This window comes from Cibotium barometz, chromosome 2 (genome assembly GCF_041138505.1).
Source record: "Cibotium barometz isolate CiBa-2024 chromosome 2, ASM4113850v1, whole genome shotgun sequence".
NCBI classification, from domain to species: domain Eukaryota; kingdom Viridiplantae; phylum Streptophyta; class Polypodiopsida; order Cyatheales; family Cibotiaceae; genus Cibotium; species Cibotium barometz.
The window spans coordinates 1161821-1450178 of NC_141047.1; the positions used below are offsets into that span (position 1 = coordinate 1161821).

The following is a 288358-nucleotide window of genomic DNA, read 5'->3' on the forward strand; positions in this document are numbered from 1 at the left end:
ATAGTGTACTAAAAACAAAAAGATGTGCAAGAGAAGCTCAATGCATTATATCAATAGCCAAACCTATGCAATTGATGACAGATACAATGATATGCCTATGAAAAGATCTAAGATATGGTTGCCCCCTTTACCATCCACCAAAGGGTGAGTGTCGATCCTTAATGTAGTTGGATGCTATTCAAAGTTTAAGTAAATTAAGTAAAGAGATGCATGATGTGTTTCAAAGATAATTGCATCCACATGATGAAATTCACACAAGTCTAGCATGTCCGTGACATGTCCCTTAAATCCTATATCCTCTCTCTCTTGTGGAAAATCCAATCCTCCATTCTTTCACCATTTGGAACATTCGTAAGAGGACTGAAAGGTTGCAATTGTTCCTATATCATACTCCATAAAGGTCAGTAGTGCATACCCAAGTGCGAATGGCTTTGAGTTTGAGGAAAGGATAAAACATTTCCTTCAGTATCAACATCTTGGCAAACTCGAATGCCTTTTGTAGAAAGAAAGTAGGCTTGCCGAGGGGAACCGAGATCCAAAGGAGTAGGGAATGCACGACTCCAAAAGATATTTTCTTGTCTCAAAGTATTGCCAATCTCATGTCTACCCAATCACTGAATATATTGTAGAACAAGCTTCCAATTTGCCAAGGAGATGAGAGATATAAGGGCATCGACCAATTCTGGCCTTCACATAGCTAAATAAAAGTTCCTAGTGAGTTAGTTGCCATTTGCCAAATCCATTTGTATTTGCATCAAAGCAAAGAGCTGCAATCATAAGAGTATAGGGTTATTGCTGTGCTATAAAAGTTGAAAGCAGAGTGGCTTTGCATGTCAAAACATGATAATGGATATTCACAATATTAAGCCCTTAATGCATTTTTGGCAAGCATACGAACTCATGCTTCAAGAGTTGTAAGGCCTTCTTATATTGAGAATTTTCCAAAAGATTTCAATGCTTTGTGCCATAAAACTAGAGATTTGGTTTTTAGACCATGCCATAAGAGGAAGAAAAAACTTAATGTATGCCATCAAAATGGATTGAACTATTCTCAATTTGACATGAAGTGGCCAAGTAGAGGGTTTCCAATATTCCAATTTAATCAGAAGTTTTTGCAACACTCAATTTGTAGCATCACAAAGTGAAAGATTCCATCCCACAGGATATCCCAAATGTCTCACATGTGTAGGTGATATGATTTGCCCATGCCATAGAATGTTGTGCCATTGAACTTCATTGAGAGGTAACAATTTTGATTTTTTGAAATTGATAAAAAGACCTTTCAATCCAAACACCTGCAAAGTGTTCATGAGACATTGCAGATCTAATTGCATATTTTGAGGAGGAAAAAAGAGTCATTAGTGTATTCCTCAGCAACCAAATGCCGACCATCAGGGAGACAAAGTCCATGTAATCTGCTAGTCTCAATAGGCTTATCTGTATATGTCAAGAAGGGATCAGTAGAAATAGCATAGAGCAAGGCATTGAGAGGGCAGCCTTATCGAATAGATCTACCCAAAACCCATGGAGAGGATAAGCCTTTTACCAAAATGCATAGTGCTATCTTGATACAGCCAATAAATTATATTATGCATTTTTGGACCAAAGCCCATTTTTGCCATAGCTTCTATAATGTAATTCCATTGGATTGTATCAAAAGCGTTAGCAACATCAATCTGTAATAAGAGCACATCCTACTTGGTATATTTTGCATATTCTATGCCAACATAGACATTAGTAATGTTATCTGTTATTTGTCTATGAGGCACAAAACCATATTGCTGCATTGGATGGATACTCCTATTCAAAATGTTTTCGAGTTGATTAGTGATAATATTAGTGAGAAATTTATAGATCACTAGCATCAAGGTAATAGGGTGCCAATCAGAAAGTTTTTGACACAAATCCTTTTTTGGCACCAATCTTATCAAACCCTCCTACCAAGTAGAAGGCATGATGCTCGAATTCCAAGCCTCGTATCATAAGAAAAAGTGATTATTTAAGCATAGGCTAGAACTTCAAAAAGAATTCCACAGTTAATACATCCTATTTGGAGTCTTGTGCCAATCAGAAAGTTTTTGACACAAATCCTTTTTTGGCACCAATCTTATCAATCCCTCCTACCAAGTAGAGGGCATGATGCTCGAATTCCAAGCCTCGTATCATAAGAAAAAGTGATTATTTAAGCATAGGCTAGAACTTCAAAAAGAACTCCACAGTTAATACATCCCATTTGGAGTCTTCCATTTACCAAGCACCTTTAGTGCTGTGTTTAGTTCCACAATTGAAAACATGGACTCCAAATCAATCACTTCACCCATATCCACAATGTTAGAAATACGAGACAGAAGCTCCTCCCTAGCCCTACGAACAGGGATTTCATTCACGTGATCACGTTAACCGCGAAGTGGTAATAACACTAGTTAATAACACTCTCACACACTTGTTAATATCATAGATATTCACACAACCGGGAGAAACCTGCTATCCCGGTTTTCCCGGCGGGCTACTAGCTTGGCCCGGCGGGCCACTATTTAGCCCGGCGGGCTGCTTATCTCGCCCGGCGGGCCTTTTTTTGCGCCAAAAATTTCGCCGTTTTGGAGAGACCTATATAAAGGGTTTCCCCTCACTTCCAAATGTACTTTACCAACGTACTTGGGTGGCTCACCTCAGGCTAAAAGACACAAGAGGTGAGTATAAATATTCTGGATTTTTGTTTGAAGCTTGTTAATAATATTTTGTATTTTATAAGATTTTGACTGTAAATGGTTTATCGTATTTGTTACGTGGACTAGCAATGTCTCCTCTTGGGTGGTCTACTCGAGTGCCAATTGGTCTGGGTAGGAGCTTCCCTAGAGGAGGGTATAGGTGGTGAGATGTTCGGGACATCATCTCTATCTAGGGATGGATTGCCTCAAATGCATCTCACCAAACGTTTGGTTTCTTTAGGTCGACTAGCAATACCTCCTCTTGGGTGGTCTACTCGAGTGCCATTTGGTCTGGGTAGAAGCTTCTCTAGAGGAGGATATAGGTGGTGAGATGTTCGGGACATCATCTCTATTTAGGGATGGATTGCCTCAAATGCATCTCACCAAACGTTTGATTTCTTTAGGTCGACTAGCAATTACCTCCTCTTGGGTGGTCTACTCGAGTGCCATTTGGTCTGGGTAGGAGCTTCTCTAGAGGAGGATATAGGTGGTGAGATGTTCGGGACATCATCTCTATTTAGGGATGGATTGCCTCAAATGCATCTCACCAAACGTTCGGTTGCATTGGCAAGAAGTGGGTTTTAGACTTTATAATTGCATATTTTGGTTTTACTCAGGCTGTTTTGGATCTCAAATCTTGCATGATTGTTGTTTAGGTGTTACAATGGTTGCTTCTAATTGCGGCACATCAACCCAACGAAGCAACAGACCATTAGAAACTAGTGGAGTTTCCTTGCAACGAGATATGACAGCACAAACTTTGAATGTTGCGTCTCAAAGTGGCAAGAGGAGGAGCGGAGGAAAATCACCGGGACCTGAATGGCAATTTGCTTCCAATCTTTCTAGATTTGTCGAATGGAAGTGTAATTTTTGTGGCTTGGTAAAATCTGGGGGTGCTCCCAGAATAAGGGAGCATTTGCTTGGCACTAACACAAAAAATCCCGGAGGTAAATGCAAGGGTGCAGGAGCTGATGATGCTGCAAAGCGCCTTAGAGCTTTGATAAGTAAACAAGTATCACAAAACAAGAGGCCCAATCTCTGTGCAAGAAATCACCAATCGCCGAATTTGGCAGCATCAAGTGGAGGGATCTCCAACCAAGGAGTGACTCCAACACATACTACTTGCCAAAATGACACCCAAGGTCCAGATGTCTCAATACCGATGGATGCATCTCCTGAGTTTCAGGTGGGTATGTTTCGTACCAGACAAACTAATCTAGTTGACAGCTTTCGTGCCACTGCTTTAGAGGATGCTCAACTTGCATTAGCGAAAGCGATCTTCTTTACTGGTTCTTCATTGTCTATGGTCACGAAAGATTCATGGAAGATGGCTTGGAAGAAGATTGGAGAATATGGACCTGGGTTTTGTCCACCAACTTATCACCACATGCGAAATCAATTACTTGACAAGTGCTATGACAACACACGGGAAAGCGTTCAAAGACTCATAATTGACACCACAAATCAGTCTGGATGCACAATTGTCAGTGATGGTTGGTCGAATGCCCAAAGACGTCCATTGATAAATGTAATGTTGGTATGTCCTCGTGGGGAATGCTTTATCAAAGCTGTTGATACCTCCGGGGAAGTTAAATCTGGTCAATTTATCGCCGATATCATTGGTGATGCTATCGACCAAGTTGGGTCTGAAAATGTACTTCAAGTGATTATGGATAATGCAGCTAATTGTCGAGCAGCAGGTCATATGTTGGAATCTCGATTTTCCAATATCTATACATTTGGTTGTAACACTCATAGCCTTAACTTGGTGTTACAAGATTGGTACAAAAATGCTGATACAGAGTGGTTCAAGGAGATTATCGATAGTGCAAGTAAGATTGTCAAATTTGTGCTCAAACGGCAACGTGTTTTAGATATGTATCGTCAACGCATGGAAACTATGCTAAAGTTGCCTTGTGAAACCAGATTTTGCACTAATTTTTATATGCTTCAATCTCTCCTAAGAAATAGGAATGCAGTGATGGAAACCTTTGTGTGTGCTGGCTTCTCTGAGTGGGAGGTTGACCAGTCCGAAAAGGTTAAAGAAAAGGTGAGGTACATGCGATCTTTGATATCGGATCGTAGTTTATGGGAGGAAGCAGCAGATTGTTATCATGTTATGATGCCAGTTATGCTTGCTTTGCGCCAGTTGGATTCTAGATTGCCAAATATCGGGAAGGTTTGGATGGCGTGGTGGTCCATTCAAGAAAGCCTCGCAAACCCAGAGGAGCCCACTAAAACTGTTGTCAAGCATTGGAGTCCTCCATTCACCAGAGCAAGGAGAAATATCTTGGCCAAGTATGTAAGCGCTCGGTGGGTAGGAGCACATAGTCCATTGCATAGTGTTGCATATTGTCTTGACCCAGAATACTGGCATATGGACGTGAATGCCCTAGATGAGGAGGTAATCGATGATTTCTATGATGTTGTGGAGCGATTTTATGAAGGTTCAGATGAGCAAGCAACAGCGGTAATTGAGCTAACCAAGTATAAATTGAAAGAAGGTAGATTTGCCTTGGAGTTTGTGCAAAAGCTTGCTAAGGAACAGCCTGCTTGGAAATGGTGGATGTTGAATGGGGGAAGTGTTCCAACTTTGCGACGCTTAGCTGTGAGAGTGCTTGCGCAATGTGCTTCAAATTCTAGTTCTGAACGTAATTGGAGCAGTTACAAGTATGTGCATTCTATTAGCAGAAATCGTTTATTGAGTGATAGAGCTGAGAAGTTGGTGTATATGTATTGTAATGATAAATTGGTGAAGTCAATTGAGTCAGATGATTACAACGAAGAGATGCCTAAGTGGACATATGACATTACTCAGTATGAGTATGATGCAGAAGAGAATGGAGATGTAGAGCCTAATGTCCCACATACGAGCGATAACTTGTGCTTTATTGAAGAGATAGAAGAAAACTTGCAACCCGATTTTGGTGTTAGTAAAGCCACCCGCAGACGCTCGTCACGTTTGATGTAATCATGTTAGTTGACACACTCCAATGTAATCCGTCTTGCAACAACTGGATATCAAACATGTTGGTGAACATTTTAGAGAGAATGGTTTTTAGTCTTGTCATGTTAAACTTAGAATACGAAATCATGTTAGTTTTGACACACTCCAATGTAATCCGTCTTGCAACAACTGGATATCAAACATGTTGGTGATCAATTTAGAGAGAATGGTTTTTAGTCTTGTCATGTTAAACTTAGAATACGAAATCATGTTAGTTTTGACACACTCCAATGTAATCTGTCTTGCAACAACTGGATATCAAACATGTTGGTGAACATTTTAGAGAGAATGGTTTTTAGTCTTGTCATGTTAAACTTAGAATACGAAATCATGTTAGTTTTGACACACTCCAATGTAATCCGTCTTGCAACAACTGGATATCAAACATGTTGGTGATCAATTTAGAGAGTATGGTTTTTAGTCATGTCAAATTAAACTTAGAATACGAAATCATGTTAGTTTTGACACACTCCAATGTAAACCGTCTTGCAACAACTGGATATCAAACATGTTGGTGAACATTTTAGAGAGAATGGTTTTTAGTCATGTCATGTTAAACTTAGAATACGAAATCATGTTAGTTTTGACACACTCCAATGTAATCCGTCTTGCAACAACTGGATATCAAACATGTTAGTGTCAATTTAGAGAGTATGGTTTTTAGTCATGTCATGTTAAACTTAGAATACGAAATCATGTTAGTTTTGACACACTCCAAAGTAATCTGTGTGCATGTGTTTGTGTGTGTGCGAGAGAGAGAGAGAGAGAGAGAGAGAGAGAGAGAGAGAGCATTGGAAATCTTTTGAACAAAGTTGCCGAATCTTGTTAAATTCCAGGGTTGCATTTAAGAGAGAGATAAGTTTAAATGCGGCTCTAGCTCGTCCATGTGTCGTGCATTGGTCAACCGATCATGGTCGACACCCAATTTAAAACATATATACAAATTTTTGTGAAATTCTTTGCCGCACAAAGCACACGTAGTACTGTTGACCATGTGTTGCAAAAGACAGGTCAAGTGGTACATGTGCCCACATGGGACAGTGTAGTGGCCAGACCATGAGTGAAAGAAACTATAACAAATAGGGCATGGTCCGCCACTTTCGTGCCCATGTAGAGGTGGTTGCTCCAAACTATTCGGGTGTTCAAATGCCGTCATAGGAGAGTTTGCATGGCCTTGCTCCTCCATTTGCGTTATGCGTCTCTTCAAGAGCTTGTTCTCTCTTAGTATATCTCTAGCGCTTGAACTTTCAGGTGCTTGCCCGCGCTCTGGTGCTGCTTCCGTCTGTTGAGGGCCTTGGGTGCCTCTAATTTGGTTGATTTGAGTTTGAAGCTCATCAACCGTGTGATGAACTTCCATTGAGGCTCCAAGAATGGCCAGTTGCAACTCATCTCGAGGCATAGTGATTGACTCACTCCGAATGTCTTCCACATGTAGATGAGGAGGTCGAGAGCTAAAGTCTACAACTGAATTCTGCACAAATTGTGCATATAGCATTTTAGCAAACCAGAAGGGACAGTCACCGTGATGCATGGGTTGGGCCATGACATCCACAAAAATGCGCTCCGCATGCTCGATAATTAAAGGAACACTACATTGTGTCAGCTTCAAGCGCCCTTTTTTTATGGCATCATTGGAGACGTCAGGCCAGATGCTCTTGACCATCTCTTTGGACACATTCTTGTTTACTTGGGCATACTGTAATCCATGGGCCGGTGCCCATTTGGAGGTGCGTCCGGCAATACGTGCCGCATCATTCACAGTGCCACTGCTCGAGATTTGCTTTAAGCGTTCAAATGCCTTCTTTGCGGCTTCATTATTATCAGCCATCTGAGAAAAAGTATGTACACTTTAAGTTTATAGAATCAATGTTAATTTAGGAATAGCTTTAAAGTTATTTTCAGATGTTAGGTATAAGTTTATAAAATCAATGTTTATTTACTGCAAACTTGTTATTTTCAAATACTCATAGAGAGAGAGAGAGAGAGAGAGAGAGAGAGAGAGAGAATTGGGATCAAAACAATATTTAACAATTGGGACCAAAATAGTGTCAGTCGATTAAAGGCAGGTCATGGAATAGATAGCCAACCAAAACATATCATTTACAAGAGGCTTTATAATAAGTGTGGTGTCATCTCAGATAGTGGACGTAAGCATACAGCAGGTGACACTTCCAAATTCTTCAATTGCTCCTCAAAATCTGCCATGGTCTTCCTATCTTCCTTTGATGGCGTCATATAGGCAGCCGTCCATTCCTTAATCAAATTTGTGTGGATGGCAGTTTTACCCACCCACGGCACTTTGGTCATTTCTGCAAACTCAGCACAAAATAATGTAAACTTTTCAATCACCCAAGCCAAGCAGAAGACATCTGATGCCTTGCTCCATGGACAAGGGGACCTTACATCTGCGAGCTCAGGGGCTCTCCAGGGGCGTTGATCGTGCTCTGCTTTGTTGGCGATATTTGTGGGTTTGAACTCAATCCCATCCCTCAATGCAAGACCCCAGTCAATGATGCCTACCCGTGGCACCCCTTCTTTGGTGAAATCTATCATTATATTCCAGGGGTGGCAATCATTGTGGATGATCCCTTCAGCATGTGCAAAGGCCATGGTATTCACAAGGGCACAGATAAGCTCGGGAGCATGAAAAATCAAAGACTTGTATCGCTCCATTTCATGAGGAGCCACTTGTTTTTTCTTGTATCTGTTGCCTTTGTCTGCAGCAAGCATGGAACTGAGGGTCCCCTTAGGAGGCGGAACACACTCCATTATATCTCCAAGACTTCCCCCATTAAAGAGGGGGAAGAGCAGTATCCATGGCTCCTTCCTTGTGTGCCCAATGGCGCGCACTATGCCCCTGTGGGTTAGGTCGATTGAAGCCTCCTGAGCAAAAGACTTCAATTGAGCCCTTCGGCTACCAAGGAATTGCTTTGCACAATAAGAAATGCCTTCTGGAAACCAGGAGACACCTTGAATATGGCATTTATGTACAACGCCGTACGATCCAGAGCCCATCTTCTTTTCTGTGATGATGGCCTCTGCAGGCAACCCAATTGTCATGCTGCAGTTAGTATTATGCATTGTGCGCTGCAAGTGGGTGCCTTTAGAGACCTCACGTGCACCAGATGATAAATCTTCTTGTTCATCAGCAGGCCGGTCCAGCTCTTTGCGAGCTCTCTTGCTCAGGATAGCTTGGGTGTCTATGGCCTTTGCACGCTTGGACCTCTCTTTCTCTACCTTCCATTTTGTGTGGAAGTGCTCCAGCTTGGATTCATTTGTTTCCGCTGGTCTGTCGTCACCTAGGTCAACAGCGCATCTAGGCATGTTGCCCACAATGCTAGTAACAAAATGCTTGATGGCTGCTCCATCAGCACCCTCATGGATATTTTTCACTGCGCGGACAACCTCACCTAATATTTGCTCAAATCGATTCCTATCAGACACAATACCCTCGATGTGATTAGGTGACAAGCAACTAATGAGGGTAACGAGTTTGATACGAATTGATTTCTTGATTTCAGGAGTAAGCGTCGCCATCAATCTGCACAATATAATTGACAAATAGTTGCAACATTTATAACCACAAAAAATGCTATTTGTAAGCTAACTAAGAGATTTCTACATCCAACACACTTATGACTCATGTCATGCAAACTAAATAATCACAATCATCGTCAAAAACAAACACAAAACACAAGTTTACGACTTAACTTGACGTCAGCAGACCTAGTCAGTATACCGACCATCTGCAGATATCGCATTAAGATGAAAACTATGGCACAAGTTAAATGCTTTGACACATCGTCAGCAGACCTAGTCAGTATACCGACCATCTGCAGATGACTATCAAACCAAATAACAAAAACAAACTTCACCACATAGCTTGGTGTCAGCAGACCTAGTCAGTAAACCGACCATCTGCAGATACCGTACTAAGTAGCAAAGCATCACACATGTCAAATGCTACGAGCGCACATCAGCAGACCTAGCCAGTAAACCGGCCATCTGCAGCGGGCTCTCAAAGCATTTAACAAAAACAAAGCCGCATTGTAACTTGGTAACTGCAAACCTAGTCAGTAAACCGACCATTTGCAGATACCGTGCCACAACGAAAACTTCTACATAAGTTAAATATTAAGAGTGCACATCAGCAGACCTAGCCAATCGCTCGGCCATCTGCAGCGGGCCTCTTAACATTTAACGACACATGCACATGCATCACAAACAACCTTAAACTTAAGCATATGCAAAAAATTAAATGACACCAACACTTTCAACTTAAAAATTACCTCAAATAGATCACACTAGCACCACTGACACCAAGTACAAGGAAGATTCTGTGAACAGTGACCCCCTGGACCACTCTTTTATACCACAATATGGCCCGCCGGGCCGGGAGTCGGGCCCGGCGGGCTTCTGCGCGCCCGGCGGGCCCGGCGGTCCAGACTTGTAGCCCGGCGGGCCAATTGTGGGTTACCAGGTCATCCCACCCTCTAGGATTTGAGAACTGTGAATTTTGTGAACATTGAGATTTGTGAACAATAGCTGTGATCACAAGAAAAAAGGCTGTGATCACGTGAATATGAAATCCCTGCCTACGAATATCAGGAATGATATTGTTCAATGTCTATGTTCTCATACATTTCATCTTGTAAGGTGTCAACAACATCAATAGTCATATCTTGGAATAGTGCATGTTGGGCGATAAGAATTGTTCACCAATAGAAGTCGTTTAGTAGGTAAGATCTCATCAAGAGGCATATCAAAGTATAAACCCAACCAAACTGGTGTATGATCAGAAAGGTTCAAAGAGTAATCAATTGACATATGACATGGAAAAGTGTCAAGATGATCTGCATGCAAAAGGTACCAGCGATCCAGTCTTGCACGATAATCCGAGTGCGCATTATGGTAAAAAATAATACCTCTCTTATCAAGAGAAGTGACTGTCCATAAATCTCACCATCTAAGATCAACCACAACATTTCTCTAGGTCACTTTCTCAGAAACATATGTGAATGACCTCGACTGTTGTCTTGAGAAGGGGAGTTGCTAAAATCCCCACAGATACGCGCATTGGACAACCAAGGATATCAACTCATAAATTTCCACAAATGAGTTTGACGGGCTAAAACTCTAGGGGCATATATGGAGCCAGACTCGTAGAGCTCCCCATTGAGCATACATTGAACAAAAATGATTATGCCATTTGGATCATTATAAGCCATTGCAAGCTGTAAATTTTTCTTGACCAACACGCAAACACCATAAAAAGAACCCAAGCCAGTATAATATATACAGTAACCACCAAAGAAACTTGTCTTGCTAGCAAATTCATGGTGGTTATGTTCTTGAAAAAACATGATATCAGGAAGGATTTTATATACATATTCCCAAACAAGTCTCCATTTGTAGAGGAACACAAACCCTGTACATTGTATGATACATATTTTATAGGTGCATTCATCATCACAAAGAAGAGAAAGGAGACGGTTAAGTAACCATCATATCTATATCACCTTGGAAAGCCCTAATGTCACCTTTCATACCATTAGACCAAAGCATACCAACATCTATCTCGCCCACAGGTAGATGTAGAACCAGAAGATGAAGCACAAGTCTATGTAGAGGAAGAATTAGACCAATGATGGAGTTGTAACTAACGTGGCCATATAATATTTTTAACATTAGAGGTTTGCCAGCTATCCTTATCCTCCAAAGCAGATCCACACATGTCTATAGTAGCTTTTACCTTATTTTAGAAGACGTGTTTTTTTGCATTGCTACTTCTTGTGCTTGTTGGGGTGCTAATTGTGCTACACAATGCCTTTTCCTCTAGTGTGTATACCAATCATGGGTCTTGTTTGACCTATCTTAGATGGAGGGGCATGATTATTAACCAAAGCTGCCACCACCGGCAAGGAATCAGCATGCAGGTGTAATCTGAGGGTGGGGCAGTCATTTGCAAAGTGTCCAAATTTATGACAAAACAAAAACAAGCTTATGCGTATGTACCCCGTTTGAGCTCAAAAAATTTCCACCCATATGCACATTATCAACTTCCATATTTATAGATTTAGGGGTCGACTTATCCGTGTCCCACAAAACGTAGAACTTATTACAATTACCTATGCCAGGACTTTGTGCCGCCATATATGCAAGAGCATCATAGAAAATCACATGGAAGCTAACAACTTCCGCCCAAATTGGACAACGATGCCGCACAAGTGCCTGATAGTCAATAGTAGTAGGGGTCCAAGGTATCACATGGACCATCTGCTGAACAAAGGATACTTTTGAAATAACTACTGCTTGAAGTCATGTTGCTTGAGAACCACTTCATAAAAACCACGAGCTTCATAGTAAACACCTTATACATAACCTGCAAGCACTGTGTTTAACCACTGTCAAACCAGACAACGATGCCACACACAAGCGCTTGATAGTCAATAGTAGGGGTCCAAGGTAGCCATTAGGAAAAATAAGGACTCATTTTTGGGCCCTCTAAGAAATGCCAAGTCATCATTCTATTACAAAAAGGGGGATCATGGGATAACTCTATCCATAGTACCTCAAAACTATATCATGTAGCATATCATTGGAAAGATCTTGATGAGAGGATTCTAACATACCAACCTCCAACAAATTTGGAGTTTATGCTCAAGTTATGGCCTCCCCACAAAAAAGTAACCTCAAAAGTTTCGTAACGCAAGCCTCACCCTCATTGGTCCTTATGGAATATTCACTAGAATCTCAAAGAGCTTAAAAGGCCCAAAAGTGAGTCCAAATTTTTCCTAATGACATGGACGATTTGATGACCATAGAACAAAGGAGACTTTTGAAATAATTGCTGCTTAAAAGTTAGGGTGCTTGAGCACCACTTTATAAAAACCATGGGTTGCATATAGTAAACACCTTCTACATAACCTGCAAGCAATGTGTTCACACCCGGCCTAAAAAGAAGAAGATTATAGCCTATTTAGAGAACTTTTTTTACTTTTTGGAGAGAATTACATTATTCGGGATAGTACACTTTAGTGTAGATTTGGGCTTCTCCCACTTTGCACCCTAAAAATCCTAATGCAGCACATCATAAAGAAATTGTGCAATAGGATGCTCATGTCTTGTCTTCTTTTCATAATTAACTGAAGGAGAGCACTTGGAGAAGATGCTCACAAGAGAAAGAGGTGAAGATGAAGATGTGTAAACTAATAGGTCCAAGAAAATAGAAATAGCACAATATACTCTCACATTGATATCACACACACAAGCTAGCCAAGAAGTTGAAGAGGAAGCAACGATGGAAGCTATGAAGCAAGATGCAGTAAGTATCAACAAGAAAGGAGCAAAGCAATAAGCGAACAAGGCACATACATTAAAGGAAGAAGAAGAGAAAGCAAGGCTCACACAGAGAGGAGATATACAAAAATAAGAGATATTTAGGCGAGGCAAAAAAGAGTCAAAAGGGGTCAAATAGGCAAACGGATCAATACACATGCCCACACACAAGGGGATGAGTAGGTCAAAACAAATGAAAAGGTCGAGTATGCAAAACGAGTGAAATTGGTCGAGTAGGACATTGGCGACCAGATCTGCAAACAACGAGTAGGTGTAGAAGCGAGTAGGACATTGGCAACCAGATCTGCAAGTGAGTAGGTGTAGAAGCAAGCAGTCCTACAGGCGAGAAAGTCCAGTGGTCGAGCAAGCACACACACAAATACACACACATGTTTTTGCAAAAAGCTATATTTTATTGCTTTATTGTATAAAGAAAGAAGTCCTCACAAAGGAGGCAAACTTCTTAAAGAGCAGTCACAGAAATTAAAAGCACCAAAAAAAAAAGCAAATTGGCCATCATTGATTTGATTAGGTGGATGGTGTCAAACAAAGACTGACCCAAGGATTGATGAAAGTAGAGATAGGGTGCAATCCTTACAGAATGAAAACCCACTAATTTCCTGCATGCCATAGTGTCTAGAAATCCCAATATCTAGTCTAGATTAGAAAGGGTTATGCATGATCCAATGTAGAAGGCCACCTACCAAAGAGCCAAAAAAATCTAGAGAAGAAATATATTGGATATCTAAGTTGAAGAAAATGTGAAATTTGGCAAAGGAAACTTTTGATTTGCGGTCAAGACCAAGGAAGATGTATCAATGTTTTCTTTATGCAACAACAAGAAGGCCATTTCATTGTAGCTATGTGTCATTTTTCAAGAAGTTTGCCAATTGGTAGCGCTCCCAACAAGCATCGTCATAAAAACAATCTAGATTTGAGTGGCAATTTACTATGCCAAATTTTCTTTAGATTTTGTTTCCACCAAATGGTTTGTCTTAGTGAGGAGCGAAATCTCATTAACTCAATTGAAAAACCGAGGCACATGAATAATCAACTTGTAGATCAAAGCAGCCGAAACCTGAGGGAAAGAGAATCTAGGATAAGGTCCAAGATCTGCCCTATGTAAAATGTTGTAGTTTCTTGTAACGTGTGCCATAAAGGCCTATAGTGCATACCTAACTGCCAACAACTTTGAGCTCAAGGAAAGGACAAAACATTCCCTTCAGCATCAACAACATCTTGGCAAACCTATATGCCTTTTGTAGAAAGAAAGCTCGCTCATCGAGTGGAACCGAGAGCCAAAGGAGTAGGGAATGCACGGCTCCAAAAGATACTTTCTTGTCTCAAAGTATTGTCAATCTTAGGAGGTCTATTGGACCACTGAATATATTGCAGAATAAGCTTCCATTCTCTGCAAGGAGACGAGAGACATAAGGGCATTAAGCAATCTCCCCCTCCACATGGCCAAATAAAAGCTCCCATGGCCAAATAAAAGTTAGTTGCCGTTTGCAAATGCATATGTATTCACATTAAAGCAAAGGGCTGCAATCATAAACATCCACGATTGTTGCTTTGTGAGAAAAGTTGGAAGTAGAGTGGCTTGAAGTGCCAAAACATGATAATGGATATTCAAAATGTTAATCCCTCCATGCATTTTCAGCGAGATATGAACTCACACTTAAGAAGATGCAAGGCCTTCTTATAATGGAAAAAGATCTCTCAATGCTTTTTGTCATAAAACAAGAGATTTGGATTTTAGACCATCTAGAAGAGGGAGAAAAAGCTGAACGTATGCCATCAAAATCGATTGAAATATTCTCAATCTAACATGAAGTGGTCAAGTAGAGAGTTTCTAATATTCCAATTCAATCATAAGTTTTTTTGGCACCCAATCTGTAGCATCACAAAGTGAAAGATTCCATCGCACAGGATATCCCAGATGTCTGACATGTTGTGTAGGCGATATGATTTTCCCATGCCATAGAATGCTGTGCCATTGAACTTCATTAAGAGGCAACAATTTTGATTTTTTAAAATTGATGAGAAGACCTATTGCTGCCAATCCAAACATAGGCAAAGCATTCATGAAACATTACAGATCTGATTGTATATTCTGAGGAAAGAAGAAAGAGTCATCAACATGTGCCTGAGCAACCAAATGCCAACCATCAGGGAGACGAAGCCCATGTAAACTATCAGCCTCAGTGAGCTTATCCATATATGTCAAGAAGGGATAAGTAGTAATAGCATAGAACAAGGCATTGAGAGGGCAGGCTTGTCGAGAACAACTCTACCCAAACCCCATTGAAAGGATAAGCCTTTTCCCAAAATGCATCTGCCACCCAGTGCTATCTTGATACAACCAGTAAATTATGTTTTGCATTTTTCGATTGAAGCCCGGACTAAAGCCCAACTTTACCATAACTTATGCAATGTAATTCCATTGGATTGTATCAACAACCTTAGCAATATCAACCTGCAATAAGATCACATCCTGCTTGGTATATTTTGCATATTCTATGCTAACATAGACATTAGCAATGTTATATGTTATTTGTCTTTGAGGCACAAAACCATATTGTGATGGATGGATACCCCTATTCAAAATCTTTTTGAGCCAATTAGTGGTCATCTTACTAATCAATTTATTAATCACTAGGTAATGGGACGCTAATTAGAATTTTTTTGACAAATCCTTTTTGGCACCAATCTTATCAGTCCTCCCTCTTGCCAAGAAAAAGTCATGACGCCTGAATTCCAAGCCTCATTGATAATAAGAAAAAGTGATTCTTCAAGCATAGGCCAAAACTGTAAAAAAACCTCCACAATCAGTCCATCCCATCGTGGAGTCTTCCATTTACCAAGCACCTTTAGTGCCATGTTTAGCTCCATAGCTGAAAACATGGACTCCAAATCAACCGCTCCATCCGTATCCATAATGTTAGAAACATGAGACAAAAGCTCTTGCCTAGCCCTACGAATATCAGGAGTCATCTGGGGCGATGTTGCAAAAACATGTTGAAAATGCATAACACATTCATCCTCTAGCTGGTGGTGTATGTATTGTGTCCAATTTCCATCCTCTTTCATCACTCTAGATATACATTGTTTTTGTCTTGAAACATGCAAGCTTTTGAAGAAAACTTTGGATGAACAACCGTGATCTAACTTGCCATTTTTGTAATTTTCGAGCCAACATATGCTTTGTATAGACAATATGATCCTCCTCTTGCTGAGATAGCATGCGAGTATGGCTGGCCTTCTCTAAAAATTGGGCATGTTCTTCAGCTCATATATATGTTGTCCTTCATCCCCCAAATACCATTTTCCATATTCATTGATAACCGCTTGCATACAAGCAACAAAATGATACCATGCAATCTATGTTTTCAAACATTTTAGCCTATAAGGCATCAAGAAACACTACATGTGAGAGCTAGGAATTGTTCACCAATAAAAGCCGTTTAGTGCATAAGGAAACCTCATCAAGAGGCATATCAAAGTACAAACCCAACGAGGCTGGTGCATGATCAGAAAGGTTCAAAGAGTAATCAATCCATATACGACATGGAAAAGTGGCAACATGATATGCATGCAAGAGGTACCAACGATCCAATCTTGCACACAATAATTCTCTAAGTGCGCATTATGGTGAAAACTAAAACATCTCTTATCGGGGGAAGTGGCAGTCCATAAATCTCTCAATCCAAGACAAACCAGACATTTCTCCAAGCCACTTTCTCAGAAGCAAGCATATGTGAATGATCCCGAGTGTTGTCTTGAGGAGAAGGGGAGTTATTAAGATCCCCACAAATAAGCGCATCGGACAACCAAGAATACCAATTCAGAAAATGCCATGAATGAGCTCGACGGGTTGAAATTGTAGGAGCATATACATAGCCAAACTCATAGAGCTCCCAACACTGAGCATCAGAGGAACACAAACCCTGTACATTGTATGATACACATTTTTTAGGTGCATTCATCTTATGAACATGAGAAAACAGGCTATTAAGTAACCATCATATCTATATCACCTGGCAAAGCCCGAATGCCACTTTTCACAACATTAGACTAGAGCATACCAGCATCTATCTCTAAAGAGGTAGATGCAATACCAAAAAATAAAGCACGAGTTTGCGCAGAGGAAGGATCAATCCACCAGTGATGGAGCTGTAGTTGACATGGCCGTATAATCTTTCTAGCATGAGGGGTTTGCCAGCCATCCTTATCAAAAGCTAGTTTGCACACATCTATAGTAGCAACTTTGTCCTTAGAAGGTATGCTTTTTACATTGCTACTTGTTCTTGTTGGGGCGCCAATTGAGGCTGCATAAGCCCTTTATCTCTAGTATTTATACCAATCATACGTCCTATTTGACCCATCTTAGATGGAGGGGCACTATCATTAACCAAAACTACCGACGACAAGGAATTAATAAGCGGGTGTAGGGTAGTCATTTGCAAAGTGTCCAAATTTGTGACAGCGAAAACAAGTTCTTGCAAATGCGTCCCATTTAAGTTCAAAACATTTTTCACCCATAAGCACATCATCCACTTCCATACTATTCGTGTCGCACAAAACACATAACTTATTAACGATTACCCATGACAATGGGGGCAGATAACCGTGCTAAGACTTTGGGCCTAGTACAAAAGAGAATCATAGAAAAACATAGGGAAGCCAACAACTTCCACCCAAACCGGACAACAATGCTGCACAAGCACCTGCTAGTCAATAGTAGGGGTCCAAGGTAGCACAAGGACCATCTGTTGACCACAAAACAAAGGACTCTTTTGAAATAATTGTTTCTTGAGCACCACTTCATAAAAGCCACGAGATGCATAGTAGACACCTTCTACATGTAAACTTGCAGGGCACTGTGTTTAACCACAGTTCAACATCCTCTGTAGAGGGCACCTAGCCCAGAAAGTGTTTAACATTGTCCATCATCCTCTGCAAAGGGTACCTAGCTGGAAAAGAAGAGAGTCACAGCCTATTCAAAGAACTTTACTTTGGGGAGAATTACATTCTTCGGGTTAGTGCACTTTAGAGTGCATTTGGGCTTTTCCCACTTTGCACCTTGGAAATTCTGATGCAAGAAATCATATAGAAAATACATGATCCTCATGTCTTCATGTCTTGGCTTCTTAGAATCTGTGACATCAACTGGTTTTCATGTCTTCCTTCATAGTGGATTACTAAAGAGAGAAACCAGCCGCATCCATGGCTGATGAAGAGCGCTTGGAGAAGTTACCCGCAGCAAAAAGAGTTGAAGCTAAAGTTTTGTGAACTAACAGCTCACAGAAAACAGAAGCACAACTATATACTCTTGCCCCGATAACACACACAGACACACACACACACACACAAGGCAGTGAAGAGGCTAAAGAGAAAACGAAGACAAAAGCTGCAACAAGGGGCAGCCGAGAAGCAGATGGAGCATAGCAGTAGGCGAGCAAGGCACACACATGAATAGTCAAGCAGGAGATTAGGCGAGCCTCACATGGACAGTCAAACAGTTGCACAGTTGAGTGGAACCATGCAAGCGACAAGAACTAGAAGGGGGCGAGCAAGCAACAAGCAGGCAAGAGACTCACCACATGCGCGCACACACAGCAAGCAAACAAGTGGATCCAGGCAAGCAGCTCGAACCAGGCGAGAATAGGTGGAACCACGTCGAACAAGTCGAGCAGATTATACCTGGCGAGCTGGGTCTAACCAGCTGAATAGCTCAAACAGCTCGAACCACGAACAGCACAGGCAGTGCTTGAAAAAAAACCTGGGTTTAGTGTAATCTCACCTTTAAATTTTAAAAAATACCTTTAAATTTATAGCTTGAAGGTGCCAATACTTGCAAATTTTGAAAAAATATAGTACAAATACCTTAAAAATGAAAAACTCTTTATTGATAATTTTTTAATTTTATATATGAAGGTTTTTTAATTTATGAGGAAATAGTTTTTTTACGTGACCTGCGAGTCACAGGTCGCGCACACCTACATGTATGCACACGCACATGGCATACCAAAGATAGAGGACGCTTGTTATCGGTTTAATTAGTTTGAAGGCCATTCAATTCAAGTCTTCTTTTAGCTCCTTGGTTTAATTAGTTCAAAGGCCATTCAATTCAGATCTTCCTTTAGCTCCTTTATTGATCATGTCTCCTTGCAACTCTCCTTAATTGCTTTCTTGGTCTCTTAGCTCCTTTGTAGATCATATGCATGATCTACTATTAGATAGAGTTGTGAGGAGACATGAATGGGTCGACATTTTCTCTATTATGGGGCTTGTCAAAACAGAATCTAAATCTACAAAGTTGTCCAATCGACATGGTCTAATTCGTAGCAAGAGGATCACTCAACAAGCACAATTTTAGCATGTATAAAAATAGTGCTAGAGGACTTGAGTGAGTTTATTATTTATATGTTCTATGGGGAGTGATCTTAATGAAATGAGCGAGATATTTAGGCCTCTTGTACCAAATCCTCCTAGGAGCCACTATCCAAGAGAATGGTGGTGAGATGGCCGTGCAAGTATAGCTAAACCAAATATTAATGTCCTTGTAACCCAAAGTCCTTGAGCCACAAGTGTCCTGTGCATCACATATTTGAGTGCAACATGGACATTAATCTCAACTTGCTAAGTGCATGGATAACTCAAAGGTCATAACTCCTTTACTAAAGTTTATGACCCTTAAAAGAGTGTTTATTAATACTTGTGCATGTACGTAAGGCAATGAGTATGAAATCTTTTGTCATATAGGGTTGGGCTATGAAACTTATAATGGCACCTGTCGTCTTTCGCGTCCTAGCTTTGAGGATGCAAGCTCGCTGCTGTGGCTAAGGACACGTAATGAGAGCTCTATGAAGGATAAAGTTTTAAAGATTATGTTGTTTTTTTTTTGCATGGTATATGAGTATTGGGAAGACCTTGGTTGCCTTTAACCAAGTTAGTATGCTACAAAATTATAAATGATGAGTAGGATAAAGGACACCTTGTGATTATCAAAAATATGGGGATGCCCTTATATGACAAGATAGATAAACACCTTGTGTTTATCAAGAATATGGGGATGCCCCTCCATGGCTAGATAGATGCACTTAGCGGTAAGGAAAAGAGGTAGAAGTCAAGGAATTACCTTTAAAATGGTAGACCTATATTGTCCAAACCTTATCAACCTTTGTGTGACATATTATCATGTTGATAATGTTATTACACTTATGCTACACATAAGGCTAGAGGCAAATGGATTGATTCAAGTTTAATTCTTTTGAATAGTCAAGGCTGGGCGGATTGATTGATTAAGAAATTAGCTAGACAATGAATTTTCACATGCTTCTTAGTTCATATTTATGAGTGCAAGCTTTCTATTATATAAAGGACCAATGTTGCCTTATCATGTAAGGTGACATGCTTTTTAGTTCAGATTTTATAAAAGACTAATGTCACATTATCATCATGTAAGGTAATAGAGACCACCCATCACAGATCGTGCCTTGTGGGGTCAGATTGTGCCTCGTGGGGTTTATATTTAAGTGTATCACATGAGTTCACTAGAAGAAGTTTTTCAAATCAGATTTTTGAAATAAATTTACAAAAATGTCCTTACATTAGAGGTTTTTTAAATGGATTTTGAAAAAAAATATTATTTTGTATAGAAAAAGGGGCTCTATTAAAATCATCAAAATTTGTTTGATAAGGGATTTTAAAGATACCCTTTGAGTGCATGTACTATATATAGCTTATCTATAAAATGAACCCCTCCAGAATAGTATTCATTCTAGAGGGGTTCATTATATAGATTCTCTCATTGTGGAGGGGCTCATTATATATAGCTTATCTTATCTATAAAATGAACCCCTCCAGAATAATGCTCATTCTGGAGGGGTTCACTATGTAGATTCTCTATATAATGAACCACTTTAGAATAGTGCTCATTCTAGAGGGGTTCATTATATAGATTCTCTCATTTTGGAGGCGCTCATTATATAGATTCTCTATAGAATGAACCTCTACTAGAGGGGTTCATTATATAGATTCTCTCATTGTGGAGGAACTCATCTATAGATTCCCTATAGAATGAACCTCTATTAATGATGTTCCATTCCAATAATAAATTTTCCATGTTTGGAAGACGTTGCAACAACATATATAGATTGAATCTTTGTATGCATTGTAGGTGTATATTCACTTGATTTTATTGTAGGTGCATTAATTAAATGCCACTTACGTGGCATTTAATTAATGCCTACCATACCCCCCTCGCCCTCCACAAGCTTCGAACGCTCGCTCCCTACCCTCGAGCGCACGCAAGCTTTCGCGTCGACGAACCCTCGCTCCCTACTCAGCCCTTGCCTACCATACCCCCCTCGCCCTCCACAAGCTTCGAACACTCGCTCCCTACCCCCGAGCACACGCAGGCTTTCGCGTCGAACCCTCGCTCCCTACTCAGCGCCTCCCCTCACCGCCTGCTCGCCTTGTCCGCTCTCTGCTTGCCTCCCTCGCCTTGAATCTCCTCCCCTCAATAGTTTGTGTCCCTTGACCCACCTCACGTCCTCACCCACTTGCTCACCTCCCCCACCTTGCCCTCGCTTGATCGCCTGGCCTGACCTGCCTGATCGACTTCACTGGCCCCTCCACCCCTCCCTCCCTTGCACCTGTGCATGCTGGGAGGGAGTACGCAGGAGGTGTAGGAGCGAAGAGGTGAAGGATGATGATGCAAGAGGTATAGCAGTACAGAAGGCGTTTTCTAGAAGCATGCAGAAACAAAAACGCCATATGTCACAATGAAACAAGATCACATGAGATTCTTGCTAAAAATTTGAAAAAAATCGTATTATTTAAGTTTAGAAAAACGAACAAATTTTTTTTGGGTGCCTATAATGAGGAGAAAAATTAATTAAAAGCGGCCCGAAAAACGTTTTTGGGTGCTTATTGTCTACAGCTCCACCAACGACGCTCAAATAAATGACAACAAAAAAACTTATTGCAATAGACACTGGCTCATATTGTTTCATATGACACTAGCTCACTAGCTGACGCTGTTTATAACACTACTCACAGGCGAGCAGCTTCACCGCCCTTGCGAAGCAGGGTTATTGTGATTATTACAGAACACCTTCTCTAATTCTGGAATAGAAGATTACAGTGTATTGCACCCCTAAAGCAAAATATTGCAAGCCTGAAACATGAATGCTGATTGGAAGATTTATGCCATAGCAAAAAGCTTTGATCAATGCTTAGTTGAGTCGAATGATTTTGGTTTTCCACTCCTGCTTCTGTTTAGGAAAGATGCTAAAAAAATCAGACCCTTTTTCTGACTAGTTTCCTCCTGATGCTCCGCCTCATCAGACAACATCAATGATACTAATGATTTTGAAGTACCCGTGGAAGAAGCCTGCACAGTGCATAGTAAAAGAAAAAGGGTTGTAAGCTTCTAGTTGATGAGGTTATAGGAACATTTAAAACACCCATTAGTCAAAAAATGACACAAAAGAGAATGATTCAAACCCATGAAGTGCACCAATTTATTATTAATCTTATTTTGCATGAAGAATTGGCACCTATACATTTAGCTATCTCATAATTTTTTCCCCATTTTACTAACAGATTTGGAACTTTAAAAATGTCACAGCTCCCTAGCTGAAGTGGTCTTGAGTGTGACACACTTTTCTTAAAAGAAAAATTAATAAACTACTTTAAACAAATAGCTTTACAAAGATGAACAATGCTTAATTTGTCAAATCATAACAAAAACATTTAGTTATTTATCAGGCAAATCACTCACAATAAGCATTATATCCTCTGGAACAAAACTTCCCCAATAAGCTCAGGTTGTGAACTACCAAAGTGGAGACATTATCCTGTTTGTCTATGGCACACAATGCTAGCATTATTTTTTTAACAGCCTGAAACTATCTATGCAGGTGGGCTTTAAATTAGTGGATCAAATTCTTGGAGTAAAAAATAAGATTGAGATCCTCCTCATGCAGGAATGAACACTTTGAGAGAAAAGATCCAGCTACTAAGGAGAAGCAATAATAACTAGTGGTCTCCAACCTGAATGCATACGAAAAGAGAAGGGAATTATTAGCCAGGTCGGGACATGGCTTCTCTCGTGTGACATTATAGAGTTCGCGCGGTGCCCTCACCTCCTAGCCCCCAACCGCGCACACAAAAAAGAAGAAGGAAGTAGTGGTTGGAAACAGGATAAAATTTATGAAATATAAACTCTTTACCAAGCTTGCGAGACGACCATGCCAAGTGTTGAGAGTCAATTACAATAATGTGTATGAATTTTTAAACATTGACAATACCAAAAGGGAGTAAAAAAGGATTATAACGTGTTTCACCTGAACACATGCCTTGACTGATGCGTCACGATCATACATGGAAATTTGTCCACTAGACAAAGAACGAGAAAAACTTCCTGGGACATAAAAAAACTGGTCATTTATTTTTTTTTTTAAAAAAAAAACAGGACTACATATTTGATTCCACGTATGCCAACACATGCACATGCGCATGCACAGGCAGAAAAGTGAGCACATGCACGCGCACACATACAATAAAATAAAATTCGAGCAAACAACATCTCACATGTACACCACCAATTCTCACATGGTAAACACTTTGACCTACTCAACCTCCACAATCTCCTAGATAAAATGAACTCTTGATGGATCCATGGTGGCTAACCTTGAATAGGAACATCACCACTCTTATACTTTGAAGATGTTGATCTAAAGACAAAATAATTAAAAAACATCAGTAAAATCATTATACTCAACATGATGCTTTTTGTGGTGCAGAAGCATGCATGAAGCAAGATGTAGATTGATGAGAAAAAACACCTATTTTGATTTGGCACACTGCTTACAGTCGTTGTTGGGGACGATTCGAATGTCAAGTACCATGACAAACTTTTTAATGTATTTGAATCTGCAAAAATGTAATAGACTTGAGATTTTGCATCTCATTAACTTGGCTTGATTTAATAAGAAATTGGCCTAATTAGAAAATAACAATTTACTTGGGTTTTAGATACATGATTCTAAAACAACTGACGAACATACAAACAAGATATTGGCGAGTAAAATTTATTGAGAACAATCTTGACTCGCATCAACCATTTGACTTAGGTTGACTAGTTTTGAAACATGGTTGTATTAGAAAGTGTGAGATTCTTCTCTCCAAGAACCACATTCTAGATTTGCCTTGATTGTCTCTGCCTGTGCGGTGCTCTCTATGTACCGTTTGCATCCATTTAAATTCTGACCGGAAAAGATAAGCATCGTGGTTTTAAGAAGAGTGATTGGGTGTTGTTGAAATTAGAGGAAGCTAGACTTCAAGGAAAGAACCGAGGTATCTGAAGCTTTCTAACAGGTATTATGAGTTGTTTAAGGTTACGCAGAAGATCAATGAAGTGGACTTGAGAAGATTCTTACGTCGTAAGGAGGGAGGACTTGCCAGTGGCAAAGTCCCTAGTGCAATGTTATGTACCTGATGCTAACCGTAGGGTTTATGGCCGACCTAATCTGGAGGTCACAACCAATTCCAAATCAACGTTGAAGAGAAATGTAGGCCAACAGCCTGTGGAATCAAAAGTGGACATCATATAAGCTATCCAACAGAGCCTACTTCAAGGCGCCAACACTAAGCCCATAATACCAGCCATCTGTAGGTCTATTGGTCAGGATATACAAGGTTTAACAGCCTCCAAGGTCAGTCATACAACAATGTAAGAAAATACACCTATACACCTTCTGAGTGTTATTGGGACCCAATACTTTCTCTCTCTCTCTCTCTCTCCACTCCATATCTCTCTCTTGCTTGAAGATCTCTGCATTGTCAAGTAAAAGGCTCCTTGGAGCTTCTACATGTAACAACATTATAAAGACTCATTGATGAGGAGAAGCCATTGTATTGCAGAGTAGCACGGATGCCCAAGAAAGCCCAGTTTCGACAGCGGGGTGAGGCCATATGTGCTTGAATGGTTATGTACGTTTGGCAGCATGCCAAGTGTTTACATGGACTGCAAAAGCGTGGTCTTAATTAACGCCAAGAAAGAGAGATGAATGCTAATCCCATTGTTTAGCGAACACAAAAGACAAAAGATGTAATTGTTGGGGAAATTCAAAGTAAAAGGAGAATTTGTATAATTGTGTGAACTAGGCCTTAAATAAAGTAGTTCTAGTGTGTGAACAATGGCTACATGTGTGTGGGTTCTTTGTAAATGGGAACATCCCCTTAATCTTTAATGTCTTATGTAAGCAGTGATGTGTATAAGTTAACCAAATCGTTACGTGTATAAGTTAACCAAATCGTTAATATGTCAAAAGGTATCAAAGAGGGTATAATATCCTAAGGTTGGTGCCTTTTATTAGAGCCTCGTCTCACCCAGGGGCTTAAGGTTTGTAGGACTCTGAAGTGGTGTAAAAATAGTAAAAATTCATTTTTTCCATAAAACTAGGAAAGACCCGACTAATATTTCAATATTTGTAAGTTTTAACAGGGGTTGTTGAGCTTCACCAATCAGAATATTTTTAGAAAATTTTAAAAATTTCTCCTTAATTCTCATTGATGCAGACCCTCAGTACCTTCCTGAGTGGGACATCTACCCTCCCCCTCCATGCCCTCCCCCCACAAGCACTGTGTGTGGGGACAGTGCTCACTAAAAACTGTCCTTTAGTGTATTTTATCAAGCAAACTTTGGAACTAAAGAAAAAAAAAATTTGTCTCGTCCTTTTTCAAAAAGGAGAAAATTTGATCCTAAAACTTGATATCAATTCACGGTAGGACAAAAGTCTTCCCTTTTTTTCAAGGGTTATGTATAAGTATGTCCTTGCTTTAAAGGACATGGAATATATATACTTTTTAAAAAATATATAATATTAATAATACTATAGTTACATAGTATGTGTTATATATTTTTGAACCGTTTCTACCCAGTTCGTGTGAAATGGCCGAGAGTCGACCTGTCCCTTTCTAAATTAGCTGCGGCCCAAGTTCCAACATTATCACTTTCTAAATTCTCAGCGAGTCGTGTGTATTGTTCAGGCTTTCGTGCACATTGCACAGGTCACTGAGTCGCTTGCATTTCAGGCCTTCTTCGAAGTCTACTCTTCTCTCTGCACAGTGCGAGGAGTCCAGACTTGCGTCGATTGAAGATTCTCAACTTTGCAAGCTTAGAAGTTAGAGCCTTGAGCAATGCGCTCCCTTTTCAATTTTCAAAGGTATGTCCTATGTTATGCTAAGTGCTTTCCTTTTTCCTTTTTGGCGTTCGCTATCTTGATTCTTAAGTTAAGATATGATATAGTTTATTTTGAATTTTCATAGTTATGTACTATGTACTATCATCTATGCTAAGTGCTTTTCTTTTTCCTTTTCGCTAGAGAAATATATATTGACTCTTAAGGTAAGATACGACATAGTTTATTTTGAGGTATGGTGGAAATAAAGGCCAACCTTTGCAACTACTTAGTACTCTCTATTTTGTTTCAAGTTATTGGGATGTTGTTAGTAGTTATTTAGAGAGAATGAGAGACTCTCTTGAAGTGACTTTATGTAGAGGACATGAGTGGACATTTGAGGTACAAAATATGTAGCGAATTTGTGTTGTTCTCTCCATTAGAATACATTTGAGAGAGAGAGAGAGAGAGAGTGTGTGTGTGTGTGTGTGTTTGTAATGTGGTTCCTCAAAGGAGGGAGTGGACTTGAAAGGGGGGGGAGGGGGGCATGGGCATCTTGCTCTTTTGCATGTGTGTGTGTGTGTGAGAGAGAGAGAGAGAGAGAGAGAGAGAGTGTGTGTGTGTGTTTGTAATGTGGTTCCTCAAAGGAGGGAGTGGACTTGAAAGGGGGGGGGAGGGGGGCATGGGCATCTTGCTCTTTTGCATGTGTGTGTGTGTGTGTGTGTGTGTGATAGAGAGAGAGAGAGAGAGAGAGAGAGAGAGAGAGAGTTTGTAATGTGGTTCCTCAAAGGAGGGAGGGGATTTCAAAGGGGGGGGAGAGGCATGGGCATCTTGCTCTTTTGCATGTGTGTGTGTGTGTGAGAGAGAGAGAGAGAGAGAGAGAGAGAGAGAGAGAGAGAGAGAGATTGTAATGTGGCTCGTCAAAGGGGGGAGGGGACTTGAAGGGGGGGGCATGGGCATCTTGCTCTTTTGCATGTGTGTGTGTGTGTGTGTGTGAGAGAGAGAGAGAGAGAGAGAGAGAGAGTTTGTAGTGTGGTTCATCAAAGGAGGGAGGGGACTTGAAAGGGGGGGGGAGGGGGCATGGGCACCTTGCTCTTTTGCATGTGTGTGTGTGTGTGTGGGGGGGGGAGAGAGAAAGAGAGAGAGAGAGAGCATAGTGCCACGCTTTGCCTTAAGTTTTGCAATATAAGAAAGGGCTTTTTCTTCACACACACACACAGGCATGCGCGCGCGCGTGCGCACACACACACACATGAAAAATCGTGCTACAATTGGGCTTTTTTTGGGTAAGCAAGCGAGCATGCGCGTGCGCGCGCGCGCGCGCACACACACACAGGTATGCTTCAAAGCTCGAGATTATCACACACATACACACATGCACGCATGCATACACACACATACACACATGAAGAGGGGTGCATCTAAGAAATTTTCTTGCATACTCTTGAGTCTCTCTTTCTTTTATACACGCACATGCATGCACGCTCACTCATACAAATGCTCATTGGAAATTGATAGTGCTTTTTAAAACTAGGTTGCACTATGGAAACTTTGTCCAATCAAGCATACTTAACATGCATGGCTTTACAAAAAAGGACGCACCTTCCATATCCAAGAAGCGAAGACTTGGTAGTTCTGGGGAGCTCTCAAGTGGTCCTTCTTATACGGGCACCCAAGCTGGAAGTTGTGAGGTCAAGCTTTCATCCAAAGAGATTGAGGCGAATCGTCGGGAGAAAGCTAGGAAGGATTGGAATCCAACATTTTGATTGTTTATTCTTTCTTTGTAGGTCTTCGATTGGGTGAACAAATCTTGGAGGCTTTTTCTCCCTTGTTTGGCAATAGCTTTGCACATTTATTTTTGCATGTATGTGTGTGTGTGTTTGCATGCACATGAATGTGTTTGTGTTTGTGTTTGTGTTTGTGTATTTATGTGAATGTGTGTATGTGGGTGTGAGCAAGCATTAATGTGTATATGTGTGAGTGATGATTTTAATGATTCTTTTTTTTCTGTGATGAGCATTGGTTTTGAATGTGTGTGTGTGTGTCTTGGCTTTTGACACGTGTGTGTAGTCCATTTAATTAGTTATTTCACTTAATTATGGCCAATGATGATAATGTCCTTTAACTCTTGTCTAATGAGAGTAAGGATTGGGCAGGTTCTTGTAATATACCAAAGCCTCTATGATTTTCTCTCTCTCTCTCTCTCTCTCTCTCTCTCTCTCTCTCTCTCTCTCTCTCTCGTAATATATTAAGCTCCATTCTTTTGACTCCCCTCTCTCTCCGTCTCACAAACACACACACACACACACATCTTTTTGTCATTTTTCTAATCTCTCTTTGATTTTTCAGTCCATTTGCATATTTTTCCTTTTCTAGATATGGTGGGTGTGGTGTTAACGCTCTTTTTTTTTCTTACTTTTGAGCTTGTAAATAAGAACCCCCTACCATGTCTGAGGCCAAAATAAACTAATAATCTTCATTTTTTGCAAGGTTCATTGATGTTTTCTATAGTCTAGACTTCAATTTGGTTGCCTATTTTTTGTAGTATTATGTGTCAACATGCATTGGACTCTTGGAGGTATTCTCAATGTCTACAAAATGGGAAAGCGGGAGGAAATTTGAGTTGGTTCTCTACTTTGAGTAGTTATTTTATGCAAATAGGGTTGTGAGCAAGTTGAGCACTGGGTGGGGACACTTGTAACTGTAACTGAGTTGGCAGGTGTGATCGCAGCACTTGCCCAGTTTTGTAAAGGGTGCGTCCCCTATCCAAAGGACCCAGCCTTAATGTAATTAATGTACCTGCAAAAATGTGGTATCGTGCACGTGCGCGCTTTGCAGCACCTTGTGTGCCCAGACCGTACGCTTTCAGAAATATCGTTGTATATATTCTAGATTAGTCATTCAAAATTTTCAAATAATGCATATAGAGCAGGTTAGGTTGAGACGCAAGTCTCTACCTCTTCTCTTTACAAGTGTGTTTTCAGTTTGTATATTATTCATTAGCGTTTTAATCAGCGTTGACTGGAGCATGCTTCCTTCCCCTTGGTATGTAACAAGATGTTCCATGTGGACCACCAGATAGATATTTGGTTCTTGAAAGAAAACTATGCTGATATGTGGAAACTTTGAGAAGTCACGCGTGGCACATTGAGGGCATCTCCAGCGCAATGAAAATTTACATGCCGCACATGCGTGGGCTCTGTGAGGGGGACATAGACATGGGTAGCCAGGCATTAGAAGGATAGGACAGGCATGCCGGGCAAAGAAGTGGCCATTCAGCCAGCAGCTCTTTAGCCACATTTAAAGGCCACCAGGCAAACGAGGTGGATCATACCACAAGCAAGCCTGGCAAAGAAGAGCATTCAAACCATCTAGCAGCCCTTTGGCTGCCCACCAGTCTTTGGTCACGCGGCTGAGATGTGCAATTTACAGTAGCAGACACGCAGATATAGCTTCAAAGACTTGCAGAAAATACCTGATGCAACACTGCCTTGCAAAGTTTCTGCGAGCTTTTCTGGTGAGGAGCGCATCAAGGACAGGCGTTGCTTTTCTGCAGTCATCTCTGAGACAGTGTCCATGACATTCAGCATCAACACGCCAAAATATTTGTCTAGCAAATCCCAAGAAAACTTACTGGCTACATTTAGCAGGAAGTTTTTACCTGCAGAGTTATAGTGCTTATGATAACGTCGCCTGCTCCTGATCTGCTGGCATTGGCTCAGACCTTCACAGTTGGTCCTTTCATGGCATGTACAGAGTCTCTACAAATTGTATGCATCATATACTGTTAGCGAAGACAGTAAATGTAGCAAAAGGGATTCACGACTGGATGACCCACCTGTGTAAGGCATGCTGTGCGAACTTCGATGGTAGATATCTCAGCTGCGTGTTGAGACAAAGATTTATTCAGTTGAAATGCTACTGTACCAACATGGTCGACTGCATTCACAAGAGCCTTGGCAGAGTAGTCCTTCAGACTTTCGATAACCCTGCTTTGGCAAAGGTACCAAAGAGCAATGAACCGTTGAAGGAAAAGATGAGGAGTCTCTATTTTGCACAAGAGGAAGGTAAAGAGACGCATACGCCTGCTTTTGATCACTGTGAAGGTAGGCCGATTCATAGTACTGTGCGGCAGAATAGAGATGGGGGCGTATATTCCTTAGTTCCTGTACGTAAAGAGGATGGGCTTTATTGACACTACAAACAAGCAATAAAGCTGTTTTTTTTTGGTGGCTCTATAGAGCTCACAAAATTGAGGCAAGGCCATCAAAACCACAACACACTACTTTGTTTGAGGGGGAAAACGGTGGCCACTTTGGCATGCTGCAGCTACATCCATGCATGTAGAGAGGACACATGGGCTCGTCAAATCTTATGAAATCTCTGCCTTTCTGTGTGTGTGTGTGTGTGTGTGTGTGTGTATAAGAGAGAGAGTGTGTGCACCTGACTACGAAGGGTTTAACAAAAATGCTTATGATCGGGGAGAGAAGATTACCTCCAAAGCCATGGAGAACTTCAGGCTGTCGTTGTGTAGGTGATCGTGCCATGGCAGAGCTGCGGGTTCGGTTGCCATCAAATCTTTGTTGCTGCTTCAGTGCAACAAAGATCCTCTCGTCAGTTTGGCGTTGCTGCAGTTGGTGGTGTTTGCTCAGCTGCTGCATCATCATGAATACAATATATTGTAATTGGCCACCGATATCTCTTGTTATCATTGCAAGATTCCATGTATCATTTATCCTTGCGCTCCAAGCCTGAGTGGGCTGGCTTGCTTTGATTTCCAGTAAGCTTTTTAGGCAGTGGTGGGAGGAGCCCATTGTCAGTTGTTGAATGGACTTCATGATGCGGCTAATAAGCACCGTTCTCTACCAATCATTCTAACATGCAACATCGCCTGCCTTTGCTTTGTGACAAATTGTGGGAAGGAGAGGGGGGTGAAGATTCTCTTTGAATCTTTTTCTCATTTGAAACAAGTTGCAATACTACTTGCAATAAGTGTCCTGCATTTTTTTTCCCCAAAAAAAAAAACTTGCATATCTGCACTAAGTTAAGACACTAAAACCTAGATATATTAGCTAATCACATCTAAAGGAAACATAAAAACTTGGCCTTTTTTCAATTGGTATGCCTAGAATGAGTGCATGAAGTGCCAGATAAATCTTCATTTAAAAATAAAACTCGAATGCAAATGCTTCCTAGTGTTAATAATTATTTATTATTACCATCACAAAATAATTATAAAAAATAAAAAATATATTCTAGGGAGGCTTTATCGCACAAAACTTGTAAGGGTAATACTAATTCAATCGTTTTATTTGCCAAGGTTATGTGGGTGATTCACTATAAGTATAACACCCACCCACAACCTTTTACACTGTGCACCACCTCGTCGTGAGCCCTCCCCCTCCTCTCCCCCCCCCCCCCCCCCCCCAAAACCAATCACCATGGCTCTCTTGCAACCCCAAACATCTATGAGCATTTTTTGGTGAGCGCTTTTTGGTTTTAAGGTGAGTAGTTTCTCTCTCTACTCTTTATTTCTCTCTCTACTCTTTCTCTCTTTACTCTTTCGCTCTCTCTCTCTCTCTCTCTCTCTCTTAACACTGTTTGCAGACAAAATAGGTAATATTTCCTAAAAACGAGAAACATTTGGCATCTTTCAAAGATTCTAGCAAAAAAGTTTAGTTTTTTTTTACCTCTTTTTAAAAAGTGGTCTACGTATGCATACAACACTACCAAAAAACGATAATATTTTGGACACTTTACATGTTTCTTACAAAAATTGACATGAAAAAAAAGACTTCATTTTGCTTACTTTTTGAGATTATAATTAAAAATCTAACAATAAGTTTTCAAAAAACATGTCAAAATAGAGACAATGTTTATTATTTCCATCTTCAATCCATTTAAAAAATGATACAATTGTAAAAGAAACCGTTTTCTAAACAAATAGCTTATGGCATAGGTATGGTTCCTCATAATCATTGCTACATCATCACTAGTCGATGTTCCTTTCCCTGAGAAGGTAGACGAGGCATCCTCTTCTTCACTATCCATAAATACAATTTTCTTCTTCTATGTGTACACTTGAAGCTTAGACTCCTTGGGTCATCTGCCATGTTAGCATGATTGAGGATGTGCTACAGAGTGCAACTATAAAAAACTATTTGTATAATTATATTACAAAAGCGTTATCTTGATACAATTATTATCTTAATTATAAAACCCTATTTTGTCTCTCGATGAGAGTAGTATTAAAATCCATTTTGAAGCTCTTGAGTATCATAATTTCTTAATTGATAATATATACTTTTTTAAAAAGAGTTCGTTACGTACATATGAATTTTAAAATATCATGAATAAGCTATTTAAAAGTTGTCTAATTTTGAAAAATAATTCCACACTCATTTTTAAAGAAGATGTGTCCTTGATGTGACAAAAAAGGTTAAATGGTAGTTTTAGTTATTAAATGAGTTTATAAAGTATGAAAAATATCTTTTGAAGAAAAAAAAGTTTATACTTTTCAAAATACTTTTTTGTAAAATATCAAGCATGGACTTAGGTTCGAACCCTACTAGTTACTACACATAGTAAGGATGCTTTAGCTATAACATTTGCGGCCAACTTAATGCTACTGAGTAAGAACTTCTCAAGTAAGAGTTGATATTTTCCATCAACTTGATACAAAACATCAACTTTTATGAAAATTTGATATTTTGCATCAAGTTGATGTAAAACATTAACTTTATTTTCAAAACATTAACTTTCTATGCAAAAGATCAACTTTTTAACAACACTTGATGTTTTGTATCAACATTATATAAAACATCATCTTCCCAGAAAACTTGATGTCATCACTTTGATGTGCAAAACATCAAGTTTTATGGAAAAGTTAATGTTTTGCATAAAATCGATGTAAAACATCAAATTTTTCATAAAACTTGATGTTTTGCATCAACTCGATACAAAACATCGAGTTGTCTGGAAAAGTTGATATTTTGCATCAACTCGATGCAAAACATCGAATTGTCTGGAAAAGTTGATGTTTTGCATCGATGCAAAACATCAACTTTTCCCCACAACTTGATGTTTTGCATCAAAGTTGATGCAAAACATCAACTTTTCCACAGAACTCGATGTTTTGCATCAAAGTTGATGCAACACGACTATGTTTCGATGCGATTTGCAGACGTTACAAAGCGACTTGCTGCAGCAAGTCGCTTTGTAACGTCTGCAAATCGCATCGAAACATAGTCGTGTTCATACTCAAAATTTGTGGAATAGGTCATCTGAGAATGCTAACGTGAACGGAATCGCTAAAACATTCCGGTTGTGAAAATCGATATCCGATCCTCCAACTTTCTTCTCCGGAGCATCTGAAACTTGATGCAAAACATCAAGTTTTATGGTAGAGTTGATGTTTTGCATCAACTTTGATGCAAAACATCGAGTTGCGTGAAAAATTTGATGTTTTGCATCAACTCGATGCACATCGAGTTGTGTGGAAAAGTTGATATTTTGTATCAACTCGATGCAAAACATCAACTTTTCAACTCGATGCAAAATGTCAACTTTTCCACACATCTCGATGTTTTGCATCGAGTTGATGCAAAGCATTAAGTTTTATGAAAAAGTTGATGTTTTACATCGATTTTATGCAAAACATCAACTTTTCCATAAAACTTGATGTTTTGCATAGAATTAAAGAAAAAATATACCTAGGATAAGGTGATATAGGTAGAACATAGGTTTACGGCTAAGGACGTGAAAAACACATATAGTCGCAACCTTCGACTACAAATTTGAGAGGAGTTTTTAAAAAAAATGCTTGTCTATGTAACCATGTAGTCTTTGTATCATAAATAATATCGCTACATAGTAGATGCCAAAAAATCATGATAACAGAAGAGCTAGATGAGATAATCCATGATGACCTGTAATCCATTGGTTTTAATCCAAATGTGCAAGGCTCCATTGATTTGGAATACCACAAGTTGATTGATTCGCGAATCCTGATTTTTGTTCTACAATTCAATTTTAAAACTGAAGAACTATAAGCAAATACACATGGTGCGATCATCTATGTCGAGGAGGGGGGTGCATGTGAGCCTGGACTCTGCCATGCCTATGTGCAGTAGTATACTCTCCAGCATAGGGGACCTTGAATCTACCGTCATCGTGAAAGCTCTAAGCTCTTCTCTACCACCATTCCAAAAGCCCTAAGCTCCTGTCTTTTCTCTTTGTACACAAAGACAATGTCGCGAGCGAAGATTGCATCTCTCAGCATCCTTTGCATGTCCTCTAAATAATTATAACCAGAGTTCATTCTACACTACCCTTAGGCATACCATCTTTCAACATCCTTCACATGCACTATAAATAATTATAACTAGAGCTCATTCCTACACTACTCTTAGATATACCATCACCTATGTTCATGATAATGGCTATCTAGATCAAACATCAACATATGCATACTATAAATTTTTACCACCACCACATATGTACATGATATAGGCTATAATATCTTCCTGCCACCCTTATCCATATTGCATAACAAAAATTTTCTTCATGAAAACAAATGCCTATGTGGGTCGAAATTTACACCCATAGGCTATATGATGTCTGCCTCTAAGATTGTCTTGCTCTGCTGAAAAAATATCTCTTTTAACATGCTTAGGTTTACTCAGAGCCTCCATAGTTACCATCTTTTCTACATATATATATGAATACAAGTCTACTTTTGCACACCTATAAGTTGACCTCTTTAAACTCTTAGCATTGGTTGTATATCATGCCCACTATCTGCTTATAAATAATAGAGCAAATAATTATATCATGTAAACTGTCAAGGTAAGTATATACTAAAGGCTTGACTATTTGGGTCTAGAAATAGACTCAAGGATGTTTGTAGATTTTTTCATAAATTATGGAGCTTATATTGTTATGTATTCTAATATTTTTTGAGTGCTTATCAAATAATGTGCATATTTATGCATAGTGGTAGAATTTGTCCCAAAAAGTCCATTAAAAAAAGTGTCTTATATTCATGAAATTTATAAAATAATTTTTTATTTAAAAAAGATTGATATTTCTTTAAGTTATGTAGACTCCTATGTAATTTTGTAAGTCAAGTTTATTTTTATGTCATAAACAACAGCAGTTTATAAATCTATGAAGGTCACACGTATTTTCAATCTTGAAAAAAATAGCAAAATTCATGTATTTTTTAAATTTATACATGGAATTCTAGATGTGTTTTCAAAAAACTATGTTTTTAAGCCATTTTTGAGATTTTACACATTTTGGGAGGGAATATTTTTAGTTACCTATTTTGCTCGCAATAGTGTTTCTCTCTTCCTCTCTTAAAAAGACAACATACAAAGATGTGAAAAGATGTAGGGGAGAAGAGAGCTTGAGCTCTTGCAAGCACACACACACTCACAAAATCCTAAAAGAGAAAAAACAAGGTGAGAGGCTGAAAATCTTCTTCTTCTTCACACAACACTCATCACACCATATACAAAGATAAGAGTACACACAATATGAAAAGGTACTCAACCAAATACATACTAGGTAGGGTTCTCTATAGTGTAAATCCAACTAAATGAGCTGGCACTATAACTATGCCAGTCTCTAGAATGGATGTCACACAACCTGTCATCCCACTGGCCGCATATCACCCATGATCTCACCAACCATGCCAGTGGTGTAAGTGTGGGGCCTATCTCCCAGGCGGGACATCAGTGTCCACCGCCTCACTAGATGAGCTCGATATCTCAACACCCCCGCTCGAGCTCAACTCCATCTCATGTACACCAAGCGAAGCCCTGAATCTATGGAGCTTCTCTGTACCCAATGCTTTGGTGAAGATGTCAGCGACGTGATCCTGTGTGTGCTGACATAAACAAGGTCAACGTCTCCTGCCAAAACCTTCTCTCTGACAAAATGGTAGTGGACCTCTATATGCTTTGTGCGAGCATGAAAAACTGGGTTCTTGGCCAACTGTATACTGCTAATGTCATCACAAAAAATGACAACTTGTCTATCCACTGATAGACCCAAATCTGCAAGTAGCTTTCTCAACCAAGCTACCTCACATGCTGCCATAGCAGCACCTCTATACTCGGCCTCTGTACTGGATACCGTAGGCTACTTCTTGCTGCTCCAAGTCACAGTAGCACTCCCCAAAGAAAACATAAAGCCACTAGTAGATCTTCTATCTGAGATACTACCAGCCCAATCAGCATCTGTGTACCCATGTACACATATCTCTGTTCCAATTTCATAAAATAGTCCACAATGCAAAGTAGATCTCACATACCTCAGTATGCATCTCAATGCATCCAAATGCAGCTTCCGAGGAACCTGCATAAACTGACTCACCAACCCAACAGCATAGCTCAAATCTGGCCTGGTGATCGTCATGTAGATCAAGCTTCCTACTATGCGCCTATACATAGTAGGATCCTCCAAAATCTCTCTTGAATCTGCACTCAACTTGCCATTATGATCCAATGGCACTGAGATAGGCTTACAGCCTGTCGTCATACCATACTTGGAGAACACGTCCAAACCATACTGTCTCTGCAGTAATCCAATACCATGTGGTGACCTAATCACCTCAATGCCCAAGAAATATTTGAGCTCCCCCAGATCCTTCATCTCAAACTTCTGTCCAAGAAAGATCTTTACAACATCAAAGATCTCTACATCATGGTCCCCCGTAATGATCAGGTCATCTACATAGATGACAATAAGCACAACCCCTCTATCATTGTGTCTCACATAGAGCGAGAAATCTGCATTGGCTACATGAAAGCCAATAGTGACAAGATATTTAGAAATCTTGTCAAACCATGCTCTTGGTGCTTGTTTTAAGCCATACAAGGCTTTCTCCAACCTGCAAACATGCTCGGGGTGACTCATATCCTCATAACCAGGTGGCTGCAACATATACACCTCTTCTTGCAAATCCCTATGCAAGAATGCATTCTTTACATCCATCTGATATAAAGACCATTGCTTTGACGCGTAGCCACTGCTATCACAACTCTCACTGTTGCCATCTTGGTAACTGGGCTGAAAGTTTCCTCATAATCAATGCCATATGTCTGCGCATATCCTTTGGCTACCAATCTAGCCTTGTACCTGCTTATGCTTCCATCATCACTGTTATGTTTTACTTTGTACACCCACTTGCATCCAATGGCTTTCTTGCCTTCAGGCAATTGCACTAAATCCCAAGTCTCATTTCCATATAGTGCATCCATCTCCTCATCCATAGCTTTTCCCCAACACACATTTTCAACAGCCTCATCAATGCATGTGGGCTCTACAACCTGTACAACTTTTACCATGTATGCATAGTGATGTGCCACATAACCATCATAGGTAAACCTCTGCACAAGATTCTTCACTCTCCCAGATCTTCGCAGCTTTGCATTCATGGCTTCCATAGCCTTCTTTACACCAGGTGTTCTCATAGCTGGTATCCCAAGATCCTCATCAAGGCTCATCTCTGAGCCACTAGACTCTCCATCAACATGAGAAAGCCCTGCAGAAATGTCAGGCATACTAAGGGACTCAACCACTTTCTCTTTGCCTTTATGTGATGTACTAATCACATAAAGGACTGGTATTATGACGTAGCCTGCCACTCCATGGTCTATCAACAACGGAACCACTAGATGAGGACTCGCCTGGTCCACTCAAAGACTGTGATTGTTGACTTGTATTCTGTGCAACCACATTTCCACTCACATCCGCCCCAACAACTTCTTTTTCAATAGCATACCAGCTACTCATCTCATCAAAAACAACATCCCTGCTTACCCTCAAGTCACGTGTAGTAGGGTTATAACACCTGTATCCCTTTTGCTCAAGGAAATACCCAATAAACACACATTTTTCAGCTTTTAGATCCAGCTTAGTTCTCAGCTCATCTGGCACATGCATATATGCAATGCATCCAAAGACTTTTAGATGAGACAAATCAGGTTTTCTACCAGTAAACCTCTCCTCTGGAGTTACATCATGTATGGCTACAGTTGGAGTCCTGCTCATGATGTAAACTGCTGTAGAAACAGCCTCAGCCCAATTGCTATGCGACATATTCTTCTCTCCCATCAATGCTCGCGCAATCTCAACACACAGTATGAAGTTCATTCTTCAACTGTATCTTTCGTGCCTTGGTATTCGTTTCATAGAGTACTGATAGAGAGCCAATACATAACTTTTGTGGCTCCTTGGTTCCAATCCTTGAAGTCTTTCACATCTGCAGCAGTCGGATTGATCTCCGGTATCTCCGGTGCCTCTTCATGCTCACCTTCTATGTAGTCCCATTAACCTTTTTCTATCAGGAAATTTGTCAACCTGAACATCCAAGCATGGAAGTGGTTCTTATCAAGCTTCTCAGTAACAATCTGGTTTATGCCATCATTGCCCTCTTGGCCCTCCTCTTGCGTCCTCCTCTCGGCCTTCCTCTCGCGCCCTCCACTCCACGTCTTCTCGCCCTCCTTAAGTGGCTCCTCTACCCCTAAACCTCTATCAAGCGCTCCCTCTTTGAGTGCCCCTTCCTCAAGCGCCTCTTCAGCTCCTCCCAAACAAGTACCCACTACTGTGTTTATTTATGCATCCTGACAATGCCGCCATCATTAGAGGAGCTTACCATGGAGTGTACCATCTTACAGGGATACATGGCGCTTGATGAGATGTACAAGAATGACTCAATGAATCCCGACTTGTACCAAGCTAGAGAGATTTCGAGGAGTTTATTATTATTGGAATTGAATCAAATAATCCAAGGAAAGGAGAATGCCTTGGCAACAATAGATATGTTTGAGCTCAAAATATCAAGTGCAGTTGCTTATTGGAGGACATAAAGAGTCATCATTAACGATGAGAACGATCAATTAATTATTAGGAATACGGCCTAATCAATGGTTGCCCATTGTAGAAACTTATGAGTGTCTTTCCTACTAAGTTTTGAGGTTTGTAATAATGTTGGCATTACTTCATAATGCAATTTCTTTGATGTAGAAACTTCATAATGCAATTTCTTTGATGTAGAAACTTCATAATGCAACTTCATAGTGCCAGCTTCTTTAATGTATTTGTCAAGTTTGTTCAGATGGTTATGTTTTTTGATGTTCATCTTGTAACCATGATGAAGGAGAGTACGTAGAGAAATATGAGAGATATAAGGGAGAGAGATGATTGGACGCTAATTTTTAAAAAAATAAAAAAATAATATATATTTATTTTTTAGATTTCTTTAAAATTTATTTTTTAAAATAATAAAAAAATTAATTAAATTATAACAATCTGATTAAAAATTACCAACTTGCTTAAGGATCTTAATCACCATTCAGTGCTTGTGTACTCCCTACCTATTGTACTTAATCACCATTCAGTGCTTGTGTACTCCCTACCTATTGTACCATTCTTTTTTGTTCTTGTGTACTTTATTTTTGCTCCTCTTTACAATGAGTTGTAAAATCACATTCCCATCTTCTAAGAAAGAAATGAGTTTCATCAATGGACGGGTTGTGGTGGTGAGTGCAAAGTTTTTACATGAGCAAGTAGCTCCCCGCTCATTTTGTGGATTGCAAGCCTTAGTAAGTATTGGGACCCAAGAGTTATACATCCCTCTCGAGGATACCTCTAACCATGAGGGAGAGGAGTTCTACATACTTGAGGAGTCTCTATCACCCAACTACTCGGCAATAGTTGATTCTTCATTGAAGTCAAACCGAGAACCAATAGCCATCTTAGACAGCCCACCACCCAGAGGTTTTCCAACTTTTGTGATAGATTTATGCAATCCCTTTCAAGGTAACAAGGATACCGATGCATCAGGCTCATCCATTGTTGCAAGAAGACGAGGTAAGAGCATTTTAGAATACCTTTTCAGCATGAAGAAGGGAAACACATTAACAAAGATTTTGCTAAATGTCAAAGACATTATCAAGGCCGTGGAGATTCCTAGACAATACAATGGCGATATTGCATTTGAGTTCCCTTCGACCATGGGAACACGCCCAGGAATGAACTCCATGGAGCATAAGTATGATCCCCACCACTGGTGGTCAAAGCTGTAAACCTCTAACATTGCCTTCCCTGGAGTATGTCGACGAAGCCATTGTCTAGGTAGTTTGAAGTGTGTTAATGAACTTCGCCCGCTTTTAAAGAACCACAGGGTATCAAATATATCACATTTTATTGGAAGCATGCTAAAGGTTTCAACAACTGGAGAGGAGTGCAACAATGCGTCTGAGAAGCTCCTTTGCCATTATTGCTTAGTTCCAGCGATGTGCATTGCTACATCTATTATGTGATGCCCTCCGATGATGAGCAAATTAAAGATACACATAGGCACCCACCAACATAATGTACATGCAGGAACATCAAAGGCACTAACTGATAGGACCAAGAAAATGCTGTCGAGGGTGCTAGGGGTGGATCACAATGCTGGGGCAAGAAAGGTTCAAATATGTGGCAAAAGAAATCGTCATGGTAGCACTAGTGCAAGAAGGTGGTTCCTCTCATTTCATTGGGAAACAAGAGTTCATCAATATTGCAGAGGAGATGGGACCACTAGTGGAAGACAACTAGTAGGCTAATATGGTTGGTAAATTTGGTAGGCATTAAATAGTTATTAAAATCTTGATAAGATGTATTGTAATATTTAAACAATTTAATTTTTGTTTCGGAGGTTAGTCGTCGTTGTAGCCCGGCAAGGCCCTTCGAAGGAGAGTTTTGGCTTGGATGATGCACTTCTAAAACTGAAGCAAGAGTGCACTTTTACGACTTCTTCCATGGAAGCAGGTGCCTAGGTTCCTATTCATCAACTCCCTTGTCCTCTTGTCCACAATCCTTTCCGATGGCTCATATATGATCTTTCCATGGGTGGTAGCTCTTCAATCTTTTGTGGAAGAGATCCCCACAAACCTCTTAAGGAGGTTGGTAATAGATGCATAGTGCTCCATAAATCTTCTATAGAAAGAAGACAATCCCAAAAATCCTTTCAATTGAGTTGTAGTGATAGGGGTTGGCCATTCTTTGGCACATGATACTTTCTCTTTGGATCATCCCTAATGCCGTTCTCTCCCACCAACTGTCCAAGATACTCCACTTCATTAACCCCATGAATGCACATTTTATCTCCTTGCACATAAAGCTTGTGCTTCCTCATCACCTCAAACACTTGTTTCACATGAGATAAGTACTCTTCCTTTCTCTTGCTATAAATTAAGATATCATCAAAGAAACTAGCACAAACTTAAATAGGAGGGGAGCCAATATCCTATTCATCAATGCTTGGAAAGTGGCTGGGGCATTTCTAAGGCCAAAGGGCATAACCATAAAGTGAAACAATCCCCTTCCGGTCCTTAATGCCATCTTCTCCTCATTGCTCTCCTTCATTCGTATTTGATGGTAACCGGATCTTAAATCAATCCTAGTGAATAATTTTGCACCTTTGAAATCATTGAGAATATCATCAATGCGGGGTATAGGGTACCTATTCTTAATAGTGACTTTGTTCAAGTCACGATAACCAATGCACACACGAAAGGACACACCCTTCTTCTTCACCAATAGAATGGGTGATGCAAATGGATATTGTGAGGGTTGGATAAGACCCAAAGTAAGAAATTCTTATACTTAGTTTGCCACTTCCTCTCTTTCCACCTTAGACAAACGGTATAGAGGCTTGTTCACAACCTTTGCGTTTGGTTCAAATATAATAGCATGGTCAATCTCCCTCTTGGGTGGCAAACTCTTTGGCACTTGAAAAATGTCCTCATACTCTTTGAGAAGAGTCACCATAGCTTTGTCTATGTGATGCCCAATACCATCCATCCCCTCTTGAACAATATTCAACACATAGATAGTGCCTCTTGGGTCGAAAACTCTTTTGCACTTGAAAATTTTCCTGATGCTCTTTGAGAAGAGTCACCATATCTTTGTCTATGTGATGTACACCCTCTTGAATGCAGCACATAGATAGTGCCAATAGATAGTGCCAAGAGGCTTCAATTACTTCTTGAGCCACTTTGGAGTGATCACAAAGAGCTCTTTTGATGCATTTCCAGCCAATACCACTTGTTTTCTATCATGTGAAAAAAGCTCATAAAACCTTGTTGAAGGTTCATGTGAAAATCACCAAGAGAAGCTAACCAATCACACCCCATAATTACATCAATGGGACCCATGTCCAAGACCACCAAATCACCTTTCCAAGTATATGAAGAAGACAATGTCACTTGTGTAGAAGGGAAAACAAATGTAGCTTTCTCATTTTTCCCATATGCCACACTTGCACTTGGAAGATTATGGGTAGCTCCGTTCGAGATAGCTTGAGAGAGTTGATGGATTTAGATTTAATGAAGCTATGTGTAATCCCAGAATCCACCAAAATGTGTGCAACTCTCTCATTAATGGTTCCCACTAATCTCAAAGTACTTGGGCTCTTGCATCCCGCCAAAAGTTCTTGAGAAATAGAGCATATACAAGAAGCTACGTTTACTGCACTTTTGGAGATATCACCTCCCAAAATACTTGCATGACTCCCCCCATCGGGGTCAAATCGAAACTCATCCTCTTCTTGGAAGAAAAAGTGATACTCAAAGATCTCATCATGTGTCTCTTCAACGCAATCTTCATATTCCTCCACCTCATGAGATTTCTTTGAATCATCCTCTTTATCCATAAGAATCATGGTAGTTGTCACCTTCTTTGACTTGCAAACATGCCCGAGTGACCACTTCTCTTTGCATTTGAAGCATAAACCCTTGCTCCTCAACTCTTAAATCTTTGGATCATCCATCCTTTGTGTCTTCTTGAAGGGTTGAAAAGTCTTCTTGACAAAACCATTGCCTTTCTTTGCAATATTTTGAACTCCACTCTTGGCATGTCCACCTCCCAAATGATGAAAACCTAGAGGTAAAAGTGGGTGTTGTGGAAGGAAAGCTTTTACCAACATTTGAAGAAGTATTGGATGGTTTTTGAGAGGGTATGATGGATTGAGATTTCCTATACTTAGGCACATAGAGCTCCGCTAACCTCATAGCCTCCTTGATGGTGCTAGTCTTTGTGATGATACATCCACCTTGGTGTAGGAATCTAGACCATACATGAACTTCTTCATCTTCATGTCATCATTGAGTCCATCCACAAACATAGAGAGTTTCATGACCTTTTTGATGTACTCTCTAACCAATGCGCTCTTTTGTGAGAGTTCATAATGGTATTGGTCAAGAACCAAAGGCAAAACAAATGCCATATTCATCTCTCTTCAATTCCTCCCAAGTATGTGGTGTAGTACCTTCTTTGACCAATGTCTCCACCATTGATGGGCATAATCTTCCAAGTGTAAGGATGCAAATTGCACTTTCTCCCTCTCATTCTTTGGATATAGCTGAAAATATGTCTCCATTTTGTTCATCCATTCCTCCAATTCATGTAGGGTTGATCCTTCACCCTTGAATTTGAGGATTAAGACCTTATCCGTAACATCCTTGGAAGTGGTAGATGATGCAATCTCATGATTAGAGGGTTTGTACCTTTGCATTTGCATATATGATCCCAAGAATTGTGCAAAAGCCTTGTACTCCCTCTTGATAAAGTTAGGCATTTTCATCCATGTATCATGAGCTTCTCTTTGCCTTTCGGTGAATGACATATTCTCCCAATCATGCTCAACCACATCGTCATCAACATACAACTCTTCTTCAAACATAGAAGATTGATTTTCCTTGGAGTGTGAAGATACTCTTTTAAGTTCTCCATGGTTTAGTTCCAAGTGTTTAGACCAAGATGTATGTTTCTTTCCATGTAGATGAGAGGGATCGGCTTGGAAAGATGAAGGCCTCATTTTCCTCACATGAGAGGTCTTCTAACTTATGCCATGAATCCACTAATGGCATTCTTTGTAGGATTTTCATGGGTAACCCTTGTAAAAGCCTCTTGCATATGTTGATTGCCTTCTCTTCGGTCTTCAAAAGAGATCTCATGAAAATATTGTTTGTCTCCTTGTTGATGACCACCATAACCATCATCATGCTTATGGTAACCCCTTTGCCATGAATCCACATGTGGAATTCTTTGTAGGATTTTCGTAGGTAACCCTTGTAAAAGCCTCTTTCATATGTTGCTTTCCTTGTCTTCAGTCTTGAAAAGATATCCCATCATGAAAAGGTTGTTTGACTCCTTGATAAACACCATAACCATCATCATGCTTAAGTTGACCCATTTTTCTTCCACCAATCCAATTCTTGTAGCCATAGTGTCAAATTTTGCATTCATTTCCATCAGCATTTGGATAAGAGTGGACCTTAGCTTATGTTTCATTACAATCCAATATTGCCTGGTGTTGATTAAGAGCTCACTTCAAAAAAAAATACAGTTTTCGAGCATTAGATGTGTTTGTTTATTATGTCTAATATTGATTTAGAGTTTATTTTGTATTAAGACATTCTATTTCATTTATTGGTAGGATAAAACCTTGGTTTTTTTGGTAATTTTTATGAAATGTTTAGAGCCTAAGAGGCTTAGATTTCATTGCTTTAATCTAAGAATTATCTTAGCAATTGTGATTAGGATTGGAATTCACTACAAAAACATGAGAATTGAGTTCCATTATGTTGAATTAGAGTGAAATTATCAATTTTTATTTATGTATTTCATATTTTTTCATAAGTTATTCATGCATTATTGAATTCGTAGAGTAGAACCATGTAAAACTATCTAAAAATAATCAAAAACACTTAATTAGTTACATATAACCACCATTAAATAGGATGAAGATCCTTAATCTCACCCCATTAAGTCTAAAAAATCATAAAAATCACCAAAAACTAGGCCAAACCAACTCTTGGGCAGGGGGCGTGAGCCCATAGTCACGACCAAAAAGATGTGGATCTAGACACATGAGCCTACAGATGTGAGTCGTGAGCCTAAACACATGAGCCATAAGTCTAGACACATGAGCCATGAGCCTGAAACCACCAAAAACTAGGTCAAACCAACTCTTGGGTAGGGGGCGTGAGCCCACAGTCGTGACCAAAAAGATGTGGATCTGGATACATGAGCCTACAGACGTGAGTCCTGAGCCTAAACACGTGAGCCATAAGTCTAGACACATGAGCTTGAAACCACCAAAAACTAGGTCAAACCAACTCTTGGGTAGGGGGCGTGAGCCCACAGCAGTCGCGACCAAAAAGATGTGGATCTAGACACATGAGCCTACAGACATGAGTCGTGAGCCTAAACAACACGTGAGCCATAAGTCTAGACACATGAGCCATGAGCCTGGACACATGAACCTCTAAACGTGAGCATACAAAGACGTGAGCCTAGAGATAGGTATACATAACATAGTACGAAGCAATTATTATAACCATAAAGACCCGTACCCATGTCCTTGGAAGTTTTTTTCGTCATACAATCTATATTATCGAGATAAACTCTTTAAAAAATTCTTATTCTCTATAGTTATTAAGAAATTAAGCATACTTATTATCCACCAAATAATTGCACACCAACCCCAATTCCTAGATTTCCATGCCCCAAGTAGACTCATTTTATACAAGGAAAGTATGCGGACTGAGTTCATACATAAAATGTGTGAGCCTAGAGATGTGATCAAGAGGCATGAACCTAGACACGTGAGCCTACAGACGTGATTCTAGACACTTTATATAAACCTATAAACGTAAGCTTACTGACATGAGCTTAGAGAAATGAACGTGGAGATGTGAACTTGTGCACGTGAGTCTAGAACAACAAAAATAAACAAGATTTTTAAAAAATCAAATCTTTAAAAAAAGCTTGTCTAAAATGATTCTCATATCTAATTCAGAAACATGAGAGATCTTTGATGCAAACTAATCTAGATGGAAACAACAATATAGTCAATTGTAGTGCATCAAACCAGACCTCCTTAAACCCATCAAGTCTTTGATCCTCCTAGTAAATAAATGATTAACACTCAATAGAGTGCTCGCAAGTTAACAAGGCTAGACTCCTTGGGTGGATCCACCTCAAGTGAGGAGCTTTGGGAGGAAATGAGCCAACACAACACACACGTGAGTGGAGGAATACTGAAACACTTGAGAACACAAGCCACCCACCCCACAGGCCTCCAAACTCTGGAATCACCAACTAGCTCTCTTAACAATGCCTTAAATTTTATGAAGAAGGCATCCAATCACCCTATCTTTGGGTGCATCTCCCTAGTGAGGGAGTGAAGGAGCGAGAGCACGACCTAGAACTTTGTGGTCTTTTGCTTCCACAAGAAGTGGTCAAACCATGTCAAACGCTATAATGTTTCAAACATTTGGTGTCGATCCTAGGCTAGGTTTATCCCAAGCTAACTCAATGATCGAAAAGCAACCCAACAATCACAATTACGGTAACTGGGACATGTCTCTTTTACCATAACACCATACCACTAAGGACAAGTGTTCCACAATATACACAACAATAAGTGTACATAGTGCGAAGCAAGAGTCCTGCTCTCCACAAGAGCCCATTATAGAAGTTCCTTTACCCACAATTCTAGTTCTCCTCCATTTAGATGAGGAAAAAGGAACACGCGGAAGGGTAAAGAGCCAATGCCTAGAACTACCTCATCACAAAGGGATCCACAGGAGCATTCATAAAACATGTCCTCACTCACATTGAGCCTCTAGAATCAAGGCCAAGCTGGCAAAGGCAAGTGCTATTAGAAACCACGTAGCCTAATCCAATAGGGCCAGAGATCCCATACCCAAAAATAGAGGGTCTTGTGCGACCACCTCCTTACGTTTCATTGACAAGCAGAAGACATGCTAAGGATGGTGTTTGAAATGGGAAGGGGGATTACAACCAACATAACACCTAGAGGCACAGAGCTAGGAAAAACCAAGCGAATCCACATCTCAGAGATGATAACCAAATTTGATAGAAATGGAGAACCCATTCAGTGCCCACACAAGTTTGATCAAATTTGTTAGGCCATGGGATAGATGGATGATCCCACCAAGATCTCTCATTCAAACTTTACCTTGAAGGTAAAGCAGGCCAGTGGTTTAGGTCTCTAAACCCATTGGACAAGGATCTACGAGATCTTGAGGCACATTTTCATAGTTAGATTCTCACCCAATAGGTTCAGATGGAGCCCCATCTTGCAGATCTATAACCTCAAGTCGGAGGAGGGAGAAACCATGTGGGACTACGTTGCTATCTCCACATGAGATCCGGAACCCGTGAAAGACTCATTGATTGATTTATTATCAGTCTTAAGAGCAAGAGGTTTCATGACCATCTCTATAGGTCTAGGTACTATATTTGTTATGAGAGTTGCTGCTGCCCGTGTGACAATTGAACTGGTAGAGATGTTGAAAAAGGACAATTCCCATCTCAAAAATGGAAGAATTGAACAATATTCCCAAGGATTTGAGGCAAAAAATCAAAGGAATGGTCATGTAGTTGTGTTGATATAAATGAAAATCAATAGAGAGGAGGAAGAAGCCTCATTATCATCTCTACTGAATCCACCAATAGTATCTCCTCACATCTTTCTACTAATGCTAAATGAGTTACCTTTAGAACTCATATTGGGATATGTAGGAGATATGGAGATAGCATTAGAAATTGACCTATTTAGAGTCATGGTCCTTGCACAAGATGAATAATTATAATTCAAGATTTTTTAATACCTATCTTTTATAAAATTTATTTATATGCTTTCATTATGTGCCCATAGCCTTTCACTTATATTGTTATGAAAGTGCAACAGCTCAATAAAATAATCAAGGAGAGAGATATATATATATTTAAAAATTACAAGCATTATATATGCATTGGTATGTGCATTGAATATCGATGCTTATATCGACATCTATAGTGTGCGTTAAATATCGATACTTATATCGACATCTATAGTGTGCATTGAATACCGATGCTTATATCGATAATTATAGTGTGCTTATATTGACATTTATATTGTGCTTTTTTTAAGTGAGCTGTATACCAAGGCCAATAAGTTTTGCTCAAAGATAAAACTATCTCCCCTCAAGAAGCATTGGTGTAAAGCATCAATATTACATAAAGCTTTTGTAGTGTTTTATGACATACTATTTGTCAAATTTTGTTGTGTAAATAAATCCCATGTACTAATGGAGCCATGCAATATAAAAATAATTATCCATACCAAATACTACAAATCTTGATGCAAACTTCTCATTAGGAAACCCAAGATGGAAAATATATTAGAATCAAGGAGACTTTTGAAAATTGAAGATGGAGGTTAAAGATGAGATTAATTCAAGCCATCATGCATCTTAGTATTTGTTCTTTCTTTGTGTTTTTGTGTGTATTTTCTTATGAGCACACCATACACACATATACTCATGGTATGTGGTGTGTGGGTATGCGGTGTATACCATTTTTCTTGCCTTTGGCTAACTTCTCTCTAGAGTTATAAAGTTTGGTTCCCCATGATTCCCAAAAGCTTAGCTTGATGTTCTCACATTAAGGATCAATTCTCTTAACTTATTTCACTTGTTTGTATGAGTGTTTCTACATCTATTTTATGATTAACTTGCATTACATTATACATTAATGCCACTTACACCATATTGAAGTTGAGTAATAATGACATTTTTCATAGTCCACGATAGTTCATGGAAGCTTGTCAATACACTTGAATGATAGCAAAATACACAAGGTATATTATGGGCAATCAATTAGGGTTTAGATAAACTTAATGCTATTCTAATTTACACATAAAACTTAGCTTGAGATTCTCTACAACTAGCGTCTACCTCTTTCTTTCTTGATTTTCTCCAATCTTACCTACCAAATGAGTGATGTGTCCACACTCACTCTATCCACTCAAAGTTTCCACACAGGCCATGTTTTACCTATTATTGCTAACTTACACACGCTTACTTATCATCCTAATATGAAGGCTCATGGTCACTCAATGCTATTACCTAGACCCATCTGCTCTGCATAATGCCAAGTGTCATCATGAGTATTCGTCATGCTTGAGATTGATAACTCAACACTCCCCCTCAAAATCAAGTCTAGCTCATACACACCAAGCATGTATCTAAACATATCTAACTTCTCTACACCTAATGGCTTAGTGAATATGTTAGCCACCTACATGTTTGTATTGACATAAGCCAAGTTAATCTCTCATGTTAGGACCTCCCGTATTAGTGATAATGGCCTTCAATGTGTTTCATCCCTAGCATGAAACACTTGAGTATTGGCAAGCTATATATTGTTGCTCATATTGTCACAATAAATGATAACTACGTTATCCATGGGGATTGATCCATGTTTTGAAGTAGCTTATCCAACCATGCTACTTCACATGTGCTACCATAGTAGAACCCATGTACTCTGCCTCATTGCTTGATAAAGTAACTGTGGGTTACATCTTTGAACTCCAACATATTGCAACACTCCTAAGCCTCAACATGTAATCGCTCGTAAATCTCCTATTAAAGGAACTACCAACCCAATCTACATCTGTGTAACCATAAACTTCGACTTGCTTACCCACTATTATAAAAGAGACCATAATGCACTGTACCTTTTATGTATCACAATGTTTTCCTCATGTAGAATCTAGAGTGTCGGATCATTTGATAGATGTAGAACTGTTTATAGTGTGATGGTATAGTAGTATACATGAAACTAGTATGACATTTTAGGGTTTTTATAGTTTTCATAGCAAAAGACAAAACCCTAATTCAGTAGAAGAGGTTTTGTATTAAGGAAAAAGTGGATATAGGGTTGGATTTCCCATCCCTTGAGCTCTAGTTCTTACCCTTAACCTCTCCATTCAGACGCCTAGGTAATTGGCTAGGTCGCATTTTGTACAAGCCAATACTGCAATAGCATATCTAATCCTATTGCCTTTGTGCAAAATATCTCAGTTCACCTCATCTCAAATTTTATCTTCAAATGCTCTTTTACCTCACTACATCATTCAAACCATCATCCATCATAATCAAATAATCAACATAGATCACAGTCATTGTGATGCCAATGTGACATTTTCTCCAATAGAGGGACATAGAGGGAATGATCTACATCTATTATGAAAACACAATGGAGATGAGATAGCTACTCATCTTCTCAAACCAAGCTCTAGGACCTTGCTTCAAACCATATACTGCCTTCTTCAGCCTACACACATAATCTAGATGATTGGAATGCTCATACTTACTGAGATGGCTGCATCATACACACTTGTTCTTGCAAATCACCATGTAAGAAGGCATGTAAATCTTTCAATGTTGTCAATGCAACCAAAAAGCTCACTGCCTTGGCAATTAGGCTAAACGTTTCATCGTAACCTATTTCGTAAGTTTGTGCATAACCACAGCAACTAGCTCATTAAACCACTTTCATCCAATGACATTCTTGCCCTCTAGGGCAAGGCAACAAGATCCTATGTTTTGTTCTCATCTAGGGCTTAAATCTCCTCATCCATGGCCATTTTTCAATGCTCATGAGCTAAAGCCAACTCCACACATGTGTAGGCTCCACATGTTTTCTATGCCCCTAGTCATATATACATGATGCCTAGCACCTTCTCCTCTATATGTAAACCTATGTAGTGTCTACTTGACCCTTGTAGATCTCCTTCTCTTGTGATACTCTAATCTTCTTCAGTGTAAATCGAAGGAATGCCACACTCCTCATCTAAATATTAATCGGATTTAGTATTCCCATAATGAACATTAATACTACTTCCGAACACATCATGCAATGTCTGGCCTCATCAACCTTCTCTTTATCCTTCATATACATTTCCATTTGTTGATTTGTCACTCATGAATGCTTTTCCCACTAGATGCAACCCTGTCTTCACTTGGCTTCCTCATAACAATCTACCTTTGCAACAGACCTAGCTGCCCTCTAGCACACTAGGTTCTGTGATACTAGACTATGCCATGGGTTCACTTTGTGCCAATATGCCTGCAAGAGTTTCTACTTGGTTAGGGAGATGTGCGGCTACACTGCCCCGCTCAAATACTCACACACTGATCAAGACAATGTGCTTGATGTGCACCCAAGAGATAGTGATTGGCAAGATGACACACTTAAAAGGGAAGAGACAAGCAGAGACAATGAAGAATAAGAACACTTGCATTCATTCACTAATTGATTGCTCCTTGGGAGCCCCAAGATTGCTCATTTATACAAGTGGTCCAACGGTGTTGAGTAGGTCCACCGCCTTTGGCCATAAAGTCCCCATCATTGAACGTGGAACGTGATTCCGATGGAACCTACTGTGATTGCCAATATTAGGGACGCACCAGCCACTTGCTCATGGTGTGCAAGTGGCAGTCCTCCAAGGTAAGAGATAGACCTAGTAAATGCCATAGAGCACACATAGCCATGAAGAAGTTGCTGGTAGGTAGGCACATTCACCCCGCGAGCTTGGGGTGCCACTTGGATGATGTCAATTGGATAGGTAGCACTTGTCAATTGGCACTTGTCAACAAGTGGATGGCTAGGCACTTGTCAATTGGTACTTGTCAGCTAGATTGCTTGGACACCAGGCAATCTAACAAGCTACAAGTTGCCCACCACTAATTGATGCACCGTCCCCATGAATGAAATCGAGCAAGTGTTGTTGAGGGCTACCCTTGCCGAAGCATAGAAATAAAGTGTGGTTGCAGAATGTAAAAAACTGAGCATAAAAGTAAAGAAGTAGCATGATATGCACTTCGTATGAACAATGTACATCACATGTATGAAGGCATGTTGGAAACAAAATAGCAACAAAAGTCCCTATTTGAACTAGGCGTTGAAAACCAGAACATAAAAGCTTTGAGTGTCGTAGCACACGCCGCGTTTTGTTGTAGTGGCTTGTGCAATCACCCCGACATGCAGTCCACAGAAAGGGCTCACATTAGGCATTAAACATCAAGGCTTCCACACAGTTGCATTTCGCACCCGATCTTAATTGGGTGCTCAATAGAGAATCTCCACAACAAGACCACCCTTCGAGTTTCAATGAACTTGGAAACTCCCTTAATTTTGCAAGCAAATGACAGGAATGATATTAACACAACCAAAACAAACATAGTATAGTGTACATGTCAATGAGTTTTTTGACCAGAAGAAAAAAAAAAGCAAAGCAAGTGGGCCTTTGTGGATCAAAGAAAGAACATTGGTATGGTCTTCTAGAACAGAAAGAACCTCACAAAAAGCTGTCAAACAGCTATCAATCATTAACCGCAAAAGATTTTCCATGTGAGCTCTAGGACATTCAATGATGTGATGCAGCCTAGAGAGAATCACTCAAATCAAGCCGTAGTGGCTGTTGATCACATACATGGCATGCCTCAAAGGAGGCTACTGTGTACACTCATCTCCATTGAATGTTAACTGTTTGACATGGTTGGTGTAAAGGTGGATGCACCAGAAAGTCCAGAGGTTTCAAATAGCTAAACCATTCCCATTTGATTTTGTTGCAATGCCTGCACATGCACTTCAATGTCCTCGGGATAGCCGTGCAAGAGAAAATCACTGCAATTCTTGCGGAACCCGTTATCATAGGGGTTGTGAAATTGACCATCTGCACCTTTCAAGTAGCTATAGCGTGTGGCATTTGAGCGTTCATTGGTTGTGATATTGCGTGCTATCTGCAGCAGAGACAGGGAAAAGAGATCATTCATATTGGGGTGGGACTATTGACAAAAGTATTCCCCTTGAGAAATTGCAATACCTGTGTTGCCTGCATCCCTGTCAATGTTGCAGCACCAAAAAATATGAAAGCATCAAGAATAAGAAAAATCAGAGCACCAGTATGATGTGTGCCAATATAATTGACCCACGCCCCCCCCGATGCAGGAGCATTAGTGTCTGTCCAAAGTCCTAGAAACAAGCAGTTTGCACCTTAGCAAAAAAAAGCAAGAATACTATTCCCTTTCTTTGAATAAGTTGCACTGCAAATGACATTACTTTGGATGGTTACAATCCCACTGAGAAGCGTGGCGGAACTCTCTAAGATGAGGAAGACAAAAAAGTCCCACTTGTTTCTCTGCACCCACCACAAGGACATTTACAATCTACAATGCTTGTTAATAACCCCGTACAAAGATTGAACAATGGAACATAATCTGAGATTCAAAGTTTCCGACTTGAATTTCTAAAATATATTCTAAAGACTCTCTTCAAGAATGAGAGGTAAAGGTAAAGATGTTTACCTTTAAAGCAGTATATTGCAAACTCTAAGGTGGTGGTTTTGAAACTAGGAGTCAATATATTGTAAGAAGTTCTCACATCTACCGCCAACTCTAGGATGTGGAACCTATTGTCCCCCTATCCACCCTCACATCACAGCTCGCCACCATATTCCGCACATCCGCCACCACTTCTTTCGTCCGGTCTTAAGCATGAGGTACGGATTGGGCAAATCACAAAGCGCCAAGCACAATGGATTTCTCAACGGCTCACCCAATGCAAGAAACAAGAGTTCTACGCTCGTAAAGAGGATGAGTTATACCGACTTTTCTTAGGGCCGAACTACAAAGAGGCCTGGAGGAAACTCCGAGAACACCACCTCCCACATCTATCACCTGCCCGGACACATGGCACTCCTATGCACGCTCCCTCTATCATATCCCCTATCAGCCACCCCTACCACCACCATCAGATCCCCGTCCCACCACCTCCACCTTCTTCACAAAGGGCATGGTCCTCAAGGCCATTCGCAAACTACGTGATGGGCGAGCCCAGGTTCATCTCACTGCAGAGTACGGGACTGATGGTTTCTTGCGGATCATATGGGAGAACATCATGACCTGGGGCCTCTCAACTCTCTGGCAGCCTACATGTTCAATAGAGCCCTTTGTGAAGGATTTCCACCCTCTTGGTCCACCAACACCATCACCCCCATCCTCAAAGCCGGAGATCCACTTGATCCTAATAAGTACAAGACGATCATGATTGGCCACACATCGGCCAAACTCTATGGATCAATGCCAGAGGCGGAGCTCAGTTCATTTGCAGAGAGCCAGGGATGCAGAGCCTCAGGACAGGCTAGCTTTTGGAGGAGCTACTCTACCCTTGACCACATCTTCACCCTCTGTGCCATCATCGAGGAGGGTAGAGCATGATATCAGGGGATTTATTGCTGTTTTGTGGATTTCCGCAAAGCTTTTGATACTATACCCCGAGCCCGCCTCCTACACCGTCTACAGGAGATAGGAGTCCCATCTAAAATGATTTGAAGCATCATCGCCTTATATGAGTCCGTCACCGCATGAGTGAGAGCCCCAGGAGGTACATCACAGGAGATTTCCAGCACTATTGGGGTGAAACAGGGCTGCCCTCTATCACCCACTCTTTTCGGCCTCTACATTGATGAGATGTCAAGCTTATTGACGGATTAGGCTGGGCTGACCCCACACTGGCAAGCATATTAATCCCCATACTACTTTATGCAAATGACATCGTCCTCCTCTCAGACTCAGCCGAGGGGCTTCAGAGACAGTTGGATGCCTTACAGGACTTCTACACTCAACGGGACCTCTCTGTTAACCTTGGTAAAACCAAGGTAATGGTCTTCAATAGGGGACCCTATGGAGATTGTCTCATCCTATGTCTACCTTGGTGTCACTTTCAGTGGCCCACGCTTCACCATGCTTCCCGCAGCACATGCCAGAGTGACACGGGGATATGCAACCTTGAGCTTGCTTGAGCGGCAGTGCTTCAAGGCACATTTCCAGAAGCCCAGGGCGAAGGGTTGGCTTTTTGACACCCTCGTCACACCAGCCTTGATGTATGGAGCAGCATTCTCGGGGCCAAATTTATCCGATGAGGATTGGCAGCAAGTTGAGAGGCCCCAGGTCATGATGTTCTCCCGTATGATCCACAGCAAACCATCCGTCCCATACCACGGTATGCGATGGAGCCCGCATGGACAGCCTACCCCCCCTTCAGTACAATTTGGACGCCCCTTTTCTCCGGCTCTCTCACGAGCATACCAACCGGGTTATCCGGTTAGATCTTCTCAGCCTCTACACCCATTGCACATGGATCAAACCTTCGAAGCTCCACACAAAGAGGCACTTCTACAGAGGTCACTTCCTCACACTCACTGAGGATGGATTCATCCAGCAGCCGGGCTACTTGAGTGTTCACATGTCCCATGCCATGCAGATTGCGATTGACCAAATACGGGTTTCATCCCACCGCCTTAGAGTGGAGACAAGTAGAGCTGAGCGCATCTTCAAAGCCGGGAAGCTCATACGGAGACCCAGAGAGGAGAGGATCTGCCGATTATGCCACACAGAGGTTGAGACGGAGGAGCATTACATATGCCGCTGCCCAGTACACTATGAGATCCGTGGGAGGTTTCGTTGTCTATTTCATGAGGGAATTGGTCCACTCTCCATGATCATTGACTTCCAGGACCAGTGTTGCCTAGGCCTCTTCTTGCTTGAGCTCCCCAAATACAGGGACACCTTCTTGAGAGAGCTTCGGCCCCAACCACCCCGCCCCCTCCCTCACCAGCCAACCATCACCACTTTCTTCCGGACCCAGGAGGTGAAGGACACCAATATAGTGGATCTTGTGGACCCTCGACGAGCTGCTCCGGACCTACCTCGCTCGAGAGGAGTTACCTCGGACCGAGCCTCTGCACTCCAATGTGCCCCCCACGCTCCCCCGCCACCCCCCCCCCCCCCCCCGGCCGGTCGGCCAGGATCACCTCATCAGCTCGAGATCTAGGACATGCTCCATCGCCATTGAGCTACCTTTCCACGTGACATAGCTGAGGGAGACCTCTTGGCCATACTCATTAGCCCCATGCTTGATATTTTGGAGAGTGGTATACCATCTACTCAGAGCTGATGCTGCTCTCATGTTTCCATGTTCTTAGTATTTCCATGATGAGTTTACATGGACAATTTTGTATCACCCAAGTGAGATAGCTATGTTTATGTTTTCTTTCTGTTTTATTTTCCATTCCATAATGAGATATGCCATGGACATTATTGTATCACTTTGGTCTCATAGGCCCATTGGGTCTTTAGTAGATGCTTAATATATCTTTCTTTCTCACCCTGTGAACGAAGAGCATCAACTACATATGGACAGACCTCGTTCACTTGATCCATGGGTGTTGGGAGCGTTTGGTAGGGGACTCATACTGGATGCAGCAGCTCCGAGCTGCTTTCCTACACACTTTGAGCCAGGGGCCCCTTCCTCACCGAGGGGAATTTGGTGTGGTTTGGCATTACAGCCCTCAATGTGGCTACTATTCCCCCGACCCTCTCCGATGTAGCCTCCCTCCAAGAGCGGCCAGCAATTGAAGAGCTCCTCCACCTCTTTAATTTTTTTGTATCATCACCCTCTGTGAGGGTTGTTATTATGTAGTTTGCTTTTGAGCGGTGCCTTTTTTCTACTAAAAGGAGCTTTTCTTAGGGGGAGAAAAACCTTCACGGCCTTGTCTTTGTTAAAGACCTGTAGTGCATGCACGTATCTATGTAATCCTTGTAGTTACTGTGACGAGAGTACATCATTGACCCCTCCCCGGCCTTTGACCCCCTACATCCAAGCCTTTAACATCCTTGCTAACCCCACCCTGTCGACCACAGTCCAATTAGCCCCCAAGCTTAGCTAAGCCCTAATCCTTGTTTAGCTTTTAATCCTAACCCTTCCCTTAGCAGGCTAGCTCACCTCCCAACCATGACCAGCATCCACCAATCTCCCCTGAGCAAAGGCTAGGGCTCTTGCACAATCCATAGCCCCATGTCTAACTCCTATGTACTCGCCATGTGCACAGCATGAGTATGTTCGCTTTCCTAGTCCAAGCTAGACCTTCAATGGTGCATCCGCACAACTATCTCATAATGACCCAAGCCCTCACTTATTTAGTGATAACTACACCATAAATAGCTAATTGTTATAAACAACCATTAAGCCTGCTTTATCAATCCAGGAACCCTAGCCAAATATCTTCTTGCTAATCCCTCCACATTGTCCCTCCACACCTATCACCTGTCTAGACACATGGCACTCCATGCACGCTCCCTCTATCATATCCCCCATCAGCCACCTCTGCCCCCACCACCTCCACCTTCTCTTCACAAAGGGCATGTTCCTCAAGGCCATCCATAGACTACGTAATGGGCGGGCCCAGGATCACAAGGGACTCACTGTCGAGTACATCTCACATGTCGATGGTACACTAGTGCCCCTACTAGCCTACATGTTCAATAGAGCCCTTTGTGAAGGATTTCCACCCTCTTGGTCCACTAACACCATCACCCCCATCCTCAAAGCTGGAAATCCACTTGATCATAATAATTTCAGGATGATCATGATTGGCCACACATTCACCAAACTCTATGGATCAGTGCTAGAGGTGGAGCTCATTTCATTCGCAGAGAGACAAGGATGCAGAGCCTCAGGACAAGTAGGCTTTCAAAGGAGCTACTCTACCCTTGACCACATCTTCACCCTCCCTCCCATCATCGAGAAGGGGTGAGCACAACATCAGAGGATTTAGTATTGCTTTGTGGATTTCCGCAAAGCTTTGATAACGTACCCCGAGCCCGCCTCCTGCAGTGTCTACAAGAGATAGGAGTCCCATCTCACATGGTTTGGAGCATCATCGCCCTCTATGAGTCTATGAGAGCCCCAGGAGGTACATCGCAAGAGACTTCCAGCACTATTGGGGTGAAACAGGGTTGCTTCCCTCTATCACCCACTCTTGTTGGCCTCTACATTGATGAGATCTCAAGCTTTATTCACAGATTAGGTAGGACTAATCCCACACTGGCAAGCATATTGATCCCCCTACTACTTTATGTAGATGATATTGTCCTCCTTTCAGATTCAGCCAAGGGGCTTTAGAGCCCTTTGAATGCCTTACAGGATTTCTGCACTCAATGGGACCTCACTATTAACCTTGGTAATGGTCTTTAATACCTCCCTGCCCCTCCACATCTTGATTGAGCTTCACGTACAGAGGGGATCCTGTGGAGATTGTCTCATCCTAGCCCAGTATACTATGAGATCCACGGGAGGTTTCACTATCTATTCCATGAGGGATTTGGCCCACTTTCCAAGATCATTGACTTCCTGGACCAGCATTACCTAGGGCTCTTCCTGCTTGAGCTAAGCAAACACAAGGATACTTTTTGAGAGAGCTTCGGCCCCAACCACCGTGACCCTTCCCTTGCCAGCCAACCATCACCAACTTCTTCGCGACCCAAGAGGAGGAGGACACCCATATAGTGGATCCTGCAGACCCACCTCGTTTGAGAGGAGTAACCTCGGACTGGGCCTCCGCATTCCAGCGTGCCCAACGCCCCCCGAATGTCGGCCACAATCCCCTCATCAGCTCCAAATCCGAGACATGCTCCATCACCATTGAGCTACCTTTCCACGTGGCATGGCTAACGGAGACCTCTCGGCCGTACTCATTAGCCCCATGCTTGATAATTTGGAGAGTGGTATACCATCTATTGGGGACTGATGCTCCTCTCATATTTCATGTTCCTTGTATTCCATGATGAGATTTCCAAGGACAGTTTTGTATCACTCCAGTGACAGAGTTTTGATTTGTTCTATTTTATTTTCCATTCCATGATGAGATATGCCATGGACATTATCGTATCACTTTGGTCTCATAGGCGCATTGGGTCTTTAGTAGACGCTTAATATATCTTTCTTTCTTTCTTTCTCCCCCCACACACACACATGCGAACATACTTTATATAAAATTTGATTTAAGCAAACAAAAGTATAACAATCCTGAAAAATAACAAGTTCAATTACTTGGATAGGACCATACATGATACATGGAATCTAAAACAGGTTATCTGACGATAATGCTACTTTTACAGCTTGCAACTCTCTTTTCTAAGAAGCACCTCTAGCCATTGCAACTGAAGAAGCACCTCTAGCCATTGCAACTGACTTAAGCTTGATCCCTGAAACAGACTCGTTCTTAATACTTAAGAAAACATTTACTTTCTTTACTTGAAAATAGTAATATTCTGAGCAACTCTATCTTTTGAGTCTAACAGCTCAAGAAAATATACAATTGTAACTTAACATGATGTTTGATTTGTTGCCTCTACCACTCAAGCAAGCACTTATGTTACTAAACTTACATACGATTTATGATATTTGTGACTTATTTAATCTTACCTTACCAACACAATTAGAAATCCATGGGCAATGATGATCAAACTGTTCCACACATCTGTTACAAGAGGAGCAGTGCTTGGACCGTACCGGCCTTACAATCTGTAGGGCGAAAAAAAGTCAAAGAGAAAAAGAAGTCAAAGGTGAAGTAATTGTGAAACTTGAACATATTTATCAATTAGAATATTTGAAGGTAAGCACCTTGCAAGTTGGACACAACTGAGACCAGAGTCCTGCCCAAAGAGCCGGATTATTTAGTTCACCTTTCAATAAGGGTTGCTGTACCAGAGAAAATCAGAACAAGATAATTCAAAAACCTAATAGACCTGAAAAAACAAAAAAATAGTGCATTCCAGTTATAAATAAATAAATGCCTAGAAGACAGTCCCTGGACATCAATAATTAACTCTTTCAGTTGGGACTGATTAGCTGTTTTTGGGGCAGCAACTGTCAAAGAGACTACATCCCAATTCTGATTAGCTAGTCTGACTTTTCCCTATCAAGCATAAGCTGCCTGCCTTCGTCCTGCTCTACTGCAGCCTACATGTGTCCCAACACACTATTGTGTGAACACTCTGCGAGGTGATTGCATATGAAACCTAGACTTATCTGAGTCATTGTTACCAAAAACATTTCCTGAATGAACTGCAGAAAAGGTTCCTTAAAGTTTGAATCCTTAATTTCAAAGCTTCTGCAACAAACAACGGTTACGTTTCAAATTCATGCATGAGTGTGTATACATACATAAACATGAATACACATGCATTCACAAACACATCATTTGTTTTTTAACATTAGAAACGTGTTATAAGGTAGTCAAGGATCGAAAAGAGTGACAAGCGAGGTCCAAAGTGTTAATAAGAGTGAAAGAGAAAGAAAGAATGATTATATATGTTCTGTAAGCCCAACGGGGCGTGCCATGACACGTGACAGACTCAACCACATGTCCAAGAGATAGAGATATAGAGGGAGTGGGGAGAGATAGACGGGAATAGGGATCTTGCACAATACACCACATTGAGTGGAGAACAGGCCCCGCCCCCTTTCAGGAATTTATTCAAGAAGAACCCAAGGACACGTTGGCCAGGATCAATACAATCAATGAATACAAAACAAACAGATATGCCGACATAGGATATCCAAGTCGATGTCAATGTCTAGGCACAAGATCTTTGATGTCAAGCACACCACGGGAATAACCCACAAGTATCTCTCATCGAACTAGTACTGAATCCAATATCCAAATCCAAATCGAATGAATCCAAGTCCAAGTTCCAAGTCCAAATCAAATCCAAAACCAAGTCCAGATCCATGTCTAAGTTCCATGTTCATGTCCAAGTTCCATGCCCAAGCTCTATGTCCAAGTTCTCCACGTCTATGCTCCATGTCCAAGCTCTATGTTCCATGTCCAAGTTCATATCCAAGTTTAAGTAGTCCAAGTTCCCATTAGTAAATCTCCACAACTCCTACAATCTTGTCAATGAAGAAAACCATGGAAAAGCTCTTTCTGGCAAGAAAACTGATATAAAACCTGTTATGGTTTTTGGGCAATAAAAACATCCAAAAAGCTGTTTTTTACGGTTTTTGGAGCAGTTTTAGGGTTTCTGAAATTTATGTCCGTACATGTCCGTACAGCTCCGTACACGTGTCCATATCGCCCATGCATATGTCCATACAAGTCTAGGGCTAACCATACATCTGAAAAGCAAGTTGGAGAAGGTGTTGATGGCGAAGAAGAAGCTCTCCATGATCATAATGATGCCCACACACACTCCACGATCTCCTTCATGATGCTACAAGAGAGGTTCAAGCCTTTTTATACTTGAAAAGGGCTCTGCTTTTTGCCAAAAGCTTGTCCATGCTTTTGCTTTGCCTTTTTATGCTTTGCTTTTTCCTTTTTGCCTTCGATTTTGCTCTTTTTACTTTTATTAATGGAATATTATTGTGCTTTGCTTTTCTGGCTTTAACGCCTTGCTTTTTGGCTTTAGAGCTACTTTTTGAGAAAGTGCCTTTTAGCTTTTTGGTCCGGCTCAGTCTCCTCTTTCCAATGGTGCCCTTGGCTCGCGGTCAACCCTGATAAATTTTTTGCTTTTTAACCGAGAATGGTGCTTTTTCTTAATCGAACCTTATGGACCCTGTCCCCATGTCTTCTTCCACCTCTCTGGTGTCCGGACATGGGTTTCATCGTATGAAAAGAGCTAGGAGGACAAAATAATTGCATTCCCTCCCTGTTATATTGCAATGGTCCTCAACTGCGAACTGCAAGTGTTCCAAGCACATCCATATGTCCTTGGTATATCCATATGTTTCAAGGTACATCAAGTATATTCATATGTTTCAAGGTACTACCCTCATCTAGTGAGCTTGTGCATCTAGTCTTTCCCCATATCCGTGGTGTCATCTGCTCATCTCGCAACAACACAATGCCTTTTCTTTGACCGATGTCCTTATTCTTGATGGTACATCTTCATGGCCTGTCATATGTGTTAGATATAATAAATGCCTACTTACCTCTTGCAAAAACTAGACACAAGCTAGTCAACAAACAAGTATGCATCATTCACGTCTACTGGGTATTCAAGGTACTGGCCAAGTAGTCTGGAGCCCAGTGGACTATCACATGCCATAAATCCAAGCATTGTCCATACATCAAAAATAGCACACAAAGACAAAGAAATTTAAACATACATCACTATGCAATGCACAAGTAATGATCCTCGTGTTCATGGATTGTCCTGTTTGGTTTCATCGAAACCATGCTGAGCCATCTGGCCACTAGGACCGCTCAGACTATACTCAAGGCTATCTGGTCACTAGGACCGCCCAAGAGCTCATCAATAGTCATCTGGGCCATCTAGTCGCATTGACCACCCGACTATGAAATCCAATACAGTCATCTGGGCCATCTGGTCGCAATGACCGCCCGACTGCGAAATCTAATAGTCATCGGAGCCATTTGGTCGCAATGACTGCCTGACTATGAAATCCAATACAGTCATCTGGGCCATCTGGTCGCAATGACCGCCCAACTGCGAAATCCAATACAGTCATTCGGGCCATCTGGTCGCAATGACGGCCCGACTACAAAGTCCAATATATCTGGTATCGTTGCCGTCCAATGGATCATCTCGCATCGTTGCCTCTTATATACAAATCTCATTTTGGGATCGTTGCTGTCCAATGGGTCATCTCGCATCGTTGCCTTCCATATACAAATCTTGCTCCTTAGGCTATTCGGTATCGTTGCTATCAGAATTGACACACACGGAAGCATCAAGCCTTGTGCTCTAATAGCATGTCAATTGCGCACCTGGCAACTCCAACACATGGGTCACATGCACCATTAACAAGGCACCAGCACCTACAGAGGTTGCACACATCCGCATGAACACGAGGCCCTAGTTGCTACTAAGGTGAGTCCCCACCCCACCTCACTAGGCCTCCCACCTTTCCACAAAAGGCAAGCTTGGGGGAGATGTAGGTAGAATGCTCACCAATGGGCTATATATACCCTTCTATCTTCCACACCAACTTTTGCATGTGGGATAATCTGGTGACCTTTCACATTCCACCTACTCCCCTTCATCCATGCGAGATTGGCACCTCCAACACCCCCTCTCCAATCGAGAGTGGATAGCCGGGACCATGAACCCAAGCTCTGATACCACGTCAGAACTGACACACACAGAAGCATTGAGCCTTGTGCTCTAATACCATGTCAATTGTGCACCTGGCAACTCCAACACATGGGTCACATGCACCATTAACAAGGCACCAGCACCTACAGAGGTTGCACACATCCGCATGAACACGAGGCCCTAGTTGCTACTAAGGTGAGTCCCCACCCCACCTCACTAGGCCTCCCACCTTTCCACAAAAGGCAAGCTTGGGGGAGATGTGGGTAGAATGCTCACCAATGGGCTATATATACCCTTTTATCTTCCACACCAACTTTTGCATGTGGGATAATCTGGTGACCTTTCACATTCCACCTACTCCCCTTCATCCACGCGAGATTGGCACCTCCAATAGTTGCCACCCACTAGAGCATGTCCAACTAACCATTATAAGCAGAATAATGGTCAATTCCAATCCAATATATATATATATACAATGAGGAGAGCTAGAGGCACAATCCCTCCCTCTTGAATTTGTCTTGATCGCAAGACGTCCATATCTGTACTTCAAATACATCTACACCAACCATTTCTTCATAAGCTGAAGTATATGTGGATAGTCCTAGAAGTACTCCTCTGGCATCCATTTCACATCCAACAGCGAATAACTCTTGAATTCCAAGAGGAACTTTCTAACCACTGTCTTTCCTCTTTTTCTCATAGAATGAAACACAATCTGTTTTGGCTCTTGCACCCCTGGTGGATCCTTCAAAACAAGTTTCTCGGGGATAACCTTTACATGGTTTCAATAAACTGTCACAGAAAACATTATATATCTTCCAATGATATGAAAGGTCCAACAAATGACATACATGGTTGATCTTCTTGGTATCCTGAAAGGTCTATATACCATCATTCCCTGACTTTGGCAATCCAAAGATAAAATCCATAGCAATATTCTCCCATAGATCATTCAATGGGTGCAATAATCCTGCTGGTGTTTGTCGATCAAACTTGACCTTCTGACAAAACAAACATTCTTGAATCATAAAGTTCAATGTCTTTCCTCATAGTAGGCCAATAGAAATAGCTCTCCAAAGCTTGAAGTGTAGTCAAGGTGTCTCTATGCCCCATGTATGGAGGAGCATGGCACTCTTTACATGACATGGGTTTGTATCATAAGAAAACCCTTCTTGATGACATAAAAAGTCACCAAATCTGTATTCAACAATCTGTTCCAAAAAATCTTTGAAATCCTCTTTGGTAGCATAAGGATCCTTCATCGAAGTGAAATCCACATGGTAAGCCGTAGAAACCTCATGGTTCAAGGCTCTCCGAGATAATGTATCTGCTACCTTGTTGTCTTTGACGTTCATAGGCCACAGCATGGCCTTTTTGGTTCAAGACTGCTCCAATGCAAGCTCATCATGTTCAACCACAAAAAAGGTCGAATATCCAACACTACTCCTTTGCTAGCATAAAGTCTCAATGCTGCAAAAGGATTCTGTTTCAGCTTTGGTCCACAAAGATTCCATGGCTTTGTTTGTCGAAACATGCAATGGACTAAGCACCACTACAAACCATTTGTTGAACTTCCTGGCATGATGTCAATCTGATGATCTTTTGATCTCTTTGGCTTCTTTGCCTGCCTTTCCTTTATCTGTCCTGAGGAAACTACATCTGAAAGAGTAGGCCTAGGAGTCTCCTCCATGATAAATAGAGCGGGTAGCTCTACATCCTTCTGCAATGGTGACTCCTTTGGCCCGAAGATAGGCTTTAGTAGCTTCAACTCCTTCGGCTTTGGTGGCTCGATCCTCGATGAAATCTTCAAACATTTAAGCCCTTCTTTGGTCCCATTCCCTCTTGGTTCTCCACACAAGGAATTCTTCATCTTTGAGAAATTGTCTGAACTGCTGAAAGTCATGGTACTCTTCTGATAACATGGCTGCAGTCTCATGAGTAATGGATCAACGACCCTAGTTCGTATCTTGAAGTCTTGGATCGGCTTGATAGTTGTTCCCTTCATCACACCCTTGGTTTTCCTCTTCTCTCGACATGGCTCTGTCACCTCTAGAAAGTTTCTTAAAGAGAAATGCTGCTCTGATACCACTGTAAGCCTAGCGGGGCGTGCCATGACAGACTCAAGCACACGTCCAAGAGATAGAGATATAGAGAGAGAGGCGAGAGAGAGAAGGGAATAGGGATCTTGCACAATACACCACATTGAGCGGGAAACTGGCCCCGCCTCCTTTAATGAATTTATATTATGAGGAGAAGCCATTGGTGCACATATCTTTAGTGGGACTCTCAACTTAGATGCTAGAAGGGGTCTTAGTTGTGACCGTTGATGGTAAGGAGATGATGAGGGGTACAAGCGTTAGTTGGGGTCCGGGGAATATTTCCTTGGATACTAATTTTATTATTAGTGGACAATGGTTGGTTGGGATGTATTATGAATACGCGGGCGGTGAGCCGCATCAATGCAGTGTAGCCGCACACATCTTGGACACATCCATTGCACTACTTGCAGCACTATAAATGGACATAGTTGGCACTATAAATGGACATAGTTGGCACAAGCTAAGGCATCCAATGCTTGTGAGCATATATTCCCTATACTCTCAGTACGCCCTCCATCCAGAGTCTGTCTAGATCGCCATCTAAGCTTTATACTAGAGCGCACAGGTGGACAGCACCATCATATTGTACCTATCTCTTGTTTGGTATAATCAGAATTTTAAAATTCTCTCCATTTTCTCTATTGCATTGTCTAGTGTACTCTCTTGCTGTATTTTTTTTCGTTGTACCATATTCTTACAAAGAACCCATGCAAAAAAAGAGAGAATTATTTGTTGGACACTAAAGGTTGTTGCAAACCAAAGACTCCTTGTGACACGTGAGGTTGCAACCAACACAAAGGTTGGACACTGCATGAGAGATCATTGCTAGCATTACCCTAGCACATTTGCAAGGCTGGATGCACTCACGCCATAGAAGACACTTTGACGGTGTGGGATCTGGTGTGATATTATCCAAACGCTCATGGCCACTTTATCCACATGCTCGTGGCCACTTGGGCCAGGATTCGAGATCTTCGAGGGCTAGAGAGAGAAAATGTGGCCAATTCAGGAGCGAGTGGGATCATGGCATCTTTTTCACTCTCTCTCATATGGGACCTTTGTTACGTACCTACTGCTAATCCTCAAGATTAGTGGCCTAAACCGGCAAGTTGGGGAAGCCTAGGATTAGATAAAGATGGCCAAAGCTCATGGTGGCCAAGTATACTGGCTATTTGTGACCAGACAGTTATTTATAGTAGTAGTGAGACTTCGGTTATTCATGTTCACAGTAGAGAGTAATTCACTCTATGATATGTGATGAACTACGATTACCATCAGGAACATGATTGGATTCGACGGATCACGGACAGTCATGCCGAAGGCCTCAACATGTCCGCATTGGTGGTATACCAGTGCTAACTAGCATGGTTTGTGGGATTGGAGTGTTGCACTCTAGCTTGGGGGTGATTCTGGATGGAATCTACTGTTGGGTGGTAAGCTAGCCTGCACCCGTTCTATTTGATACTAATCTGGTTGTTTGTGTTTACGAAAATCCTAGTGGATCTTACAGTTGGTATCAATCCCTCAATCCCCAAGCTCCTTAGGAAGTTGAAAAAGCTGAAATCACCAAGACAACACTCTACATTAAAAAGTTTTTTTTAATACCTTTGGCCATGTAGGCCTGCCCACGAAGAGCCCATATCAGCCGGCCAGCCCCGCATGCAAAAGGGCCAGCACAAGCAAAAAAAAAAAATGAAGGGTGCCAACCCAACCACCCGGGTCCCTCTCCGTGGGCAAACCAAAACAAAAAAAAAACGGATCAACCACCTCGCCTGCGACCAGTGAATAGAAAGAGAAAAGTAAAAAGGTGCTTCTCAGCGACACATGAATCAGCCACCTCCTTTTGCAGTATGACAACCACTAGTTTCACACTTTTTTGGCAGAATTATCAGGTGTGTTCATTTTAGCATTTTGTGTCTATAAAATCCCCGCATAACAACATAACACAAGACCACACACAACAATGTGGCATTGCTTTATCTCAGAAACCCGCCACTTCGTAGTTTTTCGGGCACCGCACATTTCGGGTGCCCATTAAATAGGTTCGGCCTTCATTTTCCACCCAGATGTAGTTAGCCGACCAGCTCAGGGAAAAAGTACCCAAGACTCCATAAAGTGGGGATAAAATATGGGAAAAATATGTGAGGGGTGACCAGCCCCTCTAGCTAACATGGTCAGCCCTAAGGGCTAAAATAGGACACCAAACAGGAAGCCAGCAACAACAAGATGATGTCTAACACCCCCTCTCAACACCGGATGCTGAGTGAACTCCAAGAAGCCAGAGATGTCATCCTCAATTATAAACGAAAGACTGCAAAAACAAGTACCAAGTAAACTCCACAAGCAATCTCCTCAGCAACTCAGCTACAAAAGCAACAGAACAAGCTGCCAGGCATATGGCTCCTCTGGAAGAAAACAACCATGTACGCTACGACCTGCTGCTCTAAATAATGGTTCCAAACCCAAGTGTAAGAACACTCCCCGAAGTTGAATGTTGTGTATCCAGCCTAGAGAAGGTATGAAAAACCTTATAACCAACCGATCAGATCCTGTAGATAATCAATCCTGGGAAAAGCAAACTGCTCCTCAATGGAACTCTCAAAAGAAATAGGGTCAATCTCCTCCAACTCTGTACCAAGAGTAGCCAAATGCTGTACAAAAGCATCCTCTGAAAAGGTCGGCATCGCACGATGTAAAGACTCTGTAGAAAAGATGGGGTTGTCACATGCACTCTGCACTCAGTGCATGGTGACAAGATGGCCTAGAGAAGGTATGAAAAACCTTATAACCAACCGATCAAATCCTGTAGATAATCAATCCTGGGAAAAGCAAACTGCTCCTTAATGGAACTCTCAAAAGAAATAGGGTCAATGCTCCAACTCTGTACCAAGAGTAGCCAAATGCTGTACAAAAGCATCCTCTGAAAAGGTCGGCATCGCACGATGTAAAGACTCTGTAGAAAAGATGGGGTTGTCACATGCACTCTGCACTCAGTGCATGGTGACAAGATGGCTCATCATCAGCAGTGCAACAGTTGTACATTATTAGAACCCAGTAGGATGATAATTGTCGTACGCCGTGACCCCATTGTACATCCTCAGTCCAGGATAAGTCAAGCACGAGCTACGTAGGTCATTCCTCAGCCTTAGCAGGTCAGTCAGTCAGTCAAGTCCCTTAACCCACTTGGAGAGAATCATTCATGCATGTAGAGTCAGTAGAAGCCTTACGGTTTGCATTAGAAAGCACTCTGCATACTGCATAATATGCATTCATATGCCTGTGCATCATTTAGAACATCCCATATGCCTTAGGGAATTTACTAGGATTTATCTGGTATTTTTCCCATATTTTTCCCATTTATTGTCATTACCAGCCAACTTGACCAACCTCTAGTTAGTATAAATAGGCTTGCATAGGGCTTAGTTTCTCATTCAGTCTTCAATGTGCTAAGAGCTTTCCTCCTCAGCCCTAGGAGTTCCCTTGCCTTCCACACTAGACTAGTCTCATCCAGCCCTTGGAGTGCTTGAGTTTGCTTCAGCCAACCTTGGTTCTCCAACGCATGCAGTTCAGCAGTTCCTACAGCCATACGCGCAGCCATACAGTACCTTTACAGCCCCAAATCAGCATATACACTTGCGTTTTCTGCATGTGAACCAGCCGCTGCAGTTCACTCCCCTACAGGCTGCGTTTACAGATCTTCAGCGCCTTCAAGTCTGCGTTTCTGTCCAGCAGCAGCCCCTGCAGCTTGCGGTTCAGTCCAGCATAAGTCCTACACCAGAAAAAAGCTTTACAGCCCTGTGTTTGCAGATTTCCAGCAGTTCTTCCATGCGTTTTCAGTCCTACAGCAGTTTACATCAGTAACCAGCCTTCAGTACATCATCCAGGCATACACCAACCATCTGGTAAAGGTAACCAAGCATTCATAAGCATTTACAGCATTCTAACATAGCTTAGAACAATCCACCGCCTTCTTTTCTCAGCCTCAGGTGTGCAGCCCTTCCTCATGCCCTTGGGAAGAGTGCGTAGGCTCGAGATTAGTTCATCGAGGTGTTTCTATAGCCGTGTACAGTTCAGCCAGGCTTCCGATCCTCCGAGATCTTGCGTTTGGCTTATCTACAGTCCACAGTCATTCTCTCTAAAGAAATAAAGCAAATACTATCTCGTTATCGGGATAGGGGGCCCTTCAGTGGGTAATTCGGGACCCCATCTGGTGTACAGTTCTCATATCTCTCTCTCATATCTCTTTAAAGTTTGAAGTATTAAAGTCGATTGCTAATCTCACGAAACTCAGGATACAGAAAACAGTGTGAGCATTTGTGTGACAGGATCTTCCAATACAAAGACTTCCGTTGCATATCACATTGGTATCAGATTCAGATTGTCCACACACACCGTATCCTAGCGTGGGGGCATCCTTGGATGGTTAGATTGCGTTCCGGCACGACCACCGACTTCAGCATCATGTCTACAGAAGAGAGTACTCATCAACCGGAAGACGTCTCCCCCGAAGGAGACCATGTTCTTCCGCCTACAGCAGACACCATAGCTCTTCTTAGAGCTCAGAACCAGCTGCTCATGGAGCGTCTCCAACTCTCAAAGGAAGCAGCAGCACGTCCTTCTACACCTCCAGCAGCACGTCCTTCGCTCTCTTCTTTCAGATGGAACAACAAAGGAGAGAGGATGAGGCCCGAAGGAAAAGAGAAAAAGCAAAAAGACGGGACTATGAGGAAGCCCAACACAGGATCGACGAAGACCGGCGTCAGGCTGAACTCGCCGCTCAGGAACACCAATGTGAGCCTGATCGAGAACGTATGTTACTCGAGCACCAACGAGAAAAGGAGGCCATACACTTGAGGTATCAGCAGCTCTCCTCAGTCTCCCCAATCATAGGTGTCACCAGCCCCAGCAGTCCGCAACAGCATCAACCACCATCATTCGCAGCAGTCAACCAAACTTCAGTAAGTATGATGGTAAGTGTGATCATTCATCAGTTAATCAATTTATTCATCAGTTTAATGCTCATTTTCCATTACCTAGGATCACAAACCCTCAAGACAAAGTCCACTTAGCGGCTCCCCATCTCACTGGTGAGGCAGTCACTTGGTGGCAACATTGGTCTAGTATTCATACAGACCAGGCCACAGGTGTCACAGCCTTTGACTGGGACATCTTTGTCCATGACCTGAAGACCAGATTTCTCCCGACCCAGTACATGACCTATCAGAAAGACGAGTTTTATGGACTCAGACAGAACGGATCCCTAGTGCTCCAACTTTCCGGTAAGGTTATTACTTTAGCACAGCAGAGTTAGGGTTATCTGAGCAGGCTAAGATGGGGCAATTCATTTGTGGATTGGACTCTAACATTCGATTCACAGTTCGTAACTTTGAACCAAGTACATATGACCGGGCTCTGACTCTCGCTCAGAATGAAGAAATGAAGCTTAACGGGGGCAAGCCCAAGCTGTCCTCTCAGTCTAGTACCAAACCATAGCAGCAGCAACAATCAACTGCACAAACAGGGAAAGGTAACGCGTCTTCTAAAGATGCTAAGAAGGACAGCAGTAATAGCTCCAGTTCAGGGGGTAAGAAAGATAAAGAACCTAAGAAAACCCCTGATGAAAAGGCTAAAGCAGGCATTACTGGAGGTTATCTTTCTCCAGAGGAGCAAAGGAAGTACCAGTCAGAAAACAGATGTTTTTTCTGTCATATTATAGGGCATGGTAAGAAGGATTGCCACAAATGGCAAGCGGCACAAGCCGCCAGAGCTCCTTCTATCACAGTTGCCACAGCCTCCCCAGCTCCTCCAGCCCCGCCTACTACCTCGAATGCAGTTCAACTTTTACCTTCCATGCATCCTATGCCATCCGTGGTATTTGATGCGAAGCAAGAGGGTGAGAGTGATGTTGCTCAGAAGAGCCTCATCCGAGCTTATGGCTCTGCCCAAGGCTGACAGTTTGTAGTCCCTTTCGATATGGGTAGTTCTGAAGACGCCATCTCTCCCCATTTGGCTAATAAATTGAACTACACATTAGTCCCATATCATCTAGATGTGCACGGGTTTACACCTGGTCTTTGCACCCACATTCCCCAGAAGGCACAACAATTTGCCTTTGAAGTTCAGAAGGCCTCATTTCAACGAGATTTCATCGTCTCACCTGTGTTGGGGTGTGACATGATCTTAGGAATTCAGTGGCTCCGTTAGTATGAGCCTATTCCCGATTGGGGACAGGACACTTTTACTATTTGTAAAGGTTTTCCTGAGCCTGTCATGATTCGTGGGGATAGAAGCATTCTTGGCATCCCATTGATTTCACATCTCCAGGCCAGATGAGCTATCTGCAAGGGAGCAGAAGGAGCACTCCTTTATGTTCGTGCTCAAACGGCCCCTCCCTCATTAGTAGCATCTGTTTTTTTTTCCCCCGAGAAAAGATCCTTTCATTAGTTATATAAAAACGCCCGTAGGGCTACAAAAGATCTCTCCTGCTCATAAGAGAAACAGAGCAGAGAATACAGCAAGGCAGTCCGGGAGACTCTCCGTAGGAGCTGCAAAATACAAGCATCAGTACTAAGGACTGAGGGGCTAAATCATACAATAGGGGGCTAAATCATACAATGGGGGGGGGGGGGGATAGCCAAACAGGTGGCCTGTAATGCCAACGGGGGGATCCCGTGTGTAAGGTGTAGAAAGGGCCGTTGCGCCAGGTGGTGTGAAAGGCCTGGCGCCGCAAGATCGCCTCGTCCGAGTCGCCCCGGATGCGATCATACTGTCCTCGCAGGGTGTGGATCAACTCCTGCCAGATCCCCCGAACAGTCTCTACTGGTGGCTCCAGTCTCCCCTCAAAGGCCGTGAAACACCAGGCCCTCCAGGTGAACCAGATGGTCAGGCTGCTGAGGAGCTCCCATCGTAAATCCCTCTCCTGTGTCCAGCTGGCGGACGAGAAATCCGGTGCCGGAACCAGGCGAGGCTGGCCCCTAATGAATCTGATGGCCTAACTGTCCTGCTCCATCTCATAGCCCATAGCAAGCCCTGTCGAAGTCGACCAAGCAACGGCACCCCACGTAAACATTCCCTCTGGAGAGAGGTGGGCCAGAATACGCAGCATCCGCAGCCAAATATGCTGCGCCTGAGGGCAATCCCAAAGGCAATGTCTCTGTGTCTCCATAGGGTGGCCGCATCGGACGCAGGCCGCCGGAAGACCGCTGTAAACAAGCCAGGTGCCAACTGCTGAGCCCCTGTGGGCGACCAACCACTGGAAAGTCGAGATCCTGCGGGCCTGTCGACTAGCCCAGAAATCCTCCAGGAACTCCTGTGAGAGTCCCTGTAGCCGCCAATGCCCCACTGCAGCTGGAGAGACCATCCTCCTCGCCGTCAAAATATGCCTCCCCAGCCGAACAGTATACTGGAAAAAGGTGATCTCTGTGGCCTCAAGGGATGCATAAGGATCATGCCACTCGTACTCCCCTGGGTCCCACTATAACCGGGCCAAGGGGTGCGCTGCATATGCCCATATACGCCAATCCGGGAGCACATCAGCAGGGTCGGGGTCAATATGCCACTTCCGAGAAGCGGCGGCCACTACCCGTATCCTCTGAAAGGTGCACTCTGCAACCAAAGGCGACTCCACCTCCACTCTCTGAAGTCTGCCCTCATCCTGTATCTCATAGTAGAGGCATCTGCCATCCTCAGTGCAAGCTCAGACAGCAATCAGGATCTCCAACTGAGTAAAGGCTCCCATCCACCGTGGGGCCACTGGCTCGAAAGGCGTTAACCACTCCTCTGTGAGTGCCTCCTGAATATCATCCCTCATAATCATCCCCCCTCTGAAGTGACTCAGCCTCTCCACCTGGATCTCCTCTGGGAGACTGCAGAAGGTCTGCCAGTCTCCAAAACTGCGTGCTGGGCCTGCCACTAAAGGTCCCCAGGCTAGACGAGGCCGAGAACCCAGCATATGACCCTGCTCTGTGCGAACCGCTGGGCTCCAGATGAGCGGCTCTCTGGCCCGCTCCTCAACACAAGGTCGTCGCTGAGAGAGCCCCAGTCTCAGCAGCTCCCAAGCTCTCAGGATACTCAAAGCAAATCTGTCCTCCCATCCTCTACTGAGGCCTGTCCTCCTCATCTCTATGAAGATCCAGCGAATCTCTGGTGCCCAAGTGCCCCCTGCTGGGGGAGCCCGAGCCTGCAGCCGCTGCAAGAGAAGCTCTTTCCAAGACTCGGCGCCTGGAAGCAGCCCCCGAACAATAAGCTTCCCCAATAAGGCTCTACTCTGATCGACTGGATCTATAATGCCCAAGCCTCCCTGAGCCAGCGGAAGTGTAATAACTGCCCATGCAACCTTTGCCCGGGCTGGCTGACCGTCCCGCCCAGACCAAAGAAAGTTCCTGATCAGCCTCTGTACCTGGCTGATGCAAGAGCTCGAGAAGATCAACAAGACGTAATGCACCACATGGTCGCTAGCAGCACCTGATTTGCCACCACCACCCTCCCAGCCAAGGATAGTCGAGCTGTACTCCAATACAAAAGCTTCTTCCGAATGCTCAGAAGAAGCGGGGTAATCTGCTGCTCAGGTGACAAATCCAGTCCAATCTGGCATCCCAAATACCGCACTGCTGTGCCAGGAGGAATCCATCTAAAACCGGGGTCCGGGCTCCATGCCGGAGTGGGAGCACTACTGATCCAAAAGGCCACTGTCTTGCGTCAATTGATCAATGCTCCCGAAGCTGCACTAAAAACCTGTAGCGACTGCTCTGCCCGAAGAAGATTGGCCTCTTGGCCATGCAAAAATAAGCCCGTGTCGTCTGCAAACTCAGCATCAAGCAGGTCCTCCCCCCGGACTGGGAGCTGGAGTCTTCTCAAACCAACCTCCTCTGCCGTCAAATACATGCTCATAGCCTCCGCAAAGAAGAGAAAAAGAAAAGGGGCGAGGGGACACCCCTGTCGGACTGATCTGGTAAGCTTAAAACTCGGCCCCCGTCCTCCTGCAATCAACACCTGGCTACGAGCTGTGGAGTACAGAGCCGCCACCCCTCTGATCCATCCTGGCTCAAAGCCCAGGCGAAGCATAGTGCCCTCTAAGAAACCCCAATCAACTCTATCGTATGCCTTCTCAAAATCGAGAAGCATCACGACCAAGTCCTCGCCAAGAAATCTAGCTCGGGCCGTCGCCTCCCAGAAAGTAAAGATGTTGTCAAGGATACTGCGCTCCTTGACGAATCCTGTCTGGGTAGCATGAATCAACTCCCCCAAAAAGGGCTGGATCCTCAAACTCAAGGCCTTTGCCAAGACCTTGTAGACAGTGTTGAGAATCGTAATAGGCCTCCAATGCCGAATATCATCTGATACTCCCTCCCCCTTGGGGATAAGAAAGATCAAGCCCTCTGAAAAGCTCTGCGGCATCACCCCAGTGTCCAAAACATACTGAAAGCCCCTGCGGAGGCTTGGCCCCAAAAGGTCCCAATAGCACATAAAAAAGGCCGGCGTCAGTCCGTCCTCCCCTGGACAACTATGTCGCGACAGGACCCTCAAGGCCTCGGCAAGCTCAATCTCTGAAAGAGGCGCACCAAGAACTGTACGCATACGATCTGTGACCCTCCTCTGCACATGGGCCCACACAGTCTGTCTGCAAGTATCTCTGTCCTCAGTGGCTGGCTCCGCTGAAAGCAGGTCTCTATAAAATGCAGTGGCAATGGCTCTGATCTCCCTGGGCTCAGTAGCTACCGAACCATCCGGTCTACCAAGCTAACGGACTCCTGTCGAGCATGGTGGAGTCCAGTGATCTCAAAAAACTCCCCAGTCACTCTATCACCAAGCTGCGTCCACTGAGAGGCCTGACGACGATAGTAAAACTCATGTCTCTGCTCCTCTGCCTCTCTAACCTCCTGGCGTGCCTGGCTCAGCTGTGACGCCAACCACTCACATGCAGGCTGCTGCTCCTGAAGGCGCTGTAGCGAAGCAAGGCTGCATCTCAGCCGATGCTCCCGCTCGCGAATCTCTCCCAGCCGTGTCAAAGCTGCAGCGTGCAGAAAAGAGCTAAGCTCGATGAGTCCCTGGGCACACTGGCCTGCTGCATCCTGGTCAGAGCACTGACTATCATGCCAGATCCTCCCAATGTCCTCCGCGAGACTGGGATCTGTAAGTACCCTCTCTGGGATTCTCAACTGCAAGCTGGGTTCCCGTGTCCTCTCCTCCAATGTCAGGATAACTGGTGCATGATATGAAAATGAGGTGCCAGCGAGAATGCCGACGGAGCCCCCTCGCTCCCCTAACCAGTCGCCCACATAAAAGCGATCAATCCGTGATAGATTAGTCCCTCCCTGTCGGCGATCCGACCGAGAGAAACTAAGACTGTCCTGAGAGCGGGAGAAGGCCCCATGCTGCCATGCATCAGTGATCCTCAGTGACATGCAAAACCGGTCCCAAGCTGCAAGCTCCGTGCCGTGCACTGTAACATGACTGCCTCCCTCCCTATCGGCCGGGTCCTCAAGCATGTTGAAATCTCCCCCGACACACCAATGTGCGGCCTCTGGCAATGCATCCGTAACCTGGGTCCAGAACTCTGCTCTGGCACTAGCATGATTAGGCGCATAGACGTTGAGCACGCCCAATAGCTCATCATGCATCCTCAGAATGACATACTGTGCTCTACCAAGCACAATGATCCCTCGATCCACAATGGCCTGCCACCATACATCTGCAATGACCATGCATACTCCTCCCTGTCCACCCAAAGGACCAAACCCTGCAGACCAAAAGGTATCCCATCTACCAGGCATCACCGAACCATATCTCCGGATCCTGCTCTCACCCAAATGGTGCTCCTGCATCATCAAAATATCAATGCTACCACCAACCAGGCATCTCTGAAGCTCCTGCCTCAAGCAACCTCGATAGCGTATAAAATGTGCTCCGCCCAGGCCCTGTACATTCCATGAGATGATCCTCATGGATGACCTGCTGAGATGGATGCTGTCTCAGCCGTGCGGCGGGCCTTCGCAAGCGGCTTGGATGGAGAGTAGTCCCCATCCGAGCAGCTGCGAATCTGCCCACCCGGTGTACTGCAAGAATCACGGATCAGGCGCCAGTGGCTGTGGCCCATGGCGACTGCCTCCCGCTCTGACAGAGCAACCTCGTGTATACATACATATCCAGGGTCGCGTGCTAAGTCTGCCACTATGCGCACGACCAAATGACGAATCCCTGAGGCATCCACACTCTCGGGATCCAAGAAAAAATGAGCCAACTCCCAGAGCCGGCCTATCACATCTGTCACCTCCAGATCGCTCACATGATGAGAAAACTCATTTGCCTGAGTCTTCAAAGTGCTAAGAGCGAGCTCTAGAGTACACTCCCGGTCGCAAGGGCCACATAGAGGGAACGAGAAGGCCACCGCTGAATCAAGTGCCTCCTCCCCGCGGGCCGGAGGTATCACTACATGAACTCGGATGGGTGCTGGCTCATGGGGGCCCTCTGCTCCAAAAAGCCGAGTGAAGGCGTAATCAAAAGCCTCCGATCGCTGTCTAACACCGAGGCGACTCAGCCGACTGCAGATAGATGATATCCGTGAAGCCCGAATCGGCATGGTAGGTCTCCTCTGTGGTGCTCGAGCGAGGTCGGTGCTCAACGCCCTCCGGACTGCGGGCGAGCGCCAGGGGACTGCCAGGGTCTCCCGGGAAGGCGAGGTAGGTGGGGGGGGAGGAGGGGGGGGGCGAGGGGGATGGAGAGGGAGCCGCTGCCGAAACCGGAGCGGGGACGGGAGGAGGCGAAGGTGGAAGCGAGGCGGTGGGAGGGGATGGGGGTGGGGGGGGGTGAAGGAGGGGGTGCTGGCATCTCCTGGTCCTCAGTCGTCCTGCAGGTGTCTCCTCCTGGAGGGGAGCAAAGCTGTTCCTCACGGGAACCCAATGAGGCTGAGACTGTGGCTGCTCCTGCAGCGGTCTCTGTGCGTGCTGCTGTGGTTGTCTCCCTCGACGGTGCCCCTGTCCAGGCTGCCACTCCGAGGTCTCTGTGGCCTGAGCAGGTGTCCCGGAGGCAGCTTGCCGTGCCGCATCTGTGGGCGGGCCATCAGGGGCCTGCTGCTGTGGTGAGGGTCGAGGTCTCCTGCGAGGGCAGGCCTTGGCCAGATGACCGACCTGCCTGCATATGAAGCACTGGTTCGGGAGCCCCGAGAACTCCACTCTCTGATCAATCCATCCCCCCCCCCCTATCCTAGGTAGCTGAATGACCTTAGGAAGGGAGGAGATGTCAGACACCAAAACTCTGACGGAGGGTAGCCCAGCTGCTCTGGCCACCACTGAAGCTGTTGTGGGGCCAGTCTCGAGTACCGAGCCCACCAATGCTCCTAGCCAAGAGAGGAGCGGAAGATACTCCCAGCGGAGTCCAGGGAAGCAAACTGTAACATGAAAAAGACGCTCTCCCTACTCAGCCGCTGCTGGGTCAAAGCCATGCTGCCAAGGTCTGAAGAAAGCCCGAGCACCCCTGATGTCAAGGGGACTCATGGACCATGGCCACACTCTGGGCGGTCTCGAACTCGATCTGATAATGTCCATGGCCCAGTAGCTGTACGTCCAGGATCTTGCCCACATCTGCAAGAAGGCGGGCCTGGAGAAGATCCCGGATCTCCCCTCTGCTGGGGCGAGTGCCGACTATACGACAGATGGTGGAATGAGCCTGAAGGCATTCCACCTCTGCGGTGAGGCTCGCGTCCTCTTCCGGCGAAAGAGAAAGCCTGATGGGGGTGTCCTCAGGGGCGGGCGAGGGGGCTGCGGATGAGTCCCTCTGAGGCGAGGCGGGAGGAGTCTCCATCAGAGTCTGAAGCTCAGGCATAGGCCGGGCGAAAGCGGAAATCCTGCAAGAAACGGGCTGCACACAGAGAGGCGGAAAACCGGAGAAAAAGGAAAAAACAGAACCCCCTGGGGGCGGCAAAGAGGGGGGGGCGAGGAGGGGGCACATCAGCGAGGGAGGGGGGCGCAGCAACTAAGCAGGCAGAGGGGGGCAAAAAAGACGGGCGGCGAGCAGAGCAACGTGGGAGGGGGGCGCAGAAACTACAGCAGGTGGGGGGGGCAAGAGCAAGCGCGAGGGAACAAGGCGGGGGGCGCAGGTGTGCACGACGCGCAAGCCGGGACGGGGCGGAGCTTCAGCTAGCCGAGACGAGAAAAAAACTCATATTAGTAGCATCTGTTACATCTTCAGTCCCTTAGTTAGCAGACCTCCTATCCAGACATCAGGACATTATGCTTAGGGACGATCTCCCGCCCAGTCTCCCACCCTCTCGCCTTGAGGACCATCACATTGATTTGGTCCCTGGATCAGATCCTCCTAGCAGGTTTCCTTATCGTCTTTCCAAGACTTTAGAGGGCAAGATAGAAAAGCAATTATCTCAGCTTCTCCGAGCCGGATTCATTCGGCCTTCTTCCTCCCCATTTGCTGCACCTATCTTATTTGTCCAACAGAAGGACAAGTCTTCACCCCTTTGTGTAGACTACATGGCATTAAACAAACTCACTATCAAGAATAAGTTTTCTATGCCAAGGCTAGAGTACATTTTGGACCGTTTAGACAGTGCTAAGTTTTTCACTAAGATCGACCTCAAGAGTGGTTACCATCAGGTCCGCATTTTTTAAGCTGACGTTCCAAAAACAGCTTTTCGGCCAGAGCGTGGTCACTAGGAGTTCGTAGTCATGCCTTTTGGGCTTACAAATGCACCCACAACGTTCAATAAGATGATGTCTAGGATTTTCGCAGTCCACATTGGGAAGTGTGTTTTCATATTCCTTGATGACATACTAGTCTTCTCAGCCACTGCAGCATGAGAAAGATGTGGAGAAAGTCTTGCAACTTTTGCGAGATAATCAGCTCTACATAAACGCCAAAATGTCTGTCTTTGGTGGTAAGGAAGTTCAGTATTTGGGCTACATCATCGGTTCCGATAGGATTAGATTGGATCCTTCAAAGGTTCAGGGGATCTTAGATTGGGACATTCCTAAGACCGCCCAAGAAATCCGTTCATTCGTAGGTCTTTGTCAGACCTATAGTACCCATGTCCATCAGTTTTCCAACCTTGCAGCACCTCTTACCGACTTGCTCAAGGGGGCGAAGACTCGCAAGCAGAAAGTCTCAGTTATAGGCGAGGCGCTTGATTCCGTGCACTCCAAAAAGCTGCCTCAGAAGCAACATCATGGGATGAACCTTTCGAGGTCATCACCGATGCCAGTAATGTAGCCATAGGTGCAATCCTCTAGCAGGACAATCGACCCGTGGCATATTACAGTAGAAAGTTGGATGTCGCCGAAAAGAATTATTCGGTATATGACAAAGAGCTTTTGGGTGTGATCACAGCGCTCAAACATTGGAAGCCTTTTCCTTATGGACAAGCTTTCACACTGAAAACAGACCACCAAGCACTTAAGTGGCTTCAGACTATGCCAAGTGTCCAATGGAGTGATTGCCAGGCCAGGTGGAGTCAAATCTTCCAGTAGTTTGAAGGTATGATTGAAAACATCCCTGGTAAGCATAACCCAGTAGCAGACGCTGTTAGTCGAAAGTCCAGCATCCAGGCAGTCCACGAATCTACCATTCTCGAAATCACGCGGAAGGACTTAGATAGATGAAAGACCAATATGTAGACTCCCCTGAGTTTGGTACTCAATTCAGTTTGGCTCTCAATTCTGAGCCTGGCCACTATTCAATACAGAACGGTTGGTTGTTCTACAAGAACCATCTCTGTGTTACTCGGAAAAAGCGTTCTGCTCTTCTCCACGATGCCCATGACTCCTTAGTTGGAGGACATAGGGGTATCAACAGTACCCTCGAGAAATTAGAAGGGTCCTTTTATTGGCCAAAGATGAGACGTGATGTCTATGCACATGTACAAGCCTGTAAGATTTGTCAAAAAGTCAAGAAGTTTACTTCAACCTTTGCCCATCCCCGACGGACCTTTCATCGACATATCTATGGACTTTGTAGGACCTCTACCAGCATCAGTGTTTTACCGTTGTGGATCGCTTTAGTAAATTCTGCATGCTCATCCCATGCAAGCATACGGCCACAGCCGAGGACGTAGCCCGTCTATTTCTCAAGCATTGGTATCCAATTTGTGGTTTGCCTAGCACCATAACATCAGATAGAGATTCCAAGTTTACCTCGCATTTCTGGAGGGCATTATTTGAAAACTTCGGAACTAAGTTGCAGTTGTCTAGTGCATTCCATCCCCAGACAGATGGCCAAATAGAAATTTATAACCAATTGGCCTTTGATGTTCTCAAGTCATACTGTCATGACCAGCAGTCCAAATGGGAACATTATCTGCCATTGGTCCAAGCTATCTTGAACGACACTCATTCATCCAATATCGGACGGACTGCATATGAAGGAACCTTTGGCCGCCGTTTTTTTTTCTCTTTTGATGAGAATGGTCTCTCCATCTTTAGAGGCTAATAAAACCACGGAAGCATTTTTCGAGATTATTAAGTCAGTCAGGGACCGCTTGACCAAAGCTCAGGAAGCATATAGCAGACAGGCAAATAAGTCTACACGAGATGTCCACTTCAAGGAAGGGGATTGGGTCTATTTGCATATCATGAAACACAGATTGAAACAAGTGGGCAAACGTTGTCCCAAGCTTTCATTCTGTAATTTTGGCCCTCTTGGCTAAAACCATATGTTGGTCTAGAAGTGTTTGATGTTTCAGGTGAACAGCAGCCAGACGTGGTAGACGAAGCAGAAGCTATTAAGCCTGAGCAGATCCTTCTTTATCGATGGAAGCATGGTTCCGGTAGACGGATACATCAGTTCTATAAGAAATTCCGAGATTAGGCACCCACGAAGCCGTATGGCTAGACGAGGAGTTCTTCCAGGAGTACTCCCAGTTATTGACAGACTACTTGGAAGCCATGAATCTGCCGCCAAGCTAAGCAGGAGAGAATGTCACATGCACTCTGCACTCAGTGCATGGTGACAAGATGGCTCATCATCAGCAGTGCAACAGCTGTACATTATTAGAACCCAAAAGAATGATAATTGTCGTGCGTCGTGACCCCATTGTACATCCTCAGTCAACGATAAGTCAGGCACGACCTACTGTTGGTTCAGAACCTTGTCCCCAGCACCTTCTTTTGTTCTCCCAGTAATATCTTGGTTTTGTCCTCCACTGTCTTGATGTATGCCTCCAGCTCCTATAGGTTCATTGTGCTATTTCCCCCTAGTTGCTGCCTTGGGGGCCTGAGCAAGGGCAGGTCGAAAAAGGGCGAGTCGGAAAAGGGTGGGCAGGTCGGAAAAGGGCGGGTACGAACAGGCGTAGGCGCAGCTCGACGAGCGCAGAGCAGCGCGTAGAGCAAGGGCGGTGGGCACGCGCAGCGCGGCAAAAGGGAGGCGCCTGTGCATAGCAGGGAAGCAGGGGCGCAGCGTGGCAAAAGGGAGGTGCCTGTGCACAGCAAGGCAGCAAAGGCGTAGCGTGGCAAAAAGCAGAAACAAGGGCCACCGGCGCGCAGTATGAATAGAGGAGTGGGTGCGTGCGTAGCTTCACGCCGAGAGAGAGAGAGAGAGAGAGAGAGAGAGAGAGAGAGAGAAAGAGAGAGAGAGTTGTATTAACGTCTTCAAAAGAGAGAGAAAGTTGTATGAACGTCTTCAAAAGGCCAAAATTACCTATGAGACCAAAAGGTTACATCATATCCATGAGGTACATCATCCTGGGTACAAAATATTAATAAAGAAAGATAACAAAAATCTAGAACTATAAAATCTGATCTAGGTACATGAGCGAGGGCTCTCATATCACCCTAATACATCCCTCATGGGCCGCTGTGACATGGTGCTCAAGGTGGTAAAACTGAGCTGGCGCGAGAAGGTCCTACGATGATGGGAGATGATGGCCCGGATCCTCTTGTGGTGGGGCGTCGAGCTCTGCATAACTCAGTGGCTCTACGAGAGTCACACCTCTCGGCCAAGCTCTTGCACTAGCCTCTGGTCTGGGTATGATGGGTGGATCGGCCCTCAAAGTGCTGGTATGAAAGAAGTCGGTGAGAGCTTTTTGTGCTAGTCCTCGAGCAAGTACAGCTGATCTGGATCTCACTAAGGACTCCCTGTGTCTGTGGAGCCCTAGAAGAAAAAGTCCCACGCATCTCTGATCTGGGAAGTCCATGATCCTAGAAAGTGGTCTGAACTCACCTCGGAAGAGGCAGTGGAACCTCCCGTGAATCTCAAAGTATATAGGGCATCGGCATATGTAATGATCCTCTGTCTCGGGCTCTGTGTGACAGAGCTGGCATATCATGTCCTCTGGTGTGGCCGCCCTAGGCCCATATTTGGCAGTCTCCACTCTCAGCTGGTGGGACGCGGTGTGGATCTGGCTGATTGCACATCTCACCCCAAAGGATAGGTGTGTGTCCATGTAGCATGGACGGATGATGAACCCATCCTCTGTCAGGCATAGGAGGTGATCTCTGTAGAAGGCCATCTTCGTCCCCAGTGGATGACTAGGTGAACTCCATGTTCTCTGAGTATCCAGTCTGACAATGTCATTCCTGATAACCCTGTTCCGCTCTGTGCCGCTGAGAGTAAATGACGGGGCCTCTATGTTGTACTGGAATGGGGGGAGTGCCTCCATCTGCATACCGTGCATGCCAAACCAAGTGCCTGCCTATGCATACCATCACTCTGTATCTCCCTCAAGTGTCAACTGTCTCAAGGACTCCAGGGCTAGCCGGGGGTATCTATAGAGTGGAAGCTCCCATAGCCTGTGCCAGTATGTCATTTTCTGGAATAGAGCCTCTGTCACTATCGGTGCAGCCCCCATCTCTGCCCACACAATCTCATGTGGCATTGATGGTTTACTCCTAATCATGCGTGAGATTTTGCCACTCGGGGCCTCTCCATCGGCTTCCACCCATCATATACCTCCTGTGTATCTCTCTCGGCCTGCTCTGTCTCCTCCTGTGATATAAGCTAGGACCCCAAATGAGGGCACCATACAGTAGTGCAGGTGTAACTAGAGTATCAAATAGCCAAAGCTTCGTCCTCGACTCCTAAAACTGTATTTGTGAGCATTGCCTCTCTAGCAAGCCAAGGGCTGCATATCCCCTCATCAATCTAGCTTCGGCCGCCTTCCACATCGAGAACTAAGGTCCAGCAAAAGTGATCCCAAGGTATACATATGAGGTAACATACTCCACAGGCTCTCCACTGTATGTAAAATGTCCTGCAGATCTACTTATCCACTGTGAGGAGGTGTTAAAGATTATGACCTTGGTCTTTCTAAGGTTCACAGTGAGGTCCCGGTCCTTGCAAAAGGCCTGTAATGCATCCAAATGCCTCTGCAGCCCCTCTAGTAAATCAGAAATAAGAACAATATCATCTGCATACAAGAGGATCGGTATCAGAACTCCTGCCAAATGTGCTCTTGGTCCTCCTTGTCTGTCTATGTAATCCAAGATCTCGTCAATGTATAGACCAAATAGAGTAGGAAACAAGGGGCAGCCCTGCTTCACCCCAAAAGTGTTGTGTATGATCTTTGAGTCACCTCCTGGAGCCCATACTCTGCCTATGACTTGTGACTGACTCATAGAGTGTAATGATCCCCCAAAGCATCTCTGTTGGCACTCCTATATCCAGCAGTCTCCTCATCAGCGTGGCCCGTGGGATGGTATCAAAAGCTTTGCGGAAATCCACAAAGCAACAGTATATCCAATGCCCGTGAGCTCTCCCCTCCTCAATGATCCCCCGTAGTGTAAAGATATGATCTAGTGTGGAGTGCCCTCTCCTGAAGCCTGTTTGCTCCGGTGCTCTGAGTCTCTGCTCCTTGGACCATCTAGTAAGCTCATGCTTCAAAATCGAACCATAAATCTTGGTCGAGGTGTGACCAATCATGATAGTCCTGTAGTTGTTGGGGTCCATGGGGTCACCTACTTTCAAGATAGGTACAATAGTATTCGATCAAGATAGGTACAATAGTATTGGATGACCAGCTGACGGGGAAGCCCTCACATAAAGCCCTAGTAAACATGTGAACCAGCAAAGGGGCTAGTGTGTCCCTAGCATGGGAGAAATGCTCGGAGCGGAGTCCATCATGATCCTCTGCTATCCCAGTCTGCATCCTGTCAATAGCATCTCTCACCATGCTGAGGTGAAAGAAGGAAGAGTGTGGGGGACAAGATTCGGGTGGATGGGGGGGAGGTGGCTGCTCGGGGGCATGGTAGAGAGAGGTGGCATAGGTGTGCCAGGTGCTAGGTGAAGTAATCCGAGTTAGAAGGCGATGATCCTGGAAGATTCTCCAAGCCTCCTTACAGTTCCTTCCAAGAAATAGCTGGTATAGCTCCTGCTCAAGCCTGGCTAGGTAGGCTCTCTTCTTTCTCCGTGTGAGACATCGAAAAATCACTCGCGCCGCCTGCTGGTGAGTGGTCGGTCCTAGCGCCATCTCCCGATGTAGACGGGCTCGGGTATCATGACATTCCTCGTCGTACCAGCTATTCTGTGGGACAGTCCCTCCTGGTGATGTAGGGGTGGCTCTGGAGTGCGGGAAGGCTGCTGCAGAGCGGACATATGGAGGGTGGCTGAGAGGTGCGTGGTAAGCTCATCAAGTGGGATGTGGGGGTCGAGATTGGAGTGTAACTTGGCTGAACACAATGCTAATCAATACACTTAAATACACTAAGATTTGATGGACACTTGTTCAAATACAAGAAGTAAATTGCTGAATTGACAAGAGACACACAATGAGCCGGAACGGCCGACCCCTCCCTCAAATAAAGTATATTGATCTTGGGAGAATCAAGTACATAGTGTCATGGGCATTTCTGACCAGATTTCCATACCAATGTATATGAATACAGTATTGCAAACAAGAGGTTGTTGATGTAGACTTGCAACCCACACTACCCTCTCAAGTGCCCATGTTCCCTACCATCTTCTCTCTATTGTTCCACCAACATATGGTAGCAACAATCCCCAAGAGAGCACGCAGGACAAGAGAACACTACACAGGGTATGTGATCTTGTAATCCGGTTCTTCCCTCCTGCTACTTGCTCCCATATTTAAGCATAAAAGCTTACCAATAGCAAGTAGAGTCGATGACAGCGGAAGTCTTCGCGATGGAAGTCCTTGGAGTTTTGAGATCTTTGATTTATCGCCTTTCTTCGCGACGACAAGAGTCTTCAAGAGGACGAAGGGAACCTTGGGAAAGCTTCCCCTATAGTTCAACTTGAGAAAGGAAGCCTGAAATTAGGGTTTTCAACAAAAAGACCAGAAATTACAACAAAAATGAGAGTTGTTTTGCTGAATTTCAGTCATTGGGAGTGAGTAGGAGAGTACTTAGCACTTGGAAACACTCTTGGAAGCTTGGAAAACACCCTAGCAAGTTGGGTATGGCTATGGAGAGCTTGGAAATGGAGAGAAATGGTGGAAAAATAGAGTTTTCAACCTCCAAAAATCTTCATAAGGAGAAAACACCAATTTTCTCTTAATAAGTAAGTGAATTGGGGTCCAATCAGGTGAAGGGACATGGGGAGATGCCCATTTATGAGTAAAAGGGGAGGATCAGGTCCTGGACATTGAGTCTTGTCCGCCTCGGGACTTTAGTGAGTGTGAACTTGGAAACGGTCATAATTTATAAGTGACTTTTGGGCGCCCAAACTTTAATGAAGTGGAAACGCACTCACTTATAAATATTGGCGAAGTCCTAAGGCTATTTGAGCCTAGATTGGGTAATACTTACCACCTGTTCACATGCCACACAACCATGTCAGCAGACAGTTTCACACGCACGGTTCACGGGCGGGCGTCCCCTTACCTGGAACTACACATTGGTCAAGCAAGCATGAAAACAGCATGCAATTTCATTTGCAAGCAAGCACATAAAGATGCTATGCAATGCAGCATTGGTATGGACAATCCCCGTTCATGAGACTATACCAAAATAGATGTGCTCCAGGCAAGTACACGAGGTACCAAACCCAATGGAACACCAATCCACCAAGCATTTCCGGGCATGTACACGGAGGCACAAGTCCCAACGGAAAGCCAAGTCCACAGTATCACATGAGTGGCATCAATCCCCGGCATATACAACTGCCATGGACACCAGTCCAATGTACATACATGATAAGAAAGCACGGGTGGACCAATTGGATGGCCAAACGGTGACACGGAAAGGATGCGGTAGACGTGATCAGAATAGATGGAAGAGGTCTCTTTGGTGAAGTGGTATCTCGAACGGTGATGGGGCAAAGCAGGTGGTTGGATGGTGTATCGGCATGTGAGGGAGAAGGGTAGGTATGCATGGTTGGCTGCAACACCGATGGGGCGAGGTGAGATGGTAAACTTCGGAATGAGTGGGATCAGAGAGAGGGATCCCATTAGATAGTCCACTGTACTGGCTCCATGTCCAAAGGGGTTGGATCTAGGCCATCTAGCCAGGCCATTGAAAATGGCTAGCCTATGAGCCCCGCCGAGGGCTAAGAGGTACTGTCCATAGTCTGTGCGGGCTGCTGTATCCTGTGGTGTTTGCTCCTCGAACAGACCTGCATCTGTCCTCAAGGCGCCATTGCAATTCCAATCCGCAATCTCTAGCTTGGTCTCATAGGTCTCGCACCGTCATTGGGCACATCGGTTGGTGATGATCACCCTTCCATCTTTGTACACCGCCCATTTTCCTGCCTTCTGTGCATCCAAGATGCGTGGCATGCAGTCCCTCCTATGTGTCACCTGTGCTAGTGTGAAATCGTCTTCAAGGTAAGTCTTTTCTCCCTTTAGTGCCTGCCTTTTGGTAAGGAATCGTCGCCTCGCCTCCAACCCCGCAAACTTAAGGATGAGTGCACGTTCCTCGTGGTGTCTTTGCCCACCCTCCGTGTGCCACTGCCCAGTATACTATGAGATCTGCGGGAGGTTTCACTGTTTATCTCGTGAGGGATTCGGTCCACTCTCTAGGATCATTGACTTCCAGAACCAGCGTCGCCTGGGCCTCTTCCTGGTTGAGCACCGCAGACACAGGGACACCTTGAGACACAATCCCCAGCCACCCCACCTCCTACCTCGGCAGCCAACCATCACCAATTTCTTCCGGACCCAAGAGGTGGAGGAAACCGACATAGTGGATCTTGTGGACCCTCCACAAGCTGCTCTGGACCTACCTCCCCCGATAGGAGTTACCTCGGACCGAGCCTCTGCACTCCAATGTGCCCGATGCCCTTGTCCCCCCCCCCCCCCCCCCCCCCGGCGACCACGATCACCTCATCAGCTCCAGATCCAGGACATGCTCCACCGCCATCGAGCTACCTTTCCACGTGACATAGCTGAGGGAGACCTCTCGGCCATACTCGTCAACCCCATGCTTGACATTTTGGAGAGTGGTATACCATCTACTCGGAGTTGATGTTGCTCCCATGTTTTTATGTTCTTAGTATTCCATGACGAGTTTCCATGGAAAGTTTTGTATCACCCCAGTGAGATAGATATATTTATGTTTTCATTCTGTTTTATTTTCCATTCCATGATGAGATATGCCATGGCCATCATTGTACCACTTTGGTCTCATAGGCCCATTGGGTCTTTAGTAGACGCTTAATATATCTTTCTTTCTTGCTTGCTTGCTCTCTCTCTCTCTCTCTCTCTCTCTCTCTCTCTCTCTCTCTCTAGTTGCTGCTTCCGGATGCCCCCCCTACTGATGTATTGTGGGGCTAGATTGTGATATGCAGCAGAAGTCTTTGTATTGGTTGATCCTGTCACACAATATGCTCACACCGTCTTCTGTATCCTGAGTTTCGTGAGTTTAGCAATCCATTTCATTTACTTCAAACTTTAAAGAGATGAGAGAGAGAGAAATGAGAACTGTACACCAGATTGGGTCCCGAATTACCCACTGAAGGGCCCCCTATCCCGATAACGAGATAGTATTTGCTTTATTACTTTAGAGAGAATGACTTTGGACTGTAGATAAGCCAAACGCAAGATCTCGGAGGATCGGAGAGCGGCTGATCTGTACACTGCTGTAGAAACACCTCAATGACTTGATCTCGAGCCTATGCACTCCTCCCAAGGGCATGAGGAAGGGCTGCACACCTGAGGCTGAGAGAAGAAGAAGGTGGACTGTTCTACACACTGTTAGAATGCTGAAAACACATATGAATGCTGTGTTACCTTCACCAGATGACTGCTGAATGTGTGGATGATGCACAGAATGCTGGACACTGATGCAAACAACTGTTTCAGGGCTGGAAACTGCTATAGCCTGTTGCTTCAGGGCTGGAATCTGCTGTGGACAGAAACGCTGAGGTGTGGAGAGGGCTGCGGACTGAAACGCATGAGCAACAGGGACTACAGGAGCTGCTGCTGTACGGCTGGAACAGAAACGCAGCACTGCTGCTGCTGGATCAGAAAACGCAGGTGTATACAGGCTGCAAACTGGCGTTGAACTGAAAGTGAAGGGTATGCTGAATCTGGGCCTGAACTAAGTGCTGAATTCAGGGCTGAATGCAAGCACCTAGGGCTGAATGAAGCTAGGGTTTCTCAAGGGCTGGAGAAGCAAGCTTATGGGCTCTAGGGTTGGATTAGTCTTGGGCTGAAAGCAAGAGAGAGAGGAGAGCTCTTAGCACAATGAAGACTGAATGAGCAAAAGAGGCTCTAGGCAAGCCTATTTATACTAACTGGAGGTTGGTCATTTAATAAAGTTAATATTTATAAATGCCCAATAATGCAAATAATGATAAATAAATACTAATAAATATGGAAAAAATACCAGATAAATCCCAGTAAATTCCCTAAGGCTTTGGGGATGTTCTAAATGATGCACAGGCATATGTATGCATATTATGCAAGATGCAGAGTGCTTTCTGATGCAAACCCTAAGGCTTCTACTGACTCTACATGCATGAATGATTCTCTCCAAGTGGGTTAAGGGACTTGACTGACTGACTCACCCACTAAGGCTGAGGAATGACCTACGTAGCTCGTGCCTGACTTATCCTGGACTGAGGATGTACAATGGGGTCACGACGTACGACAAATATCATCCTATTGGGTTCTACAACTGTACAATTGCTGCACTTCTGATGATGAGCCTTCTTGTCACCATGCACTGAGTGCAGAGTGCATGTGACATAGATACTTAGTTCTTTCTTTTCTTTTCCCACTCTCCCTAGTTGCTGCTTCCGGATGCCCCCCCTACTGATGTATTGTGGGGCTAGATACTTAGTTCTTTCTTTTCTTTTCCAGACGGTGTATCAGATGTCACATGGTTGTAACTTTGGTCTCATAGGTCACTTTGGCCTTTTGAAGACGTTAATATAACATTTCATTTCATTTCATTTCTCTCTCTCTCTCTCTCTCTCTCTCTCTCTCTCTCTCTCTCTCTTCGCGCCCCTTTCCCCACCCGCCCCCTTCCAAAAAGCTGGAAATCGCTGATATCCTCTTTGTCGAGGTATGTAATGCTCCTCCGTCTCAACCTCTGTGTGGCATAGTCGGCAGATCCTCTCCTCTTGTCACCAATTGGCCGACCATTTGGTCCATCTCCAGTTTTTCCGTCTCGTTCAATTGAGGCTAGGCCGGTGTCTCGTGTGAAGAGGCCAGTATTTTGCTGACATGGACGGGAGCCAGACTGGTGCCACCAGTGTGTTAGCAGGATGGTGTCGTATGGACGGGAGCCAGACCAGTGCCACCCGTGTATGACCTGGACTGTGTTCGACCCATGGGATTGTCACGCCATGGAAGGGCCAGTATTCGTGCCGTGTTTTGCTTATGGGACTGTCACACCATAGGGAGACTCGTGCCTGGAACTATGTCTTACCTATGGGACTGTCACTCCATAGGAAGACCAGGTTTTTATGTTTTTATGTCGTGCCAGTTTTGTGCCGACAGATATTTTGTACTTGTTCCATGAACGGGAGATATGTCCATGTTACTATTTGCACATGCACACATATTTTGCATGTTTGAAACTGTTTTCGCATGACATGTATTTGTGTGTTTGCCTGCTTGACGTGTTACTTACTGAGTGGGGACGCCTCCCAGTGAGTCGTGAAGTCTGCTCTGTATTCTGACGAGTTTTGGTGCATGTGAACAGGTGGTAACATGTTGTTTTTATTATTTTATTTCTAACCTTTAGTTTTATAAGGTTAAGTGTTCACATTCACTTAAATGTGGGCACCCCCTTTGGGCACCCACTTAGCGGCCAAGGTGAGGAGCCCCACTTAAGTGAGTGTGGGGGTGGGCATGGTCACCTACCCATACTCCCCACCCACATGCAAGCGTAGAGTAAACTACACCTTAATTTTTATAAAAAAGACCCTTCCCTTTCAAGCATGGGCATGAACCACTTTCAGCCTCTTTCGTAAAAACAAAGACGGCGACCATCTCTTGCGTGAGCTCTCCTGCAGGCGGCTGTCACCTCCACAAGGCTGCACTGCTGCGCTGCCTCCTCTCCTACAGGCGACTGCTTCACCTCCCATACACGCGCGTGTGTGTGCTCTTTCTCTTCATAGCAGGCTGCGCTTGCTTTTCCCAGGCGACTGGCTGCTCTTCGACTGCACATGCTACAGGCTGCCCACCATCTATTGGCAGCCTCACCTGTATGCTGTCCAGGCTGCACTTCTGGACCATCTGTGGCGGCTGTACCCTCTACCGGTTCCCCTTCTCAGCAGGCTGCGTGAGCTCTCCTGCAGGCGGCTGCTTCACCTCCTATACAAGCCACTGCACCTATTCGCCTGCAGCTTCTACTCCCCACAGGCGGCTGCAGCAAGTATCCCTCTTCTCCATATAAGGTGGCTGCACTTGCTCTCCAGCAGGCTGCCCTTTTTCTCTTGCAGGCAACTGTGGGAGTGCACTCTCTTCATAACACGCTGCTCCTCCACACAGCAGCTAGGTCTCTCTTCCCTTGCAAAGGTGGCACATCTTCTCCACTGGCGTTCTACAAGGAGACTTCGCATCTCCTAGGTGGCTTCATCATACCACGGGTGTTAGTTCTCTATCAGCTATCCACGAGTAAGTGAATTTCAGATTTAAGTAAAGTATTTTGTGTTTAAATCTGGTAAGGGATTCCCGACTCCCTATACGGCCAACACCCGTTCGGTGCCGGGTTGTCCAAGCTCTATTGGAGAACCACGGTCCAAAGGTGCTGAGATCAGGAGAGCCAGGCGTTAGTACGAGAGCACCTGTTTGTGCGTGGTCTCGGAACACCAGTGAGGCGCTCTCCGCGGAGTGTAGTGAAAGCACAGGACCGTAGAGATTGGACCACACTAGTGGTCGTTCTGCTTCGAGCATCTACATCGAATTTCGACTTTGAGCCTATTTGTTTGATATTGTTTTCATATGTACATGGACATCATCTGGTTCTTGGAACCCATGGAGCATTGTATTCATTAAATACTCCCAATAAATATATCATATATTGAGGGGGGGTCGGCCCGTTCCGGCCCCAGTGCTGGTGTCCATCTTTCCATTTCATTTCATTTAAATTTCAAGTTGTATTAAGTTGTCCATTTCAAATTTGTGGTTTTAAAGTTGTGCTATTAAGCGTGTGGGTGTCCAACGGAGTCTTTCCCACTTGACGGGATCGGTTTCATTGGTATCAAAGCACGGTTGTTTCCCTCTTCCTAGTGGGGAAACGAACCTGTGTACTGGACATCCCGCTTTTAGCAAACTTAAAACACAATGGACATGTCGCCAAGGCAACCCTTTGGAAGTGCTGAATTCGAGGGGTCCATCTAGTGCCTCTCGTGGGTCTGATGCCCTGCGTGGTAGGCACAAGCCCCTTGAAAGGGTTATTGATAGTGAATCAAAGGGTCAACTGTCCCCAGGAAAGACAGTTATGCTTGAACAAGAGCCTGATGCTATGAGGGCTGAAATGGAACATATGAGAAAACTTTTGCAGGCTCAAGAGCAAGAGTTAAAGTTTTTACATGAAGATCCCCATCTACAAAGTGCTATTGAAGCCAGGAAGGCTGATGCAATGGTAGATGTAACTTTCGAATCAATGGCTCGCGAAGTGGGCAAGAAACCAAGGGAGTTGGCACTTGCCTATCTCCTCCGCAAAAGTGATATCAAAGAGGGGGATGACGGAGAGCTGAAATTCAGAAATCCACCTCGTTTAAAGCATGGAGATCCCGCATCCCAAAGGCTGAAATCTTTTATGCAAAAGGAAGAGGTGACAGTCACCTCTCGACATGCATCTTCTCCACAAGGCACAAAGCCTGATAGATATATGTATGCCAGTGCTCATGGAGGGCATGAAAGTCACATGCATGCAAGACATATATCTCATGGTGACAGGTCTGCTTCCAGAAAAATTTTGCCTTCTGAGTTGTGTCATGGAGAGACATTGCCATATGCAGGTAAGTCACATGCATCTGAGTTTCGAGTTCGTGGAGCACATGCCACCGTGCCCCATGAAGCTTCTATCATGGCCCATGGAGCCCACGCAGATAGGGCTGCCGCGTTGGATAAGGGGAAAAGAAAAAGAGAAGACCATGAGCCTCATGCCAGGAAGCTCAAGGAATTCAAAGCAAGTGACAAATCTGTCAAATTTGATGCTTTTCATGGTGAACATGATGCTTCTAAGGTGTTAGCATTTGTGGCACAGTTCGACATTGCTTTTAGCGATGAGAATTTCATAGAAAAGTCAAAGGTGCGCCATGCTAGCATGTTTTTGAAAGGGACTACTGCTCATTGGTGGATCACTGAAAAGATCACCAAGGATCCCATTTCCACTTGGAGGAATTCAAGGATAGATTTTATGTTCAGTTCTTGCCACCCAATGCAGAGCAAACTCTCACTCAAAAGTGGGACACGCTGGAACAAAGAGATAATGAAAGTGTGCAACAGTATGTTAACAAATTCTGGAAAGTGTTGCTGGAAGTGACTCCCTTTATGCAAATTACTGAGGATGAAAGAAAGAGGAAGTTTCGTTCTGGACTGCAATCAGCATATAGATCGGATATTGCATTGCACCCGAAACATACGTTGCAACAACTCACAGCTTCTGCTCTTGCTACGGAGCAATTGGTGCTCAAGATTAAACAGGATCAAGGAGGTTCCAAGGGGAAGGACAAGGCTGTCCCAAATCAGCAAAAGGGTGGACAGCCACCTAAAAAGAACTTCCGGGAGCCTTACAAGGGTGGCAAAGCTGAAAATAACACATCTAAAGAGCAGGGCCCAAGGAAGAACAAATTCGGCTTAACCCCAGAGCAAAGAGAGCAATATGCCAAGGATGGAAAATGCTTTTCTTGTGGTAGCAAAGACCACATGTTTCGACAATGCCCAGATCGCAAACCAAAGCACGAAGACAAGCACACCAAAGCTAATGTACATGCAGTTCCTGATGTGCAAGGAAATACAGGTCATGATGCAAAAGAGCGTATGGTTTGCAAGGCTTGGGGGCAAATCAAGGATCAGCCCGCACTCTTCATGTTTGATGACTGTGCAACTGACAATTTCATCTCTATGCAAATGGCAGCTGCATTGGGTATTGAGGTTGAAAACATGGGACCTCAGATTGAAGCTGAAGCTGCATTTATTGGCAAAGAGGTGCAGGTTACCCCTTTGATAGGGAAGTTGCGTATCCATATCCAGGGCTACCTTGATAATGAGCATTTCCTAGTTGCTCCACTGAATGGATGTGATGTATTGTTGGGCAAGCCGTGCCACCATAGGCTTGAGCCCCGCAAAGATTACAAGTCCAATATGATTTCTTTTATGCATAAAGGCCGCATGCATTTTATTGATGCTGGCAAAGAAGGGGATTCCATCCCACTTGTATCACACATCCAAATTAATAAAGCAATGAAAAAGAGTCTTTCAGCGTACTTGGTTTTTGTGCGTGATAGTCTTGTGCCAAATCATCAAAATGTGGATGCTATGTCTAATGATAGGCTGAATTTTCTTAATGCATTCAACGACTGTTTTGCTGACTCGTTGCCAGGTGAACTACCTCCCCAAAGGCCCGAGGATCACCGCATAGATCTTGTGCCAGGTAGTTCTCCACCTAACAAACCCGCATACCGAGTGAGTGCTGCACAACAAGAAGAAATCATGAAGCAGGTAAATGAGCTTTTAGAGAAAGGTTTGGTTCAGCCCAGTTCCTCACCTTACTGCTCTCCTGTGCTTCTTGTTCAAAAGAAGGACGGATCATTCCGTATGTGTGTGGACTATAGAGCTTTGAACAAGCTTACCATCAAGAACAGATTCCCAATTCCACGTATTGATGATATCTTGGATAAGCTTGATGGCTCAGCTTACTTTAGCAGACTTGATTTGAAGAGTGGCTATCACCAGATACGCGTGGTGCCACAAGATGTCCATAAGACTGCATTCAAGACAGCCTTCGGATTATATGAATTCTTGGTAATGCCTTTTGGTCTCACCAATGCTCCTGCTACTTTTAATCATATGATGGATAGGGTATTCCGACCCCATCGCAAGTTTACAGGAGTCTTCTTTGATGATATCTTGGTTTTCTCCAAGAATGAGTAGGAACACAGAACTCATTTGGTCACAGTGTTCGAAGAATTGCGGAAGCATAAACTTTTCGTCTATGCCAAGAAAGTGAGTTTTTCAGAGATTCATTATCTGGGACATATTGTATCCAAGGATGGAGTTACAATGGATCTTGCAAAGATAGAGACTACTCGGAATTGGCCCGAATTGCAAAACGTACATCAAGTACGTAGTTTTCTGGGATTATGTTCGTACTACAGGCGTTTCATAAGGCATTTTGCTATGATTGCCACTCCTCTACATGATCTCACGAAGAAGAAAACTCCTTTCAAATGGACTTCAAAGGAACAGGATGCTTTCTTGCAGCTCAAGCATGCGATCATATGTGGTCCAGTATTGATTGTTCCTGACTTGCACAAGTCATTCGTGGTTGAATGTGATGCTTGTGGTGATTGCATAGGAGCTGTCCTAAATCAAGAAGGGCATGCAGTTGCATACGAGAGCCGTCGTTTGCATGATGCTGAGCTTCATATGGATATCTATGAGAAAGAGCTCTTGGCTGTAATTCACGCCTTAAAGATTTGGAAACATTACCTTCTTGGGACTGAATTTGTAGTCAAGACAGATCATCAAAGCTTGAGATACTTTCTATCTCAAACCAAGCTTTCAAAGAAGCAGATGAGAATGGCAAACTTTCTTTCCATGTTTCATTTTCAGATTGTGCATACTCCAGGAAAGAAAAATGTCGTGGCCGATGCACTATCTAGGAGGCCTTATGTTGCTGCAGTCTCAGTGGCCTCTCATGGAGACCTATCTGCTATGAGAGATTTGTATCATTTGGATGCTGATTTTTGCCATATATGGACTGATTTGATGGCTGGTCATTCACATGCCTCCTATGTTATCAACGAGGGTTATCTAATGAAGGATAATTGCCTATGTGTGGTAAAGGATTTGCGTCCTAAGGTTATGGACGAATGTCACGTTCCACCTTATGCTGGTCATAGAGGTATTATGCCTACTACACGCATGATTCAGAGGTATTTCTTTTGGCCGAGCATGCGTAAAGACATTGAGGCTTATGTACGTGCATGTATTACTTGCCAAAAGGTGAAATTTGATAGGCAAAAGCCTCCAGGTTTGCTTCAGTCATTGCCTATTCCCTCGCAACCTTGGGAAAGTATCACGATGGAATTTATTATGGATTTGCCTAGATCCCAGCATGGAAATGATGCTATTTGGACTATTGTGGACAGGTTTAGCAAGCAAGCTCATTTCTTGCCCGTCAAGAAAACCATCAAAGCTGATCATATGGTAAAGCTTTTTCTTGCTAATATTTTCAAGCATCATGGTATGCCTAAATCCATTGTTGGGGATAGAGATCCCAGGACTACAAGCCTATTTTGGAGGGCTTTGTTTGATAATATGGGTACTAAACTTGAGTTTTCATCAGCTTATCATCCCCAAACGGATGGCCAAAGTGAAGCTGCAAATTCAGCTGTGTTGGATTTATTGAAATATTATGTGGCAGATCAAAAGACTGCATGGGAGAAGTATCTTCCACTTGTTGAGTTTGCCTACAACAATACGATCCATGCTTCCACAGGAAAGGCTCCGTTTGAGATTATTTATGGCAGAGTGGTCTTGCCACCCATCCTTCGTACAAAGGATGAGATTTTTGCAGCTGATGAATATGTTCGTGACTTGGATGTTGCCTTTGGTCAGGTGCGAACAGCCATCGCAAGATCTCAGGATAAGCATGAAATGGCTGCTGACAAGCATAGAAGGGACATGGAAGTCAAAGAAGGTGATTGGGTATTGCTGAAATTTCAGAAGGCTAGGCTTCGGAAGAGACCAGGACGAGAGGGATCATATCCTAAGCTTTCTCCTCGCTATTATGGACCCTTCAAGGTGATTCACAAAATCAATGAAGTGTCATACAGGCTTGCTCTACCTAGTCATTGGAAGATTCACAATGCTTTTCATGTGAGTCTATTTCGGAAATATGTGGGGCCAGATCTGATGAGCCTGTCACAGAAGATCCGCCAGAGATTGAAGAGCTTGAGGAGATCCTCCAACCAAAACAGATTGTTTTTCACACGGAGAGAAAGCTACCTGCAGGAAAGCTTTCCAGGAGATACCTTGTGAAGTTTAATAATTATTTGCCTATTGATGCCAAGTGGGTAAATGAGGATTATTTTGCAGATTATCCGCAATTGTTGCAGGCATATCTTGAGGCTTTTCAGCTGAGGTCAACTCTTTAGAAGCCTGGGGGGATGTCACCAATTGGCCGACCATTTGGTCCATCTCCAGTTTTTGCGTCTCGTTCACTTGAGGCTAGGCCGGTGTCTCGTGTGAAGAGGCCAGTATTTTGCTGACATGGACGGGAGCCAGACTGGTGCCACCAGTGTGTTAGCAGGATGGTGTCGTATGGACGGGAGCCAGACCAGTGCCACCCGTGTATGACCTGGACTGTGTTCGACCCATGGGATTGTCACGCCATGGAAGGGCCAGTATTCGTGCCGTGTTTTGCTTATGGGACTGTCACACCATAGGGAGACTCGTGCCTGGAACTATGTCTTACCTATGGGACTGTCACTCCATAGGAAGACCAGGCTTTTATGTTTTTATGTCGTGCCAGTTTTGTGCCGACAGATATTTTGTACTTGTTCCATGAACGGGAGATATGTCCATGTTACTATTTGCACATGCACACATATTTTGCATGTTTGAAACTGTTTTCGCATGACATGTATTTGTGTGTTTGCCTGCTTGACGTGTTACTTACTGAGTGGGGACGCCTCCCAGTGAGTCGTGAAGTCTGCTCTGTATTCTGACGAGTTTTGGTGCATGTGAACAGGTGGTAACATGTTGTTTTTATTATTTTATTTCTAACCTTTAGTTTTATAAGGTTAAGTGTTCACATTCACTTAAATGTGGGCACCCCCTTTGGGCACCCACTTAGCGGCCAAGGTGAGGAGCCCCACTTAAGTGAGTGTGGGGGTGGGCATGGTCACCTACCCATACTCCCCACCCACATGCAAGCGTAGAGTAAACTACACCTTAATTTTTATAAAAAAGACCCTTCCCTTTCAAGCGTGGGCATGAACCACTTTCAGCCTCTTTCGTAAAAACAAAGACGGCGACCATCTCTTGCGTGAGCTCTCCTGCAGGCGGCTGTCACCTCCACAAGGCTGCACTGCTGCGCTGCCTCCTCTCCTGCAGGCGACTGCTTCACCTCCCATACACGCGTGTGTGTGTGCTCTTTCTCTTCATAGCAGGCTGCGCTTGCTTTTCCCAGGCGACTGGCTGCTCTTCGACTGCACATGCTACAGGCTGCCCACCATCTATTGGCAGCCTCACCTGTATGCTGTCCAGGCTGCGCTTCTGGACCATCTGTGGCGGCTGTACCCTCTACCGGTTCCCCTTCTCAGCAGGCTGCATGAGCTCTCCTGCAGGCGGCTGCTTCACCTCCTATACAGGCGACTGCACCTATTCGCCTGCAGCTTCTACTCCCCACACGCGGCTGCAGCAAGTATCCCTCTTCTCCATATAAGGTGGCTGCACTTGCTCTCCAGCAGGCTGCCCTTTTTCTCTTGCAGGCAACTGTGGGAGTACACTCTCTTCATAACACGCTGCTCCTCCACACAGCAGCCAGGTCTCTCTTCCCTTGCAAAGGTGGCACATCTTCTCCACTGGCGTTCTACAAGGGGACTTCGCATCTCCTAGGTGGCTTCATCATACCATGGGTATTTGTTCTCTATCAGCTATCCACAAGTAAGTGAATTTCAGATTTAAGTACAGTATTTTGTGTTTAAATCTGGTAAGGGATTCCCGACTCCCTATACGGCCAACACCCGTTCGGTGCCGGGTTGTCCAAGCTCTATTGGAGAACCACGGTCCAAAAGTGCTGAGATCGGGAGAGCCAGGCGTTAGTACGAGAGCGCCTGTTTGTGCGTGGTCTCGGAACACCAGTGAGGCGCTCTCCGCGGAGTCCAGTGAAAGCACAGGACCGTAGAGATTGGACCACACTAGTGGTCGTTCTGCTTCGAGCATCTACATCCAATTTCGACTTCGAGCCTATTTGTTTGGTATTGTTTTCATATGTACATGGACATCATCTGGTTCTTGGAACCCATGGAGCATTGTATTCATTAAATACTCCCAATAAATATATCATATATTGAGGGGGGGGTCGGCCCGTTCCGGCCCCAGTGCTGGTGTCCATCTTTCCATTTCATTTCATTTAAATTTCAAGTTGTATTAAGTTGTCCATTTCAAATTTGTGGTTTTAAAGTTGTGCTATTAAGCGTGTGGGTGTCCAACGGAGTCTTTCCCACTTGACGGGATCGGTTTCACCTCTCTGGGTGTCCGTACGAGCTTCCCGGCTCTGAAGATGCGCTCAGCTCTACCTGTCTCCACTCTAAGGCGGTGGGAAGAAACCCGTATCTGGCCAATTGCAATCCGCATGGCATGGGACGTGTGAACACTCAAGTAGCCCGGCAATTGGATGAATCCATCCTCAGTGAGTGTGATGAAGTGGTCTCTGTAAAAGTGCATCTTCGTGGGGAGCTCCGGGGGTGTGATCCATGTGCAATGTGTGTAGAGGCTAAGAAGATCTGATCGGATAACCCAGTTGGTATCCTCGTGAGACAGTCGGAGAAAAGGGGAGTCCAAACTGTACTGAAGGGGGGGTAGGCGGACCATAGAGAGCCCGTATACTGAGCAGCAAGTGGAAACCAGTGCATACCATACTCGAGAGCGCCCCTCAAGTGCTAGCTGTCTGGAGGACTCCAGGGCAAGCCTCGGGTACCTGTGGGGATCCATGTGACTGATGCGATGAAGGTACGTGACTGTCTGGAAAAGTGCCTCCACTACCATCGGGGCTGCAGCAAACTCTGACTAGATAATCTGGTGTGGGACTGATGGTTTGCTACGGATCATACGGGAGAACATCATGACCTGGGGCCTCTCAACTCGCTGCCAGTCCTCATCGGATAAATCTGGCCCCTAGAAAGCTGCTCCATACATCAAGGCTGGTGTGACGAGGGTGTCAAAAAGCCAGCCCTTCGTCCTGGGCTCCTGGAAATGTGCCTGGAAGCACTGCCGCTCAAGTAAGCTCAAGGCTGCATATCCCCGCGTCACTCTGGCATGTGCTGCAGGAAGCATGGTAAAGCGTGGGCCACTAAAAGTGACACCAAGGTAGACATAGGATGAGACAATCTCCACAGGATCCCCTCTATATGTGAAGCTCAATCTGGATGTGACGGGGCGGGAGGTATTGAAGACCATTACTGCGAGAGAGAGAGAGAGAGAGAGAGAGAGAGAGAGAGAGAGAGAGAGAGAGATTAACGTCCTCAAAAGGCCAAAATAACCTATGAGACCAAAAAGGTTACAACAATTGGTGGATCTGATACAATGTCTATGTAAGAAAAGCTAAAACAACTAAACAACTAACTGAAACTGAAACAATAACTATGAGGAAAAGTAAGGAGCTCCTAATGGATAACATCTGGGAAGGAAAACTCCAGCAACAAAGGTAAGCATCATATACATCACTTTCCAAAGATGTCTCTCATCGGTCGATGGCGGATATCCTCAATGTCTGTGTAAGAAAAGCTAAAACAACTAAACAACTAACTGAAACTGAAACAATAACTATGAGGAAAAGTAAGGAGCTCCTAATGAATAACATCTGGGAAGGAAAACTCCAGCAACAAAGGTAAGCATCATATACATCACTTTCCAAAGATGTCTCTCATCGGTCGATGGCGGATATCCTCAATGTCCTCCATGGTGAGTACTCTGACTGGACGTCTCCCATGCCGTGCTAGTATGGTCGTGATTCTCTGTTGTAGTCTCCACCGGTGTCAAGATGGGCCTCTCATCTTGGGGCACCTGGACCGCCCCAGCTCTATAGCCCGATCAATCAGTGTACCTCTGGTGCGGCTATACTCTGGGGCTAGCTGCAATGCCTGCTGGCCTGACTGCTCAATCTCTGGTCGAAAGAAGTCTGTAATCTGCCTATGTAGGTGTCTCTCCCTCTCTCCCTCTTTGATCCCCTCCCTCTCAAGAGACCCTCTCTATGTCTACCCAGCTCCAGCAAGTATAATAATCCGAGGCATCTTTGATCGTGGTATCTCATGACTCTGGAAACTGTCAATGTCTTCTGGATGTCCATTAAAAAAATTTACAAAATGAACATGAAATAAACTATGAAAGTACTGAGCTAGTGGGGGGGTGTGATGGATGGAGCACTATTGCTAGAGGCTCAGTATGCAACCTATATGCGTAGGGTATACAAGAATGCAATGCAGATCTGTCTAGCTCCAACTAGTACCATAATGGGGGTGTAATATGTGATACATAGGCGATGGCGAGGCAAAAATACCTCAGAGCATGATCTCCGGGTGTGAGTGTAAGTGAGCTAGCCGCTCCTAGATATGGTGCTGATGTCGAGCCCGTATCTTTGTGATCTCCCTCTGATGTATAGTCTGGGAGTCTGGTAGCCTGGTGCTCTCGGTCTCCGTCCGGCTCGGAGGTCCGCAGTGCGCTGAAGTGTAATCCGGTATGGGCGACTGCTGAGGGATATGGTAGAGGCTCTTTGCATGTGTGCCATGTGTGTGGATCCTCAATGGGGGTACGAGGGCGAGGCTCGCTCATCCTACGCCATGCAGTGGCTGCATCTCTACTCATGAGTAGGTGGTATATATCCCAGTACTGTGCCTCCTCATATGCACACCTCTTACGCCGTGTGAGGGTCCTCATCTGTCGGCTCGCCTGTCTCTGTGTAATGGTCCCCAGTGCTCTCTGGGCACGGAGGTGTCTATATAGCTCTCTGCACTCATCATCATACCACCGATTCTGGGGCATGCTCCCAGATCTGTGTGTGTGCAATGTGTGTATGATGGGGGAAGCTGCGGGTGGCGACCATATATAGTAGAGATGACAGCTGGGTGGTGAGTGTGTCTAGAGGTGATAGGGGACCCATCTCGAGTTGCCCGCCATATACATGATGCTCATATATGTCTGCCAAGTCATGGGTGAAGTAGAATTTCTTGTAAATTCTTCAAGAGAGTTTACAGATTTATTTATTTTTTTTGTTTATTTGAATTGCAAAATTGTTGGGCTTCACAAGCAATTTCTATGGACGAATCTGTCCGAGTTTATAGAGAAGAAATCTTTGGATATCTCATGGATATGATGCTTTTATGGATAAAGTCCACCTCTACTCCAAGGTGTGTGGTTAGCACGGAGTATGTGGTAAGAGTTATGGTATACAAGGATTATGGTATACATGTCTATGGATTCATGGACTTCTTTTCTAGGGATTTGGATCCATCCTCAGGTTTATGGATTATGTTTATGGCTCCCTTTTACTGGGATGGATTATTCCTTTTGGCTCCCTTTAATTGGGATGCATTGGACTTATGAAACTCATGATTCACATACCCTGTGTAGTGTTCTCTTGTCCTACGTGCTCTCTTGAAGATTGTTTCTACCATGTGAGAATGGAACAATAGAGAGCAGATGGAAGGGAACATGGGCACTTCAAAGGGTAGTGACAAGCACAACATACCCTGTGTAGTGTTCTCTTGTCCTACGTGCTCTCTTGAAGATTGTTTCTACCATGTGAAGGTGGAACAATAGAGAGCAGATGGAAGGGAACATGGGCACTTCAAAGGGTAGTGACAAGCACAACATACCCTGTGTAGTGTTCTCTTGTCCTACGTGCTCTCTTAAAGATTGTTTCTACCATGTGTAGGTGGAACAATAGAGAGCAGATGGAAGTGAACATGGGCACTTGAGAGGGTAGTGTGAGTTGGTGGCCGAAATGCCTACAAACTATTGGTGGCCGAAATGCCTATAAACTATGTGTAGCAGAAAATGCTTATGGAACACCAGGTTATCTATGCCTGCGAGTGATTGTTTTATCTTGTTACTTGAGCCCACCTCTCATCCAAGGTGTGTGGTCAGAGTACCAACACGGAGTGCAAGTGGTAAAGTGGACATGACGGGACTTATGACTATGCCAAGGGTCATGTGGACCGATGTCTTGTTGGCAGGAGACTTATTTTGTCTCGCCCATTTATCTTGGGACATGGATTATGATATCTGGACTTATGAGACCCATTTGTCTCGCCCATTTACTTGGGACATGATTATGATATCTGGACTTATGGGACTGTTTTTGTCTCGCCCATTTATCTTGGGACATGATTTTGATATTGGTATTATGAAGACTTATTTAGTCTCGCCCATTTCTTTGGGACATGGATTCTTCAGTTATATTGGATTTTTGAGACTGTCTCGTCTCGCCCAATCGATGGGACATGATTATATCTTGAATATATGGCCTGAAGCTTAAAGTAGAAGTTGGGGAGGATGTCACCAGCCTGGACATTTCCCAGTCTGAAAGGGATCTGGTGGACTCCAAGATGTTTAAATATTTGGAAAGTACAAGCTTTGGGAATGGGGGATTATCCTAGAATACAAAGGACCACACTCCTAAAATTTTAGGAGAGTTGCTATTTTTGGCCCGACTCCGATGGAAATTCTATCGCGTCATTACATCTGGAATTGAGCAGATACCAAGAGTTGGCAAAGTGCCTACGACAGAATGTCTACCAGTTGGGATATTTTTAGAGAGAAAGTTTATGGAAGGACCCATCTCTTAGATTGGGACATGTGACAAGGAGGTGGACCAAAGTGAGACAAGTGGCCTGACATTTGTTAGAAAATGGATCAAAGTGAGACAAGTGGCCTCACACTTGTCACTTCAGCTATTGTGTGGCTCTCCACTTGTCATTGTAGCCTTCTCTTGCCATTTTAGCTCATGGGAGGCCCAAATCTATAAATTGGAGCCCTCTCTCTTCATTAATGGAGGCTTTCTTGCTGCACACTAGCCTCTACCACCGTTACAGGCTGCCCTAATGATGGCTACTCTCTTTCTCTCTCTCTTGAAGGCTGCACAAGGTTGTATGTAAAGCTGAGAGACAGCTTAAGGATCAGCCCGTTTTGTTCATGCTTGATGATTGTGCAACTGAGAACTTCGTATCTACACAGATGGCCGTTGCTTTAAGTATTGAATTAGAGGACATGGGTCCTCAAATTGAAGCAGAGGCTGCCTTTGTTGGTAGAAAAGTGCAAGTCATGCCTATTATTGGCAAGTTGCGCAAACACATTCAAGGCTATGTGGATCATGAGGATTTTCTTGTTGCGCCTTTGAATGGCTGTGATATATTGCTTGAAAAGCCTTAGCATACACGTATTGATCCGTGCAAGGCTTACAAGACCAACAGGATCACCTTCATGCATAAAGGCCGAGAGCATGTAATTGATACTGGTGAAGAGGGTGACACCATTCCCCTTGTATCTCATGTACAATTAAGAAAGTAATGACAAAGAATATTTTTGCGTACTTGATTTTTGTATGGGATCATGTTGAGGAAAATAATATACATGCAACCACTCTTAGTAACGACAGACTGAAGCCTGAAATTCTTCCAAGAGTATAATGATTGTTTTGATGATAAATTGCCAAATCAGTTGCCACCCGTACGACCGGAAGATCATCGCATTGATCTTGTGCACGGTAGCTCACCACCTAATAGGCCAGCCTATCAAGAGGAGATCATGAAGCAGGTAAATAAGCTTCTTGAGAAGGGTTTGGTTCAGCCAAGCTCTTCTCCATATTGTTCGCCCGTCCTCTTGGTTCAAAAGAAGAATGGATCCTCTCGTATGTGTGTGGATTATAGAGCTTTGAATAAGCTCACAACCAACCATGTGTCCTTTCTAGCTTGCTCCACAAAGCACCTGCCTGCCACCTAGAGTGGAGAACTCACCACCTCACTCTTCCCTCTCTCTCTAGCAGAAGGCGCCTCTTCCATGAGGGCTTTTGGACTGTTTTTTCTGCACTCTCCTTCCCAACTCCATATCCAAGCTTGCTAAGGTGTTTCCCAAGCTTCCAAGATTGTTTCCAGGTACTAATTAGTCTCCTACACACTCCCAATGACTGAAATTCAGCCAAACAGTTCTCTTTCTTGCTTTAATTTCTAATCTTTTGCTGAAAACCCTAATTTCAACCCTCCTTTCTCAAGTTGAACTATAGGGGAAGCTTTCCTAGGGTTCCCTTCATCCTCTTGAAGACTTTTGTCGCCAAGAATTGCGACAAATCGAAGATTTCAACACCCCAAGCACTTTCATCGCAAAGGCTTCCGCTGTCATCAACTCTGCTTGCAATTGGTAAGCTTTTATGCTTAAATATGGAAGCAAGTAGCAGAAGGGAGGAACTGGATTACAAGATCACATACCCTGTGTAGTGTTCTCTTATCCTACGTGCTCTCTTGCAGATTGTTGCTACCATGTGTTGATGGAACAATAGAGAGCAGATGGTAGGGAACATTGGCACTTGAGAGGGTAGTGTGAGTTGCAGGTCTACACCAACAACCACTTGTTTGCAATATTGTATTCATATGCATTGGTATGGAAATCTGGTCAGAAATGCCCATGACACTATGTACTTGATTCTCCCAAGATCAATATACTTTATTTGAGGGAGGGACAGGCCGTTCTGGCTCATTGTGTGTCTCTTGTCAATTCAACAAATTACTTCTTGTATTGAGCATGTGTCCATCAAATCTTAGTGTATTTAAGTGTATTGATTAGCATTGTGTTCAACCAAGTTATTACAACACCTCATATGCTGTAACCAGCCGCACAGTGGCCCACGAGCCTTGTACGACCTGCACAGTCTGGTGTGTACATCTGTACGACCAGATCTATACGAACAGGTCTGAACAGCCTATGCACACCCCGTGCCCACACATGTGCTGCCTGCTAATGCCCTGTACATCCCCCAGCATGTGTCCGCAACCCTGCAGCCACTATCTCTATGCACCAACAGTCCACACGCAGGAATGCACCATCAGCCCCTTGTACACATAAAGAACTGTACCGCCTCTACATGCCTTCCCTGCTGCCATACTGACGTACTATCAGGGTCATGCACACAAAAAGCATCGCTTCTCTCTCTCTACTCCTCCTCCTCCCTTCCCTACCGTGATGGATTCATGCAACAGATACCTCCCAAGATCTCCTCCTTTCTCTAACTGGTACATACAGCTTTCAGCATACACATAAACATACACACATGCATCGCCAAACTTCATCTCCCAATGTGAACACACTCTCTCCTCTAGGCGACTTGCATAAAAGCAAAAAGCGGGTACAAACATACCTTCAAACTGAATATGCTTAAAACCCTAGCAATCCAGATAGAAAAGAATACATGTTACGCACGAAACCCTAGAAAAGTGGATAAGAAAGCTTATAGAATTCACACTCCACGCATCACACATGTTTCCTTCGTTGGTTTATTATCAAAGATTCACACGACAGAATCTTAGATTCTCACAACAAAATCCTCCCAAGATCTCCTAAACACAAGACAAATCAAGGTTAGTTCCCAATTAGGGTTAAGCAAGTTAGCTTACCACCCAAAAGATAGATCCGAGAATGTCGGATCACCCCCGAGCATCGCGGCTAAGGCTCCGTCCATACAATCCACACCAAACCAGCCCTAGCGTCCGATACCAACAAGACCTACCATCAATGGACCGTCTACATCACGATAGACTAACCGGAGTGGGTTAGCACTCATGGTCTAGATACAGACCCTAAGTGCACAGAAACACAATACCACAATAACCCACACTTATATAGCTTAACCCACACTTATATAGCTTTTCCCAATAGCCAATAAAAGCTATACTTATGGAACTTATAAGCTTTGATGAGCCTTACACCTTATAATCAACCTCCTTACTAATCTTTTGGGTCCCCTAACCCACACATTAGCCAACCTAACCCTAGGGTTAGCCTTATGTACATAACACTATCCCTTGGACTAGGGGTCACAACATACTCAAGGCCCATCGGAAAAGGGACCCTCTAACCTAGATGAAGGAGAATGACCACGTGGCACCCTAGGATAGATGGTGCATGTGACAATGCGGTATCTCGCATCGCAGGCTGCTGCCTCAATAGTCTGTCTTTGTGGTGCCTTAACGCCAATAGGTATAATCCCAAGCATCTTTGATCTTTGTAATGCATCACCATTGAGACAAGGGCCCGAACCCCTCCCTTAAGAGACAGTGGTAGCATCCACGTATCTCAAAGTAAACTGGACCTCTAAGTATGTAATGCTCCTCACAGTCAATGTCCCAAGTACTACTAGCAGTCATACCCATCTCTCTCGTGTGATGCCCTCTGCTCTCCTGTCTCAATCCCAAGGGGGTGTGACAACACCCCGCTGACCAATGGCAATTCTCATGGCATGGGACATGTGTCTGCGGGAGATAACTGGGCCTCTCAATAAAACAATCGCCAGTGACCCTCATGAATGGCTCTCTCTGTGTAGGACTAAAGCTCGGCCAGCAATATCCATGTCTGGTCTGTATGAAGTCTAGTCAGATCTAGACAGATGATGCAGTTGATCTTCTGCCATGAGAGATCAAGGAAAGGGGAGTCCAAGCTGTACTCAAAGGGGGGGAGGGGGTCCATCCCAAAGTTATGCGACAAACCAATTTGTGATGCAAGCATTCCAACAACTGCTATGACCCTCCTGTACTCAAAGGGGGGGAGGTGGTCCATCCCAAAGCCATGTGACAAACCAATTGGTGATGCAAGCATTCCAACAACTGCTATGACCCTCCTGTGCCAGTTGTCTAGAGGACTCCAAGGCCAATCGTGGGAGGCGATCTCTTTGTAGTGTGTGTAGCTATCATGTGTGAGAGCATCTTAACCTGCAATCTCTCCATTCTCCACCAGTCCTCTTCTAGGTTTGGGCCCAAAAAAGATGCCCCATACATCATTGCCGGGCGGACCAAAGTATCAAATAATGGCATTTGGTGCTAGCTCCCTGGAAGTAGGCCTGAAAACATTCTCTCTCCAGACGAGCAAGGGCAGATTATCCCTGTGCCAAACGTGCCTTAGCAGCTGAGAGAAAAGAAAGAAAGAAAGTAATATTAACGTCTACAAAAGACCCCAAGGCTCTATAAGATCATAAGTGATACAAGGGGGAGAGAGGGGGAGAGAGAGAGAGAGAGATCCCCTGGAGGCCAAAAACACTCTGTGGTGAGACAAAAGAGATACAGTATGTATTGAAAGCTGTAGTAGGAGATCCTAAAGGACACTTAATTAAACAAAGAGGAAAGGTTGTTTCTGCACATAAAGTTCTTTACAGAAACCCATAACTGTACTTTTCTGAATAACAATATTCAAATACCGACATGTGTTCTATGTTCATACCATCAACGGACAGAGCATCAAACTAGTACTTACCTTATCCTTTTGCTCTTGCACTCGGGCATTGCTAACTTGGATGTATCCAGGATCGTTGCTAGCATGATTAAAAAAGGTGAAAGTATTTTTTAGGAACTGCCAAAAGCCTTTAAACACAATAATTCAGAAGTAAAACACAATGATTTAGGATTATAACACAGGCCAACATAATCACTGCACCTAGAAGACAATGGCATCAATGGTCAATCCAACATGCCCACCAGCCAGCTGGGCCCATAAGCTGCCTATGGTTATGGGCATATAGATACATACACATTATATATTATACTATATATAAAGCATCTGAGCATGCATGATAAGCCTTACAATTAAATAAAGTTTACGAAGTCCAGTTCTATCAAGTAATTTCTTTCTTCAAAAAAAAAAAGGTGGGACAAGGCCTTGGCCTAGTGGTACGGGTCGATGCCTCCAAATCAGAGACTGAGGGTTCAGATTTGCGGTAATACCTGCTGCATCTGTACAAGAGAAAAAGCCCAATTGTTGCAAGAAAGACTGCCAACCATGCCCAGACTCCAACAACAGCTGGTATCCTGAAAAAACTTGATGCTGCAAAGATTGATATGAAGAAAACAATTGTGAGCCTGGTAATACAACAGCTTGAGTACAGTAATGCTGGAGCTTAAGGCCAGTGCTTCAGAACTCACATGTGACAACAGAGCAGACATATGTAACAGTCTGTGCGATGATTACAATCAACAGGATTGGAACTAGTCCCAACTTTGTTAGCGACCTTAGGCAACTTTTGTCATCCCCACGATTCTTGAAAATCCTTCTTGCATTTGACTGCACAAAAAACATAGCAGTAAGCAAATGAAATAAAGCTCAATTTCAAGACAAAAGCATCCTGGTGTGCCCCTCATGAGACCAAGCCCATTGATACTTACAAGAAAAAGAGCCACACGCCTGTGACCTTTGTCAGAGGCAAGCTGTGCAGGAGTACACCCTGTATTGTCAGTGATCATCAGATCCTGCCTAGTACCCACTTGAACTAGCACTGTGCATGCTTCCAAATTCCCTCCTATAGCTGCCCAATGCAAGGGAGTGCGGCCTGCAATTTTCCAAGCAATACAACACTTAGTACAACCATCTTCTGATCCAGAGAGAAGCAAACAGTTCTTGATAACCAACTTTGTGCCACTTGCAACTTCGCTTACAAGAAGCTAGCCTTGGATTCAAAGTCATCCAGAACATACCTTCTTTATCTTGCCGATTTCGATATGCATCCATAAACAGAAGTAATCGTACACAATCAGCAAAGCCTTTGTATGCAGCCCTGAACAAATTTTGAAATAATATCAAGAGAATAATCACATATACATAGTCAAATGGATCAAATAATTTGATTCTTCACCAAAGATAGTTACAGGAAAACAACTCCTCTGAAGCTGACAACATTATCTTCCTGTAGTCATTGAAGAGGGTACTACCAATGCAGGGGGCTTCTGCCATCATTATCAGAAGCATCAATATCTGCACCCCAATTCGTAGCAATATGGTACAACAAAGCTGTCTGTCCATATTGGGCTGCCACATGAATTGCCTAGAAGAAACACACATGTGAATCTTGAGAAGCATGTTTGGAACTCCCATGTTGTGAAGCTTTCTACTTCTACTATTTCGAATAAGCATGATTAAATTTACAAAACAGAAAGAGAAGTGAATATTGCTGACATGTGAGCATGTTCCATGGTTGCATTCATGATGAAAATAAAGAGGTATGTGGCTTGGAAGAAGGTGTTTCTTCCACAAAAGAGGTACATCTGCTTTTTTTGGGTAAAGATATTCGATTTACAATGTATCATAAATTTCTTTTTTCAAGTATCACCTCACAGTATCCGTTTATGAGGCATTGAACTCGTGTTCTGTCATAAACACCCTTTTTCTATACTGCTACACTCATAATTTTCATAGCTTGTATGAAACACCTTTTCGGAAGTATCCTCTTCCTTAATCCGAATCTGTCGGTAATCCTGTCCTAAGATTAATCTTAGTGAAACACTTTACACCATGTAGACAATCTATGAGGTTATCCATCCTTAACAAAAGATACTTGTTTTCAACTGTGACTTGTTCATTCCCTTCTAATCCATGCATAACCGCATGGATTTATCCTTTTTGCCAACTAGAATCATTGCCGCCTCCAAATTCAAACATATTAATGAAGGTGCTCTGCAACTTCCTTGAAACTCAACTACAATGTTGAAAAACTGGTTGTGCTCCATGAACAAGCTCAATTGTGTAATCGACACTACTCTATGAAGGGCACTATAAAATAGCTTTATTGAAAAAACATCCGAAAACTCAAAAAGTAACTCTCGCAAAATCATCCCCTCCTCTCAGTCATTAGACGATAAGACTCGAGGTGTTACAATAAGCATATCCATGGTTAACTTGCTGAAATTTCAGCACGCATCACTTGAAGATTATGAGCTCTTTCATGTGGATATCCACCTGAGGTTGTAACCACAGCTATACTTGAGATGCTGAACCATCCGATACCCTTTCAAGAGCAAGTACATCCAACTAAGATTTGTTAATTATATTTTCAGATTCGAATTTCCAAAAGTTAGTTCATTCAAACAATCATTAAATGATAATATTGATTTACAAGTGAATTTAAGATCACATGACAATACTGAAAAACAAGACTTAATGGCAACAAAATATGGTACACAATCTGAATGATGAAGTAATGAATCAACATGCAAAGCATTACATTACAAGTAGACAACTCATCCGAATTGCTAGAAAAATCACTCTTTCTGGTGCGAGAGTTTACATGAGACTTAGTAACAGGAACAATCAATCACATTGAATCACAAATAGTTTGCATCCACAAACCCAAAAATTAAAAAATTAAAAAATGGTTAATGTAAGCAACGTTAGGAAATCTTCTCAAAATACATTCTTTGCTAAGTGAAACATTAACACGGTCAATCGCAAAAATGTGAAAGCCTAAGTCCTCATAATCCAAGACATAAAAGGTTATCTTTGATACTCAATGATTCCATGCCAATACACACCCTTTAACAAAGTTCACCACACGATTGTGGCTACTCATGCTTACGAAAACATTCAATTCTTGTACATGCAACGCATCAACAAAGCTGTGTGTACTTACATTATCCAACAACTTATGCACTAGTCTTCCCATAAGGAAATCTTTCATAAGAATCAAACCATGGAAATCATGAATCGAGGAATCCAATCCACAAATATCACACAATGAATCAATCAAAAACAGTTCTACGCTAAGGAGTTAAGTGTTGTGCTTCTTTTCAAGGCACTTTGTCGTAGTCTTGTTTGATTGTGGTAGTAAAGAGGATGTTGTGTCCAAGCATGTTGCTCAACAACCTCATCCCATTGTGTAACATGCGGAAGCTTCAGGGGAGATCGGTAACTTCAATGATGAGAAATCAGCACACGTTTCACAATGAGAATTATGCACAAAACTTAAACAAATGTGCAGAAAAATAGAGAGAGGGAGAAGAGGACACAGTATTGGGTCCCGAATACCCTCTGTAGGGCCCCCACCACGGATGGTGTATTTGCTTTTATTAGAATGATGCAAAATCTGAAATAAAAGACTCAACTTGAACCTTCTTGGCTGAGAATAATCCTCTGCCCTTGACCTGCACAATCCACCCTTGCATTAGCTTCTCCTTGGCTGTCCTGGCCCCTTGAGTGGCCTCAACACTTGGTGAAATATGAGATGATTGTGTAGGAGTATGAATTAGGGTTAGGTCATGTGGGAGACATACACAGAGAAGAACAAGAGAGAGAGAGAGAGTTGTGGAGATAAGTCAACTCATGAGGCATGAGTGTGTGACTCCCCTATCACACATGTATATTGCACTAGTACACATAGTGCACTTAGTACATTAAAAGTACTAAGTGTACTATGTACTATAACTTATGGGCTTGTACACACTATAAGGGTGGGCATTATGCCTTTACCCCAACAACCTCCCACTTAAAGGCAAAGTGCCCTTAAGTAAAGGAAAAGAAAAATCAGCATGTACATGATAATATACAAGGCCATATCAAGGCTGAAAATGGCCTCATCCAATGCCCATCAAGTGTCTGCAATGAGCAAACCGCTCCGGAGGCAAACTCTTTGTCAACAGATCAGCCAGGTTGTCATCCGTATGAATCTTAACAAGCTGAATTTGCTTGTTCTCTATCACCTCTCTGATGAAGTGATACTTCACATCCACATGCTTCGTCTTTGCATGAAAGACAGGGTTCTTTGCCAACTGGATGGCACTCTGACTGTCACAATGCAACAATGGAATATCCCCTGTATAACCCAAATCAACCACTAACCGAGATAACCATAATGCCTCCTTGCAAGCCTCTGTGGCTGCAATATACTCGGCCTCTGTAGTAGATAAGGCTGTGCACTTCTGCATCCTGGATATCCATGACACAGCACCTCCTGTGAATGTAAATACATAACCGGTAGTAGACTTCCGGTTATCTAGATGACCGGCATAATCCGAATCCGTGTAACCATGCACTAATGCATCCTGTTTGCCAAAACAAATGCACATATCCTGTGTGCCCTTCAGGTATCTCATGACACCTTTCACTGCTTCCCAATGCTTCTTGCCAGGGTTGGCCATGTATCTAGAAACCACTCCCACTGCAAATGCAATGTCCGGTCTAGTAGCAACCATGGCATACATGAGACTGCAAATCAACCAAATCGGCACAAAAGCCCCTTGATTTGCACTGCAATTTGCTGCAATTTTGCCCAAATGTGCGATTTTTCACATCATACAGCATGTATGAGTGCTTAATTGCACAATTACATCAAAAGACCCAAATTTCGACATCCAATTTCCTGCAAATTGATCCTGATTGTGACCAATGTCCTGCAAGTTGATCCTGATTGTGACCAATGTCACCCAATTTTGCCAATTTTGCTCAAAATTGAGCAATTCGACACCTGTATCTGCTCAATTGTTGATTGTACTTGCTCAATTGCAAATCCCAAAAAAAAATTGAGGAAAATACCTTGTAATTTTCTGATTTTTCTCTAATTTGCAGGCGGGTTTTGTTGTTGCAGGAAAAGGGATGATGATGCTGCTGCTGTTCTGTGCAGGTGGGGGGGGGCACTTCTAATGCTGGTGCTGCGTCAGACTCGGTACATGGCGGTGCTCTTGTCAGTCGGTGTATCAGGAGAGGGCGGGCGTAAGAACAAAAGAGCACTAGCAGGGAGGTACTCCACGACAGAAGACAGGAAGTCGATAAGCAGCGCATCCTCATTGCGCCTGGCCTCCATAGCACTTATCAGTACTTTCACTGATCGTCGTTGCCGCCTTTGGATCTCTATCGAGCTGGAGAGTTGCCGCGTAGTGCTCGTTGAAAAGATCGTCGCTTCTTCTCCACGCTCATGTATTCGCCTTCGCTCACGCCTAGCGCTGCTTTCGCTTCAGTGGCTCGCTACTGTTCACCGCTCGCCTCCTTCAATGGCTAACGCTCGCCAGCCCACGACTGATTCGCTCACGCTTAGCAGCCAGCTACCCAACGCTTACGTATTGCTGCCTTCGCATGTGTTCGCTCGCTTATGAGCGCCACTCGCCTACAGCAGCAGCCGCTGGTGGCCACAAAGCGCAACAAGCGAACAACACATCTGCCCTGTGATTTTCTCACGCCCAAGTCCAGCACTGCGCATACCAATACTCACACGTACAGGCTATCGGCCTTCAGCCATGCTTGCTTGGACACACACCTGCAAGCTACTTTCCTGCGCCAGACCATGCTGTCTCAAGACCATACACAGAGCTCTGATACCAGTTGTGTAGGAGTATGAATTAGGGTTAGGTCATGTGGGAGACATACACAGAGAAGAACAAGAGAGAGAGAGAGAGAGAGTTGTGGGGATAAGTCAACTCATGAGGCATGAGTGTGTGACTCCCCTATCACACATGTATATTGCACTAGTACACATAGTGCACTTAGTACATTAAAAGTACTAAGTGTACTATGTACTATAACTTATGGGCTTGTACACACTATAAGGGTGGGCATTATGCCTTTACCCCAACAATGATTGGACTGAATTATGCCTTGGGTTTATATACCCCTCCTAGATGCTGGTTGGCTGGTTTATCCAGGTCGGTTTGCTGAAAATAGCCCCACGACCTGCTAAAGTAGCATTAAATGCTGAAAAATACCACGTGTTCATACCTACACTGCTGGATTGGCCTGGCCACCTCTGTGGGCTGCTGTTCAGGCAAGAGCAGGCTGCTGGCTGGGCACTGGCCGCCTGCAGTCCCGGCTGCCCTATGGGCTAGCCGACTGGCTGGGCTGGCCCAAAGGCAAGTCAGCTGCCTGGCCAAGCCCTCTTGGCAAGCCCTCTTGGGCTGGCCAACAGCCTGCCCAACCCCTCCTTGGGCTGGTGGGCAAGGGCCATGGGCCCCTTGGGGTGGCCTGAGGCCTACCCCCTGCCCAAACATGGGGTATTATACCCCTTTCTGGGGTAGCCCTAATGGATGCCCCCTTCTACCTTCAACCTACACAGTTGTCTGGCATCAAGTCACAGACCAAACACACAGAGCAACTAACATCATTCCAGAGGGAGACTCACAGCGCGGACTGCCCTGTTTCATGTGCAGGACAATGCACACTCGACCTTGGACGCACATGCAAGACAATGCACACCTGACCTCGGACGAATGGAGTGGAACCCAAGCTGACTCGTCCCAGACTGGGCTCACATGGGACCAGTTTTCCACCCCAGGTCCTGCACCTTCTAAAGGGAGCTAAGGAAGCTCAGCTGAAACACTTAGGGTTTCATGTGGGAGACACACACAGAGAAGAAGGGAGAGAGAGAGAGAGAGAGACATGTGGGGATAAGTCAACTCACAAAGTATGAGTGTGTGACTCCCCTATCACACATGTATATTTGCTCTAGTACACATAGTGCACTTAGTACATTAAAAGTACTAAGTGTACTATGTACTATAAAACTTATGGGCTTGTACACACTATAAGGGTGGGCATAATGCCTTTACCCCAACAACCTCCCACTTAAAGGCAATGTGCCCTACAATGAGCAAACCGCTCTGGAGGCAAACTCTTTGTCAACAGATCAGCCGGGTTGTCATCCGTATGAATCTTGACAAGCTGAATCGGCTTGTTCTCTATCACCTCTCTGATGAAGTGATACTTCACATCCACATGCTTCATCTTTGCATGAAAGACAGGGTTCTTTGCCAACTGGATGGAACTCTGACTGTCACAATGCAACAATGGAATATCCCCTGTATAACCCAAATCAACCACTAACCGAGATAGCCATAATGCCTCCTTGCAAGCCTCTGTGGCTGCAATATACTTGGCCTCTGTAGTAGATAAGGCAGTGCACTTCTGCATCCTGGATATCCATGACACAGCACCTCCTGTGAATGTAAACACATAACCGGTAGTAGACTTCCGGTTATCTGGATGACCGGCATAATCCGAATCCGTGTAACCATGCACTAATGCATCCTGTTTGCCAAAGCAGATGCACATATCTTGTGTGCCCTTCAGGTATCTCATGACACCTTTCACTGCTTCCCAATGCTTCTTGCCAGGTTTGGCCATGTATCTAGTAACCACTCCCACTGCAAATGCAATGTCCGGCCTGGTAGCAACCATGGCATACATGAGACTGCCACAAGCTGAAGCATACCGAATCTTGGCCATATCAGCCCTGTCACTATCCAACTGTGGGCTGTCCATAGCACTGAGTTTCACATATGGAGACAAAGGAGTACTAGTCTTCTTCCCCCCTTCCATATTGAACCTCTGCACAACTTTGCCAATGTATTCCTTCTGAGACAAATACAACACATGCTGATTTCTGTCCCGAAGTATCCGCATACCCAAAATGTGATTTGCATCACCCAAATCCTTCATATCAAAGGTCTGATGCAGCCTCTTCTTCAAGGCATCCATCTCTTTACAAGATTTCCCGGCAATCAACATATCATCAACATATAAGATGAGGATTAATAGACTGCCATCCAAAGCTTTCTTGGTGTATAAGCAGTGATCTATGTCACTCCTCTTGAAATCCTGGGATTTCATGAATGTATCAAATTTATGATACCATTCCCTTGGTGCCTGTTTGAGCCCATAAAGACTCTTTTTCAGCTTGCATACAAGCTTCTCCTTTCCATTCACTGCATAACTCTCTGGCTGTTACATATATATCTCCTCATGGAGATCACCGTGAAGAAAAGCAGTCTTCACATCCATCTGAATCAAATCCAGATCATCATGAGCAACCAAAGCTAATACAGCTCTAAATGTGGTCATTTTGACCATTGGAGAGAAGATCTCATCAAAGTCCACACCATATTCCTGCTTGAAGCCCTTAGCCACTAACCTGGCTTTGTATCTTGGCTTTGCATCAGGTGCAACTTTGAGCCTGTAAACCCACTTGCATGGCAAAACCTTCTTACCTGTAGGCAAATGCACCAACTTCCATGTTCCATTTTTGTGCAGAGAATCCATCTCTGACTTCATAGCACACTCCCAAAGAGCCTTGTCTGCCCTCTGTAAAGCCTCCTTATAACAAGAGGGCTCCCCACAGTCAGTGAGCATCAAGTAGTCAACCCCTGAAACAAACCTGTCAGGGGGTCTGGAGGGTCTTGTGGACCTCCGTATCCAATGATCATCATTTGCAGGTTGCTGTCCAGCCTGCATATCACCTATTGGTGGCTCCTGTTCCATGCCATAAGGTTGAAAGATCATGCCCGGTATCTCCTCTAACTGTGGGATATCCATAGGGATATCTTCTGCCATCTCTGGCTGTCCATTTGGACCATTTTCAGCACCATTTAAGGGCTGGTTTTGTTGCTGTAATGGCTGATTTACAACCCTTGGTTGTTGTCCATGATGTCCATCATCATCAAAGATGACTCTGCCAGGCTCCTGTTGCCTTGCAGGCTCCTTATACATGCATGTTTCATCAAAAATGACATCATTGCTGCGTATCATCTTTCTATTCACTGGATCCCAAAGTCTATACCCCATTTCACCTCTGTCACCATATCCTAGAAATATGCATTTGTGAGACTTAGGATCAAGTTTGGTGCGTATTTCCCTACGTATGTGCACGTACGCAACGCAACCAAACACTCTCAAGTGCTTGTAGGACGGAGGCTTCCCTGTCCATACTTCCTCTGGCACTTTCCCACCAAGCCTCGTGTTAGGTGACCTGTTTATAAGTTGAACGGCTGTCATAATAGCTTCAGCCCAAAAACCATGAGGTAACGCAGCATGTGACAACATAGAACGGACCTTCTCCTGAATGGTCCTATTCATCCTCTCTGCTGTCCCGTTTTGTGGAGGATCATAAGGAGCAGAGAGCTCCCTCTTGATGCCTTTAGCATCACAAAAGTCCTGAAACTGTTTGGACATATACTCTCCACCATTGTTGGAACGCAAAGCCTTCAGTGTTTTGCCAGTTTGATTCTCAACATGAGCAACAAACTTCTCAAACACTGAGAATGTATCACTCTTCAAACGAAGAGGATAAACCCACACCTTGCGTGTGGCATCATCAATAAAAGACACAAAATATTTTGCCCCTCCCAAAGAAAGCTGAGGCATCTCACATACATCTGTATGCACAAGCTCTAACTGAGCATCTTTCTGTCCAAGAGCTTTCTTGTGGGGGCACTGGAGTTGCCTGCCATATATACAATGCTCACAAAACTGAAAACTTGAGAACTTTAGAGAAGGCAAGTAACCAAAACGAGACAATTGCTCCATTCCTTTGACACTCATGTGTCCCAACCCGCTATGCCACATAGAGATTTCCGGCAGCTCGGTTACATTTACATTAGCATGGTGACAAACACCAGCATGCATGAAGTAAAGAGTGTCCACCTTAGAGCCTGTACAAATGGAAGAATGATCAAAAGGAAAAGGGCAAAGGAAAAGACAAAGACAAAGATGAAGCCAAAGATGCAAAGCCAAAGGGCAAAAGTGGAGTCAAGATTGAAGAAGTCAATGTGTCACATGCAGGTGACAGTGAGGATGAAGTCCTATTCATGTCTTCACTTGATGCCCATTCACTCCATGCAGGAGATGGTCATGGTATGCACTCATGGATCATTGATTCAGGTGCCTCCTTTCATGTCACAGGTTGCAGAGACTTGTTTGTCAGGTATACTGCTGGCAATGAAGGAATAGTTTATTTGGGTGACAACCATGCATCCCAGATTCTTGGCAGAGTTGATGTGAGGCTTGTGTTTTCAGATGGCTCACAGCTTATGCTCCATAATGTCAGGCATGTGCCTGAGATCAAGAAGAACCTGTTTTCTACTGGACAGCTTGATGATGCTGGTTATGTTACCACATTTGGTAGTGGAAAGTGGAAGATTAGTAAGGGCTCAATGTCCCTTCTTGCCACAATAATGGCATTCCAAGTCCTTTTTGGAGCGGGACTTGCTCCTTCCCCGTTCTTGGCTTTTACCCCTTTGCTGGGATCTCCCACGTGCATTCATTGCATTGGACTTTCCAACAGAGTTGTTCTTCCTGTTCATCTCCTCTTGAAGAAGAGCACCCTCCACATCTGCATATGACAACATAGCATTTGAATTGCTAGTGGCTGTCCTAAATGTGTCCCAACTCTCTGGCAAAGTGCATAAGAGAAAGGTGGCTTTGAACTCATCGTCCATTGCCAACTTTTGATTGATGACCTGGCTGACAACACCATTAAACTCATTTAGATGGGCTGTCATAGACGCCCCTTCCTTCATTTGAAGACCTATGAGTTTCTTCAACCAATACACTTTGCTTGAGGCACTTTGCTGGGCATACAAGTCCTGCAATCTTTGCCACATTCCCCAAGCTGTCTTCTCTTCACGTATGCTGAAAAGTAAAGTGTCTGACACAGACAACATGATGGTGGATCTTACCAGCTCATCCATATCTTCCCATTCTTCAGCAGTAAGAGAAGCGGGCATTACACCCCTTTCTTGGATGGGCTTGTGCTGCTTCTTCTGGAGCAACACATTATAGCACTGGGTTTGCCAAATGTCATAATTATGTGAGCCTTCAAGCTTTTTGATGTGAAGCAATGAAGAGCTCTCACCATTGGTTGCCATAGCAATATGCAACCTTTGACACAGTCAATGCCTGACTCCCTGCAAGATGTGCAAACACTGCACCAAAAGCACACAAAGTGCTCACAGTTGTTCTCCCAAAGTTTATCTCCCACTGCAGAAGCACGAATGCAACTCTCCTCCCACTGAATGTGATAAAATCACCAAAATCTGGTTGCTGCAGATTTATGACAGCACCTTAGATGTGCTTTGTTCCCCTTCCAAAATACTGTACAACAGTACTAAGTGCTCACCAATGATGTACCAAACCTGTACCGGCAAGTACAGCAGCTGAAAATGAGCCTTTTCCTCACTCAAATCAATGTACAACCATGCCAAAACTTGTACAAAGTTGTACCAAATCTGTACCAGCAAGTACAGTAGCAATAAATGCTCTCCAGGCTGTCCAAATGAGTGAAAATCAGACCTTGACAGTCCCCACCACTGCATACAACAGTCCCGGACAGAAATTGGGCAAAAGCCCCTTGACTGCAAGTGGATTTCTGAGGGTTTTAGGCATAAAAGTCTTCCCTGCTGCTTTGCCAAGCTCAACAAGCACAAAATCTTGAAAAGCCCCTTGATTCAAGATCAATTTCTGATCATGAATGGTACATTAATGCACATGAAGGCATCCAGAGTCTTCACAATGCTCCCCCCTGGCCACATATACATCCAATACATAAAAGCCCCTTGATTTACTCGCACATTGACTGCTTGACAGGCATCAACACATTGCCCAAAGCATCAAATGCCAGTGCCTGCATGCAAATCAACCCAATTGGCACAAAAGCCCTTTGATTTGCACTGCAATTTCCTGCAATTTAGCCCCGAATGTGAGATTGCTCACATCATATAGCATGTATGAATGCCCAACGGCACAATTACATCAAAAGCCCCAAATGTTAACACCCTATTTCCTGCCAATTGACCCGGAATGTGACCAATGTCACCCAATGTTGCCAATTGTGCTCAAATCTGAGCCATTAGGACCTGTACCTGCTCAATTGATGATAACGGACATGCAAATCCCAAAATTGAAGCAAATACCTCTGAAATTTTTGATTTCTGTTGCAGAAAAGGGGGGGGCATTGTATTTGCTGACTCATGTGCTGATGCTGCTGCTGCTGCTGTGCAGCTGGGCGGTTTTCTGTAACGGGGAGCTGGTGATGACGATAGACAAAACTGCAGGCTGGTTGCGGCGGGGATGAAACCGCAGGCTGGCGGCGAGACGGGGATGGAACTACAGGCTGGCGGTGTCGGGGATGGAATTGCATGCTGGCGGAGCTTCGCTCTAGGCGCCTCACCTGCTGCGAGCGCTGCCCCAGCGAGTCGGGAAGAAGGCGACGGGCTTAAGGGTGGCTCGCCAAGTGGAGTCGCCCATGTAGTGGATGCAGGCGGAGTCTGGGAAAGTGATCTTCACAACACGCTCCACCTCCTTCACAAACTCTTCAGGGGTCAGGGCTCTGATCTGGACGGGCACATCCAGCTGCCTCCTCGCCTTGAAGGGCACCAGCTGCGCAACCCACCTCGGCTTCCGCTGTATTGACGAAAATAGGGAGGCACCTGCTCTCACCGAAGAGTGCCCAGGTGAAACACATGTAGAAGAAGAGTACCCTAGCCTTGGGACCAAAGCTCTGATACCAGTTGAAGGGAGCTAAAGAAGCTCAGCTGAAACAGTTAGGGTTTCATGTGGGAGACACACACAGAGAAGAAGGGAGAGAGAGAAAGAAAGAAAGAAAGAAAGAAAGAAGGAAAGAAAGAAAGGTTTCATGTGGGAGACACACACAGAGAAGAAGGGAGAGAGAGAGAGACATGTGGGGATAAGTCAACTCACAAAGTATGAGTGTGTGACTCCCCTATCACACATGTATATTTGCTCTAGTACACATAGTGCACTTAGTACATTAAAAGTACTAAGTATACTATGTACTATAAAACTTATGGGCTTGTACACACTATAAGGGTGGGCATAATGCCTTTACCCCAACACCTTCTTGTTCAGATATGTCTACGTGGCATCCAAGCGCGGGATGCACGTTTCTCTTCTGCTTAACTTGACGGAAGCTGCATAGTCTCCAAATAGTCCATCAATAAAGCCGGATAGTCGTCGAAGAACTCTTTGTCAAGCCATACCGCTTCTTGGTCCCTCAGTCCTAAAACTTTGTGAGGAACTGTCTTTGCTTTCAGCCTAAGCCATGCTTGAAGCGGTGCAAAAGGATCTGTTCTGGAACCATTACTTCAGCTTCATCAATGATATCTGGTTCCGCTTCGTCTTTCACTTCTGAAGGGATCGGACCTGTGTATGGTTTTAACCAACTGACATGGAACACATCGTGCATAATCCAACTCGGAGGTAGCTTCAACTTCGTTGAAACCTTGTTAATCTTTTTCTGGATGGGAAAAGATCCGAAGCTCCTGAATGACAACTTTGGGCATCGCTTGCCCACCTGTTTCAACCTTTGCTTCATAATCAGAAGATAAACCCAATCACCTTCCAAAAACTTCATATCCCTTCGGTCTTTGTTGGCGTGGCGAGTGTACGCCTCCTGCGCTTTAGTCAACCTGTCTTTTACTGACTCCAAAATCTCCTAGTAAGACTCTATCAATCTGTTCGCTTCTTCGGTACTGAAGACGAGTTCTGGTCAATAGCGACTGGAATGGCCTTCCAAACACTGCTTCATATGGAGTCCTGCCAATAGCTAAAGAAAAAGAATCATTCAAAACAACTTGAACTAAAGGCAAATAACATTCCCACTTACCTTACTGATTATCGATATAACACTTCAGCACATCAAAGGCCAACTGGTTGTAGATTTCTATCTGGCCATCCGTCTATGGGTGAAATGCATTGGAAAAATTCAATTTAGTACCAAAGTTATCAAACAATGTTCTCCAAAAATGACTGGTAAACTTGGCATCTCGGTCTAACACTATGGTCCTAGGGATCCCGCCAATCGAGTACCAATGCCAAATGAACAAATGGGCAACATCTTCAGCGGTCACATTGGCCTTGCATTTTCATAACAAAATCCATCGAAATATCTTGGAACGGTCCCTCGAGAATTGGCAAGGGCTGTAACAACCCTATCTTCTTCCCACGAGGAGCTTTCACCTTTTGACAAATATCACAGTGTTGTACATATGAAAACACATCTCACCTCATCTTTGGCCAATATTATTGCCGTTCTAACTTCTCCAAAGTCCAATCCATGCCCCTATGACCACCAGTAACAATATGCTCCTCAAAATGCTCTACCTACTCTAAAGTAACAGTCTAAGGGCTGCTCACAAGCCTTACGCCCATGGGTATCTCACAGGACCCACGACTGGAGATACAACATGAGCATATGAAGGCACTCAATGCATCCAAACAATACATCCACTAAGTACTTCCCACATATGTCTCATGGCGATCCCGCAGGAGTCACACGCAGTGGTGCATCCATGAACATAGTAAAGTACTTGATGTATCATACCGATATACATGCCTCACACGACACAATCACCCAATGTATTCTCAAGGGTACCAACCAATGGCACCAGAATATAATAATACCTCAAAAAGTGTATGCATACATGCACATATAGAGTTCAATCCATATATCCATGAACCAAACAACCTCTAGGACTGCTCGCAAGACTTACGCCCTCCATAGAGCTCGAAGTGTCAGCTCAAGTTGCTACAGACTTTGAGCTCAACCAAACCATGCATTACAAAGGAGATCAACTCCACAAATAGCATCATCTCAATATCCAATTGACCAATCCTGTGGTCAAGAATAGCCAGAACCATATGACAAAGATCAATGTCCCAATCTTCCTCAGTCATACCTTAGTTCCAAAGGCAAAATTGCAGTTATAGTTCATGGTGCAACCGACTGTGAACCATACCCAACTTTACCATCTCATGTGACTAGTACACAATATCATAGAAGTCCCATAAGCAAATGTACTGTCATCCTCAGTACCTTCGAGTGAACACAAAGATGTCACCAAACGACTCCTAGATGACAACTGAGCGTGTCTGTAACAAGGGAGCGGAGGTGCTAGGCCCCTCTTGAGCATCAAGCAATGCTCCAGACCCATGCTCTGCTGAACCTGAATGAGCCGTAACAAGAGTCGGCTCCAACTCAAAGGCATCAAGATAAAGCTGCAATACTTGAAATGAATCTGCTAAAGCACCCTCCTCCATCCACTTCACATCCATCAGTGAACAGTTCTTGAACTTCACAAGATAGCGACGGAAAACTTTACCTCGTAACTTTCTTTCCTTAAGAACCTCATCAAGTTCCTCCACTTCTATCTAAGCCTCATCTGATACATCCTCAGACACCCAAAACCTGCTTGCACTGCACCCAAGTGATAAGCACAAGTCCTTGATGAAGCATAGTAGACCACCACTGCTAAACATAGAAAGAAACTGTCTTCCGAACCCATGAAGCCTCTGTGAAGATACCACCGGTGACAAAGTGTAAAAAGCCATAGCCTTCAACCCATCTCTTGCACCATAGCACTTCAACTGCTTTCTTGTTCGTGGGTGACTACTTCCTGTCCTTGGTGTCTTTTCTCCTGAGCTTCATCTTTAGCTTTTGCTCTTCACCTCATATCGACAAAGACATACAATCCTACACTCTCCTATACTTCCTTCACACTTTCCACATGTTGAAGCTTTTGATGTGACAACCACGGCTCGCATCCTTGAGAAAGTAGACGATATCCCGACAATGGAACCATGAAAACCAGCCTTCAGAAACTTGACGGGCGGTGAAACAAACACTCGCACACAAAACACCTTTGAGGACCTAGAAAAGGAAAACAAACAGGGGAAGCTAGAGTGCTCCTGCAAATAGTACACGGACACCGATTGGCCCCAAAACGGAGTGGCGCCCCTTGCGGTATTTCTTTAATTGATTATAAGAGAACTTTGATTACAATAAGGCTGGAAAACTCAGCCGTCACAGTAGAACTCGCAAAGCCTGCAAAGACCCTGCCAAGGCTTCTTGTCTACTCGGCATCCACAAATAAATCCAGCCATACATCGAAAGACTCCCTCACATGAGTCCTGCATTCAGAAGCTTTCCTCCTTGATCAGGGTTGCCACAACTACCCATAGTCTCTCACCCTATGAGCAGCACACATCCCGATACTTCCAGTGCTCTTGTCTCACAGCAAACTTCCAAGAGAGAGAGAGAGAACAAGCGCAGTCCAGTCATCCGCCTCCTACGCAGCTATGCGTCACCTGCAGCCAGCCCCCTAGTAGCCAAAAAGGGAAAACACGTGCTGCAGCCCGACCTCCTCCCCAAAGGCATGGACAGCCCTATGTTTCCTGCAGCCCAACCCGCCAACCTTTCCAAGGAGAGAGAGAAAGCGTATGTGCTGTAGCTGCCCGACCAAGTGTAGACCTGCCCTCTTTTCACCAGAGAAAGAGAAAAAGACCCATGCTGTCCAGCCCACCTGTTTCACCAACCACAGAGAGAAACGTGCTGGTGCTGCAGCCCAACTCTTCAACCCTCTCCCCTTTTCACCAATAGGGAGGCGCATGAAAAACAGCCCACCACCCCCCTTTTCTCCTTAAAAAAAACAAAAGCAATAGCAAAAGGCGCATCCTCCAAATTAGCTTTTTAAATCATCAAAGGTTATAAAACCTTATAATTAAAATCTCTTTGTACCAAAGGTTATAAAACCTTTAAACTTTAATTCTCTTTGTCCCCTTCACACTTGGGGTTGTCCACACATGGGTTTCCTTATCAACTCCAAACTAATGCCATTCACACTATCCACCGTGTCCCTGTGCCCACCTGCATATTGTCCAGAGAAAAACACAGGGTCGTGACTCGTAACACCAAGCCCTCTTGGGCTGGCCGACAGCCTGCCTGGTGGGCAAGGGCCATGGGCCCCTTGGGGTAGCTGAGGCCTACCCCTTGCCCAAACATGGGGTATAATACCCCTTTCTGGGGTAGCCCTAATGGATGCCCCCTTTTACCTGCAACCTACACAGCTATCTGGCATCTGGTCACATACCAAACACACAGAGCAACTGATATCATTCTAGAGGGAGACTCACAGCGCGGACTGGCCCTATTTCATGTGCAGGACAATGCACACCTGACCTTGGACACATGTGTAGGACAATGCACACCTGACCTCGGACGAATGGAGTGGAACCCTGGCTGACTCATCCCAGACTGGGCTCACATGGGACCAATTTTCCACCCCAGGTCCTGCACCTTCTTGTTCAGACATGTCTACGTGGCATCCAAGTGCGGGATGCACGTGACACATTGTGACGCAGCTCCATGTATTCCAAGCACATGTGGCAGCAGCCACAGTCAGTTAGGCAGCATCTGGGGCAGTTGGCAACCTATGGGTAAGCGAGTAGACCTAGACAACAACACCCACATGTTTGGCAGGTCGGGCAGCCACACATGTGAAACCGACTGCAACTATGCAAGTTGTGGGCTGTCCTCTACAGGTCGATAGCAGTAGCACTGGCCGACTGGGCATGAGGACCCCTATATGTATACATGCCTCCGATATTCAGCCATGCCATCTCTTCTCTGATAAGCGATTGAGCCTTTTACAAAGCGTTTATTTGGTCAAGGCCTGATTAAGCCTTGATCTACAGCACTGTGAGATCCCATATCAACATTTTCAGCATCATTTTGTACTCGGAGAGTATTGTACCACATTTTCTTGAACATAAATAATACAATAGTATAGGTAGTAGTGTGTTGTGCATGTCTCTCTATTCCGTTGTCTATCTTCTCTTGCACATTGGACATAAGTGTACCACATTTGGTATCAGAGCCTAACCTTGCTTCAACTAGATTTGCATGTGTTATGTACCTGAAACTAATCCTCAGGTTAGCAAGCCTAATCCTGTAGGATTAGGGGACCCTCAGATTAGGAGATAGCATGCAGATGGGCTAAGGTTCAGAATTATTAAAACTCGGCTACTGGCTATCCATAGCAAGTTAGCTATTTATAACGATAGTTATCACTATATAAGTGATGTGTTGGGTTATTATTGTGTAGTTAGTTGTCTAGTGCACTTCTGATGGGACTGTGCATGGACTAGAGTTTCACTTGCCGTGGACATGGCGAATCACAAATAGTCTTGCCGTGGTTCCCTGTGGGCAAGCACTGTTGGTATGGGACGCCAGTGCTGACAGGCATGTATCTATGGAGTAGAACCTTAGTTAGCCCTTGGCTCGAGGTTGGATCGAAGTATTGATCTTACGGTTGGGTGGTGAGCTTGCCTCCACCCCTTTTATTTGGTTTCCTCTAATCTTGTGTTGGACTATGTTTAGGAGATCTTGGTTGGATAGGCTGGGAGGCCTCTTACAGCATGAAGGTGGTTCTAAAGTACAAACAAGGTATACCATAAATAGTTTGGGTACTGTTGCGACTTTAGCTTTTAAGCTTAGTACTAGCATAGGGAACTTGCAAATTTTTCCTTTTCTGGAACCAATGTGCATTGACTACTTGGATAGGGTAGATCCTCTACATTCCATTAGTGCACAAGATCACGTTTGGGGAAAACATTTATTTGGGTTCTCTCACTTATCACTAGTCCATAGCTATCATCATGGATACAAACCATCTCACAGTTATGATGGCCCGCATGGTGGAGCGCTTGCAGCCCTATCCCTACACCTCGACACGTACGCCTCGATGGACATGGCATGCCGGTCTTAGGCCACTGCATACATGGCATCAAGTCAAGCTCATCATTCGTAACAAGGCAAGAACTCCAAGCCTAACATGGAACAACCAGCTCTTATTGTGCCGCTCCTTGTGTGGTTGGAGAAGCGTTGCTCCCAATCCAACAGCCGTCACTTGGAAAATTCTTATAGTCAGCAAGAAAGACATCGTTTGTCTTTTTTTGGTCTCCTAATGGAGTCCCTCTCCATTGGGCTCTCTGAATAGTCACCGCTCTCCTTTACCAGCATGATGTCGTAGGACTACCAAATCGTCGAGTTCCTCCTCCATGCCTCGTGAGTAATGAACTCAATTGTTGAAACTTCTAAAGCCTCCCAAGTTCAACAAGAAAATGGACGATGAAAATGTCACAAACTAGATCCGTGAGATGGCTGCTATGTTAGCACCAGTACAGTAGGTGGTTCCAATGTATTTCGACTTCATTTGGTTCATACCGCATTGACCCTTGTGTTTGGAAGACCACTTTCAACACCATGCTGTTACTTGCAAGGACCATTACTACAAGGGGAACCTGAAGCAACCAATTACCAGAGTGATTTACAGCCACTATGGGAGAGCTTTGCCCAAATCCAAGGTAAGCAAGTAACCGACTACCTAGCTATTACCTAACGCTAATAATTTCTAATTATATTTTAGTATAATGAAAGGTTACAATAAATTAAATAATTTATATAAAATGGGAGAATCTAATCTTATAAGATCTTTAACCATACTTAGATCATCATGCCTATCCAGTCAATTTCTAAAAATCACAAATCCAAGTGTTAATTATACTAAAATATGATTAATCCTTGGAATTAGGCCTAATCCAACAAGGTTAAGGGAGCCCTAAGATTGGGAAACAGGCTAATATAGATGGCTAAGGTGGATTATTAGTAAATCCCTCGTTATTATTGGCTCTGTTGGAATTAGGGTTGCAGGAAAGCACACAAAGCTTGAAGAAGAAGAAGCAAGAATGCACACAACACAAAGTGTATTAGATTGTGTCAATGTACAAAGATAAGTTAGCCCTAGAAGGATGGGCGTATATACAAGCAGGGGGAAAAAACCTCCTAAAGAGGGAAAAAGTGCCCCGGCGGTCCTAAGTGTGTTCACACACATCACTGCCTATATATATGGCAACAAATCCCCCCTGGGAGTGATGGTGTGAACGAGAGCTGGCACTCATGTATAGGGGAGTGCCATGCCCGAAGTAGATCAATCCACAAAGGGGAGCAAGCCCAAAGCTTTGCGGAAAGCTTCGAACTTCTCACGAGGAAGCGCCTTTGTGAAAAGATCGGCGAGGTTGTCCTGTGTTGGCACATAGGCCAAGCTGATCTCTCCTGCTGAGAGTCTCTCCCTGACATAGTGATAATGCACCTCAATGTGCTTTGTGCGAGCATGAAAAACTGGGTTTCTCGCAACTGCCAATGCGCTCTGACTGTCAGTGAAGATAGAGGTGGCAGACTCCTGTCCAACACCCAAGTCAACCATAAGCCGTCTGAGCCACACACACTCAACCGTAGCTGTGAAAGCTGCCCTGTACTCAGCTTCACAACTAGAAGTGGCCACAGTAGGTTGCTTCTTGCTCAACCAAGATATGCATGAGCTACCGAGCATGAAACAAAAACCACTTGTGGACACTCTTGTGTCATAGCAACCAGCCCAATCTGAGTCCGAAAAAGCATGTAAATCTGGCGGCAACGATCCCCCCTTGGGATAAAACAACCCAAGATGTATGGTGCCACTCAAGTAGCGAAAGATGCGTTTAACTGCCTTCCAATGCTGAGACCCTGGGCTATGCATAAACCTGCTCACCTGTGAGACTGCAAACTGAATGTCCGGCCTCGTAATGCATACATAAATGAGGCAACCAACAGCTGTCTGATAGAGTGTGACATCAAAGTGATCTCCAGCATCATGAAGACTCAACTTCAAACCTGTCTCCATTGGAGTAGCAATAGGCTTGCAGTCTTCAAGGCCAAATCTCCGCAACAATGTCTCAATATACTTTGTCTGACACAAAGCAATACCTCCATCACACTGCTTAAATTGTATCCCCAAATAATGATGCAAATGCCCCAAATCTGACATCTCAAAAGAGGCATTCAAATCAGCCTTAAAATCAGCAATATGACTTTCATTTGGTCCTGTGAACAGCATGTCATCGACATAGAGAGCAATGATTAGATGTACACCATCCACACGTTTAACATACAAAGTGCTTTCTGTTGGACTATTTTGAAACCCATGTGCAGTCAAATATGCATGTATCTTTTCATACCAAGCTCGTGGAGCTTGCTTTAAACCATATAAAGCCTTTTTCAACCTGCACACTTTGTTTTCCTGCCCTCTTTGAACAAAACCACGAGGCTGCGATACATACACCTCCTCATGCAAATCTCCATTCAAGAACGCAGTCTTTATGTCCAACTGATGTACATTCCAACCATTATGAGCTGCCAATGCACAAATGCTACGAATGGTAGTCATACGACAAGTGGGAGCAAAGGTCTCATCAAAATCAATGCCCTTTTCTTGAGCATAACCCTTTGCAACAAGTCTAGCCTTATAGCGATCAACACTACCATCTGGCTTTCGTTTCAATTTAAAAACCCACTTACATCCAATGGCCTTTTTACCAAGAGGCAAATCACACAAAGACCATGTACCATTCTTCATTATAGCATCATATTCACTTTGCATTGCAGCCAACCAATTTTCTGAATTTTGTGCCTCATCAAATGAAAGAGGTTCTTCCTCTTCACACATACTAGACACAGCCAAAGCATAACAATCTGATGCATAAGAGGCATGCTGAAAACCTGAACGAGTACGACTAGTCATAGGTGCATCAATCTTACTATCACGCAAGGTTTGCACCAGCCATTTAGGCATACCTCTAGCCTGCTCATTTTCAGCCCTATTCTCATGAATTACATCCTGTAAATCTGCATCAGAAATAGGCTGATCTATGATGTCGTTTGAAATCTGCCTAGGCTGAATATTTGCCTCATTAGGACTTACATTTGAATTCCCACCTGTAAAGAGAGGCAACAACGTATCAAATACATCCCGTGAGCTTACACCTGTCTCTTTGGTACATGATAACAAGGGCTGCACAGCATCTTCCACAAAAACAACATCTCGACTAATCAAGATACGCTTTGACTGCGGATGATACAATCTGTAACCCTTGCTCTCAGCACTGTAACCAACAAAAATGCATTTGACAGCCTTATCATCCAATTTTCTGCGTTGTTGCATAGGCACTAAAGCATAGGCCAAGCAACCAAAGACACGCAAGTGACCAATAGAAGGCTTCCTGCCATGCCAAGCTTCGTATGGAGTAATAGACTGTAAGGCCTTAGTGGGACACCTGTTGAGTACATATGCAGCACACATGACAGCCTCAAGCCAAAACGCATGTGGCAAAGCTTGGCTCTTAACCATACATCGTGCCATCTCCATAAGTGACCTGTTCTTCCTCTCAGCAACACCATTTTGCTGAGGGGTATACGGCACTGTACATTGGTGTTTTATCCCACGACTAGCCAGAAATGCATCAAACTCTTTAGACATGTACTCCCCCCCTCGATCAGTACGGAGGGTGCCCACAGTACAATTGGATACATTTTCAACCATAAGAAAAAACTGTTTGAAGCACAAAAACACTTCGGACTTTGCCTTCAGTGGATATACCCATGCATGCCTTGAGTAATCATCAATGAAAGTCACGAAGTACAAGTGTTTACCAAATGACGGAGTTTGCATAGGCCCACATACATCACTATGTACAAGCTGCAATTTGCGAGTGGCCCGCACAGAACCATCCTTTGGAAACGCAGAACGCTGCATTTTGCCCAAAATACAGCCTTCACAAACATGTTTCAATGGTGCCTCAAGAGGGGGCAATGAAGCAACCATATCAAATTTCTGCAAACGCAGCAAACTAGCAAAGTTCAGATGACCAAAACGAGCATGCCATAGTTTTGCATCTGAAACTGCCTTTTCATCAGAAACTGCATTTGCTGAATCTTCCACACACTTGTCATAAGAATTGAGCCTATACAGCCCACGAAACAAGGTGCCAGATACAATAATCGTATCACCAGAAGTCAAATCATGAACAGTACATCTGTCATCCACAAATTTGATTACAAATCCAAGTTTAGCAAGCGCAGAGACAGACAATAGATTCTTCTTTATCCCTGGCACATACAAAGCATCTGAAAGTGTGAAAGCGCTGCCATTTGCAGCAGTAAGCATAATTTTACCAATACCCTTCACTGGGTAAGAAGCATTATTGGCACATGTGACAGTATTCCCATTAGGGACAGCCTCAAGAGAAGTGAACATATCACGATGCGAGGTAATGTGCTTTGTAGCACCACTGTCAAAATACCATACATGAGAGTCAACAGAAACTACCAAACATGCATCATGTACAGATGGGTCATACTGGCAATACACGCTAAACCCCCATTCTGTATCCTGCACAACATTTGCAGAATCTGCATTTGTAGAAGCATCCGCTATTGTGGCTGCATTTGACTCTTTCTTCTTTGCCTCTTTAGCCTTTAGCTTAGGGCAATTCTTAATGACATGATCATTTGCCTTACAATAGTTGCACCTGGTCTTTTTCTTGCCTTTATCAAGAGCCTTCTCAGACTTATTGTTGCTACCTGTGGAAGGAGAAGAAGTTGCAGACCTACTAATAGGAGAAGAAACAGTGGAAGGGACTGCCTTGCCACTTCTTCTCTGCTGCTGGGCAGCAATAAATGCTTGATCAACTGCACGCTGCCTGGCCCTGTTTTGCCTGGACTGCGCTTCTTGCAAGAGCTTGTTGACTAAAGTATCATACTTGACAGCATCAGGTCTGTCCTCATTAAGAAGTCTCCACGTGGAAGCAAAAGTCAAATATGTCTCAGGTAAAGCATCAAGAACAGTCTGCACAAGAGAATGATCAGGAATAATCTCACCTGCAGAAATCAACTGTTCTTTGAGATCTTTAATCTCAGCAAGAAAAACATTCATGTCATCATCTTCTTGCATAATCTTCAATTCTAGCTCTTTACGCAGGTAAGCGATTTTTGCCTCGTTACGACCTGCATACAAACCAGCTAGAATATCCCAAGCCTGTTTTGCTGTTTTAGCTGAACGAATATGTGGGGTGATGTTACGTTTGACAGAAAGTGCAATCAAGGCATGAGCCTGCGCATCTTTACCATCCCAACGAGCTTGTTCAGCAGTGGGTAAAACAGCAGCAACAGTAGAGCTGCTAGAACCTGCAACATCCTCAACAAATCCTACATCCACAGAACCTGGACGTACATCCGTACCCTGCACAATGTTCCACACTCCTTTTGCAACCAAAACATGCTGCATCATGTATGCCCAAAGTGGGTAGTTGCTGTCTCCATCCAGTTTGTCTTCAGCAGACAACATGCGAAATACATCATTGCTGTTATCAGCCATGGCCACTGACTGAAACTGATGCAAAAGCTGCCCAAGCATGTAAATCTGGCGGCAACGATCCCCCCTTGGGATAAAACAACCCAAGATGTATGGTGCCACTCAAGTAGCGAAAGATGCGTTTAACTGCCTTCCAATGCTGAGACCCTGGGCTATGCATAAACCTGCTCACCTGTGAGACTGCAAACTGAATGTCCGGCCTCGTAATGCATACATAAATGAGGCAACCAAAAGCTGCCTGTAATGAAGCAAAGACTGAACAAAAAACAACTCGTGCTATGTAGCACGGTCCACAATAGAATACGTATGCCTGTTTTGCAGAAAACTGCACTGTCGAAATTTATGCAGAAAATGATGAAAACACCTGTGTAGAACGTGAAATGCAAAAACGGAGCCCGAAACGACCTCAGATGCGAATTCTGAGAACGCGTAGCCCTACGGGCTTATTTGCAGAGTATAGGGACCTGGAAGCTGTCGTGAAAACTCACCTCAATCGGAGAACGTGAGTCGGAGGGTGCTGGCGGCGTAGCCCTGGGAGCCGATGCCTGCTCTGATACCAATTGTTGGAATTAGGGTTGCAGGAAAGCACACAAAGCTTGGAGAAGAAGAAGCAAGAATGCACACAACACAAAGTGTATTAGATTGTGTCAATGTACAAACATAAGTTAGCCCTAGAAGGATGGGCGTATATACAAGCAGGGGGGAAAAACCTCCTAAAGAGGGAAAAAGTGCCCCGGCGGTCCTAAGTGTGTTCACACACATCACTGCCTATATATATGGCAACAGGCTCTTTATGACTGGATGGTTATTTAAAGCAATAGTAACCAGTACATAAAGTGACTTATAGATTTATTATTATTATAGTTGGTAGTTGTTGACAATGGGTCTGAGCCTACACTAACTACTTCCGCCATGGACTTTGTTGATGGGAGTGAGTCTTAGCCTCTAGCTCAGGGGGTGGTTTGCAGTCGCACATGTACGGTTGGGAGGTGAGCTAGCCTGCACCCCTTCTTTTAAGTAGTAATCTTACGGCTTGTGTTACGGAGATCTGGGAGGGATCTTACAATTCAATTTATAAGATATGTCACCATTAGGCCACCCAACTAGTCCACCCACGCTTTCTCATTATGTATATACATTGGACTGGCATCCATGGTAATTGCATATGCATTGGATTGATGCCAGTCATGTGATGCTGTGGATTTGGCTTTCCATTGAGACGCGTGCATGTGTACATGCCCGGAAATGCCTGAAAGATTGGTGTTCCATTGGGTCTGGTACCTCGTGTACTTGCATGGAACATGTCTATTTTTGGTATAGTCTCATAAACGGGGATGTCCATACCAATGTTGCACTACATAGCATCTTTACGTGCTTGAATTTGCATGTTGTTTTCGTGCTTGCTTGACCAATGTGTAGTTCCAAGAAAGGGGACGCCCGCCCGTGAACCATGTGGAACTCTTTGCTGACATGGTCATGTGGCATGTGACACATGGTAAGTATTGGTCAAAACCTAGCCTTAGGAACTAGCATTAATTTATAAGTGAGTGTGTACATACTTTATTAAGTTTTGGGCTACCAAAACTCACTACTTATAAATTATGAGCAGTCCTGTGTCCTCACACACTGATGTCCCGAGGTGGACAAAGCACAATGTCCACCGCCCAAACCTTATCTCCTTTGTTCAAAGAGAGCAACCAGCCATGTATCAGTCCTGCTTGAACCCCATCTAACTTTCCCTCTTTGCCTAACACCTAGGGTGGACATCTCATCATCTCTGTCTTCTCCTCTCTCTAGAAGCTAGCGCCCACTTTATGAGGCTTTATGGCTGTATTTTCTACACTTTCTCCTCCCCTACTCCATATCCAAGCTTGTAAGAGTACTTTCCAAGCTCCCAAAAGTGATTCCAACCATATTCACTCTCCTACACAATCCCAATGGCTGAAATTCAGCAAAACAGTGCTTTTCTTTGCTGTAATTTGTCACATACACTCTGCACTCAGTGCATGGTGACAAGATGGCTCATCATCAGCAGTGCAACAGTTGTACATTATTAGAACCCAGTAGGATGATAATTGTCGTACGCCGTGACCCCATTGTACATCCTCAGTCAAGGATAAGTCAGGCACGAGCTACGTAGGTCATTCCTCAGTCTTAGCGGGTCAGTCAGTCAGTCAAGTCCCTTAACCCACTTGGAGAGAATTATTCACGCATGTAGAGTCAGTAGAAGCCTTACGGTTTGCATTAGAAAGCACTCTGCATCCTGCATAATATGCATTCATATGCCTGTGCATCATTTAGAACATCCCAGAAGCCTTAGGGAATTTACTAGGATTTATCTGGTATTTTTCCCATATTTTCAGGTATTTATTTCACATTTATTGTCATTTATAAATATAAACTTTATTAAATAAATGACCAACCAACTTGACCAGCCTCTAGTTAGTATAAATAGGCTTGCATAGGGCTTAGTTTCCCATTCAGTCTTCAGTGTGCTAAGAGCTTTCCTCCTCAGCCCTAGGAGTTCCCTTGCCTTCAGCACTAGACTAGTCTCATCTAGCTCTTGGAGTGCTTGAGTTTGCTTCAGCCAACCTTGGTTCTCCAACGCATGCACTTCAACAGTTCCTGTATGGTGTAGTTATCACTACATAAGTGAGAGTTTGGGTCATTGTGAGACATAGTTGTGTAGATGCACCACTAAAGGTTTGGTTTGAACCAGGACAGCAGACCTGCTCATGCCATGCACATGGCGAGTATGTAGGTTGGCATGTCGAATAAAAGAGAAGTTTTGATTAATCCTTGCTAACACCTTGATACAATGTTCCCAAAATTTCTAGTATGACTCCCATCCATTAACACTTTATAGAGCTCGGCCCTTGTAAATGACAAAGAAAGAAACATTATATAGAGCTAGGCCCTTGTAAATGAGAAAGAAACATTATAGAGCCAGGGCCTTAAGGATAAATGAGAAATATTTATTGAGAAATACATGCAATTATTCTCGTAAGGTCAGTTCTCTCTCAAGTAGTTTGGCGTCAACCATACAGTACCTTTACAGCCCCAAATCAGCATATACACTTGCGTTTTCTGCATGTGAACCAGCCGCCTGCAGTTCAGTCCCCTACAGGCTGCGTTTACACCCTAGGTGTCACCAGCCAGCAGTCTGCACAGCAGCATCAACCACCATCATTCGCAGTCAACCAAACTTTAGTAAGTATGATGGTAAGTGTGATCATTCATCAGTTAATCAATTTATTCATCATCAGTTTAATGCTCATTTTCCATTAGCTAGGATCACAGACCCTCAAGACAAAGTCCACTTAGCGGCTCCCCATCTCACTAATGAGACAGTCACTTGGTGGCAGCATTGGTCTAGTATTCATACAGACCAGGCCACAGGTGTCACAGCCTTTGACTGGGACATCTTCGTCCATGACCTGAAGACCATATTTCTCCCGCCCCAATACATGACCGGTCAGAAAGACGAGTTCTATGGACTCAGACAGAACGGATCCCCAGTGCTTCAGTTTTCCGGTAAGGTTATTACTTTAGCACAACAGTTAGGATTATCTGTTGGGGTAAAGGCGTTATGCCCACCCTTATAGTGTGTACAAGCCCATAAGTTATAGTACATAGTACACTTAGTACTTTTAATGTACTAAGTGCACTATGTGTACTAGTGCAATATACATGTGTGATAGGGGAGTCACACACTCATGCCTCATGAGTTGACTTATCTCCACAACTCTCTCTCTCTCTCTCTCTTGCTTCTCTGTGTATGTCTCCCACATGACCTAACCCTAATTCTGTTTTCTCCCAATCAACTAGTATCAGAGCAGGTTGCCTCGGAAGAGTATGGCTAACTCGGGGAAGCGAGGGTTAGAAACCCCATCCACGTTGTAGCAGAGATCCAAGCCTTCGACGGGCTCTGCCAGACACTGCAAATTCTCCTATTCCTACACCGACCAGTCCTTCACCAGCGGCTTGCTCGTCTTTGAGTCCATAACTCTCGGCAAGAGCGTGCAGGCCAACTTGCTCCTGGGCTGCGGGCGGCAGTACGCCGGACCAAATTTCGACAAAGCCGGAGGCGTGATCGGACTGGGCCAAGGCCCCCTCTCTCTGGCCTCTCAGCTGGCCTCCCAATCAGTCTACTCTAACAAATTCTCCTACTGCCTAGCGGACTTCTTCGACCCGTCGTCCATCACTGGCTCGCTAGCCTTCGGCGAGTCGGCCTTCGAAACCCCGCCGCAGTACACGCCCTTGGTACAGAACCCATTTGCGGAGACGTTCTACTACGTGGGCGTAGAGGAGGTGAAGGTGGGCGGCGTGGCGCTGACCATTCCGGCGGACGTGTGGAGAATCGACGGGCAAGGCAACTGGGCAGACTTCGTAGACCAGAAGGTATACAACGCAGCACAGTAATGCTGAAGATGAGAGCTTCATAGCAGGCAGCCAACCGTACATCAGCTACAACAGCTTCATCATCAAGCCCCCTTTTCCTGCAACACAAAACCCGCCTGCAAATCAGAGAAAAATCAGAAAATTACAAGGTATTTTCCTCAATTTTTTTTGGGAATTTGCAATTGAGCAAGTACAATCAACAATTGAGCAGATACAGGTGTCGAATTGCTCAATTTTGAGCAAAATTGGCAAAATTGGGTGACATTGGTCACAATCAGGATCAATTTGCAGGAAATTGGTCACAATCAGGATCAATTTGCAGGAAATTGGATGTCGAAATTTGGGGCTTTTGATGTAATTGTGCAATTAAGCACTCATACATGCTGTATGATGTGAAAAATCGCACATTTGGGCAAAACTGCAGCAAATTGCAGTGCAAATCAAGGGGCTTTTGTGCCGATTTGGTTGATTTGCATGCAGGCAATCGCATTTGATGCTGTGGATAATGTGTTGATGCCTTACAAGCACTCAATGTGCCTGTAAATCAAGGGGCTTTCATGTATTTGATGTATATGTGGCCAGGGGGAAGCATCGTGAACACTCTGGATGCCTTCATGTGCGTCAATGTACCATGTATGATCAGAAATTGATCTTAAATCAAGGGGCTTTTCAAGTTTGTATGCTTGTTGAGCTTGGCAAAGCAGCAGGCAAGACATTTATGCCTTGAATCCTCAAAAATCAGCTTGCAGTCAAGGGGCTTTTGCCCAATTTCTGTTCGGGACTGTTGTATGCAGTGTTCGGGACTGTAAAAGTCTGATTTTCACTCATTTGGACAGCCAGGAGAGCATTTATTGCTATTGTACCTGCTGGTACAGATTTGGCACAGCTTTGTGCATGTTTTGGCATGGCTGTACACTGTTTTGAGTGACCAAAAAGTTCAATTTCAGCTGCTGTACTTGCCGGTACAGGTTTGGTACATCATTGGTGAGCACTTGGTACTGCTGTACAGTACTTTGGAAGGGCAAAAGAGCACATTTAAGGTGCTGTCCAAAATCTGCAGCAACCAGATTTTGGTGTTTTCATCACAAAAAGTGGGAGAAAAGTTGCATTCTTGCTTCCGCAGTGGGAGATAAACTTTGGGAGAAAAACTGTGAGCACTTTGTGTGCTTTTGGTGCAGTGTTTGCACACTTTGCAGGGAGTCAGGCATTGACAGGTTGCATTTTGCTATGGCAACCACAGGTGAGAGCTCTTCATTGCTTCACATCAAGAAGCTTGAAGGCTCGCATAACTATGATATTTGGCAGACCCAGTGCTACAATGTGTTGCTCCAGAAGAAGCAGCACAAGCCTATCAAAGAAAGGGGTGTAATGCCCGCTTCTCTTACTGCTGAAGAGTGGGAAGATATGGATGAGCTGGCAAGATCTACTATCATGTTGTCTGTGTCAGACTCATTACTTTTCAGCATTCGTGAAGAGAAGACAGCTTGGGGAATGTGGCAGAGATTGCAGGACTTGTATGCCCAGCAAAGTGCCTCAAGCAAAGTGTATTGGTTGAAGAAACTCATAGGTCTTCAGATGAAGGAAAGGGCTTCTATGACAGCCCATCTCAATGAGTTTAATGGTATTGTCAGCCAGGTCATTAATCAAAAGTTGGCAATGGACGATGAGTTCAAAGCCACCTTTTTGTTATGCACTTTGCCAGAGAGTTGGGACACATTCAGGACAGCCACTAGCAATTCGCATGCTATGCTGTCATATGCAGATGTTGAGGGTGCTCTTCTTCAAGAAGAGATGAACAGGAAAAACAACTCTGTTGGAAAGTCCAATGCAATGAATGCACGTGGGAGATCCCAGCAAAGGGGGAAAAGCCAAGAAAGGGGAAGGAGCAAGTCTCGCTCCAAAAAGGATTTGGAATGCCATTATTGTGGCAAGAAGGGACACATTAAAAAGCAATGCTACAAATGGAAAAATGATCAAAAGGAAAAGGGAAAAGGCAAAGACAAAGAGAAAGATGAAGCCAAAGATGTAAAGCCAAAGGGCAAAAGTGGAGTCAAGATTGAAGAAATCAATGTGTCACATGCAGGTGGCAGTGAGGATGAGGTCCTATTTACGTCTTCACTTGATGCCCATTCACTTCTTACAGGTGGTCATGGTATGCACTCATGGATCATTGATTCAGGTGCCTCCTTTCATGTCACAGGTTGCAGAGACTTGTTTGTCAGGTATACTGCTGGCAATGAAGGAGTGGTTTATTTGGGTGATAACCATGCATGCAAGATTCTTGGCAGAGGTGATGTGAGGCTTGTATTTTCAGATGGCTCACAGCTTATGCTCCATGATGTCAGGCATGTGCCTGAGATCAAGAAGAATCTGCTTTCTACTAGACAGCTTGATGATGCTGATTATGTTACCACATTTGGTAGTGGAAAGTGGAAGATTAGTAAGGGCTCACTGGTTGTTGCCAGAGGCTCTAAGGTGGACACTCTTTACTTTATGCATGCAGGTGTTTGTCACCATGCTAATGTAAATGCAACCGAGCTGCCGGAAATTTCTATGTGGCATAGCCGGTTGGGACACATGAGTGTCAAGGGAATGGAGCAATTGTCTCGTTTGGGTTACTTGCCTTCTCTAAAGTTTTCAAGTTTTCAGTTTTGTGAGCATTGTATATATGGTAGGCAACTACAGTGCCCCCACAAGAAAGCTCTTGGACAGAAAGATGCTCAGTTAGAGCTTGTGCATACAGATGTATGTGAGATGCCTCAGCTTTCTTTGGGAGGGGCAAAATACTTTGTGTCTTTTATAGATGATGCCACACGCAAGGTATGGGTCTATCCTCTTCGTTTGAAGAGTGATACATTCTCAGTGTTTCAGAAGTTTGTTGCTCTTGTTGAGAATCAAACTGGCAAAACACTGAAGGCTTTGCGTTCCGACAATGGTGGAGAGTATATGTCCAAACAGTTTCAGGACTTTTGTGATGCTAAAGGCATCAAGAGGGAGCTCTCTACTCCTTATGATCCTCCACAAAACGGGACAGCAGAGAGGATGAACAGGACCATACAGGAGAAGGTCCGTTCTATGTTGTCACATGCTGCATTACCTCATGGTTTTTGGGCTGAAGCTGTTATGACAGCCGTTCACCTTATAAACAGGTCACCTAACACGAGGCTTGGTGGGAAAGTGCCAGAAGAAGTATGGACAGGGAAGCCTCCGTCATACAAGCACTTGAGAGTGTTTGGTTGCGTTGCGTACGTGCACATACGCAGGGAAATGCGCACCAAACTTGATCCCAAGTCTCACAAATGCATATTCCTAGGATATGGTGACAGAGGTGAAATGGGGTATAGACTTTGGGATCCCATGAATAGAAAGATCATACGCAGCAATGATGTCATTTTTGATGAAACATGCATGTATAAGGAGCCTGCAAGGCAACAGGAGCCTGGCAGAGTCATCTTTGATGATGATGGACATCATGGACAACAACAAAGGGCTGTAAATCAGCCATTACAGCAAGAAAACCAGCCCTTAAATGGTGCTGAAAATGGTCCAAATGGACAGCCAGAGATGGCAGAAGATATCCCTATGGATATACCACAGTTAGAGGAGATACCGGGCATGATTTTTCAGCCTTATGGCATGGAACAGGAGCCACCAATGGGTGATATGCAGGCTGGACAGCAACCTGCAAATGATGGTCATTGGGTACGGAGGTCCACTAGACCCTCCAGAGCCCCTGACAGGTTTGTTCCACGGGTTGACTACTTGATGCTCACTGACTGTGGGGAGCCCTCATGTTATACAGAGGCTTTACAGAGGGCAGACAAAGCTCTATGGGAGCGTGCCATGAAGTCAGAGATGGATTCTCTGCATAAAAATGGAACTTGGAAGTTGGTGCATTTACCTGCAGGCAAGAAGGTTTTGCCATGCAAGTGGGTATACAGGCTCAAAGTTGCTTCAGATGCTAAGCCAAGATACAAAGCCAGGTTAGTGGCTAAGGGCTTCAAGCAGGAATATGGTGTGGACTTTGATGAGATCTTCTCTCCAGTGGTCAAAATGACCACACTTAGAGCTGTATTGGCTTTGGTTGCTCATGATGATCTGGACTTGATTCAGATGGATGTGAAGACTGCTTTTCTTCACGGTGATCTCCATGAGGAGATATATATGCAGCAGCCAGAGGGTTATGCAGTGAGTGGAAAGGAGAAGCTTGTATCCAAGCTGAAAAAGAGTCTTTATCGGCTCAAACAGGCACCAAGGGAATGGTATCACAAATTTGATACATTCATGAAATCTCAGAAATTCAGGAGAAGTGACATAGATCACTGCTTATACACCAAGAAAGCTTTGGATGGCAGTCTATTGATCCTCATCTTGTATGTTGATGATATGTTGATTGCCGGGAAATCTCGTAAGGAGATGGATACCTTGAAACAGAGGCTGCATCAAACCTTTGATATGAAGGATTTGGGTGATGCAAATCACATCTTGGGTATGCGGATACTTCGGGACAGAAATCAGCATGTGTTGTATTTGTCTCAGAAGGAATACATTGGCAAAGTCTTGCAGAGGTTCAATATGGACGGAAGGAAGAAGACTAGTACTCCTTTGCCTCCATATGTGAAACTCAGTGCTATGGACAGCCCACAGTCAGATAGAGACAGGGCTGATATGGCCAAAATTCCGTATGCTTCAGCTTGTGGCAGTCTCATGTATGCCATGGTTGCTACTAGGCCGGACATTGCATTTGCAGTGGGAGTGGTTTCTAGATACATGGCCAACCCTGGCAAGAAGCATTGGGAAGCAGTGAAAGGTGTCATGAGATACCTGAAGGGCACATAGGATTTGTGCATTTGTTTTGGCAAACAGGATGCATTAGTGCATGGTTACACGGATTCGGATTATGCCGGTCATCCAGATAACCGGAAGTCTACTACCGGTTATGTATTTACATTCACAGGAGGTGCTGTGTCATGGATATCCAGGATGCAGAAGTGCACTGCCTTATCTACTACAGAGGCCGAGTATATTGCAGCCATAGAGGCTTGCAAGGAGGCATTATGGCTATCTCGGTTAGTGGTTGATTTGGGCTATACAGGGGATATTCCATTGTTGCATTGTGACAGTCAGAGTGCCATTCAGTTGGCAAAGAACCCTGTCTTTCATGCAAAGACGAAGCATGTGGATGTGAAGTATCACTTCATCAGAGAGGTGATAGAGAACAAGCAAATTCAGCTTGTTAAGATTCATACGGATGACAACCCGGCTGATCTGTTGACGAAGAGTTTGCCTCCGGAGCGGTTTGCTCATTGCAGACACTTGATGGGCATTGGATGAGGCCATTTTCAGCCTTGATATGGTCTTGTATATTATCATGTACATGCTGATTTTTTCTTTTCCTTCATTTAAGGGCACTTTGCCTTTAAGTGGGAGGTTGTTGGGGTAAAGGCGTTATGCCCACCCTTATAGTGTGTACAAGCCCATAAGTTATAGTATATAGTACACTTAGTACTTTTAATGTACTAAGTGCACTATGTGTACTAGTGCAATATACATGTGTGATAGGGGAGTCACACACTCATGCCTCATGAGTTGACTTATCCCCACAACTCTCTCTCTCTCTCTCTCTTGCTTCTCTGTGTATGTCTCCCACATGACCTAACCCTAATTCTGTTTTCTCCCAATCATTATCTGAGCAGGCTAAGATGGAGCAATTCATTCATGGATTGGACTCTAACATTCGGTTCACAGTTCGTAACTTTGAACCAAGTACATATAACCGGGCTCTGACTCTCGCTCAGAATGAAGAAATGAAGCTTAACAAGAGCAAGCCCAAGCAGTCCTCTCAGTCCAATACCAAACCCTAGTAGCAGCAATCAGCTGCACAGATAGGGAAAGGTAACGCGTCTTCTAAAGATGCTAAGAAGGACAGCAGTAATAGCTCCAGTTCAGGGGGTAAGAAAGATAAAGAACCTAAGAAAACCCCTGATCAAAAGGCTAAAGCAGGCATTACTAGAAGTTATCTTCCTCCAGAGGAGCAAAGGAAGTACCAGTCAGAAAATAGATGTTTTTTCTGTCATATTATAGGGCATGGTAAGAAGGATTGCCACAAATGGCAAGCGGCACAAGCCGCCAAAGCTCCTTCTGTCAGAGTTGCCACAGCCTCCCCAGCTCCTCCAGCCCCGCCTACTACCTCGAATGCAGTTCAACTTTTACCTTCCATGCATCCTATGCCATCCGTGGTATTTGATGATGCGAAGCAGGAGGGTGAGAGCGATGCTGCTCAGAAGAGCCTCATCCGAGCTTATGGCTCTGCCCAGGGCCGACAGTTTGTAGTCCTTTTCAATATGGGTAGTTCTGAAGACGCCATCTCTCCCCAATTGACTAATAAATTGAACCGCACATTAGTCCCATATCATCTAGATGTGCACGGGTTTACACCTGGTCTTCGCACCCACATTTCCCAGAGGGCACAGCAATTTGCCTTTGAAGTTCAGAAGGCCTCATTTCAACAAGATTTCATCGTCTCACCTCTGTTGGGGTGTGACATGATCTTAGGAATTCAGTGGTTCCGTCATTAGTAGCATCTGTTACATCTTCAGTCCCTCAGTTAGCAGACCTCCTATCCGGACATCGGGACATTATGCTTAGGGACGATCTCCCGCCCAGTCTCCCACCCTCTCGCCCTGAGGACCATCACATTGATTTGGTCCCTGGATCAAATCCTCCTAGCAGGTTTCCCTATCGTCTTTCCAAGACTTTAGAGGGCGAGTTAGAAAAGCAGTTATCTGAGCTTCTCCGAGCCGGATTCATTCGGCCTTCTTCCTCCCCATTTGCTGCACCTATCCCATAGTGACAAGGGGACGGCGGGACGCCCACGTGGGACGTGGGAACGCCGTCCCGATTAACTGCAGGTGCGGGACGGAGGCAGGACGGCCCAGGGGACGGGCGTCCCCGTCGGAGGGGACAGCGGGACGTTGTCAGCCGGGGACGGGGGACGCCTGCAACGGCGCAACGGCTACAGAAATCTAGCCGTTTTTTTTCGGGCAACGGCTACTAGCCGTTGGCGGCTGGCCGTTTGAGAGTTTGAGAGAGAGAGAGAGAGAGAGAGAGAGAGAGAGAGAGAGAGAGAGAGAGAGAGCTAGCTACCATATGCTATATAATGGGCTTATGCTACTCCTCTTCTACTCATTGCTCAAGCCTTCCATGATGTACCTCTAGGCTCTCCACCATCTCCCTCTCCTACTCAAGCTTTCCTCTCCACTATCTCCCTCTCCTACTCCACCACCTTCCTCTCCACCCTCTCCTACTACACTACTTCAATCTTCCCTCTACCTCTTCTCCTACTCTACCCTCTAAGCTCTCTCCACCCTCTGCTACTAGACTACTTCAATCTTCCCTCTACCTCTTCTCCTACTCTACCCTCTAAGCTCTCTCCACCCTCTTCTACTAGACTACTACTAAGTTACTAACTATTCATGGCATCCTCTTCTCGTGCGGGCGGTAGGAGTAGAACGGATGGGTGGTCATGGTGGGATGAGGTCAACTTCGAGCCTCCTACTCATGCGGGGGGTGCACGTCCATGGACATGCAAGCTTTGCCCATATAAGCGTGTGGGTGGGGCCAATAGGGTGAGGGCCCATTTGTTGCATGAGCCCGGTCATGAGGTGAAATTTTGTGAGCGGGTCACACCGGAGATAAGAAAGGAGCTTCTTGCAAAGCTTGCCGCCCATCAAGCTTTGAATGCAAGCCAAAGGGTGCGTGGAGTGGATCCCAACACTTATGTCACTCCAACCCAAACATCAGGTTCTACATCAGGTGGTGGTGCATCTTCATCTACCCCTCCACCACGTCCTCCTCGTGGCACTACTCGTGGCTTCACACAAGCCGCCTTCTCAATGCCGCAACCTAGTCCACCCTCTCTCTCTCGTCGGCAAAGTACTCTTGAGGGGAGTTGGGATCCCAAAAAGGAGGAGGAGGTTGATGCCGCGGTGGCCCGCTTCTTTTTTCATGACCACATTGCTTTTCGTGTGGCACGGTACGTATTTCACTCACATGATTTCATCATCATGTCTCACGAGTCACGATTCACGGGTCACCATTTTGCCATTCTAATTACTTACCCTCCTTTTTTTTGAAATGATAAATAGGTCCGACTACTTCAAAACGATGGTGAAGAAGATTGGCGAGTACGGTCCTCACTACACACCTCCATCCTCCGAAACCTTGCGGACCACTATGCTTGACAAGGAGAAACGCCTTGTTGAGCAAGCGGCGGCAAACACAAAGAGACAATGGGCTCGCAATGGAGTCTCTTTGATTGCAGACGGATGGAGTGACACGCAGAAAAGGTCTATCCATGGCCTTGTGGCATACTCACGGGGGGAGATGTACTTTGTCTCCTCACATGATGCTTCAGGGACGGGAAAGAGTGCGGATGTACTTGCTGCTAAGTGGAGTAGTACTGTCGAGATTATCGGCCCCGAATGTGTGATCGGTTTCGTCACGGATGGTGAGGCGACAGATAGGGCAGCGGGAGCTATTCTTGAGAGTATGTATCCTCAGATCACCGTCTCTTTTTGCATGGCACATTGTCTCAATAATCTTTTGAAAGATATTGGGAAATTGTCATGGATTGAATCGGTGATTGATGATGCATGTGCAATTGTGACCTTCATCAACAATCACACATACCTTCGATCCGACTTTGGGAAGAGGTCCACAAAGGTCCTTCTCAAGTACTTGGACACTCGCTTTGCATACAACTTTCTTATGTTGCATCGCTTGAAGGATTGTCAGGATGCCGTGCGGCAACTATTCATCAGTGAGATGTGTTTTGCTCCTCATCTTTTGCACGTACACAGGTAGGGATTTCATGCAAGAAAAAGGTCGACGATGCTGATTTTTGGGAGGACCTCAAGCGCACTGACGCCCTGGTGCATCCCATTGTCCACTTGCTTAGGATTGTTGATGCTATGCAGCCATGCATCAGCAAAGTATATGAAGCCATGGACCAGATGATAGAGAGTCTTGAGAAGCTTGAGCCAGACGTAGATAGATATGAGGAGATCCACTCGCTTTGTGTGGCGAGATGGAGCTCATATTCCTCTCCTTTACATGCAGCTGCTTTTATGGTGGACCCAGAATTTCAGGGAAAAGGGCAGGAGGGTGATAAAGAGGTGAGCAACGGTTGGAGACTCATCTTGGATCGCCTCACGCCGGATGCAGAAATCAGGCGCAAAATTAGAGACCAGCTCTCTAATTACAGGGCATTTCAAGGCTCATATGGATGTGCAGATGCGCAGCAGGACAGATTCAAGGTTGGTGCAGCATTATCGTGGGAGGACTTCGGATCAGATGGACCAGAGCTACAACAGTTGGCGATCCGGATCTTGAGCCAGTCCGTTAGCTCTTCTTGCCTAGAGCAATTATGGTCCTCCTACAGTCACATTTCATCAAAGAAAAGAAATCGGCTTGGGGTGGAAAGAGCTAATGATCTTGTCTTCATTAGCGCAAACTTGCGTATGCTTGGCAAGAGTGCAAGATGCAATGCCGATACTTTTACACAGTGGGAGATGGAACAAGAGGAGGCAGCTACAACTATTGCACAGGAGGGTGGGACAGATGGTTCTCATCATGAGCCTTCATCGGATGACACAAACCCCATCCACACTTCACGCACTCATGATCATGAGGCTAGCACCTCTCTTATTGGGAGCGCAGAGTATGAGAGCGAGTGACTTATATTTTGTATCGCCTAGGCCCCAACATCTTTTGAGTATATCTATTTAATGTTATCAACTTTAAAGTCTTTCTTTTCCGACTTTGCAAGTCTTGACTCTTGACTCTTGCACCTCGTAGCGTAATTTAATTTTAAATGTAATGTGTATCATGATTCATAACTTTTGGAGTTAGAAAGCTTGTTGTTATTGATTGATTAATCTTGATTCTTTACTCCTCTAAAATTAACAATTTTGAGTGCCGTCCCCACCCCCCGTCCCCGTTCCCTACCTTTAGCCGTCCCCGTCCCCGTCCCCCGTCCCCTGGTAACTATGACCTATCCTATTTGTCCAAAAGAAGGACAAGTCTTCACACCTTTGTGTAGACTACAGGGCATTAAACAAACTCACTATCAAGAATAAGTTTCCTATGCCAAGGATAGAGTACATTTTGGAGCGTTTAGACGGTGCTAAGTTTTTCACTAAGATCAACCTCAAGAGTGGTTACCATCAAGTCCGCATTTTTGAAGCTGACATTCCAAAAACAGCTTTTCAGACAGGGTGTGGTCACTACGAGTTTGTGGTCATGCCTTTTGGGCTTACAAATGCACCCGCAACGTTCAATAAGATGATGTCTAGGATTTTCGCAGTCCACATTGGGAAGTGTGTTTTCATATTCCTTGATGACATACTAGTCTTCTCAGCCACAGCGGAGCAGCATGAGAAAGATGTGGAGAAAGTCTTGTAACTTTTGCGAGATAATCAGCTCTACATAAACGCCAAAAAGTCTGCCTTTGGTGTTAAGGAAGTTCAGTATTTGGGCTCCATCATCGGTTCCAATGGGATTAGACTGGATCCATCAAAGGTTCAGGAGATCTTAGATTGGGACATTCCTAAGACCACCCAAGAAATCCGTTCATTCGTAGGTCTTTGTCACGCCTATAGTACCCATGTCCATCAATTTTCCAACCTTGCAGCACCTCTTACCGACTTGCTCAAGGGGGTGACGACTCGCAAGCAGAAAGTCTCAGTTACAAGCAAGGCACTTGATGCATTCCGTGCACTCCAAGAAGCTGCCTCAGAAGCACCTGTAATTAAGTTAGCATCATGGGATGAACCTTTTTCGAGGTCATCACCAAACATTGGAAGCCTTGTCTTTATGGACAGGCTTTCATAGTGAAAACAGACCACCAAGCACTTAAGTGGCTTCAGACTATGCCAAGTGCCCAGTGGAGTGATCGCCAGGCCAGGTGGAGTCAAATCTTCCAACAGTTTGGAGGTATGATTGAATACATCCCTGGTAAGTATAACCCAGTAGCAGATGCTCTTAGTGGCAGTCCACGAATCTACCATTCTCGAAATCACGAGGGAAAGGACTTAGATAGTATGAAAGACCAATATGTCGACTCCCCTGAGTTTGGTACTCAATACATTTTGGCCCTCAATTCTGAGCCTGGCCACTATTCAGTACAGAACGGTTGGTTGTTCTACAAGAACTGTCTCTGTGTTACTCGAGAAAAGCGTTCCGCTCTTCTCCACGATGCCCATGACTCCTTACTTGGAGGACATAGGGGTATCACCAGTACCCTCGAGAAATTAGAACGGTCCTTTTATTGGCCAAAGATGAGGCGTGATGTCTATGCACATGTACAAGTCTTATTCCAAGTTTACCTTGCATTTCTGGAGAGCATTATTTGAAAACTTCGGAACTATGTTGCAGTTGTCTAGTGCATTCCATCCGCAGACAGATGGCCAAACAGAAATTTATAACCAATTGGCCTTTGATGTTCTCAAGTCATACTGTCATGACCAGCAGTCCAAATGGGAACATTATCTTCCATTGGTCCAAGCTATCTTGAATGACACTCATTCATCCAGTGTCAGACGAACTCCATATGAAGCAGCCTTTGGCCGCCGTTTTTCTTCTCTTTTGACGAGAATGGTGTCTCCATCTTTAGAGGCTAATAAAACCACGGAAGCATTGAAACAAGTGGGCAAACGTTGTCCCAAGCTTTCATTCCGTAGTTTTGGCCCTTTTCCAATAGTTAAGAAGTTAAGTGATGTCTCCATGAAGTTAAAGTTGCCTACCAGTTGGACAATGCATGATGTTTTCCATGTTTCTTGGCTAAAACCATATGTTGGTCCAAAAATGTTTGATTTTTCAAATGAACAGCAGCCAGACGTGGTAGACGAAGCAGAAGTTAATTGAGCCTGAGCAGATCCTTCTTCATCGATGGAAGCATGGTTCCAATCGATGGATACGTCATTTCTATACGAAATTCCGAGATTGACGCACCCACGAAGCCGTATGGCTAGACGAGGAGTTCTTCCAAGAGTACCCCTAGTTGTTGGCGGACTACTTGGAAGCCATGAACCTGCCGCCAAGCTAAGCATGAGGGAATGTCACATGCACTCTGCACTCAATGCATGGTGACAAGATGGCTCATCATCAGCAGTGCAATAGTTGTATATTATTAAAACCCAATACGATGATAATTGTCGTACGCCGTGACCCCATTGTACATCCTCAGTCCAGGATGAGTCAGGCACGAGCTACGTAGGTCATTCCTCATGTCACGTGCATCCTGCACTTGGATGCCACGTAGACATTTCTGTACAGAAGGTGCAGGACCTGGGATGGTGAACTGGTCCCATGTGAGCCCAGTCCGGGACGAATCAGCCAGGGATCCATCTCAGTCGTCCGAGGTCAGGTGTGCATTGTCCTGCACATGAGTCCAAGGTCAGGTGTGCACTGTCCTGCACATGAAGCAGTGCCAGTCCGCGCTGTGAGTCTCCCTCTGGAATGATGTCAGATGTTCTGTGTATCTGGTTTGCAACTGGATGCCAGGCCTCTGTAGGCATGTAGGTTTGCATGTAGAGATGGGGCCAGCCCATAGGGCTACCCCAAGTGAGAAGATCTTGCACTTGCACTTGTAGTGTGGGCATGGGGGAGGTGTAGAACCACCCCCAAGTGGCCAGGAGGGCCCACATTGTGCCCACCAGCCAGGGCATAGGCTGGAGGGGCTGTCGGCCAGCTGTACTGCTGCTGGACAGGCAGCCGACAGGGTCTAATACCCTACCCAGCTAGTCGGCCAGGTGTAGGGAGCAGTCCCACACCCATGCGTTGATTGCCCAGCAGCCAGGGTGCTGCCCCAAAAGCATGCGCAGGCTGGACAGCAGGGTGGCATAGTGTGAAAGCATTTATTATTAGTGTGCAAGCATTTTATTGGAATAAACTCAGTCGTGGAGCTTTTATTAGCTGGCCGACTGGATGAAAGGAGGGGTATAAAAGCCCAGCCAAGATCTCAATGATCTCATCTCATAATTCACCAAGTGCTCCAAGCAAACAAGGGCCAGGATAGCCAAGAACTTGCTAAAGCAAAGGGGTGAAGGACTGAAGGTCAAGGGCAGGTTTTCCAGCCAAGAAAAGGTCAAGTACTCTGTATTTGTTTCCAGATTTACATCATTCTAATAAAGCAAATACACCATCCGTGGTGGGGGCCCTACAAAGGGTAATTAGGACCCAATACTATGTCCATCTCCATCTCCCCCTTCTCTCTCTGTTTTCTGCACATCGTCTTTCAGTTTGTGCGTTAACTCCGTCGCGAAAAGAGTGCTGATTTCTGAGTTTTGAAGTACCGATCCTTCTCCGAAGCTTCCGCATATTACAGTGGTATCAGAGCTCACTTCAAGGACAAAGATTCAGCAAAGAAAACCAAAAAAAATTTTCGCTCGTGTGGTTGGTTTTTAGACGCCGGTGGACTACCCCTTTCGGAGTGACTCCTGTCCCTCGAAGGACGGTTGGTTTTCAGCATCCGGAAGCCTCCGGAAGTCTCCCACACAGATAGTGGATGGTCAGAAGCTTTCCTAGGGTTCCTTGTAACCACTTGAAGACTTTTGTCACGAAAGATCGCGACAGATTGAAGATTTCAACACTCCAAACGCTTCCATCAAAGACTCGCTGACATCAACTCTACTTGCAATTGGTAAGCTTTAATGCTCAATTATAGAAGCAAGTAGCAGGAGGAAGGAGCAAGACTCCATGTTCACAAATCCTGTGTAGTGTTCTCTTGTCCTACGTGCTTTCTCGTAGATAGTGTCTCTACCATGTGTGGGTGGAACAATAGAGAGCAAATGGTAGGAAACATGGGCACTTGAGAGGATAGTGTGAGTTGAAGATCTTCACCGATGACCATATTGTTTGCAATACTATAATCATATGCATTGGTATGGAAATCTTGTCAGAAATGCCCATGACACTATGTACTTGATTCTCCCAAGATCAATATACATTATTTGAGGGAGGGGCCAGCCGTTATGGCTCGTTGTGCATCTCTTGTCAATTCAGCAAATTACATCTTGTATTGTGCTTGTTGTCCATTAAATCTTAGTGTATTTAAGAGTATTGATTAGCATTGTGTTCAACCAAAGCACAATGGAATTACATTGGTATCAGAGCACACGGTTCTCTTTCACTTCCATTCTGAAAGACAATCACCGTGAACACTAGCTATCTCTATACTTAGAACACTACGGACAGCCGTACACTAAATGTTGAAGATGCCAACACAAGAGGCGAGGACAATGATATGCATGCTTCCAATGCTTTCCAAGAAGAACAAACATGTGATGCATACCAGGGAACAGGAACATGTGGGATAGTCGTCCCGTGGTGGTAAAGAGAAAATGCAGGAAGGAGAGTTCATAGTGTATTTAAGAGTATTGATTAGCATTGTGTTCAACCAAAGCACAATGGAATTACATTGGTATTAGAGCACACGGTTCTCTTTCACTTCCATTCTGAAAGACGATCACCGTGAACACTAGCTATCTCTATACTTAGAACACTACGAACAGCCGTACACTAAATGTTGAAGATGCCAACACAAGAGGCGGGGACAATGATATGCATGCTTCCAATGCTTTCCAAGAAGAACAAACATGTGATGCATACTAGGGAACAAGAACATGTGGGATAGTAATCCCGTGGTGGTAAAGAGAAAATGCAGGAAGGAGAGTTCATAGCAGGCTCTTCTTTGTGCACAAAAAGAAAAATTGAAGCTCTATCGCCAGGATCCATTGGTACATGATCGTTTGAAGGCCAAGAAAACTGAATCATGCCATGGATCATGCCATGGCGATTATAGTTCAGGCATTGCACATGCAACTGAGGGATGCAGCACATGCATACTTGGCTCGTTCTGAGGATGCCTATGGAGAAAATGCAACTATCCCACATCTTGGTATCCCCACAGTTGGTTGAACAAGAGCACATATCTAAGCAGATCTTGGAGGGAGACATTATCGTCCTACCCAAGACAACGCTACAGGCTTAGGTTGCATGAAACGTTTCCAGTTCGAAAATGGTAAACCCCAAGAAACGGGAGGAAACGGCAAACTCAACTTCAAGGAAACGTCGGGGGTAGGCTGACATAATACTTGAAAAAATACAAATTCACATGCACACCAAAGTAGATTGAGGCAAAACATGAGAGGCTTTCATTAATCAATCATTGATCATAATACAAAACAGTTACATGGTTGATACATCTTCATCATCAATCACGTCCTCGCTCCACTCTTCTAAAGCATCCTTCCCACTACTGGCATGGCCCTGAGATGTAGGAAGGCTCTTTTCTAGAAATCAACCAGATTACTATGCACGTACACTAAGTCCTCAGCCTTCTTGTGCCCTAGCCGGTTGCGGTTGATAGAGTGAATGAATCCATACGTAGACCAATTGCGCTCACATGCCGAGGCACTCGACACCTGTGACAAGAGCTTGATGGCTAGCCTCGACAACTTGGGGGTGCTTATACCATAGTTCTCCCACCATGCAACAAGAGAGAGATTAAGCATGTCATCCGCCACACCATCCTCGCCAAAATCCCCCTTCTGTCCAATGTAATCCGAGTTGTGCCTTGTACTTTGTCTTCTCTGCACCATCTTTGGCTACTCGGTCCAATGTTTGCCTCCACCCCTTCATCACATCCATGTCCTTATGTGCGTTCTTTGAAAACAATCTAGGGTTAAGAAGAAAAGTTGTAGCGTGAAGTGGAGAGTGAAGCATTTCCCACCTTGCCTGTGCACCTCCATGTATCTCCTCGTACATTGTATTCCCTTCGACTTCTGCAGACAAGATCTCTAGCATTTGATCAATGCCTTCATAGACAACACCCATGCGCGGCTCATATTTGTCAATCATGCACAAAATTGCCATGATTGGCCACAAGACCTTGACATACCTCTCAGTGTCATCACAAATGTGGCAAACAAGACTCTCTCCTCAATCTCCTTTACTGAGCCATTGTGTACCTTCCATTTATCCCACTCTTCACTCGTGACAAGATGCTTCAATGGAGTCTTTACCTTCGCTAAACGATGCACCACAAGGAAGTTGAAGCGAAGCAAGTGTGTCCCCGAGCTTGATAAGCTTTAGCTTGGAGTGCTTGCTAAACATAGCCCTCGTGGCATCATGGTTTGCAATGAACTGTTGCACCTCTTTGCCTTTGGCGATTGCCCTATCCATCCACGCTATCGATGCCAAATCTTTAAACAAAAGATTCAAGCAATGAGTTGTGCATGGTGTCCAAAAGATGTGCTTGTACTCCAGTTCCACTAGCTGACCTGCAAGCTTGCAGTTTGCGGCATTGTCTGTGCATACTTGGACCACATTATGAACTCCAACTTCCCTGATTATCTCCTTGATAGCCTCTGCAATAAATTCCCCCATCTTTGGCTGCCACTGGTGTCTATTGACTTCTTGAAGACCACACCTCGAGGACATGCTCAGATTGAAAAGTCTTTAAGCAAAGCCACTCAGGAGTCAACACAAAGTGAATGCATTTGCACCTAAGAGCTCGTTCTATGATAGCATGGGCTAGTGTTAGAGAGTTTCTGAGATTAAGAGGGCAAGTACAAGGCTCAAAAATCACATAGCGAGGGACACAGTTGAAGTAAAGGCAAGGCGGCTGGTTATTTTCTCCCTCTTCTTGCATGAAGAAAACTGATGTGCAGAGAGATGTATGCAGGTGAGGTGACTAAGGTGAGTCTATGTGTGGGACGTGTGTGCAAGTGTATGAGGTTAGTCTCTGTGTGTATATGCAGAGAGAGAAGGGCGTTGATTAATGTATTTGTTAAACAACGTTATCTTCAAGCGTCCCTTTTTCTTCTTTTTTTTTAAAACAGGACCCAAGTTTACGCTACCCACTTGTCGCTTATTAAAAACAGGACCCAACCTTATAATTAAAAACGCTGCCCAGCCTGTAAAAAGGGGCGCGACCAATTGCACTGGAAACCTTCCCTCACGTTTCCAAGGTGGGAAACATGCACACCAATCAAGAAACGAGGAATCGGCGTTTCCCCGCCTCCAACGCACGTTTCCTACAACCCAGCTGCAGACTTATTCACTAAAGGATTATCTCAATCGGCTATCTGCGTTCATGGCAGCTCCTTGGGACTTGGCCACCCCCAGGACCTGAGAGGGGGTGTTAGTATATATCTTGCTGGTAGCTTTTCTGGTGTTTATGCGGGGCATTTCTATGCTCAAGCATTCCCCATATTTTTCCCCTGTTTTATGGGCCTTTGATGTGGGTTGCCCACCCATTTTATGGAGTTTATCACCTATTTTCAGGTCGTGTAGGACACTAGGAGGCAGTCAGCCAGCTCATGTAGGAGTATATATATGGGCTGCCCTCTTCCTCATTTTATCATCATTCCTTGATCATTCTTGGTGAGCACCTTCAGCCCTCTGCCTACGGAGTCCACTCCTCGCCAACGGGCTGGTTGTATCCACTCTTTTCTTGAGATTACTGCATCAGCGTTTTGCTGTTTTCTCTCATCTCTCTCTTGGAGCTTCAGCGTTTTTGTCATTCATCTACATTTTTCCGCTGCCCTCTGACAATCTCCGGGTTGCTTGGACAAATCCAAGAAACTATCGGAGCTCCTAAGAATCTCAGCAAATCGATCAGTCCCCAATATCTTAAACCTTTCTAAGGTCCGAGAATTTACTTCTAGGCCCAATCACGAAACCTCCTCAAAAAAGAAGGCAGATCAAAGAAGATAGGAAGAAAGTTGAGAACAAGAAAAAACGGTGTCTGCGGTGCAACAGCAATGCAACATGGCTGTGAACAATAAAAGAACCGATGAAACCAAGATACCCGAAGCAAGGAAACTGCAGGTCGTACCATCCAACAGCTGGATTTGAGACCAATTACTAACTGAAAGCTCAAAAACAACTTCCAATCCTGATCCACGTATTCTGATTTCCCCAAATTATAATTTCCTCAAAATTGAGAAAATTTTGTGGCTTGAAATTGGTTGCTTGAGACTGGTCTGGTACCTTTTACAATTAGCAAAGAGATACTTGCTCTAATACCAAAGTGAATGCCAGCATGTGCTTCATAAAACCAATTCGAAGAACAAACCTCAGAATAGACAAAGAAAATAACAGCGGATGACTTAATTCTGTATTGCTGAAGTGAAAGATTGTTGCTAGATCAACTAGGAGGTAATTTTCTTTAAATACTCAAAAAGCAGGGCTTTATCCAAAACAAAGAAATCTTCCAGGTCCTCTCCTTAATGCTGAAAGCTGCTGTAATCGAAATCCCTGGACTGACCTGCGCTAAAGCTGCTGTTCTTCAAGACTATTCTTCTCTTCCTTGGCTGCTCAAAAGATTTGTGAATAAAGAAGGGTTCTATTTACAAACCTCCAAAAAGAAGCCTACTTGCATTGGTCATGAATTGCGTTAGCCGCATTCACACTTGCGACAGTTTGGTAGGAGGGCATGTGTGGTCTCCGAACAAAACTCCCATATTTTAAACTCTCTTCTCTTCTTGTTTTTATTTTGCAATTTGACTTTTCATTAAGAAAGAGAAAAAAATCGTCTTCATCAACACGCTTCCATGCAGATTTTCTCTTGCAAGGCTTGTCCATCTTTTTTCTTCTGCATCTGTCTGTTTTGAGGGAGAGAAGCAGAAGAGGCTAAGTGTAGCAGGCTAAGACAAGGAACAGGTTCGTCTTCAACCTAAAAACGATGTTTGCTTTTAGACCAGTACAGCACATCCATTGAAACATTGAAGGAGCATTCATAACTAATGCTAATTTGAAGTCATGCCCAGAGATAACTGCAAATGAATAATTGAGGCTGGACAAAGAGCTTTGATGGCTTTTATTCTGTCAATGGGGAAAAATGATAATCTCAAAAATAATCTAGGAGAGATCTTTCACCCGGTAACCATGAGAGTCAGCACATTCAAGCCGAGCTCCATTCCGCAGTAAGAGTTCCGCAACCTGGATGGAACCACAGACAGCTGTCCAATGCAAAGCGGTCTGTTCAGTATGATCCCATGCATTTACGTCTGCTCCGTGCTGCGAGATAGATCAGAAGTTAGGGTACATAGCATGAACATAAGTTGATGAATCCTTAAAAACTCACTCTTCTCCAAGATAAAGCCCCCATTCCATATGTCAATATGCCTTATCAAGGTATATATATTTTTCTTAAGGGTGTAATGTAATTTTATTTAGTGATAGGCAACATGGCGACCAGTTGTGGCAGCCTCTGGCAACCGCCTTGAGAGTCGAACCCTTTACTAAATGGGCTACACAGTGGGGGACTTATCAAGGTATATCACAGAACCACTCTATTCCTTGTTATGAAAAGATTCAATAGTAACTAAGCTTAGTGATTAAGAGCCTCGTTCCGAGAGTTGGGTGAGGGCTTGCCTCGATTAGGTATTGGGCGGCAGCAAAGCGGTTGTTGAGGGCACTCCACTGGAGAGGGGAGTAGCCGCCGCCGTCGGGCTGGGAGACGGAACATCCCTGGCCTTCCACTAAGCGGTGGAGCTTCTCCATTTCCCCGTAGGCCGCTGCCGTGTACACGTCGTCTCGGAGCACCTCGCCTCCCGCGCCCCCCCCGTTGGCCACAGAGCCATTAGGGTGCTCCTGCTCGGAGATCACCTCTATCTCTGACTCCATTTTTAAATACAATATGAGCAATCGAACCCTTACTGCACCTACAGACAGTTCAGGTCGTTTCTCGCTGAAATCACACCAGCTCCGCGTCGAAGCAAGGTCTCAAATTACGATGGATCTCCGTCGTCAAGGTATGTTTTAATGCGTGAGCGCGGAGAGAGTTATTATCATATAATGGCATTAACTATAAAATATATATATGACTGTCTCCTCGTTAATGTGATAAAATAAGATTCCATCAGAAAAAACTGTTGCCGGTCCCGCGTGGTTCGAATCTGAACGGCTCTCTGCAGGCGAAGCAGTCTGAAGCTTACGATGTCCTCTTGCTGCGCCTGAGCTCCTCCTCTCTTGCCCCTCTGCAAAACTGCTGCCCTGCCCAGAGGCTTGAAGCCCTATGTGTGCTTCCTTCCCTACTTTCCACAGCCCCCCCCCAGGTGCATGGGCACCGAGTGGAGGGGAGCTCCTACTCTTCTCAGAGAACAGGGATCCTGCTCTGGGAGTAAGCCATCTCAGTTCACTCAAGCTGCCTTTTAGCAATTCCTACATTGGCTCCCGGCCATGGATGGCAACAGAGAAACCATGCTGAAGTATGAGCAGGTTTCAGAAGACTTCATCAGTTGGAAGATTCCAGAGCCCGAGTGGAAGAGCTAAATTTGATGTTGCTGCAGAAACAAGTCGAAGAAGAGGTTCAAATCAACAAGCAAGCTCTAGCTAAGGTAATGGACACATCAGGTAAACACAGCAAATTCAGGAATTGTGGAAGATGAGAGAGGCCGTCATCTCCAAGGATGTGTTGCTCATCAAAGCACTCTATGCCTTTTGAAAGTCACACTCACGAAAAGAGGGAAAAACTAGTTTCACCGCTAGAGAAACTGCTCAATTAAGTCAAAGGCAAGCTCAGGACTTGCGGAACTGTATGTCATGTGCATAGTCACTGGTCTCATTAGAGTTCTTAACATGTTGTAACCTGTCTCTTTCTAACTTCTTAATATAAACAGCCAGTTTTTTTGAAAAAAAAGAAAATTGTTGCCAGCCAGAAAGCGAACCTCTGGGCAACAGGCACAGAGGAAGACGAGCGAGTACATAGGAACCCTAATAGAACAAGATTCAATCAAAAAAAAATGTTGCCAGCCAGAAAGCGAACCTCTGGGCAGCAGGCACAGAGGAAGACGAGCGAGTACACAGGAACCCTAATAGAACAAGATTCCATCCAAAAAAACTATTGCCAGCCAGAAAGCGAACCTCTGGGCAGCAGGCACAGAGGAAGGCGAGTGAGTACACAGGAACCCTAATAGAAGTAGACATAGGAACCCTAATAGAATTGCTTCTATTAGGGTTCCTGTGTACTCGCTCGCCTTCCTCTGTGCCTACTGCCCTGAGGTTTTATTAGGGTTCCTGTGTACTCGCTCGTCTTCCTCTGTGCCTGTTGCCCAGAGGTTCGCTTTCTAGATGCTTCTATTAGGGTTCCTGTGTACTCGCTTGTCTTCCTCTGTGCCTGCTGCCCAGAGGTTCGCTTTCTGGCTGGCAACAGTTTTTTCCCTTCTTGACAGCGTCCCCCTCCCTAAGGTGCATGGGCACTGAGTGGAGGGGAACCCCCACTCTGCTCAGGGCGCAGGGTTCTGGCTCTGGGACTGCGCAGATTTCACCTCCACTCAAGAGTGTAGCATTTCAACAGTGCCTCCTGCCATGGATGGCAATCGAGAAGCTATGCTGAAACATGACCAGGTGTTAGAAGACTTCTTGGAGACCAAAAAACAGCTGGAAGATTCCAGAGCCCGAGTGGAAGAACTAAATCTAATGCTACTGCAAAAACAAGTCGAAGAAGATGCACAGACCAACAAGCAATCTCCAACAAAGGTAGCGCCCCCATCAAGTAATCCCTCTTCCATTAAACCTTTGGTTTGGCTTCCACCAGATCTCATTCAATCTATGGAAAGGGATTACACAACCCGGTGCTTAGTAGGGTTACTGCTCGGGGCAAGACCGCCAGTAGATTTCCTTAGGGATTGGGTCAAAGACAACTGGCTCTCCATTGGTATTGAGGTAGATATCATCCAAGCCCTCCCACATGGGTATTACCTCTTTTTGTTCAAAGACTCAAATATGGCTCTAAAGGTCCTAGGGTCAGGGCAATGGATGTACAGAAACATCCCTTTTTGTTTCTTCAGTTGGTCCAAAAACTTTAACCCTCAGGGTCCAAAGCCTCCAGCATGTCCTGTGTGGGTTGAACTACCCAACCTGCCTTTTTACTTGTACCCTTGACTCAAAAAGATTGTATCCCCCATAGGGAAAGTTCTAAGCATGAGGCCCATGAAAACGACTACAACTCGGCTTGGCATCCTCAGGTCCTTGTGGAAGTGGATCTAAATAGTCCTCTTATAAACGAGATTGAAATCAATTGCGGTGATTATAACATCCAGCAAAGCATTCTGTACAAACACCTACCCAACGCATGCTTCCACTGTGGAAAGCAAGGGCATGTTATCAAAGAGTGTCCTTCCAAATACCCCAATCTGAGTGCCAGTAGTGCCTCTAATCTTCCAACAGCCAACAACCAAGTGGAGCCTACTGGAATGAATAAGAATATAACTATGCTCCCTCTACCTCAAAAGACAAGGGAGAAAAGTTTACAGTACCCAACAGGAGGAAGACCTTTAGACAGATTAGGTCAGGAAACCAGAGGGCTTTTGCTAATTCCTTCGCCTTGCTAGACAGCATTTTGGACCCTGAAGACTCGGTTGACTCCCAAGAGATCATTCAATCCACGCCTCTGGATAGATCCAGAATTCTGGCCGAAATTAACCAAATGGACCATGACCAAGTGCTCCCTCCCCACGCAATGATGGTTGGTTCGATGGGAGATGAGCAAGACGGGGCTGAGCAGTCTCTGTTTGATATAGAAAAATGGTATTCCCAAAGAAATGGAGATAGTTAAGGAATTGAAAAGGATGCATGCTCAAGTTTGATCCACCACACCTCAAGCTGCCTCAACACTCATAAAAAGGGCAAATGAGATGCACCACTCTGAATGTTAAGGGGCTAACTGACCTTTAAAAAGTCCAACTAGTGAAACAATGGCTAAAGAAACAAGGTAGATTTGACTTCATAGCTCTAACTGAAGTCAAAGTGAGCGGGGATGAGCTTGAAAAAAGGTTGCTCAACATCTCTAAAGAGCACATCTGGATCTACACATCCCATTGTCGGGGCTCTGGAGGAGGAGTGGCTGTGGGCATGCATGTGGACCATCAGAATGAGCTGAAGGATGTGAGGATTGATACGTATGATCACTGGGCTGCATTTGAAATGACCACCTTCTCCTTTATTGGTATTTATGCTGGAGGTGCTCAAGCTATCAGAATCAGAACTTGGGGCACCTTGAGAAGTGTTTCAAATCCTATCATCCTAATGGGGGATTTCAATATGGTCGAATCCAAAAATGACAGGTTAAGAGGTTTGGGTCAAGTCATAAAAGGGGCTGAGCTCCAAGCCTGGTAGCGCACTGCTGATCACTTTGGGCTATGTGATGTAGAGAATATTAGTGATTACACATGGTAGAATTATGCCCATGGGGACTTGACCAGGAAAGCTAAATTGGACAGAGGATATATTAGCAAAACCTTGGGTAACTCCTACATCAGATGTGAATGTAGAACCGATGTCTCTACTTGCCTCTCAGATCACTACCCCATTATATTAGTGTTGGACAACCATGACAAAAAGGTCTCTAATCAGTGGTTCCACACAGATCCAACCCTATTTAAAATGCCCATTGTTCAGGAGGAAGTCAAAAGAATCTAGACTGAATTCTTTAGCTGTGGTCTCACCCCTGCAAGGGCATGGAGTTTGGCCATCAAATCTACCCAAGCCCTATTGATATGCATCAGGAAAGAGGTAACCAGAATCGGGAAAAACAAAAGGACTTGCTTTATTAGAAACTAAAAGAGTTGAAAGTGATAGCCAACAAGGAAAACCCTACAATTCAAGAAACTGTTCTTTACTACTGGCTGAAATTAGGAGAGAAGAGGAAAGTCAAACAATGTAAGAATGCAATCCGTACATTGCATGATCCTAACAATCCGGGTAACTCCTCTGAGAGGAAGGGAATAGAATAAGAGTCTTCAAGCACTTTAACAACATATTTAATAAAGGGGGAGGGGTGACCAAGGACCAACTCAAATGCATTGCCCTCATAGGGTAGGCCAAGAAGCTAGCCATTCCTGACTCACTAGCTAAAGAGCTAGAAAACAATATCTCCAAAGAGGAGATTGGTAAGGCCATAGACTGCCTAAAGGTGAGGAAAAGCCCAGGTGTTTATGGCATGCCCACTAAATTCTACAAGGCTTTCAAGGATCTCTTGTTGTCGCCCTTACTGGCAGTGTGGCAGGAGGCTGTCTCTTTTGGGGCATTGCCCCTCTCAATCAATGAGGGCTAGATAAAACTTATCCATAAGAAAGGGGAGAAGAATGACTTGAGCAATTGGAGGCCTATTACCATGTTAAACTGTGCATACAAAATATTTGCCAAGGCCTTAGCTCTGAGGCTATCCAGTTAGCTAAAGAATTGGATCAGACAGGAGCAGAAGGGATTCATCATCAAAGGAAGGTACATTGTGGATGCCATTATCACCTTGTGGGAGGGTATGGAGTATGCAGAAGAATCAGAACATGACTACATCTTTTTCAAAATTGACTTTGATAAAGCCTATGATAGGCTCAGTTGGCATTATGTACTAGAATCCCTTAAACATATGGGTGCAGGTCAGCATTTCATCCAGATGGTGAGTACTCTTTTTGGGAATGCCACTGCAAGGGTGAATGTCAATAGTGTTCTTTTTGGTGCTTTCTCCCTTACCAAATCTATCAGACAAGGCTACCCTCTAGCACCTCTCCTCTATGCTATTACTGCAGATGGTCTGAACTGGCTGATTAATGATAGGATGGACAAAAGGGAAATGAATGGCATCTCTCTTCCCAACAATAAGTAGTTATGCACCCAAATGTTTGCTAATGATACTAATGCTATGGTTGCTAATAATGAGCTAAGCATTAGATGCTTCTGGTAATGCTTGGACCTTTATTGCAGGGCTTCTAGATCAGTCACATTAACCATAAGAAAACAGGTGTCAGGACTCTCATTGATAAGCCTCCTAAGTGGCTAATCCAAGCTAGTTGTAAGGTCCTAGAAGAGGGAGTGATTTTCATATTATTGGGCATTCCCATGGGCTTCAAAGTCAATCTTTGTATCACCTTTGCAATATGATGTGGCTTAATATGTGTTGGGGATTTGGTGCTTGTGATATTCCCAATTCCCTTGCCACCTTCCTTCCTATTACAACAACCATTCTTAATAGATTAACTAGGGTGGCAATTTGTGGGGTGGGTCTTGGAAGACGAGCATTGTGTTGGGTCTTCAACCAGGTCTTACCAGATTAAACACACCCCTTCCTCGTCCTCTAACCCTTCATGGGCCAAGCATGTATGGAGGTGAAGGCCCCCAATTAGGCATAATAGGAGTGTGTTTTATTGGTTCTTGGACTCGTTGGAGTTCTCACATGATTTTATGACAACATTGTGTCTACATGTGTGCAGGAAACTCTAGGTTAGTAGACAATAGGTTAATGTCTTCCTTTGTGTACAATTGGATGGTTAATCCTTTCATCATGTTAGGATTAGTCTCTACAATCCTCCTTTGAGCCTTTTAAAATTGGCTCTAAAGATGGGATACCCTCCTTTAAGGCTTAGAATAGATCGTGGGATTTTATAGCCGCATATTCTCATAGCTTAAGCTCAAACTTCATTAATTTTAGAGCTCATAGTCTCTCATTGTTTCTCTACTCAGCATTGACTCCTACACATCCAAGCCTTGCTTTCTAGTAAGCATTTGTAGTCACAATTGGGCTTCTGTGCCTTCTTCCTCCTCTACTTCCATTTGCTACGTAGTAGGAAAGAATGCTTCTCCAACGCTTAGAGCACTAGAAAAACATCTCTCCTAATGTGGGGAGCAAAATTATGGTTGTTTAGAGGTACTAGCAAGAGTTTGTACTTGCATAAATAATGTTGGGAGGGTACTGTTTTAGCAATAGTCCTACCCTCAATATTCGTTAGTTTCGTGCTCATTCTTGAACATAGGTGGAGGATTGAGCTTCTAGTTGTAACCCAAATAGTCCCTTAGCAGACTCCAAAAGGATACTAGATTTTTTGAGAGAAGATTGAATGTTCTCATCCACTTGCTCCTCAATTTTTGAAGCATTCGTCATGGATTCCTTGCTCTACTAGTTTCAATAGTTTGTAGTCCTCTCCAAGAGCAAACACACTCAATTGGGTGCTCATCAAGTGACTAGATCTGGTGCTCAATTCACAGGAGGATCCTAGGTGATTAGATGCACTTGAGATCGTCACCAATCACTCTCCCATATTTTAAGACATCAGGATTGTGTAGATAGGCCAAATTCCACTAGTTCATTGTTTCATCAATTTTATGGCTTCCACTGAAATTAGTCTTCATGGGCATAAAAAACCCACTTGGTTTTTCACGGGCATAAAAATTCATAGTTTTTCATGGTTATAACATTACCCTGTAAAACTGATGTTTTTTCAGTGTAGGAAGTATGTGCTATTTCAATGACCCAAATATGGACTTGGTCTTGAGTTTTTCATGACATGAAAAACTACATAGTTTTTCAGGGGCATGAAAAAGACTTTCATAGCATGAAAAATATGCACTATTGAATTTTGTTTTAGATGTATGTATTCATGTACACTTATGTCCTTGATGTTAATCAATAGTTTAGGTAACAAATCTTTCCTTAAATAGGAGTTTTGAGTTTTTCATAGATGTGAAAAATGAGTATTTTAGTTTTTCACAGGCATGAAAAGCTTAGATTTTTAAGGATAAGGATGAGATCCTTTTAGGAGATAAGGGTTTTATATATTGATAAGGCAATCCCTTCAATCATGATGCAATTTCAAGTTTTTTTCATGGAAGTGAAAATGTTTCACTAGCTTGAAAAACTGGTGGGGATGTGAAAAACAGTAAATGATAATTTTCTTATTTGGATATATGAGTGTTTTTCTTGTCCAAAGTATCTAGTTGAGTCTCCTAAGCATGAATTTTCTAATTTTACTGTCAAGGGAACTCCATTTAACATCTTTCTTTTATAATTTTAATGATTTTTTTTAAATACACAAAAAGTTAAAAAACTTGTACTTTCATGATGTGAATATTCAAGGATCAAAACATGTAAAAGCGTGCAAAAATGAATAGTTTCCTTTTCTTAAGGTTTCCCAATAAGTACTCATAAACCTAAACAACGAATAAAAACATAAAAAACAACCATTCTTTTCTTCTCTTTCTCATAAAACACTCAACCTTATCCTATTCTCAACCTATATAACGCTACTCATAAAATAGTAGTATTGGGAGAATATACTTGCATAAGGGAGCAGAGGCTCTAAAAATAGTGGAGAAAGAAAGATTGCCTCCCTGGTAGCAGCACCAAAAATGTTATGGCCCATTTTAGCTCTCTCCAGAATTCTCTCATTCATAGACAAAGAGCACAAACAAGCAACACAGTCATGGGGAACTTATCTTACTTGTAAGCTTGGGTATCTTAAAGCTATCCAAGCTTGAGCAGTAGTGGTTAGCTCCTCTCCTTCAAGATCTCTCTTCCTTTCTGTCACACCAAGAAAGTTGTTTCACATTCATTTATTACTCACTCACCTCTCACTACTGTCACTCACACCAAGCTTAGATAAGAACATGAACTATAAGGAGCAATATAATCTCTAATCTTAACTCTCTCTCTCTCTCTCTCTCTCTCTCTCTCTCACACACACACACACACACACACACACACACACACATGCACACGCACACACACGCACGCACACGTACACGTACACGCATACACACACATACACACACACAGAAAAGAAGTAGCAAACTTGGAATCTCATTTAGTATAAAGGGGGAGTGTGTCCATTCTGAGAAATCATTATGAGATAATATCTTATATACAATTGGCCCTTATTCACAATTGGGTGCTCACCAAAACTCCTAAGTTAACTATTTGAGTTTTTGTGTGGCTACAGTGTCACGATTTTATACTCAAATTTACTAAACAAAGATACCTCAATCAAGCTAATCTTGGCAAAATACCAAAAATGCGAATGTAGACTAATTTCCTAGTTAATTTAAGGTTAATAGTCATAGTAATTATGAAATCAACCAAGTGGAGAGATAGCATATCTTAATCACACCCACAAGAACTCGCTTTTCATTCCATCAATCCCTGTGAGATAATGAATAGAACAAATTAATCAACATAAGAAACAAAGAGATCAAGGTTAGAAAGCTTACTGTAATCACACAAATCCCCTCATGAACACACATAATCACTTATCCTACTCAATTGTCAGCTTCATAATGGCATTTCCACAGCACATCTCTCTAACATTCAACTAAGGATTTGCATCCAAGGGCAAGATAGAGTGAGAAAAATAGAAGATTTTTGAGTAGATGATAGCTCTACATCTGTTCCTTATTCAAGTCTCATTCGATCCTCAGTAGTGGCACCATTTGTTCATGTCAAGAACCTTCTTGCTCTCTAGCATGGAACCATAGTGATACCAGTTAGACCTCTCGTCTTGGATCATGGAAGTCCTGATTAGAGAGGCAAGAGGTGTATCAATCCCTCTTGTTTGAGCCTTTCCTCTACTCTTAGTTCTCTAAGTAATCCTTCCAAAAAGTAATGGTTAAGCTAGAAACTTGAACCACTCTCATCTCCACTCTTGCTCAATCACACTCTAACTCAAGCTATCACACATGCACACTCAACACACTCCAATCATACACGTAAAAATGCATAGTACACTTAAGCAAGTAAGAAGGAAAGAGCACAAGAGAAGAATAAAGCTTTTCACTTGAGAAAAGATTGATTCTCCCATTCAAATTATCAAAATTTGTGTGTGTGTGTGTGTATAAGAGCTTTGCCTACGTGCCCAACTTAACTGATTGCCCACCATTGTCTATATAAAAAGCCTATGGCTAGCTTTTGTTACATCATTGGGCCCATGGCCATACATAATGTGAGATTTTTTTCGGCTAGAGGTGAGGATTCCTTATGTACATGGAATGTGTGAAGACTTTAATTTTTATCAGCATTCGAATCAATCTCAATAAGGAAGATGCACTGCCGATCTGTCAACATTAGCATAGGATGAAGGCCAACTATTCCAAGCTAGTCAAGGAGGAAATTCACAAGCTACCCAAATTCAGATTCATCTATCCAATAGAAAAGACCACATGGATAGTTGGGTTCATCTATCTAATAGAAAAGACCACATGGATGGTTGGGTTCATCTATCTAATAGAAAGGCCACATGGATATTACTCATAGTGATCATGCCAAAGAATAAGAGTTTGTGTAGATTATAGGAAACATAATACTACAACAATCTCAGATTTGTTTCCTTTGCCCTTTCAGAGATTTATTGTTAGATAAAGTTGCTAGTGCCCATATCTTTTTACATGAAAGCGCTTAGCATGGTTTTGCATAAAATTTATTTACACAAAGTGTAACTAGGTTTTGAGTAATGTTAACCATTGTGGTTAACATGAGGTGATCAATACAGGTGCAATAGTTAACATTTTCTTAAGTTAGCCAAATACTATGTCGTATTTCTCTTACCATTCTTATATTGCATCCTTATTTGCAATTGGGGTACAATGGATATGCTACATAAGCCACATATCTCATAAATTCTATGTGCAAGTTTACCTTGCTCATGAGCCTTTCTAGTTTTTTTAAAGATTTTTTGGTGGTATTATGGTGTGGATTATCTTCACCTTTTGTGGATCTATGGCTAGTCCTTGTTTTGACACAATGTGGCCTAACAACATTCCTAAAGATATAGTAAAGGCATACTTTGCCAGATTTAGTTTGAGCTTGGTCTCTCTGCATTTGTAAGAAAAACCTTAAGTGATGGAGGTGTATTTCTTTTCTACCAAGCACACTAAAATTATCCACAAATACTTTCATGAAATTTGGCAGATATTTATAAAATATTTATCGGACCATCTTACTTGTGCATTCTTTTGACCAAATGTTTAAACATTGGAGGCACCCCCCATTTTGTGAAGATGAATGATGTCTTTACCTTGTTATATGGACTTACTTATAGCAGTAATGCCAGGCATGAGAAAGAAAGCCTAGCTGTAACTAGAGCTAGAGAACGAGCTTTGAGCCCCCAATTGTTAATGGGTGACCAACCATTATAAAAAATAGCTCATGTATATAAGTTACTTATGAAATATGAAAATATATATAATTCCATTATCATAATTGAGTCTTTTTCTTCTTTCTTTCTCTCTTGTGGCTATGGTGGTGAGATTTTGAGTTGATGCATGCTTGCTTGCTTGATTGTGAGTGTATTCTTGTAGGTGATGCTTCCTTCTTCCCCTCTTATTCTTCTTCTTCCCCTTTGTCTCTCTCTCTCTCTCTCCCTCTTGCACACAGAAAGGCATTGATATAGAAGTTGATATTTCCATAGCTCCTTCTCTCATTTCTCTCTACCTAGCTCAAGGAAATCAATATCCACTTGGGTGACATAAGTGGTCGTGCACTGAGCCCCTATGGCTTCACATCAAGGAGTTAACCCACTTTGGATTGGCTTAATGCATGTTCCTGAACCAACCCTTGCATCGTCTCTTTTCTCTTCTCTTTGTCCTCTCTCTCATGCAAGTAAAATGCTCATTTAGGTAAACATCTTTGGCGTCACTATTGGGGATAGCACTTAGCTTAGGTTCCTTCATAATCTCTTCCTAAGCTAGACTTATCTTGCCCGGATGGAATGCAAATTCACCGCCGGTTGTAGGAGTTGTGCACGAGTTTCTTGTTTGATTTGTGTTTTTTTTTCTTGTTAAAATGGAGTTGCAATATGGAGCATTAGGAGTGATAGGAGATTTTGAGGCTACATCAAAGGCAGAAGCTACAAGTAAGTGCCCAAATTTTGCCTTTGATTCCGTTGATTTGTGGATTTTTCTTCAAGTAGGTAGAAAATTACATGTTAGCTTAATCACACTATTAATCCTAGGATATAGATTAAACTAGGCATTCCTTGTATCATTAGGTTGCTTAGGATTAGACTAAGCTATATACATAAAAAGAAAACCTCAAAAAATCATCACCAAGGGGGGAGAAATCAGGGAAAAACTAGGAGAAAATTGGGTGCAACTCATTCTCGGGTTACATCTCTAAGAGGTGAACAACCGTTCACTTCACAGAGGTACAACCATACCTTCTTTAGCCACGCCCTTAAATGCTATAGAAGAATGTCTGTTCCTCAACTATACACAACCACACCCTTATACTACTGACGAACGTCCCTTCCTTTGTAGTAGAAGAATGCCAGCTCTTCTATCTAGCCATGACCGCACCCTTTTAGACTAACAAATGTCCGTTTCTCTATTAAGGAACGTCCAATCTTCTAACTAACCATGGCCATACTTGAGACAACGAGAACGATCGTTGCTTTAGTTTAAGCCACGCCCATACTCACAGAATGGTCGTTCATCTGAGAATGAATGGCCGTTCCTAACTTCTAGAGGGTAAAAAATCTTCCTATTCTAGAGTGTGATTTTGCACCTTCATGCAACACATTCATGCACCTACACTCAGGGAAATCAGTGCAAAACAATCACTTATTTCATGATACTGAGCCCTCTTACGCGCAATCACTTGCTAGATCTAACCCTTTTGGTCAACACCGGGTGGAATCAAATAGTATTTGTCTTCAATAGCACCAATGAAAGCAAAGAACACCCACCCTTACACATTCATAGAGGAGTCTTGCCTTGAGACTCAAAAACTTTACCTGGGAAACACACAATCAAAAGACCCTTGTCCCATGAAAACGAGCATTGACCGCCAACCTTAGAGAACTATCACACTCCCAAAGATCAGAGATCGGAGGTGGGGCAGGGCCTAGATAATCTAATTTAAACTGATCCAATAGTTAGGGGAGCTATACTAAGTATCGTGTTGGCAGAAAATTCATTTCAAAAACTTCAACAGGTGCTAAGCCGAGGTCAAGAACCAGCTCACCAAGGCCCTAAAACCTCCTACCAAGGGGAAAGAATCTACCCCAGCCAACACACGACACCCATGTATAGTAACTACCAACCTCAAGGGGTGTATCCCGGATACCATACGGATCCTTACGAAGTGCACACTGGCCCAACGGTATGGCACGGTCCACTGAGATAGGATGCTACCCTCTAGGCTTCGCTCCCCCACCTATCATACCTCCACTGCACCAACTTTGGCTATAGCTAGTGTTAAGGAAAACATGCTACCTTCCACACAAGGAAGGAAAAGAAGAGAAGAGAGATGCATGTAAGGGTCGAGTCTAGAGAGCTGCACTTGGCCAACCCTAAGAGGGTTAACTCCAAGCCGCTAGGGGCTCACTCCACCTCTTCTTGTGTTCCTTAACATCTTTGGTGCCGCTACCGAGGAATGTATTTGGCTTAGGGTCCACTCTATTCAATTGCTAGTGTCTTTGATTAGCCTAGTTAGAGTGCAAATCCACTGGTTGGTTGCTTGATTTTGTTGTTGATGAGTGATGATTACCCGGAGCATTGGAGGTTAATCGAGCATTAGAGCATTCAAGTCTTCACCGAGCGCGGGAGGAGTAAGTACGTGCTCTCACATTGCCCTTAACATTCATGCAAAACTTTGATTTTCTGTTCTTTTTTCCTTAAGTTTGCATCTTAGTTTAATCAACAATTTAATCTCAAATTGTTAATTTTAATTATGCATTGTAGCCACTAATAGATAGCTAAAGATTAGCTCCAGCTCTCTATTGAAACAAAAACGCAAAAAACTAGTGGGAGAACACCTGAATCAGCAGGAGATTGAGGAAAAAAAACTAGGCAAACTGCATTCTGCTAGGTGATTTTGAGAAGCGAGCGTCTGTTGGCTTTACAAGTTACACATGTTCCATCTTTGCCACGTCCGTTCCCTTCCTCAGCCAACTGACTAAATCAAGTAAGATTTTCTTGCTAAATGTGGCTATTACATTAAAATGGGAATATTTGCATTAAATTAAGCATTAAGTGCATTTAACTACATTTAATCAAATGGGTGTGATTGAATTTCCATACCTGCAATCTTAAATTCCTAGATAAATCTTAAAAAATTCCTAGATCTGATAGTGCCACGGTCATTCCGAACGTGCCACGCCCGTTCCATAGCTCAATTGCAAGTGCCACGACCGTTCCGAACATGCTGCGACCGTGCCCTTCCCTTTGTCTCCTGATTCTAAAAGCGAATGCCCATTCCATTCTGCCTTTAGAAGCGAACGCCCGTTCCTTCCCTCATTTCAAAAGCGCACGCCCGTACCCTTCCGGAAGCGAACGTCCGAGGCATATTCGCCATGCCCGTTCCATTCTGGACCCAACTTGGAATACCCATTCCTTTATAAGATTTTGAAGCATCCACCCGTTCCTTCTTTCATTTCACGAGCGAACGTATGTGCGAGTTCCCTGGAAAGCGAACGGCCGTTCCCTTTTCATTTACAAAGCGCACACCCATTTCTTCCCCATTTGAAAGCGAAAGTCCATTCCCTTTCCATTTTCAAAGCGTATGCCCATTCCATTTCAAAGCGTACGACCGTACCAAAAAAATATACCTTCACAGAGGGGTTATGCTACATAGTAGTTCCATATTTTCATACACCTAAGATCGGGTAGATTGGTGTGAAATAAACCTCTTTTCACAATAAAGTAAACTCTCCTAAAGCTCCCTCGCTTATGAGGTTGAACCCATCGGTCAATATTGTGTGGAGTCAAAAGGTGCTTGTCTACAGTACCAGCGAAAACAAAGACCACCCCAACACAGGACGAGGAGCTCCTGATCTCAAGACAAAAGAGCCTGAACTTCAGTGCATGGATAGACCATCTGTCCAAGAGCAAGCTCCTATCTCTCCCACACATTCGCAGAGAAGCCTTGCTTTGAGGCTCCGTAATTTTATCCTGGGAAATATACAGTCGGACGAACCACAACCCAAGGTGAGAGGCACGGACCAACCCCAAGAAAGCAAGCCCACTTTGTCTCTAAATCCTAGAGCAGAAATAGGGCAAAGTGAAAGCCAACAAACCCAAACTTAACCACCAGTCTAGAGAGCTATGCCTGTTTTGGGTATAGCTGATTAGTATAGGGCCCAAAGACCATAGGGCCAGGTCCATCATCCCAAGGTCCAAAAATGTCTCACCAAAGGGAAAGGGTCTACCCACGCCCTTCACATCAGCTCGGTCCACGTGTATATCAGCAGTACACCATAAGGAATTTACCCTGGGTACCACAAGGGGTACATGCTAACCCACCTATCAGACGACAAAGGGCCTCCAATGGTATATTATTCTCCAAGCCCCGTGCCCCTATTATATAGGAGGGCCCTCAAGTGACTCTTGACTCTCCATCTCCCATGTGTGACCCTTGGATGCCTGACCCTAACCTTAACCCTTAAGGTTAATCCTAACCCATGCTCTACTAGAGCTTGTTCCCATGCTCCCATGCTCACAAGCCTAATGTGGGTTAGCCTCCTAGTATATACACACATAATGTGTATATAACATACTTTCCCTCTCTCAAAACATTGCACTCTTGCAATGAAAAGAAGGAGAACTACAATGAACAATCTCAACCAACTCCCAAGTCGAATCCTCTATTTTCCTATCTTTCCACCTAATTTTAACCTCGTGGATTAGTCAACTACAAAGTTTCCTTTCCCTGAATTCAAGTACCTTATCAGGTTCATGTGGAACATAGGATAATTCTTCGACTTCAACGAGTTCTTGAGGAGTAACTATGTTATTCTCACCTCCCAGTTTCCCTTTCAATCTATTGATATAAAAGACTAGATGAACTCTAATATCATATGATAGAATAACCATTAAGTGGATCAATATCCAATTATGGACTTTGTGGAGGTAGTTTAAGTTCATACGCAACCGTGCCAATCTGATGTATAAATTGAAATGGACCACAATATCTAGGAGATAAATTCGAGCATTTTCCTTTTGACAAAGTTTGAAAATCTTTAGAAACTTTTAAATAAACCAACACTCTTGGTTCAAAAGACCAAATTGAGCATCCTCTATCAACATAGAACCGTGCCCTATCTTGAGCACTCCTAATAGAAACCCGAGCTTCGATCACCATTTCTTGCATATCACGCAAGAAATCCCTCCATGCATCAAGCTCGATGTCCTTAAGACCGACATCAATAGGTGCCCTGGGTTGATACCCATACATAAGCATGAATGGACTAAAAACAATAGCCGTATGTTTAAAATTGTTATAGGCAAATTCCATCATTGGAAGATATTTTTTCTAATTTGATGCTTTTCCATAGACATATACATGAAGCATATCCTCTATAATCTAATTCATACGCTCTGTTTGTCCATCAGACTACTGATGATCAGAGGAATTCATACTCAAAATAGTTTCCTTGTTTTGTAAACCATTCGGAATAAAGTAGGAAAACATGGCATTATAATAGCAGGAAATAGATATCCATCGGTGGCCCAATGTACCCACATCTGCTCATGGAATTATCGGTGTCCCCGAGTTACCCATATCAACATAGAGAGTCATTAACGTCTCGATGAGTCACATATGTCCATCCGACCATTGGGTTGATTGTATAAATCACCTAAAGTACGGAACTAGAGAAAAAAAATGGCAACAAAGAAAAAATCCAAATTTCCTTCATTTGAACACAACAAGATAAACTTATTGAACTCTAACGAAAGAGATTTCAACAAATAAAAATACCGATGAGATTAGACTCGTCTCAAAACATGCACGCTATAGATAAAAGAAGTTTATCTAGAGAATGCCCACACTATAACTTCTAGTGAATTTAGAAAATGAGATTGTCTTTGAATGTTGAGGTCAACATGCTAAGTGATGTAAGTAAAGCAACAATCTTGAGCCCAAATTATCCCATAAGATAATATATGCGAGGAATCGCTAGCATCCCATACCACCATGATACCACCCATACATACCTTATTAATTTGAAACTCCCTAGTATGCCGTCTAGGAAATATGAATAAAATCTTGTATAAAAGGAATAAGATGGCCTTATCCCAAAATTTCACATATTAAAACCTATCTCTATATACCTGAGACTACATCAAGAAATAACTCTTTCCGACTACATCATTAGAAAAGAATTTAAATTATTGGCACCTTTCTAATTATAACTACCCAATAAACACAATAAAGTTGGGGTAGAAAAATAACTCACCTAGATACATAAACAACTAGGTATCCGAGTTGGAATATATACAAGAGTACAAGAAATATACTCCAAAATTACGTGCAAAAAATAAAGGCAAATTCTACACTTAAAGCACATAAAATTATCCAAAAGATCAAAAGATCCTTGTAAAACCATGGATAAAAGCATAAAAGCTTCTCGAATCCATGAAAACCATAGTTATCGATGCATACCATCTAATGGACATTAATCATGCCAAAAGAAGAATTAAAATTGGTGGCCAACTCATTAATCCGGAGTATATGAACGTGTTGTTGTTCAAGTAAAACTCCAAAGCAAGCAAGTGAAACACATGTGTGTAACACTCAATGAAAAACCCCTAGACACAAGTGATCCAGGCAAAACCTGATGAGTCCATATAAAACTTGGAAAACATCCAATAAAATCCACCAAAACAAATAGATCAACTAACCCAGATAGAATTTGTCTTAGGCTTAGGAAATTAAGCGTAGACCACACTTAAATAAGCGCAAAATAAATTATCATGGAAACGTGTCAAAGGTGAAACACACTTTGAACGTACATTATAGCCATAAAAAGAAATTAAGGAACATGTCCAAAAAGAATGGCTAAACAATGGTGGTAAAAAATCATGAAAACATCGTTTAGGATTAATCCAAATAGAAATAACTACTAATACGAGGTACAATCGTATTAATAATATAGGAATAACCCACATCAATCTAATGTCAGCACGAGAAAACGTACTTCAATATTAAATAACCCTCAAAAATATTAAATTCTCAAGAAAAATAATTATCATGATTTTTTCCTAATTTTCACTAATTTTATAGGGCCTCAAAATACGATGATTTTGAATTCCACCAAACCTATCTTATGGCATTCCAAACCTATATTTTTTCAAAAAAAATTTAGCAATTTATTTTTGCCAAAATACCATTGATATTTTAAAAATATCAAATTCTAGGTTTTCTAAAAATAATTTCTAAAAAATTCCTAATTTTTTTTTGAGAATCCCATCGTTCACAAAATTTCCAATTCCACACGACAATTCTCAAATCCAATGAAAATTTATAATTTTTATGGATTTTTTTAAATTTTTGTGTCAAAAAATATATATTTAAAGGAATTTGAATGGTAACGGGCGCCCGAATGGACACACCACATGCCAATCACCAACTCCACATTTTCCATAAATTTAAAATGACCTTTATCTAATTTTTCACTAATTTTTAAGAATTTTTTAAAAAATTTAATTTACCCCGAAGGCATTAAAATATGAATGGTCAAAAAGTTTCAGAATTCCAATGGTTTTCTCGGAACACGGAAAGCCAACAATTTCGAGAAAATGAAAAGACCAAAAAAAAAATCAAAATGTGAAAGGTCTAAAGTTTTTGGAATCCGATAGGTCAAAAGATTTTCTAGAATTCGGAAAGCCAAAAGGTTTCCCGGGAATGCGAAAAGCCAAGAGATTCCAAGAAAAAAAAATCAAAAATTTTCAGAGATTTTGTTATTATGGAATTTCATATTTTCTCCCCCTTTTTAAAGCTTTTTTTAAGGCTTTGAAAAGCTTTTTTTAAAACAAAATTAAAAAAACTATTTTTTAATATATTTTTAAAAGCTAAAAATAAAGCTTTTCTTAGGCTTTGTATTAAAGCTCAAAAAAAAATAAAGGGGGAGGGGGGGGGGCGAATTTCGCCTGACGGCAGCGCAGCCCCCCTATGCGCGTTTTCGAAAAACTGAGAGAGGAGTCCTCTCTCCTCTCCTTCTTCTCCATTCCATCCCTTCTTCTCCACCCCCTCCTGCTCTGTTAATAGAGAGAGGAGGTTGATTAAAGATTTTAATTAGCTTTTAATTAAATATTTTCTAATCATAATTATAAATTAATTATGATTAAGCTTAATCAAACTATGCCTAGCAACAAGTGGCATTCACAACGCGAGAGAGACAAATAGAAAGAATCTCTGGATTTTGGGGAAGAGAAGAACTTTACGTGCACGGGAGAGAACCCAATGCATCAATTGACTGCCCCACACAACAAAAAATCGGTAAAAGATCGAAAACATACCCGCGGGAAAACCCGCAAAATGCATTAAAAATGCATTTTTAACCATAAAAATGCTCAAAATATTTCTAAAAATTAGGAAAAAATCCTAAAAATTATAAAAATTTAGGGAATCCATTCTACCAAAAATATCCACGATAAAATATGTGGTATTTTGGTAAAAAATTTCTATTAATGCTTATTTTAAACCATAAAAATAAGAAAAAATAGCATTAAACTCACGGAATTCCCCCGCAACGTCGATTCGTTCATTGAATAGTAGTAAACACACTTTCCAACTGCCATATCAACAATCCACATGCAAATCATCAACACAAATTAATAAAATAATATTTTTATTTAGTAGATATTAAATTTTACTTTAAAAAATACCAAAATTTACAATAAGAAAGAAAAATTAACAACAATTAACTAGAGATTGCTCTGATATCACTGTTATTACCCTAAGATCTCTCTAGATGATTGTTATGCATAAACATGCATGAATCAGGCATAAACTCATCCACCCGACCACCCTTGAGCCCAAGGGATACACACATGAATTACAATGAAGTATATCATACCTTTACCTTGATGTCCCATACCATCAAGAGGTAAAGCTCCAATCCAGTAGCATGTAGCTATAGTGTGAAATGGTGGGTGAGCTATGATCCTCTACATAAGAGAACATAACATAACCTAGCCTCAAGATAACATCAAGAGACCATAGCCTAAGCCTCCCCTTGAGTGTGCCCCATGCCCCTATTATATAGGAGGGCCCTCAAGTGACTCTTGACTCTCTATCTCCCATGTGTGACCCTTGGTGGATGCCTGACCCTAACCTTAACCCTTAAGGTTAGTCCTAACCCATGCTCCACTAGAGCTTATTCCCATGCTCCCATGCTCACAAGCCTAATGTGGGTTAGCCTCCTAGTATATACATACATAATGTGCGTATAACAATCCTCCACTGGTGTGACCCTCTGGATGGCACAGAATTTGAATAGGCCATCCAAATCCTTCTCGGCCACCACCAACTCCAACAAGCACCATTGACAAAGGTCACTGTCCGAATGAACATTCATGTCCTTCGACTTTACATTGACACCAAGTAGGATGCTACCTGGAAAAGACAACACCCAAACCGACAATGTGGAGGCTACATGCAGCTCAACCTAGCCGCTCGACCCATCACGTTCAATCTTATGGGCAAACAGTCTGTTTAGCGGTGCCCCTTTCTCTTCAGGCCTCACATCTCGGCCGTATATTGTAAGGCCCCATTCCACCTCCACATCAACCCAACATATCTCCCCATTCACTGGCACTGGGCCTAGGACTTGTTCCGCCAATGAACAACAGCAAAACCCGAAGCTTCAATTTAACTACCCTTGGTTCAGCCCCCCCACTTTTGATAGTCCCTACCGAGAAGAAGGCATGATCACCTGGATGACCATGTTCAATGCTAAGTATGAGCAGGTGCTCAACCCCCCATCATCACCACCATTCGCTTCTTCCATCTGATCATCACTCTATTGGCACAATTCCCTACTTAACACCACTATGATGAAGGATTCCAAGGTCTTTCCTTTAACATCAATAAAGGCCCCACACTCAAGCAACTATTTGGCTTCTATAAGCGCATATGGTGGATGCCTTCTTAGGGCCTCCAAAACTTTGACGACATGATGGAGACAACCTTCTAGACAAGCTACAAGTTTTCCATCGCAATTTCGTTCGCACCTCGTCCCCCTACTACTGCCACTAAGCTTTCTTGCTAGTTCCAAAGAAGGGCCTGAATTAGGGATGGGGTATGTTAACCACAATGGTTAACATTACTCAAAGCATGGTTAAACTTCATGTTATTTATTTTTATTCAAAACTACACTAAGCACTTCATGTAAAAAGATATAGGATGATCGAGCTTACGACATGTGTAATGCCGACCATGAGCAACAAAGTCTAGATGTACATAGAGCTAGAGAATTAGTTTTGGGCTCGAAATTGTTAATGGGTGGCCAGCCATTATAAAAAAGAGGTCATGTATATAAGTAACTTACGAAATATGAAAAGGATATACAATCCCATTGTCACAATTGGGTCTTCGATCTCTTATGGCTATGGTGGTGATCTTGTGTGCTGATGCATGCTTGCTTGCTTGATTATGAGTGTGTGCTTGTAGATGATTCTTCCTTATTCCCCTCTTCTTTTTCCTCTCCTTTGTCTCTCTCCCTCTTGTACACGTGAAGGCATCAATATAGGAGTTGAACTTTCCATATCTCATTGCTCTCTACCTAGCTTAAGGAAAGCCCCACTTGGGTGACACAAGTGGTGGTGGAGTGGGCCCCTAGCAGCATCACATCAAGGAGTTAACCCACTTAGGGTTGGCTTAGTGCATGTTCCCAAATTGACCCTTGTATCTTCTCTTTTCTTTTCTCTTCTTCCTCTCTCACGCAAGGAGAATGCTCATTTAGGTGAATACCTCACACTAGAATAAACCATTTTATGTATTTGTAGATGCACCCGATGTGGAGATAGGTAATGTATTAATGCGAAAGTTATAGGAAGGCTGATTATTTATGAAAGAAAAATTCTCTCCAAGGCATAATGCAAGTATAACATAATTGAAAGGGGGAAGCCCTTGGAATGATATACTTAGCCAACAAGTTCATGCACTACTTACTAAAAGGAACAAAATTATGTTTTACTCTTGTGAGAGTTTGAATGTAAGCATACAGTGAGACAAAATTTCTATTTAGATTGGACAGTGGGTGAGGGATAATCGTAAGAAATTGACACTAAAAAGTGAAATGTTTACATCAATAGAGCTGATCAATCAAGCACACATTTACAAAAAACTTTTCAAATGTTTGCTTAATTCATGAGTAGAAAACCATCCTGATAAAAGCACATTGGGACATAAGTGGTGGTCACTTTGGAGGTGACATTATAGGTAAGAAAATAATGCAAGCCGACTTATAGTGGCCAACTATGTTGAAGGACACTTAGGATTTTGTCAAGCAGTGTGATGTGTATCAAAGGCTTGACAATCAATTATAGCAAAAACAAAATGCCACATAATCTGATTCTACCACTTGAAGAATTCATGAATTGGGGGTTAGATTTTATTGGCAAAGTTTTCCCTATAACTCAACAGGCAAATGGACTACTTCACCAAGTGGGTAGAGGCAAAGGTCCTCAGGGATAACTCGTCTAATTCAATGGCAAAGTTTCTAGATGAAAACATCATGACAAGGTTTGGATGTCAGGTAGAGCTTGTTATTGACCAAGGAGGACATTCCTCGATGATGTAATACTCGCTAAACTCACAGTCAAATACTTGGTTATACATAAAATATCATCAATCTACTATCAAAAGTGCAAGGTAGAGCACATCAATCACGTATTGCTGAAAATCTTTAAGAAGATTATCATTAAAAATTGCATAGATTGGGATCAGAAGCTACAATCTGGAGTATGGGCATTCAGAACAGGAATTGGGCAGACACCATTGAAATTGGTGTTTGGTTTAAAAGGAGTCATGCCCATGGAGTTCCTTGTGCCAAGCATGAGAGTGGCAGTGCATGAGTGGCTTTTCCTAAATCAATCTGTGTTGCACTGACTAGAATAACTACTAACACTGGAAGAGGACATGCATAAAAGTGCCATATGAGCAAAAGACATGTAGCAATCCAAAGCAAAAAGCCAAGCATTCTAAAAGTAGATGAGGTTCTACCTAGATAGGGTATGCTTGCTAGTAAAAACATCAACATGAGAAAATCAAATTACAATTTGTCAAAGGCAATAAAATGGGGTAGAAAGTTAATTGGGCAACAATAGTCTTAAGGAACATGGTGACTCAAGCCAAAAGATAGCTTCATTGGGAGGACATTCTAAGATGGACGAACATCTGAAAAGGAGGTTGCTTAACTAAGAAGCCTAGAGGAGTCTACTAAAGAGGAAAAAGAGGAGATAGCAAGCACATGATGTAGCCTTCTTGCAAGGAGAGAGCAAGTGAATCTCAGGAGGAGTCTAAGAGATAAAAGCAACAAAAGCTATCATCAAAAGCCCAAGCAGAGAGAGGATCAGTCTCTTAGCAACAATGTTATTAGAAGCCCAACTATCCATCTCCAAATCTCAACCCCTCTACTAGAAAAAGGTTATTTGGGTGGACATAGTCACACACAAACCAAAGAGGACCAAGTTGCAACAAGAGAAAAACAACATAACACTCACATGATGGCGGATATTGGAACACATCTCCTATATATAGCAGGTTCTTCGACCTAAAAAGTAGTAGGAATGAGAGGAGCGAGTTGTGAATCTGCACTCTACCTATGTAAAGTGGAGCATGCCCACATATGTATGCAAATGGGAAATGCAACATTAGCAGCTCAAGCGCAACCACTACCTCTTTAAAATCTAACATCAACATTAGCATTACAACAACATGTGTATTAGCATCCTAACAACCCTGAAGAAACATCCTAGGCTGTGTTGTGTGCACTGCAAACATTCATAAATACAATTTTGGAACACTTTGAGAGTGCCAAAAAAAAAGAAGTTTGTTTGTCCACAACTTGGGAGTAGGTACAACTGCTTAGAGAAAAGCAGAAGAAGCAGAAGCAAAGGTTACTGATCCAATAACTCAAAGAAAGGAGTTCTTTTTACAATTGAAGAACAAAGGAAATGAACTAGAAAAAAGAGAAGCAAAAGAACATCTCCATAAGGAGAATGAGCTAGAGGAGGCTACAATTTGTGAACTTAAAGACATTAATATAATGAGCTCCACCAACATCTAAGAGAAGCTAAAATGCCGATGGTAGCATATGCAAACAGAGCAATAAAAAAAGCTAACCACCATGCCACAAAAATGATCCGAAATATGGAACTAGAAACAAAGACAAAAGAGAATTGTTCACCACATGGGCAAACTACAGATTCAAGAGGCGAAGGAATCGGTGCAGTGTAGTTGCGTGTGGAGATGATGCAGTCGTGTGGGAACAAGAAATCACAAAGATATAGCAAGCATGCTGAGAATATGAAGCTAAGCAAGGACTTCATGGTTCTACCTCCTCCCACATGTAAGCCATTTCTATGCCACCATAATAGGACAAAGATGGACATGACAAAGGATTCGAAGAGTTTAAGAATTTAGATGAATAGCCATCAAGCAGTGAACAACAAATGAGTAAAAGGAGCAAAATATCTGATGACTACAAGAGGTTCAAGCATAAATCTAAGATCTACATAAGAGCCTTGAGGTAGAAAAAGAAAAAACCAAAAGAGCAATTGCCACATGCAAATCTATATTGCAGAGGAAGATAAAGAAAAAGAAATAATGCTCCAATCAGTATGATCACTTAATAATATAACTCCATCACAAATGCGAGATCATATTTGAGTAATAGAGGATCATATTTGAGTAATAGAGTAGCAATGGAAATTACAAAAATGATGCACTCTAAGCCGAATGTAATGAGTTAAAGCAAGAATATGACAGCCTCCAAGTAGAACATTAGAACACAAGCTGAATGCAAAGATCTAAAGAGGAATATGACAGCCTCCAAGGAGAACATCAGAAAGCATTCAAACAAGTGGATAAGTAAAACGGCTAGGAATATTCAACTATAGAAAAAAGTGGGACAAGCTGTAGGGTGCAAAATCATTCGCAAGTGAAAAAGCAAAAAGAAAGAAAGGTAGAAAGCCAGTAAAAGAAAGAAAGGTAGAAAGCCAGTAAAAGAGGGCAAAACAAAGACAATAACAGTCTAGAAGCTACAAGAGTTCCAAGCACTAAAGAACGAGAATCATGAGTTGCAGCAAAAGGTGCAATAAATGTAGTAGACTATGGAAGTTAAGGCCAAGGAAGCTGTTGGGTTATCTGTAGATTTAGAAAACCTTAAGAAGCATGTGGAAGACAAGCCAAGGTAGTTGCCAAACATTATCCCACAAAGAAGTTGTGGGAGAGTGATAGCATCAGTCTCACTGCTATTAAGGAAAGAGTCTAAAGAGCAATAGAGGCTAGCAATGTAGTAGATGCACAAAAGTAGAAGAGCATACATGTCACATAATGACTCTGAACAAGGATTATGCAATTAGAAAGCAGTTGAATGAAAATGCAATTAGAAAGCAGTTGAATGAAAATGCAATTAGAAAGCAGTAGTTGAATGAAAATGCAATTAGTGAATGAAAATGCACATAGAAAGCAGTTGAATGAAAATGCACATAGATCTGCTCGAGGAGGCTAATGAAAATATCAAGAAACTAACATCTGCATTAGATAATGAAAGAAAGAGTGTGTTTACACAATCTCAGCCCCCACAGTAGATGCACTCTATGGGATCCACCTATCGTCATGCTGACCTTATGAAGGTAGTTGCCCACCCCTTAATAGATTCCAGCATTGCTAGTCTAGTGATATGGCCAACTCCATAATGCCACCTATTGGTACCCACTACCTTATACAATACCTTGTAGTCATGAATCTATTAGGATCTTGAATGTAACTAATAAGTGGCGCATATATATAAGCTTTATGCAAACTTTGATACATGACTAGAGAGCTAACCAGTGAGTAATTTAATTAACAAAGAGATGTGGATACTCACTCACTCTTACTACAGTGCATTATGATACAATAATGTATAGCAATTCTCTTGTTACCTTGTCTTATAGATAATACTACATTCCTATTACATCAGCTTTAATTGTGTTATTTTTTTCCACTACATCACATAGTCTCTTTCAATAATCCATCTCAATGAACTTCTATGTGTGTGCATTTGTTGTCACATCACACTATCTCACTAATAATCCTACGTATTCAACATCCAAGAATTGTCAGATCCGTCCTAATCAACAGCTGGCCATCTTGCTGCCAGTTGAACACCAACAATTTGTCCCAAAGTTTAGGTTGGGATGATACATAAGATCTAAGTTAGTTATAATCATACTATTAGTAATTTCCATTTGTCATTTGACTCTCAATGGAATATGTCATGAAGTTTATCTTAGTGCTTAAGTTCTCAAAGAGTGTAGTCCAAAAATGATTACAAAACTTTGACTCGTAATGAAACACAATGTCCTCAGGTAAACCATGATACACAAATATATATTTTATGAACAAGTGTGTAGGTTGTTGTGATATGAGTTAATGTCTTTTTGCATGGAATAAAGCAGGCTTGTTTACTAAAGCATACCATTGTAGTCCAAGTCATATCATCATGACTCGCACAATAGTAGGCGCACAATAGTAGGAAAGTTAGTAATGTAGTACATTGATATCTATTTCCATGGCTCAATTGGTATGGGTAATGGCATTAACATGCCTTGAATCTTACCCTTCTGGCTTTTAATTTTTTGACTAGTCATGCACTCTAGCAACAAAGTTAGCTACAACCTTTTTCATTACAAGTCAATATAATTTTTTAACCATAGCATGTAGTGTGCATTGTGAATCCTCCAATGATCATGCAATGCAAGGCGGAAAGCAACCTTATTGACATGCTTGATCTTTACGAAGGTTGATGCATCTCCTCCATCACAATCTATCTAAATGGTTGTGTGATGCATAACCTATTCCGAAAGAAAAGATGTCCTTCATTATATGAGTAGTCATCACAATTAATAATGTAGTTGTTATCTTTCATTGTGGCCCAAATATTGAAAAATCTAGATCTTGCCCATAAGATTCCTTAATGGCCTAAAAGGGTGAACTCTTTATGGCTGAGATATGATTGCTTGGTCTTTTACTTAGAGTATTAGCCACTATGTTTTCTTTGCCAAGATGGTATTACTGGCTAAAAACTCTATACAAAGATGTCCATTTGATATGCCTTTATGAAATAAAAGGTTGAGAAAACAAGTGTTTAATAAAGGAATTCGAATCCCATAAAGTAGTGTTTCCAAATTCTAAGAGCACGTACCACAATATGTCAATCCTTGTCACATGCACTATAGTTTCTCTCTATTGGTTTTAACTTGTAACTCTCATCAGCTACAAGGGATGTCCGTCTTACATGAGCACTACCCCAATCCCATGAAGGATAACAATAGTCACATCTACAAAAATAATGGTCTAGTGAAATCAGGTATTTGTAACATTGTTGAATGAGTAAGAGCTTCTTTCAAAGTTTGAAAGGATCTATCATGTCTATCGATCTAGTGGAACTTTGTTTAGGAGCTCAGTCACAACGGATGTGTGGTGAATGCAAAGTTCTTGATGAGCTTCCTATAATAGCTACACAATCCAAAAAATAATCGTAAGTCATGTCATGTAGGCTAAGTAACAATGCTCTTGATCTTCTTTGGATCAACTTGAATACCCTCGGCTGAAACAGTGTGGGCCAACTACTCGATTTTATCTTGAAAGAACTTCTCTTCTCTTGGGTTAAGATAGAGTTGGTTTTCTTTCAAGAGTGAGAGTACTAGCTCCAAATGTTTCTCATGTTATTCAATACTCTTGTTGAAGACTAGTATGTCATATTTAAGGAATATCTGGTTCGTCATATGGCTAAAAGTCATAGGAGCATTGGTTAGGCTAAAGGGCATAACCAAAAACTCATAATGACTAGGCTGATTCCTAAATGTAGTCTTATAGATATCCTCTTCAACTTTTCTCACTTAATGATAGCTAGACTTAAGGTCAATCTTGCTAAGTACCTTAGCCCCTCTCAAATTCTCCAAAAAGTCATCAACTCTAAAGACATGGTATCTACTCTTTATTGTAACCTTGTTTAGGACTCTATAGTCAACACACATACGATAAGTTCCATTTTTCTTATTGACCAAAAGTATTGGTGCACCATAAGGTAAGCTGCTAGGTCTAATCAACCCTCTTTCTAAGAGTTTGTCTATGGCATTGCATTTACTTTTGCTTAACAAGGTTGACTCTATAAGGTGCCTTGTGGGGTCTTACTACCTCTAGGAGAACCTCAATCTTACGGTCTTTGGGTCTAGAGTGTGGAATTCAAGATGGTAACTCCTCTAGGAAGAAATCCTTGAATTTAGAAAGGGATGCTTGGTGAAAGGGACTAGTAGGTGTAGCTTGTGATCTTGTTAAGTTTTCTCCCCTTACGTAAAGCTCTCTTAGCATGTCTATGGCTAAGTAAAGGGATAAGCTCTCCTTTCATTTGACCCTTTACCATCCTTGGAAATCCACATAGTATGTGTGTCATACTCAATCTGATGATTGTATTGATGTCTCCAAGGGATACTTAAAATGACATCTACCCCCTACAAGGCATACTTAAACTGATATTTGCCCCCCTAAAACAGTGCTATAAGGAAATCTCTCTTATCCTCATAGGTGTTGATATGGATATAAATAAGCCTTTCAATTCTCTTGAACAATTATACTTTGTGCTAGTGAAAGCAGCTTTAACCTTATAGTATGAGGGTACATACTCGAGGTTTAGCAATCTCAAAGTTCTTTTCAAAATGAAATCATGTAATGGTTCTTTTCATTTTCAAAAGGCAATGAGATTTACCCTTTCCTTATAGTAGTCAAAATAGTGAAGAATCGTTATTCCTGTCATCCTCAATCATGTGCACTTTTGCCACGCTATTCTTTATCTTCTATGGACAATATGTATCAATGTTGAAAACTCTCTCTACACTTCTTCTACCACCTAGCTTTCATTTTCAAAGTGGACTTTGTTTTTTTGGCTGCTTCCTCTGATATCAACATGTGGTACTTGACTCTTATGCCATTTCGCATGCTTAAGCCACCAGCCTCTATGTTATTAGTGGACCCATATGGCAAATCTTTTAAGGTTGCAGTTGTAAGAAGCTTGAAGCCCCACCACTACACGATGGGGTGGGCATAACACCTTCTACATTCTTGCTCTCTACCTAGTATCCACCTTTCCACAATGAATATACCTCCTCGTCTGTGAGGTTTTTTCTTATAGCAACTAGCCATATCTTGGGTGGTGGATTGGGCTTTGGGTCTATGTTGTTGTCCACAATATAGAAATGAAGCACGTGGTCAGGGCAGAACCACATCCATTGCCTAATGAGACCATTAGGGTGCTTGTGATAGCCTTCAAAGAAAGGTGCAGGCACACCCTTAGCCTTCAAAGAAAGGTGCAGACACACCCTTAGCAGATCTGACTATGTGTTGCCCACACCTCTTACCCCCACGAGGCGTTTCGTTTTATGTGACCTTGCTGCCAATGCATGTTCTTTGGATTGCCCACATTGTTTGATTCACCTTGTGCTTAATGTCATTGCCCTCTGTGACTTCTAATGTTCTTTCTGGAGTACTGCTTGTATCATGTTCTTTGAAATTGATCTTTTGTGGCATCCCCAGCATACTTAACGGTCTCTTACAATGTGTTTTGTACTCTGGTTGATGCAGCATGTCCTCATCATCGATATCAATTAACACCCTTGACGATCTCTTGTAACGTGCACGTTCTTTGTCTCACCGGTGAGAGGGGTAGGTGCCCTATACATGGGTGTTCTTTCAATTTCCTGATTAACTGTTTGGACCACTTGGACTGTGCTTGTAGAGCACTATTCTTTTAGTTTCTCCAAGCTTGGGCCTCTCCCTATGTGCTTGCCTTGAGTGTAACAAACTGCCTTTGTGCTTTGCGAAATTGCATTCGCTATATCAATAGAGTAAATGCATTGTAAAGAGAAATCTTGCGCCTATATCCTTCCCCTGCCAGCCAACTTCCATGATTGCTTTCTGTTAGGTTTGTTCTTAGGGTATTTGGACCATCATTACTTCTCTCTATCATTGTCATGAGTGAACCCCAATGTGCTATGCGTATCTCTTACCAGCTCAACCAAGAGTCCATTGTTGACAAATTCCTATCCATCACATCACCATTGGGCCACCATTGATGTATCAATCTAGCCTCCATTGATGCAGCTTCACTTATAGGAGACATGCGCCACTTCTCGCACACTGCTTTGTACTCTCCTTGAGCATAACACACGCATGCTTTGTACTCTCCTTGAGCGTAACACACGCATACTTTGTTGTGTGGGCAACCGTGCTCTGCTCCTAATCAAATAAGCAAGACCTCTCCCTATATTTCAAGACATTGTTTTTTCCCCATTGAACACATGTCAAATGGCATTCCAGTTAGTCGGTCTGCCATGAAACCATAGAAATCTATCCTTTCACAACCATGGTTGACCATCACTTCATTAATGCATTCCCATAACAAACATTGGGCCTCCATATCCTCCTCTTTCATTTCACATGTCACAATCATGAGGACCCTACATGCTGCATGAAACCACACGTCGCAGGTCGCTAGAGCCAGTTCGTCGCATTCGATTCACCATATCCAACCCTGAAGCGGATCCAATGGTGGACAGCTTGAAAACATAGCACTTCTCACCTGAGGACCCTTGACCTGGGAACCTACTTCTGTGTGGAAGAAGTCGTAAGTGCACTCTCGCTTCAGCTTCAGAAGTGCATCCAAGCCAAAGCTCTCCTTTGAAGGCCCTTGTTAAGTTGCAGTGATTGATCTCCGAAACCTAAAAATCAAATTGTTCAAATATTATAATTAATAACTCTTTTACACAAACCTAATTGCCCAACTAGATTAGTGTCACACGTAGGCTGCTGTAACGTCTGTGATCGACGGCAGACCGGATGGCCAGATGGGGCTTTAGCATCAACGCCTCGGTCGGAGCGCCGAGGACGTGGCCATCCGGGGTTCAGTGGGAGAGGACGCCCATGCGGAGCCATGGGCGGCCAGGCTAGTGTGGACGGCAAGCCACACACTATATAGCCTGGGGGATGAGGAGCAATCCTCATTCTTCCTCTATGGCTGGGTGGTGAGCCAGAGGCTGTCCCCTCTTGTGGTAACGCCCGTAGTGGTGTTACGAGAATCTAACACTGGTATTAGAGCTGTGCACAACGGTCCACAGAGACCAGATAGCAGAGGTATATGCTTGTTACCCTCTTTTAAATTCTGTTTCCGTAGATGAAACTGTAAATGATGTTTGCGTTGACAAACAAGGAAAACAAAATAGCCTTGGACGAGACCCACTATTTGAAAACCTTGTTTGGCATGCATGCGATTCAAACAAGAAAAAATCCAAGGCAAAAGAGACATTAAAGAAAAATATGTAGATACTTTAATGAATTTATTAGAGGAATTTCAAGATGTTTTTCCTGATGATTTGCCAGATGGCTTACCACCATCTAGAGAAGTAGACCATGGCATCGAAGTTATGCCAGGATCAAAATCTATAAGCAAACTTGCTTATAGATTAAGCCACTCCGAGGCACAGGAGATAGAAAAACAATTGACAGAATATTTGAACAAAGGCTTCATTCGGCCTAGTTCAGGTCCGTGGGCATCGCCTATTCTTTTGGTAAAGAAAAAAGACTGATCTATGCCGATGTGCATAGACTATAGGGCTCTTAATCAGATAACGATTAAGAACAAGTATCTGATGCCACGCATGGATGAGTTGTTTGATCAACTCTATGGATCGAGATACTTTACAAAAGTAGACCTGAGATCAGGGTATCATCAGGTTAGAATTAAAGCAGAAAGAAGATGTTGCGAAGACAGCATTTAGGACTCGTTTCGGGCATTTTAAGTTTTTGGTTATGCCATTTGGGCTAACCAATGCTCCAGCAACGTTTATGACGCTGATGATGGACAGCATTTTACGTCCATATCTGGGAAAATTCGTAGTAGTTTTCCTAGATGATATTCTTGTGTACAGTAAAACACAGAGCATTTGCGTCTAGTGTTCGAGTTGTTGCGAGAGCACAAACTGTTTGCAAAGAAGAGCAAATGTGAATTTTTTGAAACAGAAATTCACTACCTTGGCTATATTATATCCGCCGATGGTACGCGGATGGAGCCAGAAAAAGTAGAGGCTATTCGTAAATGGCCAACGTCGAAGAATCTCGAGGAACTACAAATTTTTCTTGGCATGTCGGGGTTCTACCGACAGTATGTGAAAGACTACGCGAAGATCGCAGTCCCGTTGACTGACCAGTTACGGTCAAAAACTAAAAACATTAGTTGGGGGGAAGCCCAACAGAAGAGCTTTGATAAGCTCAAGGTGACCGTAGCAATTGCACTTGTTTTGACTATTGTCGATCCAAATGAGCCGTTTGTTTTGGAAACAGACGCTAGTAATGAGGCCATTGGGGCCGTACTTATGCAAAGGGGACGCCCAATTGCATTTGAGAGTAAAAAGTTAGATCGTGCGCAGCGTAACTACTCGGCTTACAAGCGAGAGTTACTAGCAATAGTTCATGCACTGAAAAAGTGGAGACACTATTTATATGGTGCTTCTTTTGAGGTCTGGATGAACCATGAAAGTCTGAAATGGCTTTCAAGTCAAAATAAACTGAAGGGTAGAAAAGCTCGGTGGGAGGAGATTCTACAGGAGTTTGACCTTCAGATACATTACCAGAAAGGTAAGTATAACGTGGTGGCAGATGCACTTAGTCGCATGCCCCTGATTAATGAACTTAGTTTCACAGTCTTCAAGAATGATTTCTTGGAGTCACTACGTGGTTTATGTGAGCACGATCCATCTTATACATAGGTCTGGCACGTTGTACGCGTATGCACTTCTTCACAGACTCGACCACCTCCCTCGTTGGCACGGATTGCTAGTCCGGAGAGACTAGCCGTGTCTTCTGGGTATAGTTTGGAGCTGGAGAGCTCTGACGTAGGCCCTTCATCACCTTTGATGACTGCCACGGCTTCAAAGGGGAGTGATAAACTTCATCGGGGGGAGAAATATGCTAATTACTCCATTGACGACAGGTACTTACTCTACAAGGGTAGAGTATGTGTACCAACTATTGGTGACTTTCGGGCCCAAATTCTTAAAGAAAGTCGTGATAGTCCAAGTGCAGGTCATCCGAGATTCAGAAGACCTATGCACTAGTAAAAAGACAGTTTTATTGGCCTAGTTTGTTTAAGGACGTCTAGACTTATGTGCTAAAATGCAGTAAGTGCCAGGTCAATAAACACGAACGTCTTAAGGTTGGAGGACTACTCCATCCGCTGGAGATTCCTCAAGGGAAATGGGAAAGCATTTCCATGGATTTCATTTATCGGTTTACCCAAGATGAGTCGAGGGAATGACTCGGTGTGGGTGGTAGTGGACAGGTTAACTAAAATGGCAAAGTTTATCGCCACGAAGAAAACTGTTAAAATGCCAGAGTTGGCAAAACTCTTTATTGAACATCTCTACAAGCTATATGGCCTGCCCGCAGATATAGTGTCGGATAGAGATAGAAAGTTCAACAGTCATTTTTAGAGGGAAATCTTCAAAAAGTTGGATACTACTGTGAGTATGAGTACGGCAGATCATCCGGAGTCTGATGGTCAAACTGAAAGAGTTAACCAAATTCTAGAGGATATGTTGCATTCTTATGTTAGTAAGAAGCAATCTAATTGGGAAGAATACTTGCCCTTATTAGAGTTTGCCTATAACAGCTCCAAACACTCAGCGAAACGATTGGATTTACACTATTCATGTTAATGTATGGATTCCAGCCGAGATCTCCGATGGCTGTAGGCCTAGAAAAGGAGAAGATTCAATCTGTCAAGGATTTCCTTGAAGATATGAATGATATGCTTAGAGCCGCATGTGACAGCATTCGTAGCGCTCAAGATCGCGCTAAAACTTATGCAGATAAAGGACGTAGAAAGGTGACCTTTGTAGAAGGTGACTTTGTATTCCTTAAGGTTCTTGCGCGGTCAGAAACCATGAAAACGGGAAAGTGTGATAAACTTTCTCCGAGATATTGTGGTCCTTTTAAAATCCTTAAGAAGATTGGGGACATAGCATATAAACTTGAGTTACCGGAGAGTTCTCAAGTCCATCTTGTCCTCCATGTCGGTAAACTGAAGAAATCAGTTCACGGGTTAGAGAACGCAGTTTCTCTAGAGATTTTGGTGGACTTGATAGAGCCACCAAAGATACCACATGAACCTGAAAAGATTCTAGAGTATCATGACAGACAAACCCGACATAAAGTGTACCAGGAGGTACTTGTTAAATGGACAGACAGGGATGAGGAGGCAGCTACTTGGAAACATCGTAGTGCAATTTCCAAGAGGTTTCCCCAGTTTGTTTTCGAGGACAAAAACTCTTCTTAAGGGGGGGTAATGTTACGTAGGCTATAACGCCTGTGGACCGACGGCGGCAGACCGGATGGCCAGATGGGGCTTTAGTGTCAACGCCTCGGTCGGAGCGCCGAGGACATGGCCATCGGGGGTTCAGTGGGAGAGGACACCCATGCGGAGCCATGGGCAGCCAGGCTAGTGTGGACGGCATGCCACACACTATATAGCCTGGGGGATGAGGGGCAATCCTCATTCTTCCTCTATGGCTGGGTAGTGAGCCAGAGGCCGTCCCCTCTTGTGGTAACGCCCGTAGTGGTGTTACGAGAATATAACAATTAGCCTACCAGTTGTCTTTCACTAGTGGTCCCATCTCTTGTACAATGTTGATAAACTCTTGTTCCCCAATAAAATGCAAGGAACCACGTTCTTGCACTAGTGCTGCCATTACGATTTCTTTTACTACACACATTTGTACCTTCCTTGCTCTGGCATCACAATCCACCCCTAGCACCTTGGACACCCTTTGCCTTGTCCTGTCAGTTAGTGCCTTTGATGTGCTGCACGTACATTATGTTAATGTGAGGAACCACCTTCTTGCACTAGTGCTACCATTAAGATTTCTTTTGCCACACACATTTGTACCTTCCTTGCCCTAGCATTGCAATCCACCCCTAGCACCCTGGACACCATTTACCTTGTCCTGTCAGGTAGTGTCTTTGATGTTCCTGCACGTACATTATGTTAATGGGTGCCCATGTGTATCATCGTCTCGTCGGAGGGAATCACTTAATAGATGTAGTAATTACATGTAGCAATGCACATTGCTGGAACTTAGCAGTAATGGCAAAGGAGATTCCCATACGCATTGCTGCACTTATCTCCAATGGTTTGTGCCTTTAGCATGCTTCCAGTAAAATGTGATGTATTTGACACCTTGTAGTTCTTTAAACGCGGGTAAAGTTCATTAACACACTTCAAACTACCTAGGCAATGGCTTCTCCAACATACTCTAGGGAAGGCAATGTTAGAGGTTTGTGGCTTTCACCACCAGTGGGGATCATACTTATGCTTCATGGAGTCTATTCCTGAGCGTGTTCCCATGGTCGGTGGGAACTCAAATGCAATATCACCATTATATTGTCTAGGAATCTCCACAGCCTTGATAACCTCTTTGACATTCAACAAAATCTTTGTTAATGTGTTTCCCTTCTTCATGCTGAAAAGGTATTCTAAAATGCTCTTACCCTATCCTCTTGCAACACTGGATGAGCGTGATGGATCAGTTTTGTTGTTATCTTGAAAGGGAATGCATAAATCTATGACATTCTTCCAAGTTAGAAGACCTATGGGCGGGCTGTCTAAGATGGCTATTGGTTGTGGGTTTGAGTACAATGAAGAATCAACTATTGCCGCTGAAAGAGAGTCCTTAAGTATGTAGAACTCCTCCCCCTCATGATTAGAGGGATATGCAACTCTTGGGACCCAATATTTACTATGGCTTGCAATCCATAAAATGAGTGGGGGGGAGCTACTTGCTCATGTAAAAACTTTGCACTCACCAGAACCCGTCCATTGTTGAAACTTAGCTTTTTCTTAGAAGATGGAAATGTGATTGTACAACTCATTGTAAAGAGGAGCAAAAATAAAGTACACAAGAACAAAAAAGAATGGCACAATGGAGTACACAAGTATTGAATGGTAATTAACACCCTTAAAAAAGTTGGCTATTTTTTATTTGATCGTTATAATTTAATTATATTTTTAATTTTTTTAATAAATAGTTTTAAAAAATCATATATATATATATATATATATATATATATATATATATATATATATCCCGAAAATTAGCATCCATACATCTCTCTCCTTCATCATGGTTTACAAGATGAACATCAAAAAACATAATCATCATTAAGCTATAAAAAACTTGACAAATACATTAAAGAAGTTGGCACTATGAGGTAGTGTCAGCATTATTACTACATCAAAGAAGTTGGCATTATGATGTAGTGCCAGCATTATTACTATGCTCAATACTTAGGAAACACACTCATTAGGCTCTATGACGTGCAACCACCGATTGGACTGAATTCCTAATTAGTTGCTCGTTCTCATTGTTGATGACTCTGTATGTCCTCCAGTAAGCAATTGCACTGATATTATGAGCTCGAACATATCTATCATTGTAAGGTCGTTCTCCTTTGCTTGCTTCAATTCCCATAATAAACTCTATGGAATATCTCTAGCTTGGTACATGTCTAGATTGTTGGAGTCCTTCTTGTACATCTCATCAAGCGCCATGTATCATTGCAAGATGATACACTCCATGGTAAGCTCCTCTAATGATGGCGTGGCCATAACGCGTAGAAAAAAACAAAAGCGTGTTGATGGAAGAGAAGCAGGCGTCTACACACTAATGGAGAATAAGGAGGGTTTTGGCCTTGATAGATTGCAGGGATAGGAGGAGATGCTTGGGTTGCAAGAGACGTGGGGCGTAAATATAGCATGCAGGGATAAGGGAGGATAGATAGGGAGGGATAGGAGAGGGGTTGATAGGAGAGGAGGCGATAGGAGAGGGGGCGCTTGGGAGAAGGGGCACTTGGGAGGAGGGCTTTTGTGGGCCCTCCTCCAGCGCGGCCTATGGAATGCAGGACATGTTGGCATGTATACCACAGGCCACCTACATGCCACCGACCACGCCAAGTGGCAGGTGGCATGCAGGCCACGTGGCACATGCCATGCGTGGCTATCACGTATAATGCCCGAGTGTGGGAATTACGTGTGGCTGCCACGTGTGGTGCGGAGCGCACATGGCGCCACATACACAACGCACTCCACGTGAGCACCTCGTGAATTACACATGGTGCCTACTAATTGGCACCATGTGTAATTCACAGCTACGTGTGTCACCATCGGTGACACACGTTGGTGACACACGTGGTTGTACGTGGCACGCCACGTGGATTGTCTAGTTCACGTGGTGAGCATGTGGCTCACCATAGTTCACATGGTGCTGCCACGTGTAATGTCCGAGCTCGAGCATTACAATGCAACCGTGGCCTACCAAGCACGTGGTGGCTAGCCACATAGGCCACATGGCTATGCAATGGCTTTAAAAGCTATTACACAGCCAACGTTGAGGGCTCACAAAAGAGCCCCCAATGTTAGCTCTCTCTCTCTCTCATCTGACCCTTTCAATCCTCTCCACCTCTCAAGCTCAACCTCTCTAGCCCTCTCAAAGCCCTCAAGCACCCTCAATGCCTGTCCTCAAGTGCCTTCAAGATCAACTCAAGTGATAGCGATCTCAATGCTTTCAAGCTCAACGCTCTCAAGCTCAAGTGGTCCTCACTTGCCAAAGAGTTCTCAATCATCCAAATTCTTGAGGTAAACGTCTTTTGATTAGTATAAATGGCATAATAATTTTTAAAATTTAAGAGATAGTGCATCACATGTTATTTGAATCAATAATTAACAATAATTAAAAGAATTACATCACATCTTAATGATTAAAGACTAATTTAAGAACTATTCTTAAATATGGATGTATATTTAAGACAAAAAGCCTCCACGCACTCGTTTGCAATCGAAGGGGTTCACTGGATCATAAGATAAGATTGCTCTCTCACAAGATGTGGTCATATCACAAGTGGCCACATCAAGCGAGGTAACAAACACCTCACAATTGTAGTTGACTATGGGAGTTGGCTCTTCAACACCCGTCGACAATCATGTGGCCAACAGTAGTGCCACGATTGTAGAAGAAAAGGAGTTTGTGAAAGAGGGTTTCAGCCAAGTGGTTGATTGACACATCTCTACGAATTGGGTGGAAGACCACTTGGTCGATAACCAAAACCGCCCTCCTTGAGTGCCACTTTGTCACCTCCTTTGCAAACCCAGCAATCCGCACGAACGAGGATTCTATCAAGGGGTTGATCATAAGCATCAAGGAGAGAAAATACCAAACAATGGCAGCATTCATTGTCTTAGAGGGATTCCCAGGCAAAGCACCTGTTCCATTCGACCGTTAAAGTGCAGTGGACTACAACCTATCATTATTAGGTGATTTTGACACAACATTAAAGGAGACCGAAGGATGGCAACACATGGTTGGGAAGATGTTTGTTGTTTGGGATGACAACCATCGACTCAAAGCTTGGCGAGAATGGGTGAATACTAATCGAGTCGGAAAAGAGAGGATTCCCAAGGTGAATTGCAAAGTGGTTCGGTTCTTTTGAGGAAGAGGAGGCAGAGTTCTTGTTGGTGCTATGCATGATCAACAAGTAAGTGCATTATACAATGTAAGTGCATGATCAAGTAAGTGCATTATACAATGTTTTTTTGTATATGAAATGAACAAACATTGTGTATTTTATCATTTGCCTTGTTTAAAATGCATGCAAATTTTTCAGGGTCACTACCATTCATGTGTCGAACATAATGGCACATGATATATTTACGATGCAGCGTATGGGTCTCCCGATCCACAATCATTGTTGTCAAAGTTTAGTGACGCTGATTGTGCATGGACCCAAAAAGCGCTTACTCATCAGGGACCCAACTGATCCAAGTGGTTGAAGCTTCCCATGACACTCTTGTCACAATTAGTTTTCAAGGTGTGTGCGCATTGCAGTACGTTTCTTAATGTTTTGCTTTCGAAGTATGTTTCTTAAATAAATATAAATGTATTACAGTCAAACTTTGATGCCACGTTCCAAGCCAAGATCAGTGGCTTGCCTGAGCGAGGGAGTAGAGAATAGATGATGAATGTAGAAATGCTCGACAAGAACTATAGGGATGCCCTAAAGGAGATGGGACATGAGCTGGCACAAATTATCAACGCTGACTGTGGGAAAGAGTTTTTTTTTTAAGTGATCTCATACCAAGGCTGGGGTGGAAAGGCTAGCAAATTCACTACTCCGAAGCTAGTAGAGATTGCTCGAGCACGTGTTTCAAATGAAAAGTAAGATATCAAGCTCTCTTGAGGCATTACATTTTTTTATAAAAGTAAGTAGAAACCTAATTTACAATGCGGGAAATGTAGGCTGCTTGACATATTGGCTGGTGGGTGGCGAGTTCGCTATGAGGGATGCACTGATTTTGCCATCCGACAGAGCTTTCTTTATCTGGATCCATCATCATGTATACTGGTTCCAATTGACTGAGTACACACTAAAATTGTACGCGAAGCTGGAGGTGGGCTCACCTGTAGAGCCGGCATACACGAGAGAGCCACAATAGACTCTGGAGTAGGTACCATGGATGTCCTAAAATCTTACAAAAAGTCTCATTTTGAGAAGGCATTTGTTAGGTGGAAAGGAAAAATGCGTGCCACCTTGAATCCTAACCAGCAACCACACTTGCCGTGTATAACACGACGCCTCTTGTATAGGTATAAAGTACCACAACTCTTTTTTTTTCCCGCCTTGCATGGTGGAGAAGTTTTCACGCCTCTTGTATTGGTTTCTTAGACTTCTGTAATGTTTGTGTATTAGGTTGGTGGAGAAGTAGTGTACGTGATCGGGTCTACACTCCCGAGCACCCTTCAAACACATGGGTGCTGTATTAGGTAGAGGAGACATGATTATACCTCGAAGAGTGGATCAACAAGCTTCGGGGCAAGGACACATGGATACTTTGCCCATGGTGGTTAGACTACCCAGGGGAGGAGTTTCCTCTAGAGGAGAGAGAGCAGTTTCAAAGTACGTTTCCTTGTGTATTTAATCTATATAAAGTATGAAGCTTGTTTTTTGAGAATTTAAAGTTCTAATGTTGGTTGAATGTAATAGCCAGAAAAGGCAAGAAACCTACCACCAAGCAACAATTGGACCCCGATAAGAAAAAGGGTAAGAAATCCGCAATGAAGGAGCCTCCATCATCCCAAAAAAGGTCACGGGGGCCACAGTGGGAAGGAGATGACTTTGATAAGGAATCTGAGGACATCCATTCCAAGGATGATGAGCATCATGAAGATAAGCAGTAGTCCCATGCATAGGGAGAAGAGAAGGTGACCCCTTCGCATGGTGAGACCCAAGAGCAGGGGTTGGAGAGTTTAAAAGATGATGAGGAAGATCTCTTGGGATCTAATAAGTGAACTTAACATGTTTGAACATTCATTAGATCATTTATTCATCAGCGCACACATAACATGTATTTAGTGTTGTGTAAATGAAGACTACCATCCCGTTGTGGTGGACCCCTTGCACTTAGTTTTGAGCTCCAACATTGAGCACCTCCGTCTCGCGTTTTTGGAAAAATGAAAAACACAGGTACGATCTCTCAGGTGTGCTAGTGACTCTCTCCATTCATCGTCATTATAGCGTTTGCTCTCCCCTTACATGCTTTGTTATTCCAGGAATCTTACAGTATTGCAACAACGATTCATGGGATCTCTTACGAGGTGGGGAAGCATGGATGCCTTCGATAGCCTTGGAGGCATGTGCTAGGTGTGGGCTGATTTTCCTACAGATCTGTCTCCACAAGGGCGATTTTGTGGTTCCTCGATGGAATGTTTTTAGGGAGGTACTTGTGGAGTCGGCTTTTGTGCTTGTTGTAGAGTTCTTATAGGCCAATGGCACTATGGTGTGCACTCTATGTGCGGAGCACCTGGGGATTGCTATGCAAGAGGTAGGAACTTGGAACTTCACATTACGAAGGACTTTGTTCTTGCGCGTCCCGCGATATTTGTATGTCATGTCAGAAGATGGCCAGAAGAGGTGAGTGCATGATTCTTTGGTTTTTGTCAAAGTGAAACTCAATGATTTCCCTCCCTAACGTACTTACTAGTGTGTGCACGTAGGTCTCTACTTTGGTAATGGCTATCTTCACGCACCCCAGTGAGAGTACGTCCAGTTGTCCAAAGTATGACAGGCAGGGAGGCAAGGTAGCTGTAGATTGTTCAGGTTTTGAGGTGGGCGACGACATCCTCTTGGAGCCGAAAGCGCAAGAGGAAACCTCCCCATACCAATTGGATGTAGACGAGAATCCCATCCTATATATTGTTGAGCGTAGCGAGCCTTTCGCAAGGTAATTAAAGCATGATTCGAGTAGTGAAATCGTTATATAGTCATTGTGTTAAACATTGTCATCCATTTGTACATATGCTGATTGTGAGCTTGTGCTATGGCAGGTGGTTACTAGAGACATTCACCAATTGCGGGGATACAGTCCTACATTGCTTTGTTGGTACTGGGACCATGGCTAGAGCATGCAAGACACTGCATGGCTAGAGCATGCAAGACACTGCATGCATTGCATCGACGTGGAGAGCGACGAGGTGTGCCTTAGTTCATGCCTACGAGACAACCACTTGCCATTGTGCACAATGATTTGGGTAACCATTTTTTTAGGGGTGAGATTAGTGAGATTGCTCAGTGGGAGGAGCAGATGGATGTGGGGGCACTCTATCCTCAAGTCCTCCCAGTACCCCATGAGCCCAACAGAGTCTAGTGCTTTGTCATGGTGGCCACGTAGTGTTCCAATAATGGAGCCCTAATGTCGACATGTAATGCCACCTACATCCCCCGTAGGTTCTTTTGCAGTTCCCTCATGGGCACCACGGCCTAATCTTGCAAGGCCACTTTTTCCACCCGAACTTGCTCCATTTGGTAGAGCTCCCTACCCCATACCACCTTCCTTCTTCCAGTGTATTTCAGTAGCTTGTAATGCCTGAAATATATTGGTTTTAGACATTATTGTTGTTCACTCATATTATGTCAATGGCTTTGTTTTTTGCTTCTTCCATGGCATTGTTTTTTTAGAGAGATGGAGCAATTGGTGTGAGATCTCAACGTTTCTATGAGAGAGAGAGTGAGTGAAAGAGTGTTTGATCGAGACATTAAAATAATAACAATTGTGCTTAAAATAGTTATTCTTATGCTTAAAGTAGAATTCTAATGCTGAAAAAAGTATTTTTTAATTCCTTTTAAAGTTATAAAAATAGTAGAGATTGCCATGTTCCAATACTCTTCTCATAGACACATCCCACACCACTCCCCTTATATCTTCATATTGCAATAGGGTCCTTGTGAACTCCTTGGTTACTACTACATTTGCAACCATCTTAAGTAAAGCTCTTCAATCTTTCATGCAACTTAAAGAAAAGGAACCCAGATCGGATACCATTTTAGAAGCTTTTTTTTCTAACCTTTTCATGCATTCGAAGGTAGACTTTTCTAGCTATTCTCTTTTCACATGTCTCTCTCTTTGTCTCTTCACGAGTTTTCTGGCATGGGGCTTGCTCTCTCTCTCTCTCTCTCTCTCTCTCTTTCTCTCTCTCTCTCTCTCTCTCTCTTTGCCGTAGCGGGTGCTAGGGTGTGATGCTCTCTTTCCCCCCCCCCCCCCCCCGCGGCCCCCCCCCACCCAAGTTTGCCAAGCTCTCTCTCGCGTGGTTGTTGGGCTCGCCCGCTGGAGTAGGATGTGTCGTGCTGAAGCGAGTGTTGTCATTGGAGCACTCCATCTAGCAGCTGCTCTGCCTATTGAGCATGGAGCAGTCCGTCTAGCAACTAGAACCTGCTCTTCTCCGCGCTTGCGCAAGAGGGTGGTGCTCTACTCGTTCACACTAGGGCAGAACTGACCAGTGTCGTGTGTGTTTTGGATGTGTTGAGCTTGGCATAACTGCTCAGGTGTGAGGCGTAAGACTTGGTGAGAGAGCAAGGCTAAGGTTCAAACCTTCGTTTTGAACCTTAGCTTATTCATACGGGCACTAATTAGTTGGGAACTCGTGCTTCGCACATCTTTTGAGGCTTTCAACATCAAATTCTACCCAAACCTCCTCCTCCCCTCCAAATTCTTGGCACGTGGCATTTTTGTGAAACTCTTCCTTAAGATAATACAGAGAAGAGATGTACCTATAGAGTGAATAGGCATACAGAACATAGTGAAACGTTTTTACACCAAGTCAGCCATGGGTCGAGAGGCTCTTGGTGTGTAATCAGCCTTAGTTGCGTACACGTGATAATTTTATAAGCGTCAAAGGGGCAGTAGCGCTTCTACGGAGATCGTCGTCTTCATGGCTGGTAAGATCGACCCACCATAAGTTTTTCACCTTAGCATCCGATGATACTCTGTAATGTCAAATTCAAACGGGGTTTTGCTATGCTCTGATGTCGAAAAAACCTAATGGGTTTTCTTTTGGATGGATCTTAGAAACTTCACTAACTCGAAACAACGGTGGGAATGTGGTGCAGCTTGTTTGTGGCAAGTGTGCCAATTCTCATCATCTCCGGCAGGTCCCTCCACTCAGAGTAGGGGGGAAGCTGAGGAGGGGACCCGGCCGCAAGGGATTTGCTCTCTTGTATCAACAAAAGGCCGGAGCTCACAACAGAAGGGGTTGCTGAGGATCATGAGCTCCTCCTGCACTGGCAGGCCCGCCCTTGTGAGGCAAGCCAACCTCCAGATGCAGCTTTGCAGCTTAAGCAATCCCACACGATTGACTTGCAGTGGTCTGTACTGCTACGCCCCCTCCCCCCCAAAGAACTCTCTCCCTTTTCTCTTTAATTTTCATTTACTCATTGATAGGCAAAAACCAGATCACCGTAACATACACAACTTTCTTCCAACCCCTCCATGCTTGACGAAACGCTTGATATCTAGGAAGGGGGGAGTGGTCTCATTCGTGACAAATTTTATTTTGTTATCTGTTGATCCCTTTGATGAATATTCTTTTGCAGCATTCATTTCATTTTTTTAATCTTATTGATTGATTTGTCTATCTTTTACCAGCCACTGTTTCAACAGGCAATCCCTCAATTACTGAGAGCATGGACTTCAAAAAGTTGCAAAATGGCAGGTGATTGATGTTGTTGGCATTGCAGAACTAGCATTTTACCGTTATGGAGTTTGGATTGTTTAGGATTTTTAAAAACAAGATTCATAGACCAATGTGGGGAGCTTGAAAATGGCGTCTCTCTAGACAGAGTGGTACAGGTGCAGTGAGCTAGATTGCTGAGACCCTAGTCCGAGGAGATGCTCCACCTCACAACTTCAGAACCAAGAGATCCTCGAGAGATACATGAGTGCCCCTCCATAGGCATTGGATGTGGAGAGCCACTATACAATCATAGATGTCCAGGACCCACTTGGATCTCCTCACATTGTACCATTGTAGCAATGTACAAGGGGCACTTACAATGAAGATGATGATGATGATAAAGTCCTCCACGTTCTAGATAATCTCCACACCCTTGTTGATGATGATTGCCTTGCTTTTCGCCAAAAGCGGGCTAATCTTTTGCTTTTCACTTTTTCATTCTGCTTCTGTCTTTTTGACTTTTAATAATAAAATATTACTCAACTTTAATCAAAGTTCTTTAGTTTTGCTTTTCTGGCTTGAGGGCCTTGCTTTTTGCCCCTAGAGCTACTTTTTGACAAAGCGGCTTTTAGCTTTTTGGTTCGGCTCAGTCTCCTCTTGCCAATGGTGTCCCTGCAGTCAACTTAGTTTTACTTTTTGCTTTTCCTAGTTTTTTGACCAAAATTGGTGCTTTTCTTTGTGCCAACTTCATGGTCGGTGTTCCCATGCTTTCATCTACCTGTCCAATGTCCGAGCATGGGTTCCATCATGTGAATAGAGCTAAGAGAGCCAAATAGTTACAATCTCCTGCATATCTACCAAGAAATCCCGAGCTGCATAATTCAAAATATTCTCAAGTCCCATAGCTAGTAGATCTAGGTTGGTATCTGTACATTAGCATGAACGGGTTGTAACCAGTGGCCGCATGCTAAGTGCTATTATGGGCAAACTTAACAATAAGGATGTACCTCTCCTAGTCTGACGGTCTCTTGGAGATATATGCATGAAGCATATCCTCCAAAACTTGATTCACCCTCTTCGTCTCGTCTTCGGACGAGGATGATTAAAGGAATTGAAACCTAGCTTGGTCTCCAATTTCTGGAAGACTAGCTGCCAGAAGTGTCTAGTAAACTTCGAGTCCCTATCATTCACCATGTCACAAGGTAAACCATATAACGTGAAAAGCTGCTTAACAAGCTGTTGTGCCAATTTAGGAGCCCTTACTTGTTATGTATACGGACACTTACTTGTTATGTACTTGGATACTAATCTACGGATTTGGGATCTAATCTAGTAGGGTTAGGGGGTCCCTGGGATTAGGGATTAGCAGGCACATACGGTTCTTGGATTGATAAATCAAGTTTAAGTACCTTTTATAGCAAGTTAGCTTTTTACGACGTAGTTATTACTATATAAGTGAGAGCTTGGGTTATTGTGAGACATAGTTGGGCGGATGTACCATTGATGGTGTTAGAATAATACGCAGTGGAGATGATGACAAAATCTGGAAACACAAGAGCAAGTGCAGAAAATAGACAGCAATGGAGAGAGGCGTAGAACTCTACTATATATACACAAGATCCTGGAATAATGATACAATGTGGCAAGGGGCTGTGGGGCCATTTTATATGGCCCCCAAACAGTAGTCGGCCTGCTGTAGGGCAGCCGACAGGACCTACATCTCCACGACCAGCATAAAGACACCCAGTCGGCCAGAAATGAACAGTCGGCCAGCAACATTAGGGTGTCCACAACCTATACCACAGTCGGCCAACACTAGAACTGAAGTCGGGTACTGCAGGTACAGTCGGCCAAGATAAAGACATCCTGCCACCTTAGGGCTGCCACCCAAGCCACAGAAAAATGGGGGAAAAATACGGGTAGTGAGGAAAAATGAGAACAACACCTACAAGGGCAGGCACACCCACAACAAAGGCCATGGCGTCTAGATAAAGACAGGAGATGACTTCTAACACCCCCTCTCAACTCCTGGCCCTGAAACCAACCACAGGGAGCTGGGGTGCTGCCTGAGCAAATCGTGAGATAGCGACTCCGTGAATAGGTCCACCGTACTGTCCTCCATCGAACAAAACTCTAGCAAGATGTCATCAGCAACGATCTGTTCACAAACAAAGTGCCTCTGGATGATCGTGGGTTCCTCCAGTGGAAGCCCAATCCTGCCTTGCAACCTCTGCAACCTCACCACCTCACAAGCAGCATCACAAGTAGCCCGATACTCTACCTCTGTCGACGACAAGGCAAAAGATGACTGCCTCTTACTGCTCCATAAAACTGCTCCTAGGCCTGAAGTAGATCTCCTCGTGTTTGGATCTCCTCCCCGATCTGAGTCACTCCAACCGTGGAGTCGGACTCCATCTATCAATCCCCCTCACGTGTAAAAGAGTCCACGATCCTTCGCATGCTGCAGAAACCACAAGATACGCAATCCTACCTCCCAAAGAGTCATCTGCAACCATGAGCTCAACTGCCTCATCAGGAAGCTCCCGTCCAATCCGGTATCCATCAACCAAATCAATGGATCATTCTGCTTCTGAGTCAAAGAGACATCACACTGCTCACAAGGATCAACACCTGTTACGGTGGAAAGCCAAGTCCTGGAAACGTGTTGAAGACCACGCAAGGCCTTGTGAAACCTGTCAACCACCCCCTCTGAATCCGGAACCACTAAGCTTGGAGAATCCACCTTCTTCTGCAAGTAATCAATTGCCACCTGCCTAGCTTTCCAAGAGGTCCTTGTGGAAAGAACATCCTTATCTACAGGAATTTCTGTGTCCCAAATACTACGAAACATCAGAGCTTAAGATACCGGTTCAGTTTCCTTTTGACTGACGAACACAAGAACCACCACCATCAGTACTGGAAAGTTCCTGCCAACTGCTACCATCAACTGGCAAGTAAGAATGTGACTAGAATACCTACAAAGATCCTGTAAATCTGAACGGGAAGGAGTCATGTGCCTGGAAGCACCACTGTCTAGATTCTACTCCCGAGTATCCATTGCGGAGAGTCCTCCAACCTCCTCCTTGCCTGAAGAAAATGAAACATTGGTGTCCATCACCTCTAGGTGCACAAAAGCCAGAGTCTTCATGATTGCTGCTGAGGAATCTTCACCCTTCTCGGTCTTCCGCTTGGGACACTGCCTCCAATAGTGGCCTTTCTCACCACAATCATTATAGGTCCTCTCTGCCTTTAGTTTCTCACGGTCAGCGTTGGACTTCTTCTCAAAAGATTTCTCCGATGAAGCCTTCTCTTTGCACGTGTTACAGCCTTTTGACCGTTGGCCAATTAAGGCCTCCGAACCTCCACCCTGAGGAGGGTTCATGAATCGTTCCTCTTGGTCCAATACCATGGGCACAAGCTCCTCCCACGTGATGGTGCTGAGCCTGCCACTGGTAATCAAAGACGAGTTAAATGCTGAGTACTGAGAGGGCAAATGCGACAGCAACGTTATGGCCATGTCCAGTGATGATATCTCCTTCCCAGCTTGGAGAACGTCCTGCCGAAGAGCCTGCAGCTTGTTAATATGCTCCCACATCGTCGACGACTTTGTAAGGCTCATAACCCGCATCTGAACTTCCAAGGAAATCCTCTTCATGGGTGATACCCTGTTCTCCCCTCATCTTGGGCCAATAAAACATATGTTTTACCAAATCAGAGGTTTGTTGTACCTCCGGATGACATGCTGTAGGAGTGTCGTGACAGTCATAAAAGATTCTCCTCCTAATCTTAGCACTATCTGGTATGCAAACCCTATCATTTTGGAACAACAATCCGTTCCGAATAAGATACTGATCTCCAGCCATCTTGATAGGTGGAATGATCCTTGAGCTCTAGTGTGTAATAATGGAGTTCCCTGTCTGGACCTACTACCAAAACCGACCACAATATCTATTGGTCTCACATAGCCCTGTTAGGGAATCATAAAGGTGAGCTTGAATCTCCGTGAAACTCAAAACGATTTACCTCCTTAATGCGACTCAATGCATTTGCAACCCTATTCAAGCTACCCTTTCGATACCGAATCTCCATGTCAAAATCGTACATCAACTTGCCCACTGTGCCTTCTTCCCCGTCAGCTTAGGTCTTATCACAAAAATACTTGATCGACTCATGGGTGGTCAAAACAACAAATTTCGATACACAAGTAATGTCTTTAAATTTTCAATGTGTGAATAACTGCATATAACATTTTCTCCTGAGTATGCCATTTGACCTGGTTCTCAACCACAAACCCCCCTTGCTTGTGTCATCCTTGCTCACGTGCGTTTCCAAGTTCAGCCCCCTTAGAAGTGTCGGTTTCGTTTTCCTTTCCTCATTTCCCATAACTAAGCAAGTTAGTGAATGCATAGGCAATGGTGGCTGAGGGAAGGTTATGGAAGTGTTTCAGCTAGATGGTAGCTTTTGATCAGTGAATATTTTAAACCTTGGTGCTGTTTTTAACATCACTTTCAAGGTGTTGGTGAAGTGTCTGCATTTATGACCCTGCCTTGTTTTGCTTGGAATTATACTTTGGGGGAATACTTTCTGTTTGTTTTAACATCTTGACTTTCTCACGGCGTTCTAAAGGTGGTGCAAGGTTTTCCCTTAACTCTCTGTTTGTTCAAGCTTCATGTAGTGGCACTTAGGTTGATGATGATGTGTTTCCGAAACAAATCAATCACAATAATTGACATAGCTGCTTGATTACTTGATTACAGTGACATCAGGGGAGTTGCAGTTGCTGGGGTAGAGGGAGAGCCCATTAATCTTACTGCAGGAGTAGCTGAAGCAATTGCTGCAGCATTTGCAGATTGGTTGGTGGAGAGAAAAAAAGTTGATACATCAAAAAAGTTAAGGATATCAGTTGGCCATGATTCACGTATATCTGCAGAGATGTTGCAGGTCAAAACAATGTTTTTTTTGGTGATCCAGTAATTTCAAGATAATGTGGCTATTTTTTGAAAATTGCATTTTAAGTTATGTAGGCTTGTGTGTAGCACAGTTCTAAAATAATATGCGCTTTTATAAAGAATAGGGGACTCAACCATATATGCTGACATCTTAGGAGAACTGCATCTTGCTATTTGTTGGACATAAAGGGTTTCATCTTGGGGGAGATCATAACAACTGGTGTGCCCATGACTTACACTCGATAGCTTTTTCTGAAGAAAGCTGATGAGAGGGTTTCATCCTGGGGAAGATCATAACAACTGGTGTGCGCATGACTTACACTCGAAAGCTTATTCTGACGAAAGCTGATGAGAGGGTTAGCATACCTATGCATCTGGAGGGAGGCTACATGCACATGTGTAGGCCAGGGATGCACATGCAAAGCTGTATAAGAGCCTACAACTTACAAATTGCTAATCTTACTATATACAAAGAATATGATTGTGAGATTGCAAATTATATCCTAATTATTGGATCTACGGGATTGATGAGAAAGTGTGCTTTTAAAATGATAATGCGTTCTTTATTTCAACAATGGGTTTAAAATTTTGGTAGAGGGATACATTATTACCATCCATTGTGATGGCAAGTGCAAAACACACTTGCTTGTTGATACTTAAGGTGGAAATAGACAGATTGGTGCTCTCTGTGCAAAGAATACAAGCTTTATGAGCAGGGAAACACATTGCTAAAGAATGCTATTAACAAATTGAGTTATCCACCTTGCCAAGGATATCTTTAAAAAGATCATTGTGCAAGGATAATGTTGGGCTGCAAAGGTGGGACTGGCGGGAGGTGCATGACAATGACATAAAAAGCCCCTCGTGCATACAAATAGGCTGAGAGGCCAGACTCGGCCAGGGTGTTTCATACGTGCAACGGATGCTTGTTTGCCAGTCATGTAGCGCTAGAGTGCAAGAGCCATGCCCTACACTAACAAGTCTTACCATCTTTTGAGTTGAGATGGGCAATTCAGGAACAGAAAGAAATAAAGTTATATTAATGTCTTCACAAGACCCCACTGGTCTATGAGACCAAAAAGTAGTACAATGACTCCATGGGAATACTGAGTTATGGAAGAAAACTGAAAAAACAAACTAGCCAACAATATTGTGAGAGCCAGATGGCTGATACAATATGCCACTGTGGGGTCAATGGGAGATAGTATAGCAGGCGTCAGGTGATGATGCCATCCTCCTCCAACACAGATTGGAGGACTCCAGTTAAATCTCTCGCCTGGGACAGGAACTCTCCATGTCATCAAAGAATGTCCCATATCTGCAGCTGATGGGTAGAAGGTTGGGATGCTTGGGATTGGGGGCATCTTGCCCTCAGAATAGATCAAGCCCCCTCTCGTGGGGTGCCCTCGGTTCTGCAGACTCAATCCCAAGATGGTGAGAAGATGCCCTGAATTGTCCAATTGCTATCACCATGGCGTGTTGCATGTGCCTCTGTAAATACCCTGGGCTCTTAAAGAATCCGTCCTCTGAAAGTCTCAAAATGTGCTCTTTGTAAAATTGAGGCTTCGTGTTCTGGTTGGGACACCCATGTCCGGCTTGTGTAGAGCCTCAGCACGTCCAGCCAAATAAGATGGTTGATCTTATGCCGTAAGAGATCCAAACAGAATATCCATGCTGTACTGGGAAGGGAGGGAAGTGGTCCATCTGGAGGCCATGCCTGTCAAACCAATCAACCACCTGAGAGGGTTGAAGTAAGGCCAGGATAGTGCACCATTCTTGGTGGCGAGGGTCCTCCAATAGACAACAATTGCTCTGATAGAGGCTACACTAGTCAAACTACTGCAAGGAGGGAAATGTGGTGGTGTTGGGAAGCGCAAAGTTGGGCGTGTAAAAGATCCTAGTAGTGATCAGGATCACGAATGGCACAAGATGCTGATAGTGATTATGGTGATGGGGGGTGATGCAGCACATAGCATTTCACTGTCAAATCTTAAATTTCTGTAAAGTCTAATCAATGCTTTTTTTATATGAGGGGGAAGTGTGTGTGTGTGTGTGTGTTTATAGGCTATGGTTCAATCCTTGGTTCCCTCCCATAAGGCATGAACTAATAGGAGGAAAACCAGCCCTCTAGGAGTCCCTTCGTGTCATCATTTACCTGTACCCTTATTATTTATAGCACTTTATATGTGAGAAGGATGGCTGAAACTAGGCAAGCGCTCAAGCTTACGTAGGCCATATACCTTTAAGTATTTCAGCAAATATATGTGATGTGGTGAGCTGCTTGGACTTTTGAAATTTTGTCATAATACTACACTTTTTGAGAGATATATTTTAGTACCATGCGCATTATGTATATCATATTGTGGAAAGGCATTTATGTGTATTCGTGGCTGGGTCTTGGAATTTTTTGGGGCTTTTCAGCCATTCCATTGTATCTTGTTCGGGCACCTAGACATTTGTATTATTACTTTTAGGGTTGGCAGTCATCCAACACCAAAAGCCAGACAAGTAGTCCATAAAACACTATAATTAAGCCAATGAGGTGATAGCTCAAGTGGTGAAGGTGTTTGTCTATGACTAGGAGGTCTTGGGTTCAAAACTCCACTAGGCCTTTGTTCCTCAGCGGCATCGCCTATGGGCAGATAAAAAAGCGTCTACAGGTGGTGAAAAACGGTAAATATGGGAGGATCTTGGGCTAGTCGGGAAAGAAAAAACTCTATAATTAAAGGGCAAGGGGCCGAGAGTCATGCAGGTTGGAGTAGTATGTGCTCGGAGACAGTGGGCAATGGGTAGACTTTAGGGCTCCTCGACATACCATGAGCACGAGCATCATTAGCATCATCGCTCGTTAGGGAAGCGCCCCACTGTGGGGTTTACTTTTCCATTGTTTGTAACTTAAATTCATATGTATATCAGTGCATAGTAGATTAGGGCAATCTCTCTCGTCTATTATCATTTATGTCTGTGTAAATCCATTGTAACTTAAATTCAGATGTATATCAGAGCATTGTAGATTAGGGCAATCTTTTTCGTCTATTATGTCTATCTAAGTTCATTAAGTCAAGCATCATTGCGGTCTATTGTTGTTAGTTAGCATGTAACAAATACGGATTAGTTGCACAAATCTTAAGTCTTCCACTGTTAGTTAGCATGTAACAAATATGGAATAGTTGTGTGACCATATGCATGTTTTCCCCACGGCTTTCCTCCCCTCTTTCCTTTCTTTGGAAGTGTCAACCAACTCTTGGAATGCAGTGACTGCCTTCGCCTCCATGCGATGGGAATCACAGGAGTTCTCGGTGTTTCAGAATTGGGAACTTAGTTACACGTCCCACATCCATCAATTGTTGGGAAACCAAACATGATGGGCGCATCTAACGAAGGTTGTGGCCGATTAGTATGCAGCCAGACTGGTAAGTATGCAGTCGGTTAGGTGCACTAGGAGCTTCCGCATCTTGTATGGTGATAACCACATGGGCTTGTACACTGTATGCTTGTGTAATTAAAAGATTCCAATCATTGTGCCTTTCAAATGAGGCGCACAAAATCACCTATTGTGAGAGATGGACTTTTGTATAGTTTTGGGAATGTCACATTCATTTTGAGCAGTTTCATTTCTTAACAAAAAATTGTTTAAAAAAATTGTGAAAAATAAACTTGCTCAATCTATGATTCTATTGACTACCTTTCTCTGAATATTAACTAGCATCAATATGATGTCAATGGAGAGGCCTAGTTCTGCATGTAGGCAGGAAAGTTACAAGCTTTGGTGAAAACTTGCTCAAAGAGGTTTCTCAATCTATTGACTACCTCCCTCTAATTATTAAAGTCATGGCATAGTATGGACCTTGTATGTATTAGTAGTAGACTAACATCAATATGGCGTCAATGTAGAAATCTAATTGTGCATGTATGTAGGAAAGTTAACCATACACGGGTTGTTTAAGTTTTAGCTCCCTTGGGCCTCAATAATATTTTGGACTTGCAAGAAGATTGAGTAAGGTTTGAAGTGGAATGATCATGGGTATAATGAAGAGTAAGATACGCTACGATTGAGTTGAAGGGAGTAGGAGGGTATGGATTAAAATAATGCTATAAACTACCAAGGTTGTTGGTTTGAAGTGGAATGATGATGAGTATAATGAAGCGTAAGATATACTAAGTTTGAGTTGAAGGGAGTAGCAAGGTATAGAGGCACTCTATATTACAAATGTTACCACTACCAAGGTTGTTTCAAAACTTGTTGTAGACCCTTTATTCCATACAATATGTTTCATACCATTATGGAACATTCCTTTTAAAAAACTTTATATAGGAAAGGCTTCTTTTTTGAAGCTTCTATATTGAGAAAGATCTTAAGAGACTTCTGTCCACCCATACTTGTGGACTTCTGCCATAGAGGCTTACTGAACCTCCCATGGGGGTTCGAAATGTTCGAAACTTGTTTACAACTACGCTTCATACTTTCAAGAAGATTTTTACAACTTTGTTTAAAATTCGAAAAGTAATATATATAATGATAATAATTTAACTAGACTCAAAAAATCTAACAATGATTATGTATATGTTTAAGATAAATACATATATGAGTTTTAAATATCTAGAAATTCAATATTTATGTATGTAACTGTGCTACCAATATGTCCCAGGCTTAATTGCATGTTTCTATATACGTGTCAATATCATTTCTTGCAGGACTTCATTTTATCATCAAAATGTTGTTGGTAGTTTGAATCTATGGCTTCAGTTTTGTAATGGTTGTGGAAGAAAGATAAGTCTTATTGTGCATGTACATGTTTTGCCTTTGAAGCTGGTAAGGAAACATCATACACCATTTACTCTGTGTAATATGAAGATGAGATGATGAAGTATAGTTTTGTTTCCCCCCTCCAAATGAGGGTGTAAAATTTGTGGGTTGAAATGCAGGCAGCAGTTGCTCGTGGAATAACTAGAGTTGGCTTGGGAGTGGTGCTTTATGGGTAAGCTGATGCATGATCTGTCAAAAAGATCTCTAAATATCAACTCATATGATGGATCTGTGTTCGGTGTGTGACCATAGAAAATAGGTGAGAACTTTCCATAACGGTTTTGTTCACTTAAGTTTTTAGTTCACGGTGTTTTCACTCTCAACAAATGCAGTTTGGCTTCGACACCATCAATGTTTTATAGCACAATTACAGAAAGAGAAGACATGTTCTGCCCCGTTGATGGCTCAATTATGATAACAGGTGAGATACACACATTCATCTCATATGTAGTGTAAAGCTAAACCTTTTGTCACATAGAGCAGCAAGCAGGAGCATGTCAATTAATATAATGTCTGTGGCTGAACAGCAAGTCACCTTCCATATAACCGGAATGGCTTCAAATTTTTCACTAACAGTGGAGGGCTTGGAAAAGCTGACATAAGCGATATTTTGGCCAGAGCGGCTAAATTATATGCCAGTCTTACTGAGGATAGTTCGAATGTATTCTCAGAGAAGTCTGCAAAGAAGGCCAATTTCATAGATCAGTATTCCTTGAGTTTAGTGGAGGCAGTTAGAAAAGGAGCTGGGGGTCTAGGTATTCGGTTCAGTTTAATCTTGCTGCATATCATGTTTCCATCATTTTGTACTACTGAAGTTGTTTTATGTGTGTACATTATTTCTTTATGAATGGGAGACAGTGTATTTACAATAGAAAATGTTGGAACTTGTCAGAACGGCCCTTGGAAGGGTTCCACATTATAGTTGATGCTGGGAATGGAGCGGGAGGATTCTTTCCGGTGTGTCTACTCACGTTTTTTCTTTTCCTTTGTTCACTTTTATGATTATGCAGAAATGAGTGTTTCCACATTCTTAATTGCACGGCTTGTTGTCTGTTTGTTCTTAGATAGAGATGGATAATTGGGTCTTTTTTAAACCTGAACAATGGCTTGATTTTTTACAGGGGAAAGTGCTTGAACCTTTAGGTGCATTGACTGCAGGAAGCCAGTTTCTAGACCCGGATGGTATGAATATTCAACTGATGCAGACTTTCTTCATGGTCATACACAAAAATCAAGGCCAATCTATCAAGATCTTTTATGCGTTTCTAGCATGCTCTAGTGGATTTTGGTTTCCCATTTTTTATGTGTTTCAGTCGTTTTTAAAAAAGTAAAGCCAAGTACCTCTGCCCCTCTTTGCAAGAGCACCACAATCTTCTAATGATAGAAATTGTGGTGCTTTAGTATAATTGGTCTAGGCAATCAAATTGCATATTCATGCGTAGGACACATAAAAATGGGAAACCAAGATCTTTTATGTGTTTCTAACATGCTCTAGTGGATTTTGGTTTCCCATTTTTGATCTGTTTCAGTCGTTTTTTTTAAAGTAAAGCCAAGTACCTCTGCCCCTCTTTGTAAGAGCACCACAATCTTCTAAAGATAGAAATTGTGGTGCTTTACTATAATTGGTCTAGTCAATCAAATTGCATATTCATGCGTAGGACCTGTGCCATTGGAAACTGCAGAAAACCTAGAGACTGAGGGGCTTGCGCAACCATTCTTTTTTCGTTTCACCACCACGTAAATATGCAGAAGACATTCTAAGGATGACGTTTGAAATGGGAAGTGGGCTTGCCACGAACATAGCACTTAGAGGCTCAGATTTGGGCTAAACAAAGCCATTCCTTATCTCAAGAATGATGACCAAATTTTAATGGAATTAGAGATCCCATTTAGTACTTAGAAAAAGTTCAATCAAGTTTGTGAAGCCATGGGAAGTATTGATGATCCCACCAAGATCTGTTCATTTGGACTTTGCCTTGAAGGCTGCCTTGAAGGCAAAGCAAAAACCTTGAAAAGGCCAACTATGAGGTCTTGCGAGACACCTTTGTCGTGTAATTTTACCCAATGGAGCTCCATTGCATAAATCTACTTCCTCAAGCAAGAGGATAAGACAATGGTTGAAGGCAAGCCTGGGGGCAATTCTCCGTCGCACACAGAAGCAGGAGGAGTAGGAGAAGCTGAGGGTAGAGAAACTTGGGGTGGAGAAGCTGAGGGGGTTGGGGGTGCCGGGGAAGAAGAGGAAGAAGCAGGAGGATGAGGAACCTCTATGGTAAGGTTGGGGTGAGACTAGGAATCATCGAACGAGGGTTCAACAAAGTGAACATTGTAGGAAAGGACTTCTTCTCCGGATCCCATAATCTGTGAGCTTTAATTGAGAACTATAACCAAGGAATTTGCTCTTCTTGGATTTGGGATCAAATTTGGACTTGGTAGAATTAGGGATATGACAACCAAAAACCTTGAGATGAGAAACCGAAGGTTTTTGTCGTGTAAAAGCGTTCTCCGGTGTCATATTAGCAATCACCTTCGTGGGAGAGAAAGGTTGAAGATGTAGACAAGAGAGGTCACAACTCCCGAGAAAGGGGGAGGAAGATCAGAAGAGAGAAAGCATGGTATGGGTCATCTCTTGAACAGTCCTGTTTTGCATTCAACCACACCAGTTGTGGAGTGCCAGGTGTGGAGAAGTGACGACCAATACCGTTTTGTGAACAAAAGTTGTGGAAGGCTTTGGAGATGAATCCTCCTTTGAAACGAACTTGTCGAACCTTCTGTGTGGTTGGATTCTCGACCAGAGCTTGTAACCGAAATCAGGGACCCGCAGTGATAGATAGACACTTCAAATATGGGTCTTTGTCTAGAGTCAAGATAGAACAGCACCAAAATCTGTCCAAAAACAGTCTCAAAACAGTCCCAAAATCAGCCCTGAACACTGCTGTTACACGGCCACTACTATGAGTGAAGAATCCCGGCTGAAACCCACACGTGTGGAGGCTGTATGGCTATGTGTACAGCCATCAGGCGACCAACTAGAAGGCGGCCAGCAATAGCAAAGCATGGCTGTTGGTGGCTCTGTAGACGACCAGCTCCAAAACAGGTGAGAAAAAACGAATCAGCTGCTGTTGCCTGTGTATGACCAGCACACAGCAGAAAGAGAGAAAGAAAGAAAGAAAGTTGTATTAACGTCTTCAAATGGCCAAAATGACCTATGAGACCAAAAGGTTACATCATATCCATGAGGTACATCATCCTGGGTACAAAATAGTAATAAAGAAAGAGAGAGAAAGATCAGTTGGCTGCCCTGCTGTATGGCTGGAGCAGTGTATGGCTAGCGTGGAAAGGCTGCTGCCGACCAGGGAATTGTGGGCACCAGATAATCCATCCAAAGAGAAGCCATCCCCTGCTTTTTTAATAAAGTTGACCACCCTATATTTGATGTGCTTTTCCCCTTTTTGCTAAAAGTGCTGAACTTGCCCAAAATATCAACTTTATGCTTTTCCCAAGCTTGTAGCCCAAGTTTTCTCTAGGCGCCTCCTTCTGTCCACCTGTCCAGGCCCTATAATAAAAATATGTCTAGCCGGTCATTAATGATGTGTGAACACAGTGACTTAAAAACATTATAAGTCACTTTGATAAATAAAATCCCATGGTGGTCATGCTGTGTAGCCATCTTTCAGGCCAAACTTTGCCGGTGAATGCTTCAGTTTTCATCTGTGGGAAATTCCCGTTCACACCTTGGCTCTGCACAGTGTGTGAAACACTAGTCAAGTTTGGTGAAGGGGCCAAATGATGATAGAGCCATGCACTTGTGAAAGCGGGAGAAGCCTGATATTTTTCTGCCAAGAGATACACCCAAACTTTACGTGAGAAATCATCAATAATAAGCATGAAGTAGCTGGCACCATCCTGGGTAGTAGTCCGCATGGGACTGCACAAGTCCATATGTATAAGCTCTAGGATGTGAGGGATAGGTTGGCCAAGAGAAGAGTTAAGTTGCACGTTACTCACACAAGAGTCATCAATGTTGAAAGCATTGCCAATGGACACCTTCGAAGAGCTAGGCCGAATATTATGTAGAATGGATCTATCACGAGTCATGTGAGTAGTGCACCCATTGTCAACCACCCAATCCATAACACGTGAGGTGGCAGGAGCAGGTGAGTCTGCGGAAAGCTCTTCAATGCCGAAAAAGATAGTTTTCTTGGTGGAAGAGGAACTCTGGGATTGGTTGGTAGACGGAGAGGTTTGATTAGTGGACTTCTTTGCAGAACCACCTTCTGTAACTATTTGGTCCTCCTAGCTCTATTTCACATGATGAAATCCATGCCCAGACACTAGACAGGTGGAAGAAGACATGGGGACAGGGTCCATAAGGTTTGATTAAGAAAAAGCACCATTCTTGGTCAAAAATCAAGAAAAAGCAAAAAGTCAAATAGGGTTGACCGCGCCAAGGGTACCGTTGGAAAGAGGAGACTGAGCCGGACCAAAAAGCTGAAAGGTGCTTTCTCAAAAAGCAGCTGGCCAAAAAGCAAGTCCTTAAAGCTAGAAAAGTTAAGTACCAAAAGTTGAGTAATATTTTATAAATAAAAGTAAAAAGAGCAAAAGCAAAGGCAAAAAGAGAAAAGCAAAGCATAAAAGGGCAAAGCAAAAGCATGAAGGCTTTTTGGCAAAAAGCAGGGTCTCTTACAAGTATAAAAAGGGTTGGACTTCTCTTGTAGTACCATGAACAAGATCATTGAAGATTGAAGGAGATCGTGGAGTGTGCGTGGGCATCATTATGATCATGGAGAGCTTCTTCTTCGCCATCAACACCTTCTCCAACTTGCTTTTCAGATGTAAGGTTAGCCCTAGACTTGTATGGGCATATGCTGTCAGAATATGCAGCGGAGATGATGACCAAATCTGGGAACACAAGAGCAAAAACGCAGGCAGAAAAACAGCACAAGAGAGAGAGAGATGTAGGCGTGTAACTCTGCTCTATATACACAAGAAGATCCCGAGAAATGATACAAATGAGGTATGGGGGCTGAGGACCTATATATACCCCCCTAGAGGGCAGTCAACCAGCATAAGGAAAAGCCCACGACTGATAAAAAGGTCCATGACTGCATAAATGCAGTCGGCCAGCAATCTGGTGGCCAAAACTGATCAAAAACAGTCGGCCAGCAGCAAGAGTGCCCACGACTGATAAACATTCAGTCGACCAGCACTGTACTGCTCTTGGCACCCTCTGGCAGCCCTCCCAAGCCTCAGAAAAATGGGAAAAAATAGGGGAAAAATACGGAGAGTGGGGAAAAATGGGAAAACACCTCATAAGGGCGGGCACACCCATAACAAAGGCCCTGGTGTATAAATCTAGACAGGAAATGACTTCTAACACCCCCTCTCAGCTCCTGGCTGTGTAACCAACCATTGGGAGCTGGGGTGCCGCCTGAGCAAATCCTGAGAGAGCGACTTCGTGAAGAGGTCCACCGTACTGTCCTCCGTCGAACAGAACTCCAACAAGATGTCATCAGCAACGATCTGTTCACGAACAAAGTGCCTTGGGATGACCATGGGTGCCTCCAGTGGAAGCCAAACCTGCAATGTAACCTCCTCCTGCTCCATAAAACTGCTCCTGGGTCATAAGTAGATCTCCTCGTGTTCGGATCTCCTCCCCAAACCAAGTCACTCCAACCGTGGAGTCGGACTCCATCCCAGAGAGACATCTGCAACCAAGAGCTCAACTGCCTCATCAAGAAGCTCCCGTCCAAACTGGTGTCCATCAACCAGATCCATGAACCATACAGCTTCTGAATCTCAGAGACATCACACTGCTCACAAGGATCAACACCTGTTACGGTGCACAAGCAAGTCCTGGAAACCTGATGAAACCTGTCAACCACCCCCTCTGAATCCAGAACCACAAAGCCTGGAGAAACCACCTCCTTCTGCAAGTAAGCACCTGTCACCTGCCTGGCTTTCCGAAAGGTCCTCGTGGAAAGAACATCCTCAACTACTGGAAGTTCTATGTCCCGAACACGACGAGACATCAGAGCATAAGTGACCTGTTCAGCTTCCTCTGACTCACGAACACAAGAACTACCAACCTCAGTACTGGAAAGTTCCTGCCAATTGCTGCCATCTACTGGTAAGCTATCCACCATTTGGTCTCGGAAAGCCCGCACCTGCAGCGTATCCACACCTGAGTAGCTATTTCCACACTGCCACTCATCACAATCTTGAGGACCTGGGAGAGAGAGTGTTGAAAGCCTGTAGACTCCATTCTCCACTCCACCTTCCCAAACCACTTGGCCTGTTGCTTTGTCCCGGAGAGCAACAAAATGCTCATCAAACTCCACCCGTACGCCAGTCTTGCACACCTGATGCACTGACAACAGATGAAAACCAAGTGCTGGAACATACAACACCTGGGAGGAATGCTTCCCCCCTCTGCCATCGGGAACTATCTCCATCCTGCCCTCACTGTGAACTGGGATAGTGGACGTATCACCAGTAAGAATATGACCAGAAACCCTGCAGAGATCCTGTAAACCGGAACGGGAAGGAGTCATGTGCCTGGAAGCACCACTATCGAGAATCCAGTCCCGTGTATCCGTTGCGGAGAGTCCTCCAATCTCCTCCCTGCCTGAAGAAAATGAAGCATCGGTGTCCATCACCTCCAGGTGCACAAAAGCCGGAGTCTTCATGATTGCTGAGGAGTCTTCACCCTTCTCGGTCTTCCGCTTGGGACACTGCCCCTAGTAGTGGCCTTTCTCGCCACAATCATTACAGGTCCTCTCTGCCTTCAGCTTCTCGCAGTCAGCATCAGACTTCTTCTCAGAAGACTTCTCCGATGAAGCCTTCCCTTTGCCCGAGTTACGGCCTTTCGACCATTGGCCAGTTAAGGCCTCCGAACCTCCATCCTGAGGAGGGTTCGTGAATCGTTCCTCTTGGTCCAGGACCATGGGCACAAGCTCCTCCCACGTGATGGTGCTGAGCCTGCCACTGGTAATCAACGACGAGTAGAATGCTGAGTACGAAGAGGGCAAGTGTGAGAGCAACGTGATGGCCATGTCCTCTGACGATATCTCCTTCCCAGCCTGAAGAACCTCCTGCTGAAGAGCCTGCAGCTTGTTAATATGCTCCCGCATCGTCGACGACTTTGCAGGGCTCATAACCCGCATCTGTACTTCCAAGGAAATCCTCTTCATGGGCGATACCCTGTCGTAAAGTGAGGCCAAATGCTGCCATATACCTCTGGCCAGCGTCATATGCTTTACATGATTAATTACCTGTGGTGTGCAATTGAGGAAAATAAACGAACGGACCTTGGCGTTGACGCGATCCCACATCTGCGTTTGGGCCTCCCGGTCCTTTCGGGTTGACGGTAACTCCCCTTCCTCTACTTCCGGCCGTGGAACACCAACAACGACGAAATCGGCGAGGTCGTAAGACTCCAAAACGGATTCCATCATCACCTTCCATATGCCGTAGTTGCTCCCGTCCAACTGACGGCCCACCGGGAACGTGGGGAGTGTTGGGATCTTCACATGTCTCTCGGCCATCTCATATAGATCTGCCATCGCGGGGATGTACTCTGAAAAGGGTGGGTGGGTGGGAACAAAGAAGAACTAAAACCTGCAAGTGGCTGTCCAGCAAATCAGCCCGCCTTCCTCTTGCTTCTCCTCTTCCCGATCAGCCCAAAACAGTCCACCAATCAGCCACAAAACAGTCCCCCTCTTGCTCACGCAAATCCCAAGACCTATCTAGAGCCTAGGCTCTGATACCATGTCAGAATATGTAGCGGAGATGATGACCAAATCTGGGAACACAAGAGCAAAAACGCAGGCAGAAAAACAGCACAAGAGAGAGAGAGATGTAGGCGTGTAACTCTGCTCTATATACACAAGAAGATCCCGAGAAATGATACAAATGAGGTATGGGGGCTGAGGACCTATATATACCCCCCTAGAGGGCAGTCGGCCAGCATAAGGAAAAGCCCACGACTGATAAAAAGGTCCACGACTACATAAATGCAGTCGGCCAGCAATCTGGTGCCCAAAACTGATCAAAAACAGTCGGCCAGCAGCAAGAGTGCCCACGACTGATAAACATCCAGTCGGCCAGCACTGTACTGCTCTTGGCACCCTCTGGCAGCCCTCCCAAGCCTCAGAAAAATGGGAAAAAATAGGGGAAAAATACGGAGAGTGGGGAAAAATGGGAAAACACCTCATAAGGGCGGGCACACCCACAACAAAGGCCCTGGTGTATAAATCTAGACAGGAGATGACTTCTAACATATGCATGGGCGGCATGTACGGAGCTGTACGGGCTTGTACAAACATAAATTTCAGAAACCGTAAAAATTTCAGAAACCTTAAAATTGCTCAAAAAACTGCTTTTTGGAGGTTTTTATCGCCAAAAAACCATTAAAACAAGTGTTATATCAGTTTTCTTGCCAAAAAGAGCTTTTCCATGGTTTTCTTCATCGACAAGGTTGTAGGAGTTGTGGAGATTACTCATGGGAACTTTGACTACTTGAACTTGGATATGAACTTGGACATGGAGAACTTAGGCATAGAGCTTGGACATGGAACATGAAGCTTGGACATAAACATGGAACTTGGACATATAGCTTGGGCATGAAGCTTGGACATGAACATGAAACTTGGTTATGGAACTTGGACTTGGATTTGGACTTGGACTTGGACTTCGATTCATTGAACTTGGATTCATTGGATTTGGATTTGGATATTAGCTTTGGTACTAACCCGGTGAGAGATACTTGTGGGTCATCCCCATGGTGTGCTCGGAATCAGAGATCTCGTGCCTCGACATTGAATTCGACTTGGACTTGGATATCCTACATCGGCATATCTATTTGTTTTGTATTCATTGATTATATTGATCCTGGCCAGCGTGTCCATGGATTGTTCTTGAATAAATTCCTGAAAGGGGTCGGGGCCTGTTCCCTGCTCGATGTGGTGTACTGTGCAAGATTCCTATTCCCTTCTATCTCTCCCCTCTCTCTCTATATATCTCTAGCTCTTGGACACGTGGTCGAGTCTGTCACGGCACGCCCCGTTGGGCTTATAGAGTGGTATCAGAGCAGGATTTCTCTTGAAGAAACTTTCTTGGGGTGACAGAGCTATGTTGAGAGAAGAGGGAAACCAAGGGTCTAATGAAGGGAACAACTATCAGGCCGATCCAGGACTTCAAGATAAGAACTAGGGTCGTTGATCCATTACTCATGAGACCGCAACCATGTCATCAAAAGAGTACCATGACTTTCAGTAGTTCAGACAATTTCTCAGAGACGAAGAATTCCTTGCGTGGAGAACCAAGAGGGAACGGGACCAAAGAAGGTCTCGAATGTCTGAAGATTTCATCAAGGATCGAGCCACCAAAGCTAAAGGAGTTGAAGCTGCTAAAGCCTATCTTCTGACCAAAGGAGTCACCATTGCAGGAGGATCCAGAGCTACCCGCTCTATTTATCATGGAGGAGACAAGGAAGCTACCCCTAGGCCTACTCTTTCAGATGCAGTTTCCTCAAGACAGGTAAGGGAAAGGAAGGCAAAGAAGCCAGAGAGATCGGAAGATCATTAGATTGGCATCATGCCAGGAAGTTCGACAAATGGTTTGCAGTGGTGCTTAGTCCATTTCATGTTTCGACAAATAAAGCCATGGGATCTTTGTGGACCAAAGCTGAAACAGAATCCTTTTGAAGCATTGAGACTTTATGCTAGCAACGGAGTAGTGTTGGATATTCTAGACCTTTTTTTGTGGTTGAACATGATGAACTTGCATTGGAGCAGTCTTGAACCAAAAAAGTCATGTTGTGGCCTATGAATATCAAAGACAACAAGGTAATAGATGCATTACCTCAAAGAGCCTTGAGCCATGAGGTTTCTACATGTTACCATATGGATTTCACTTTGATGAAGGATCCCTATGCTACCAAAGAGGATTTCAAAGATGTTTTGGAACAGATTCTTGAATACAAATTTGGTGACTTTTTATGTCATCAAGAAGGATTTTCTTATGATACAAACCCAGGTCATGTGTAACACAAGGAATTGAGGCCAAGGTAATGAAAGCGTACCATGCTCCTTTCCACATGGGGCAGAGAGACACCTTGACTACACTTAAAGCTTTGGAGAGCTACTTCTATTACCCTACTATGAAAAAGAACATTGAACTTTATGATTCGAGAATGTTTGGTTTGTCAAAAGTTCAAGTTTGATCGACAAATGCCAGCAGGATTTTTGCACCCATTGAAGGATCTATGGGAGAATATTGCTATGGATTTTATCTTAGGATTGTCAAAGTCAGGGAATAGAATGATCTATGGGAGAATATTGCTATGGATTTTATCTTTGGATTGTCAAAGTCAAGGAATAGTGGTATATGGACCTTTCAGGATACCAAGAAGATCAACCATGTATGTTATGTCATAAGTTGGACCTTTCAGATCATTGGAAGATATATAATGTTTTCCGTGACAGTTTATTGAAACCATGTATAGGTTATTCCCCGAGGAACTTGTTTTGAAGGATCCACCAGGGGTGGAAGAGCCAGAATAGATTGTGTTTCATTCTATGAGAAAAAGAGGAAAGACAGTGGTCAGAAAGTTTCTCTTGGAATTCAAGAGTTATTCGTTGTTGGACGTGAGATGCATGCCAGAGCAGTACTTCTAGGACTATCGAGATATACTTCGAGCTTATGAGCATGACTATCGAGATATACTTCGAGCTTATGAGAAAGTGGTTGGTCCAGATATTTGAAGTACAGATATGGACGTCTTGCGATTAAGACAGATTCAAGAGGGAGGGATCATACCTCTAGCCCTCTTCACTGTATGTATATTGGATTGGAATTGATCATTATTCTACTTATAGTGGTTATTTGGACATGCTCTAATTTAGGTGGCAACGATGCACGATAGCCCAAGGAGCAAGATTTGTATATGGGAGGCAGCGATGCGAGATGACCCATTAGATGGCAATGATGCGAGATATATTGGATTTCGTAGTCGCGCGGTCATTGCGACCAGATGGCCAAGATGACTGTATTGGATTTTGCAATCGGGTGGTCATTGCGACGAGATGGCCCAAATGACTGTATTGGATTTCGCAGTCGGGCGGTCATTGCGACCACATGGCCCAGATGACTGTATTGGATTTCATAGTTGGGCGGAGATGGCCCAGATGACTATTGATGAACTCTCGAGCGGTCTTGGTGACTAGATGGCCTTGAGGATAGTCTGAGCAGTCCTAGTGGCTACATGGCTCAACATGGTTTCGATGAAACCAGACATGACAATCCATGAACAGGAGGATCATTACTTGTGAATTGCATATTGATGTATGTCTGAATTTCTTTGACTTTGTGTGCTGTTTTTGATGTATGGACAATGCTTGGATTTATAGCATGTGATAGCCTCTTGGGCTCCAGACTACCTGGCCGGTACCTGGAGTACAAAGTAGACGCGAATGATGCATACTTGTTTGTTGACTAGCTGGTGTCTAGTTTTTGCAGAAGGTGAGTATGCATTTATTTTATCTAATACATGTGACATGCCATGAATATGTACCATCAAGAACAAGGACATCGGTCGCAGGGTCCATAAGGTTTGATTAAGAAAAAAAGCACCATTGTTGGTCAAAAAGCAAGAAAAAGCAAAAAGTCAAACAGGGTTGACCGCGAGCCAAGGGCACCGTTGGAAAGAGGAGATTGAACTGGACCAAAAGGCTGAAAGGCGCTTTGTCAAAAAGCAGCTCTAAGGCCCAAACCGGCTATGGATGACCACGGGTTGGTGAGAAGAAATGCCTGGAAGAGGCAGGCGACTAGCAACAATGCTGAGAAAAAACGCAGATCTGTTCACCTTACTGAAAACACAAAAAATGCAGGAGGGAGCATCCAACACTGAAGATCACCGGCGCTCTGATACCATGATAGAATGTGCAGCGGAAGAGGAGAAAGTGGAAACACAGGAGAGAGAGTGAGAAAGAGAGATGGTGAGGAAACATAGGTGAGAACCTGCTCTCAATATCATCATCAAAAGGAATACATGTCCCGAGCAAGAGGGGAGAAAACCTCGTATGTGAGGGACTGCAGCAAACAATGCTAAGCAAGCAGTGAAGAATGAGGGAGGCAAGCCAGCTGTATATATGGCCCATGTGAAGGCAGCCGACTAGGGAATAAATCCTCCACGACTGGGAAAAATACCCAAGACTCCATAAAATGGGAAAACATATGTGAGGGATGACCAGCCCCTCTAGCTAACATGGTCAGCCCTAGAGGCTAAAATAGGACACCAAACAGGAAGCCAGCAAGAAGGGGATGATGTCTAACACCCCCTCTCAGCACCGAATGCAGAGTGAACTCCAAGAAGCCAGAGAACAACTTTGCCATGTGCTCTGGTTTGGTTGTTTTTCTCACAGGAATAAAGTGTGCCTGTTTGCTAAAACGATCTATAATAGTCCATATAGCGTCATTTCCATGTGCCGATTTCAGCAAATCCATAATGAAATCCATAGCAATGCTTTCCCATAGTTCCTGTGGAATGGGTAAGGGCTAAAGCAAACCAGGTGTCTTGTGTCTGTCAAACTTGACTTTCTGACACACTATGCACTCGCACATAAGCTTCAATATCCCTGCGTAGAGTTGGCCAAAAGAAATATCTTTCCAAAGCTTGTGTAGTAGCCAGAATACCACGATGTCCGGGAGCATGACACTCTTCCATAACCTTTTGGCGTAATTCACGGACTACACAAATACGATTCCGCATCATTAGAAACCCATCTCTAAGCGAATAAGATGGGACAGCAGTACCATTATTCAAATCAGCCCAAATAAGCTGAAAATCTGTGTCCAAAGCATACATATCTCGTATCCCTGATAAGTCCTGATGGTAGGCGGTAGTTACCGCATGCACTTGTGGCCTACGTGACAAAGCATCCCAAATTCTTCTTGCCCGGGGTATGCAAAATCTGAAAATGGAACATGGACAAGAAGTTTGCCCACCTTAGATGCTTTTTCGAGATTTTAGGCTATGTAAGAAAGTGCCGCAAACTCTGGTGATTTGTTTTTACCATAAATTCAGCCCCCAAAAGATACATCCTTTTGCTGCACAAGCAAAACTGGAGAACAATAAGGCGAAGAACTTGGCCTTATCAACTCTTTCTCAAGTAAATCATTTGCTTGAGTCATGATTTCCTCTTGTTGGGCAGCACTCACCCTATAAGGAGATCGGTTAGGAGGAGAGCTCCCAGGGATTATGTCAATACAATGATTCTCTGATCTCTTTGGGGGTAACTGTGTTGGTAGTGAATCAGCAAAACAATCATCATATTCGCTTAAGAAATCAATCTTATCTTGATCTATGGGAGTTATAGCATCATGCTCAACATTATCACGTACAAAGGCCAAGTAAGAAAAAGCTGATTTCTTTATTGCCTTTGAAATAGATATATGGCTTACAACAGGTATGGTACTCCTAGTAGTATCTGCATCAATACAAACTTTCCTACCCCTATGAGTAAACATAACTTTCTTTTCTTTGTGCAAAATCTTGGGATCCAAACGATAATGCCAAGGCATCCCAAGTATCACATCACATCCCATCCCGTAAGTGGTTGCACGAGGAAATCTTCATGATTCAAATATCCCTGTATTTGTATGCGAAGCTTCCCAATGCTGGGAGTGACCTTAACTTCCTTGCCCTTAAAGGCAGCATCCGCATGAAAATCCATGCCCAATTCCTTGGGCTTTAATCCAAGAGCAGCAGCCATTTGTATGGATATGAAGTTATCTGTTGAGGCATCATCAAAAAGGAATAAAGCTGTTTGTTCCTTTAACTTGCCCCAAGCTTTGCATAAGATTCTGCTCTTTGGTTCATGTACAGGGTTACCTTAAACATTGGGTATAACATTCACACTCGGTTTGGCATCCTGTACATTATTCTTTTTGAGATTTTGGGGGCATTGAGCTTTCATGTGATCTTTGCTCCCACATGTGAAGCACTTCCCCTCTCTCATGCAATCAAAGATATGCTGTCTGAACAGCTTAGGATCATCCTTTTTACCCCCCAATTTCTTTTCTGAGCCCCCTTTTGCATCCTTGGACTCATTAGGCATAAACTTAGGTGGCTGTCCACCCTTTTTCTGCTTATTTCCAGCTATGAATTTTCCCTTGTATGATCTGAATTCTTGTCTTTTTTATGCTCCCTTGCCAAGCAACTCCTCAGAAATAGTGGCCGAGTATATAAGCTCGTGTAAGGTGTTGTGGGGATCATAGTCACAAGAAACGATCGTTTCAGTCCCTAGAAATACGTTTCTTCGTTTCAGGACCCCATCCGTTTCCATGGTCGTTTCTCGTTTCCCAAGTGATGATGTCACAGGAAACAGCTGTTTCCACCCCTAAAAACTCGTTTCCCCGTTTCCATTCCACGTTTCCGTTCCCGTTTCTCGTTTCTGGTGACTATGGTGGGGATACATGGCAAGGCTCTTTTGAATGATTCGTTGCAGCCCTGATCAAACTTTCTTTTCTTCTCGTCCTCACTAATCGTCATGAAAGGTGTGACTTTGAGAAGAATCCGCCAAAACTTTGAAACATAAGAGGAAACGGATTCGCCTTCATCCTGTGTTAGCCAATCCCATTCCTTTCGTACATCCTTCTCAAAGTGAGGAGGAAGGAACCGATCATAAAATTGTTCTTTGAAAGCACTCCATGTACGGGCAGCTGTCCTATCCAAAAGCTTTGCCATCCACCAATCACTTGCAGTCTCTTTAAGATGCATACCCACAAGCCTGAGCATAGATTTCTCGGTAAATTCCTCAGTGCAAAAGGCTATTTCAAATTGCCTTATGAAAGCAAGTGCCTTGGTAGTATCCAACTTTCCATTATAGCTCTCGAATTTGATGTCCTTGTCTCCTGACTTGAACTCGTTGGCCTTCTTGCTATGACGAGTATCCTGACGCTCTAATACATCATCCTCCTCATCATGTCTACGATGGCGACGGTGCCCAGATCTAGGGTTGATTTCCCGAGTAACACCTTTCACTCTGGATGGAACTTTAGGAGCAGGTACATACCTAGACGGTGGAGACACCACCGACAATGCATGAAGATCTTCCGCATCTCTCAAATGGGCTGAAAACCCCTCATCATCCTCACGAGCTGCATGTTGATGTACATCATCTCCTCGGGCTGCATGCCCCCTCATATCTGTTGCATGGGCTACAAGCCCCCTCAAAACGCTTGCTCGGGCTGCATTCCCACTTACATCACTTGCTCGGACTATATACCCTCTCACATCACTGGTGCGGGTTGCATGCCCTCTCACATCACTGTTGCGGGCTGCATGTCCTCTCACATCATCAGCGGAGTTCCCTTCACGGGATAGCCTGCGTGGCTGCCGTGTGAAGACCCGCTTGCCCTCATCATCGGAAACAACATCACCACGGCTTTTTAAATAAGCAACAGCGAACTCTCGTGGTTTGTCTATTCCCATCTGTTGGGCAATTGCATCAAAAGTGACCACATCAGCCTTGACATGAGACTTTGATTCAATGACCCTTTGTACATCCGGATCTCTTTGCAAAGCACGGAGCTCTTCAAGCTCATTCATCAAGGCATCAATATCTGTTGATCCTTAGCCCTGGCAGACAACGGTGGATCGTTATCTGCCAAAGCTCCAACATGATCCCTGTCTCTATCTTTCTCCTGCATGCGGCGAGTACGGTTGATAGAGTCCTCCACAGAGTGATCTGATTGGCTGGCCATAATTTATCTTCCAGCTTTAAAAAAAGAAAAGAATGTTATGTGCCTCGGGATCGCTCTCTACCAGTTCCCCAAGTATGATACCGAATAGACTGCAAGGGTGTAACAGTGCCCCTACACAGACAGGAGGGCCACGAAGTCTTTCCACACGCTCACTGCTACTTAAACCAAAAGTAACCTCTTTCGAGGCACGACAATAAGACGAGGCTACCTCAGAATCCCAACCTTCTCTCACGGATAATGACTCCTTACAACCATATCTAGCATCATATTAGGCACAACTGTGTAGAAAGCCAAGCTCTGATACCAATGTAAACGAAAGGGCAACTGCACACGGAAAATCTTATCAATCATGAAATCTGAAAATACACATAAGCATGCCAGATAAAACAAGATGACAAATCTGCACAGTACACCACACTAGGGGCCAGAAGATGGGCTGAGACCCCCCTCCCCCCCCTCCCCTTTAAGGCTAGATTATCAAAAAGGAGTCTGCTTTCAATACAACTTTGCGGGTGCCCAGGGTTCACTACTGGCTGCACCTGTTTCTTCCAATACAATATGAAAACAAGAAAACATAACATAAACTGAATTTGCTGACAATTCTCAGCACAAGTGAGCATTCCCGGCATCAAGCACATGCAGGACAACTATGGACAGCCCATAGCATTTCCACATCAGCCCGGGACAACTCAACATCATCGTCTTCTTCCTGTCTGGCTCATAGAGCAAGTTGACCAGCCCTCAAAGGCTGTTTTCAACAGTCAACCAGCCCTCGTACACAAGTCCTCAAGCTCCCGGTCAGAAGGAAAACTGTCCAGATGTCCACGACCAGCTCTTCCTCTTTGTTTTTATCCTCTGTCCTGGTCCCATGGACAACGCAGGCAGAAATCTGAGGCATTGTCCAGGCAAACAAGACAAGTCATCCAAAGATAAAATCAAAGTCATGCACACACATGAGTGTAGCTGTTAGCACATTGATCCCCAGTTTTTGCCGATTTCTGGTGTTCTTTTGGTCCCTTTTGCATGGCCCTTGATTGTGGGCTGGCCACCCGTATTTTATATATTTTTCTGGGATTTTTCCCAGCCCATATGGTATTTTCCCAGTCGCCCAGCTATTCAGCTCCAGTCGGCCAGCACTACCCACCTATAAATAGGTGGGTTGGCCTCTCACCTTTTCATCTTGTCTTGTATCTTTTGCTCCCTCACTTATGAGACTACTTGTGTCTCTTGCTTGGGGCTGTATTGCTTCAGTATATTCAGCATAGTTGCTCCATATCTCTCTCTCTCTTGCACTCTCTATTCAGCACACTCTAGTGCCCTTTTGCTTCTGCTCTGTGCACTCTTTCATGGTATCATCGCTCTCGGTTCAGCGATTCGATCTGCTGCCCCAGATTTAGCCCTATTTACAGCCCCTTAACCTCTCTGTTTTTCTCAGATTTGCAGCCTTCATCTTGCTGCGTTTTCTAGACAGCTTCTGCTGGTTGTTCTCCTTCAGTTTGGCTTTATCGCTTGCAGCCAGAAGGTAACTTTTTCATCAGCGTTTTGTTCCTACTTGGAGTTTGGATCTAGGCGGCCTGTTTTTTCAGGACAGCAGCCCCTCTTTGGCTGCGTTTTCCTCTCCGGTGGACATTCCCTTGTGCAGAGGGGGTATTGTGGCGGTTCGGGCTTTGGTGGCACCCTTGGTACCTGTGGAGGACACTTCTTCTTCTGAGGTTGTGCATTCTTCTTGAGGAGAGCCCAAGCTACAGTCCTAGTTGATGCCTTTCCCTCTTGCACCCTCTTACAGCATATTCCCGGGCCTTGTGTGGCTGCCTTTCCTCTCTATATCAAATCTGCATTTTTTGCTTCCTCACCAGAAGAGGGAAGCTTCTGCGTTTTTTGCTATAGGAGGATTTTTGGGTGTTGTCTAGCCTCTTAGGGCTGCGTTTTGGTGGGAGGAAGAGCCCTATATCAGCGTTTTTTGATTTGGACAGTTTTATCTTATGAGGTTTGGTCCTATTGGTTGGATCAATGATGATAGCTTCAGATTTGGCTCCCGTACCACTTTCTTGTTATTTCCTAGATGAGGCAGACAAGTTGGATGGTGGTAACTTTCAGTCATGGAAGTTACAGGTTAATTATATTCTCAGGGAGTATGGTTGATAGAGTTTTTCTCATACAAGAATCGGTGCGTGCCGGACCTTGCCTCTACGGAGGATGTGTGTCGGTGGAGGAAGACCGACGGACAGATCTATGCCTTTCTCCTCCTGAATTGTCAGGATTTGGTTCTTTGACACTTCATCTATTCTCCTGATGATGCTTCTACTCTCTATGTGTGGCAGTTGCTTTGTGACTTGTATGGTGATGCCAGTGATTGGCAGATGGTTTCTACCAGTGATCTTGTGGATACTTCCTTTGGAGATGTTCTTGTAGCGAAGGATAGTGGGCTAGTTTTGCTCACTGCATCTGAGGAGTTTGTTTCTCCTGTTGCCTTGCCTTCAGTTTCTGTGCATACTTCTCCTTGCCATATATCTGGTAATGTTTTTGAGGAAGACAGTGGGCTATCTATGCTCACAGCTTCTGAGGGGGATTTGTCTCCTATTGCTTCGCCTCTCCGACTCTTTCTTCGTCAACCAGTGACCAAGATGTGTTGCTGGTCCCTTTGCCTTCTATGGAGGAGCCTGCTTCTACGCTGCATGATGCTATTGAGGAGGCTACTACTACTTCAGTTACCACTACTGTGAATGTTCCTATTTTCCTTACTCTGTGTGAGGATTTTGGATTGTGGTCAGGTGTGTCCGTGACCGTGCCCGGGGCACAATGGTACTTCTAGGGATTGAAGGATTGGGATTTGGATTTGGTTGGGCCTGTGGAGTCCGACATTAGTTTTCAGAGGGAGCAGTTGAGTTCTTACATCTGGCGATGCCGACCTTCGAGGAGGATGCTATTGTACAGCATTTGGCTACTCTTGGTACAGAGTTGGAGCAGATGGACTCTATTTCTTTTGAGGGTATTATCTTCTTAGAGCTACAGGCTTCTAGGGATTTCTGTGGCACTATGTTTACATTTGGGTTTGGCATCGATATTTGGAGCAGCACGACACAGCCTACATGGTTGTTCTCTTCTAGATGAGTAGTGTACCTGGCAGCTTGTTCTGTTGCTTTTGTAGCTGAGTTGTTGTGGAGATTGCTTGTGGAGCTTTCCTGGTACCTGTTGCTGTTGCAATCTTTTGTCTTTGACAGAGGACGACTTCTTCGGCTTCTCAGAGTATGTTCAACATCTGGTGCTGAGAGGGGGTGTTAGCACATTCATCCCTAGTTTTTGCCCATTTCTGGTGTCCTTTTGGTCCCTTTTGCATGGCCCTTGATTGTGGGCTGGCCACCCGCATTTTATATATTTTTTGGGGATTTTTCCCAGTCCATATGGTATTTTCCCAGTCGGCCAGCTATTCAGCTCCAGTCGGCCAACACTACCCACCTATAAATAGGTAGGCTGGCCTCTCACCTTTTCATCCTGTCTTGTATCTTTTGTTCCCTCACTTATGAGACTACTTGTGTTTCTTGCTTGGGATTGTATTGCTTCAGTATATTCAGAATAGTTGCTCCATATCTCTCTCTCTCGCACTCCCTATTCAGCACACTCTAGTGCCCTTTTGCTTCCGCTTTGTGCACTCTTTCAGCAGCTAGATTGGAAGAAACACCCATCTGCTTAGTTGTATCCGAAAAAATGTCCAGGGCTCATGATCCTTCCGGAACCTTCCTAGAACATAAATACAAAAGATCTCCAAGATAGCTAGTCCGAGAGAATTTCATCATGTCAGGCTCCATGGGCCATACATGTACACCATGCCAGGCCCCACAAGCCACACATGTACTATCATGTCAGGCTACACCAGCCATACATGTACTGTCATGTTAGGCTCCATATGCCACACAGACACACCATGCTAGGCTACACCAGCCATACATGTATGTCATGTTAGGCTCCACATGCCACACACAAACAATAGAAAAATAGAAGCTGTAAGGAATTTTGTGATAGTCACCAACCCTTGCATGAATGCATAACTAGAGTAGTCAGAGTCACCTACTCTTCTTACTGACTTAGAGTCATCAACTCTAATTATTCATTAAAGTCACCAACTCTTACATGAGTGAATTCATCATGCTCCAGGAAATCCTTCGGCATGACACAGATCTCTGGAGGATTGTGATAGAAAGTACCTCTTCTTTGACCTTATTAAATGAGGGGTGACATCATTGAAGATTCCTAGGCTAAGAGAGTGCTCCCACACTTAACTCCAATTTCCCAACACATGGGTATCCATAACAGACTCTAGCCATAGACTATGTCTCCTTGTTTGAAGCCTTGGTGCAAAAAAGAGCGAGAGATCTCAACCCTATGGTACGTAGGCCACTAATGCAATGTTTCCGAAGCAAAGGCCCACATGTATTGCGCAGCGTCCTCACAAGGACCCTGCACCGAATCCCGTGAGTGCTCCAAGTACTCCGAATTCCGTGTTGAACTCCAATGCCATTCCTTACAATAACACATGTTACAAGTGCAGATTCGGTCATGCTTACAAGGATTGTCCCAACAGAGTGACAATGGCCCTAGTGGTAGAAGCATCAGCGGCTTCTTTGCGCGATGAGCCTTAACTTGTTGAGTGTACAAGGAGGACTTATTCATACAGTGCCCTTTAATGCCATCACAAGGTTGCAAGCTAAGACGAGGGCAGTAGCCAAGGGAAACATCCAAGGCTGCTAATAATTAGAAAGCCCAAGCTTCAACCTTGAAGAAGTAGCTAAAGAGCTTGAGGCGCAAGTCCCAAAGGCTATAGGAGCCCCTAAAAAGGCTAGCGGACCAGAACCAGGGGTCCAAAAGAAGACCTTGAAGAGCACGTGGAAGCGCAACACACGATCCTTTGTCAAGGATGATGACGACATGATCATTGAAAGTGGTTCGGACAAAAGCTCGAAACTTGCCTCCCATGTGGAAACAATGAGTGATCTCCCACTCAAATCATGTAAAAGAAATGGCAAAGGGAAAGTGTATGTGTGGGTGCATGTGAACACCTCTTGTTAAGAGGGTGGACACTCGTAATGGGTGTGAACATAACTCTAATAATCTGCCACCTCAGTGGATGTTGTGGCAGCACACTTGTCACCATACATGCATATCTTGTACTAGCAAAAGGCTATATAATTAATCAGCCTTGTATTTTAATTAAATCATTCAAGTTTAGCCAAGATGTAGCCCTCAAAGCTCTCCCGTTTGTGGAGTAGATTAGGCTTTCTTTATCTTGTTAATCATGTTGTGTTAATCTAGTTAATCCTCCTCTCTTTGCACTATTAGTGCATGCTGGCCTTGTTGCCCATCTGCGGCATCTGGTTGCTTGCGATGCCATCTTCGTCTCCGTCCGCCTCTATCTTGCTTGCATCCGGCGCTCTCTTCGGTCCCACCATCCACAGGCGGCACTAGTGCCAAGAGCCCACCATCGCCCAGCCCGGTGGGTGGCTCCTCCCCTATTGGGCGGAGCTTGTGATAGAGCTGCTTAGCCCACCCAGGGGGTGTGGGAAGAGACATTGGGCTGAGCCGCCCACTCCTGAGGGCTTACCCAGCACCTGCCCATTTTTAGCCCACTGGAAAGTTTTTTCCGCACGCCTGTTCCTGCTCTTCGGTGCACCTGTGTTCTGCTCCCCGCCTCTTCGACATTGTGTTTGGCAGCCCGTCTACCTTTGTGCCAAGCGCACCTTGTTGTCCATGCTGCCTCCGAAGCCGTTGTCCCGCCACTGTGCTGTCCGCCCCGACTCACCTTCTCCATAGCGTCTGTCCCGCTATGCTGCCTGCAGCTCCTGTGCGTTGCTTTGCCTTGCTCCTGTACACCAGCTCTGTCTTGCAAAGTGCTGGCAGGGATAGCTTAGTCTGTATCAACAGTATAGACAGTCTTGTTTGCAGCCTCCTACATCACCCTGTTGAAGCCACCACCAGTGGAAGAACACCTGCAATGCCCTGTTCTATGAAGAACCTGCCTGTTATCAGTCTGTACAGAAGACACTGAAAGCCCAGTCAATAAAAAATTTGAGCTTTTTCTGATTTAGGGCTTTTGCAATGACATTGGAGGTCATAGAATTCTCGTTAAAGGCTTCTTCTGCGCAGTCTTGTTTCATCTGTTGCAGTCTTGATCACTCAACCTTTCATCAGAGGCATTGGTAAGAATCCGGTCCTGTCTTGTTGCTTTAGTTCTCGTTTATGGTTGCAACCACTAGCCTCTATCAGTTTGTGGCTCTTGTTCCCTTGCCACTCCTGTACATTGGTCCTGTGCATCAACTGAAGATCACTTGTCACTTATCACTTTTGATGTACCTCAAGGTACATCGTGAAAGTCTTGTTCTACTCTTGTTTTACTGCTAATCTGTTCCAAGCATAAAGTCATCGGCATCTTGGCATCCAGTTTTCAGTATTGAGCATGTTTTCAGTCACGAAGGGGATCCTTATTATCTTGTGCCTCTTGTTCTTAATGCATCTCAGAGAGGAGTATTTTATATTTTTTTGTGTTAAATAAAGACTGCCAACGATATGTGTCACTATCAATGTCAGTGGCTCCAGTCAATGGGAGTTATCTTGGTTGTCACATCCTCTGCATACCCATGGCTCATGGAGAGAAGACATCAACCACCCCTTTACCTTTCAGTTACAGGTCGAGGGAGGGATTCTGTTTGTGGTTCCATTGGCAGCTCATGTCCTCACACTTGCCTGGCAAGTTCTTGTTTTGGAGGATCCAGTTCCACTGCAGTACAAGGTTATGCTCGAGCCTAACATGTTCACTTCCTTCCTGTCCCTTTCCCTTTATGAGGGAGGGTTTGTAAGAGAAATAGCAAAGGGAAAGTGTATTTGTGTTGGTGCGTGTGAGCACCTCTTGTTATGAGGGTGCACATTTGTAATGGGTGTGAACATAACTCTAATAATGTGCCACCTCAAATGACATTGTGGCACCTTTGTAGGTGACACTTGTCACCATGACTCTCACGACTATACTTGTTTGTGTGTGTGTTTGGATTTTTGTGCTTGGCTGCAGCATCTCTCCAACAACTCTCAGGTTCCCTCACAAGCTCTATGACTGGTTCTGGGATAAGGTCTAGGTTACGCTCAGGTGGGGCTAGTGGTTCGTACTCCCACACTTGCTCAAGAATAGGCCCTAATTCAACGTGCACCTTACTCACAAGCTCTAGTGCTTGTTTCATTCGCTCCAAGTCCAATATAAGGTTGGGATACTCTCTGAGTTTCTTGGGAAGGTTTGCGTAGTCAATGGACTTCTTCTCTTTGGGAAAAGCTGATTTGTTGAATCACAAGATGAAGGACAAGGAGAGGCACACAAAGCAATGTTGTAGATTTCGTGAGGATAAGTGCCAAAAGGACAATATAAGATGAACCCTATAATGAAATAAGGGTGGGTTCACACCTAGAGTGCATGGAGAAAAAAACCCCTCTTATGGAGGGTAAAAAGTGCCCAAGTTGGTCCTAATGGAGTTCACCCATCATTGCCATGACGTAGATGTCTACAAAGCCCCTCGGGAGTGATGACGTGAGCATGTACAGGGAGATGGCATATCAATCCCCAAAAGGCAGTAAGCTTAAAGATTTGCGGAAAGCTTTGAACTTTTCACGAGGAAGTGGCTACGTGAACAAATATGCGAGGTTATCATGTGTAGGCACATATGCCAAGCTGATCTCCCCTGCAGAGAATCTTTCCATGACATAATGATAATGCACCTCAATGTGCTTAGTGTGAGCATGAAACACTAGGTTCCTCGCAACTCTGTATATAGTATCTAGTCCATACTATGCATGATGGAGTTGATGGTTTATTATCTTGTGGATGACTATCATGAGGTTACAAATTGCACTTTCTTATAAGGTGAATTTGGGCATGTTCTTGGATTTATTTAGGTTCATCTTTATGATGTATTAGCGGACATGCAAATTTCACATTGTGAAGTTTTCATCTAAGTTGCAGCCAGTTGATATTGTGTTAATTCTTTCTATCTTTAGTGGTGAATATGCCCTATCAACTACCTTCTTGTTGTAATAATTCTTTCTATTTGTTATGATCCTTAGTGCTAGGCTTCATTATGATTGAGTCTGCCGTGCATCTTCGAAGCTCTGACAAAAACTCAGTACACAGATCTTTGTATGAATGTATGCTCTTATGTGTGTGTGTGGGTGTGCATGGGGTGTGTGTGTGTGGAAGCATATATTAATACCAAGTTCTACACCCACTATTGGGCACTGACGACGTTAGTGGGGATGTCGTAGGATCTAGTCCATACTATGCATGATGGAGTTGATGGTTTGTTTTCTTGTGGATGACTACCATGAGGTTATAAATTGCACTTTCTTATAAGGTGAATTTGGGCATGTTTCTTATATTTGAATCTTACATCCAGATACATTTTCAGCCATGAGCTGAAAGTGCTTAAAGCACATAAATATCTCTGACTTCTGCCTCATAGCATATACCCAATTGAATTTAGAAAGGTCATCAATGAACATAAGGAAGTAGAGATAACCTCCAATGGATGATGTCCTCATGGGAGCATATACATCACTATGTATAAGCTGCAATTTTCGGGCAACGCTCATTCGTGTACTCCTTTCTCTATAGAGAGTGGAGGCACAATAGTAGATGGATTTTTTTTTTCCAAGAAAGAGACTTCTATTAAGTATGAAAAAAACATACAACAATCACGGCTATAAGCTGAACAGAATAGAATCACCCCAATATGTAAGGTGATCTCAACCACTGACGAGCATCATGATGCCATGAGAGACCTGTGGGACTAGAGGAAAAGAAAATGCCATGGTCCCACTCCCGCATAAATACAACGCGCTTTGCCTACTCTGAACAAGAGGACCCCTGAATACAAGCCCAAGTAGCCATGAGAGTATGGATGATATCACCCAATATAGTGCTAATGCAGTGAGATCCAAAAATGTGGACACCGTCAATAGTCTCTGTGTATCTAGCTCTCCAGATCTGTCATGCTGTAATACTGGCAACAATCTCCCAACTGGTGTCAATCCTCTATCTGAGAGGGGGGGAGGGGTGGGGGTGTATAATTAGAGTGAGGGACATCCTGCAATAAACCATGCTAGGCAATACCTCTACGAATGAAGATAGTAGAGTCTGTGTCACTACCCTTGTAGAAAAGCTATAGACCAGACTGGGAAAGCCAAGCAACTGTCCCCCAAGTCACATGCAGGCGTGGCCACTCAATTTGCCCATAAGTTGGGCTATAGAACTCCAAATATGCTGCGCAGTGCTGCATCCCCATAAACAATGCTTTACAGTCTCAGAATTCGCCGCACATCTTAGGCAAGTAGGTGCTACACCGAAAACCGATCTCGACTGATTGGTGGGGAGGCCACCATGCGAAAATATCAAAAGAAATGAGAGATTTGGCTCCTTATGTATGAATGCGAAAGCCTATGCCAATATCTGTGCTGTATCTCTGGAGAGATATCATAACTCTCCCAATGAGGCTTGAGAGTAGGGATCCGATGCATCTGTCGAGTGATGAGAAGCCTGGCATTCCGGACCGCGAAAGGGAAGGCTTTTCAATGGATTGAAGGCATCAATCCACTCCCACTCTTGTGGATCCCATGAAGATATTTGATAGGATTGCCACCATATAGCCACAAACACCAAGAGCCACAGGTCACTATCTGAGGAGAAGGATCAATGAACCAGTGCTTCCCCGAATGACCAACAATCCTCACTAGACTAAGCCTAATATCTGGGATGATTCCCTCCATGCTACATCTCCTCAATCTCCCTCCAGGCATGATAGAATAGATGATGCAATCTGTAGCCTCTTGGCTCGGGAGAGCAATGACTTGTAGAGGTATGCCTATCCTCGAAAAGACTCCCAGCCAACTCGGATGATAATCTCCATGAAAGGTCCCAAAGAGCCACTCATGCGGAATGGCTACATCAATTTGATCAATACGTATGCGGGAGCCCCTAAGATACTGAATGGATGTAGCTCTTTGATCCACCGGAAGACTCTTAAAGGTCTTCCAAGCAAGAATTGTGTGTGCACTTCTCTCCCATCCTGACCACAGCATGTAATGAGATGCACCAACGTGGCCGACCGTCCTCATCCCTAATGAACTCATTCCACATAATAGGTTATCAGTAAGCCTCATCCAAAGACCTAGGAAGCCTTTGTCGCAAGAATGGTCTCATGCTTCTCCATTGGATTTTCACTTCAGTTGATATCAATTTGCCTTCCTGTTATGTCTGCCAATCATTACAGCCTAGTGTAGTTTGAGAGGCTCCTTGAGGTAGACGATTCCTTCCACAGGAGCTGAGATTGATAGACAGCTTAGTATGTGGAATGAGGCAATTAGAGCTATGTGCAGCTGCATCATATTGCATTCATGTTGCCGTTAACGCTCTTGTTCTAAAGCCATCGGATTGGAAGGTGCATCCAAGAAAGAAGTTGGGGTTTGGGTGGTGGTTGGGAAACCATCGGGGGTGCTATGGAGCTGATGGGTGAACCATCGTGGTTTGTCATCATCTCATGCATCAATGCTTAAGAGAAAGTTGCCTCAATGGGTGCCAATCTTTCAGGGGTCATTGCTGTGGATGAGGAGGGTTCCTCTCTTGTGTCTCAAGCTTTGTAATCCTCTTTTGTGAACTCATCATCGGAGGCTATACGGTTTTTCTAGAGCACAAGGAAACTGTCCACTATTTTGTGGGTGGCTCTTATGAGTTGTCCCTAGAACTCAAACAAACCACACACACTAAAATGTTTTTCTGCTATGCATACAAGTTGAAAGCTTTGATACTAGTGTTACATGTGGAAACTCCAAGGAACCTTTTAAGTTATACAAGGACAATTTCTGAGCAAGAGAGGGAAAGAGAGAGATAGGACATGGTATTGGATCCTAAGTAACCCTCTAAAACGCCCCTACTCGTAAGTCTATTTGCTTATATTGCTTAGATGAATGAAGGATTGACCGCGCTGAATCTTGCCCACAATGTCTCTAAAGCTTCTACACATCTCGGACAAATTGGGCTAGTGCCAATGACCAATCTCCACTGGTTGGTGGGAAGGCCACCATGTAGAGAAAGCCAAATAAAAGAGGAAATCTTCGTTTCCTTGTACGAGTGCCACAACCTCCATCAGAAAGCTCCTTGAATATCCCCTAAGCCTCCCAAAGCGGCTAGAAGTAGGGACTCTTTGGATTTGTCCGAGAACCAATTGTCTATTGTTCTGCACAGTGTCACTGAAGAAGGGCATGCTTTTCATGGAGCTAAAAGCATCCCTCTGTAGTCCACTCCCACTCATTGGGGTCCTAGTGCAAGTATCTGATAGGACACCCATCATATAACCAAAGGCTCCAAGAGTCTGTACTCATCCCTTGAGGGGGGTCAAAATAGATGTTCTTTCTTGCCCTGCCCACCACCCTCACGGGTCTGACCCTCAAATTAAGTCATGTCGAACACTTCTCTCCAAGAGCCATTTGTCATGAATGGAGTAAAAGCCCGGTTCATCGTCCTCACCCGAAGTGGGAAGGCACATAACTTGAATAGGTACCGCTGTCCCTGAAAATACCTCAAACCATAAGTGATGAGGCCCTTCCACGAAGTTCCCTGTGATCCAGTGGTTAGGTATGGTTGCATTCATCTGCAGAATCCTCTGACTAGTGTCTCTCTAGTGATAGGTGCAAAGCATTCTCTCATTCTCCATGAGACTCATGAGCCTCTTCCAATCCAACCCTGAGGGGAGAAGAGTTGCCTAGGCAGCTCACTGGATATGCATGGCAGCTCCAAGAGGTCTACCAAATTCATCCAAGATCAAGTCATTCCACACAATGGGCTGCCTATAAGCCTCCTCAACTGACCACGGAGGAATATGAACCAAGAAGCTCCTCATGCAATCCTAGGCTCGTAGAAGAGATCTCACCAAGGGCGAAGAAGGTGGTCGTTGCTCTACATCCGAGGAGATAAAACGTGGGCTGTAAATCCAATCACCTCCCCTAATTGGAATGCACCTCGTAATCTACTGCAAAAGAAAGTCCTTCCAAAGCTCAGTATCGGGAAGAAATCCTCTGACTACCAACTTACAAAGTAAAACCTCACACTGTGCCTCTGGTCAATGATGTTCAATCCTCCCCCTTGCTTGCCCATAGCCTCCCCTACTATAAGGTAAAGTTGTGGAGCTAAGGGGCATCTTTGCCTCATGGAACGGGAGATCTGAAAGCGCTCACCTAGTCCCGTGTTGGCCTCCCTATACATGCAAGAGACCTCTCTGATCCACTCTTGGGAGAACCCATCCGTGCCATCGTGCCTTCCAAGAAGTCCCAATCCACACTTATGGGAGTGCAGGGAGGCAGAGAGGATTTGGATTGCAATAGCACACCTTTTTGGAAGGATGAGCATTGAGGAGGGATGGCTACATTTGTTTTGGTGCTATTGTTGGTTGACACAGTCAGGCCCATAAATCCGGTTTGAAGGGAACGACAAAGATATGATCATGCGGGTTACCTAGGGAGTGGGTGTCGTCTTCAGGACATGCGAGAGTCAGGTTACGTATCTCCAGCACAAAGATTGGACACTGCAGGGGAGATCATTGTTGCTAGCATCATGGCCTGGCACACATCTGGAAGGCTAGATGCAGTGAGGCCATGTAGGGCACTTTGGTTTATGATACACAGTGCATTTGCAGGATCTGGTGTGATATTATCCACATGCTCATGGCCACTTGGGTCACACTTCGAGGGCTGTAGAGAGAAAACGTGGCCAATTCATGAGAGAATGGGACCATGGCATTTTTTTCACTCTCTCTTATATGGAGCCTTGCTGGCAGCACAAGGCGCCCAATTGGTTGAGATTTCCCCCTTGCTTGGTCTGAAATCTCCCTTGTAATTTTTTTTCATACTTGGTATTAGTCTCTTTTCCGGAAGAAAAAAAATCTTGCCCACAGTAGACTGGCCTTGACTTGCAGATGTAGGCTTTGTTTTAGCATGCTATCAAATTAATACAGCTTCCTTTACCTTTATTGAGTTTAGTTATACTCTTGATTCCATATTGGAGGGATTATGGAGAATGGTATTAACTCAGCTCCTTCTGTCAGTCGCATGAAATTTCCGTACTGTGCCTTTATTCTTGTTGAATGGAGGAGAACACAACGCATGACATGTCTTCCTTTGTGCATTGGTGTAAAGGAATTGTCTGTGTAACTCTAATTTATGTCTTTAGTGTTGTTTATCCTTGAGGTCTTTCTCGCAATGAATTTGAACTGCAAAAACTCGGTTATCAATGTTTGTATTTAATGCCTTAAGGTGTGTGTGACAGGCATGTTTCCTAATCACATTCCCAACCCAGAAGATAAAGACGCCATGGCAGCTGTAAAAAAAGCAGTTCTTGAGCATGGAGCTGACTTGGGCATCATTTTTGATACAGATGTGGATAGGTAATTCTGGCAGGGAAATAGTTCATTAGTGAATATCTGCTATTTATGAAATCTGTTCTTAGTAGGCTCTCACTTTCCTTTTGGTGGATTAAGCCTCATAGCTGGTGTAAACAAAGCAGTTGATCTTTTTTCTTGTTCTTAAGTATGCAGAGCTGGGGCAGTAGATTCAAATGGAAATGAACTGAATCGAAATGGCTTGATAGCACTTTTATCAGCCATTGTCCTTGCAGAGGTTTGAGCTGTTTCTCTTAATTGGATTATCATTAGAAAGCTTAACATTCAAATGACACATATATTGAAGTCTTATTGGCTTTTTTTTGTTTGTTTGTAAGAATCAAGTGTTAAAATTAATGGAGGTTTGTTTACACGTTTATTTGTGGCAGCATCCAGGGACTACCATTGTTACTGATAGTGTGACCTCGGATGGCTTAAGTACTTTTATTGAGAACAAGCTAGGTCAGTGCAATTCAAACATGGGAAAGCTTCCCAGACTCAATGTTCAGCATATTGTTTTGTTCTGTTTCATTGTTCAGCAAGTGTTTTGCATTTTTGTTTCAAGCCATTTGACTAATGCTAGTCTTCAATTTGTCTTTCAGGTGGAAAACATCACCGTTTTAAAAGAGGTTACAAGAATGTTATTGACGAGGGTATCCGCCTTGTATGTGACTTAAAACTTTTTTATGGCTTGGATTTTTTAAAAAAAATTTTACCTTTTTTTTTGAGAGGGGGAATGTGCGCAATATATTTTTTAGCATTGAATTTTTTAGATTATTTTTTGGAAAACCTTTTAAGCTCTAATAAAGAGAAGCTAATTACTTTTGGATTGCAAAGTGACATTATACTGCAGAACTTGAGATGTAAATAGATTACCTCACCAAAATTAAAAAGAAATATAGTACTAGGACGGCCAATCAAGAGTCCTTATAAAGAGTTTAATACAGCTGGGTACCAAGGACATATTCTAATGAATAACGGCAGACACCAAAGTGTTGATAGTTCAATTTTTTTTCAAAGGCAATGTCTCCTATGTAGCTGAGAGTAGGCAGCCCCACTTAACACCAATAGTGCTACATATCTCTTGAGAGTCCACCGCGTGCACAAACTCAGTGAAGTGCTGCCTCATATAATGTCATCACACCCCATATCATCTCATGTGAGAACCAGAGCTCCTGTAGGCATTCTATTAAACAGGATGTGGGGACGGAATCAAAGGCTTTGCAGAAATCCACAAAGTAGTAACACACGTCTTTTCCTTTACCTCTTATCATCTATGAGAGCCCATAAAGTAAAGATATGGTCCAGCGTGGAGAAGTTTCTTATGAAGCCTGCCTGGCCTGATGCTCTGTTTCTCATCCTCTAGTACCACTCCATAGATCTTGGCCATTGTGTGGCCAATCATGATAGTCCTCTAGTTACCTGGTCTATGAGGTCTCTTGCTTTGTGGATGGGGATGATGGAGTTGGTGGTCCAAGAGGGGTGGAATCCTTCACTCAGTGCTCTGTTAAAAAGATTTGCAAGATTAGGAGCCAATACGTGGTGCCCATGGGCAAGTGTTCCATGTGTGGATCCTCATGATTTTTTGCATCCCCACTATCCAGCTTTTATATATATGTGTGTGTGTGTGTGTGTGTGGAGAGAGAGAGAGCATCTACTAAAGACCCAATGGGCCTATGAGACCAAAGTGATACAATAATGTCTCTCATCATGGAATGGAAAATAAAACAGAAAGAAAACATAAACATAACTATCTCACTGGGGTGATACAAAATTGCCCATGGAAACTCATCATGGAATACTAAGAACATAGAAACATGAGAGCAGCATTAGCTCCAAGTAGATGGTATACCGCTCTCCAAAATATCAAGCATGGGGCTAATGAGTATGGCTGAGAGGTCTCCCTCAGCTATGCACGTGGAAAGGTAGCTCGATGGCGGTGGAGCATGTCCTGGATCTGGAGCTTATGAGGTGATCGTGGCCGACGACCGGGGGTGTCGCGCACTTTGGAGTGCAGAGGCTCGGTCCAAGGTAACTCCTCTCTGGTGAGGCAAGTCTGGAGAAGCTTGTGAAGGGTCCACAAGATCCACTATATCGGTGTCCTCCACCTCCTAGGTCCGGAAGAAATTGGTGATGGTTGGCTGGTGAGAGAGAGAGAGAGAGAGAGAGAGAGAGAGAGAGAGAGAGAGAGAGAGAAATGAAATGAAATGAAATATTAACGTCTTCAAAAGGCCAAAGTGACCTATGAGACCAAAGTTACAACCATGTGACATCTGATACACTGTCTGGAAAAGAAAGGAGATAGCCCCACAATATATCAGTAGGGGGGAAGCTAATGCTACTAGTCAAAATGGGGTACATGAGTACATGGATATCTAAATACATGAATATGGGGGAGTACAAAAGTGACAATGAGTACAACAGTATATGGCTGGAGTCGTAATCATCCTAGGAGCTCTAGCATGGGTGTCTGCCGGATGGCCTGGATATCTGCCATAGTGAGATGCAAAAATCGAGCGAAGAAGTTGCAGGCAGGTGGGCGGAAACACGAAGGCAGCGTGGCGTTGGTCGACGGCTAGCTACGTGAGCGATTACGTGTAGCGCTTTTGGGGTTCGCAGCTGTTGTGTGCGCCGGCTCAAGTGATCGCCGTTTTGTGCGCCTGCTGGACTGCTCGCCCGTGCCATGCCTGCCGCCTGTGCCCATCAGCCGCCTCTGCAGTAGTCGCAGGTGCCACGTGGCAGCGCCACGTCACCTGGACGGGCTGCGCTGGCTGGGCTATGGCTGCGTAGGTCTTCTACAAGTAAGTGAAGGCTACTAGTCTACAGGCGAAGACGGCGCTGCTCGTCGTAGGCAGCCTGCAGCGTGGGTGTACAGCTAGGTAACATCTCTGCATCAACCTCAACAGCACATTCATTCATAAGCCCGTGCCGTGCATCAGCTACAGCTGCAGAAGCATCAGCAACAGCATCAATAGCAGCACTCTTTCTGCAGCAATATCAGCAAGAATTGTCCCCCTCTCCTGCAACAGCATCTGCAATCAAAATTCAGCCTGCAAATTGAAGGAAAATCAAAATTACAAGGTATTCTGCTTCATTTTTTTTTTGGGATTTGCAATTGAGCAAGTACAGTAATCAATTGAGCAGGTACAGGTGCCCAATTGCTCAATTTTTGAGCAAAATTGGCAAAATTGGGTGACATTGGTCACAATCAGGATCAATTTGCAGGACATTGGTCACAATCAGGATCAATTTGCAGGAAATTGAATGTCAAAATTTGGGGCTTTTGATGTAATTGTGCAATTAAGCACTCATACATGCTGTATGATGTGAAAAAATCGCACATTTGGGCAAAATTGCAGCAAATTGCAGTGCAAATCAAGGGGCTTTTGTGCCGATTGGATTGATTTGCATGCAGGCGATCGCATTTGATGCTGTGGATAATGTGTTGATGCCTTACAAGCACTCAATGTGCCTGTAAATCAAGGGGCTTTCATGTATTTGATGTATATGTGGCCAGGGGGAAGCATCGTGAACACTCTGGATGCCTTCATGTGCGTCAATGTACCATATATGATCAGAAATTGATCTTAAATCAAGGGGCTTTTCAAGTTTGTATGCTTGTTGAGCTTGGCAAAGCAGCAGGCAAGACATTTATGCCTTGAATCCTCAAAAATCAGCTTGCAGTCAAGGGGCTTTTGCCCAATTTCTGTTCGGGACTGTTTTATGCAGTGTTCGGGACTGTAAAAGTCTGATTTTTACTCATTTGGACAGCCAGGAGAGCATTTATTGCTACTGTACCTGCTGGTACAGATTTGGCACAGCTCTGTGCATGTTTTGGCATGGCTGTACACTGATTTGAGTGAGGAAAAGGTTCAATTTCAGCTGCTGTACTTGCCGGTACAGGTTTGGTACATCACAGGTGAGCACTTAGTACTGCTGTACAGTACTTTGGAAGGGCAATAGAGCACATTTAAGGTGCTGTCCAAAATCTGGAGCAACCAGATTTTGGTGATTTCATCACATAAAGTGGGAGAAAAGTTGCATTTGTGCTTCCGCAGTGGGAGATAAAGCTTGGGAGAACAACTGTGAGCACTTTGTGTGCTTTTGGTGCAGTGTTTGCACATTTTGCAGGGAGTCAGGCATTGACAGGTTGCATTTTGCTATGGCAACCACAGGTGAGAGCTCTTCATTGCTTCACATCAAGAAGCTTGAAGGCTCGCATAATTATGATATTTGGCAAACCCAGTGCTACAATGTGTTGCTCCAGAAAAAGCAGCACAAGCCTATCAAAGAAAGGGGTGTGATGCCCGCTTCTCTTACTGCTGAAGAGTGGGAAGATATGGATGAGCTGGCAAGATCTACTATCATGTTGTCTGTGTCAGACTCTTTACTTTTCAGCATTCGTGAAGAGAAGACAGCTTGGGGAATGTGGCAGAGATTGCAGGACTTGTATGCCCAACAAAGTGCCTCAAGCAAAGTGTATTGGTTGAAGAAACTCATAGGTCTTCAGATGAAGGAAGGGGCGTCTATGACAGCCCATCTAAATGAGTTTAATGGTATTGTCAGCCAGGTCATTAATCAAAAGTTGGCAATGGACGATGAGTTCAAAGCCACTTTTCTGTTATGCACTTTGCCAGAGAGTTGGGACACATTCAGGACAGCCACTAGCAATTCGAATGCTATGCTGTCATATGCAGATGTTGAGGGTGCTCTTCTTCAAGAAGAGATGAACAGGAAAAACAACTCTGTTGGAAAGTCCAATGCAATGAATGCACGTGGGAGATCCCAGCAAAGGGGGAAAAGCCAAGAAAGAGGAAGGAGCAAGTCTCGCTCCAAAAAGGATTTGGAATGCCATTATTGTGGCAAGAAGGGACACATTAAAAAGCAATGCTACAAATGGAAAAATGATCAAAAAGAAAAGGGAAAAGGCAAAGACAAAGAGAAAGATGAAGCCAAAGATGTAAAGCCAAAGGGCAAAAGTGGAGTCAAGATTGAAGAAATCAATGTGTCACATGCAGGTGGCAGTGAGGGTGAGGTCCTATTTACTTCTTCACTTGATGCCCATTCGCTTCTTACAGGTGGTCATGGTATGCACTCATGGATCATTGATTCAGGTGCCTCCTTTCATGTCACAGGTTGCAGAGACTTGTTTGTCAGGTATACTGCTGGCAATGAAGGAGTGGTTTATTTGGGTGATAACCATGCATGCAAGATTCTTGGCAGAGGTGATGTGAGGCTTGTGTTTTCAGATGGCTCACAGCTTATGCTCCATGATGTCAGGCATGTGCCTGAGATCAAGAAGAATCTGCTTTCTAATGGACAGCTTGATGATGCTGATTATGTTACCACATTTGGTAGTGGAAAGTGGAAAATTAGTAAGGGCTCACTAGTTGTTGCCAGAGGCTCTAAGGTGGACACTCTTTACTTTATGCATGCAGGTGTTTGTCACCATGCTAATGTAAATGCAACCGAGCTGCCGGAAATTTCTATGTGGCATAGCCGGTTGGGACACATGAGTGTCAAAGGAATGGAGCAATTGTCTCGTTTGGGTTACTTGCCTTCTCTAAAGTTTTCAAGTTTTCAGTTTTGTGAGCATTGTATATATGGTAGGCAACTACAGTGCCCCCACAAGAAAGCTCTTGGACAGAAAGATGCTCAGTTAGAGCTTGTGCATACAGATGTATGTGAGATGCCTCAGCTTTCTTTGGGAGGGGCAAAATACTTTGTGTCTTTTATTGATGATGCCACACGCAAGGTGTGGGTTTATCCTCTTCGTTTGAAGAGTGATACATTCTCAGTGTTTGAGAAGTTTGTTGCTCTTGTTGAGAATCAAACTGGCAAAACACTGAAGGCTTTGCGTTCCGACAATGGGGGAGAGTATATGTCCAAACAGTTTCAGGACTTTTGTGATGCTAAAGGCATCAAGAGGGAGCTCTCTACTCCTTATGATCCTCCACAAAAGGGGACAGCAGAGAGGATGAACAGGACCATACAGGAGAAGGTCCGTTCTATGTTGTCACATGCTGCATTACCTCATGGTTTTTGGGCTGAAGCTGTTATGACAGCCGTTCACCTTATAAATAGGTCACCTAACACGAGGCTTGGTGGGAAAGTGCCAGAAGAAGTATGGACAGGGAAGCCTCCGTCATACAAGCACTTGAGAGTGTTTGGTTGCGTTGCGTACGTGCACATACGCAGGGAAATGCGCACCAAACTTGATCCTAAGTCTCACAAATGCATATTCCTAGGATATGGTGACAGAGGTGAAATGGGGTATAGACTTTGGGATCCCATGAATAGAAAGATCATACGCAGCAATGATGTCATTTTTGATGAAACATGCATGTATAAGGAGCGTGCAAGGCAACAGGAGCCTGGCAGAGTCATCTTTGATGATGATGGACATCATGGACAACAACCAAGGGCTGTAAATCAGCCATTACAGCAGGAAAACCGGCCCTTAAATGGTGCTGAAAATGGTCCAAATGGACAGCCAGAGATGGCAGAAGATATCCCTATGGATATACCACAGTTAGAGGAGATACCGGGCATGATTTTTCAGCCTTATGGCATGGAACAGGAGCCACCAATGGGTGATATGCAGGCTGGACAGCAACCTGCAAATGATGGTCATTGGGTACGGAGGTCCACTAGACCCTCCAGAGCCCCTGACAGGTTTGTTCCAGGGGTTGACTACTTGATGCTTACTGACTGTGGGGAGCCCTCATGTTATAAAGAGGCTTTACAGAGGGCAGACAAGGCTCTATGGGAGCGTGCCATGAAGTCAGAGATGGATTCTCTGCACAAAAATGGAACTTGGAAGTTGGTGCATTTGCCTGCAGGCAAGAAGGTTTTGCCATGCAAGTGGGTTTACAGGCTCAAAGTTGCACCTGATGCAAAGCCAAGGTACAAAGCCAGGTTAGTGGCTAAGGGCTTCAAGCAGGAATATGGTGTGGACTTTGAGGAGATCTTCTCTCCAGTGGTCAAAATGACCACACTTAGAGCTGTGTTAGCTTTGGTTGCACATGATGATCTGGACTTGATTCAGATGGATGTGAAGACTGCTTTTCTTCACGGTGATCTCCATGAGGAGATATATATGCAGCAGCCAGAGGGTTATGCAGTGAGTGGAAAGGAGAAGCTTGTATGCAAGCTGAAAAAGAGTCTTTATGGGCTCAAACAGGCACCAAGAGAATGGTATCATAAATTTGATACATTCATGAAATCTCAGAAATTCAGGAGAAGTGACATAGATCATTGCTTGTACACCAAGAAAGCTTTGGATGGCAGTCTATTGATCCTCATCTTGTATGTTGATGATATGTTGATTGCCGGGAAATCTCGTAAAGAGATGGATGCCTTGAAGAAGAGGCTGCATGAAACCTTTGATATGAAGGATTTAGGTGATGCAAATCACATCTTGGGTATGCGGATACTTCGGGACAGAAATCAGCATGTGTTGTATTTGTCTCAGAAGGAATACATTGGCAAAGTCTTGCAGAGGTTCAATATGGACGGGGGGAAGAAGACTAGTACTCCTTTGCCTCCATATGTGAAACTCAGTGCTATGGACAGCCCACAGTCGGATAGAGACAGGGCTGATATGGCCAAGATTCCGTATGCTTCAGCTTGTGGCAGTCTCATGTATGCCATGGTTGCTACTAGGCCGGACATTGCATTTGCAGTGGGAGTGGTTTCTAGATACATGGCCAACCCTGGCAAGAAGCATTGGGAAGCAGTGAAAGGTGTCATGAGATACCTGAAGGGCACACAGGATATGTGCATTTGCTTTGGCAAACAGGATGCATTAGTGCATGGTTACACGGATTCGGATTATGCCGGTCATCCAGATAACCGGAAGTCTACTACCGGTTATGTGTTTACATTCACAGGAGGTGCTGTGTCATGGATATCCAGGATGCAGAAGTGCACAGCCTTATCTACTACAGAGGCCGAGTATATTGCAGCCACAGAGGCTTGCAAGGAGGCATTATGGCTATCTCGGTTAGTGGTTGATTTGGGCTATACAGGGGATATTCCATTGTTGCATTGTGACAGTCAGAGTGCCATTCAGTTGGCAAAGAACCCTGTTTTTCATGCAAAGACGAAGCATGTGGATGTGAAGTATCACTTCATCAGAGAGGTGATAGAGAACAAGCAAATTCAGCTTGTTAAGATTCATACGGATGACAACTCGGCTGATCTGTTGACGAAGAGTTTGCCTCCGGAGCGGTTTGCTCATTGCAGACACTGGGCATTGGATGAGGCCAGTTTCAGCCTTGATATGGCCTTGTATATTATCATGTACATGCTGATTTTTTCTTTTCCTTTACTTAAGGGCACTTTGCCTTTAAGTGGGAGGTTGTTGGGGTAAAGGCATTATGCCCACCCTTATAGTGTGTACAAGCCCATAAGTTATAGTACATAGTACACTTAGTACTTTTAATGTACTAAGTGCACTATGTGTACTAGTGCAATATACATGTGTGATAGGGGAGTCACACACTCATGCCTCATGAGTTGACTTATCCCCACAACTCTCTCTCTCTCTCTCCCTTGCTTCTCTGTGTATGTCTCCCACATAACCTAACCCTAATTCTCATTCTCACACACAGTTGGGCGTCTGCTCCTGATAATGGACTCTCTGAGCCTGCGGATCTCTAGGAGATAAAAACCCAAGCATCGTTGATCACAATAGTCCATGACTCCAGCCAGTGGTCCAAATCCCTCTCTGAGAAGGCAATGGTAGCATCCTCGAATCTCATAATATGCTGTGCAGCGACAGATGTAGTGCTCCTCCATCTCTGGCTCTATCCAACAAATCTGACAAATCCTGTCCCCTGGAGGTATGCCTCAAAATCTGCCTGTCTCTTATCTCTAACTGATGTGAAGAGGTGCGGATCTGCCCAATGGCGCACCTCAATCCATGAGACAGATGGGTATCCATGTAGCTCGGTCTAAGTATAAAGCCATCCTCAGTGGTGCGGAGAAGATGGTCTCTATAGAAAGCCATCTTCGTCCCCAACTCCTGTGAGGGCTCTAGCCATGTCCTCCTAGTGTCCAACTAAATGAGGTCCTGTCTGATGACTCTACTAATCTCAGAATGTGTCAAGGTGAGAGAGGGTGCCTCTAGAGAGTACTGGAAGGGTGGAAGTTTGTCTAAACTGAACCCGTGGAGGTCAAACCAGGATGCTATCTGTGCATACCAACATGAAGTGTCTCCCTCCATGGCTAGCTGATGAGAGGACTCTAAAGCAAGTCTTGCATACCGGTGTCGGGGAAGCTCCCAGGTGCTATGAATGAAGGACACTGATTTGGCAAGAGCCTCGACTACGATCGGTGGTGCTCCCATCTCGGCTCTAATAATCTCATGGGGTACCGAGGCCTTAGCCCGAATCATCCTGGAGATCATGGACACAAGTGGTCTCCCCATCGATCTCCATCCATTGTATGTGCGTCCTGATCGATTGTGACGATCTAGGCTAGGCCCCCAGATCTGTACTCCATATAGCATAGCCGATGTGACCAGCGTGTCAAAAAGCCACAGCTTAGTGCGTGGCTCCTGAAACTGTACCTGTGAGCCATCCTCTCTAGACCTCCTAGTGCTGCATATCCTCTAGTCAATCTGGCCTCTGCTGCCCCCCCTCATGGAAAATGTGGGCCCAATGAACACCACTCCAAGATATGTGTATGAGTCAACATACTCCACTGTCTCCTGCCCATATGTGAAAATAGGCGCTGATCTCCAAACCCACTGAGTTGTAGTGTTAAACACCATAACCTTGGTCTTACCAAGGTTAACTGAGAGCCCACTGTCCTGTGCATAAGCATGTAAAGTATCCAAGTGCCTCTGCATACCCTCTGGTGAGTCTGCTATAAGCACAATATCATCAGCATATAAGAGCAGGGGTATCCAAGTGCCAACCAACTGGGCTCCTCTATCCCCTCGTGTCCCAATATAATCAGAGATCTCATCAATGTATAGTCCAAATAGAGTCGGAGAGAGCGGGCAGCCCTATTTCACCCCTATAGTGGAGTGTACTGGCTGGGAGAGACCCTCTGAAGTCCGCACCTGCCCAACTACTGTCTCATAAAGTGCCATAATACCCCAAATGAGCTCACATGGAACCCCCAAGTCTTGCAGCTTGCGCATCAGTCTAGCTCTGGGCACTGTGTCAAAGGCCTTGCGGAAATCCACAAAGCCACAGTAGATCCTCCTCCCATGTGCTTTGCCCTCCTCAATAATAGCCCTGAGGGTAAAGATATGATCCAAAGTAGAGAATCTCCTCCTGAAACCGGCCTGTCCCTGAGCTCGGACCCCTTGTCTCTCTGCCCATCTGCTCAACTCCTGCTCAAGAATAGAGGCATATAGCTTGGCCAGCGAGTGACCAATCATAATGGTGCGGTAGAGAGAGAGATAGATATTAACGTATGCAAAAGGCCAAAATGACCTATGAGACCAAAAGGATTACATCATGTCCATGGAATACATCATCATTGGTACTAAAATGAAAGAAAATGACAAAGCTAAAATGCTAAAGCTGAGATGTTAGGGCTGATTCATGTACAAAGAGCATAAGGCTCGCATATCATCCTAAGATATCCCGCTTGGGGCACCACAACTTGGCACTCAGAGTGGTAAAAGCTGAGCCAGCATGTCCTGTGATGGTGTAAGATGATGGCCTTGATCCTCCTAGGCATGAGCGGGGGCCTCTAGGTTGAGGTCGTTGACCTCTGCATAACTTGGTGACTCTATCCAGTGTCACTCCTTCATGTTGGGCTCCTACATCAGCCTGGGGTCTGTGGAGTGGGCGGGTCTGTCCTTGGAGCTCCGGTTTGTCCTTGGAGTTCGGGTTTGAAAGAAATCCGTGAGAGCTCTCTGTGCTGGCGGTTCGGGTAGGTGCTGGCGGTTTGGGCCGCAATTGTGACTCCGTGTGTTTGCGAAGCTCCGGAAGGAACAGCCCTAGGCATCTCCGATCCGGGAAGTCCATGATTCTGGAGAGTGGTCCAAACCCGTCTCGGAAGAGGCAGTGGAACCTCCCCCTTATCTCATAGTATACCAGACATCAACATATGTAGTGCTCCTCCATCGCGGCCTCTGAATGGCAGAGAGAGAGAGAGAGAGAGAGAGAGAGAGAGAGAGAGAGAGAGAGTTATAGTTATATTAACGTCTTCAAAAGACCCAAAGGGTGTATGAGACCAGAATGATGTATACATAGTCTCCTGTAATCCATGTGTGTATAGCCCCAGTAAATCCTATCGGATCACCTAGTTCCTGTCCTCATGTGTAAGCCTAATGTATGGGGAATCTTGATCATATTGAAATGGAGGGAGCCGGTCCATCTGTAGTCCATGTGCCTCAAAACCAAGTGAGTACTGTGCCATACTAGGAAGAATACTCTCCTCTGGCTGCTATTTGCTGTGATGACTGTAGTGCAAGTCGAAGGAGTGGAAGTGGATCTATCTCCCTTATGCTCTTTATATAAGTGACTATCTGGAACAAGGCCTCCATCAACATAGAAGCCGCAACAAACTCTGCTTGGATGATCAGATGGGATTTGAAGACGCTCTATACGCTGCCGATTTGCCGGGGATAAATCTAGTGCCCTGTAGTCTTTCCCAAAATCTGCCCTAAATACAGTTGAAAACCAAGGTTAGTTCTAAACCAAATCATGAGGTAGCAAGTTAGCTCACCTCCGAACCGCAAGTGGCATCCACCGATCTCCCCCGAGCCAAGGCTAGCGAGCCAAGGCTAGGCTCGTATCTAACTCTGGCGTCCCACACCATAGAAGCTTGCCCGTAGACCTTCTACACGCCAACCTATGTTCTCGCCATGTGCGTGGCCTGAGCATTGAGCATATCTGCTCTCTTGGTCCAAGCTAGACCTCTAGTGGTGCATCCGCACAACTATATCTCATAATAACCCAAGTTCTCACTTACATAGTGAAAATTATGCCATAAATAGCTAACTTGTTTTATCAATCCAAGAACCCTAGCCAAGTATTTGCCTGCTAATCCTAATCACAGGGGCCCCTAACTTTGTTGGATTAGTCTCCTAATCCATAGATTAGTGTCCAGGTACATAACATTCTTCCCCTTTTCAAACATTTACTGTTAAATGAAATTAGGGAAACGCTTACTCAAACTAGATGTCGAGTCCCAAGTCGAGTCCTCCTCTGCCCTTATCTTTCCACTTAACCTTATATTCAAGGATCTACTTGTTATTAAGTTGTCTTTCCTTGAAATCTATAATCCTCTCGGGTTCATGTGGAACATAGGATAAGTCCTCAACCTCAACAAGCTCCTAGGGGGTAACAAGGTTATCCTCATCTTCCAGCATCTCTTTCAGTCGAGTGACATGAAAGATAGGATGAACATTCACGTTTGGAGGCAACTCTAGTCTACAAGCAACCTCACCAACCTTTTTCAAGCTCCTGTAAGGTCCACACCTTTCCTGTATGTAATGTCTCTGAACTCTTGTGGGCACTCTCAAATAAACTAGCATTCCCTCCGTGAACGCTGGCTATCAGCATAAAACGGTGCACGATGTTATGCACTTCTGATAGCCTCTCGTGCACTCACTAGCAATTACATCATACCTGCTAAGAAATCTCTAGCCACATCAATCTGAATACCCTTAAGTCCAACTGTTATTGGAGATCTAAGGGTGGCAAGCAATCCATACGAAGCCCCTATATAGAGGAACCATCTAGAAACCCTAGCATACCACACCCTGTCATGTCCCTGCTCTGCAAGTCGCTGAGATGACTCCAATGCAATCCTTGGGAGTCATTGGCGGTCTAGTGTGTAGATGTGGTGTATGAATGTCACTGTAGAGGAAAAGTCATCTACTACCAAGGGTACTGCTCTGAACTCTGCCAACGCAATGGGGTGTGGTATGGAGGGTTTACTCTGAATCATTCGGAACAGTGTGATAACCTAGAGCTGCTCAATCCTCATCCAGTCCTCGGCTGCCCCCAAAAAGGAGTGCAATTCATCACCGCTGGAGTTTTCAAGGTATCAAAAGCCACCCCTTAGTGCTGGGTTCCTGCAAGTGTGCATGGAAACACCGTCTCTCAAGGAGGGACAACCAAGCTTGTGCATGGTAAAGATCGGGCCAGTAAAGGGAACCCCCAAGTATACATAAGATGATGGTGTCCTCTGCATATGTGAAATGGTGTCTGGACATAACTCAATGGGAGGTGTTAAAAAGTATGACCTTGGTCTGTCAAGCCTCCAAGCAATCAAACAAACTCATGCTGCCTCATGTAATCCCTCAAAGCTTTCATAGCTTACATGCAACCCAAAAACAAGCTTTTTCATGCCTGAAGACAGCAAAACTTCTTACAAAAACAGCAACCTGGCATGGCATGAGTTTGAATAGCCACTCAACATTATATACCAGTTGGGTGCCCTAGATATGAACAAATCCTTCTCTTCTGCTTGTTAATTGGTCCCTCATGGGTACACATCAATAGGCCCTCTAGCCGGCTTGGCTAGACCTGCGAACCAAGCCTTTGTTCAGTTGATTGCCTTAGACAGGACTCACACTTGGTGCTTGCAAGCGTCGATGCATGCTCTCATGCCACCATGGTACCTCCTGTCCTTCGGACAGCTTGTTCTTCAGCCATTAGCTCTCCAGGGTCGCACCCCCTTAATTGAGATTCATTATCCGAGATGATAAACTCTTGGTAATGTTGCCTTAACTGTGACTAACTTCCCATGTAGCATCGGGGACAAGGGATGACCTCTCAAAGAGTTCGATTTCTCAGTCGCTTCTCTCTTCTATCAAGTATCCTATCAAGTCTGTGATCAGCTTGATAATGCTCCTGCAAAGCAATCAATCCATCAGCTAAATTATCTCCCTCATGAAGACATCGTTTCAACTTACGAACATGAAGCAGTTGGTGGACATGACATTGTCGTGGTTATTCGAGCTTGTATGCTGCATCTCCAATTCGTTTTAATATCGTTCACAGTCCACAATATCTTGGTGCTAACTTGGCAAAACACAGTTTTTGATTGAGGGTACAAGTAGAAATACTTTCTCCCCCCCTTAAAAAAAAAGGAACCTGCGTTTGTGATTAGCAAATGTAATAATAATCAGCATAGTGGTTCTATCTGTGGCGGAATAGATGTGCACACAAGCACTATCCAACATTTACTGCATCGTGGAAAGAAACTCCACAACGTTAGGTGTTTTCTGAGGTAATCCTAGGGCCTATGGTACGAGGTGAAACTTGATGTACACCATAATTCAATTCAAACGGTGAGATGTTTGTAGAGGAATGTTTACACGAGTTGTACGTAAACTTCTATAAAGGTAAACACTTTTCCCATTCTGTTTGCTTTTCACTAACATATGCTCAAGAATTTGATTGATCCTTTCAATCTGCCTATGCATTTCAAGGTGATCACTACTGCTACATTTAAGATCTGTTCTAAATTTCAAGTTTACGGAATACATGTTACCAAAAATTTCCTATAAAACATGGATCTTCATTATGTATAAACAAGTCCGGAGTTTAAAGAAGCAATTTGTTGTAATTATGACAAGCTGAGGTACGAACTTGTACTTCTCCATGAATTTTGACATTCTCTTGGCTTCCTTCTTCGTTTGTTGAAGACCTTCGGAGAGCTTCTTGTTCTGTTTTGCCCATGTGGCCTTGCAGGCTTCCTCCTCCACCATGGCTATGGGCTCCCTTGGTGCATGGAGGGAATTCTTGAGATTAGAGAGAGAGAGAGAGAGAGAGAGAGAGAGAGAGTTTAGGAATGACTTTTTTCGCAGAACTCTATTGGGCAAGAATGCCATCTTGCGATTGAAACAAGTGGTCATGGGGCTTTGAAGGAAAACCATTGGCTTGATGATGGAGCTTATCTAATGGTGAGTATCTGTAGAGTGGAGGGAGGTGTTTCTTTAAGAGGCTTCAGTACCAGTTATTCACCCACTTTCTCAATGTTGAACATGTATGTACAAGCCCATAAATATTTCATGTCCATAACTTCTTGTATACTGGAGTTTCCTTTTACATCGTATTGCATGTTTTGTAGGTGAAGTTATTGGTCAAGCTAGCTGCAGCAAAGGCAGCGGGTGAAGGCGTTGGCAGTAAAGTGCTCACTGATTTGATTCAAGAACTTGAAGAAGCAGAGGTTGCTCTAGAGTTGAGATTCAAGATTGATCAAAATCATCCAGACCTTGGTGGTGGGTAAGTGCAAGCTGATCCATGAGGAAGAACATGTATTTGAAAATTGATGGTATTGATTTTGCTTTGTAAAACAACAGCCTATAGAATGAAGTTAATTTAATGTCTATGAATCTCAGGCTTGTAACAGTCTTTAAATAGCAGAGTGTTTCTTTAATCAATGCTTTTCTTTGGCATGCCATTTAAAGTACACAGCAACCGTGCATGCTTTCTGTTCGCTCAGGGATGTTTTTTCCTCTCTCTTTCTCTATCCTTCCTCCAAGCATGCACAATAGATGTGCTCATTTCATTGGTTTCTCCCATTTCATGAATCTGTGTGAAGTGTTTGTAAGACAAGCAGAAGGGTTCAGGTATGATTTATGTCATTTGTTGAGTTCAGACATTTTAGAGAGTATGGAGAAAAGGTGCTGAAGCATCTGGAAACTGTGGGAGAATCAGATCCAAATCTAAAGAAGGCGCCCGTTAATTATGAGGGGGTAGGGGCATCTTTTGAAGCATTCCTGGATCACAAGTTCGTGTGTTTTCTACTCCCATTGAGGCTAATCTTTTTGAAGTGTGATATGTTCTAATTGCAGGTGAGAGTGTCTGGTTATGGAGGCTGGTTCTTGTTAAGACTCTCTCTTCATGATCCTGTTCTTCCCTTGAATATCGAGGTATTTTTTTTTGTTTTCTGTAATGCTAGATCTTTCCTGTTTTTTAATTTTTAGTGCAATTTATTTCCAACACTTATAGGATGAGATTGAATGTCTTTCTCCTCCTCCAACATGGAACACACTTCTAGTGAAGCAGAGCACAGACCCCCAAATCAACATTCAATTCCACCATCTTTATCCGTTACCCCATGAGGTGTGAAGATTTGCCCCTGCAGCCATCCCTGTGGCTGTTAGAAATCATGAGCCTTGGTCCAGTAGGATACATCTCATCATGGAAGGCTGGTAAACCATCCAAGTGATACAAAGTCTCTTGAGTGAGAATAGTGTTATCTGCATCAGGTCCATGAGAAGATGGCTGCTGGATGTATCAAAAAGTAAAAAATTAGGCTTTTTATGTGGCCTTCATGAAATATTGCCCAACAATAGCAGCCCTCCTGCTGGATGTATCAAAAAGTAAAAAATTAGGCTTTTTATGTGGCCTTCATGAAATATTGCCCAACAATAGCAGCCCTCCATCCCAGCAAGGGATACAAATCTTTTACTAAGCCAATCATCCATAGCCCATCACACATTGAATTGAGGAGCAGAAAAGAGCACTCTTAAATGAACATGTGAATTCATGCATCCCCATGTATACGTCAAGGTGTGTCTCTCCATAATGTTCATGGATGTGTGGAAAAATGACAACTAAGTTTTCAGTGTAAGGTTCTTGATCACAAGTAGAGTGTCTTCACATGGACAACACAACAATAACCATGAGCTTGGCCGATAGAGCACCTGCCTTGCCTATCTGAGCAATGTAATCCAATACCTCATCTAGGTGTAAATCAAAGAGTGTACTTGGTAGTGGACACCATTGTTTCACCCTTGTAATGAACCTGACCCAATTGCAGCCCAAATCTTCTCCTCAGAAGCATGAAGCCTTTGAAGGCAGTAAAATAGTCTTCAACATGGTACTACATCAGAGGCCAATCCAGGAGTTTACAAAACAGCAGGAGACTTTCTCAGACCTAGAGTGTGCCTCCTCAATGATGGCGAGTGTATGACAAGCCTCGAATAGCTCCAACCGAAACCAGCCTGTCTTTTAGCTCTTGTACTGTTTGCTCTAATACTGACATGTATATTTCAGCCATGTCATGAGAGAATTGATCAAGATCACGACGGTCCTGTGGTTTTGAGTTTGTTGGGTCCCGAGCTTTGTGAATTGGATTGAAGTGCATAACATCACCCGCTCCAAATGTAACAGTCTGTGATGGGAATGTGGGCTCTGTTCCAATTTAATCTAATCCAGTACTCATTTATGATTTATTACTATAAAGTAAATTAGTATTTATCCCTCAGCTTGCCGTCGTTCTGGATGAAGACTGTCTGGGTTTCTATGTTTACCTGCTTGGTATGATCAGACCACAGTACTCGTATATCATAAAGTAAATTAGTCATTTCTCCTCAGCTTGAGCTCCTTTTGCTTGAAGGGTCAGTCTGGGTTTCTATGTTTGGCTGCTTGGTATGATCAGACCTGTTTTTGGTGGGAAGCCTACTGCTGCTGTCCAAAACTAGTCATCCTACCTGAGTCGCACACTCTTGTACAGGAATCCTGTGTCTACATACCTTGTTGAAGGAAATCTGTTTCTGTGCACTAAAGTGTCGTATTGGACTTGCATGAGTTTTTTGTTTTTGCAAATCACATCTTTCGTAGATAAGGAAATGATTAAAGTTTTTTTGGATTCTGGAATGAGAAACGGACCATATCCATTTGATGAACTTCAGCGTGTTGACAAAGGGACAACCTGGATACCTGTTTGTGAGTTGACCTTTTTCTTTATCAAGCATGGCTGTGTCTGAACACATTCCTATCCAGTCTTATGTCTTGTTAGAAACCTTTCCTTCTTATACAGGATGTACAGAAACATGGTTCATTTTAGATTTGAAATGCTGCCACTTCAAAGTTTATGACTGCTACGTTTATGAAGTTTCTTTTAAAAAAAACTCCTTTTTCAAGTTGATTACACATCAAGACGGGTTTTGTGAAAAAAAATTCCATGTTTATTTGTTGACTCCTATCCTTGACCCTTAATATATCATGTTGTACACCTTTAAGGTGTCTCCATGGGATCAAAATGTTATAAATTCCTTCCAAACGAGTTCTGGCATGGTTTTTTGTCAGGCACCATCGCCAGAAGCTGCTGCAAAGATTGGGAGTCTTGTATTGTCAACTGTAAAGGATTTCAAAGCGTTGGATGTAAAGCCCTTGGAGAAGTATCTTGAAAGTGCAAAAGAATTTTGAACTAGGCAATATTAGTTTTGGTAGAGTTCAAAAATGGGGAATACATATTGATAGCTCGGACACATCAAAGAAAGGAGTCGTTGGGGGGTGCAGTTCACACTTCATGTGCAAGCCTTAAGCTTTCAAGGCTTAAGGGTCCTTTTTATCGTTTAATAAATCTCAGAGTACGCGCAGATCTGTAAAGCAACAGGCCAGGACAATAGGAATAAACCTCCAGGATCTAGAAACATGTGGATCTTAAAGAGAGGTTTGGGAGCAGTCTGCAGTATATATAGAGTTGTAGATCAGGAGAAGCAGAAGCAGGTACTAAACATACAGTGGTTATTTAAGTGATTGTTGTTTCAAATATGCTGAACAACATTGCTCTGAAAGCAGTGGACTCATCTTGAAATTTGTGTGTTTTTCCCGAGTGAGTGAGTTTTGTGTTAAGTCCATGGAGAGAGCTGTTTTGTCAACGTCTGACCTCTGAAATGGAATTCTCCTCTGTGGCTGTCATTGGAAGATATGTTTTGGCACTAACCTTCACAGTATGTTGTGATGCTACTATATCCAATAAAATATAGAACTAAACATCCATGACACCTTTGTATCATGCACATGATCAAAAAACAGATACAGGAATTGCCAAGTATTAGTAGGCACTGTTGTATCCTGTAGTGCTGAGCGTGCTAATTAATCACCAAAATAGTGTTTTTGTCAGCATGTAAAAGATTTTTCTACCGGATGCCTCACAAAGGATGAATTAAACTTTTTAGGAGTCTCTCTCTCTCTCTCTCTCTCTCTCTCTCTATATATATATATATATATATATATATATACATATGTGTGTGTGTGTGTGTGTGTGTGTGTGTGTAAATATATATATATATATGTGTGTGTGTGTGTGTGTGTGTGTGTGTGTGTGTGTGTATATATACATTTATATATATAATATGTATATATGTGTGTGTGTGTGTGTGTGTGTGTGTATATATGTATACATATTATATATAATATGTATACATATATACACACACACACACACACACACACACATATATACATATTATATATATAAATGTATATATATAATATGTATACATATATATACACACACACACACACACACACACATATACATATTATATATATAAATGTATATACACACACACACACACACACACATATATACATATTATATATATAAATGTATACATATATATACACACACACACACACACACATATATACATATTATATATATAAATGTATATATATATACACACACACACACACACACACACACACACATATATACATATTATATATATAAATGTATATATATATACACACACACACACACACACACACACACATATATATATACACATGTAGGCGTGTGTACAAGAGAGAGAGAGAAAAATATATTAAGCGTCTACTAAAGACCCAATGGGCCTATGAGACCAAAGTGATACAATAATGTCCATGGCATATCACATCATGTAATGGAAAATAAAACAGAAAGAAAACATAAACATAGCTATCTCATTGGGGTGATACAAAACTGTCCATGGAAACTCATCATGGAATACTAAGAATATAAGAACATGGGAGCAACATCAGCTCTGAGTAGATGGTATACCACTCTCCAAAATATCAAGCATGGGGCTGATGAGTATGGCCGAGAGGTCTCCCTTAGCTATGTCATGTGGAAAGGTAGCTCGATGGCGGTGGAGCATGTCCTGGATCTGGAGTTGATGAGGTGATCATGGCTGACGGGGGGATTGAGGGCGTTTAGCACGCTGGAGTGCATAGGCTCGGTTCAAGGTAACTCCTCTCGGGCGAGGTAGGTCCAAAGTAGCTCGTGGGGGGTCCACGAGATCCACTATGTCGGTGTCCTCTGGGTCCGGAAGAAAATGGTGATGGATGGCTGGCGTGGGAGGGGGCGAGGTGGCTGGGGCCGAGGCTCTCTCAAGAAGGTGTCCCTATGTCTGCGGAGCTCAAGCAGGAAGAGGCCCAGGCAACGCTGGTCTTGGAAGTCAATGATCCTGGAGAGTGGACCGAATCCCTCATGAAATAGACAGTGAAGCCTCCCACGGATCTCATAGTATACTGGGCAGCGACATATGTAATGCTTCTTCGTCTCAACCTCTGTGTGGCATAGTCGGCAGATCCTCTCCTCTCTGGGTCTCCGTATGAGCTTCTCGGTTCTGAAGATGCGTTCAGCTCTACGTGTCTCCACTCTGAGGCGGTGGGATGAGACCCGTATCTAGCCAATCGCAATCCGCATGGCATGGGACATGTGAACACTCAAGTAGCCCGGTTGTTGGATGAATCCATCCTTAGTGAGTGGGGAGCTCCGGAGGTGTGATCCATGTGCAATGTGTGTAGAGGGTGAGAAGATGTGACCGGATAACCCGGTTGGTATCCTCATGAGACAGCCAGAGAAAAGGAGAGTCCAAACTATATTGAAGGGGGGGTAGGCGGTCCATGCAAAGTCCATATATTGAGAACCTAGTGGAAACTAGTGCATACCATACTCCAGAGTGCCCCTCAAGTGCTAGCTGTCTGGAGGACTCTGGGCCAAGCCTCGGGTGCCTGGGGGGATCCATGTGACTGATGCGATGGAGGTATGTAACTGTCTGGAAGAGTGCCTCCACTACCATCGGGGCTACAACAAACTCTGCTTGGATAATCTACTATGGGATTGATGGTTTACTGCGGATCATACGGGAGAACATCATGACCTGGGCCCAGTCTCTCAACTCGTTGCCAATCCTCATCGGATAAATCTGGCCCCAGTTAAAACATTCTACAAGGCCACAACAGTTTGCAGTAGGAAATCCTAGAGCATCTTCTAAAGAATCTGGAAAACTCATGAATACTCACCCGCCTAAGCAACACACACACACACACACACACACACACACACACACACACACACACACATATTGTAACTATTTGGTCCTCCTAGCTTTGTTTCACATGATGAAACCCATGCCCGGACACCAAAAAGGTGGAAGAATACATGGGGATAGGGTCCATAAGGTTTGATTAAGAAAAAAAGTACCATTCTTGGTCAAAAAGTAAAAAAAAGAAAAAAAGTCAAACAAGGTTGACCGTAAGCCAAGGCACCATTGGAAAGAGGAGACTGAGCCAGACCAAAAAGCTAAAAGGTGCTTTCTTGAAAAGCAGCAAGGCCAAAAAGCAAGGCCTTAAAGCTAGAAAAGTAAAGCACCAAAAGTTGAGTAATATTTTATTAATAAAAGCAAAAAGAGCAAAAGCAAAGGCAAAAAGAGAAAAGCAAAGCATAAAATGGCAAAGAAAAAGCATGAAGGCTTTTTGGCAAAAAGTAGGGTCTCTTACAAGTATAAAAAGGCTTAGACTTCTCTATGAATAAGATCATTGAAGATTGAAGGAGATTGTGGAGTGTGTTTGGGCGTCATTATGCTCATGGAGAGCTTCTTCTTCGCCATCAATACCTTCTCTAACTTGCTTTTAAGATGTATGGTTAGCCTTAGACTTGTATGGGCATATGCATGGGCGATATGGACGCATGTACGGAGCTGTATGATCAGAAATTTCATAAATCCTAAAATTTAAGAAACCCTAAAACTGCTCCAAAAACACTAAAAATTATTTTTTGGATGTTTTTATCGCCCAAAACCATTAAAATAGGTTTTATATCAGTTTTCTTCCGAGAAAGAGCTTTTCCACGGTTTGGGACAATGCCAATGCCTTCATTACTCATCTGGTGGGACCATTATCCTCAAATGCAAAGCAAACAACCAAATGGATAGCTAGGGATCTATGTGCCAGCAAGGCACATGAATAGCTAGCTGAGCACCATGGATTCTTCAGTACACGGATGTTGTGGTGATGGGGGCGCGGACCATGGGAAGTTGAATTGCAACTTCGGGTTCTGTTGTTGTTCTTCGTGGAATGTCTTCTAGGCCCACCGTCTTCGAATGGGAAGGTAATCGAGGTTGATCCTCATTACGTAGGGCACGTTATAGTAGATTTCCCATACGAAGGGTTTGTTTGAGGAAGGGTCGTCGCTCGCCAGGCCAGCTGCTCGCCCATGAGATCGAACGTTATGGGACGAGCAACGTAGGTGGCCGGTGGCCGGTGGTATCCATCGCGGGTTCGGGGTGGGTTGTCACGCCACCAGGGTGTGTGCTTTGCATCAACGTACAGGTGAAGGAAATGTATGTTGAGGTGGTTGGTGACACGAGTGATGGGGTGATTTTGGAGTTGTCGATCGAGCAGGATGGCGATGGCCTGCTCGAACTCTGTGTGGTCCAGAGGATCATGCCAATCAATAGGATTGAGCAGAGGGTTGACCTCCTCGCGCTCAGATGATGGTGGTGGTGGGATGGCGGGATCTCTCCTTCTTTTGACTGGTGGGTTGTTGCAGAGCCCGCGAGACGATGGGGGTGGTACGGGTGTCGATGATGAAGGGCGCGTGGTGAGGCCGGCGTAGAGAAAAGGTGGGGCTTTGGTGGATGTGGAGGGTATATCCTGGAATGATGTGTGCATTCCTAAGTTGAGGGATAGTGAAGGTGGCGAGGGGGGTGTGGGTGATGGGGGTGGAGTGGGAAAGTGAAGGGGGGGAGAAGAAGGTTGGGCACCAAAAAGAGGAAGAGTGGAGGTGCTTGAGGGGGGTGGTGAGGGTGGGGATTGTGCGTGAGGGGGTGCAGACAAGGAGCCTGATGGGGGAGGAGGGGGTGGTGGCGAAGAAGATCGTGGGGATGGAAGAGGCAAGCCGCCCTACCTATCAGTGTCATCATCGTTGTCGTCTAGGGAAGGGCCAGTTGTAGCTCAACGTGAGGATCATGAGCATAGAAAAAGTTGACTGTCTGCGATGGCACCTTCGGCTTCGCTATACTCCAATGGAATGTGTGTGTCGTCGAATTGGCATATGCCAGTGGCCTCCATGACTTCGATCTGAACAAAGGAGCGGTGGTAGAGAATGAGTAAGCTAGGCGCCGAGTAGGGTGGTAGAGGATCATTTAGGAAGGAGAGGTAAGCATCATGGATGACGTGCTAGCCAGCTGTGCGCGGAGGTACTTGCGCAGAGGTACTGCAGCGCGTGGCTAGAGATCAGGGGGAGATATGGGTAGGGGCATATGCCATCTGGTTAAGATAAATCAATGAGATCAATAGATTGGGCTATTGGTAGTAGGGAAGCCATAGAAAAGTAGTAAACTCCAGAGGCTGTGAGGGTGGCTTGAGGGGGGTGGAAGGGGAGTTCAAAGAGATCGTGAGGGTGTTGGAAGGTGAGCAGCCTTTGGAAGAAAAAATGGGGGATGAGAGTTAAGCTATCTATGGGGAGCTTGGATAGAGCATATGTATACTATGGTTGGGCGAGAGAGGGACTCTTCAATATATATATCGTGTTGGAGAAGGTTAATGCGGATGGCTCGGAACTATAGATCAAGAAGCTGATAAGGGGTTTGAGGGGCGAATGCCAAAATGGGAAGCTTTGTGTGTCGGTCTCCATGAGCGCATCCACCTTTTGGTCGAGCGAGCTAGACGAAGGAGCCGATGTAGTGGATGGAGGCTAGGTGGCATGGGCCTCAGCGTCTCCGAGCTGCTCATGTAGGTGATGGATGGTAGCCTCTATTAAGTCGCGACGCTTTGCAAAATCTACGGTGGTGCGGGCTATGGCTTCCTCTATTGTTTGGGCCTGGCTCATGGCCTCTTGATGTAGTCCCTCAATGACTGTAAGCTCTTTGTGGTGCTATCGTCTCGCGGACCGCTGCATGGGCTTGGTTGACCTGTTGTTGGAGCTTAGTGATTTTGTTGATAGTAGTGTCCAATTGCTCTGTTTGATGGTCGAACCTTTTCTGCTCTGCAGCTCCATGAATTGTAGATTGGTCTAGTATAACTCCTCAAACACTACTCTCTCCTGGGCTTTGGCTAATAGCATTTCCCTCTCTGAAATTTGTGCTACTTCTTATTGTCGGGAGATGCAATCTGTCATCTATTGGATTAGTTCCCATGCCATGTTGGCAAAGCCATGGGCAAATTTAGGCACATCTCCACGGGCTGCATGGATGCTCTCTGCATAATTCTAGCTGGAACTTAAACTGCCTGTGCGAGCCCAACTAAGAGTGTTGAGTGTATTCTGTGTCACTGGGGGAGGAAGGCCCGGCCTGATCATGAGAAGGAATCTCTGTGAATCTGTCAAGGGGTGGTGTCTCATATAAGCTTATGTTAAGGAAGTCCTGCCTCTAGCGCTCCTCTTCCTCTTCTGCGGCCTTCTTGGTGGCTTTTGTAGCTGTAGCGGGTAGCAAGCTCTTCATGTGTGGGCTTGGGGGTGTTGGCTGAGCTTATTTTTTGTAGGTGCGGGTTTGTGGTGTGGCCTCTTGGTTGGTGGGGAAATGGGAGAGGTAGATAGAGGGGTTAAAGAAGAAATAGCAGTATCCGGTTCGCTCAACTAGATTGCTCGTGGTGGCAGCTCTTCCCATCCAACCGCATAATAGAGGACCCTGTGAGTAAAGTTGCTACCGCCAACTTGCCTTGGGGGTTTAAGCATACAGCATGTAGCTCCCGGAAGAGGTGGTTAGACCAATTGACCTGTTGCTCCTGGTGCACACGAGCTAAGGTGGTTAAGCTGCACCTGCTAAACCTGTTAGTCCACCTAGTGGGGTGAGGAGAAACTACAGAGCTCTTGCTCGCATATCACGAGGTCTTCCTAGGCGATGTTGCCTGACTCAACTCCATCTTTGTTAGCATTGCTCCTGTACCAGGACACGAGTGAGCTTAAGGGCGTTGACGAGGTGGACATATAGCTGCTCCATATGTGGGAGTGCAAGAGCCTCTCGCACAAGCCCCACACTGAGCTGGACAAGGTGCTTTTGCCCCTCGATATCCAAGATAACTCCGGTGTGCTGATTTGCATGAAGTATAAGGCATTGTACAAATATGGCCCCCAAGGCTCTAGGGTGGGCAATCGGCCCAACCCATGCTACTCTAACTTCTGCACCACCGTTGGGTCAGTTGCAACAGCTCTATAGCATGGACTGGTGTAGTAAAGGAGCATGTGCTCAACTTTACGGTGATTCTTCATCAGAGAATGGACAGTGTGTCCATTGACTTGCTTCATCGATGCTTCACCTAGGTGGGAGTGTTGGGTGGGGTGCTTAACATATTCTTCAAAACGGCCATTTGCAGGTTTCTTCCTCCTCAGAGAAGTGTGGTGGAGAACTTCTAGGGATGAGTCAGAAGCTTCTAACATAGTGCTAGTTGGCTATGAGGGTAAGAGCTAAGGGAAAACCTTTGCAATAGTTTGGCTAGGCTGAGAGTGAAAAATGAGGAAATGGAAGAAGGAGGGGGCCCATATTTATAACCCTGTGAGGAAGACACAACCGTGGCAAGTTCAGGGAACGAGTGTGCGATTGTAAGCGTACAGGCATGCAAAGTCAGCAGACTACGAGTGAACGACCATCGGCGAACAGCTGTGCGAAGTTGAACAGTGTGAGTGAACAGGTGTGGCAAGTTGAGCGAACGGTCGTGCGAAGTTGAATAATGTGAGTGAACAGGCGGCAAGTTGAGCGAACGGTCGTGCAAACTTGAGCGAACCGCCACCCACGGGCTCGCAAAAACTGGTTGGAATGGCAGGGGGCTTTGAATAGAGAGTCGACACGACCGTGGCAGTGGGCAAGAGAAGGAATGGCCGTTCCAAACTGGGAATGTTTGTGGCAATCTAGAATCTGAGAAAGGAACGTCCGTGCAAAACTTGGAACGGCCGAGGGCTTTGTGTTTGACGAAGGAATGACCGTGGCACTTAGAATCTGAGAAAGGAACGCCCGTGGGATGTTTTTTTTGTGCACCCTGTAAATAGGTTTTGTACATAGAGGCTATGCCATCAGCACCCCATTGTGCACCCTGTAAATAGGTTTTGTACATAGAGGCTATGCCATCAGCACCCCATTGTGGGTTTTGTATTGATCGCGTGCCCAGTTTGCCAAAGAGAGGAGTCTATTCCAATTAGGTAATGGGGTGAAGTAGGGGGTGGCACTTCCTGAAGAGATTCCGATGAGGGTGGCAAGGAAGTAGTTGAGGCGGAGGGAGTTCATGGTAGCCTTGTAGTACTGTCGAGCCTCCAAATGAGAGGTGGGGGCGTTCCCAACGTTGAAGGTATATCTATAAGGAAGTTTGTCAGCACTAGCATAGGGGTGGTTGTGTCACATAGGACTTTCTGCTTCCCTTTGTCTTGAGAGTAATCTTGACTGCAGATCTTGCCTTGGGTACCCATTGAAGGGTAGGTGACTGTGGTGTGACATGAGGTAGGGGCTTAGGTTGGAGAGGTTTGGGGATCCATATGGTATGGTTACCTTCATAGTAATGTTGGGCGTGGAGAAGAGATTTTGGGATCCACCGAAGGGTTGAGTGCATGGGTTTAGGGTTCGGTCGAGGGTCAGAATACCTGGGAGAGCGTGTAGGTTTGCATCGATCATGTACCCTATAGGCTTGACGTTTGGCGAATGGGGGGCCTACACTGGGGAGGACGAAAAACTCAGGATGCCTGTTGGTGAGGGGGATGGCAGGACCTTTTGGGGATCCACAACGGAGATGCTCCCTCATAGTAGCCTTGTCCCCTGCAAGAAGTTGCTTGGGCACCAAGTGATGAGATATCGAACCTTGTGGAGATTTGTTAGTATGGTTAGTAGTGTTAGTTTGGTTAGTGTGATGTGGTAGGACAACTGCTTGTGATTTGGCCATGTGAGAGCACGTTGCCACTGTGCGTGGTGGTGGTGTGGGTGCAAGAGGCATTGATGTGGATGGCATGTTGAGTGGCCTCTTTTTTGGGGGAACGGAGTGATAAGGGTGAGGTGTTGGGGTACTTGTGGATGGTGGAAATGGGAGTGCTTGGAATGGGGAAGCAACAGGAGCTAGCTCTTCATCTATCATTAGGACGGTAACGTGGCTAGAAGCCAATTCTAGGGTGGCCGTCCATGCATCCCAATCGATGTTGCATCTATTATGGCCCATCCATCCCCTACCTAAGAGGATCTCTTCATGCATTGTTCCTATAGGCATCACATAAAACTTCCCTTCCAAGGGATTATTTCCAATGTGGAATAAAAGTGTGATTGTGCCAATGCAATGAACATGCTATGAGGCAAGTGTGGTGACAACGGCAGGTGTTTCTTTCAATGTGGGTTCTCCGAGGGAATGCCATGTTTCATAGAACAATAAATTGTAACTAGCCCCTGTATCAACAAGAGCTATTTTAAAGCCAGTCGGGGTGGTCATTCCTAACCACAACTGAGTTGGCTTCACCTCCCAATCTTTTTCTTCTAGATCGACCACTTGGGCCATGTTGACATGCTTTTGCCTCAGCTTGGCTTGCCTTGCTTTGGCCTCTTCTTGTGCAGTTTTTTTTTCATATCCCCATGGTATATTTTTCATTGTTTTTTTTGTCATGGATGGCTTTTAAGGTGGATGAGAGGGCCATAGTAGCATTTATGTTTGCTACCATTGAAGTATCTAGCCATCTCGACACCATCAAGTGTTTCAATGCGTATAGTGCCTTGTGGTGTGATTTCAGAGACTAGGAAGGGTCCTAAGCCTCTGAGCTTGAGCTTTTTCTTATGTGTTTTTGTGCTAAATAAGAGGACCATGTCGCCCTGATTTATATGCTTACCTTGAGCTAGTCATCAAACCATTGTTTATGCCTAAGCTTCTCTACAATCATGCTGTAGACTGCAAAGAGGTGGGTTTCATCATGCTTTTCAAGTTTGAACAGGCGACAGCTTAAAGCATTTTCGGTGAGCTTTTCATGTACTGTGACACGTAAGCTTGGGATAGAGAACTCCAAGGGTATGACTGCTTCAATATCATAGGTTAAACTAAAGGGGGTAGCATTAGTTGCTACCTTATATGAAGTTCTATAAGCCTAGAGTGTAACCGATAACTTCTGTTCCCAATCGTTGCAGCTGGCCTCCACAGTTTTGGTGAGAAAGGCATACAGGGTTTTGTTTGTGCTTTCAGCTTGTGGCGATTCACTTGAGGATAGTAAGGGGAGGACTTCTTGTGGGGGTGACAACAAGGAACTCTTGCAAGAGAAATTTGATTACCTTGTTGATGAAATGCGTTCCATTATTGCTAACAAGCTCGAGGGGGCAACCGAAGTGTGTGATCACAGACTCATAGAGAAATTTAGGTGTCGAATGAGCATCAAGTTTGCGGGTTGCGCAAGCTTCTACCCACTTGGTGCAGTAGTCCATAGCAACAATTATATATCTGGCTTGAGTGTCTCTGATGTCGGACTGATGGGTCCTACGAAGTCTATGCCCCACTTCTCACAAGGTTGTAAAGACATGATGGGGTTCAAGGGCATGTGATCCTTGAAACGAGGAATAGCTACGCGTTGGCATTCATTGCATCATTTGACGTACTCAACAGCATCGGCCATTAAAGTTCAAGGAGGAAGACATACTCATCTTCTCTAACATAACGTTTTAGAATTCTATCCTTACCCTCCTTGTAAAGTTAACCCATGATAAGCTGGTAAGGGGCCGCCTTTTTTATTAAACAACGAGCACAGTCCTTGTTGAGGAGAGGATCAACTGGTAAGCCATTGGCTAAGAAGTGAGCCACTTCTTTGCCCCATTTAAGAATTAAGCGCAGTTAGACAGGGCGGCATCTAGTAAATCATCATCTACTCTCACACTGGCTGCTCGCCGGGGATCCTTGACATGTGGTCTACAAGAACATGCTGAGAGCCTTTCCTCATCGTAACAGGCAGTGAAGTCAAACTTGAGCAAGATAAGTAGCCACCTAGCGATTCTTCCTGTCATACATGGCTTATTAACCAGATACAAAAGGGCTTGATGGTCTACGAAGAAGACAAACTTGGTCGCCAAAACATAATGGCAAAACTTCTTAATTGTGTAAACCATCGCTAACCCTTCTCTCTTAGTTATGGTGTAAGTTCTCTTAGCTTCATTGAGTTGGCAGCTGGCAAAACTAATGGGGAAGTCCATCTTGTGTTCGCGTGGTTGGGTCGGCACGCATCCTATAGCAAATGCTGAGGCGTCAATGTGGACATGGAAGGTGGACATGGAAGATGAGATCCCAGTTGGGGGATCTAAGGATTGGAGCGCTTGTTGCCAAGGCTTTTTTTAAGTGTGGTGTAGGCCCTTTATTATTCTTCTGTCCGCTCGAAAACTATAAGGAGTCCGTAAAGGGGTCTAGCAATATCAGCGTACATAAAAATGAATTGCCCGCCGCCGATAATAGCTGACGTGTCCCATGAAGCATTGGACATCCATGAAGTTGGTAGGTGGGGGCAGCTCGAGAATGAGCCGTACTTAACCGAGAATTGGCATTTAAGAGGGTTCAGCGAGATGAGGTATAGTCTACATTGCTCTAGCACCTTCCGCAAACAAGCATGCAAGGTGCTCCTTCCAAGAAGAATTGACACATAGGTCATCCATTAAGACTTCAAGGAATTTTCAGAGATATTCCTTATAAGCCTTACACATTAAGCGTTGGAAGGTTCCAGGGGCATTGGTCAACCCAAAGGTCATGACTCTATATGCATAAGGACCCCATTCAAAAGCAAAACGAGTTGTGTGATGGTCTTTAGGATCGATCATCACATGGTTGTATCCTGAGAATCCATGTAGGAAGTTGTAAAAAGCTTTCTTTCCCGCTACTCTTTCCAGCACATGTTCAGTGAATGGTAGAGGATAGTGCTCCCTTATGGTGGTGGCATTGACCTTTTTGAGGTCAACGCACACCTTAACTTTTTCATTTTTCTTGGGTACTATCACGATTGGTGATACCCACTCTGTATGTTCAATTTCATAGAAAAATCCGACATCGATAAATCTTTCAATCTCTTGAGGACCATCTTGGAATATTTGGGGTTCATTGGGTAAGCTCATTGTTTGACCGGCCTAGCTCCATCAACCATGGGAATGATGTGCTGGACCACTTTTGGAGGTACACCCTTCATATCCATGTACTTCCTAGAATTCAGTCAAGAGAGCAATGAGGTCAGCCTCTTCTTTTTCTGTGAGTGCTAATTTTTTGTTGCGTGCCTTGTGTGCGGAGCAGCAAAGCTTTTCAGGGACTGGTTGTGGTTGAATGGGTTCAATTGGCTATGGGACAATAGTGTGGACCAAAAGAGAGCTGTTTGCAAACTCTTTTTGCCACATTTAATTGAAATGCTGATGTGCTTCACGGCACCCACATATTTCAACCAATGGGTTTTTGAGTTGTCTGGGAAGATGTACCGCTCTGGCCCAAGGAATCCCTCAAGCTTGAGTTTTATGGGAGCGTGTACTTAGCTCAAACAACGTGTTCAAGCTCTTGTGTGGCTATGTTGAGCGGATATGTTGAACTAAGCATGTATAATGATGTAAGCTCTTGCCCATCTGTTGTGGAAAACCTTGTACCAATTTTTCTAGGCAAGATGTTTAGGGTAGCGAGGATATGCATCCAGTTTTTCTCAGAGTCTTCCGGCTCTTGAAGTGGTGTGCAATCCTCACTCTCCTTTTCATCTTCCAATGTTTTATGGCATGTTTGGCATAGATGGACTTCAGTAGTTTGTGTAGTTGTGATTGAGTCCTTTGCAAATGGTCTGCCAACCACTCATGGGATGTACTTTCCATGTGCGTAGCTACATTGATCTTGAAGGTAAGATCTTTTCTCTGAATGTAGGTCTGGTCAGTATCCTAATCATGGATCATTTTAGATTCTCACATAAAGGGTCTACCAAGGATGCAATCATATGAAATTGGCTGATGTCCAAAATTTTTCACCAAAAAAGTGTGGTGGTAGGTGGTTCCAAGAATCTTAATTTTAAGATCCCTTAGTAGACCAATGGGTCTAGCGTGTTTCCATCAGCGAGTTTAACTAGCAATTAGGTGTTATCCAAGGCAGGCTCCATCAGCGAGCTCTGGCTCCTCCATCCAAGATTGCAATAACTTGGTGGCCGTCGAAAGTTATTGGTGGCAAGGCCGCATTAAGTTCATCACCTTCAAAGTATTGTCCGAGCTTGTTCACTAAAATGGTATAGTCGTCCCTTTTATCTTAAGAGGTATGTGGAATTCTTCTTCCTCAAATTCATCAAAGTTATTGGGTTCCATGGTTTCGTGCATGCTTGCATTGAGACATCCCTCCATCCAGCCTTTCAGGTCATTCCATAGGCTTGGGCTACCTTGGAGCAAGGTGCCGATAGGGATTTGGACCTGAGAAGAAAGGAAATAAGAGAGACCTGCAATGTCTCTTCTTGGAACTGAGGTTGTCCTTTGAGGAAGGTCACGTTTGCTTTGTCTCAAGCTTTTTGAGATGTATGATGGAAACATGGATTTTTGCATTGGTTCCCCTATGACGTTCATCTCCCAAGTCTCTAAGATATTCCACCACCCTATCTCCCTGTTGGGGGGTAGCTTCTACTTCTATTAACTCTTGCGGGAGTGGTTGGTCTGGAAGCTGGCAAGGATAAACCTTAGTGTCAGGCGGCGCAGGTTCTGGTTTGAGACAGACAGGCATGGTTCAAGGTAGGCAGTAGGAGAATCAGCTTCCAACTGAGCTTGGCACTCATGAACTAACTCTTAGGAGGCTAGGAGTCGTTCTTTTTCCTTAATAGGATTAATTAGGATATTCCGTAAGCTTTTTAGGTAGTTGACGGGTGTCAATGGGTTCTTGGGCTCGGGCAGTGGCGCGTACATATCTTCTTCTTCAGATGAAGAAGTCAAAGGATGAGTTGTTGTGCCAAAGTCAGAACTTCTTTTGATAATCACTCGGCTTTCTCCCTTCCCAACCTTTGTGTCTTTCTTTTGTGAGCGCCAAGTTACTCGAGCTTGTTCAGGGGCTTGGTCCTGGTTTTGAGAGGTTGATGCCCCTACAGTAGCATGTGCTGCGGCCCTTTGCCTGCTTTGTAGTCTGGTCATTGCGTTGAGAGGGACTGCTCGAATGAAACCATTTCTAACACTTAGTAGGTTAGACTGGGTAATTAGCTTCATGACCCTTTCTAGTTGTTCCTGGTCTTAGCGGGCAGCCCTTGTACATATGATTGATACCACATCCAACGTACAGTGGAGTCAAAGCGAGAGTACTTGCACGGGCACTTGCCGTTCTATTCATGTTGGGACACTCACCCACTCAATGAGGTCCACCACAATCATAACACTATATGGGCGGTCTTCTCGTTGTTTGATTCATATCCCTAGCCTCCTGCGATATCCGGGTTGCTAAGTACACAAGATACATTTGATCACCCTCCATGACATAGTGACTAAGAATTTGTGAGGGCGGGGTCATGGGCTCTTGGATTTCATAAGTGGGAGTTTCTAGGATTTCTCCCTCATTCCCGTCTTCAAGGAGTTCTGTCAGCGTTATTTGATGAAATGGTGTGACTCTGGGTATTAACGAGGGCTGAGGTGGAAGAACTAGGGGTGTCAACAAGGGCATTTTTGGTACCCTAAGAATTCCTCTTTGGGCCACTTCTTGGCCAGGTTGAGGAGCGTTGTGATGTGCAGGAGGTGGCAAAGCCCCAGTGGTTGCCTGGGGTTGGTGGGTAGTACCTGAGGCATAGCTCGAGCTAAAGCACCCTTGTGATGGTAGCAGTTAGAGATCTTTTGATTGCCCCACTTTACATAGTAGGTACAATAGAGGCTTGGTCGGGGTCTGAGATGAGACACTCTGTGTGCCAATATGGTTTTCCTGACAGGTCAAGTACCATACATGTTCCCTTTTAGGATAAAGATGTGGATGGCCCCCTTGATCCCGACCTTGGTTGATTCTCCATTGCTGGGTCATTTGTTGCATTAGGGCGGCAGCCAGTTGCTCCACACTTTGTCTAGACATGGACTCCTTACCTTTTCAATAGGCTTTGTGCTGGTGGTCTTGAAGGAGGTTTCTGATGCACCCTTGTGGAGTTGTCGGGAACGTATTCCCTTGAAGTTATCCTCAAACTTCAGAGCACTCCTGCAGCATTGTTCAAAAGAGGTGTGACCCAAGGCAAACAAGGAGTTGTGTAGGGGAATATCTTCAAGTCCCTCTAGAAATCTCCCAATTAGTCTCTCATCAGAGAACTTGTCTCTACAGTACTACAACGTGAGTGGAGATATTTGACTCTGTTTATGTAATCTCTGATGGTTTCGCCCTCATTTTGTTTGAAATTATTGAGTTGTTCAAGAGGGCTCCATCGGGTACCTTGATGAGAATACCCCACTTTGAAAGATTCTTTTAGAGCCTTGAAGGAAGCTTTATCTTTTGCTTCCAGAGATCTGAACCATTGGCCTACTTTGCTATCCAAGGTAAGGCCAAAGGCACTTACCTTAGTCTGATCGTCTATATGGCCAAATGCTTCGCAGATCTGATTCAACATCTCTAGGTGAGTAATGGGGTCACCTATCCCATCAAACTTCATGATCAGCTTTTGAGATGTTTGCTGGTTTGGCTCGTTCCTACCTAGGTTGAACTGGTGCAGGGGGAGTAATGCCAACGGGCTACCCTCTCCCTATTTCCATGGCAATCCTTAATATTTCAGGTGTCAACCCTATCATGGTGGTGCAGGTTAGGGAATAGTATGTGGAGGAGTGGGACCAGGCGGATACTAGACCAGTGGGGGTCTTTGCCCTCCTCTGGGAGGACTAGGTTGTGGCCCACGTGGTCCCATTTGGTACACTGGGGGTGTGCCCCTTGAGGAGGGTATTATTGATAGATAGCTGGGCCCTGTTGTGGTGGCGGTGGGCTTGGGTAGACCCAATCCATTTGGTATGATATCCCAGGCCTTTGGGAAGATGAACCTGGTTCTTGGTTTGGTAAGGTTTTCGGAGCTCTGAATGAGTCTGCCACCCTCCTTGAGAGAGGTATGACTCTCCAGTCTGGTAGCTGGGTTTGAGACTCATGGCTCTCGCTATGGTTGATTTTTGCTCTAAGGTCTAGAGATGGAGTGACCCCACTTTATTGAGGTTGATCTATATCTCTCACCTTGGGTTGCGGTTCTACGGACTGTGTGTTTCCCATGATAAAATTGTGAAGCCTTGATGCAAGGCTTTGCTGAGAATGAGATGGAGAGATAGGAGTTGGTTCTTGGTGGATAGATGACCTGTCCATACACTGTGGTTCGGGCTCTCTTACCTCACGGTCTGGAGTCCCTCGTCCACTACTGGGGAGGTCCTCGCTCTGGATGGTATTGTAAAAGACAGGCACCCGTTTGACTCCACGTTGTATTTACCAATGGGTCCGATCTGATTTGTAAAGGGGCGTCTAGAGAGCTCAATTTGTCACAAAGAGATTGTTATTTCTCACCAACCTACCCAAGCATAGGTGCATGGAAATATAGAAGTACTGTGTAGAGCCCTCTGAGAAAAGTTTTTTTAATAAAAGGAACAGCCGTACACTTGTGAGCGGACGGGCATACTCACACAGGAAGGGATGGAACGGGCATTCGCTTTTCAGGGAGAGAAGGAACGGACGTGCGCTGCTTGATTGGCACGGCACATGCTTCGAAGAAAATGAGATGGAACGGGCGTTCACTCCTTAGTGAGACAAGGAACGGACGTTCGCTTTTGGAACAAAATAGAACGGGCGTTCACTTTTCAAGTGAGGAAGGAACGGGCGTTCGAAATGAGATTGTAAGATGGAACGGGCATTCGCTTCAGGACAGGAAAGAATGGATGTTCAGGATGAAGTCGATTGGAATGGGCATGGCAAGGTGATGTCGTGGGTGTTCGCTCCAAGATTGGCATGGGCGTTCGCTCACTAAGAGGAGAAGGAACGGACATGCGAGTTTATGGGCTGAGTGGAACGGACGTGGCAAGTTGCAAAAGGGAACTCAAACAAGCATTTTCTCCAAGATGAGGAGCGAACGGGCGTGGAAATACTTGGAACGAACGAGCGCTTCGAAGCGTACAGTCATGGCACTGTCATGCAGGGAATTTTAAAATTTGACTAGCCTAATGGTTGCAGGTTTGACAGCCACTCTGACAGTACAAAATTCTCCTAATTTGAATAAACTTCAATGCACATGAGGCCTAATTAAATGCAATTAAACTAGTTTTAATGCTCTTGCCAAATTTAGGCAGCAAATCTACTAGATTTGGGTTACAGGCGCAGAAGGAACGGGCGTTTCCTGAACTTGCCACCACGGATGTACCCTTCTCAAAGAAGCTTGGCAGAATGCAATTTTTCTTGGAAACCTCTCCAATCAGCAAGTGATTCAGGCACCTTCCTAGGGTTTTTTTATGTTTTTGTTTTTACAAGGAGCTAGAACTAGTCTCTAGCTACTTATTGATACCTACAATGCATGGCTTAAGCTAATGGATTGAGATTAATTGAATGATTGAATGAAAATGCAAACATGAAGAAAAAACACAGATATTGAAAATTTCTTGAATGTTGAGGGTAAATAGGGTACTTAATTGCTTCTCCCCGCTCTCGATGAAGACTCCAATGCTCCGATGCTCAATCAATGATCCAAACTTCGGGTAATCTTCGACAAAACACAAAACGAACAATGTTAATCAACCTACCGATGGATTTGCACTCCAACCGGGCTAAATCAAACTCTAGCTAATGAATCAATTCGTGCCATTTCCTGGTAGCAACGCCAAAGATGTTAATGGACTAACATACTACGTCACAAGCACAAGAGAGAAGAAGAAGGAATTACATGCAAGGGTTGAATCCGGTGATTAGCACTTGGCCAATCCTATTAGGGTTAATTCCTTGATGTGAGGCCGTGAGGGGCTCACTCCACACTCTCTTTGTGTCACCCAAAGATCCAAGCAAGCTAGGTATGAGCAAGAGGGAAGGAGCTATGGAGAGCTCAACCTCTACCTCATGCCAATCGTATATGCAAATAACACAAGGTGGAGAGAAATGAGAAGGGAGCGAAGGAGAGAAGGGAGAGCAACACCATTCCTATTCACATACACCAACAATCGCAAGCAAGCAAGCACCACAAGCAAGCAAGCCACCATAAGAGAGAGAGAGAGAGAGATAGATAGAGAGAGAGAGAGAGAGAGAGAGAGAGAGAGAGAGAGAGAAGGCAAGACTCAATTAAGAAAAATGGGATTGTCCCTTTTCATACTTCATAAAATGTCTTATATACATGAGCTCATATTTACAATGTCCGACTGCCCAATCACAAATGGGGGCCCAAAACTAATCTTCCTAGTTTAACTAGCTCTATGTACATCAATTCCTTATGACCGGCATTACATAATAAGATGTAAGCTCGGTCATCCCATGTCTCTTTTACAATTAGCGCTTAGCACGGTTACAAAAAAAGATGAGTTACAAAGGAGGTATAGTAGCCGTGCGAAAGGTCATGTTAACCATAGTGGTTAACACGTGTGCTTTAGGATAATATTTATTTTCATGGTGATTTGTCCTACCACAATGCTTAAAGGGCTTCTTTGAAAAACAGTCTATCGGTGTGGTTGGTCCTACCATAGATTGTGCACTTTTTACCTTTGAAGTTCTGCTTCTTTGTGTAGAAGGAGCTATCCCCTCCTATTTCTTTGGTCTTTTCTTCCTTGAAGGATTTTATGACTCATTCCAGGGTGAGTATCAAAAGAGATTTTTGAGTGTGGTGTGATGAGGGCACCAAATGGGTTCTTCTAGCATAGACTTGATAAGCACAGTTAACGACCACATCTTCCTCCACTTTAGTTTTGAGTGCTACAAGCTGGTTCATGAGAGACTTTATCTTATTCACATGAGCATCGAAGCTCTCCATGTGATTACATCATGAGTCCATAGAGCTCAATCTATAGGGAAACCTTGGAGTGCTTCCCCTGACCTCCTCCGAAGACCTTGTCTAGCATCTTATAAGCTTCCTTAGAAGTCGGAGATCTGTTAGATGACATATAAAGTTGTTGGAAAACCCTAGACCTAAAGGCTTTTTAATCTCTAAGCTTCCGCTCTTTTAATGATGTGTCTTCCCCTTCTTCGTGCATCTTTTCTTCACCCTCAATGTAAGTCACGCATCAAACTAAATTTTAGCTTGGTTTGCCAGGTGTGAAAGTTATCCTTATCAAACTTTTTAATGAATAGATGTGAACCCATAATGATGGAGATAGGGGGTCTCAGCTCTTATAGATGATGAGCCAGTGTCTACTCTTATAGAGATGGTGCTAAATACCTAAATCCTCAAAAATGATTTTCAGCTTATGAAACCCTAAAAATTGGGACCTTTAACCAAGGGAGGTTTTTAATTTAATGCTTTAGTAGTGTAGAGCATGTGCTTAATGTCACAAAAGTGCTTTCAATTTTTGAAAAGGATAGCCCAAACTCCTAATTTTCTCTTATTATTAAAAAATAAATTTAAAAAATCTCAAATTTATCCCAAATTTGTACCTTCTGTTTATTGTTGATTTACTGACGTGGTTGGCATAGTAACAGATCGACAGAAGTAGTAAAGAAGAGGAAGAAGAAAAGACCAAAGCTAGTAAAGCCACATAAAATATTATACCGGCATGTTGAGTTTGTGCAGAACACAAGAGTTGAAAGTCCTAAACCTATTTGTGAGCAAGAAGAGGAAGAATGGCTCCCATTGTGAGTCATAAGTGATGCCTAGATTTTCCAAATGTTGCAAACATGGAATGAAATATATTCTCCTAGATCACATGATCATATTTAATGCACAAAACATCTTGTGGAAGAACATAAGACCATAAAACATCTTGTGGAAGAACCTAAGACCACAAGCAGCAGACCACGTGATATGGCAAGCTTGGTGTCATTTCTTTAATGTGAGGTAAAATTCCAATAGGACCCTTGCTTTCGTACACTTTGGGAAGATGTTAAGGAATCGGTGCAAGGAAGATCTAAGTCCCAAACTAGCTAGGGTAAAGCAGTACCATGACCAAAAGCTAAAATTTTACTACTGTCAAAGAAAAAAACCAAACAAACATGTTATAATACATTCGATTAGAGGCTCGGCTAGTTGACGACGAGATCCTATGTCGAGGATTATAGTAGCACCTACAAGTCCTATACACTAGTTATGAACTCTAAGATCTCTGTAAGATTCCTCCCTCTAGCTTTTGAGGTGTAAAGGTGTAAGAACCTCCCCTTCTATTCTTGTAATTATTCCCCTCTCTGAAATAGAAGAAAGATCTTGTTTTACCCTGTTTTGGCCTAGAGAGAGAAAACGTCTAGAGAGAGATAATCTTAAATTGAGATATCTTTGGATATAAAAATCCTCCTAGTGTCCAAAATGGATTCCCGTGAAACAGAAGTTCAAAATGAACTTTCCAATGTGCATTAGGAATTAATTGAAAATGGTATAAGGGACCTTAGCCTAAGGGTCTACATTTTCAGAAATTTTTGGATTATGGTCTAATTAAGGTTCTAATGGGCCAATTGGATTAATCCAAGTGTTGGGATGAGATAAATCCAAAAGAATAAAAGAAAATACCCAAAAATGAGTAAATGCTCACATAAGATGAAGAGCTGAGACTGAGTACAAGGTTTATTAGTTAAAAATTATGAGATATTACTAAAAAAATGAGATATTTTAGAATAATGATGCATTTTTGACACCTTGGTAAAGAAGAGGGGGACTCTTAAGGTAGGCACCTATTTCACATGTGTGGAAGGGTTTTTAATTTAAAAAAAATTATGATATTTTTATCTCTCCTCTCTCCTTGATTAAACCAAATAAAAAAGGAAGCCAAACTGGTCCCAAATTGAGTCAAACTGAACTTGAAAAATTCTAGAACCCAGTTGGACTTGGTTAGTGGCCTCCCTCACCTATAAATAGACCCTTAGTCTTTTGTAAAAAAATATTGGAGCTATACCATGCCAGTATTATATTAAAATAATCATATTTTCTATTATTCCTTAAATTTTTCTCTCTCTTAGGAGCTTGGAGCTCTCTCTCTCTACAACAACTCTTGGAGTTGCTCTTCTCCTCTTGGTGGACCAATTGATTGGTTGGGAGCTTCACTTCTAATAGAGAATCAAGCCAAACTTGGAGGTAAAATTAATTTTTATGATTTTTTCTAATTTATCTCAATGACTTTCTTCTTCTCAACCCCTCTCAAGCTTGAGAAGCTTTCTGAATAATTATTTTAATTCAAATCAAGCTTTTTCTTAAAGTCTTAATGCTTAATTAAGAGAAAGTTAATCTTTACGCTTATTTGTAATCCTTTCTTTAAGTAAATCTCTCTCTCTAAAAGAATAGTCATCTTTATGGCTAAATCCTTTGAAAAAGGATGCTTCTCAATGATAGTATCTTAATTCAAAGCTAAACTCTAGGCTTGATAAGCTAGAGATTAAGAAAATGGTATTTTTATGATTTTGTGTTACCAAAATAATGATTATTTCTTTTAGATTATTTATAAGTAGTTAAAAACTACTTTGATTGATTCTAAATGAGAAATAGATTATCCTATCAATTTGGAAAAAGATAAATAATGAAATTAGCTTAATCTAGTGAGATAATCATAATTAAGTTTATGATTATAGTTAAAATTATGATTTAAATTCATAATTTAATTTTAAGCATAAAAGAGGAACTACTATCATATTTCCATTACAAGTTTTTATTCTTTAGAAAATTTTGAGAATTATCAGTTAACAGTAGCGAAGTTATGGTAAAATTTTTAGAAAATAATACATATTTTATTTTTATGCATAATGCTAAATGAGGACTTCCTATCATATTCTAAGATTCGACATCCTATAAAAAAATAATGATTTTCATCATATTCATGAGAAATAATTTTTTTATAATTATGCTTAATTAATTGATTAAAAGAAAAGAGTAATTTTTGGTAAATTTATTTTTATGCAAAAAGAGGAATTCCCATGATATTTGAGAATCAAGTATTTAAATGGTAAAAGAGGAATTTTTGGTAAATTTATTTTTATGCAAAAAGAGAAATTCCCATGATATTTGAGATCCAAGTAATTAATGAAAAAAGAAAAAATTTTGGTAAATTTATTTTATGCAAAAAGAGAAATTCCCATGATAATTGAGATCCAAGAAATTAAATGGTAAAAGAGGATTTTTTGGCATAATTCAAATTATGAGTATTTATCAAAAGTGGAATTTTGAGCATTATTAATTTTATTGGGAAATATGGGTAGAATTGATTTTTGTAAATCCCATGAATCTTTTACTCAAAAAGAAGAATATTGAATATATTTCACTTGAGAAATTTGAGAAAGAATATAAAAATATCTATCGAGAAAAAGTACCTTTAACTAGGCCAAGCAATTGGCAGTCCCATCGGTATCGAAAGTAGAAAACTGTACTAATAGTAGATGTGATAAGATGTGAATGTGATGTGATAAAATGTGAATGTTATGTGAGGAGATGTGAGTGGATGTGATGAGATGTGATATGATGTAAATGGATGTGGATGTGGATGTGATAAGATGTGAATGTGATGTGAGGAGATGTGAGTGGATGTGGATGAGATGTGATGCGATGTAAATGGATGTGGATGTGAATGTGATAAGATGTGAATGTGATGTGATGAGATGTGATGCGATGTAAATGAATGTGGATGTGAATGTGATGAGATATGATGATATGTGAATGGGTGTGATGAGATGTAAATAGATGAGAATGAGATGTGAACTGATAGATGTGAATATGAATGGATGGATAGATGTGGATAGATGTGCATGTGAATGAATGGATGGATGTGGATAGATGTGAATGTGAATGAATGGATGGATGTGGATGAATGTGATGAGATGTGATGAGATATGAATAGATGTGGATGTGATGTGATGTGGATGGAATGAATGTGATGTGATATGGATGGAATGAATGTGATGTGATAAGGATAGATATGGATGGAATGTATGTGGTGATATGGATGGAATGAATGTGATGTGATAAGGATAGATGTGGATGGAATGTATGTGATGTGATGTGGATGCAATGAATGTGATGGATATGAATGGGTATGATGGATGTGAATGGGTGTGATGAGATATAAATGGATGTGATGAGATGTGAGTGGATATAATGAGATGTGAATGGATGTAAATGTGATATGATGATATCTGAATGGATGTGATGTAATGTAAATGGATAGATGTGATGTGATGTGATGTGATGTGGATCTAGGTAGATGTGAATGGATGAGATGTGATGTGAATGGATATGATGTGATGTGATGTGGATCGGGGTAGATATGAATGGATGAGATGTGATGTGAATAGATGTGATGTGGATCTAGGTAGATGTGAATGGATGAGATGTGATGTGGATGGATATGATGTGGATCGGGGTAGATGTGAATGGATGAGATGTGGATATGGGTGGATGAGATGTGATGAGGATGGATGTGACGTGATGTGATGAGGATCTAAATAGATGTAATTGGATGTGATGAGATGTGATGTGGATGAATGTGATGTGATGTGAATAGATGTGATGAGATGTAATATGATATGATTGGATGAGGATGATGGGAAAAGATATGACTGGATGTGGAATAAGCAAAGTGAATTGATTTAGAAGAATGTGGAATAACGAGAAATGATGTGGAACAATGTGGAAAGATGAAAGTTCATTAGAAACTGTATTGTCCGGATATCTATGGACGAGGCCTCGAGTGAGAGACTCTGCCCTGCACAAGAAATGCTACTTCTATTGCTGCTAGCACCCCGGAATTCATTGCGCGCGAAGGGGGTAGGGATCTTTCATCTTTGAAGAGATCCTATGTCGAGAAATATAGCAGTGCCTACAAGTCCTATATATTAGTCTATGTTCCCTAAGATCTCTCTAAAGTGGTCTATAAAGAACTATGCCTCTTACAACATCCAGTCAAATAAGGATCATTGTAAGGGCAATGATCCACAATCATGAGTACTACATGTACCTCTTATCAGCAGTGTCAGGAAAAAAAGTCTCTCAAAATATTGAAAGGGAGGTAAGGTAATTCAATCAGTGCAACGAGCTAAAGAGAGGAGATGCTCGAATGCAAAAGCTGTTGTCCCTCAAATAGCTTGGGGACCATAGATAGATAAGGTCTGGCAAGATGTTACTCTATCTGAAAGGGAAACCCAATAAAATACTATAAGTTTTGGTTTAAGGCAGTGCATCATATGATAAAAATACATCTAATCATCCTAATCTCACACCTAAACCTAGCTCAACTCTGATACCAGCTATGACCCCTCTATCTATGGCAACAGAATGACACTAAGGGTAGAGAGACTCACTCGAGGCTTCATATCACAATGTCTTAATGCTTCTCTATCCTGTTAATTCCTTTCAGTCTGACTAGAATAATCCTTATGTGCTGGAAAGGTGAAAAATTTCTCTGGTAGATTCCCTTCATAATTTTCCCATGTAGGTCACATCGAGTAGCTCCTCTGAAGTTAACATGTCATACCTCCTTGATTATGAAGGCAATGTGTCTATCTTTGTTCATGATTTGCCAACTAAAACACTCCCAGATTTTTCTCACTATAAAAGATAGTTTTTTTTGTTTAGAACGTACCCGCGTCTTGATCCACCCCATCGCCCACTTTCAAGTGTTTAATCCTTTTTTCTACTTTGTTCAGATCCATAGGCTCAATCCAGCCCTATCCAATCCCATGGGTCTAAACTTCTATCTTCCACTAGACCTATGGCCACTAGACCTATGGAGCTAGTGTGAACTCACATACCCATAAATGAAATTGCCATTTTACTCACACTCATAAACAAGAGTTTTCATACACACTCCTTTATAAAAATAGTCATTTCAAAAGAACATACATCACATTGTTCTTACTAAACTATGTATATACCATATGTCCACATCATATAACAAATATCCAAGCAACACATCAATGTCACCTCATATAACAAATATCCAAGCAACACATCAATGTCACCTCATATAACAAACTATGTATATACCATATGTCCACATCATATAACAAATATCCAAGCAACACATCAATGTCACCTCATCAACATAAATCTCCTTGCATCATGATCGTTGATGTCACACGTAGCCCTAATGCATAGAGAATTGTCCTCTATGCATTAGGGTTACCTATTAGCAGTATATGGCATGTCCATATGCATGGCATGTTTATGGGCATACATAGAGGGTTGCATGGGTAGCCCTAATGCATAGAGAAATGCCCTCTATGCCTTAGGGCTACCCATATGCTATCCATCCACACATGTCCTTAGGCATTGCAAAATACATTGAGCACAGATTGGTGACCTTTTTTTGATCTAATCTTTTTTTTCTTCATATTTTTTAGTTTTTTTTTAAATCTAGGGCATGCATAGAGGGTTCCCCTCTATAGATTAGGGCTACCCATGTGGCAGCCCTCTATGCATGCCCTAGATTTTTTAAAAAAACTAGAAAATATGAAAAAAATATTAGATAAAGAACTAGACACCAACCTTATGCTCAGCGTATCTTGCGATGCCTGAGGATGTGTGTGGATGGATAGCACGGATAACCACCAATTAAAAAAAACAAAAATTTTGGGATAATCCATTCTCCATTCTCCATTTGAGGGCAAAATAAAAATAAAAAGAGAGAAAGGGGAGTACCTACTAGAGAGAGGGGGGTACTTAACAACATAGAAACCTTCAACACACAAAAAATGACATTAGCATTTCAAAAAAGAAAAGAAAAGAATATGCAACTAGAAAATCACAGAGATGAGAAGGGGTGTAAGGATTGGGGAGGGGGGGAGAGGAGACATACGTTTGAACTCATAAGAGTAGAAACAAGGTAAGACATGGCTATTTTATAATGCACCGTTGGTATTCAATTTATTCTAGAGTTGGTATAGGCGTCGATAAATATCAAAATCTATTAGTATAAGTGGTGTTCTCTAGTACCGACATATATATTGACGTTAATACCGACATTTTTTAGTATACTAATGTTTATATCAACAACGAGGTGACTTTTATGCCTACTAAGTAGGTACAATTTTTTTCCTTCCATGTGTGTGACTATGTCGTCATTTGCCATCTTGGTAAAGCATCAGAAATATATTGATATCAACATCGATACACTATACTGACGTAGATACCAATGTGTATACTAATATTTGTGGTTTTACCGATGTCATGACTTTTATCCTAAATAGGTTTACTTTTTTCTTCCTTGTGTTTGACCAACTTATTTAGAGTAACCCTATTTATACTATTGTAGCCAATCACCCAAACACCAATTTATTCTAGAATACATCATGGAGAATCCATCTAGATCTTCCTCTAAAGAAACGGCAGAAGGAGGCGATGCATGGTTGGCCCAAAGAATCCAGTGTCCATGTACACATTGTTGCAAGTACTCTATTAGAGAAGGCAACATCAAATCACAATTCAACATGACGATATGGAGAGTTTGATAGATCTTTATGGAACACCTGTAAATTTTTGATTCAGTGAATTCTCTCTCTCTCTCTCTCTCTCTCTCTCTCTCTCTCTTACCCCTCTCTCTGTGTCTCACCCTTACCCCTCATGATAGGACGTGGAAGATATGGAGTACGTGCAAGTACAACCCGATGTGACAATACAACCAAAATTATGGATATGAGCTACAACGAGGAAACAATTCAATCATCCCATGTACAAGGACATATGCCGGAGGGTGTGGAGCCACTCATACTAGAAAATATGGAGCCACATATACTAGAAAATACAAAACCACATATATAAGAAGATGCGATAGAAGACATGATCATTGTATTTTTTGAAGGTGATCAAATAAATGAACGAAAAGTGCAAGTACAAAATTTAGCATTAACTCCTTTAATGAGGGATCATGAAGATCAAAACTTCGAGCTTGTCTTTCTTTGTTGAACTTGCAATCTATTTACGGGTGGTTAGAAATAAGTGTCTTTGCATTATTGGAGTCAACTTTTATCAGTGAAACAACCATTTCCATATTTTTGTGTATTTTGCAAGGTTGTTAAAATTTATGGTATTGCCTAAGGACAACATTATGCCCGAATCCCAAGATGAGGCAAAGAAGATATTAATGTTGAGTTCTATAGGCATGGACTACAAGAAGATATTCCATGCATGCCCAAATGGTTGCATTCTATCGTGTGGAGAGTACAAAGAATTATTTTCATGCCCAAAATGCAGCACTAAGAGATATAGGCAAGGTTTACAAGGTGGAGCAATACCTTGTAAGATTTTACGGCATTTTCCAATAATTCCAAGGATAAGACACATGTTTAAATGCAGGTCCATGAAAAAGCTAATGACACGGCATGCTCAAAATTTCTCACCAACAACACAGATGGTATCTTAAGAAATTCCTACTGATTATTGTGTTGCATGGAGACACATAGAGGAGACATGGCTAGAATTTAAGGAAGAGCCTCACCACACATACATCTTGGTCTAGCAATGGATGGTGTTAATCCATTTGGATTGTATTCCACAACATGGAGTACATTGCCATGGGTATTAGTAAATTATAATATCCCACCATGGTTGACTGATAAGAAGGGACATCTCTTACTTCGTTTACTGGTACCTCGAAAGTACAAAGTGAAAAACATGGATGTTTATATGGCACCATTAATAGATGAGCTCCAAACCTTATGGTCAAGCATTTCTATACATGATATATCTAAAGAGCCTAACTCGAGATCAACCAACATAAAGGGAATATTGATGTGAACAATGTATAGCCTTTCAAGCTATGGTGAGTGCTCGGGCCTTGTTATGACTGTGTATCATGCATGTCCTATTTATGGACCTTGCTTAGATGCAAATCATTCTTAATATTTAAAGAAGATTAAGGGAAAGGAAAATTTTGGACAACCACCTCTAAGAATGAAGGTCAATGATGATTGTTTTGAATCATGGAGAGCGAATGGAATTTGGCAAAGCAAATGGGATGAAAAGACTCTCTATCTTTCACCAGCTCTCATATTTGAATAGTTTACTGATTAACCATCTCTTAGATCCAATGCACATATTTAAAAATGTGGGTATTACTAGGAGGTGATTGCATCCTTTCACACACCAACAGGTCATATGCATTGTCTTAAGAGTTCCTTCACAAAGAATAATAAGCTTAATGGCTTGAAATCTCATGGATTGGCATAAGTTCTTGCAAGTATGTATAATAGGTTTAGAATTTCTTTTTTTATCCATTAAGTTTTACATGGTTTATCATCAATGTTGTTTGTTGATAGCATTGCTTTGTAGTTCGTGCAATCCAAGACTATGTAATTGAAGACATTAGGGCTGCCATTTATAAGATCAATGGATTAGTTAGATGGATTTCTTCAAAAGAGATCAACTCACAATCCATTGAGTAGGCGAGAATTAACTCAATAGAATTTGTGTGCTTGATTGAGAAGAATTTTCCAACCAATATTCTCACTATCCAATTGCACCTGTTAGTACACATAGTAGATGAGGTTGCAATAGTAGGTACTATCCATAGTCAGTGGAGGTTGCAATAGTAGGTACTATCCATAGTCAATGGATGTTCTTTTGGGGAGATTTATGAAGACCTTAAAGGGTTTTGTGAGGCAAAGAGCAAGGTCTGAAGGGTGTATGGTAGAAGGTTGGTTAGTACAAGAATCACTGATGTAGATGATCCATTTGATTTACTTTTGTTGTATTATAGTTTATTGTTTTTTTGCTAAAATGTTTATTGTAGTATCGTAAATTTGGAGCTTTATGGTCACATGATTCACTTTCATGTGGAGCATATAGATAAGAGAAGAACAAATTTTCTTATATCCAATCTTGATTATTGTGGAATCTTACAAGACATAAAAGTCAAATTCAGACATCTTGATATGCTCATTTTTTATGCCAAATAGTTCAAAGTAATATATAATGGTCCAAATGCAACAGTGAGAAGAGTTAAATGCGTAATAGATAATCTTCCAACCACATTTGTCAAACTCAAATTGGTGGTACTACGTAATACAAGTTGCACCTCGAAGCAAACAAACATTCAAAGATAAAGATAATCAAGAACAAATGGAGGAAGAAGAAAATACTATCCTACTTGGAGGAAAATCAAAGAGATGCTCATGATGCCACTAAGATACTATCTCATCATCATCTATTGAATCTATATCTAGTACATCCTCAATTCTTCTATGGATGCTAATCGTGAGTTACCTTTTAATCCTATGTTAGAAGATATAAGAGATATGGAGATAGCAAATCTAGAAATTAATATCTTTAGAGTTATGGATCTTGTACAAGATGTACAATCATGAATTTACTCTATTAATTTCTTATAATATTTATTCAGTCATGTTATGTGAAAATTGAATCCACTAGAGATTGCATAGGCCTAATTGAGATAAAGGGGTAGTTTCCATCTGCATGTCTCAGCAGTAGAGGTGGCAACAGATGAGCATATTTTGTCGAAGTGAACATCTATCTTTGAGCGCTCAGTGAGGGTGTATTTCATGCCTAAAATATTATTCTCCTCCCGAGTTCTGTTTGCATGTGGCAACAAAGAGTGTTTTTAAATGATTCTTGAAAGAGACACATTCTATGCCTCTCTGAATACTACTTAGAACTTCCCTCTTTCATGTCTGATGACATTGAAATTAATTGGGCTATTCAATTTTGAAGGCAAGCAATGAATTTCTATCTTTCCATTTTGTAAATACCAACACAAATGTCGATGCAGTTTCAATGTAAATACCGATGCAATTATTGACATAAATAGCGATACAATACCAAAGTAGGTACCGACATATATAGTGACAATTATACCGACATGTATACCGAGGCTTGTAAGATCCCCTACCTAAAAGAAACTCTCTTTACAATGCTAGTAACAAACATCGGTAATGGGTAGATCTCTTGTAGCGAAGTCAAGAGCTTATCTTAGCCTTACCGAAACATGTGTTGTTGGGTCTCTTTGCAAACTACAACTTCCCTATGTGGGTGCGCTAGCTCGTGCATCGCATTCTCAGTCCGTTGCCACACCAAAATTCTCCTCTGCCAAAGGGGTGAAGGAAGATCTCTCTATGCCTAGATGGAGGCAAAAAGAAATAGTCATTCATGTTGGTTCTCTCTCACAATAGGTGGGAAATGAAGGGGAAGCTAATGCAACAAGACAACACAATCAAACCTATCTAACATGGATCCGTCAACTACGCAAGTTTCATGCAAGAAAGAAGAGGGAAGAGGAGAGCTCACAAGTAAACTATTGTAAGGGAACTATTGTGAGAGAATGATTATCTATTGCTTATTGTAAAAAATGACTTATATACAAATGACTAGTTTCCACACTAGTCCAACCAAACTTAAAAATAGTGCGAGCGCTATTATTAGTCTTAAGAAATTATATACACACAATCGATAAACTTTCCCTATTTGACATTAAGCATATGATAAGGGCACTTTGTATATTTGAGTGCCATCTTACAAAGGATAAGTTTTTGTTTGCATGGGTAAAATGACAAAGCGCCTTACGGTAGGTCGGGTGGGTGAAACCATGTTAACATATGGAGTAGTTATTAACATCATTCATTATATTCCTAATCTTGTGAAACTTCAAGTCCTAGGCCAACATTGTAGCCTATGAGCCACTTGTGATAGACCACTCGCAAATTAATAAGATTGTAGATCGACGAGTGTATGTATGATGGTAGTCGTTCATCACTTAAGGGAAAGTGTTGAAAAAAGCAAGTGATGTTGGGTGAATGTTAGGAGCAAGGGGGAGTGCTATGTGATCCTCCAATAATGTATGAGTGGCATTAGTCATAGATGAAGATTCAAAGGCTCGAAAGGAATTACAAATGTGAAGATGGATGTGAAATGTCGAGCCCAAAGAGAGACCAAACGAAGGCACCCAAAAGAAGATGAGAAATGGCTCAAGTGGGTGCTCACTTCAAGGGAGGTGGTCCTTAATCAAGGTAGGATTAGGTATGGCTTAATCAAGCTTAAGAGTCATTAGTGGCTAATAGAGTACTCATGCTTACGTAAAGTGCTAAATCCCTTGTCTTGTTATTATGCTCTAGTTTTGTCATTAGTTTTAATCTCTTCCTTGCATTCTTATTATGTCAAAATGTTGATGCTAATCCATTTCTACACACCCTAATCCTCTCTAAGTATGTTGAGCCTAACCGCTTGAGCAGGTTGTCTGCCAACTCATCTATGCTCATATCCTTGACCAGAGACCTCTCTTATGGTGGTTGGGATCACTTGATGTGGAGGCTTTGGATGACACTTTGGATGATGTATCGCTTATCTCTTGGTTTGAGTGGTTGACTTTTACATCCTTATCTTGCAAATTATCTGCCAGGTCAACACTATCTCGCAGCAAAACTCATCATCAAAGATGTAGTTCCTAGATCTAAAGGGATGGTCATGAAGCCTATTTCTCTTCAGATCAATCATGACTCAGTCAAGGAGAGATAGTTCATCAAGCCTTTCTCTGGGGAATGCATCTCATATAAAGGAGATACTTGGCTTTGACAATGTAGTCCTAAATGGATTCTCCTTCTCCTCACATACTTGAGGTTGTAAATTTGAGCGATAGGGCTCCATTTGGCTCTACTTTGGCAATAATCTTAAGATATCATACATACTCTTTTCTAATGGATTTAGGTATCTGAACCACTGGCCTTCTTTGCCTTCAAGACAAAGACCAAATGCACAGATCTTGGTGGAATCATCTAGTCTCCTGTGAGATTTCACTAACTTAATCAAACTTTTCCCAAAATTAATCAAAATTTTCCAAGTATTGAATGGGATTTTCATTTCCATCAAATTTGTTCATTAGCTTCAAGATGTGGACTGACTTAGTCTTGCCCAACTCCAAGGTTCTTGGCACTATATGCATGTAGCAACCCCCTTTCCTA

General features: G+C 43.5%; 3 protein-coding genes and 1 pseudogene across 10 annotated transcripts; 2 read left to right on the plus strand and 2 right to left on the minus strand.

The window, feature by feature from the left end:
* Positions 1–21967: 21967 nt before the first annotated feature.
* Positions 21968–30895, minus strand: LOC147640538 (protein ABIL1-like). Its single transcript, XM_086808342.1, has 9 exons — positions 30742–30895; positions 30330–30412; positions 30085–30235; positions 29908–30007; positions 29722–29808; positions 23910–23997; positions 23755–23798; positions 23409–23485; positions 21968–22453 (listed from the first exon to the last, which is right to left on the minus strand). The coding sequence occupies exons 1-9, from the start codon at positions 30817–30819 to the stop codon at positions 22289–22291; spliced, it is 873 nt and encodes a 290-aa protein (XP_086664468.1). The 5' UTR covers positions 30820–30895; the 3' UTR covers positions 21968–22288.
* Positions 30896–52293: 21398 nt separating this feature from the next.
* LOC147640539 (protein S-acyltransferase 24-like) lies at positions 52294–156885 on the minus strand. 5 transcript variants are annotated; one of them, XR_015267958.1, is made up of 13 exons: positions 156064–156881; positions 155566–155706; positions 109360–109472; positions 109126–109205; positions 108817–108980; positions 108577–108715; positions 108379–108478; positions 107912–107969; positions 59625–59702; positions 59432–59525; positions 53223–53301; positions 52987–53135; positions 52294–52903 (listed from the first exon to the last, which is right to left on the minus strand). XR_015267958.1 is itself a non-coding variant. In XM_086812744.1 (13 exons), the coding sequence occupies exons 1-13, from the start codon at positions 156313–156315 to the stop codon at positions 52706–52708; spliced, it is 1650 nt and encodes a 549-aa protein (XP_086668870.1). In that variant the 5' UTR covers positions 156316–156868; the 3' UTR covers positions 52294–52705. The 5 variants fall into 5 exon arrangements, 2 of the variants coding, with proteins under 2 accessions (XP_086668870.1, XP_086668878.1); XM_086812744.1 differs by having other exon boundaries at positions 59427–59525; positions 156064–156868; XR_015267959.1 differs by lacking the exon at positions 52294–52903 and adding an exon at positions 59075–59206 and having other exon boundaries at positions 53112–53135; positions 59427–59525; positions 156064–156885.
* LOC147640540 (uncharacterized) lies at positions 143313–146357 on the plus strand (annotated as a pseudogene).
* Positions 156886–198590: 41705 nt separating the features above from the next.
* LOC147640541 (phosphoglucosamine mutase family protein) lies at positions 198591–256997 on the plus strand. 4 transcript variants are annotated; one of them, XM_086812779.1, is made up of 18 exons: positions 198591–198754; positions 198926–199180; positions 199461–199527; positions 204246–204429; positions 209364–209416; positions 209577–209665; positions 209772–209999; positions 210137–210201; positions 210366–210426; positions 238355–238472; positions 238623–238704; positions 238856–238928; positions 239069–239130; positions 253255–253350; positions 253518–253672; positions 254049–254145; positions 254245–254322; positions 256487–256997. In XM_086812779.1, the coding sequence occupies exons 1-18, from the start codon at positions 198748–198750 to the stop codon at positions 256604–256606; spliced, it is 1890 nt and encodes a 629-aa protein (XP_086668905.1). In that variant the 5' UTR covers positions 198591–198747; the 3' UTR covers positions 256607–256997. The 4 variants fall into 4 exon arrangements, with proteins under 4 accessions (XP_086668905.1, XP_086668899.1, XP_086668922.1 ...); XM_086812773.1 differs by lacking the exon at positions 256487–256997 and adding an exon at positions 255216–255598; XM_086812796.1 differs by lacking the exon at positions 198926–199180.
* The last annotated feature ends 31361 nt before the right edge of the window (positions 256998–288358 follow it).

Excerpts from the sequence above, each read along its gene's own strand:
- LOC147640539 (XM_086812744.1), bottom strand. The coding sequence starts at position 156,315 with ATGGAGTCAGAGATAGAGGTGATCTCCGAGCAGGAGCACCCTAATGGC. Across the intron at positions 109,206-109,359 it reads GGCAGAAGCCCCCTGCATTG|GGCTGCATACAAAGGCTTTG; the intron begins GTAGTACCCTCT and ends AAATTTGTTCAG. Across the intron at positions 108,716-108,816 it reads GGCGTGTGGCTCTTTTTCTT|TCAAATGCAAGAAGGATTTT; the intron begins GTAAGTATCAAT and ends TTTTTTGTGCAG.
- LOC147640541 (XM_086812773.1), top strand. Across the intron at positions 199,528-204,245 it reads AAAAAGTTGCAAAATGGCAG|TGACATCAGGGGAGTTGCAG; the intron begins GTGATTGATGTT and ends ACTTGATTACAG. Across the intron at positions 210,427-238,354 it reads CCAGTTTCTAGACCCGGATG|GCATGTTTCCTAATCACATT; the intron begins GTATGAATATTC and ends TGTGTGTGACAG.
- LOC147640538 (XM_086808342.1), bottom strand. The coding sequence starts at position 30,819 with ATGGCAACCGAACCCGCAGCTCTGCCATGGCACGATCACCTACACAAC. Across the intron at positions 30,008-30,084 it reads GCACAGCATGCCTTACACAG|AGACTCTGTACATGCCATGA; the intron begins GTGGGTCATCCA and ends TACAATTTGTAG. Across the intron at positions 23,486-23,754 it reads TGGTGATGTTCCTATTCAAG|GAAGTTTTTCTCGTTCTTTG; the intron begins GTTAGCCACCAT and ends TTTATGTCCCAG.